Source organism: Miniopterus natalensis, chromosome 9 (assembly GCF_054644295.1).
Source record: "Miniopterus natalensis isolate mMinNat1 chromosome 9, mMinNat1.hap1, whole genome shotgun sequence".
Classification (NCBI taxonomy): Eukaryota; Metazoa; Chordata; class Mammalia; order Chiroptera; family Miniopteridae; genus Miniopterus; species Miniopterus natalensis.
The window spans coordinates 32,193,502-32,428,711 of record NC_142089.1 but is presented as its reverse complement, the minus strand read 5'-3'; the positions used below and the strand labels follow the sequence as shown (position 1 = coordinate 32,428,711).

The window sequence follows — 235,210 nt, the reverse complement described above, 5'->3', positions numbered from 1 at the left end:
TTCTTTCACATATACACTGTGACTTTGGGCAGGCTCCCTCTTCTCTTAGCTTCCCTGCTTTCGGCGTCAAGGACCCCAATGTCCATCCCTATAAGCTCAGGCCTTGCCCTCAAATTGCTTATGGTTCTGTCAGCAGTTTAGTGTCTACAGATGAAATTAAAGTCGTATCTTAAGGACTGCAAGATGGTCCAAGGGCGGCGCTGAGGGTTGGGGCAAAACAGGAGGCTTCATTAAGGAGGTGACGCTAGAGCTGGTCTAAAGATTGAATGGGTTTGGATAAGCTGAGAAGAAGCGTGAGGGGGAAGGCCTAACAGGATCAGAACAGGATGCTGTCATAGGCAGTGAGGATCCTACTTTGCAGAAAAAAGCTGGGAATCTGTCGAGGAGCCTCAAATGCCAGGCAACAGGGTTTAGGCATCAAGAAGCTTCTGACAATGAAAAACATGCTCGACATGACAAAAGCCATGTGAGGTGAACAGGACAGGTTGTCATGAGACTGCCCTGGACTAGTAAGGAAACAGCCCAGAGAGGGGACAACTCATATCACTCAAACTCATTAGATTTGGGCAGGTGGCCAGGACAATCTCAGGGTTCTCACTATGCAGGTGAGGGAACAGAAACCCAGAGAGCTTCTGGTCCCCAACCCTACCCTCTCTCTAGAGAACTGTCATAGCTCAGATTCACTGGACTTAGCCTAGTCCTCTCATCTTACAGATGGAAACATTAAGGCCCAGAAATGAAAAGTGAGCCCCCCAAAGTCACACAGTGAGGAAGTCATCCAGAATCACCACTCCTGACCTCAGGTGTAGAGCCCTGCCCACCCCATCCCACAATAAGGCATAAAATAAGAGAGGCTGCAGTTAGAGTGATGAGAGAGGACGTCCAGCAAGGTTCAATCAGTATTATTATCAGGAGCAAGCCACAGAGGCCCTCCAGCCCTCAAAGGTCTCTCTCCTCTCTGCTATTTATTACAGAACCAACTCATGTGTATCATCAGTTCTGTTCAGGATGGTACCCCAGTGAATATTTCCATGGATATCTGCCTCCCCTTTCCAAATCACCCGGGAGCCACCTGGGGGCTGTGCCCCTCCCCACCAGCCCCCAGACCAGGGCCCTAAATGCAGGAAACATGAAACACTCTTGCATGAATCATAGTCCTGGAAAGGCAGGTGGAGAAGAGGTCTTAAGGGACAACTAGGGCAATGGTTCTCAAACTTCAGCCTGCATCAGAATCAGCTGCAAGGCTTGTTAAACACAGTTTACTGGGCCCCATCCATCTCCAGTAGAGCTGCAGGAGCCCGAGAACTGGCATTTCTAACAAGATCCCAAGGGATGCTGATTTTGCTGGTTCAGGGACCATACTTTGAGACCCAGTGAACTAGGTCAGCCTTCCCTCTTTACAGCCAGGGAGAATGAGGCCCAGTTAAAGGCAGCTCTTGACAGTCTGTCACTAGCAGCAGCAGCAGCAACACTGCCACTGTCCTACAGCCCTTCTCACATGCCCAGCATTGTGCACACACTCCATGTATCTTACCAGCTTTGGGCCTCACCCTAAGAGAAAGGTACTATGATTATCCTCTTAGAGAGGAGAAAACGAAGGTAAAGAGTCATTTGTCCAAAGTCACACAGTTGATAAGAGTTAACAGCAGGATTTGAACCCTGATCTAAGTCTGGAGCCCACAAGTTCAACCAGCACTCTACACAATCTGCTTACAGCTTAAGCTAGTCAAGGAATTCTCTAGAGGTTCCCAAATCCAGTAGGTTAATGCCTGGTCCTCGAGTGGGTCTCAGGGGTGTCTTACATCTTCAGAAAGCCTGTCTCGTAAACTCTGTGAGCCCAGAGTATTTTCTCCCACGAACACTTCTTTTCCCACATTATGTCCTTCATCTGGCCCCACCAGATGAAGCTAGGGGGCTTCCTAGCTGGAGGACAAATGTCTGTGTTAATTTTTCAGGTCCATGTCCCAGCTTCACCTCCCCACTGAGTGACAAAAACCAATGAAATAATCTCCATTCATATTCCACTGTCATACTGCATTGTCACCATCAGGCACCAGTCTATCTCCCCCATCAGACCGGGAACTCACAAGGGCTGGGACCTCATCTGAGTCTTATGAGCTCTTAACACAGGGTCTGCCCAGAGCAAGAGTTTAGTGACTAAGTGATGGAAGGAAGGAAGGAAGGAAGGAAGGAAGGAAGGAAGGAAGGAAGGAAGGAAGGAAGGAAGGAAGGAAGGAAGGAAGGAAGGAAGGAAGGAAGGAAGGAAGGAAGGAAGGAAGGAAGGAAGGAAGGAAGGAAGGAAGGAAGGGGTGTAGGGGCAAAGGAAGAAATGAATGAGTGAATAAATAACCAAATTCCCAGGAATTCTCTCTGCTGGGCCAAAAGTCCTCCCAGATAGAACCACAGACTTTCTACACAGGAGGGGACCTCTGACATCATCCACTCCAGCACTGTCCTGGCTGAGCTCGTCCATGGGCCAGAACCTACAGCTCTACCCACCGCACACATAGCACCAATACCCCAGCCTCCCCTTACATACCTATGAGATTGAAGAGCTCACTCCATCTAAGACTGCCTATACAATTAAGGGGCTCTAATACCCAGAAGGGCCTTGCCATCAGCCCGTGACCATGGCTCTAGATCACCCAGAACAAAGCTGCTTCCCTGGCCTGTGACACTGGCAGAGATGTGGAAGCACACATCCTGTCTTCTGCCTGGCCCTGGCCTGCCCGTCCAGATTTACTCTTCTAATCTTCTCTAGCCATGAACAGAGCTTCCCGCTGGTGCCTCACACACCTGGAGTTTCCTCTGTTCCTGCTGTTCTCTCCACTCTGATGCCCTCTAATAGCTCTACATCCAAACCCTATCCCCCATCGAGGCCCGGCTCCACTGGCACCACCTCTAGGAAGTTTTCTAGGCCCCTCCTAAGTGGAAATTACGCCCTCCTCCTCTGTACCCTCAATCCACACACACACACACACACACACACACACACACACACACACACTTAACACCCCTTTATTTCTCGCTCATGCTGTTTTTTGTCTTAAATTGGGTTGATTTATGTTAATTTCTCCTTCTTGACCTTGAGCAAGCTGGCAGCAGAAATGGTGTTGATTCATCAGAGTATCCTGCCCCCTCCCACTAAATGCTCAGGGCCTTGATCATAGTAGCTGCTCAGTGCCCAGAAACTGAAGCAATGAGTGATTGAAGGGGAAGAAACTAGGGAATGTGTGAGTGAATGGAAGTAAGTACAGGTGTGAATGAATGACTGCATGAATGAACAAATGCAAGAATGTTGTCATCCTCTCCTAGTCTCCAAGCTAAAGACTCCCAGTTCCTTCTGGGGGCCCCTTGGGCATGGCATGACACAATAAAGGAAGTTGTGGGATACATGGGGAGGAGGACAGGAGGGAGGAACAAAGGAAGGAGGTAGTTACACCAGCAAGATAGGAAGTAGAGGTGACCTAAACATTGCTCCAAGGCCAGGCCCTTTCAGAACTACACACTGTGCTTTCAGGAGAAGCTGGGCAAGGAGAGCAGTGAGAAACCAGTTCAATGGCCCCAGGAAGAGAAGACAGAGTTGTGGGGATTGAGAGGAGGGAATGCTAACAGGTCATGGAGGCCAGATTCAGAATGCTGTCAGCCAGCCCTGAACTCCATCCTGCCCAGCAGGCTCAAGCAGGCCCTCCCTCCTCTTCTTTCACCACCTCCTCCTGGGGAGACTGAACCCCTCCTTGGCCCAGCTGCTGGGGTCTGGACCAAGCCTGGCTTCCTTGATTGGGTCCTTGCAGGAAAGCTACTCACAGCATGGGCTAGTGCTACACACACACAAACACACAGTGCCCAAGTGAGTCAGCAGTGGCTTCCCATCCTCTGGACTCTGAGTCATGTGCCCCCAGGTCCTCCCCAGGGCCAGCCTCCTCCATCCTACTGAGAGGCCTGCCCATCCCAGCTCAGATCCCCCATGCTGCCTGCCCCAGCCTGCCCCAGCACAAGTGCACCAGGCACCACCTGGCTAGTCTGGAGCCCAGGACAGGGGCAGAGGCAGATCTGCTAGGAAAGATGCTGGGACCGAGGAGGAGCCCGCAGGCAGCAGGGGGACCCCAGGGAGAGCGGCCCTTCTGAGACAAGGCGGTGAGGGAGGGACTGCCAGTGGCCGGGCCCTTACCCAAGTGGCAGGACACTCTAGACCCAACAGCTTGCAGGGAGACGCTGGTCCGCCGGGAGAGACTCCGGAACGGGCATCGGAAGGCCCAGAGCAGAGTCTAATGGGCGAGGCTGGAGGGAGGCGCAGGAAGCGGTCGTGCAGCGGCTCGGGCGGGGCGGCTGGGCGAGTTCCCGGAGGAGCCGGGTCCCCTCCCTCCACCGGAGCGGGTCGGGAGCCCCCGGGGCTGCTGAGCCTGCGGATCTCAAAGGCCGGGGCACCCGCTGGCGCCAGACACTCGGCCCCGCCCCGCCGGGCGGGCGTCAATCCCGGCGCCCGCAGAGGCGGAAACGCGGGCGCCCGACCTGCGGGTCCACGTGCAGCCGGGCAGGTCTCAAAAGCCGCTGCCTTACTGCTAAACCAGCCCCTCACTGTCTGAAAATTCGTTTAAACCTTTATTGAGCACCTACTATGTGCCAAACACTGCTGCTGGGTGCTGGGACAAGGTTTGGAGCCGGGCACACTGTCCTTGCCTTCCTGTGTATCCATAGAAAAAAAATAAAAATGAGCAGTCTGAAAAAGACAAAGAAAATAAATACCATCTCTAATCTCTTTTCACTCAAGAATCCCTGTTGATATTGTGGGGTCTGTGCTTCCAGCTAGACTAGAGCTGAAAGATGTAGACACGCTGATAGGGGGAGATGGAGGCACCCCTCCTCCTCCTACTGTGTGTATAGATATATGATATATGATATATGATATGTGATATATGATATATGATATATGATATATGATGATATGATATACATATGATGTAATCATAAACATGGAGGAGCTGCCTAGAAAATCTCCATCAGTGTTCACGTTTGGGGTACAGGCTCATCTGGCAAACTTGGAAGGGACCAGACAGAGGAGGATGGTGGGCCCTGAAAGACTACATATCTGGGGGAGAGGAGTTTGGCAGTAGGAGTACATTCTTCACCAGGACTGGACAGTGGAGGGGATTGAGTCATTTCAGACACCTCGCAGAGGCAGGCACTGGAACTCATCCTGCCCCAGTACCTCTGAGGACAAAAGGATAGTCTGAAAGCAGAAAGCTGCCATGCTGAGCTCAGCCACACCTGGGGCCCAACCAGCCCTCCTGTGGGGATCTCTGGCTGTGCAACAAGATGGGGCACTTCTCCTTGTCACATTGCCTGGGCCATGCTCTTGGAGCACCCTAAGGCTGAGCTTGTCAGGGCAGGAATGACAGGCTACAGCCTGGACTTATCTCTGGCTCAGCTAGCAGCATTAATGCAGGTACCTCAGCTCAGCAGAGGCCCCAGGTGTCAGCAACAGCAAATGACATCTGAGATTGCCTTCCAAGTGCAATGAGTCACCTTTGAGGCCACCCAGAAACATATAAGAAAGGTGGACTTGGGGAAGGGGAATCCCCACACTGGCAGGATGGCTATGGGTTGGCTTAAACCATAAATGAATTTTAATGTAACACTATTTGTAATCAAACTGTGAATCCTAGAGATATTCAGGTTATCTTAATTTTTTTAAAAAGTGGCCATATAGGATATACTGTCTTGTAATCTGTTTTTTTCTCTCTCAACGATTATAATAAATATATTTCCTTTTTTTTTTTTTTTTTGTAGCTCTGAACAATAGAAATTTATTTTCTCAAAGTTCTGGAGGCTAGAAGTCTGAAATCAAGGTGTTGGCAGGGCCATGCTCTCTCTGAAGGCTCTAAGAGAAAATCTATTCCATGCTGTTCTTATAGCTTCTGATGTTGCTGACAATCCTTGGTGTTTCTTGGCTTATTGTTTTTAGTCCAATCCCTGCCTGGGTAGTCACATGGTGTTCTCCTTCCTTTCCACAACTTTCTTTTCTTTTTTTCTTTTTCTGTCCTCACTAGAGGATATTTTTTTCCATTGCTTTTCAAAGAGAGTGGAAGGGGGAGAGAAAGAGAGAGAGGGGGAGAGAGAAACATCGATGTGAGAGACACATATCCCGCACGAGCCCCGACCAACATTGTGTTCTAACCATAATTAAATCTTCAAAGCTTTGACTATGGATTGATTTGAACACACAGTCTTTACATTATTATCAACTAGGGGAATATTAGTTATATCAGAGCCAGTTGGGCACTGTCACATTTTCTTTCTTATAGAGCTGATTGTTTTTCCTGAAGTTTCTAATTATTTTGGTGTAGGGGACAACGCTCCAACCAACGGAGCCACACCAGCCAGGAGTTTCTAATTATTTTGGGGGGGTTTTTTGGTATTGATTTCCTTAATTTATCTTCCTCCATTAGATCTGGACAGTTGCATCACTCTGTGCTTTTAACGCACTGTGTTATCTCTATCACTGCTCTATTATGTCAGGTGGTCTATCAGATCCACTTTTTTCCTTCACAGAGCCCCCCATCCTCCTGTTTTAAGTTGATCTGTTGCTCTATAGGTTTCCTACTATGTGGTCATTAGTGCTGTTCACTAAGATTCTGATTCCCCACCTAGATGTATGGTATATTATGTGCTCTCTTGAGGGTGGTTACAGTTTATCTCTAAGGTATGTTAACTTAAATACACAGAAACAAAGGACAGAGTTTACTTAAGGTAAAGTTAAACCTTATTTTTAAAAAATATGTTTTTATTGATTTCAGAGAGAGAAGAGAGAGATAGAAACATCAATCAGCGGCATTCCCCCTACTGGGGATCGAGCCCACAACCCAGGCATGTGCCCTGACCAGGAATTGAACCAACAACCTCTTGGTGCATGGGTCAACACTCAACCACTGAATCACACCAGCCTGGGACAAAGATAAACCTTTTACTAAAAAGTTATATGCCTGGGACATGACTACCCACCGTGACCTGCCCAGTTAGGACTTTATGATCAGATCACCCTGTGAAGTTACTTTCCATAGAACTCCTTTTTTTTTTTTAATCTACAGATTCCCCTTCCGGTCATAAGTCAATCCGAATGCATGGATGACCAACCTTTCAGTCAGACAGTGTTCTTTTGGCATTTTTCACACCAGCCACATCATGTCTTCTGAGAAGTTTCAGGGTCAGGCAGCCACTCCTCTTAGTGGTGTAAAGACCAGTCCCCCGGATGTCTCATCACCAGCTACTTGGTGTCCCCCCTCAGATGTCCACACATTAGCCATGTAGTACTGCTCAGAGGTCTGAATAGCAGCCAAGTGGGCCCTCCTTCCAAACACTTAGGTCTGGTAACCACACCTCTTCATTTATAGTCCCCAGTTCTGAAGAGAGGACTGCTTTTGGCAGTTACTGGTAGCTGATTGCCTCAGCCCTGGGAGCAGTAGCTGCTTCCTGTAGTCATCAATATCTGGGTTATATGAGAATCCTCTTTTTGTTCTTCCAGACTTCCAACAATGCAACACCAATTCCCTAAATTAAATCCCTCTGTCTGAGACTCCTAGCATGGCTTGTCTCCTAACTGGACCTGATATAGTGGGAGAGCCACATTTCTACTTCCTTTTTCTTCAGTTATTTTGTCCATTTTATTGGGTGCCATGCCCTTAACTAGACCTTTACTGTGAGAGACCATAATGCAGTTAGAGGTTTTAAATGTAGATGCTGTATGGTAATGGCAATACTTCTGTTTTCACTCAAAGTTCTTCTTCATTTCATCTTTTATACATTGCAATTGAGAAGCAATCATGCAAATCCTTGAATGTCTTGACTCTCTATTTCATTTCATTTTAACTTGCAAACTGGCCAATTCTTTTCTTAAATCATATTTTTCTTGGAGTACTCTACAGCCAATAGCAACCGATGCACACTTCTAGTGTTCTATTTCCAACCTCTTTCATTGTTTATTAGGTCTATGATCTGCCTTCCCATGCACTGCAGGTCATAGTTTTACCAAATGTTTCACCACTGCCTCTAATAACAATTTATTTTCCTCTCTCTGCATGAACACAAGTCAATACCACATATTTTAAGTTTTGTCATAGCAACAGTATACTTCTGGTACCAATTTCCATGTCAGTTGGGACAGGCTAGGTTATGAAGAGGAAACAAACACCCCCACAGTCCAGTGACAAGGGTTTATTTCTTGTTCACATCAATGTGCCCATTATGGGTCAGCTAGGGACTGCTCCATGTTTTAATTCCAACTACCACAATGAAGGTTTCCCATCAGCACAAAGAGAAGAGATAAATCATGCACTGACTCTTAAAGCTTCCAAACAGAGGAAGCCATGTAACTTGGCCGAAGTGGTCACATGGCCCAACCTAATGGCAAAGGAGGCAGGAACATGCGACTCTACCATACATCTGGGTGGAGAACCAGAATCTCTGTAAACAGTGCTAATGACCACCATAGTAGGAAACTTACAGAGCAACCAGATTGACTTAAACCAGGAGGATGGGGGGCTCTGTGAAGAAAAAAAGCGGATCTGATAGACCACCTGATATAACAGAGCAGTGATAGAGATAACACAGTGTGTTAAAAGCACAGAATTGAAACAGTCCAGATCTAATGCATGAGGATAAATTAAGGAAAATAGTTCAAGAAAAAACAAAAATAATTAGAAACTCCAGGAAATACAAACAGCCCTATAAGAAAGGAAATGTGACAGTACCCAATTGACTCTGATATCACTAATATTCCCCTAGTTGATAATAATGTAAAGACTGTGCACTAAAATCAGTCTATAGTCAAAGATTTGAAGATTTAATTATGGTTACAGAACACAATGTAATGTCAACAACCTTGACAAAAAAAATCAGAACTAAAGGGGAAAGTAAAGGCCCTAATATCCTTAATTACAAAGTGTGGAGTCAAGAGCTACTATCTATAAATTACAAATAATGGAAAAAAGTGTGTGTGTATTACTTAACTTTACAAAGGAAACCATGGAGGAGTTCAAAACATTGCTTTTTCCACCTCCATGTAATCTTCCTTACTTTCCTCCTTAATTTCAAATGCAAAAAAGAAAGAAAGAAAATGCCAAACGAAGCTGGAGGCTGAAGCCATAGCTGGCCTTTGCTACTGGAAGGGTGCTGGTAGGTGCTGGAATTAGGTAAAAAGTCCCATCTCCCCTTCTGCCACCTTCTCATCTCCTGCCAATTCCTCCCATTGGAAGAACCTAACAGGAAAGCAACAGGCAAGGACACCTGGGGAACGGTGGTTTGTTGAGCTCCAGTCCACACAGACCAAAATGTTTAAGTGTGAACTTGGAGCTGAGAGACAACAGGAAAACAGCAGACACCCAGCAAAGCACGCTGGCCCAGGGTACCCACATTTAAACCAAGGAGGTATATAAATGTCTGACCACCAAACTATGTTATACACCTGAAACTAATATAATGTTATATGTCAAGTATAATTAAAACATAATTTTTATTTTTAAAAAATTTTTTTGAACTCTTGTTTTTCTTTTCTTGATGTGTTGATTTTAGAGAGGAAGTGAGAGACAGAGTGAGAGAGAGAGGAGGAACATCTATTTGTTGTTCCACTTATTTATGCATTCATTGCATGATTCTTGTATGTGCCCTGACTGGGGATCGAACCCACAACCTTGGTACATCAGGGCAACGTTCCAACCAACCGAGCTACCCAACCAGGGCAAAACAAATTTTAAATAGTTTCATTAACTAAAGGCAACATGTAAGTGTGATGATCAATCTATTAATCAAGGAGGTATGAGGTAACAAAACAAAGAAATATAGCAAATCTAAATGTTCTATGTCTAGAAAAGAACTGTGGTGTGGCTTATTGCATATGGCACCGACCAGAAACAAACATAACAAGTCTACTGTTTTCAGGACAGTTCTAGTCTCAAAAGAACTACCAACTCGAGCTATGAGATTCTAACTGTTCAAGTAATAAAATGGCCCTTGGGTCCCTAGCCCTCTATAAGAAAATGACTGAGAAATGACTCAATCCCCAATTTGGGTATATTCCCCAACATTCTTCTGAGATGTGGCCAAGGAGGAACATGGAAAAGGGAGGACCTCCTACAGAGCCCTGGAGAGGCCACAGAGAACAATGTATAAAGGAGCTATCACCCAAAGAATATTTTCCATCTCCATGGAAGGGGGCCCTAAAAGTGTCTGCCTCATGGAATTTCAGAATTGCCAGGAGCCGCTGTCGACTACTGTGTATCTCCCATTCTTTCCTTTCAGAATAACAGTGTTTATTATAATTACCATGTTCCAGTTCCACAATTTACATTGGGAGTGGGAGAGCAGCAGGCACCATATTTTCATTTCTCCAGTTCACTTCTCCAGCTTAAGATGAGTCACATCTGACCTGACTTAGAAAGCTCCGTGCGCAGCAGGCGTGGCTCAGTGGTTGAGCATCGATCCATGAACCAGAGGTCACAGTTCGATTCCCGGTCAGGGCACACGCCCGGGTCGCCGGCTCAGTCCCCAATAGGGGGAGTGCTGGAGGCAACTGATCAATGACTCTCTCTCATCTTGATGTTTCTCTCTCTCCCTTTCCCTTCTCTCTGAAATCAATAAAGATATATTTTTTAAAAAGGGAGGGAGGGAGGGAGGGAGGGAGGGAGGGAGGGAGGGAGGGAGGGAGGGAGGGAGGGGGGGAGGGAGGGAGGGAGCTCCATGCTTCATTCAGAACCCCTGAGCCCTGGATGACCTTACAGGCAGCGGTGGTGGGCAAGGGCATTCGGGGCAAAGGGCACAGCATGTACCAAACCCTACAGGTATGACGCCATGCTCTGGAACAAAGAATTGGGGCACCTCACCCCATCTCTGCCCTCTTTGTTGTTAGAAAGTTTAGTTTAAGGTAAGGAAGACTGTCAAAGGTGGGAAAGTCCTAAGAGACCAGCTGGTTCCATCCATCCCTCCAGGAAGTGGAGACCATGTCCCAGAGAGGGGAGGGGACTTACCCAAGGTCACAGAAACCTGCAGGAATGCAGCCAGAACCCAGGCCTCCTGACTCCCAGTATGTTAGGAGGGGGTTTCCCCCTACCAGGCTCCTAGCGCCTCCTCCCTTCTTCCGGCCGTCACCCCTCCTGGCAGCCAGGCCATCAAGCTCTGAGTCCCCCAGACGGGTCCTTGGCACTCACACTGCTCATTCTTATTTACTCCCTAACACCCCCCCGCAGTATCTGACCCCTAGAAATTTTAGACATCCCAAGGAGAATAGCTGCTTATAACCATTTGCTAATTACACGTATGGATGTCAATTAATTCATTTAGCTAATTAGCCACTCGATGAGCACCACGCACCAAAGAACTGTAAAAGACAGGCATATGGTGAGGGAAGGGGGTGGCCGGGTGCTCATGCAGCACGAAAGGACAGGGAGGCCGGGTGGCTGCAGCTCCTCCCACCCCCAGATGACTGGAGACAGGCAGCTTAATAGCTGGGGGAACGAGCTGCTGCTGCTGCCATAAAGCAGAATTACGGCTTTCCACTAATGGTGCTAGGAAAACACATGCATGCGCACAGACAAGCACGCATACACGTACACACATTTCTGCTCACACACACCCACACTGAGGTGCTCGCAAACATAGCATGCACATATCCATAAGCACAGCGCACATGCACACACACGGACATACATGCACGTAGTTGGACACATGGGGTCATGTGGAATCAATCCACAGAAATTTTTTTTTCAATGACTAAGTTAAGCTTCTATTGTAGATATTCTTCAAAAGAAGGGTATTTCTGATTGGGTATTTAACGTGGGGGTGGAGAAATCCACCTGAAAAGAAATGACAAGGGCCATACTTCAAGCTCAAGGTGAAACCACTCCCTGACCATTACTGTACCCAAAGTGGATATTGCCTATCATTTCTTTCTCTTTTTTAAAAATTTTTATTGAATTTATTGGGGTAATATTAGTTAATAAAATTACATAGGTTTCAAATGTACAATTCTATAATACATCATCTGTATATTGTCTCTGTGTCCATCATCCAAAGTCAAGTCACAGAAATTTTCTTAACCAAGTTCCCCCTCAGGTGGAGGCTGGACAAAGGGAATTCTCTCTCATTGCACCCAACTTTGTGCCAAGCACTGTGCTTAGCCCTTCCACATACCACATATGTTACTTCATTTAATCTTTATCCAGCTCACAAAGAATGAATTATGTTCACTTTTGCTTTTATTGATTTTAGAATGAGAGAGGAAGGGAGAGAGAGAGAAACAGACAGACAGACATCAATTTGTTGTCCCACTTATTTGTGCATTCATTGGTTGATTCTTGTATGTGCCCTGACCAGGGATCAAAGCTGCAACCTTGGTGTATCAGGACAACACTCTAACCAACTGAGCTACCCGGCCAGGGTAGAATTATATTCACTTTACAGATCAGGAAACTGAGGATCAGAGGAGCCAAGACACTTGCCCAAGACCACACAGCTGAGTTTTTATCTGCTTGCAGTTGGTGGGCTTTGGGGAAAATAGCCTTTTTTGGGCAGACCAACTGCTTAAGGAGTAAAAATGGGCTGCTCACAGGCTTGTACCACAAGGATGAGAAGAAAACTTAACACTGATGAGAAAGAGGACTGATGTGAGGAGAGGGAGACACACACTTGAGACTCTATGACAAATGTCATTTTCAGTGGGAAAGGGATCAGCCTCAGCTTCATGCCATGGGTCCACTCCGATGCTACCTCTGGTAGGCCCAGCACTCAGGACACAGGGTGAATTTAGACCTGAACTCACAGCTAGATGAGACAGACACTGTGACATAGGCCGTCACCAGAAGAGCAAGCATTTAAACTGGCTGGAGAGCCCAGGCTTTCTCATGTTCCATGCTTTCTCTCTCTTTCTGCCCTCAAGAGAGGTGGGGCTCCAAAGCCTAAGATGAATCCCCAAACTCCCTGTAAGGGACTTTGGCTTCCTCTCCCAGTCCCTCTCCTTGGGATCCTATCCTGGCTTGTCACACCTTTCCTCATCCACCTAATGACTGCAGGGTTTGGCCTACCCCACAAAACAAGAATGAAAGTTCCTCCAGTTTTAGAAGAAATAAAGAGAATTCTGACGCCCCTCTTGCAGTCTCTCCTTCCACCACCCCTCATGCCCATTTATTAGTGTTAATAGGGGACCACAGCTGGGTGATTTATTTACCTGTTCAACAAACTCCAGAGCATTCCTCTGGTCAAGACCTGGATGGTCTCAAACACTATTTTAAGCCAAAACCAAAAAAACCAAATTTGCAGCTTAACCCCCAGCTCACATCAATGTGACGTCCAGTACTTCTATCAGTTAAAAATCTTCCTATTGCAAGTGACAGAAAATTCAACACAAACAAGTTTCAGCAGAGGGGATGTACTGGCTCACCTAACTGAGAAGTCGAGGAGAACTAGGCAGCTTCAGGCACAGCTTGATTCAGGGACTCAAGCACTCATGAGGACCTGCCTTTCTTTCTCTCTCATTCTGACTTGCTCCATGTGTTAGCTTCATTCTAAGGCTCCACCTAGTGATAACCTTCTCTTCCTTCCAAATTCAAGGCCATCAAGAAAAGTGGAGCTTTCCAAGAGATACAGAAACACTGGGATTTGCTGGGTTTAGAAGGGCTCAGGGCACTCGCACAGCTCTGAGCCAATTATCATGGCCAGGAGTTTCACTGAAACCACTTGGACTGAGAGTGGAGTCCCCAAATGTCAGAAGCAGGGGGAATGGACAGAGGACGGGAAGGCAAACTAGTGATACCCACTGCAACGTTCTAAACATTCAAGGCAGGCACAATAGGGAATACCAGCCCCATTTTGCAGCAAAAGAAACTGAGGCTGAGGAAGGAGATAAGCTTAATAAAAATTACATAGTAAGTAAGGGATTGAGTCAAGAGCTTGAACCAATTCCTCATAACTTCCACCTTGAGCCTTTCCCCTAAAACAAGTATCTGGCAGCACTCTCTCAGCATCAATCTAGAAATAACCAACCTTCTCAGGTTTACTGCTCACCAATCAGGAGTCTGGGCCAGCAGGGCCTCCTGACTCCCTGGGAGAGGCCTCCAAGCCCGGGACTCTGGGAAAGCCAGCCTGTTCTGTGTACATGGCACCATAGCCCCACCCATATCCCTTTGTGTTCACTCCAGGAAAAAGCCCAAAGCCTGCCACTCAACTCTCCCCAGACTTCCCTCTGCCTGGGTATGGTGAGAGGCAGGCCAGGAGGGCGTAGGAGCAGCCCAGCCCACCACCAATGGGAGTTGGAGAATAAGTGCCAGCTTCCTGCCCCACAGTGGCATGACAAGGTGGGGCCTGTTCTGTCCAGTTGCCCACAGGAGTCACTGCCCTGATAAGACACCCTTTACTGGCTGCCTTCCCTGCCCTGTCTCCCTTCCCCTCCTTTCCCTGCTTCCTGGGATCACCTCTCAAACAGGCGCCATTACCTGCTGCCCTGTGGGGGCAGAAGCCCCAGGAGGGGCAGAGGGAAGAATCAGCTTCACTGCTAGTGAGGGGAGATTGGGGAATAGGGTGGGGGCCTTCTACCTTCCCCAGTTGTCAGCAGACACTGTAGGATGACAGTCCCCCCAATCCCAACACCACCAAAAAAAGAGAGAATCAGCCCCAGGGGCTGCCTACACTTCACTTAAGGAGACCCTGAAGAATTGCCCAATCAGAAGTTCCCAGAATGTGTGATCCCCAGAATCTGTGAGCGGAATACAGGGTTGTTTTAAGCCACTTCATTTGGGGTTAATTTGATTTGCACTAGTAAATAATTGAACACTCCTATCTCCAAATACACCAAATTTTATTTATTTGTTTGTTTGTTTATTTATTTATTTATTTATTTTAAATATATCTTTATTGATTTCAGAGAGAGGAAAGGAGAGGGGGAGAGAGATAGAAACATTAATGATGAGAGAGTCATTGATCGGCTGCCTCCTGCACACCCCCAACTGGGGATCGAGCCCGCAACCCGGGCATGTGCCCTGACAGGGAATCGAACCCCAATCGCCTGGATCCTAGGTAAATGCTCAACTGCTGAGCCACGCCTGGCCGGGCTACATCAAATTTTAAAGTGGTGATTCTTCCCCAGGGCTAACCTGGCCTAAGAATATCAGGTGCCCCATCCACCGCCCCCCTTCTCCCCCTGTAGGTTACAGGCAAGAGGAGCAGAGAGAGAGGACAAGAATGTCCATCGTTCCAACACATCTTCAACTAGAGCCAGCAATCGGAGCCTCAGGCAGGAGGAGATACTCCAGCAGCCCACCGCCACCCCCATGTGCCCTGTTCTCCTCCACCCCTCTGCCCACCTGCCTGTGCACAAACCTCCCCCTTTTCCATTCCTGTTGCTTTTTCAAGCTCCAAGCTCTTCCTCCTCTCCCCTCCACGCCCCCCTCCCACATCCCCCCTTCCCCAGGCCTCTAGCCAGCATCTGTAAAAACATGGGCCTGGCTAAACACAGAGACTTCTAGTCCAGCCTCTGCTTTGAACAACACAAAGAATCAGCAGAAGCTGGGACATTACTCCTTGTTTCTGAGCTTACTGAATGAAAGTGGCAGGCCACCCAAGGAACCAGGCCAGGGGTGGGAGTGAGGACAGGGTGCAGGGTTCAGGAATGTCTTATTCCTTGAGTTTGACCATAGTTGAAAAGAAAGACATCAAACTATTTTTAAGCCAAAAAGGGGATTCCTTGAGAGATGACCAGGATAGCCCACAGAACAGGAAGAATCTTTGCAGGAACCCAGGTGGTGGCACCAGGGGCCTTGGGAGCTGGAATATAAGCCAAACTTTTAACAATGATTACATCTAGGGCATGGGATCATGGCGGATTTATGCTTCTTCCACACATTGTTTGGATTTCTTTCTCAGTAATCATGTATAATCAACAATGAGAAAATTTACACTTAGAGAGAAAATTGAGGTTTGAAGCAAGAAGGAGGATGCCTGGAGCCTCCCAGCCTCCCACCCCACGCCCTACCCCCGACCTTCTGGAGCACCTCCACTGAACGATTCTCAAGACTGTTCAGCTCCGACCTATCATCAAACACTACAGTCTGGACCTGTTCTGGATCTGGGCTCAGCTCGCCTGCCATGACCTGACCCAGGATGGCAGCCAGCACCTCAGGGCCCGCCAGCACCCCACGTGTAGAGATTTGGGTCCCCACTACTGGTCTTCTGCCTGCTGACAAATGATCCTGCCTTTTCACGAGCCATGACTCCCGGGTCCATCCGTCAGCCGCCCAGCTAGTGCAATCGGAGTTTAATGATGTCATGACAGGAGTGATTACAATTGTTAATTACCTTCCAGCCATCAGCAGCTTCTGCAGGCCCTCAGCCATGTGGCAGCTGTCACGGCCACCTCGTGCCTGCACATACCTCCTCTGGCCTCATCGACCGCTCTACTGAGCTCCCAAAGGCCCTGGGATATGGGGATGGGCATTTTGGTGGGAGGTGTCAAGGCACTAGCGTGTCCCCCAGGTCCTGGGTCTCTGAAGGCCTGACTACTTTCCCCTGGTTTAAGGTATAGAGCCCATGCTGTCAAAGTCCTGAAGGGAAACACTGACCACATCACTATCTGTGCACAGTCAGTGGCTTCCCACCGCAGCAGCACGAAGTCTAAACACCTTAGCTGGGCATTTAAAATGCTCCGCGAGGGAACGCCCATAGGAGATTCCTGCTGTCCTCTAGTTTCATCTCCCATTACTCAACTCCACACACCCCACCAACAGAACTGCCTGCTGTTCTCAGCCATGCCTCACACTTTCCCAACTCCATGCCCTTGCCCAAGCTGTCCCCTCCATCCGGAAAGCCCTTCACCCATAGCTCCATGCATTCGATTCCTACCTGGTCTTCCAGGCCTGTGCCAAGTGCTAGCTTTACAGAAAAAGGGTGGGGGGATAACCAAGATCCTCTCTCCCACCCCATACGCCCCACCCCCAAGTAACTTTAGCCTCCTGGGATCTCCCATAGCACTTTATATGACTCCTTTCCCACACATCAATTTTCCAGTGCCCATATCCTATCTCTCTCACAGCAGTGTGCTTCTAAGGGCAGGGCCTGAGCACCCAGCACAGGGCCTGGCTTGGACTAAGTGCTCAGAATCAATTGATGAGTCTTAGAGCTGCCTCAGGAGGAAGAAAATTAAGGTGGCCCAGAGAAGAAGGCGGCATGAGCCATTGCTTCCTCCCCAGGGTACCCTGTGCCCCCATCCAGGCCCTCGCCACCTTACACGGGAGTAATGGCTCCCTCACAAAGGCGTAGGGAGGCTGCCCTCTGAGAGGCAGGAGAGCTTCGCGCTGCTTCTAGAAGCAGCCTGGAATAGAGATTCCAGAGAACCAACCCTTCGGTTTCAACCGCAGCCCTGCCCCTTACCGACTGGACCAGCGATCTCTGGCCTCAGTTTTCTCATCTGTAAAAGGGGCATGCTGATAGTAACAGTACTACCTCGATGGGTTATTGTGAGGATTTATTCCATTAGTACGTAGGAAGCACAGAGTAGCGCCTGTTAAAGGTGAACATCCAGAAGTGTTAGCCAAAGTGGCTGCTACTGACATAAAGTCCCTGTTAACCAGGGTCCTGAGGTACACGTAGGTGTATAGATTTGAAGCCAGGAGCTGGGGCACAGGTGACTTTCAGGAGAAAGGAACTTAAGTGGATTATTCATCACTGAGGTATGGGCAAAAGCAGTCGAGTCCCTGCTCTCAGAGCTTCCATTCTGGAGGGGAGCAGGCAATAAACAAGGTCCTTACAGACAACGACGCACAGACAACGGAAGCTGGGAAGGTGATGGGTGCCTGGGGGCTCTCTGGACCACGTGGTCAGGGAAAGCCTCTCTGAGGAGGTGACTAGGAGAGTACTAAATGCTCAAAGGCACCAGCCATGCGCAGGGAAGCCACTGAGGAGGGAACAGCATGTACAAAGGCCGGTGAAGGTGGGGAGGGGAAAGAGATGCGAGCAAGGCAGGGAGTAGTCTGTGAGAGGGCAGGAGAGGGGGAGCCCCCAGGGCGGGCAGTGAGCAGGGTTGTGGGAGAACAGAAACTCTCCCATAGAATCTGCTAGCTTCTTTGCTAGAAAGCATGAAAGGAATGGCCTCGTCCATCTCTGCTTTATCTTCAGTCCATCCCAATGCTCATCCATGTTTTGGGGTGGCTGGTTCTTTTGGGGGATGCAAGGAGGTTATGAATTCAGTGAAGAACAAACACTAAGACAACAGGTGCAAGCACCCAGGGGGCCAGGCCCCTCCAAGCCTCTCTTCCTCCAAACTTAGCCCTTCCTAAAAAGCGTCCACAAAATTCCAGATTCACCCAGAGCCCAAGGCTGACTAAACAGCTGCACAAAAGAAGCTGAGAGAACTCACCTTTGTCCTGAGGACCTGCTGAAGACGAGGAGGCTCCCTCAGTGACCACTAGTAAGGAGAGGAAGGAGCACTGGTTTAGAAGTCAGCAGACTGGGTTTCAGCCTTTGCTTTGCCCCTTATGTCCTAGACACCTGGGCAAGTCCCTCAACCACCCTGCTCTGTGAAACAGATGATGGTTCCTAGGGAAGGTGAGTGGGCCTTGCTCCCACCAGGTCAGGGCTATCAACCTCCAGAGACCCACGCCAGTTGTCCCCTTTTCCCTCCTAGGGGTGGAGCCAGTGGGACAGCATCCTCTCCAATGTGAAGAGCAGAGACAGGTTCCCTTGATAACTGCCTTCCGGGTGCCAGGCTCATGCCAAAGAAAAACAGCAACAGACTAAAAACACAAAGAATGAGCATCGAGTAGGATAGTTTTACTACTGAGCAGGTCACCCAGTCTGGCACGGAGTCCAGGCTCTAGGGGATGTGAGTTTGGTGAGGAAAAAGATGAGTTAGGTGTAAGTCAAAATACCAAGTACTATCTTTGTTCCATGTGAAGAAAGCAAAGCTTCTGAACAGACCAGCGATACCCAGGTGAAAGGGCTGGGCCAGAGTTATGTGACCCAGTAGCTCTACCCCAAGGTCAAGGCAGAGCTCATGACTCTGTCCAGAGCTCTATATGTGTTACCACTGATCCTCAGGACAATCTCACAAATATGGCTTCTTAAAATGGGAAACTGAGGCCTAGAGAAGTCAATGATTGCCCTACTCCAAACCAGGTCACAGAGTTAGAAGGTAGGGAACTGGGATTTGGACTGAGATCTGTCTGGCTGCAAAGGACATAACTGTTACATCAAGCCACAGAAATGCCAGCTCTGGAGGGTAACAAGCAGGCAGTAGGCAGGCCGAGCTCAGAGTTGGGTTGGGGTTGGGTGGGGTGGGGTAAGTGGGGTGGGTGGGATAGGTGAGGTAAGGGGGAACCAGGCCAGAATTCTCCCTCTCAGGCCCCTGGGATTGGTGGGAAATGTGGAAACCGCTCAGGCTGCATGGGCAAAACAGGCTTCCCCCATCTTCTCAGCAGCCCTCCCCACCAAGGGGTGATTTTTCAACCCAGACTTTCCGACCTCGCCTCTCGCAGGCCGCCAGACACCCCTGACCCCCCACAGACAGCTGCCAACCAGCCCTGCCTCCCTCCTGGAACTGCCAGAAGCCCAAAGTCACTCTGCAGACACCCCCTGGTGGAAACAGCTCATTATGGGATGCAGAAAATGTGCTAGAACATTATTTTAATAAATCAAGAGCTCCTGGAGCCCTGCAGCCACACTGCTCTGTGAGGAGGGGCCTCGGCGCCCACCCCTGCTGGGCCTGGAGGGGCCAGGAGCTCAGGATGCCAGCGGATACACAGATACACGGCCCCTCCTGCCCTGTGGAGCCAGGCTGGCAACCCCACTCCTGGGAGTCAGGCTTGTACCCCGAATTTCAAGGGACCAGGCTTGCATTCTCATCCTGTGGCTACCTCCCCCATGGTACCAAGAAGTCTGTGGAGAGAGCTTGGGAGCTCAGACCACGCAGGGTTTGAATCCCAGTGCTGCCACTTGCTAGCCTGTGACCTAGAATGAGGGCCTCCTGGGAGCCTCCATGCCTTCATCTCTACAATGAGGCAATAACAGGGACTATTAAAGGAGGGCTAGAGAGCCAGTGCCCTACACGGCTCACTGCAGCCCTGTGAGATATGGGCCTTCCATTTTTCAGAATGGTGAGATCCAGAGCATGCAGCATCATTTCCAGCCCTGCCAATACTGCCCAAGGTCACTACCAACCTGTGGCCCCACCTCCGTCTCTAGAGGGCACTGTACATGAAAAGAGACCTGCAAGGTGGCCTGGTACAGGGTAGCTAGACCTGCAGACTAACAGGCTCACCTCTTGGGTACCCAGGAGGCTGGCCACTCTACCAACTCTACCCTCCTCCCCAGCCAAGGAAACCCCAACCAATAGCAAAGGAGTTTCCTCCTGCCAGGGACCCAGGAGCTCCAGGTTTCCGGCAGCCTGCCACTCCTGTGGCCCTGCTACACACTAAACCCTTCCCAGTCCCTGCTCCCAACTTTCCTGCGGCAGTGCAAGAACTGGCCCCTTGGCCTTTCCCTTCCAGTCCTGGCTCAGATGCTTAACCCACTTAGCGCCTGCAGCGAATCCCTCCCCTCTCTCCGTCTCAGTTTCCTCCTCTATATAAGGCTTAGCCCAGAGGATCTTAGCCCTGCTTGCCACCCTCCCACCCCTTGCTGGTCTAGACAGGGAAGGGGTACAACACCAGAGCTTCTAGCAGGGAAAACCGCTATCTAGAGAGCTAATTCCTCCTGCTCTTCCGGAGTGGAGAGAGGGCTAGAGAGAAAAAATTCAATTACCAGACCGTCTATTTGTCAGTTCCTCCCTTCCCATTGACTTAATTTTCTCCCAACAAACCCAGAGTCAGAGGAGGCAAGAGGAGTGAGCCTACAGGCCCAGCCAAGCAGGGAGAAAAGAGCTGGAACAGGAAGAGGGAAGGGAGAACCCCAAAATGGCCATGGGGATAGGCCCATTGGACACACATCAAGCCAAGAAGACTCACTGGGCCAAGAACAATCAAGTAGCATCCAGAGCTGAGAAAAAAGATATTCTTCTAGGTCTAGCCCTACCCAGCATCACTTCCCCCGGGAAGCCTTCCTGGATCTCCCAGGCCCGATTAGAAGCCAACTCTGGGTTCCCACAACCCCTTTGGTTTCCCAACATCATGCTGATCTGGTCTGTTCAATTTCATTCATTTATACAACAAGCATCTGTGGAACATAGTATGTTTCAGGCTAAATGCTGGGAATAGAGCTCATAACCAAAACTAACTATAGTTTACCAGGGAAGACTGATGATAAAATAAGTGCAGGCCTGTTTGGAATACCTACTATTGTGCAACAAATCACATCAAATCTTCACAGCTTAAAATAACAACCATCACTTTCTTCTCTCTCACGATTTCTGTGGGTAAGGAATTTGGGAAGGGGACAGCTGGGTGGTTCTGGCTCAGAGTCCTACAGTCGGACAGCAGTTGGAGATGGAACAGCAGAGGGCTGAGCAGCTGGGGGATGGCTGAACAACCTTCTCTTCATTTAGTCTCAGGACTTCTCCACACAATCTCTCCATGTAAATGAGCTTGGGCTTCCTCACAGCATGGCAGTTTTAGGACACTCATGACAGCTGGCTTACGCCACAGTGAATTCTCCAAGAGAACAAAGCAGACAGGCTTGGCATTTTTATGATCTAGCCTCAGTCATAAAAAATAGTGTCACTTCCGCCACTCTGCCGGTCAAGGCAGTCATAAAGGTCCACCTAGGCTCAAGGAAAGGACATACAGACCCCATCTCTTGATTTGATGGGAGGAGTGTCAGAGTCACATTGAAAGAGGAACATATGGGATGGGAGATATTATTGCAACCATTTTTGGAAAATACAATCTGTTACAAAACCCACTTAGATTTAAATAAGATTGCCTCAAATGCTCCATTCACCCTTGGAAGTTAACTCCTCCACATTTCACATTTCTGCAAATTCCCCAGGGGCTGACTTACATTCTCATGATCACCCCCGATTCTAAATTCCTGCTTCAGCTGTATTCGCTCAATTTTTGGACTGTCTCACTGGCCTGTGCTAATTTTGTCACAAGCCATAAGACTTTGACAGAAACTCAACCCCTGCCTCAATTTTCACCAAACCGTCACCGAAGGCAAATGAGGACGTGGTGGGCTTTGCTGAAGATTTAAGGAGGCAGAGGAGCAACTCCAGTGACTAGAAAATGAATATTAGACATCCCTACGTATAATGGAGGGTTATTCCTGGGACTCTTCATTCCGCATACCTCACCCTCTCCTATCTCCTCTCTCCCCTCTTCCATCCTCCTCTCTCTTCCTCACCCCTTCCTCTCAATCCCACCCCGCCACACCAAAATTTTTGTCAGCTAAGTGATTCTCCTAGACCCCTTGCCATAAACTTGGCCCCAGACATTCTTTTGGAAGCTTAAGGCTTTCCAAGCTCAGAGCCACCTTCCCTAACAGATTGGCATGGATTCCTTGATGCAGCAATGGATTTTTCCTCCACTCCCCAAGCCAGGACCATCAAATAGGACAGGGAAGGGGTTTATATCTGTCCTGTCACTTTTTGGAATACCTCTGTCTAGTCTGCCTCCCTCATTGCACTATGAGTCTTTAAAAGCAGGATCAGCCTATGTTACTTGGGTCCTTGGAGCCCACACAGGGGAAGCACACAGGAAAGGTGTATGAAGTGACAGCAATTCAAATGGCAGTGAGTCAGAAGTCAGACACTATGTAGGGTCCTATATGGAATTCGTGGGAGCAGCCCTTCAAGCCAAGCCAAACACCCCATCCCCAGAGGACAGACTGCTGTGAAACAGTTGCTGTAGGCTGTCCTCAATGCTGGTTGTGGAGCACTCAACAGCAAGACAGGTTGGGAAACTCAGCAGAAAAGTATGCAAAGGACACAAACAATTCACAGAAGCCCAGATGGCTAACAAGTGCATAAAGGGCTGCTTATACTCACAAATAATCCAAGACGTAATCCAAATTAATGTGTTGGCACTTTACATCCATCAACTGGCAAAAAAACTAGAATGGTGGATAATACCAAGTGCTGGCAGACACTTGGGGAGGTGGGAACATACTGCTGGTGGGGTGAAAAGTAGACCAGTCATTCTAGAAAGCAACCAAACAATAGTTAGTAAAATTAAGTAGGTGTGTGTCCCATAACGTAGCCATTGCACCTCTGGATGTCCTAAGGAAATTCTCACACAGGTCCAAGGGGACATGTTCAAGATGTGTGCAAGGGTGGTTTGTCAAGGAATTATTTGTGAGAGGAAGAAATTCGAGGCAATATAGATGTGCATTGCTGGGAAAATGGATAAGTAAAATGTGGTGGGTGTGTGATCAGAAAACTATACGACTGGGAGAAACCTAGAGAGGCCTTCAAACATGCAGTGTTGAGTCAGGGCAGGGGGGCGGGGTAGAATGAAGTTACAGAATGAGACCTCTAGCACCCAAAACAACGCTCGTATCTTATACATATACATGCATATTTAAGGTCATATATGGAATTCACTGGAGTGGGTGCTCATGAAAAGAAGAGACTGGGAGAGGGAACTGAAAATGAGGGGAGTAGGAAGAAGAAAAAAGGCACAGTCTTCAGAGCTTTGCATGTATCATCTCATTTAATCTTTGGAAAATTCTCTGAGGTGGGCACTATTAATATCTCCATTTTTTCAGTTGAGAAAACTGAAACTAGGAGAGGTGGTTATATTATCCAAGGTCACATCACTGTGGAAGTGAGAGTGGAAGTGTCAGGTTTCCACCCAAGACCTTGGCCATGGTGGTGACCTCCTTTCTGCCCTGCCTGACTTCACCCCAATCTCAGCCCAGCTGAACTCTGAATTTGGCTCCACGAGCCTGGTCTTGCTTCTCCATCTGGTGCTGTGGCCTTGGGGTGTCCACTAGGCTACTGGCATTCAAACCTCTTCAGACTCTGTCTTTCTTTTGTATGTGTCCATGTCCTGGGATTTCCCCCTCCCCTCAGCTCCGGCCCCTTCAAATCCAGGCCCACACTAGCCAGCAACCAGCACCCTTCCATCCATCCCCAAAGAATGGATCCCTCCAAGAGAGGTTCAGATCAGTGCCCTCGAGGAGCTGATGGCTCCCACAGTCTGTGCTCTAAGTTGAACTCTATCAGGGTGTTCAATGCCCTCCACACTTGGACCAAGCTGATCTGGGAAGCCTCCCCTCCCATTGCTCCCTGTATACTTCTAATGCTAGTTCTACATCAGACCAAGCTTCTGGCCTTGACACGCCATGGACTTTCACACCACCTTGAATGCCTTCTTCAGCCCTCCTCTGCCAGTGGGAGTCTTGAATCCTGAAAGGACCACTCTCCCGGGAAGGCTTCTTGGGGCCCTCCAGATGGCTTAGTGGATTAGAGTGATGTCAAACCAACAAAGGCTTAGAGACAGACCACATGGGTCAAGGGCTGGCCCTGCCTTTCATCAACTGTACCTTCTCTTTTTCTTTTGTAATAACAAAAAACTATTTCTCAAAGTTTTTTCAGACACAAGAAATATTATATGCTATGGTAGTTTTCTTGCCTATTTTTTTAATTTTTAAAAATTAAAATGTAATGTGCATGCACAGATCTTAACTTCAAGGAATTTGATGAGTTTTGATAAATACTTGAGTCATTCTGATAGTCACCTCCCCTCTCTGAGTCAGTTTCCCCGTCTACAAAATGGGATGTCAACCTTATAGGGTTGTTGCAAGAGAGAAAAGTAATATGACAAGTGGTTAGCACAGTGCCTGGCACACGGCAGGCACTTAGTGTGTATCACTGTTATTCTTCACAAGTAGCTTGTACACAGCCTTCAACAAAAACTTAACTGAAGCCCGGCTGGGTGTGGCTGAGCAGTTGAGCATTGACCTAGGATCCGGGAGATTGCGGTTCAATTCCCAGTCAGGTCACATGCCTGGGTTGCGGGCTCAATCCCCAGTCGAGGGCAAGCAGGAGGCAGCTGATCAATGACTCTCTCTCATCACTGATGTTTCTATCTCTCTCTCTCTCTCCCTTCTTCTCTCTGAAATCAATAACGATATTTTTTTTTAAAAAAAAACAAAAACTTAACTGAGCATCTATCTGTTGCCTGGGTATGTATGACCTGTAGGAGACCAAGGAGTAAATCAGAAGTGGAAGCTGCCAGTCTCTTTTGATTATTAAACTATGCTGTGACGGGTGCTGTGATAAAAGAAAGTACAGGGGACAATGGGATTTCAAAAAAGAAATCCAGCCCAGCTTTGAGGATCAAAGGGGGCTTCCTCAAGGGAGTGATGCCTGAGCAGCATCTTCAAAAAGCCAACTGTTGAATGAAGAAAGGGCGAGAGACCTGGGTCTTAGGAGATAAGATCCCAGGCAGAGCAAACAGTATGGGCAGAGATCTGATGGTTGAAGAGAACTTGGTAGAGTTGGGGAACTGCAAATAACTCCACTGGCTGGAGTAAAGGGAGTGTGAAGGGTTCAGCTGTGATGAGTTGGAGAGACTAGCAGGGCAGACCACAAGGGCCTTGAATGCCACACAAAGGAGAAGGGCTTGCCCCGAAAGGCACCACAGGGCCAATGAAGAGGTTTATAGCAGAGATGAACAGGGCCACTGCGTGTGTATTTAGAAACTTCTCACTGCGCCTATTCCATTCTGCTTGACCAAGTGCATTCTTTATGTACTCCAGTGTACCAGCTCCTTGAAGGCTCTCTTTGGAGCCTTCCATATCCTTCATGGAAAGAGACAGGGAACAAGAGGGTAGATTGGATAAGTAAAAATAGTGATTTCTGCATTCCCAGGGCCTGGTTGCAAGGAGGGTGTCCAAAGTGCAGTTCAGCCCAGGGCTCAGAGCCCTCCCATGGCTCCCTGTGGCCAGCACATGGCAATCCCAGCTCATCAGGCCAGCACACAAGGACCACCTCTATCTGGCTCCCTCTCCATCCACATCACTCCCCACTGCCCTCCCCCCTTACACTTCAGCTACACTGTCTCCCGGTTCCTTAAGGTTCATGCTCTCTTGTGATTTGCGCCTGCCCACAGTGTTGCCTGTTCATACCATTCCCTCTCTCTGGACTGTCTTCCCGCTTTACCTCTGTGTATCTGCCTAATTCCTACTCCTCCCTTGGGACTCAGCACAAGCATCACCTCCCTCAGGGACTTTTCCCTGATTTCTCCCCAGGCTGGGCGAGGGTCCTCTCAAGACCCCATACTGCCAACAATCATTCTATGACCCTACTGGTTGTCTCTGCCCTGGTCTGTGGGCTCTCTGCAGAGATGAATGGTCTAGTTTGCCTTAATATCCCCAAGGCCTGGCAGGACCTCATAGTGATGACCCGTGCTAGCCCAGGGAGCAGGGCAGGCTCCAGAAGTCACATGCTGTGTCACTAGGACACAAAGGCTGTATCAGAGAAAGGCTCAAAATGAGGTGAAAATGTAGGGTTGATCCTGAGGGCAATGGAAGGCAGGGCTGGGATGAAGCAGGGGAGGATGTACTTTGTGATTCAGAAAGCTCAGTGTAGGGGACAGTATGGAGGAAGGCTCAGAGGGGCCCATTTAGAGCCCCCAGGAGACCAGAAGGACGGCAAATCAGGGTGGTGGCTGAGGGATGGGGAGAAGGGAATAACTGCAGAAAGATTTAAGAGAAGAAAGGATCAGACTTTGCGCCTGATGGTTTGCGGCTGGTAAGGAAGAGGAAGGAGGAAGGAGCCAAAAGGGCTCCCAGTGCAGCTCCCCTGGCCTCTAGGGAGAGGGGAAGGAGGCCTGCAGCAGGCTCAGACACCAGTTACCTTGGACACAACTCCTAGGGACCCTTCCCCCACTAGTGCCAAGCTGCAGCCTCTGACAGCAGCCCCCCACCCACCCAGTTTTCCCAAGGGGTTGACTTGACGCTCTGCTGGCTCCTTGCCTACCACTCCCTCCCGCAGTCAGCTCTGCGCTTGCCAGAAGGGCAGGGGAGGGGATGCTGCAGAAGCCCTGCAGGGAGGGAGGAAGGGCAGGTGGAGGAAACTGCCCCGCTGACCCCAAGGGAGAAGCAAGGAGGGCTAAGGAGAGGGCGTGACACATAAAAGAGGAGGAGCTGCACAGTGTCCCCAAGCACTGGAGATGCAATACGCCTTCCCACCCTCTTGCCCATCCCCCCATTTTAGAGATGGAAAAACTGAGTTAGCATTTTGGGGGCCCAGAATCCAGGTTTCAGTAGACCCACACCCTTCTATTGGACCCCCTCAGCCTAGAGCAAACACCTCCACTCAAGTCTCAGGGGTCCCAGAGTGCAAGGGCAGACTAACTCAGCCTATGGTTCATGTCCCCCAATTCCCCATGGTATAGGGGGCTGGACTGAAGGACAGGACATGAGTTCTCACTCAGCTGTATGACTGAGGAAGTCAAGACCACTCATTTTTCATTTGTAAAATGCCTGAAAATGCCTCTCTGACAAGGAACCACTGAAGTCATAGATGAAAAAGGACTTTGTGAATCCAAAAAAGCCACAGAACCCCAGGAGGATTGGGCTCAAACCTCAGATCCTGGCCCTGAGCAAGTCGCACCCCTCTTTGGGCCTCAGTTTCCCCAAATGCACATTGATGCAACTAGACCCATTGATCTTAAAGGCCCTGTCCATTAGGGCCTATAGACGTAGGATGCACCCAACAACCCGTGAAAGTTTAAAATTCTAGAGCAAACATACAATCCCCACCAGCACCACCACCACCACCCAGTCCCCATTACTGACGCTTGGAAGCCCTCCTCTGGCCTGTCACCGGTGGGCCAGGGGACCACTGCAGCCCCGGACCAGGTGGGTCCAGGACTAGGCTCAAACCTCAAGGCCCCTGTCGCCCGGGCTGCACGCCTCGGTCGGCGGCCCCTAGGGGGCAGTGTTGCCCCGAGCTTGGGCGCCGCCGCGCCGCCCCCGCCCCAGCCGGCGCCCGGAGGATTCTTCAGCGCCGGGAAGGTTTGACACCCCCAGCGCGCGCGTCCCCCGCCGCGGGCCTCACCCCGGGCTCCCGCGCCGCGCTCGGCCCGCCCGGTGCAGACTCGCTGCTGGCGTCCTCACCCCTCCCAGAAGAATACATTTCTCGGGGATGGGGCTTTTGTTTTTGTTTTTTTTGCAGGATGCGGGGGGCAGGTATTGGGCTCAGGGGGTTCGCACGGACTAGGATGTCAGGGCTCAGAGATTCCAGGGAGAAATTTGAGGGGCGAGGGAGCTTGTTTTTCCAAGAACCTGTCAGCTGCTTCCCCCATCACCCCTTACCCCTTTGACACCCCCGACGTTTGGCTGATCCACTCCGCACCTCCTCCCCAGATCCACCTCCAGGGATCCCCCAACCCCGCCAGGAAGTGCCCCGGCGCTAAGGGTAGGGGCTCCCGGGGCCCGATGTTCCCGACTCCCACCGCCAGCCTCGCTTTCCCCGGTTCAAGGCCAGGCCCACGGGCCGGGACGCAGCCGGGATTTGAGGGGTCGGTTTGGGGGGGGCGACTCCTGCTGCGAAGTCACCTCCACCTCCAGTTGCGAGCCGCAGTCAGGGGCTGGAGTGAAGACGGTAAAGGGGAAACATAGGGGAAACCCCATTCAAGTTTGGTCCAACGGTTTAATTGGGGGGGGGCAAGAATTTAAAAGCCCCGAACCCACAAAGCAGACTTTTTTAAAAATTATAATTGAAAACATCTCGAAGTAAGGGCAGCCAGAAGCGGGCCAGCTTCCCCCAGCCTCATCCCCCTCCCCTGCTCCCCGGAGTCCGATGAAGTCATGATAAGTAGGCTGCAAAAAAAGTGGGGAGGGTAGCCAGGGGCACAGGGGTCCCAGGCTGGGGCCCCGCGCGGACACAGTTTGGATACTATGGTTACGCGATCCGACCCAAACACCGAAGCCGGACAACAATAGCGGCCGCCAGAGGAGGAAATTCCTTCCGGGGTGGACGGCGCGGGGGGAGGGGCGCCTGGCTGGAACGCCGAGGCGGCGGCTCAGCCAATCAGCGCGGGGCCGCCGGCGGTTTCAAGGTGCCCCGCACCGCCCCCCCCCCCCCCCCCGCGCGCTCTGCTCGGGCGCTGGAATTGCTGAGACGTTTCCCTGCACGCGCCCGGGTAACCCTGCGGGGGCTGCTGCCCAGGCCGCCCCCCTCCCCAGCCCTTCCCCCCGCCCCCCTCCCGGAGCCCACCGCCCAGGGAAGGCCGAGCGTTCCGCTGCATGAGTTGCTTGCACTGGAGGGAGGTGGGGGGAAAAATCCCTCCAAACCACCGCTTTCTATGGGGTTGGTTCCTGTACAAGCCTGTTTTCTATTTTAAAGCCTGTCTCAAGAAAAAATGAGGGAGAGAGAGAGGGAGGGAGAGAGCCAGGAAAGCGAAGGTCCACCCCAACTCTTGAAGCCTGGGAGTCTCTGACCCCTGCCTGGCTGGCCGCGGGGGCTGTTATATAATAAGTTAGGTTATTGATATTGGCGGTCCTGGCCAGGCATCTGGCACGCAGAGGTCCAAGGGCAAAGCTGGCATTTAGAACCCACGCCCCCCGCCCCCCGTTGAAGTTACCTGCCTTGTAGTGGACCAGAGAAACCACGCTATTTATGTGGTGCCCGTGGAGTGACTGTCCCCTTTCCTCCCCCATCTAGGAGGGATTCTGTGCCCAAGTCCCCCTCATTTAGACGCCCCGAACTGGCTCCCAAGCCTCCCCCCCCTGCAACCAGGCCCTCCACCGTGCCTACTACTCTCCGGCCAACTACCCAAAGCCGGCATGCTGGGCACTGCCAGCACCGAGTTGGTCCTGTTCCTTTTTTAAGCTCCCTGAGCCAGGTTTCTGCTTTCTGATGCCTCCTGGGCATGGAGCACCACTGCGCCGAGGAGTAGATGCCTTTTTATTCATTGCATATTAAAAGATTCACTTCTCTGGAAAGATCTAATGTTCAAAAAGTATTTGCCTCTCCCACTCTTTCTCTCCCTCTCTTCATATATAATGGGGATAGCCCTAATTCTCCAGTTCCTCGTGTGTCTCTTTATAAATAAATAATGAGATTTTATTAATTATGCACATACACTATCTGCAAGCAGATTGCTATGTCTCTCGATGCTTAATAAAATAAAAAATTTTTTTAAAAAGGAAACCTCTCCACACTGAAGCTCAATTTTTTCCCCCTCTGCAAGCAAACAAAAACTTCAAGGGGCCATATGTCCTCCAAGGGGGGAGAGGAAGGCAGAAGTTGGGGAGTGCACTGGGAGTAGGGAGGGAGGGATTAAAAGGGGTTCCTTTGCAGATTTTCAAGGCAGCTGGAGGCGACCTGCTTCACGTTCACCATTGAGCTGCGGGTCTGAAAACACACCAAGAATCACTTGGGCGTTTGTGCACTAGGCAGGATGGGCAGCTGTTAATAGTAAACAGGAAACCAGTGAGCAGAGAGCTGGCCACAGCCCAGTCCCTCTCTCAATTCTGTGCCCCTCCTCAGAGCCCCCAAACCCCCGAGCTCTCAAAACACACTTGGTTTCTGGGCATGTGTGCAACTATGTCCTGAGTGGCCAACACAATTCCTGGCCCGTAGTAGTGCCTCAACAAATATTTGCACGTTTAACAAATGGAACACGGAACACATACCGCACCCAGGGGGTGGGGGAAAGGTTGCAAAAGTGGCCAGGGGCTAGGTCTTGGGGCACCATGCATTAAAGGCGCATGAGTTAGGTCTTTAGCCCTCAGATAATGGGGGAGGGGTTTGTCCCTCAAGTTAGGGCTTTAGCCCAGGAAGTGACAGAGCAGAGCTGAGCGTTGAAAAACTAATCTGGATGAGGGACATCAGAGAGTGGTGCAGCAATACAGGCGACTTTAGGCAGAGTCTAGAGAGAGAAGGATATTGGAGGGTGGGGAGGTCAGTAACTTTTCGGCACTTGGAGATGAGGGAGTGGGAGGGGTCAGAGGTGAGCTTTAATTCAAAATATTCTGGTTCCAGTTCTGAATCGCAAGTCGGTATGAAAATAGAGATTTGAAGGTGCAGAAGCAAGATGCTGTGTCTCCTATGGACCAGGTACCTTAGGCTGAAACTACAAAAGCTAGAAAGAATAGAAACCCCAGAGGAAGCGCATACAATTGCCCATAGAGTTGTTTGTCCAGGGAGTTGTCATTTGAGACCCAGAGGCCCCAAGAGGAGCAGGGGCCAGTTGAGGGTCCCACAGCAAGACAGTGGCCAAGCTGGCACACCAGCCCCACTCTTCTTGCCTCTTTCTCAATAATTTGCACTACACCTGTCTCACAGGAGAGAAACAGTTTTGTCACCCAGCCCAGGGCCAACCAAGTGTACTGAAAAAAGGGTTAATTAAACTGGGCGTGTGTTGCGCAAGTTCAAAAATAATTTTTTTTTTCTAAGGGAGAAGTTCTGGATGCCATTTCTCCTGCCTGTGAGAGGTCTATATATCACTGAGTTAAAACATAAAAATAAAATTGTGCTGGCTGAGGTTACCACAAAGCTATCAAGCTGGGTCTTGTTGCCAGAGCCCTGGCATCTGCTGTGTAATTTGGGGAGCATTTAGTCTCCCAACTGTGGGTGAGGGCAGCTATCTGGCTTCTCTCTCTCTATCTTCCTAACTATAAAGGACCAGGATCCCTTTTCACAAGTGTTGAAGAACATCTCTAGTGCCTAGGAAAGGTAAGGAGATGCAGATGCTATAGGCACTTGGGACTTGGGGAGGTAGTACCCAGATCCAGCATGAGCCCCTCTTTCAGAGAAGTCATGACCTGCTGTGTGACCTTGGGTAAGACCTTCAGATTTCCTACAAGTCAAATTGGGAGGAGGAAGGGAGTCTGGTTGAAGATTAAGGATCCTTCTTGCTCTCTGGCTCTAAGATACAGATACAGTAGGACCTCAGGGCTATTTTCCCTCATGGTCTGTTGGGATGGAGTCTCTGCCCCCATGCAGCCATCATGCCTGTATCCTGTCCCCTGCCGCCAGTTCCAGTTGTGGGCCAAGGTCCAAAAAACACAAACCACCTGTAGACTACAAAGGTACCCAAGTTACAGACATGCCCAAGCTCCAAAATTCAGTGTTTCCCACACATATATGCACCAAAACCCTAGGGTCAGACACTATCCAGGCTGAGAAGTCATCTGGGATGCACATAAGCCCTCTACAGCATCCCAGGCTAGTGTCTGTCCAGCCCCTGCTTGGATGCCACTACCACTCTAGCACAGTATATCCTAAACACTCACTACTCCTGTCCACCAAGATGTCCTGCTAATATTTCAAAGCCAGCATGTACCAAGATTGAACTCTTGATGTTATCCTCCTTCCCTTCTTCCTATGTGTCCTGGCTCAAAAAACTAGCAGCATAAAAATATATAATCTCTGGCTGTTGTGTCTCAGTGGTTAGAGCATAGATTCCCCATCAAAGGCACATAACTTGGTTGCAGGTTCCCTCCCTGGCCTTGGTTGGGACACATGTGAGAGGCAACCCAACCAGTGTATCTCTCTCACATCAATGTTTCTCTCTCTCTCTCCCCTCCTCCTTCCCTCCCTTCCACTCTCTCTGAAAAGCAATGGAAAAAATATCCTTGCAAGGATTAACAAAAAATAAAATAAATAAATAAAAATGAAGTACAAAATTTTAGACCAAAACAAAAACAAACAAAAAAACTAGCACCACAAACTAAAAACTTGGGACTTATTTTTGACTTTTAATTCTCCCTCAACTCAGTCTCCCAGTCCTGCTCTTCAGCCTTCTTACTGTCTCTACAGTCGGTCCTGCCTCCTCCCCCCCACTGTCCCCACAGCACTCCGCTATATGGTGGCCTCGGCTTCCTAGCTGGTCTCCCTGCCTCCTCACCAGCCCCACCCAAATTATCCTCCACGAGGACTACCCCAGGGCTCTTTCTAAAGCTTAACTTGAAAATGACACCACTCTGCTTATAAATGAATGATGACCTGAGTTGCCCGCATAATCAAAATCCAAATTCCTTAGCACATTATTTGAGTCCTCTCTGGATCTGGCTGCAGACACACATGCAAGCCCACTGCCCATCCCCCGGCTGCCCGACCTTACACTGCATCCACACCATTTGGCTGGCTCTTCCCTAAACATACTTTTGTTCTTCTATACCTGTGACTTCGTGCATGCCCAGCCGAGCCCTCTCTCTAGGATACCCCTAGAGACCGTCGGACTGCGGACTGAAGGGTCCCGGGTTGGATTCCAGCCAAGGGCACATACCTCAGTTGCAACCTCGATCCCTGGCCCTGGTCAGGGCCCATGCAGGAGGCAACTGGTCGATGTGTCTCTTTCACATCGCTGTTTCTCTCTCTGTCTGTCTCTCCCACCCTCTCTGAAAAGCAATGGAAAAAGTATCCTCAGGTGAGGATTAAAAAAATAAAAGAAAATAAAAAAAGAAAGGGGTGAAAAGGGTAGAGTCCCTACCCTAGAGGAGCCCACGTCCTAGAGCTACACCAGCCACTATGCTAACCACTCACCACAAGCACCCACTGTGCCCATGAAATGTGCACCTCCAAACTGAGGTGTTCTGTGAGTGCCAAATACATGCCAGACTTCAAAGACTTAGTTTTAAAAAAAAAGGGAAATTAGCCCATTAATAATTTGTTTATATCAATTACATGTTTATAATATTTTGGATATATTGGGTTTAATGAAATGTATTAAAAGTAATTCCATCTGTGTCTTTTTACTTTTTAAAACATGGCTACTAAAGAATTTGTAATTGCAGATGTGCCTCACCTTTGTGACTTGCCTCATGTGTCTAGAGGACAGTATTGCAAGGGACACAGCATGAAAACAAGTGGTTACAATGATAATGTGGTGGGAGGGAGCAATGATGTGGGAAGCAAAGGGTGCTTGAGGCTCAAATTCGGGGGAGATCCCCATCTGACAGTGGTCAATGTAGGCTTCCCAGCATAACCACACGTCTCAGTTAGCACCTGGGTGCAACTGGCATGCAGTGACCAGTGCTGGTTGAAATAAGTGCAAAGAGGAAAGGAAGACATACATTCAGATCCCTGCTCAGTTTTCACCCAGTCTCTTTCTCTGGGAAGCCATCTCTATCCTGTCCCTGCCCCAGGCTGGGTTAGGTCCTCCTGGGGGCTCCACAGCCCCCTAGGCTTCAGTGCCACAGCACTGAGCAGTCTGCCTAGTCATCACCTCTAATGGCTGTGACCATATTCCCACCCCTCCTCTCACTCTGAGCCTGAGGGCAGTGCCTGCTTCCTCACAGGGTGTGTCCCAGGGCACATACACAGTTGTGTCCCAAGAGAGACCCTCTGTGAACGTTGAAAGTTGAATTCCTTCATTCAACAAACATTCATTGACCCTGAGCAACCTTTCCAACTACATCCTTAACATCCTTCCACCAACCCTGTGTACCCATGTAACTGCTGCCACAGGAACAGAGGCCGGGTTTCACCGAGCACCAACCATAGGCCGGGTGCTTATGTAGGTTAACTCCTTCCATTACCCCATGTTTCTGTGAGATAGGTTCCATATACCCCCATTTTTGTACAAGTGAGGTCGAAGAGGTGAACTGACTTGCCCAAGGCCCAAGGTCACAAGGTAGGTCTGGATGGAGCTGACTTTCACAAATCTAGCCTCCAATTCACAGGCCTTTGGCTCATCAAGGATGTTCCTGGGACTCTCCCAGTTGACCCCTCTCCACTCTCCCCCCTTCACTTGCTTCCTTGTCATCTTCTATCATCTCCAACCTGTGAGACAGCTGAGTTTAACTCAGGCCCGAGCAGCAGGAAGGGCCCCCTACCCCACACCCTGCGCAGGGGAGGTGCCTCCCCCCATAGCTGCCTCAGGCTGAGCACCCCGCCCCCAGCTGGGGAAGGGAGGAGGGAGGGAAAGAGAAACCCACCCGGGGCCTCTGGGGCACAGCCCTTGAGGAGCCCCGGTGTTTGGTTTCAATTAGGAGGACACATTCCAGGAAGCCAGGCCAGTGCTGGGGGGATGGGGGGGCGCAGAGCAGGGCTCAGAATGAGGAGGCTTCTAGCATCTGACTTCATGAAGAGGCTCCCGAAGGGCTTAGGGCTGAGAGGACTGCTGGGAAAGAAGCCCAGCCTGGCAGTTTAAGTCCCAGTTTACAGTTATCAACGTCCAGTATGCCCTCAGGGTGGTGGACAACGGCATCAGGCACCTGGCACACAATAAGCTCTCCTGGGCTCAATAAATGGTGGCCAACGTTGCTTCTGTTCAAGCCCACATTGTCCTACAAATTCCAGCACTGGGGGTGGGGAGGGGTGCCTGGTAGTTGACAATGCAATATACTGTGTGTGTATGGAGCTGAGAGCTGGGCACTAGGACCCCAAGATGACCAAAGCTGCGGCTCCTGCACAGCCCGGGAGCAACAGGTACAACTGTAAAACTGCTGTGAGTGTGGCCAATGTGAGAGCAGCACTAAGAGCTGGGCTCTGGGAGGCTCAGAGGAGAATGGAAGATCCAAGAGGGAAGGAACCTGTCTGTCCTGTTCATTCTTGTCTCCTTAGCCCCCAGCATTATGCCTGGCACATAGGAAGCACTCAATAGATCTTTGTTGAATGAATGAGTGATGACCTCTTCTGGGAAATTTCAGGGAAAGCTTCTTAGAAGAGAGGTGCATCTACGCAGGGTTTTAAGATATGGATCAAAGCTTGGAAACCAAGAAAGGAAGAAAGGGCATTCAAAGCAAACAGCTGATGCAGGGATGAGGCAGCACAGAGCACATGGCAAAGTATTCATTGATTCACTCATTCAACAAATACTGATGGCGTGCCTGTGACGTTGCAGGCACTGTGCTCAGCAGACGGCTGTGGCTGGATTAGAAGGGGATGAGCTGGAGAAGGCAGGGACCAGACCATGGGGGGGTGAGCTTGTGTGTCTTTCAAGGGAGTCAGAACTCTGCTCTGCAAGCAATAGGGTGGCCCTGAGGAGTTTATATCTCCTGGTAACAGAACCGGAGTGTGGGAGTGGAAGGGTCCTGTCACACAGTGAGGAACCTGAGGCTCTGGGCAATGTTGCCAGGTGCTCAGGGACAACTAGGTAGGTAATAACAGAGCTGGGCCTCTTGTATTCTACCCATAGCTCAGGGACCCCACCCTCTGCCCAAATCCAGGGTCCCTGGCTCTAGTTGGCTACTGTCTTGCTGAATGGCCTGAGCTACATCTCATCCTCTCTCTGGACCAAAGGGTTTGAACTGAGACAGTGTCCCACAGTGTGGGTCAGGTAGATCCAGTGGATGGGATGAGGTCAGGGCGTGCACAGACCTGGCCACACAGACCATCCGACCTCAAGCTCACCTCAGAGAAGTTATTCCTTTTCAGTTCTTGCTTCTGATTAAGTCAAGGAGGAAGGGAAAGCCCCAGTTTGAGACTGGTATGTCTTATTTTGTTTTTAAATCCTCACCCAAGGATGTTTTTATTGATTAGAGAGAGAGAGGTGAGAGAGAGAGAGAAACATCCATCAGTTGCCTCCTGCACTCCCCCTACTGGGGATCAAGCCAGAAACCCGGGCATGCACCCTGACCAGGAATGGAACCAGTGACCTCTTAGTTCATGGGTTGACGCTCAACCACTGAGCAACACCAGCCGAGTAAGGCTGGTACGTCTTTAATGCCTCTCTGCCACTTGCTCTTCACCCTTTATAGCAAAGAGAGAAGCCTCCTAGCAAGCAAGATTATCTAAGCTAGAATTGTTTTGTTTTCATTGAATTTATTTTTATATTTACCTTCTGTTTTTAGAAAGCCAAAATATTTAGAGTACAGATATAGTTTCCTTGTTAAATTTTTGTAAAACTGAGTTCATTTAAAGAAAAACACTAAGCAGATGAGGTAAGAAAATCAAGCAAAAGTTATGGAGGAGATACCAATGACGGGACATCAGGGAACTCCTCCTAGGTGGGACATCTCTGACTTCAGTTCTAACATCAGCCATTTTTTCCAAGAAACTGATTTAGAGTCTAGGTGCTACCTTTTTTTTAAAGGGGGGAAAGGTTGAAATTTCACTGGACATTTTATGAATCAGCTCTATTTACCAAGGAATTTCCCTCAGCAAAGTTCAATGTCAGCTGCATCGCCTTGGCCATGCCCTCTGTGAAGGTGGGGGTGAGGAAGGAACCCCAAGCCCAGGTGGCTGGTCCTGAGCCATTGTCAAACTCCTTCTCCTGATTATGGAGGTGCTCTAGGGAGTCAAGAACAGCTGTCAAGAGGGCCCTTAGAATGTTTGACCTTGCAGCCATTTGGGAAGCAGGGCCAGTGAAGGCAAAGACTTGCGACAGGACCCCCTTCACCCTGGGATAAAGGTGAAGCTCCTTTACCTTTCTTTCTTTAAAAAAAATTTTTTTTAATTAAATAAATATATATTTATTTATATATAATTTATATATATCTTTCTATTGATTTCAGAGAGGAAGAGAGAGGGAGAGAGAGAGTTGAAACATCAATGATGAGAGAGTCATCACTGATCAGCTGCAAGCCCGAAACCGGGGCATGTGCCCTGACCGGGAAACAAACCGCGATCTCCTGGATCTTAGGTTGATGCTCAACCGCTGAGCCACGCCCAGCTGGACTACCTTACTTTCTTTCAAGATTCTTCAATGTCATCCCCAAAGTGTCTTTGCATATGCCTTGTGTACACAGCTGATTCTTCCCCTTCAAGCTCCTTGTCACCACTTCTGGAAAGCTCTTTCTCAATCCCTCCAGTCTCCCTGCCCCATTCTGAGTCAGGGTCTCCTGTGGGATTCCAGCTTCCTTGACATCCCAGGTCTAGGCACTCTAGGTCATCATTGTCTATTTGTGTGCCTACTGTCCCCATCCATGGGGAGACAGTGTCTGTTTTGTCTCCATATGCAAGCACCCAGCACAGGGTCTGCAGCAAGGAGGTACTCAATAAAGCTCTGCTGAATTGATGAGGGTACTTTTGGTGCGGAGTGGTAACATCAGTTCCAATCCCCTCTGGGACCTTTCATGGGCTTCCTCTTCCTCTGCTGTGTCTCCTATAGGTAAAGGTGCCTGTGAAGAGTAGTGAGAGGCAAGGGAAAGGCCAAGAGAGAACACCAGGTAGGTGTGGATTCAAATCCCGTTTAGCTGTTCAACTGACTTAGCTTAGCCAGAGTATTCTCATGAGTTAAGGGGGATCCTACTCCCCACCACAGAAGCAGATAGGGTGTGACGAATAAATGAGATAATGTGAGAAAAACAACATCCACAGGTCAGGTATACACTTGCTTATTAAATTATGAAAGTGTTAGAACTGTAGAAAATGCAGAAAGCCCAGATGCCCAGGGAAAACAGGAACTCATTCTGCCCAAGGGACTGAGGCAGGGCAAGCTCTCTACCTGAGGGGACTTTTGAATGGGACTTTGAAGGATAAATAAAAATTCCCCACAAATAATCAGGAAATTGAGATGAGAAGGCTGAGGCTCACCTAGGGAGTGTACTCCCAGTCTCTACATGGACCTACAGTAAGAATAATTTTGGTTAAGATGGAAGGGCTTCTCATCCCAGAGCTTTGGGCAGATTTCTAGTCCAAGATTTGACTAAAGGTATAAAATGGCCTAAGAAAGGTCAAGAGCCCCTTCACCATAAATCAAAGGTCAAATGGTCCATCCCTCTATAGCTAAGCCACGCAATTACTTCTGTCCCTAAATCTTGAGTCCCATCTTGAGTAGGAGAATGGAGGATACCCCCCCCCCCCAATGCCTGGGTTTGTAGCCAACAGGCTGGGCCCATGGCCAATCAACCACCTTCCCTCCCTCTCCAAAAGCCTGACCCTCACCCTGCCTGGGTCCTTCATTTGTCCCTGAAGCCTTGACCCAGGGCAGTGACACCAAATTGTTCAATAAGCCTTCTTTCCTGGGCCAGGGAGGGGCAGGAGGAGGCAGGGTCCACTTAGGTCAGAAGTCCGCTTTTCCTTCCCTATGGGTTTTTCCAAAACTAGACCTTGGGGAGAGAAGGAGAGTGTGTGTATGCTTCTGTATGTGTGACAGAGTGTGCATGTCTGTATGGAGAGAGGGAGAGGGAGAGGGAAAGGGAGAAGGTGGGAGGGAGAACAGAGCCTGAGTGTGTGTGTGGAGTGTGTGTGTGGCTGTGTGACTGCATGACTATGTGCAAGAGAGACTGGTGTGTGTGTGTGTGTGTGTGTGTGTGTATCACTTCAGCCAGCAGCAAGCTGTACCTTAAAGGCACAGACCCTGCCTCTGCCCTGCTCCCCTCCACCTCCACCCCCAGCCAGAATCACCTCCCACCACCATCAGCTGGGAACCAGAGCAGGCCGGTCCCCAGCGACTCCTGCCTGAGGGAAGAGACGCAAGCCCAGCCCTCTCCTCAGACACACCCCCTCCCCGCCAGGGCTGAGGCTTTGAGAGCTCAGAAATGGGTCCTACCAGAGGAAGGAGAAAGGGGCTTTATTCCGGAGGAAAGCAGGGCCTCCCAGAGGACTGGGGCTGGGGAGGGGAGGAGGCCCAGCTCTGGGGCAAGCCTGCGTGGTTAGGGTCCCAGCTCTTCACTTACTAGGGGAGGGGAGGAGAGGGGTGGGGTGGGTGGAGGGGAGGGGTGGGGTGGGTGGAGGGAAGCCACAACCTCCGCACCTCTTTTGCAGGGCGGGGGCACCCGCACAGAGCTGTGCAGCAGTCACGGGTGGCGCCCACGAGGGTGTGGGTGGTGCAGGACAACCAAGAGGGTCTCTGTGGCAGACAGGAAGCCCCGATCTCAGGTCTGCTCTCAGGCAACCTTCCTGCCATCTTGGCAGCTGGGGCTTGCAGAACAGCACGCGGGGGTGTTTGTTTTCTTCCCACGGCAACCCGCCCCTCCCCCCTCGCTCACACCTAGTTTTGGCTCATAGGCGGGAGGTGATGGGTGGAGCACTGGGAGGCTAAGACCTGGTTTCTCATCCTGCCTCATCTCCTACTCGCGGAGTGACCCTAGACAGGGCTCTCACCCTCTCTGGGCTGCTGGTGCCTGCTTTGTATAATGCGGCGGGGTCAGAGACCCTACCAGCCCTAATAACTCTGACCTTCCCAGGTTCTGAGTCCTACGACGGGCGTCGTTTGATGAGAAATTACCCAGCCCTGCATTCTCCAGCCCAATCCCAGAGCCACAAAAAGTAGTGGCGCTAAAGTGTCTATGAAAATCTCCTGGCCCAACGCCTCTGTTTCACACTTGGAGGAGACTGAGGCAGTGATTTGCCCGAGAGGCACAGGGGAGCGACAGCCAGAGCTAAGACCGCAGCCCTGGTCCCCTGGCCGGAGCCTCCAGCTACGAGGCAGAGCCCAGGTCGCCGAGGGAGCAGCCGGAGCCGGGAGGCCGGGAAGGGGAGGAGGAACCGGGGGCGCGCCCAAGGGCCCCGGCCCCCGCGGGCCCCTTCCGGCCCCTCCCCCAGCCCGCGCTGGGTCCCACCACCTGCTCCCCCGCCCGCTGGGGCGGGGCCGCCGTCCCGTCTCCTTGGCAACGCGCCGCCCGGCCGGCCGCCCTGGACTCTCGCCGCGGCTCAGCCCATCTGGCCCCAAGCCCGTCCCAGCTGGGCCGCCCCAGGCCCCGGCCACCGGGGGGCCCTGACAGCCCCGCAGCAGCCCGAGACCCGGGCAGATCTCCAGGCGTTCGGGCCCCAGCCGTGCCCGTACCTGGCCTGGCTGCTAGGCTCCTCTCGATGGGTTGGAAGCCGCCCTACCCTCTGGGACCTCACATTCTGGAGAGAGACACCCCCCCTCCCCGATATCCACCCAATAGGGAGGGAGGCAGCATCCGAGGATTAAAGGCCGCTTTCTGGAGTCAGACACCTGGGCTCAAATCCCCAAGTACTGTGACCCTGAGCAATTTACTTAACCTTTTACCTATCTGAAAGGTGGAGGTGATCATAGAACCTACTGCATAGGGTGGTTGTGAGGATTAAATGAGTCAATAAAGAAAAATACATGGAATTACCACTCAGTAAATAGCAGCCGTTATCATTCAGGTGGCAAGTGCTGTAAGAGAGGTCTGGGACCCAGAGCAGGGGTTCTAGCCCAGCCTGGGAGCAGCTAGGGAGAGCTGCTTAGAGGAGGCTGCACTGGTTGGAACCGTGGGAGGTAGCTGTTGGCCACGAGGCCCACGGGAAGAGGAAATACCAGAAACAAAGACATAGAAGTGAAAAATATGGGTGCCGGATGGGACAGGGAGACTTACAAAGCCCTTCAGTGTTGCTGGAGAGTGTAGAAGAGCTTGGCTTTCAGACCAAGGACACTGGGACAGGAGCCACTGAAGGGTTTTGAACAGAGGAGTGATATCCCTTGTTTCCCTACAGGTTACTCCAGCTGCCATACATGCAACGGCTTGGGGGTCCAGTGTTCCTTTTGAGAGATGATGCAGCCTGCACTAGGGGACATGCAAGGTCAGTGGAAGGTGGGGACAGATTCATAGCTATTAAGGAAGTAGACCTGGCAGGATGGTGACCTATGGCTTGGATGCAACTGGAGAGGGCAGAGTTAAGAAGGATATATACACTTAAGTTGTTAGCTTGGGTACTGGAAGGGTGGCCGGGCCAGAAAGAGGGGCAGATCTGGGAGGAAGATGATGAGGTGTGAGGGTGTAGCAGGGGGCTGGAGGTGCTAGCCAGCTTGAGAACATTTGAGTTTGGAGCAAACCAGAGTGGGAGACATTGGTGCCTGGATGATCCCAATCTTGCCATGGCCTGAGAGGTGCTCCAGAGTCAGCAGGGGCGGGGGCCCTCACCAGGCCACATCCTCCACTGAGAAGAGGACTCATTCGGCTTCAGGATCCTAAGAAGGATGCTAAGAATTCTAAGTTTCGTTTCCCTGGATCCAAGTAGAATTTGTCCAAAAGGAATTTAGGAATTCTGACCCAAATTCTGTGTGTCATTATCTCTTCCTGAGACTCAGGGGGGCTTGGAGGGTTGTTTAGGGTGAGGGAGGGGCAGAAGAGTACAAGGAGATAGCATGTTGTGCCAGTCAGTCCCAGTTTTGTTATTTACCAGCTGTGAGGTCTTAGGCACTTCTTCCCACCCAGCCTCAGTGTCCTCCTAGCCACCTACCATCCAGGGTTATTGTAAGAATTAATTGGGATGCTGGACACAAAGCTCCCAGCATGGCCTCTGGCCATCTTTGTTAAACATGCAAAGTCCAGGATCTTCTCCAAGATACAGAAATACAAATTTCCATGGGTGGGTCTGGGAATCTATAGGTAAAACTGGTTCATCACTGGATCAAAGCCTTCAACTACCACCCTGGGACTCCTCTGGCATTCGTCGACCTCTAATATTTGCAGCCTGGGGCAGGAGTTCAAATGGTAGCCTCCCTGTCAGGGCCCTTCTTGTCTTCCCACCTGTTCCATTCCTACTGCAAGAGTCCTTGTGTGTAGATATGTGGACTCAGGCTTTATGTCTGAGCTCCCAGGCACACCTGCTCCCCCACCCCCAAACAGTTTCCTTGTTCACCCCTCAGGCCTAGGGTTGCATATACCTGCAGCACAGTCTACTAGGGAAGACTCAGGTCCTGGGAGTGGGCTCAAGGCACTTTGGTGAGGAATTCCAGATCCCAGATACCTGGAGAATGATCTAGAATGACAAGCTTAGGCTCCAGGTAGGCAGTCCCCTTGAAGCGGGGCTGGAGGAAGGCATAGAGAAATCCTGTATAATAGAATTCAGAGCAGAGGCCCAGCTTCCCCAAGTTTATGAGCTCCCCTGACTCTGTTCCTACCAGCCTTTCCCACCAGGGCCCTCTGGCCAGCCCATTGGTTCCCAGAAGCCATATTATGGAGGCTGCAGGCATTTGTCCATTTGCCTGGTCCCTGCCCAGCTGAGGTCACCTCAGACTTTGCCTCCAGGCCCTGCTGGCCCTGAAAAATACAGATTTCCAAGGCCGCTCACACAGCCACCTCATGGCCATCACAGCCCATCTGTGCCCAGGCCCTGGCTTTTCATGGGAGGCTATAGTAGTCTCCTCCTTTAGAAAAGGAAACAGAGGCTCAGAGAAGGCTAAGGAGGAATTATATTATAGGGCACCTACTGAATGCCAAGGGCTGAGGTTGGTTCTTTTTAAAGACATGACCATACAATACCCCTGTCAGAATGATCCCCAATTTACAGGTGGAAACACTGTGGCTCAGGAAGGAGAGGTAACTGGCTCAAGGATCACCCAGTTGGTAGAAGGCAGAGTCAGAAATAAAAGTCAGACCAGTCAGACTGCTGAGCTCAGACCTCAGGGATACATAGTAGGCCTTCAGTAAAGTCTTGCCAAGAGGAGCTGGGGTTGATTGGAAACCTGGGCCTGCCATTTCCTGTGAGGGCCATGGAATGTGAGGAATGCTCACCCCCAAGGCAGCGCTGTGGGCAAGGTGACCTTTGGGGAGATAAAGTCAAATTCCAGTACTCAGAAGGAGACTAGCTGAGGTGGACCTGGGGTGGTACCACCAGGGACCAGGACCAGCTGCAGCCAGGCACCCGCCCCCCAAACTCCTCCCTGAGCCAGGAGTTACAACTGCTACACCTCAGTCCCTGCTGTTCCTTCAACTGGAATTTCCTTTCCCCCACTCTGCCAATAACACCTCAGCTGTTATGCCTCTAATCCTGTCCCCAACTGTCACCTGAACACTCCTACTTGGAGAGCCCTGGGGAATCTCAGCCATAACTGTCCATAACTAAACTCACCATGCTCCCTGACTACCTCCCTCATCCTCCCTGGGAGTGCCGCCTCCATTCCCCAGCTGACTGCTCGGATGCTAGGGTGCTAGCCTTACCTCCTCCTTCTTCCTCTTATTCTACTCAAACTCCACCTCTCTTTGCTGCCTCTGGCCTCCAGTCTCAGACCCTCCAACCCCATCTCCCCATGGCAGCCAAGGCAGAGTTGCCAGATGTAGCAAATAAAAATATAGGACTCTCAGGTGAGGATTGGAAAAGGGAGGGAAAAAATACAGGACTCTCGGTTAAATTTGAATTTCAGATAAACAATGAATATTGTTTAGGATAAGTATGTCCCAGATATTGCATAGGCTATACTTATACTAAGAAAAAAATAAAAAATTGTTCATTGTTTATCTGAAACCTTACCGGGCATCTTGTATTTTACATGGCAATCCTAAAATGGAGTATACTTCATCACTTAAAACTCTCCAGTGGTTCCTAAGGGCAGAGGCTGGAGAAAATTCCCATGCTTGGAGCACTCTTTCCCCACTCGTCCTTCTCTGCCTATCTCTGGCCTCCTTTCAATTCTCAGAAATCACCTCCTCCAGGAAGCCTTGCGAATAGCCATAAACTGGGTTAGGGGCTTCTCTGTACAATTAGAGGCCACCATACTTCCCTTGTGAGAACCTTAAATGCACTGCTGGGCACCATCACTAAGAACGCATGAGACCAACATCTTTTTTGTCCACTGTGTTCACTCCCTAGCCCCTAGCACCTCGCATGCCATTTAGAATAACTTGCTGTGGAATCTTGGCTAAGCCCATTGCCTTCTCTGGGCCTCATTCTCTCCATCCATACGAGAAAGGGTCATCTAAAATTGCCTGTGAGGCCCCTTCCAGCTCTGATGCATGCCCATTTCAGCTTGGAGATCCTGGGCAAGGGTGGCATAGGAGAGAACTCTAAGCTCAGCTTGGAGAACCTGAGGCTAAGCCTCAGCTCTGCCTCAGACAAGTTTCCACCCTCTCTCAGCCTGACTTTTCTCCCCTGCCAGGTTCTATACTTGTGGGGATCATACCACCCACCCGGAATACCCTGGTGAGGTTGTTCTGAGGCTGAAATCAGAGGTAAGGCGTGCAGCACAGTGCAGGGCTTCAGAGGCCCTCAAAGGACAGAGGTTCCTGCCTGCTCTTCCCCTCAGCTGGGAGGCCTGAATACTCAGGAGTGGCCCTGGAGAAGCTGCAAGGGCTCCAGGGGGAGGAGGGTGGGTGGGAGGGAGAGAGAAAGAAGCTGGGTTGGGAGCATTCAGGCAAGACTTTAAATCTGGTCTTAGATATATTTATTTATTTATTTATTTTTAAAGGGCCTGAGCATCTTCTATGAGAGACCCAGGAATCAATCCAGCTGACAGAGAGACACACAACCTGAAATCCACTCTCCACTCATTTGTGGGGGTTAATTTTCTGCCTAAATGGGGGTGGGGTGGGGAACATGTGGATCGAGGAGGAGCAGCCTGGGGAGACCTGGGTCCAAGGAGACATCCGGCTAGGGGGCTTTGTCCAGACTTATTGCTCCCATAAGCTCTGGACTCCCCAGGTCACCCCAGTTAAACATGGTTGGGTGAGAACAGCTGCTCACTGGCTTCAAGACAAGCTTTCCCACCACCCCCGTTCCAGCCCCCTTCCAACCAGCGGGCTCATGAGGTAGGGAAATCCTGGCAGGCCCCTGGGGGTGGCCTTACTCTATGCCCCTGCTCTTCCAGTGTTTGGATGGGCCTTCCCACAGCCCACTTTTGTCTTCTCATCTGGACAATTTGGGGCAAGGATGGGAGACGCTGGCTTCCAGGTCAATAGTCCAGGGTCTGGAGGGTGAGACTACAGTGAGTAACCCAAGTGCAATGAGCCCCCAGGAAATGAATTCTTGCCTCCAAACAGGAATCTTAATACAAGGCTCTCTTATACCACCTCCTCCTGCTCTTACTGCTCTTCCCTGTCTCCCCTCCTGTCCCTTTCTCCTGCTCCCCTGCCTTTCTCTTCCAGCCCCTGCTGAACTAGCTTCCTGTAGCCCATTAATCAGGCCTGGTCTGACCTCAAGGCCAAAGAGGCAAGAAGAGAAGGCAGGGAGGGAAGGAGGAAGAAAGGAGAGAGAGGAAAGGAGAAAATTAGCCTTCATTGAGACCCGGTAAGCTATGCTCACCTTTGCCTCCATTGTCTCCTAGATCCCCCAGCCACCCGGTAAGGCAGAACCTATTTACAGGGGAGCAGACTCGGCCTTCAAGAGCCTAGATGTTAGTTCTGACAGGCATCACATAGCTGATAAAGAACCAGCTTTCATGCTTCCCCTCTTCATTCTAGGGCTCTAAGGTGAAATCCAGGAACTTAAACTGGCTCCCGAGGAAGAAGACAGTCTCCCACACCCTGAGGCTGTGAGTCCTAGAAAAGGTCATTTCTTGAAGCCAGAGCAGGTGGGAGGACTGGGCTGACCAGTCCCAAAGAGGCTCCATGACCCGAGGCAAGTCACTTCACCTTTCTGAGGATCCCTTTGTCCAGTTAAAATCTGAACTGGAGTAACCTTTGCCCTCAAGGGAAAAGTGAGAAAGGCCTGGGCTTTGGATCTAGATGATTTCAAATCCTGGCTCTGCACTTCCCTAGTTGCTTCCCTAGTTGAGTGGCTAGACCAGTCAGTCACTGCCCTCTCTGACCATCACTTTCCACCCATGTAAAATGGGGGTGATGAGGCCACCCACATGGGGTTTTCTGAAGATTGGGAAAGATAAGGTACTTAGAAAGGACAGGACAGTGCTCGGCACCTTGGAGGGCTCCACAATTGGTGAGTGAGGGATGGAGAGAAACCCAATGAGAAACCTAGTGACTGATCTGTGGGACCCAGGCCTACAAAGTCCCCACCACCTTGCTATGGGACTAGGCAAGTGGCTTCCCCCACCAAGAGGCCAAAGCACTCTGGGGCCTTGGAGGGCAGACTAGATAGAGACTCATATGTGTGACCTTTCATCCTCTTGGCCTTTCAGAGGGTGGACCCTCACCCATTCTATCTTGTCCTGGCCCATACACATCCATCCTGCCCTTCTTCCCCATGCCAGCCCTGGCTCTGTTTCCACCCCACTCCCAGAACAAAAGGGACATTTGACGTTCTTTGTCTGGTGCGGACTCATTCTGTGAGTGTAGGTCCCACCACGCCTTACAGCTGGGACCTGCCACCTTCCCCCAGTCCTGGTCCAGCTCTCCAGAGAGCTTTGCTCTAAGAGAACAGAGGAAGGGAGGGAGGGAGGGGCCTTAAAGGAGCAGAGCCCTCTCACAGAACCTGTTCCCCACCCCCATCATTAGAATTGGCAGGAAGGAAACCAGGTGGGGGAGGGGAACAGGAGAAGAGTCCAGGGAGATTACTGTTTGTGACCTGTTTGAGATTGGAGCAGGGGCTAAACTGGGGCTAAAACCTAGTCTTCTGCCTCCCAGGGGAGGGCTCTTTTCATTAGTGGTTTCTTAGTATCTTTTAAAGATACTTTGCCCTGATTTGCTGTGTGACCTTGAGTGAGTTCCTTTCCCTCTCTGGGCTTCAGTCTCCCTTGACTAAAATGAAGAGAAAGAACTGGTAGATCTCGATCATCAGAGATTTCCTGAGCCAGACCTTGGCCAGGGCTTGGGATCCCAGAGACAAGCAATACTCTTAGAATCTAGTTCTAGAATTCCATCAGAAAAGAGCACAAATGACTCTTGAGGTGCGAGTAATGTTTCCATGAAAGCAGGATCCCCCCAAATGGTGGAACGCTAGCCTCCATCCTCTCAGATTGCTACAGTCCAGTACCACCTCCAAAGCTCTCTACCTGCTTCTTGTATTCATAGGTGTGTGAGAAAAGGGAGGCTACAGGCACCCAGAGGACAGGCCCTGCCCTGCCTTAAAAGTGGGAGTCTGAAAAGTGCTGCCTGAGCCAAACAGGGAAAGATGGTTAGGAGATTCTGGCCGAGGGGCTCTTGTGAGCAAGGGCGAGGGCAGTGACACAACATGATATAGTTTGCTTGCTGGAGCTCAGGGTGTGCCTGAAGGCAGTGGGGAGAGGAAGCTGAGGATCTTGGCTGACCTGACTTAGGAGTTTGTTCTGTGGGTGCTGAGGAGCCCAGGGGGGATTTTATGCAAGTGGTGGTCATTCTCTCATTGTAGTAAAGAGAATGAGTGGTGGGGGCCCTGACAGACAAGGGAGTCTGGACAGCTGTACACACAGGTACCTCCTGACAAAGGGGCCATGGAGCCTTCGTGGGGGAGGGGAGCAGAGCAATTCCTCCCGGGAAAGAGGGGAAGTGAGCGGGGAGATGAAGCAGGGGAGAGGAAATGAAAGATTAAGTGCATAAAGGCCATAAAGCTCAGGAACGTCCAGGCCGGATGGATTCCAGTTTATAGATACATTTATGTCCAAGGATGCCCAGCCAGGCCTGATATCCCAGCAAGAGGAGCCACCCAGGGAGGCAGAGAGGATGCTAGGCTGGAAGGGACCCCTCATGCCCCTGTGCTCCTCTCTTGTCCTGCACCCTCCCTTACCTACCCCCAACTCCTCGGGCTGGCTGACAGCCCAGCTGGAAGCAATTGTGGGAGCCTCCAGCCTGGAGAGCTGCATCCCACAAAGGGCCCTGGTAAATAGCAGCCCACACCCCAGACAGCCTGCAGCTCCCCCTCCTTGCAGCCCCCTGCCCGGAAATTTAAAACAACTGCTCGACACAGTCTTAAATCCTCCAGGAAGGAGCTGGGGTTGGCAGGCAGGAAGCATGAGGCTGGCCAGGGCTCTGCCTGGAACTCCCTCTCTCCTCAGCTCCCACCCTGAACTCCCCTGAAATACCACCTGCCCCCTCAAAATCTTGCCATGGCTTCCCAGCCCTCAGGCTTCCCATGTTGGTGTTTCCTGCAGGGGGCCGCAGCTGCAGCTCGTAGGAATTGCCAGGTAGGCTGAACATCCAGCACATGGGGCGGTCTTGTCTCCTGCTTGTACCCAGCACTGGGTCTGCTACAGAGCAAAACCATAGTGTATATATGAAGAATGAATAAGTTAAGCCACTGTGTGACCCCTGAGCTATCATTCTGCTTTTTAGGCCTTAGTCTCCTTATCTATCAAATAGGCATGATAACTTTTACCCAGTCTCAGTCTACTTCCCAGAGTTGTGAGAGTTAAGTAAGAACCCTTGTGCAAGTATTTTATTAACTGCATGGCTGATGAGTCACAGTGATTCCATTCTTGCCTTCTTGGCCTCAGTTTGCTTGTTTGTAAAATGAGGGCCCGAATTGTGCTAGCTAGGGTCTCTCACAGCTGTGATAAAGGTCTGGGGATACCCAGACTTTCCTAGACTGTAAATACCAGCTGGGCGGTAGTGGAAGAAAAGAGGGTGTGGTGTCAGGGAAAGAGCCCAGCCTAGGGTTCAGAAGGTTACTCTTTTAGCTCCAGCATGAGCCCTGACTCACCATATGATCTTCTCTGGGCCTCAGTTTCCTTTTCTGTATGATGGGAGTGGATGGACACTGGATGCCTGAAGTGACCTCTGGTATTCCAGTTCTGTGATGAGAGGACGTTATCCAGAGGGCAGTGAGGAGCCACTGCTGGGCTCCGAGCAGGAGAGTGGCGTGGTCAGTCCTGTTTCAGAGCTCACGCCAGCAGAGTGTGGGCTGTAGATAGAAGGCTGGTGAGTCCAGAGTCTGGAGACCTGGAAGGAGGCTGTTGCCTTTGCCCAGGCAGCAGAAGATAGCAGCCTCCAGATCTTTCCCATTCTGTGCCCCATGCCTGAGCTGCCCTGCCTCTTCCCAGTATCTCCAGCTCTCCTTCCCCCACCCCCATTGCCCTCCTCTAGCTCCAGCTTTTTAAAACTCACCCATCTTTAAGACACAGTTCAGGGACCACCTCCTGCATAAGGTCTTCCCAGATTATCTCTGATGCAGTTAATCTCTGCCATTCAGTTTCCCAGCTCTGGGTAGCTTCATCATGGGACCAGTGTGAATTACTGTTGTGCGTATGTGTATACACATACGTGCAAGAGTGCTCTCTCCTGGGCTATGCTAGGAGCTCCTGAGGGCAGGGTGGGTGTGCCGCCCATCCCCCTCTCTTCTCCAGCACCCATCACCTGGCCTAGGCCAGAGGAGATTCTCAGCACATGTAGGCAGGGTACTGAGGATGCCCAAGCATCCTAACCTTTGAGTTCACCTGTAGGGTAGGAGACTGGGATCTAGCGCCAGCTTAACTGCTAAGAGCCGTGTGACCTTGGGCAAGTCACTTCTCTTTGGACCAAGGTCCCCCTTGGCCACAAAGCACTATTATTCATTCTCAAGTCAAGACTTTAAAGGGAGGGCCATCCTTGGGCCTCTTCCCTGGCACCTCCCCTCAGCATTTCCTTTCCTGCACCCTGGATCACAATCATCTGCTCCAGTGTGATTCCCACCAGAACTTGAGCTTACTGCACAGTGCTCTGCACAGGGGCTGCTCGACAGGCCTATATAAAGAGGCGCTTGTCCGCTCCTCAGCCCCCTGAGAGGGAGCAGTAGGATCTACCGTAAACAATGATGTGCCATCAAGTGTGTGGCCTTGCAAGAGGCCAAGAACATTTGCTGCCCAAGTCCAACTCCAGCCTCGCCTTTGTGTCCCCACCCTCCTGCCCAGCCATCCTGGGGCTAGGCTAGCCTCCCCTGAGAGGTGTGGGGAAGGGGTGCTGTCAGCCCCTAAAGCAGATGGATCTGGAGCCAGCTCTACTCTGCCCCAGGCAAGCCCTGCACGAATCTCAGCCAGAATCCCCCCTCCTGCTCCCCCACCCCCACGGGCTGGGACAGACCTCAGCCAGCAGGCCTCCCAGCTTTGATCAATACAGGGCAAGCAGCCAAGGCGGCTGCAGGCCCCATCCTCCCAGGAGGCCCCAGCTCAGCCAGGGTCACATGGGGGAGGGGCTGCAGCCTGGCTCAGGGGCTCTTGGGGGTGGGGCAGGGCAGAAGAGAGCAGGAAAGGCAGGCATCACTCACAGAGTCACTTATTCCTTCACCCACTCACTCTTCCACTCACATTTGTTCAGTCCACAAATATTTAGTGAGCACCAACTATGCCCTAGGCCTGTCATTGGCTCTGGGGACACAATAAGGACAAGATAGCAGCTCTTGTGGAACTGATGTTCTAGTAGGGGAGAGAGATAACAGACAAATAAATAAAAATGAAAGGTAGTTTCAAAAAGTGATAAAAATAAAATGGAGTAGGATAACAGAGAGATGGGGCAACATTACACAAGGTGGCAGGGAGGTGATGCGCACCACGCTGGCTCAGATCACACTCCCCGAAGCAGACATGAAGACGGAGGTTTGCATGCAGGAAGCTTGCTGGGGCACACTCGGGGGCTCAGGGCCCTATGGCGAGTGAGAGAGGCAGGGTGGAGTAAAGGGATAAGTTAGTCAGCTGACCCCCAGGGAGCCTGGAGCAAATAGCCTTTCACAGTTGTCCCAGCTGGAGGCAACAGGGTCAGGCCTTGGTACTCTTGCCTCCAATGACCAGCGTGGGGTAGTTGCCTCCAGGAAGGAGCAAGACTCTGGGGGGGCTGGCTGTCTTCAGCTGCTGCCACCAACACCCTCTGCAGCTGGGAGATGAGGACCTCAGCCCTGAAGGGGCATCTGGGTGGCACACCTCAGCATCCACTAGGTGTGCTAAGATCAGGAGGAAGAATGTTGCAGACAGAGGGAACAGCAAGCACAAAATCCCCGAGGCAGAAATGAGCTTAGTTGATTGAGGCACAGAAAGAAGTCCAGCATAACCAATGTGCAGAGTGAAGGGACAGTCACAAGACAGCAGTCAGAGGCAGGCAAAGGCCAACCCAGAAGGGCCTTGGGAACCAGGGAGCTTTAAGGGTAAAGGCCACCCTGGGAGGGCTTTAAGAAGAGAGTAATCTGGTAATCACCTATTAACATCACTATGGCTTCTGGGTGGAAAAGAGGAGGAGAGGGGAGGTTGGGAGGGGGAAACAGTTGGGAAGTAGTGGGAGGTGTCTAGGTGACAGTCTCTGGTGGTTTAACTAGAGACTCCCGGGCAGGAGTCCCCTTTCCAAAATTGTTGGCCAGTGGTTATGGAGCCCCTGCTGTGCCCTGCAGGAGATGAGAAAAGTTCTCCTCACGGATCTGCTGAAAAGTTCTGAGAGCTGCCTCCTTGCAGCTATTCCCAGGGGTCCCTGCTCTGCTCTGGGCCACCAAATACACCACCTCTGTTCCCTCTGCCCCAAGAGCCCCCAAAGGTGAGGACATGGCTCCTGTCTCCACTTCCACCCCGTATCTTCTTACCTTATGAGTTATCCTGGGGAGGATTTCAGATGGTGCCTCCTCCTGCCCCAGGCCTGCCCATGAATTCATTGCTGTGATATACATCTGATTCCAGAAAGCTTTGGAGAGAAGTCATTTTGTAAAATTTGTAGAAGTTCATTTTCTTCTGAGGCCTGATGCTTGTGGAGGCATAACCAGGCTGGGAGTTAGGAAAGCTGGGCTCTAACCTGCCTATGTGATCTTGGGCCAGTCACTCCTACTTTCTGGACTTCATTTGCTCCTCTGTAAATGAGGCTAGCCAGCTGGGTGGATTTAAGAGCTGAACATAAAATATCGTGAGTCCATATGTAGATTTGCCCTTGTTCATTCTTCAAAGCCTGAGCCAAGGAATTTTCTCTTTCCTGTTTCTCTGACTCCTGGAGTCAGAGAATCCCAGAATGTTGGGGCTAGAAAGGACTTGAAAAGTCTAACCAACTTCCCCTGCTCCGTGCCACCTGCTCTGCTGAACTTTGTTTCAACATCACCATCAGTTGATTGCCTACCTTCAGAGCTTGTATACCTCTAGACATGGGGAGCTCACTACCTTAGGACAGTTCTATTAGAAAGTTCTTCAGCGAAACACAAAGCTTTTATGATTCTATCATTCAACAATATCTGTTGAGCCTCCATGAAATGGAGCAAGGCATTCACAGCAAGTGATGGCACAAAGTCATAATTATAAAGGTAGTTTATATGCTTTGAGCACTTACTATGGCCAGCGCTATACTAAGCACTGCACGCACACCATCTCACTTAATCATCACAGTTGCCTCCCAGTTTACAAATGAGCAAATAAGGGTTAGAGAGTATGTGAGACTGGGTCCCAGTAGGAAAAAGATGGCAACTGAATGGTTTTTTGGAGAGAGTTTAATATAGGGACTATTTATAGAGGTGAGGGAAGGGTTAAAGAAACCTACAAGGGATAGTGGAGAGCCCCAAGGTTAGCAACAGTGGAAAGCAGTTACCAGCTATAGGTCTGAAGGGGAAGGGGTTGTCACTAGCACCTAGTGGCACGGGGGCTGTAGAGAGCGGGTGGGAGGTGAGGAATTAATAGCTTCTTCTCTGGCTATTGCTGGTAGTTCCCATTGGTTGTTGAATCCACAGGAAACCAGAGGCAAGGTTTCCTAGGTGATGTAGTCTACACAGGTCAGCCTTCTGGGGCACACAAAAGGGAGAGAGAGATAAAGAATAGACCTCGGAGAGGGGTGTGGGAAAACAGAATAACTAGCCCAGAGAGTCAGGCAGTGTGTCTAAGGTCTCAAAGTCAGGAAGGTGTGGAGCCATAGAGATAAAGACGTAATGATCAGTATGCTGTATTCAGGTTTTAAGAACATGAAGAAGCGCGTTGTGGGAGGGACTGGAAGGGCCTGGAGGATAGGCAGGAGTTTGTGGGACAGAGAAAGGAGAAAGGACATTCCAGAACAACTTATGCAAAGGCTCGACATGTGCAAGAACATGCCTGTTGGGCAGGAGTGAGCCACTCTGCAGAGCTTGAGAGTGCTAGGAAGGTTCCAGAAACTTCTGACGGGAGGCTGGAAAGGGAGCTCAGAGCTACCTGGCCAGGGCTCTTGTTGCTATTGGAACAAGATAAAGCCATTACTCATTCATTAATTTATTAAAAATACGTATTGATTGCACATCTCTTTGCCAGGAACCGTGCTGGGAGTTGGGATTGCAGCGGTGAAAAGTGTAGCTATGGTCCTAACCTCACGAAGTTTATAGTCTAGCGGGGAAAGGGGTAGAAGCTGAGTAATGAACTAATTACAGTTGGCATCAGTGCTCTGAAGAAAAAGCTGGATTTTCTCCTGTGAGCAATGGGGAGACATTGAGGGACACTGATGGTTTTAAACTTTTTAATGTTTGGGGTTTTTTTAAATTGAGGTATAGCTTACAAACAGTAGACTGTCCAAATCTTCAGTGCACTTTTTTAATGAATTATAATCACCACTCAGATCAAGATTCAGAATGCTCTTTCATGTGCCCTCCCAGCCATACCCTCTATAGAGTAACCACTGTTTTGATCTCTGTCACCATATATTTGTTCTGTCTGTTTTTGAACTCCATATAAATGGCAGCGTATAGTATGTACTTGTTTGTGCCTGGCTTCTTTTGTCCAACCCTATGTCGAAGAGATTCATTTGTATTGCCTCATATAGCAATTGTCTGTTTCTGCTACTGGCTATATAATATTCCACTGCATACATATGTACTATATTTTATTTATCTATTTTACTATTAATGAACACTTAGGTTATTTCCAATTTTTGACTATTGCAAATAATGCCTCTATGAATATTCTTGTACATTTCCTCTGGTGAATATATGCACACTCATTTTTGTTGGGTTATGTATTCAGGAGTGGAATTCCTGAGACATAGAATATACATATATATTTTGCTTTGGTAAATACTGCCAGTTTTCCAAAGTGTATTTTATCAATTTATAGTGCAACTAAAAATGTATGAGAGTTCCAGTTGCTCCACATCTTTGTAAACACTTGAAAATATCAGTCCTTTTCATTTTAGCCATTCTGATAGATGTATAATAGTACCTCAGTGTGGTTTAGATGTGCATTTCACTGATGACAAATAATGTGGAGCGTCTTTTTGTATGCTTATTAAGGGGATTTGTGAAGTGTCCAAGTTTCTTGCCTACTTTTTCATTTTAATTTTTATTTATTGATGAGAGAGAGAGAAACACTGATTTGCTGTTCCACTTATTTATGCATCCACTGGTTGCTTCTTGCATGTGCCCTGGCTGGAGACGATACCCGCAACCTTGGTGTAATGGGGATGACGCGCGCTAACCAACTGAGCCAGGGCTCTCGCCTATTTTTTTTTTTTAAAGATAGGTTGTCTGGTTTTGTTTTCTTGATGTGTAAGAGCTCTTTATTCTAAGTATGAGTCTTTTGTTGGATGTATGTATTACAAATTTTTCCCGGTCTGTGGCTTACCTTTTCAACGATGAACGGAAGTTCTTAATTTTAATGACATTCATTTCCTTTATCTTTTCAACCCTTTCCTTTATGGCTGATTTTTTTTTTTGGTGTGTATGTGATCGGTTTAAATAATCTTTTTCTACCTCAAGGTCATAAGAAACTCTCTTATGTTTTCTTCTAAAAACTTTATTGTTTTATCTTTCACACTTAAGACCTGATCCATGTTGAATTAACATTAGTGTATAGTATGAGGTAGGAGTCAAGGTTCAATACCCAACCTTCTCCCATCCAAATTTCCAGCACCACTTTTTTTGAAAATACCTTTTTCCTTCCAATGTATTATAGTGGCCCTTTTCTCATAAATCAAGCTATCACATATGTACAAGTCTGTTTCTGGGTTCTCTGTTCTTTATCATTGGTCTACTTGTCTAATCTGTGCCAATACTATGTTGTCTTAATTATTAAAATTTCATAATGAGTTTTTATACATGGCATTGTAAGTTCTCAAGCTTTATTCTCCAACATTCCACTGTCTGCTCAGATTCCTTGCATTTTTTCATATAAATTTCAAAATCAGAGTGCTAATTTTTAAAAAAAAGCTGTTGTGTAGGTAGCTAGGCAGAAAGCTTAGCAACAGTCCAGCCTCCCAGGGACATTCATGCCATACTCATGTGAAGTTATTATAAGTTGTAATAGTATATAAATCACATATACTACATATAGTATTTATTATAATTTATTTTATTAACAAAAGTCTAGTTTCATTAAACTATAAGTAATTTTTATAAATTAATAAGACTAACAGACATAAAAGTGGATAAAGGATATAAACAAGCTGTTTGCATAAAAACAAATACTAATGGTCAATAAACACAGTAAAAAGATAGGCACCCTCATTTATAATTAAATGAATTAATGGGAATTAAAACAATGAAATACCTGATTGTTGAGATTGTCGGTGAGATATGATATTATCAACATTAAAAAGATTGCTCGAAGGCTGACAAGGAGGAAAGCTAACTGGAACGTTTATACACACACAGCAACTGTACAAATGGGCATAGCAACCTTGGAGGGTCACTTGTTCACCCCTGCTCTGCAATAGTATGAAGCTGTTAAAAACAATGGGATGCACCTCTATGCAACATGAAAACATGTCTAGGATACAGTTAGGAGAAAGAAAGCAAGCTGCAGGGTAGTATATATAACATGAATTCATTTGTTAGAAAAGGGTATACCCATAAACGTGTTTGGGGGTATGTAGAAAACACTTGGAGGGATACACCAGAAGCTGCTACATATAAGCTGTTGAGGTTGCCCGAGGGGATTTAGGTGGGCGGAAGGGATAGTGGGGGCTATTACTTTTCACTTTTTCTGTACTATTTGAACTTTTTAAAAAACATCACACGTTTTATTTAAAATATATAAAACATGTTTACACAAGTGTTATTTCCCAAATGAGATCTCGGTTTCCTGTAGGATCGAGTATAAGCTCCTAGCTACCTCCCCCGCCCTTCACTGTGTCCCCTGACGCACCCCGTCTCGCAGGGCCCGGGCTTTACTAGGCAGATGCCTTGTTCGTTGCTCTCCGCCTCCCCATCTTCTGCCCCGAAACAACTCCTCTGGGCAGTCTTCCCAGATTTCCCATATCAAATACTCCCTTGCGATACATTGCTTATCCCTCTCTCTCGGCTCTTATAAATTTCTATTAAACTTTACATTTGTGTCTGTCAGCTTTGTTAGACTTGGAGGGCACAGGTACCCAGTATCTAAGTGTGGTTAATGCTGACTGAATGAAAAAAGGCTCACCTCTTGGTGTGTCTCTAGTCGCCAATTTATCTTTGCCATTCTCTCCCTGCCTTTCCTTCGTGGTTCCCTATAAGTGATGCTCGGTCAGTGACCGTCAGCACTAGCCCTACTGAGGAAAGCCGGCCCAGTAGGCAGGCCAGCATGTGTGTGCCCCTGCGTGCACCCCTCCCACACACGCATTTATATGCTCCTCTTAGAGTGTGATGCCATCCTGTGCCCGTAAGCTCATGAAGCCCCCTATCCTGGGCTTGGCTTAAGCCAGTGATTTTCGACCTTTTTCATCTCATGGCGCACATAAACTAATTACTAAAATTCTGTGGTACACCAAAAAATGTATTTTGCCAATTTGAAAAAAAAAAAAAGTATAACTTTGATTCATTCATACCAGACAGCTATTGTTGTGTTGGCTGTTGTCATTTTTTTATTTGACAATCTAAGGGAAAAGAGGTCAGGGCCCCTTTCTAAATAGTCAGATATTGCATGTGTTAAAAATTCTTGCTGCCCAGTGGTTGAAAATCATTGATCTAAGCTGACTCAGATGCTCTCTGCTTTGACGACCCTCTCCTAGCCCAGGAGCACAACCATCCAGGGACAGTGATGAGATCCAGGTGTGTCCTGCTGTTCTTAGTCGGGAGCACGGGGGATAAAGTAGGTGGGCCCTCTCCCCTTAAGTGTCCCTGTGTTCTCTTAGATTCAGAGACGACAATGTGTAGGGGGCCACACCCTCAGAGGACATGCCTCAGCCATCCATTTCTACCAAGAACCTTTTATGAAATGCCACAGGAAAACGTTTTATTTGCTCCACAACAGTTTTTGAATTGTCTTTCTAGGATGTCAATGTGCTGCATCCATTAGCGCTTTTTTTTTTTTTTTTTTGGCTTACGAACAGAAACGGACGGTGGCCGCTGTGAGCCCACGGGAAGCTATGGTGTGGCTTGCAGAACTGAAGGAACAGCTGGGCCGCGAGGCCCTGGAGAGGACGCTGTGGGAACCGTTCTGGAGATCCAGGCAGCAGGGCGCAGCAGGCAGCTTTGAGGCCCGCGTCACGCAGCTCTTGCTTGCACCCTCTCAGCCTCCCCTCGACGGCCACGGCGGCCTTTTCTGCACAGGTCTTGACCCAGTTTGCACTGACAGTGCTTCATCTCAAAATAAGTTGTGCTGCAGCCTCTCACTTCCTCACCCAGGCTTCTCTCATGCTGCCACCTGAGTGGCCTGTGGGAGTCTGCTGGGCACACGTGCATGGGCCACCCAGGGATGAGTGAGTGAACACCCTTACCCAGTGGGGTCAGGAGCCGGTGGACAGGGGCCTCTCCCTTCACCCCTCCTGCAGACTGCTCTGAAACTCATGGTCTGGTCCTCAGAAGCTTCCAGTGGGCTGGAGCACCCAACATGACAAACTTTAGGTTAGATTTCTCTTCCCAGTTCCTCTCTCCTGCTCCTGGAATCACTTTCCAGAGGCACTTCAAGCCCTTGCTCAGGCTCTAAGTTCAGGGGAGCCCAAGCTAAGATAAAACCTCACCTTAGAGATGATTGAATACTTTGAGACAGGTCAAGGTTAAGATTCCAAGAAAAGCATTTAATTGTCCAGGCTTGGATCATGGACCACCTTTTGACCAGACTGATGGCAGGTCCCCCAAGACTCTGTCCAGTGGTGGAGGAAGAGTTCCCCAAAGCAAATCAAGACGGTCAGCAGAAAACAGGTGATCGATGTCCTTTCGTAGGTTTCCCTATACTCATAGTATCTTGGGACGCCATGTACATGCTATGTCTAGACCAAGCTCTTCGTTTCTCACACAAGTGTACTTCTGGCATTGCCTTTCTCAGGACATGGCACCACCATCCTCCAAGATGCCCAAGTATGAACCCTGGGAGGGAGCCCCCTCCCCTCTCTCCACCACAGCCAGCTGAACACCCAGCTTGGCAGCTCTGCCTCCTTAATATTTCTTGACTTTCTCTTGCTCTCCACCTCAATACATTGTCCAATCATCTCTCCCTTATGCATCAATCTCTTACCTGATCTCCCTGAACACTTTTTCTCCCTCCACCCCTTTTCATATTGTTCTTAGCTACTAGAGTGATTTTTGTAAGATACAGATTTGAACAAATCACTTTGCTGCTTAAAACTCTTGACCATCTAGATCCCTACTGCCCTCAGGATGAATACATGAAACGTTTGGTGACATAATCTTGTCATGACCTGGCCCTACTGGCCTGCCCATTGTCAGCCCTTGGCACACAGCTTCCCCCCCCAGCCATACTGAACTAAGGCTTTTCTCTCTCACCTATTTTTGGTGCCTGGAATGCTCTTCTGCAATAGTTAGCATGCTTTCAGCTGCAAGTAACATAACACCCTGACTCAAACTTGCTTGAACAATCAGGAAATACATTATCTTACTTGATGTAGAGGCAAGATGGACCCCAGGCACTCTATAATCAATGCCAAAAAATGTTGAGGAACCAGCATTTTTTTTTAATCTCTCTTCTCTGCCACCTTTACTGTAAAGTCAAATCCTCTCTGGGCTGGAAGAAGATGGCAGTAGACTCAAACTTCACTCCTAGACATGAAAACATCCACAGGTATCAACAGAGAGCATGTCTAGTGTCTTTATTAGGCTCTCAAACACTTTTCTCAGAAGCCCCCTAGCAGAATTCCCCTCACCTCACATTGGCCAGAACTGGCCACATGCCCATTCCTGAACCAGTCACCAGCAACACAAATGGGATCGTGATTGGTGGAAGGGGTGGGGGTGGTCAACCTCCATGACTCTGACACCTGCGCTCTTCATTTTTCTGGCTAATTTATTTCAAAACCCAACTCAAGTGTTATCTCTTCTGGAAAGTTACCAAAGAGAAACATCCCTCCTCTTATGTGCCTGTCTGTCACCACCACAGCTACCACCACCCCTCCCCTGGGATGTAAGTTCTTTTACATCAAGAAGCTGGTTCTTATTTACTCTGTATCCCCAGTGCCTAGCTCAGAGCAGGAGAAACTCAATTCACTTGTTGAATACTTCTGTAGTTAAAAAACACACCTCTATTCAAAATGTATCTTACTATATGATCTATTTGCAACCAAGTTTTTCCATTTAACAATATATTATAAAAACTTTCCATCATATTATATCATCTTTTAAAATAGCTACATAGTATTTCACAGTATTGACACAATGTACCACAAATTATTTAACCAATCCCTATGGGTTGTTGGTCATTTAGATGGTTTTCAGTTTTTCAGCATTATGAACAATGTTAAGAGGTCAGTTTCCTTTTGCATAGATCTTAGACCCTTGTATTAGTTCCCTGTGATAAATCCCTACAAGTGGTGTGTGGTTTAGAAAAACAAATGGTTGCAAATTCTTTGATACTCTTCCTCTTGAGAGGTTGGTCTACACTTCCTCCCCCGAAAGCTGGGTGAACTTGCACATCTTGCACCTTGAGCATCAGCAGAGGTGACAGTACTGACTTCCAAGGAAAGGTCAGAAAGATTCATGCAGCTTCCACGTTGGAGTTTTGGAATCCTTCCTCTCAGGACTCTCCCTTTGGAAACTCAGGTGACATGCAGGAAAATGCCCAAGTCCTGTGGAGAGGCCATAACAATCCTAGCTGATCCCAACTTTTGCGTCATCCTAGCCTGGGCACCAGATGTGTAAGAGAAGAAGCCTCTAGAAGATTCTGCCCCACCTCCACTCCCACTGTTGGAGTCTTGCTAGCTGAGTCCCCAAACACGGTGGAACAGAAAGTAGCCATCCCTGCTGAGCTGTGACCAAGGTCCCCTAAAATCCCCCAGCATTACAACACAGCATCTGTTCACATGGCTAAGTTTGGGGTAGTTGGTTATATGACAATAGTATTTCGAAAATTTTATAAAGAATATACATGCTTTAAACCTTTTGATTCTCTATTAACTACTTAATTAAAATTTTATAACTCAATGCAAGAGCATTGCTGTCACCTTGAGAAACTGTCTCCCCGACATGGTGGGGCAGGTTATACCTGGGCTGTTACCTTGAGCAAGTTTACCAACAGGTCTGCTTAGACGGGGTCCTCTAGAAACCAACCTCAACTTGGAGAGTTTGGGCCTGAGGTTTATTGGAACATGCTCTCGGCAGATGTGCTTGTAAGGAAGGTAGGAAGGCAAGATTGGTCAGAGGCAGAAGCCGACCTGCAATATGGCTGCGATTGAAGCCTCGGCTGATCCCACTGGGAGCCCTGGAGCTGGGGTGGTCCTTCAGAAGTGTCCCAAATTGAAGCAAGAGAGATGGGCCGGCAGCTCCACATTAGCCACTCCTGGGAGGGGCATTACGTTGGGTGAGGGCCCCTGCAGCAATATTTTAAGCAGCTCAGGGTGGGTGTGTCAGCCTAGAAGATGAGATCTAGGTGGAGAGCCGGAGTGTCCACTGCAGTCTAGCCCTTGCACTGTCCCAATTCATTTGCTTCTGTGAAGTTTGACCCATTTGGGAATCCCTTCTCCAGGATTCTGGTTGGGTTTGCTTCCTGGGAAACTTGAAAGAGGTTAGTGGGGTGAACTAAAGCACCAGCTATGGAAGTTGACCTCAAGACCATAACTGATACGGGGATCACCCTTCCACCACCTGATCTAGATTCCCCTCCCTCCTGCTCGCATCTCGTCTGGTCCAGGCAGCTTTCCTGGTGGAGACCCAGACCCTCAGCCATGAAGGGTGTGAGCCGGGGTTACCATGCCCTGCTTACTAGTCCATGTACCATTAAAGCTGGGCATGGAGCACAAAGGATGCCCCAGTGGATCATGTGAGCATTATAGGTGTTCTCCTCTGCTCCTGTTCCTTAGTCACACAATCGTACCTGCTCCTGATGACCAGGGTCAATGACCTCTGCCAGTATGGGGATTCCTCCCCTTGCTGATGATCTCTTAGCTCAAGGGATTCAAAATAATCAGGCAGCACCCATAGTTTAAAGTTCATTGGAACTCTTCCTGTGTCCCCTGATGGAAACATTACCCCTTTGGAAGCTCTATACCTTCAGAGCAGGAATAGGGAGTCCCCCTTGAAGGGGGTGCAACTTTGGGTGAGGTAGGTCCCTGCAGCCAAAGGCAATTCCTAGGGACGAATGCCACCGCCAGCCTCAGCAGCCACAGTTCCAAGAAACTGAGGAATGAGTGTGTTGGTCCTGGAGAGGAATCTCAGTGAAGTGCCACCACACTATCCATTGCCACACCTGAGATTCACTTTCCTTCCCAGAAAATGAGAATAACAGTGGCTTATTGGCATGGGCATTGGGAAGGAAATGAGATCACGTATGTTAAAAATCCCAGGTTGTACTCAACAAACATTAGTTTCTATCCCCTTTATGTCAAGGGCTCCGTAAATCATCATGCTTCCCTTTTTGCCTTGGCCAGTAGGGAGCTTATAGCTTCATCCGGTGCTCGGTCCCAGCAGATGTATTGCTTATTTTCATCCTCTTATTTTCTTGGTCCTGCCTGTTTTTTTTGTTTTTTGTTTTTTTTCCCCCCTCTTTAACTAACCTGGAACACAATCCCTTTGTTGCAAGCTTTTTAAAAAATAAAAATAAAAAAATACATATATCTTTATTGATTTCAGAGAGAGGAAAGGAGGGGGAGAGAGAGAGATAGAAACATCAATGATGAGAAAGTCATTGATCAACTGCAGCCCGCAACCCGGGCATGTGCCTTGACCAGGAATCGAACCCTGATCTCCTGGATCCTAGGTCGATGCTCAACTGCTGAGCCACACCCGGCCGGGCTGTTGCAAGCTATTTGAACTGGAATTGTGTTTGCAAAGTGGCAAAGGATAAATAAGTACTTCAAAGAGAAGCTTGCTTCTCTGAAGTTCATTTTCCAGGAAGTGACAGTGCCTCACCTGCAGGGCCGCCCCAGCACCGTGCTCAGCCCTGGCCAAGCAGTCTGCCACTGGGTCTTTGATTTGTTTTGGCATCTGCCAGCCAACCAGCACCTAGGCGTGGGAATCCCTTCACTTAGAGGGTGACTCACAGCTCTAACAAGTTGGAAAAATACAAAAATGGGGGGACTAGTGCTATCCGGCACTCCCATCAGCCAAAGACAATGCTGATAATCTCTACTCCCACCCTCTTTCCAGGAGGGCCCTTCTAGGCACCCCCACACGGCTCAGTTAGTAGTCCCATCCTGCTATTGGAACTGAGCCATTTAGGGGGCAGAATGGGGCCTATGTGGCCGAGATGTTGTGACTGAGCTGGGTCCTTCCACTCCTACCCATCAGGTTTGCACCCAACCTCAAGGCATTTGGGAGATTCAGTCATGGAGTCAGCAGGCTCCAGGTATGCCCAGCTGGGTTTTCTGCCTTGAGATCCCTTCACCATCTCCAGGATAATTCTTGGAAGCAAACATCTCCTTTTCTTCCCTTCTTTCATAGAAGACCTCTGAGTGGCAGTGGGGTGCCACACCTACTATTCTTGTGTCTTTGTCAGTATATAAGATGAACCACTCATCTGGAACTCCTATCAGCAGATGCTTTTGCTGAAGGACTTCACACATCCCATTGTTCATGGCTTCTGGCTCCCCCTGCCCCTGGTTCCACCATTTGGATTCCATGTCAAGTTCAAAAGCCTGGGGTGTCCTGGATGAGCCTGGGTGTTTACCTTCCCAGGGCAGGTGTCTTGCTCCCCCAACTTGTTTCCTCTTGCAATCGCATCATTGCCAAGCAAGAGTGAGCACTTGAGAGTGCTTAGGGAAAACTTGTGAGCTAGGCTCGGCATTTGGGTTTTGGGGGCTCTGGGAAAAAGAGAAAAGGCCGAATTAGTAATGATGCTGAGAGACAGGCTGGAGTCAGGATGCCCAGATTCCAGTTCTTGCCCTACCACCTGCTAACTAAGTGACCTAGTAAATCACTCTCCCCTCTCCAGGCCTCAACTTCCACCACAGGAAAATGGGACAAATAATACCAGTTTTTAGGATCATGTGACAGTCAACCAAAGTGAACATTTGGAAAACTAGCACCACCTAATATTTCCTGATCACACACCAGGCCAGGCACTTGGCCAAGCACTTTGTAACTGTTTTCTCATTTAATCCTCTGGCAAATCTAGAGCTGGTATAATGAATCCCAATTTACAGATGAGGAAACCAAGGCTTATAAAAAATAAAAGACACAGCAATAGTGGCAGAGCCAGGCCTCTATGACCCTGATGTTAGACCTCTTAACCACCACACAAGGCCAGCCTTCAGTCCCAGCACCAGGGCTGGCACAGTACAGACATTTAATACATCTTTGCTGCATTTCTTCTTACCAAATCTACACACTGAGAGAAATGGAAGTGATCATTCACTGAGCATTCCCCATGTATACACCTTGCTCTCAATCTCAACCCAAAAGGCTGGCGTCATGACTCCCATTTTCCAAATGAGGAAACGGAGGTTTAGAGAGGTCAAATCGCTTGCCTTAGGCCACACAGCAAATAGGGGGTAGAGCAGGGGCTAAAACAGGTCTTTGTTGGCCTCCATACCCATGTTCCCACCACCGCACCACACTATCTCTCAGTCAGGGGTTTGTCTTCAAGTTTGGTATCTGGGGGGTATGCAACCTCTTTCCCTGAACCCCTTTACACACTGCCCCTCATGCTCCTAGGGGCCTAAAATTCCATTCCTGGGGCAAAACCTCCATCTTTCCCCAGGACCCCAGAGAAGAAACTTTGGGACAGGCCCCTAAAGAAGTCTGACGGTGACTAGGGTCACATCAGGGCAGTGAGTAGCTGGTCTTGGGACCTTTCCCTAGAGCAGATTATTGGAAGGGGCGGTCTTTTGGCCCTGGGGGTCCTGCTGTTCAGGAGGAGCACTGAGCAGAGAAAAACAGTGACTCAGGAGCCAGCTGAAGGCATTAGCAACAAATTGCTGACTCCCCAGTTTTGCTGTGGGCTGCCCAGTGCCTGGCCCTGTTTATAATGGTAATTTGGGAGAGGAGGGAATGTGTGTAGGCGGGCTCGCTGAGGGTTGGAGCCCAAGGCTTGAAGTTAGGTTTCCTAAACCCACATCAACCTAGGAAACAGTTACAGGAAAGAACGCCACAGATGGTTTTCTGTGTGTGTGTGTGTGTGTGTGTGTGTGTGTGTGTGTGTGTGTGTGTGTGTGTATGTGTGTGTGTATGGGAGGCCGGCAGCAACTGAGAGGCAGAACAGCGAGAGAGACAAAGAAAGAAAGAAGAAAAGAGAGAAGCAGAAGAGACACACAACGGCAGATGTGGCCAAGAGAGGGCAGAGAGAGGGAGACAAAGATATGCAGGAAGGGAGAGAAAGAAAGAAGGGGAAACAGGCAGCTATATCAAAAGTAATGCATTCAACAAATGCTTCTTGAGCACCTACTATGTGCCAGGTGCTGTCCTAGACATTGAAAATGCCACAAGGGACAAAACAGACAAAATTTCTGTCCTACAGGTCTCTCTAGTGGGAGGGAGAGTAGAGAAACCCAGAAAGACAGGTAAAAACCCAGAGAAGCCCAAAGGAAGACAGGCAGGGAGCTGTATGAAGGGACCAGAGATGGGTCAGGACAAGGAGACGGGAGAGACAGAGACAGAAAGGGATGCAGAGACAAAGAGAGCAGTGGACCGAAAGGCAGAGAAGGAGCAGAGTGACAGGGAGGTGCAGATCTGAGCACAAGCAGACGAACAGCATTCCAGAGGCACAGAGAGGCAGAGCCCAGCGGACCTGGCATAAAGAAGCCCTTTTTCTGTGAGCCTGCTGGGTGCCCTCTCATTCACTCCCCCCTGTGCCCCATGAGGCAGGGCCTCAGCCCTCAGTGACCAGGGAGCAGGTCTTAAGTTCCAGCGCCATCAGCCTGGGGGACTGTGGGCTGTGCTGGGGTCAAGCTCCCAGACCTACCACCCCTGTGCCCATTGTCCCGGGCCGTCTTACCCTGAGCGGGCAAGATCTGAGACGCTCAGCAAGCGCGTGTTGACTCAGGTACTCTCTCCTCGTGATGTGGGTGGACGGGCAAACGAGGCTAACGGGCAGGGTGGCTGCTGGGCCTCCCGGGTTGGAGGCAGCGTGAGATGAGCACTGAACCGGGAGCCAAGATGACTCCATCCAGCCTCGGCTGCCGGTGGAGGGTGGGACACTCTCTGAGACTCCTGCAGCCTCGCAATCATGGAGTCTATGAATCATGTGAGAGCAAGTTTCGGAAGAGACCTGTGTTTGAAAGCTGGGACTTTGACGGTTGCCGATGTCTGTTTCCGTGGAAACGGCGCTCAGAATCGGAGGCTGAGCCTGTGAGCTCTGCTCTGGGTGCCCCAGATAGCGGGAGGGGGAGAGGCGCACTTCACCTCCTTCATCACCGGTCCCCGGAGTCCCCTCAGCCTCACCCTGGGTGATCCCCGGACGAGAGATGGCTAGAAAGGAGGCTGTGAACTCAGAGCTCCCAGGGACATAACTCACATTTACTGAGCGCTCACTGGGTGCCCCACCCCAGCACTGTGTCCGGCACAGGGAAGGAATAGAATGAATGATTCAGATGAAGAAAACTTGTGATCTCCATGACACTCATCCTCGGGGTAGACTTCTATCCCAACACGGGTCCTTCTTTCACTCGACACGCATGTAAGCCCGAGATAAACAGGAAACAGCCCTTGGCTTCCCTCAGGATCCACGAGTGCCCAAGCTCGGCCCTGAGGGCCCAGGCGTTCAAAAAATCAGCATGGCGGGTCTGAGAAGCCCCCTGGTCCCTGTCGCCTTTCACCATGCCCCTGCCATGTCCCTGCCATGTCCCTGCCATGTCCCATGTGCCACCCCCTGAGCCGGCCGTGGCGCTCTAACATGCTGGCTGTCCCATGCCTCACGCTGCAGCCTTCCTAGGGATCCCTTTACTACTGCTGATGTGCCTACAAACTCCTGCTCAGCCTTCAAAGCCCAACTCCAAGCTTGCTTCCTCTGCAAAGCCCCCTCCCCTGGACTGTGAGTGTCTCCAGGGCACAGGCTGACTCTCCTAGACTCTGTGTTCCCAGAATGAGGTAAAGTCATCATCTTTCCACCTTCCCACCTTCTCAGGGACTTGGTTTTAACTGGCGACGTATTGATGTGGTGGACGCAGATGGAGAGACTAGGAGTTAGATGGGGACACATAATGAGTCCAGTTCTGGACACATGGACTTTGAGGCACCTGAAGGCTGTCCAGGTGGGAATGCCTTGTAACTAAACATACGGGGGATGGGTGCTGAGAAAAAGATCTGAGCCAGCGGGATGGATTCAGAAGTCATCATGGAGGTTCAGGTGTGGTCAGTGCCAAGTGTGGAGCTGCACTTGCCCAAACAGAAAGAGAAGGTCAAAGACAGAACCCAAGAGAAGCCCATTCGTGGTAGCTTGTATTACTATTCAGCAAATATCCACCCCCTTTCTGTGGGAAGTGCACACTTCCCTGCCCCGCTGACGTTGGGGCTGGCGTGTGACTTGGAGCCGATGTGACGCTTGCATGGCCTGGCTTGGCCTCTGGTGCGCTTCGCATCCACTCTGAAAACAACATGCCCGGCAGCCTCTGCCCTGCAGCCTGGGCCCTGGCGAGGGACACACACAGCTACTAGAGCTGCTCCCTGCAGCAGAGCCTCCCAGTTGACTACAGACCTGTGAGTAAGAAAGAAATGACTTTTAGCCCTAGCCGGTTTGGCTCAGTGGTTAGAGCATCGGCCAGTGGACTGAAGGGTCCTGGGTTCGATTCTGACCAAGGGCATGTACCTCGGTGGCAGGCTGGATCCCCCGTTGGGGGATGTGTGGGAGGCAACCAACCGATTTGTCTCTCTCACATCCATGTTTCTCTCTCTCTCTCTCTCCCTTCCTCCCTCCCTCCCTCCCCCCCTTCCACTCTCTGAAAAGCAATGGAGAAAATATCATAAGCCACTGAGATTTAGGGGCTGTTTGTTATGTAACCTGGTATCAGCAATAGCTTGACTAATAAAATTGTAGGAGGGGGCTGGGGTAAAAAGAATCCCTTAACAGACAACAGGAAGAACAGTCAGAGGGGAAGGAAGGACATCAGGAGGGCGCAGAGTCCCTGCAACGGTGAAGGAGAGGGTTGTAGGAGCATCCTGACCTCTGCACCACACCCAAATGTCTTCTTTTTTACAGGCGATGCTGGGTCACCTTACTTCCATCAGGGCTGGAATCTAAATTCTAGATGTTGATGACCCCAAGCTATAGCTTCAGGCTAGGTTTCTCTCTGGAGCTCCAGACTTAACTCCCACCTGCCTCCTGGGTATACCTGCCTGGGAGTCATCTTCTCTACCCTGACATACTATCAGTTACCAAGCCCAGGAAATGCTCACCCATCTACCCTCCCCGGCACTTCTCACCACTCCGCTGCTGGCCCCTTCCCTGCCCTCCAGGCTTGCGTCTTTCACAATGGCTCCCAGAGCACTCTTTTCGAAATACAAACCGGTTGTCCCCTGGTTAAAGCCCCTGCCTGTAGGACAAAGACCAAACTTCTTAGAATGACACTCAAGGCCCTGACTGGTCCAGTCTCAGTTGAATAAATTAATGAATGCACCCTTCTGCCTGAGACCTATTCCACGCTTAACCCCCTCCCCCACTCCCACTCAGCTTAGATTTGGCGTCCTCGGGTCAGCTTTCCCTGCCCACCTCTCACTTCATCCCACTCCACCCACACTGGGCTAGTTCAAATGTCTCTCTCCTTTTAGGCACCCCTTTTGAAGCCCCATTACATCCTCTGTTGGACCCCTCTTGTGCCTTGTCTCATAGCTCTCAGCCCAGTTTTTTCCTTTATTTTTCCTTTTATTTTATTTATTTTATTGTGGTTAAATATACATAACATATATTTTACCATCTTAATCATTTTAAGTGTACAGTTAGTGGCATTAAGTATAATCACATTGTTGTGCAGCCATCATCACGGCCATCTCCAGAACTTTTTCATCTTTCCAAACTGAAACTTTGTATCCATTAAACAAATTCCCCATTTCCCCTGGCCCTAGCCCAAGGCAACCACCATTGTAGTTTCCAGCTCTATGAACTTGATTACTTTACATGCCTCATATGAGTGGACTCATACAATATTTGTACGTTTTTAAAAAATATTTTTTATTGATTTTTAGAGAGAGAGGAAGGAGAGGAGGAGAGAGAAACATCGATGTGAAAGAAAACATCAATTGGCTGCCTCCCATACTCGCCCCAACCGGGGATTGAACTTGTAACCTAGGTATGTGCCCTGACCAGGAATCGAAGCAGCCACCTTTTGGTGATTGGGACACGCTCCAATCAACTGAGCTACCCTGCCAGGGCTGCATACCTTTTTCAAGGCTGAATAATATTCCATTGTGTGGCTATCTGCATTTTGTTTTCCATTCATCTGTCAATGAGTAATGCTGTTATAATTACTGGTGTACAAGTATCTGTTTTAGTGCCTGCTTTCAACTATTTTGTGTATATTCCACCTAGAGGTGGAACTGGTGAATCACATAGTAATTCTGTGTTTAATTTTTTGAGATATTATACTGTTTTCCATAGCGGCTGCCCATTTGACATTCCCACCAATAGTGCACAAGAGCTCCAGCTTCTCCATATGCTTTCCAACACTTACTTTCTCTCTCTCCCCCACACACTCTCTTTCATTTCTATAATAGCCATGACAATGGGTGTGAAAGTGGTCAGCCCACTTTGACTCCAGCAATTGTTACAGTAATCCGATTCCCTCAGTGTTGCCCAGCGGCACCTCCCCTCAGCTATGCCAGGAAGCTCTTGTTTTCTGCTCTGGGTTTTCCCTAGTACCGTAGCAAGGGACACCTGCAGAACCACTGGGCATTGTGCTCCTGCCATAAGGACTACCTGTCAATAACTCCAGTTGGCAGGGCTCCTCCCTTCTGCACAGACTTCCTTTCCTGGCTGGGTAGCTCAGTTGGTTAGAGCGTCGTCCTGATAAGCCAAGGTTATGAGCTTGATGTTTAACTCTCTCACATCCTTTAGAACTCAAATCTCACCTCCACAGAGAAGCCCTCCCTGATCACCAGCCCCTCGTCCATGGGACCAGATTCACTGTTACTTGTTCTCACAGCATCCTCTGCTTGGCAGTTTGTAATGACATATTTATCTGTGTGCCTACTGAAGTAACCCTTGTTTTTCCCGCTGCGATCGTCTCGTTCATTATTGCACTCTCAGCACCTATGATGCCCAGCCCATACCAGAAAGCCTTTGTTAAATGAATTCTTTATTCAACATTTAACACATTTTCATTGAATACGTGTTCTAAAAGTGGGGATAAAACTCCCGCAGTGCTTAAATTCTAATGAGGGAAATAGGTAAGAAAAAAATAAGCAAACATAATATGTCAGGTGGTGATTGTTGCTATGGAGAAAAACAGAACAGGATAAGGGGGGCAGATGCCATTCCATAGAGGTTCATTAGGGGAGGGGCTCTGGCGATGTTTGATCAGGGACCTGGAGGAAGTGAGGAAATGAGTGAAGCTGAGAGAGTGTTCCAGGCAGAGAGAACGGCATGAGCAAACGGGTGGCAGGTGAGGGAAACGCAAGGAGGAGCAAAGAGGAGCTGCACCCCTGCACGGAGGCCGGGAGAGTAAACTCAAGGCCAGTACACTCTGCAGAGGAGGTGGGGGAGGTGCAGCAGGAACCTGGAAGGATGACAGCATTAGCTTCCTCTCTCCTACCCCTGGCAGGCCCTTGCCTTGTATTTTCTTATACTTCCCACCATCCCAGGCTCAGGGCTCAGCACGTAGTGGGTGCTTTCTAGGTAGAACTAAACCCATTCAAGAAAATGCCTAAAACCACTTTGCTATGACAAGTTGGCTCAGGATAGGCAGAAGACATTTCAATACACATTTGATTTTAAACTTAAATCCACTACCTTCCTCCTTAGCACCTCTTTGTTTGCTGGCTCTGCTATGCCAATCACATCAGGAGTAAGAACTTTTTTCAATTTACAAAATGTTTCCCCAATTACTATCTCTGCTAAGCCTCTGGACAGCCTTCAAAGCAGCAACGCTCCATTGTCCAGAGCCTTTCAGAAGCTGAGGTGGGCCGGCAGGAACCCGCAGCCCAGCAGGCAGCTCCCTATCAGTGCCTGCGCCTCATCTTCCCGTCTGCCTTTGATACAGGTGTTAAGGTCCTCCTTTCACAGATAGGCTCAGAGAGGGGACGTCCCCTGCCCGAAGTCCACCAGCCAGCGCCTAAGCCAGGTTGAAGCCAGGTCTCTGGGTGCTGGATTTTGCATTCTCCCCCATGGAGGCCCCATCCCCTTGGGGGAACTTCTGCTAAAACCAGGCTGACCAGCCTGGGCTCAAGCCTCCCTTGGGAGAGCAGCCCAAGGTTTTGACCAGAGTCGTCTCCAGGAAATTCTAGAACCCAGTGTGCTGTGGGCAGGAGGGGGATGGGCTGCACCCTCTGTGTCCATTTGAACAGCCCCTCAGGGGAGACCCATCCTCCCAGCAGCTGTGAGGAATACTGACCTACAGCCGGAACCTCAGAGAGGATCCCCTAGCATCCTTGGCAGGCATAGCTTCTTGGGTTGAGCCTATGGGCTTGAAGTCCCTCTCCTTTAACTGCCACCTGGAGGCCTGGCTGCCAACCCACCCCCCTGCCAACCAGATCCCAGAACCCAGGATTTCTGCCCGCCAGTTTCTGACAGCTGAGAGAAAGCCTGGCCATTCTTAGCCTAAACTTGGAATTTACCTCTCTCCCTTCTCTCCCACCTCCCCTGCCTGTCTCTTCACATTCTAGCCCGTTACTCACTTCTCCTTTCACCACAGTTGCTGGGGACTGGAGGGCCACAGGTGAATGGCTATCGTTCCCTGGCCAGGAGGAGCTCCCAGTTCATGGGGGAAATGCGAACATGACCACACCCATGCAGTGTTGTCAACAGCAATCAGAGGTGGTGGGGGAGGCACTGGGGCGCCCAGGGGACACCTGGCCCAGGCTGGGAGCTCAGAGAGGCCTTCCTGTAAAGGCTTTTTAGGGAAGGGGCTACCTGTCCAGGCTGGATTTTAGAAGAATCAGTAGGAGTCTGTTACAGGAAGAGGTTTTTGGGCAGAGGATTTCACAATAGTGTAAGCTCTACAGGGTAAGAAATTTTGTTTGGTTTACTACCCCAGTGCCTATAACTGTGCTTGGTACATAGTAGATGCTCAATAAACATAGGTTAAAAGAAATAAAGAAAACAAAGGAAGGGAAGGAAGGAGAGAAAGAGAAAGGGAGGGGGTCAGAGAGAGAGAGAGAGGGAGAGAGAGATATCTTAAGAATGCAGGAGTCTAGGGTGGATGTGTGAAACCCCTTGGTGCATTCTGGGAAGGGAAAGTACAGTAGTTCTAGGTGGCCAGTAGCTTAGTTGGGTGGGGCTGGGGGCACTGACCTTATCTAACCTATTATAGGTGGTGTCCATTTCTTATCTCCCCACTGGGCTCAGAGCTACTGTGAGGATTGGGACCATTTTTCCTCTTATGGTCCCTATAGCCCCTGGTGCCTACGCTGAATGTTAATATGCACAGAGGTATTAAACCTGTGCTGGGTGCTGGAGACACAGGGATGACTCAGAATTAGTCTTCCTACCCCCCACCCCCCAGTCTGGCTGGGGAGACAGACAGTAAACAAATGGCTACAACAATAGGCAGAATGAACCGGAGCTACTATGTAGCTTCAAACAAAATGAGACCAAGCAGAGGGATGGAGGGATGGATTTTGCTTAAGGAATGAAAAGCTGGGGGGGTGGGGGCGGGCTATTGTGGGGTTGTGGAAGAGATGGCATTGGGGGGGATGTTGCTTTAAGGAACAGAATGGTCAAAGAAGGAGATTGAGGTGGGATGGCACTCCAAGGAGAGAAACCAGGCCCAAAGATGTGGTCCAGGGAGGTGGGAACTGGGGGAAAGAGTGGGTGAGATAGTTTGGGGTTTTGAATACTGTTCTTGGGTGCTTGGGCTTGCTTCTTATGTGACTGCATTTTGGATCCTAGTGCCAGCAGCTGCACACTTTGTTGGGCTGCTGACCTTCTCTCCAGCAGGCTGGGGCTCCCTGCTCTCCCTGGCTGGGCCCTCCCATTGTCTCTTTTAGTTCCACCAGGAACCGACTGATGTAGGGCCTCATTTTGTGTCAAGCCTCAGCAAAGGGACAGAGTGCCTGGCACAGGTTCCCCCAAAAGCTACCCTTCTCTTCTAGCCACACAAGCTTTGGAAGGAGGTGCTAGTCGTTTTTTATTTTTTAGGGTAGGGGTGGGGAAAGAAAACTATAGAAGGGAAATCAGCATCGTAGAACATTAGAGATTAGAGATAGTAACGATCTTTTAACCCCCCTTTCCCATTTGACAGATGAAGAAAATGATGCACAAACAGATATGCCTGTGCTGCAGCCCTAACGTTGACAGGCCATGGCCAATTTGGTAGTGCCCACGATTAGAAGGGCAGTGTTTTCCTTTAGCCAGGACCTAACCAATACTCATCATTTGTGGGCCTTGCAGACCCAGGATGAGTCAGGTTTCTTGTGAGTCAAGTCTGTTGACAAGCCATCCCTGGCCATTCCTAGCCCATCAAAAATAGAAGTCCAGGGGAAGGGTATGAGCAGGACAATTTAATTAGTGTGGGCTCTCAGGTACCTTAAGTTAGCCCTATTAAATTAAACGGCCTAAGGGAAAAAATAACTGTAATTATTTCCTTCTCTCCCCTATAGTTGTATGTCAACTCCCTCCCAACCTTCATGATTCCCTCATTCACAAAACAACCTTTAAACTAGGGGCTAAGCAGTCAACCATAGACTAAGGTTCCGTGTTTCCCTTTTTCTGTCCTCTCCTCCTGAGAGCTCCAGGTCCCTGCAGAGAACAGAGTGCCTCCAGAGGCGTCCCTAGGGCCTGGCTGTATTCTAATTTAGGGAGGCTGTTACATTGAGTAGAACATTATTCCAAAAATGCACCCAGCCTCTCCTTCCTGAACCAATGCAGATCTGTTTGCTGCGGGGCATTTCTTTTAAAAGCCCCTCTTCTCTCTTCTACAGGTCAAAATAAGCAAACTTTAATGGTAGAGAATTATTCTTTATTTTGTTGAAATCTAGTTCTGAGTTTTCCTACTCGAAACGTGTTTTCCCCAGGACACTGACCTATCCTTTAATTGTTTGGAGCTAGGCATGTTAGGGGGAGGGGCGTTACTTGTTTATTGGAACAGCGCAGTTAAAAAAAAAAAAAATCAACCTAGGCTAACAGTTTCAAGGCTCCCCTAAAGATGTATCCAAACAGGCAGCCAATCAGCGCTTACACAGCTTTTTCTGCTTGACTCTTTTAAAGAGACAGTGCCGACAGTGTTTTATCACATTTAAAGAGAACCGCGCTCTAAAAACATTCAGAAAATGGGGGAGTCCTCCCTATTTCGCTGGTTTCTCGTCTTAAGAGTCTCTAATGAAGGACTCACAGTGTGTCCTCGGGGTTCTCTGTGTGGGCAGAAAGGAGTTAGCAGCAAATAGCTGGGTCACTCTGCCATCCTCCCCTCAATTTCCCATTGTACACCTGGGTCACTGACAATGGAAGCTTCCCCTCCCCCCATGCCTGACTTTCGTCACCCACTCCCCAATTTAGCTCCATTTATTTGAAGTTTGCAGATTTCTGTGGCGCGCATTCTGCGTCGCTGGGCGCCCAGGTGACGCCCCCGCTACCCTGGAATGCCACTGTCTCCCCAAACCAAGGGGCTAACTTGCCAGTGCTGGCCGAGCTTATAAATTAGGGGGCAATCACTCTCCCTTACCTTAGCCCAAGTCCCTCGTTCCCTCCCTCAGGCTTCCCAAAGCAAGCCAAGGGCCATTTTCGCGCGGCTCCACTTTGGGGCTTTCCAAAGTATTTTAATGATCTAGTAAAGGAAAAGGCGCGCGACTCGGCGCCGGCTCGAGCTGCCCAGCTCGCAGCGTGGAGCCCCCGGCCGGGCGCTCGGAAACCAGACGGGGAGAGGGTGGACGGGGACGGGGGCGGGGCTGCCGGGGGTCCGGATTGTAGTCTGAGAAGGTGGTCGGGGTGGGAGCCCAGGGGCAGCCCAGGCGAAGGGGAGGGGGAGATAAGGGTAGGGCTGCCGCCGGCCTCCGCTGGGGGAGGTGAGGGGCAGATAAGAGAGAGGGACGTGGCGGGAGGGAGCGGGCGGTGCGGGGCTTAGGGGTCCGCGCCCCCTCCCCTCGGACGCTGCAGTAACACCTCCCAACCCCCGCCCACCCCCAATGGTCCACGCCGCGGAGAGCGCTGGTCAAACCCTCTCCTCGCTGGGGCCGGGAGACCAGAACTCCCCCCGTCTTGACTTGTGTCCCCTTCCCACATCTACAGAAAAGAGAGGCTCGCACCCCGCGTCCGCCCGCAGGAGCTGGGGCAGCGGCTCCACGGTGGTGGCCGCAGCGGGGACTGCCGCGGCTGGGCGCTGACAGGGCGTCCCTCCCGGGCCGCCCCGGGCCCGCCCCCACGCGCCTATTGGCCGGAGCGGCTATCAATCGCGGGACGTTGACGCCCGCCTCGCTCCCTCGCCGGGGTAGCCACGTTCGGTTGAGCTCCAAGTAGACCAGCGGCAGCGGCGGCAGCAGCGGTGCCGGAGGCGCAGAGGGCGGCGCAGGCAGAGCCGGGCGGGCGGGCGCGCGAGCGAACCAGCGGGCAGCCGGGCCGGCGGGCGAGCGGCGGCGGCGGCACCGGCACCCCAGGCCGAGCCGGCGCGGGAGGAGTTCCAGGGCGATGGGGCCGCGGCCGGGGCTGACGCTTTGACAGCTGGAAAGAGCGCGGAGCCAGCGCCTGGGGGGGAGGGAGGGGAGCGCGGCGAGGAGAGAGCGAGCTAGCGAGCGGGCGAGCGCCGGGGAGGGGGCCGGGAGCGAGGGGCAGCTCGGGAGCAGCCGGAGCGGTAGCGGCGGCGGCGAGGCTCGGCGCCCTCTTCTCTGCAAACCATGTTTGCCAAAGGCAAAGGCTCGGCGGTGCCCTCGGACGGGCAGGCTCGGGAAAAGTAAGCCCTATTTTCCAAGTGGCCGCCGGGCTGCGGGCGGGCGGTGGGAGGCAGGTGGGCGGGTGGGGGCTGCTGCGCCCCGGGCCCCGGCGCCGCCTGCTTGGCCCCGTCCCCGAGGCCACGGCGGGCGGCGTGGGAGAGCCCATTGTTGGGAGCCGGCTGAGGTTGGGGCATCGGGGTAGGGGCGGCGGGAGGCGCCACCGAGGGAGGGGGCACTTGGTGGCCGCGGGGCGTGTCGGGCGTGGGGGCCCACGGTGAGGGGTGGGTGAGGCCCCGCGGGCGAGCCGGGGCGGCCGCCCCACTCGGTGCGCTCCCCGCGGTGGCTGCACTTTGCCCACCGGGCGCGGGCAGGGGGCGCGTGGCTTCTGCAGCCCCGAAGGCTCCTTTTGTCCGCCCGCGGCGTGAGGAGTGCGTACCTGGGGCTTTGTTCGGCCCGGAGCGCTCTCCCTTCCCTGCCCTGCCCTCGGCCTCGCCGCCGGCCCCGTGCCCTCCGGGGTGCTGGGCAGGGACGGCAGCGCCGGCTTGGTTTGGGGGACAGTTGTTTGGGGGGAGGTGGTGAGGGCGGCGCTTTGCTGCCCACTCCAGGGCTCACCAGGCACCCCGGAGTCCAGGACTGAGTGTCCCTGGATCCTCAGAGCTGGGCAGAGGGTGGCAAGGAGTGGTTCGGGCATAGGAGGGAGGCCCTGGGATCGGGTGGCTTTTGAGTTTGAAAGACTTAGGTGGGTTTGGCCCCGACGCCACTTGGAAGTTCTAGTTTGGGGGCTACTCTCCAGGCCCCCACAGTTTGAGGTAACTCGTCCCCTAAAACCCAGCCCGTAACTGCTTCCACCCGCCGCTCCAGGCAGGGCCGAGCTAGCTGCTCACCTCTGGTCGTGGCCACAATGGGACAGCGCAGACGGGGCTGGAAGCTGACTGGCAAGGTCCAGGAGCTATTGCCCCGTGTGATCTGACACCTTTCCTCTCTCTGTGTGCCCCCTGTCTACTTTCCAGGTTAGCTTTATACGTCTACGAATATTTACTGCACGTAGGAGCACAGAAATCTGCACAGACCTTCTTGTCAGAGGTGAGTGGAACTCCCCCCATCATCCAATTTCTTGACACCCCCTCCTCCCCACTATTCTTAGAGCCTTTGTTTTCAGGAGCAGCCACTGTGGCCACCATTTTGAATTTTTATCACCTTTTGGCATTTATTGTTAGTTGGTCTCCACAGCCTTTTGGCTCCAGGAAGCCCCCAGCCCACCCCTTCCCTCTGCTCCTCTAAGCTATCTCCGTTCATTCCTTTCTAGATTCGATGGGAAAAAAACATCACGTTGGGAGAACCGCCTGGGTTTTTGCACTCGTGGTGGTGGTAAGTTTGTGCGATAGTTTTGTGTGTGTTTGTTTTGTCTGAGTCCCTGGTCCAAGTGAACAAAGACAGGAGGCCTGGAGCAGATCCCCCCATGCCTTCCCTTCAGCATTGCCCAGAGCAGGGCACCTCTGGGCACTCAGGCCAGGACTGGTGAAGGAGGAAAACGGCAGAAGAGGCTGGTGCCTAAAGTTTTTGCCTCCTCTTTTCCGTCCTGTAGAGAGCCTTCTAAATCATGCCCGGTGTTTGGATAGAAACTCCTTACTTTTCCGTCTCACTTGGGGCCACTAGGCAGGCTTGAAAAAACCTTGAAGGATTTTTGTCAATTCTGCATGCTGCTTTAATTAGGGGGAGGGGGGTGGGGTGGGGTGGAGGGGATACCGGGTCTGTCTTACTACTGGCCTATCCTTTTTCTTACTATGAGCTCAAAACCTTGAGAGAGAGAGAGAGAGAGAGAGAGAATGAGAGAGAATCTACGGGGGTCTTTTCCAGGCACCCTGAGAAAAAGTAAGAAGGGGCTGCCACTTCCTTTAAAGATACTGATTCAGACTGACTGGACCTTCCTCTCCTCTGTGGGCTCCTTCCCTCTCAGCATCCCTAAAACCACAAAGTTTCATTTTACTGAGAACCTTAACTTGTCACTGTTGACCTCACAGAGTGCTCGTAGATGGTTGGTAGGGGCTCTCTTATCTGTGACCCTCTCCCAGGCCCCAGGGCCCTGCTGGTGTGGGACCACCTCTGTCTAGTCTTGGTTTGCCTGTAGGTGAAGGGAGGCCTAAGGTCAACGGGAGCCAATGGGGAGCCAGTTGCTGTTCGAGGAAGACCTGGGTGTTTTGTGTGACTGATCGGTGCTGAGTCTCTGACATCCTTTTGAAAAAGAAAAGAAAGCAGAGTGGCTTTTGATATTTTGGTGGAGTTCAGGAAAATGGAGTGCCATGTCTTGGGATCTTAGTGCGTTTAACTGACCGCCAGCTCAGGTTACTGTTTCAGGTCTCTTTGAAATGCAGGGGGTTGAAGTGTCTGTTCTACCTTGCCCAGGGAAAATGAGTTTTTGATTATTTCAGCCAACTTTGCAACTGCCTGGTGTTGGAGGCATTTGGTGTGGCAGAAGGATTCTACCTGTCGGAGTGGGTGATAGGTTTTTCTGTGGTGGTTTTTATTCTGTGGTTGTTTTTAGAGAGGAGTGTGGATGGGGTTGGTGGGTCTATCGTGGGTTTTGCAGAAACCTAGGCTTGTTAGTAAAAGTTACTTAGAAGGGGCTGGGGAGTTTGTAATGTTAGAAATCTTTGGTGTGTGGAGGAGTCAATCAAGTATGTGCAGCTTCAGAGGACAGAAAGGAATGTTCTTGAGCCCCCCCTCTGCCGCTAGTAGAAGTCTCTGATTTTCCAGTTCTGTTCCTAATCCCCCTGAAACTTCTCCAGCCTTGTCCGTGGTTCTGGGCTCAGGCAGTGGTCATGTTAGTTAGAAAGCGCCTCATGATTTGACACTGAGCGAATGACCATGGCTTTTTGGGGGTAGGAGGAAGCAGTGGAGCTGATCCAAAGAGGGCCAGGCTGTGTTATTCATACACCTTGAGTGAGATGCTTGTGTGATGACTTGCAGAGCTGCAGTTGAGATGTGCTTGCTCTTTGCAACAGGGACAGGAGCATTGGACATCCGCTCTGGTGCCCATTTTACCCTTCAATCAGTTCCCATCCCTGAGCCTTGGGCTTCTGATCTGGAGAGGGTTTCTAAGGACTCTTGTTAATACAATGTCTACCCTGTGTTTGCATAGGGTTTTACTGTTCTAGCAGGGTCTTGTATGTCTGCTCTCATGTAATATGATGTGTTGGAGTGACCATACAAAATCATGGAGGGGGTGAAGCAGGGATACCTCCCCCCCCCCCCAAGTTCTCCCTTAGCTGTGTAGGTGGACAGGTGCCTCTCTGAGGAGAGTTCTCTATTTCAATATGAAAGGACAAGATACTTGGTTGACCTTTGGCTAACTGGTACTTGTTCTTTGGCGAGATGGGGTGGAGTGGTTCTTGCATAAGAATACTTCAGGGGAAGGCCTGGCTGGGAGTGGGGGTGAGGCCTGAGGGGTGGGGGTATGGGTTCCTGGATTAAGAACCTGTAGGTTTCCTTTATTGGCAGAGCCACCCAGTTTGCTGTGCATATGAATCATAGTCCTGACTTTGGCAGTTTAACCTTTTAACTAAATGCAGCCATTTTGGGTTAGGGGGTGCAGTAAAAGGAGCACAGATGAGACTCATGGATTCCCATCCAGATTCCTGCCAGTCCTTTCTGGGCATCCATGGGTGGGTTGTACTAACCTGTCTGAACTTCAGTGCCCCCTGTATTAAGTGGGGATAAATCTCCTATCTTAAGCACTGTGGTAGTCACAAGCAGAATCATAGGTGTAAGGCATTTAGCACACAGTAGGTGCCTGATAGATGAGAACTATTACTTTATTACAAATAGCTGGCTTGCCAGAAGAGGTTAGGTCCGTTTTGTTTTCTAGGCTGAGTTTGTCCAATGAAAGCTGGAAAGGAGGGGCTGAGCCTTTGGGAGACATGGTGCTGTTAGCACTGAGCATTGTGCACTTGCCGTTGTGTACACAAGTCATAATTAGTAACCCGATCTTATTTTATTTTTCAACTTGCAGCGTATTTTGGGACCTTTACTGTGCAGCTCCTGAAAGGCGAGACACTTGTGAACATTCAAGTGAAGCAAAAGCCTTTCATGATTACGTGAGTAACAAAATTTTAATCCTGGCAATAATTACAGGGTTGGATAGCTCTAACTTCTTTAGGACCAAAAGCAAATACACGGCCAATTGGCAGTGGGTTTTGTTTTCTCCTTGCCTTTCTTCTCTGCCCACCTCTTTGCTGCTCTCACCCTGTACCCTCCTCCAGCACCGTTCTAACTTGGTGAATGGTGTTTCATAATGTTGTAATTATGCAAAAGAGTGTGTAGATACCTATCTGGAGAATTAAATGGCGTTGAGCAGGGCTCAACCATGTGAGGTTTATGTTCAGAGTGGACAGTTAACTGGGAGGGGACTGAGCCTCTTTGGTGATGGTTTAAGAAAAAAATGGACCACAGCCAAAAAGAAATAAAAAGCAAATATGAAATTTGTGTTTTGGAGTAAAGGGGTGTTAAGTGAGAATTCGATGAACTGAACTCTTGCATTACTTTCTAGGGAGTGATTTTTAAAATTATGTTTTGGGTGCTTGTATTTTGTTTGGTGGGGGAACTCATGTTGTGTCCACTGAGACATACTTTGAGGTCTTTGGCTGGTCCATAATCCTGAGTTCAAAATATTCTTGTGACCATAGTTAATGTCGTCACATTGTAGTGCTTTCTGTCCTATTTTCACCCTCTACCTGGATGAGTTTCTTAAAGTTTATGAAATGCTTATAGGAGAGATGCCTAACCCATGCCAGTCTTACACAGCAGTCCCCGTCAAAAAAAAAATTGGACTCTAAACCAGAGTCCAAGTCTGGTGTCAGACTTTATGATCGGATGAAACAAGTTAGGACCTTCTGGGGGAGATGGAAGGGAAGTGTCTGAAGATCTTCCCAGCTTCCTTTCAGTCTGCTTCCCATTGGGCTTGGAAAAGGTTAAGTGTGTGTGTGTGCCTGTCTGCACACACATCTGCACATAAGAGGTGATCTGTTTTGTCTTATATTTCTACATGAAGTGGAAAGAAATGGTCCCTAAACTTTGGGGCATGGAAGTTAGTTTTCTGAATGTCATCGGGGCCCACCCACTTAGCCCGGCCATTTGTGTCCCCTGCATGCAGAGTTTGAAACTGGCCTAGGAGACCAAAACCCATCTGTTTGAGTTTCGCAAGTGGTCAAATCCCATTACCACGAGTATCCTTATGGTGAAAATTTCTCCTGTAATACGAGGAGTTAGAGACTCAGCTGGAGGCGGCCTGGATTTGAGAATATTCAATGTGATGAAGTTCTTCCATGACTGAAAAGTTAATGCCCTTTGAGTGGTGTGCTGAGGAAATTCACCAGTTCTCATGTCCTCTCTAGGGTTGAGAACGAGAAGCTGGTGAATGGTACTTAATGGCCAGGTAAACTTTTAGTAGTGAAAGGTGAGGCGACTTGTTCACTTGTGATGTGGCTCTTCTGGGAACATCTGTGGTGATAATCATAGGGTTTCCTGATCTGGAGTTCGGGGAAGGAGGCTAAGAGGTATATTAGCCATAGAAAAATAGTTGGTGAATTTGACCTTTCTACCTAGTAAAAGTCTTGTGCTTTCTTTTTTTGTTTTTAAATCTACGGACAGCCAGTTCCTTTGTGGCCAGTCTTCGACTGCTATGCAAATGGTTTTATTTTAGAGTGGGGGGGGATGGGTAGGTGTGCCTATTTCAAGTCAATCTCTTGATATAGGTGTCTGTGCTGTCTTTTGAAGCTGTCTTTCAGAGAAGTTAATGATTTTTAATTACGTTTAGTGCTCTAGTAACTAATGTGAGACACTCTTTGGCATTTTGTGGTTTGGTCTGCCATCTTGAAACAGCATGGTGACCATGAAAGCTTTCATGGGATTGCATTCAGTAATTTGTTAAGGAATGGCAGCAGAGTTGTGTAGAGATTTCTGAGGTTAGCATAGGTATTTAGAAGACGCTACCAAGAGATGAGGTCACATCGAGGCCCAGGATTCACAGATTTTAGGGTCTAAACCCTTTTTTCTGGGTTAGAATCCAATCCACCTGCTGTTATGTGGCGGTAGAGTTAGGTCATGTGGGAGGAGGGATGGAGTGACGAATGGGGCAGGAAAGCAACGTCTCTATTGTGAAAGGAGTTAAGGGTTGCTGGGAAGACAAAGAAACAACTGGAAAATTAAGAACTAATCAAGGAAATTAAGAAAAGGAACCCTCTTTTATCTTTGTCCTTCTTAAACCTTCATGTGTTCTCTTTATTCCCATGGCTACCATCTAGTTAGCCCATCTTCCTTCTTGCTAGAATTACTGCTATAGCCTCTTTCTGGACCCTTGTCTGGAATGCATGCCTCTCTTACCCATTCGCATCCTCTCCATCTTTTAAGTTCTCTGTTGTGGAAGACTTTTATGATAGTTTTCTGCACACTGTGTTTGCTCCTTAATCTCAGTGTCTATAACACGCACCTATACAAAATCTTTGTTGGCAGCTTTCCATGTGCTGGGCCCCTGTGCTGAGTGCTATAGGTTCAGTGACCCTGTGAGAGAAGACATGTTGTAAACTCCATTTTGCAGATGGAGAAGCTGAGGCACAGAGGTTAACTCCCACCTGGTAGGTGGTAGAATCAGGATCTAAATGCAGGTTATAACCGACTCGCGGGTCAGTTCTCATATCCGCGCCAAGGCTCAGCCTCACAGGTCCATGGCGTCATTTGCCTGTACCTGTTCTGACTAACTTCTCTTTCAGGTTTGTCTTTCCGACCACAGCTTATTAGTTTTTTCCATGCCAGAGACCATTCATCCACAGAGCTGTGCATCTCTGTAGCTCACAACATCTTGCACATAGTAGGCACTCATGCGAATTGAATGAAGGGCTAAGGAATTATATAGGTAAGAAAAAATAGGTAATTCGGGGTCAGTAAGTAACCTGGTCTGGGACATACAATGGAATACTGGAGGATGTTCTTTCGGTGACTTTATTTTTTTTTTTTTTAAATATATCTTTATTGATTTCAGAGAGAGGAAGGGAGATCTCCGGGGGAGAGAGAGACAGAAACATCAGTGATGAGGGAGTCATTGATCGGCTGTCTCCTGCACGCCCCCCACTGGGAACCAAGTCCGAAACCTGGGCATGTGCCCTGACTGGGAATCGAACCGGTCAATGCTTAGCTGCTGAGCCATACCAGCCGGGCTCGGTGACTTCATTTTTGCTGGGTGATCTTGAGCCAGGTGATTTAATGTGGGTTAACTCGTTACCTTAAATCCTTTTTAGAAGATGAAATGGAATGTAAATAAGAGTGTGCAGTAACTGGCTTTTCATTTTCGATCAAGGAGATTCAGAGATTCTCATGGTTTGTCGGGGAATCTGCGTAGCCCAGGTACCAGGTTCGGGCCTTGGTGGGTAATAAGTAGTGAGTACTTGCTGGGCAGGGATGAGAGGGAGTGCCTGATTCCTGCAGGGCTGGAAAGGACCTCTATCCATTGGAAGATCCTCGCCTCAGCTTTCTGAGGGAAATGATTTTGTGTTCCTGGCGGGTTGTCTCCTCTTCCTGATGGATCAGGGTGATCTCAAAGGCTCATCTCTGGCCAAAGACAGGCTACATAGAGCCTGGAATGAGCTGGATGACTCAGCGGGGAGGGGGTTTAATTTTTCTTTGAATTGGTGAGTTTTTGTTTGAGTCACAGTCTATTTTCCCCCACACATCTGGCAACTTCAGATTTCTCGGCTCATTGTTCATAAGTCTGAGCACCCTGATATGGACCACATATAATGTGGAGTGTTGCAGGATTTGGTACCTGGAGTGGACTTTTCGGAGAAATTGGTTTGTCTGTAGTCAGAAGAGCCCTGAGGTCATAGACGAGGTTCACAGGAACCTTGCCTATGGTTTCCTTTCTGTTCCTCTCCATCCAGAATAATGGTTCTGAGAGTGTTGGTGAAAGCCATTGGGGTCCCATCGGGATTTCTTAGACTCTGTTGTCTGGGTTCCGGCCTTTGTGGAGCAGACACTCCTAATTGCCAACTGTGTCTCTCACTGCGGAGCCCAGTGGTGTCCTGGCGACCTTCTTTGCAGGGTCTGTGGGCTTGGTAGCAGTCCTTTCCCTTCTTGTGGTAGCTAATTTTACGTTTTCCTTTTGGTGGCAAGAAATGAGTGGAGTAGATAAGGCCCTGAAGTGGCGCCTGAGTGGAAGGTGTAGAGAGCAGTGATGGTTTCATGCATAGCTTGTGTTGCTGTACTTTTCATAGCGCTTTTTCAATATATGGTTGTGGTTTGGCCTCACCGCTGCCTGTTGGTCAGGTTTTATTAAAGTCTCATCCCCATTTTACAGATGAGGAAACTGAGACTTGGTGTTTAGATGCCTTGTCAAAGGGCATGTAGCTAAGTGGTGGAGGGAAGATGTTTGCTTTTGATTCAAAGTGTGCCAATATATGTTCACTGAAGAACTGAATTTAGCAGAGAATTAAACTGACATTCCTGAGAGGTGAATTGTGGAGTCACTGGCAGAGGTGGGACCCAAGCTCTGGGAAGGGAGTTTGTTATGGAGCCCTGGCTCTTTTGGCAGGGAAATGTGATAAAAGCTATGGCCTTTCCTTCCAGAAAGTGCATGTTTCCTGACAAAGGAGACTTTGTGCATGATTTCAGGAGGTTCACGGGCTACTGCCCCAAATTCCAAACTCCTCTGTGATCCCCAGTGAAGAACTTGGCTGTGTAGTGGACACGGAGTCCCACAACCTTGGCGAGTTTTAAGTCTCAGTTTCCCTACTCTGAAGACCTCTGCCATTGTGAGCCCCTGAGTCAGCCTCTCTCAGTGGGCTGGCTCCCTGACCCATATATTCCCGCCCAGCTGTTAACCCCTGTGACCCTCTCCACCCCCTGCCGTCAGCCTGTATCTCCAGACTGTTGGTTGAGTCCTGGGTTGGTTAAGAGTCCTGGGCGTGCATAGGAGCAGAGGTATTTGTGGCTCAGTGGCAGGGGTCCAGCGTCCTTGGTGGGTTTGAAATAGCAAAGTGATATTTGAGAGGGCTCTCCTTGGATGTGCTGAGCTGAGGTTCCTGCCAGGCAGGGAGTGTCCGTGCCTGCCAGAGCCTTTGGGAGCAGGGGCATGAGAGGGTGGCAGTGTGGGCAGGAATGGGAGGAGCAGGCCCGCAGCTGGGCTCTGGGTAGCTGAGGGAGTGCTCTCCCCCGCGATAAGCCAGTGTAGCTATCTGCCTAGAGGTCCTGACAAGTTCACGGTGCTGCCTTTGGCTCTGACCCTTGGCAGCCTTGTATGGCAGACTATGAAAATGAAACATACACACTTTCTTTCCCCACTCCCCTTGGAGCTTAGACTTTGAGTTGTGTCCTTTCTTAGGGCTCCCACCCCCATTTGCTGCAAGTCCTCTTAACCCCTGGAGGCTGCCAGACTCCTCCATCGGTAGCTAATTAAACACTAAATGAGTAACTGGAATTGCATTTTGCCAGAACCCAGGCAATGCAGCCACTTTAATGGGTTTCAAGTGGCAGCAAGACCCCAAATTGCAAATCTTTGCCCTTTATTTCAAGGCGGGAGGTGGGGCAGGGGGAGTAGTGGGGACCCAAACAAAGTTTTTGGCAGTGGTCACTTCATTTGAACTCCAAGACCAGCCGTGTGCACCAGTCTTTGCATAATGCCATCTTTGTTAGCTAAGCATTTGCAAACTTGGACCGGGAGCCAGCTCTGTGCCAGCCACTGCTCTGAGGGAGCTGGGAGACACCCGGCTCTCCCTGCGGCGTCCCTTAGGCTGTCCTAATTTCCCAAGGGAAGCAGGTTCTCTAGTGGGGACCTCAGGCCAGAGCCACCTTGCCCCCTTTCCTCAACATTCCCACCTTTGTATGTGAGTCTGTGTGTGCTTAAGTCTTAAGAAGGAGAAATGGAAGGGAGGTGTGTGTGCTTGAGGGCCTGTCAGCCAAGATAACAGAAATGTTACACTAGCTGTAGCCTTTTTTGTAGTGTCTAGGGTTTAGAGTATTTAGAAAAATTAATCTTTTTTAGCTTGGTAATAATTCTGACCACGGCACAAGTGCATTAGACGATTCACATAAACTTTTTTAATACATGTTGCTGGAAGCTTACAGCAAACGGACAATAATGACTGTTTGTTTTTGATTCGCCAGGGTAATGGGGTTTTCTGTAGCCTTGGTGAGATGAGTTTTAGGAGTGTTTCTCTCTGTGTTATGCTTTTATTTTCCTGAGCCTTGAATCCTCTGGATTTGGAAGGGGTTGGGCTCTGACTGGCAGCTGGGATGCATACCTGAGTTCTAGTTCTCACTCTCATTTCCTGGCAGGGCAGACTTTCAGACACTCAGTTTTCCCATCCGTAGAATGGGGAAGTGGCTATTCCCGTGCATGGTTGGCGTGAGGGTTAAGTAGTAATGTGTGTGTGTATAAAAATAAGTTGTCTCTCTGTGGGTAGTACTTAGTGAATTTGTTTCCTTTCTCTTTATAGCCTTAAAGTTTTCCCCCAAAACTTTTAATATCATGGAGACAATAGCATATTTTTCTGGGAGAGCAAGTTGACCCTAGGGAACTGGACACTTGAATTTCCCAGTGATGCCCTCTGGGGCTCAGTCTCCCCTGACATGTCATGGAGACTTTCCTCCATTCCAGTGTCTTGTCTCACTTCCACACCCCTGCATGGGGCACAACAGGCATCGTGCCACAAGCTGGCACTGATAAATGCTCCCCTGAGATGTCTGTGCCCCTTATCTGTGTTAGACATAGAGTGGTCCTGTCCCACTCCCACATGTGGCTGCCACACAGCTAAATGGTGAGACCCAGAGGGCTGGTGATTTGGCATCAGCAGAAATCCGAATTCAAATATGGGCTTCACACCACTTGTTAGCGGGGTGAGGGAGTGGGCTGGGGGAGTGGGCTTCACTTTTTGAGGTCCATTCTCTCGATTGTGGGAGTGGCTGGGAGGAAGGCACGGGAAGCTGTTTGCTGTGAAGTGCTGTGTAAATGTTGATAGGGATAAACAGGATTGAAAGCCCCTGAGTTGGGGTCTTGTCATTGTCCTCTTTGGGTGTATGTTGCCCTGGCTGGCCTCGGGCCTCATCTGACTTTCTGATGGAGTAAGGGGTTCCAAAGCAGGGCCTGAAGGAGAAGGTGGGCTTGGGAAAGGTCCTGTGGGAAACTGGTTTTGGGTGCATTGGCTGCTTTCTCTTTCGACTTCCTACAGTGAGCTTTAGGCTTTGGTCGGCTGGCCCCCCCACCAGGAGAAGACACTGACGAATTTTCGGGTATTGATTTAGTTCGATCATTGAGTGCCTGTTCTGCGCACTGTCCAGTAGAAGAGACCGGATGCAGCTCAGGATGTGATGAGTGCTTAAAAACACTTGTGCAGAATGATCTTGTTCTTTGGAGACAAGGATGCAGAGAGTCAGGACAGGTGACGGAAGTAGCTAAACAGTCCCACCCTGGGAAATATATTTTATACAGGGTTGCAGGTGGTGGAACCGGAGGTCACCTAGTCATCTTACAAGTAGGTAAACTGATGCCAAGAGAGGAGAGATGGCCCCACCTGAGGTCACCAGTAGGACTCAAACCTGCAAACCCGAACAGGGTCCAGGACTCTTTCTTTTGTCCTATGCTGTCCTGCTGCACTTACCAGCTTTGCAAACTGGGCACCTTAATTGACTTTTCTGTGCCTTAGTTTCATTAGGTCAAAATGGGATTGATAGAGTATACATGCTTCATGAGGTTGTCACTAGGATTAAATGAGTTTATGTTGCATGCATGTGTGCGTACGTGCTCAAAAATGCACACGTGCGCACGCGCGCGCGCACACACACACACACACACACACTAATACATCCAGTGCCTGGCACAGCGTAAGTACTATATAAATGTGTTATCATACTTATTATCTCACTTTGCCTGGTATGAATCTTCGCGCTCTCATGCAAAAGGGGGACAGCAGCAGGGGTTTTGGGGTGAGATGTGTGAAGCATGAACCATCATTGGCTTGCTCACCTGTTGATTAGCTCTCTGGTTCCCTGGATTTGAATCCACCTTCCTCAATCATACTTATGCTTGTGAGGATGACATGAGACGGCATGTGGACGCTCCTGGCCAGCACTTGGCCCGTTATTCAGTCACTGTCCATTTTCTCCTCTTGCACCCACTTCTCTTGCCCTGGGAATCTGGAACTTCCCCCAGCCCCCTCTGACCCTTCCCTTTGGTCCCTACTTGGTACTGTAGCACCTGAGATGGTTTTTTTGCTCCCTTGCCAATCAGCCCTTCTGTAAAGCAGATGTCAGCTTGTAGTGTGGCTCTCTCCACCGGCCTGCCAGGACCACCCTCACGGGAACACCCCCTTTTCTCCTTTTCCCCCCAAGAACTTTGTGTCTTTCTTATTCACTTGCTACTGGCTCCCTGGAAGGAGAATGATTTGGGTCCAGGTTGTACCTCTTCCCTTCCTCCTTCTAGATTGGAAGCTCCTGAGGACAGGAGCCCTTAACCTTCATCCGTTTCTGCCTTACCCACTCTTGGGTCCTGTTGCAGAGTCTTGAACCCCAAGGTTGGTGAGCTGCACTCTGGGCCTGAGAGACGAGAGGGGTTTGATCCCTGCCCAGGGATCAGGTGTGTTAAATACACATTTTAATGGAGATGGACAAGTGGCTCATGCTAACTTATTGTTTTGCAAACTGAGTTTTGACCCATTAGTGCCTCGTGAAATCAACTTAGTGGGTCAGATTGGCAATTACAGAAAATGAAACAACTATCATGGAAAGTAAACATAAGTATTAATTGGGGAAACTTGTTTTCAGTGATTTATGTGTGCCTGTAAATGAACATGTGCCCTGGGTTGTGATGTGAAATTTGCCTTATTGTGGGTGTCAATCTAAACTTTGTTGTTGTTTTTTTTGTTGTTTTTTTTAAATACATCTTTATTGATTTCAGAGAGAGGAAAGGAGAGGGAGAGACAGATAGAAACATCAATGATGAGAGAGTCATTGATTGAGCCCACAACCCGGGCATGTGCCCTGACTGGGAATCGAACCCCCGATTGCCTGGATCCCAGGTTGAGGCTCAACTGCTGAGCCACGCCCAGCTGGGCCAATCTAAACTTTGAAAGCCACTAGCCTAGAGAGGCTGAGATTGAATCTTGGGACCTACAGGTTGGATGACTGAGGCACAGTGATAAGCGATTGCTGACCTCAGTTCCCTGATCTGTAATAAGAAGGGAATCATCCTCACCTCCTAGGGTTCTTGAGAGAGTTGTCTCCCCATCTTGCTTCCTGAGTGGTGCCTGGGGGGTGCTCAGCACCTCTGCTTTTGGTGTTTGCTGCCATATTGCTCGGGCATTGAACACACGTGGAAGGTGCTCAGCAGATGCTTGCTGAATGCTGAATAAGCAGTGGCTCCTATTTGCAGTCTGCAACTTGTCCCTGCTGGCTGGCCTAAGGCAGCTACTTCTGCCTGTCTGCAGTTGAGGAAGGGGGGCTTCCCAGGCCCCCTGTGGAGGGTGTTGTCTGAACATCTGCAGGGCTCAGGCTCTGGCCACAGCAAGAATCTTGAGAATAGATTTCAGGGCATCCTGTCTGACCCAGGTTGGCCCAGCCTCCCAAATTCCCTTTCCCCTCTGGATGACAGCTGTTTGCATAGCTCCCAGGCAGGCTTTGTGCCTCCTGCTCTTTGTGTGTTTGGGTGAAGCGCCTGACATTTCACTTCTGTTTCACAGTCCTCTGACCTTAAGAAGCACGCTGCTCCCTGCAGCCTCTGTCTGAGGTTTTCTTCTGATCCTTCTGTCCACATCACAAAAGGCTGTTTGAGAGAGCAGGCTCTGGGGTGGCAGACCTCCCCCACGTTCGGGATGTTAGCCACAGCTTTGCCTGCTCTCTTGGGATGGACAGTGTGGCTTTGCAGACTGGCCTGGAGCCGCGGTCAGTTGTTGGGCTGTGAGTCGTACATGCTTGCTGTGTGCCTGGCTCTGTGCTGGTCGGTGATGGGGACTAAAGCTGTGTCACAGACAATACACAGGATTTGGACTTTCAGATGGCCTTGGGTAAGTCATTTGGTCTATGAGCCTTCGTTCATCTGCAATATGAAAATATGTGAAATAAAGCTTCACTTTCGTCTACTTCAAGTTTTTTTTTTGAAGTCGGGTGAGAGTATTTGAATATCGTTTGTAAATTGTGGCTCCATTTTGAGAAGGCTATTTGAAATTTGAACAGACCATCAAATCATAGAAATATATATGTAAAAGGAGCCTCTTATTTATAGTGAGGGAAACTGAGGCCTGGAATAGGGCGGTAACACAGCAAGTCTGTGGCCTGATGGGCTCCTGATTCCCAGGGCTGCCACTGACGTTAGCAAACCTCCGCTTAAGAGCTTGGCGCCTGCATCTGTGTCTGTGCCATCCATTGGGAATTTTGCAGCTTTCTTTGGGAGATGCCCTGGGCTTCCCGTGGCTTTGGCCACCCGGCCTGTGCTGAGGGGCAGACGGCCCAGTGGGCAGGCCTGGTGTCAGGCGTGTGCACGCTGCCCTTCTTTTCTTGCTGTCTTTTAGAAGGCTTCCAGTAGAAAATGTTATCCTCTCTCTGGAGGCCCTTGCTTTTGGCAGCGCTGCCCGCCAGATCCCGCTCGGCAAGCCCACTTGTGTTACATGAGGCAGCGCTGGCCCACAGCTGCGGATCTCCGGGCTGGTGAACTGCTTCAAAAGGGGATTTTACAGCATGACAGGGAATTTCAGCCACCACGTTATCTCCGAATTGGCCAATTGATGGTTTCAGCAGAGCATTTCAGCATCGGGGAAGTCAATACAATTTGAGTTAGTTGTGATGGCTGCCACTTTAAATACCGCAGTGAATTTCTGTCAGCGAGCGAATGCGTGGAATAGGGAATTGCAGAAAACTTGATCACCAGAGTGCTTCAGTCGATTCTGACCCCAAGCTACAGAAAATGAACTTAAATCTAGTTGACTGTCGCCACGTACTTTCTTTGACATTATTTTTTGCTAACAGCACCTTCATCAAAGGCAACTTGAAGAGATGAGACTAGGTTAAAATCACCGTGTTTGACTCTGGGCCCTGCAATTTTAGGGAGCGATGATCTTCATGGGACGTTGAGCCACTAGGAGTTTCTTGTGAAGGAATAAATTACTAAACTACGGTGTTGTGGTTTAATAATAATGAATCCTTATTTAATGAGGGGAATGAGTGTTTATTGAGTGCTTACTATGTGCCAAGACCTTTAAAAGTGTTCTTATTCTGTTCTTACCCTATTTGGGCAGTGAAGGGGACAGGATTTTCCTTCTATTTCAAGGAGGAAGAACTGATAACAGCAAACAATTATTGAGCACTAATTGTATGCCAGGCACTGTTCTAAGTGCTTTAGGTTTTATCTCATGTTATACTCAGAACAGCCCTGTGGGTTAAGTCCTGTTTTTCTATTTTGTAGTTAAGGAAACAGGCACTGGAGGGATTCAGCACTGTTGAAGGTGGACTTAAAGTGCTATTCACTACTCCATCATGCTGCCTCCCTAAGAATTAATACTGGATTTGACATCTTTGCTGCCTAATTAATTGATGACCCACTGCCCAGCCCAGGGTGGTTTGATACCGGGGCTGGGAGGACTAGGGTGGGAAGCGGGTCCTGAGGGGGACAGGCAAACCCAAGCCCTGCCTGTGGGTTGTGTGGTTCCCTACTGGGGCTGTGCTTCTCTTCAGGCAGAAGGGCTGGGCTAGTTTTCTGTGACCTCACCCAGGGAGAAGACATCTCTGGGCCCCTACACCTTAGGGAAGCATTTCCCCATCTTTTCACTTACAAAGCCTTCTTTTATAATCCCCTACCACCCTTCGTGGACTCTATGCTTGAAAATACTTTATTTACAAACAGATTGCATGCATTGAGTCACCATTCATTTTGATGAAGAAATAGGAACAACAGGAACTATATAGTTGCTGATAATCAGAGCTGCTTATTAGCTCAGGGGAAGCCATGTGAGCATACCAGTTTGGTGGAATTCTAGCCCACAGGAAACACTGGGAATTTGGATTCCAATTCAGTTGAAGCAGAACTGATTCTAGTTGAGCCTAAAAAATACCAGCGGTTCTCCTGAGTCCCTAAAATTTTCAGGAGACCTGAGTTCTCAGTCTCCGGGAACCTCTGGCTCAACGTTTGTGCTTCTCACACCCATCTAGCAATGTAGGGGGTTCCTTCTGGCTTTGTTTTGGGATGGCTAGGAGTGGGCTCTGTGGAGAAAAGTCCCTCACATTTTTCTGAGGGAGTCAAGAGGCTCGGAGGGCAGAGTTCACGCTAGGTCGTCCACTGCAGAGCAGGCAGTGCAGGCAGGCCTTCCCTTTTAGAGAAAGTGCACCTTGGTGGATGGGCAGCCCAGGGGTGTGAGACCCTAAGTAGAAAGCTCCCATCTCCTGAAGATGCTTCATAGGCCCCATTCCTACAGACTTGCAAAGGCACAAGTACAGTGTTCACCATTGCTCTGAGCTGTCATTTAGCAGTAGAGATGGATCACTGGACAGCAGGTCCAGAAATCATCTTTCTCAACCAAATTTCCCTCCTTACTGGCTGTGTGGCATTTTGACTGGCCGTTGTCTTCTTTCTGGGCCTCAGTTTCCTAATTTGTGACATGGAGACAGTTAGGGATACAGATGAGATTTCTGAAACTGGTGACCAGCATTTAGTGCACATTTGCCCTGGGGTTGGCACTGTGTGTGTGTATAACATTTAATCCCCATAACTCTGCAGGGCAGAGCCTGCTTTTATCCTATTCCTTGGGTAAAGAAACTGAGGCTCAGAGAAGGTGACATCATTAGCCCATGGTTATGAAGTCATTAAATAATGGAATCAGGATTTGAGCCCAGGGCCCTGTTCCTGAGCCACACTGTTATTTTAACAAACTTTTCCATGACTTTGCGAGATGGGGGACCTTGGGGAAAAAATGCACCTTGAAAGAATTGGATCATTTCAGTAGAAACCTATAATAAATGTATGTCTTTTAAAAAGAAAAATGTCAGTGACAGTTTGCCTCCCAGTCATGAATGCGGATAAACCTATTTTGACTGTTAACTTATTTTGTTGCTTAAAAGCCAGTGACATGTAGCATTGAATTTATTTCTCGTCACAACATTTAAGTGTTTGTCACTTCTTGAGTGATGTGTGTGAATTTGGGAATTGCCTGTAGTTTGGGAATGGAGGCCACTGTGAGTACTTAAGGATTTTGCCTTAAGAGGGACCTATAGGAAGGGTTGTGCAGCGCAGGCTGTCGTGGAGAAGTGGCTGGAGAGCCACATGCGTACCTGTGTCTTAGGACGTCGATAGAGCCACAGTTGTTCTGAAGTTGGGGTCACAGTGGAGAGCTGATTGCAGGAGTCTTTGTGACTGGAAGCCTAAATATTTATTCTGTTCTGTCCCTAATGAAAACAAATTGTCAACAGTTGTTCAGTAACTGACTAAATTAAAATCTGTAATTAGTCAATTAGATTAAAGAGTTGGCACAACCTGATTGTATCATGCTGGTTAGGTTATTAAGAGAAAGGGTGTGATTTTTAATTACTGAATGCTAATTTTGACAGTTTCAAATAGAAACAGACGTGTTCTTTTCCCCCTTTCCCTAATTCTGAATGGTTTGGAAAGTAAAGACACTCAGTGTGTAAATTATGTTTTTTTTGAAGGAAAATAATCCGAGAAGGTCCTTCTGTAGAGTAGGGGGGATTTTAGTTAAGAGGCCACACTGGATTTTGGTGAAAGGGTTAGTTGGAAATCCTTCCTTTTTTGAAGGAAGGATGGCCTGGTGTTTGGCAGCTTTGTTTTTGCTTTAAAGGAGAAGTTGGATTTCAGCTTTAAGCAGCCGAGTCATTGAGTTAGAGGTTTTTTTAGGGTCTCTCCCAGTCTGTCACCTAAGGCTTTTTTCTAACCAACACCCAGTAAGCTATAATAGGAGACAGACTCCAGTGAGGAAACAAACCACTGTGTATATGAAGTGTGGTGGGACCTCAGACACCAGTGGAGGCGAGTAACAATATCCGACCAACTTTTTACAGAATATGTCCTTATATTCTGGGCAACCCAGTGAGTGAGAAGGACAGATGGGATGAAAGTTCTTACTGCTGCTGCTTTGGGGCTGAGCAGAATGAAGAACTGGGGAATGGGGAAGGGTGGTCCCAGGTTGGGGGTGTTGGGGAAAGAGGGATGCAGACAGGCCACTGAAGGAAGGGAATTTCCATAGGTATAGTTGGGGGTGGACAGAGACCAGAGAGGAGAGGGGCATCTTGTTTGGGAGGAAGATGGGATCAAAAAGCAGCTCCAGTTTGTGGCTTTAGAGGTATAGAAAGCCAGGCCGAGAATTCAGGATGAATAGGGTATAGGCGGGTTTGAAATGGAGCAAATGTTTTTTCCTTTTTGTGTTTCTGTGGGATGCCATGGTGTTGCCTCCCCTGAAGACATTGGAATATGGGTTATCAGTATCCTTGGAGTTAGGGGTGAGAAAATCTGAGCTGCTTCCAGCCACTGACTCCAGCACACAGCCTGGGTCCCCTCATCTGCCAGAAGGGGCCTCCGGTTGCCTCACCTTCATCCCACCTCCTGGGATTTCATGATAGGGTCAGCTTTAAGCTAGAAGGCACTATGCACATGGGTCATTTGATCTAGAGGGCCTTAGAAGAGGTCCAGAGGCCATTTCAGGAAGGCTACCCAGCCCTCACTTCTTGCCCAAAGTCCTGTGGCAGCAAGAGGTTGAGACTCTTAACTCCAGGCCCCTGACCACTGGGCTGTGGACTCCTACAACCCCTTGGGCAGCCTCCCTGTCTTGGGGAAAACTGCCCAAACCCTGTGTTCCAGGAGCCACCCCCAATAGCGTTGCTGTTAAAGCACAGACTCTACATTCTGCTGGTTGTGTTTTCCACAATGCTTTTGGGAAGAAGCAGTTAAAATAGTCTTTAGCTTTGAAGATTTAATATAATGGCTAGTGATCATAAGTTGTTTTTTTTTAAGGAAGCAACTTTGCTTTGTGTGTCCAATAGGCTTGGGGTACTGGGGTACCAGGGTGGAAAGAACAAGGTGAAGTAGCCTGGGTTCTAATCCCCTCTAGGGCCTTTACTTACAGTGTAACCGGTGCTAGTTGCTTAAGTTCTGTGCCTCAGTGTTCTCATCTGTCAGATGGAGATTGCATTCATCTGGCAGTACTATTTTGAGGTAATGGTGCAGAGCACCCTAGAAGATGCCCAGTAAATATTTCTGGAATGACCGCATGAGAGGCTGAAAGATAGCCAGTGTTCTTGGGAAGGTGTCTCTGTTTAGGGAGCTGTACTGGAGTGTGTTCAGACACATGAGTTAACTGAGGAGCAGAATAAAAAGCACTAAGTATTTATCAGTGGTGGATTGGTATATGTTTTGAATTTGGAATTCCTCTTTCAGACTCAGGATCCACAGCCAAGGTTAAAGAAACCCATGAGAAGTGGTGGTGGTGGTGGTGGTGGTAGTGGTGTGTGTGTGTGTGCGTGTGTGCGTGTGTGTGGTGGCAAATAGAAGGAAGTGACAGCGCTAGGAGAGAGTTTATTTTAAAAGCTTCCCCCACTGATAGATTTGTAGCCCTGGGTAAATAGGGAAGCTTGTAAAACTTGATTCATTTTCTTCCTGAAGTCTGTTTTTGGTGGGGAGTCGGGGAGAGAACAGAGCCAGCCAAGGGAACCAAGTGCTTTGAGGTTGGAAGTGTATGTCCCCGTGCACATTACGTACAGAGCCAGAGCATTCAGTGTTCTCAGCCCTGCTCCCTGCCCCCAAAAGATCTTTCTCTTCCTGGGACAGAGAAGGGCCTGTTGCTGGGGTCTCATCTAGGGATGAGCAAGGACTTCCTGCCCTCAGGATGACTTCCTACTTCCTTCCTGGCCTATGCTGCCCAGAGCAGATCGGGTTTGGTCTTTTCTTTTGCTTAGGAAACATGTCCTCCCCCATCCCTGTCTAGGCCTGCTCTGGAGACAGGGATGGGCAGCTGGGACAACCATTGGCCAGCAGGGAGCTAGGGTGTGTTCTCAACTGGAGGCCCATGTGAGCTGTTCAGGAATTAGAAGTCTACTGCTGCTGGGAAACCACTGTAGAAATGGAAAGGTGGTCAGCAGAGAAAGGTGAGAAGGTGGTGGGCGTGGTACATTAGAAAAAAATATTTCAGGGGATTTTGGAATGTTTCTGTTTTGAAATAAAGGTTATTTCAAAAAAAGACTGTATTTTTGATGTTAGGGTGAAGTATGAACCCTGAGACTTGGATACCCAGCCAATTGCTAGGCTGTAGTTTAGGAAAGGAAGGGCTAACCTCCCCACCTCAGGGCCTTTGCACAGGCCTTTCTCCTTGCTTGGAGTACTTCCCTTCATGAAGGCAGGGCCTGACACCTCATGGATACCCAGTTCATATTTTTGGACTGAAAGAGTGATTAGGAAGTACAGGAGACCACTTTCCAGGGTGGCGCCTATGCTTGTGAACCAACGGTTCGCTGGAGCCTTTGTGCCCTCATAGCAAGGCCAAGTTTGGCTGCTTGGTTTGAGCCCCAGCATTGGCATTCGCCTTTCTTTTCTGAAATAGGTCTTTGACATACGAAGGAGCTTCACGTGAAGTGTCCTCAGAGGTGTGTGGGAAAATGCTCAGTTGTCCGTAAGCCTAACCTTTTGCCTTAGGCTGGAAGCTTTGTGACTCCGCTCTTGTCTAGTTTTTGCCTTTTGTAAAGGGGTTTGGAGAGTGGGTGGGCAGGGGTGTGGTCTGGAATCCTGAACACTGTCACCCAGTTGGTGTCGTAGTGGAGTGTTAACCTAGGAATGTGGGAAATACCCCACTTCTGATTCCTCTAACTCTCCTGCTTATCTGGGAAGGAATATTTTACGATTTGACCCCTGTAATTTGGGGTTGGTGGCGATATTATCAGGTCACACAAATCTATAGTTGGCCTTTGCATTACCTGAAAAGACTCCTGTTTGCTTAGCTGAGGAGCATAAAGAAGATTCTAGGGGGCTGCTGTTGGTGTTTGTGCAGGGGGTGGCTTCTCATTCTGAGTAGCTCTTACCTACCCCTCAAGCAGGGTCCAGCCACACCCTGGCCCAGGGGCTTCTTTAGTTCTAAGCCAGCCATTCTGGCTTTTCCAGGGGCTTGAAATAAATGCTCACTCCCTTTAAACCCCCACTTCCCATTGCGTACAATCCTAATGGGAGAGTATTTTAACCAATATCCACCTGGGGGTCAGCAGATGCTTGTTTATCTCAGATTTATCCTTTCACTTATCAAATTAGTTGATGCCTCTGAGATGTGGCTGCAGACTGGACACCAGCAAAGTCTTTGCCCTTACAAAGCTTAAAGACCATTCTGGGGTTTATGTGTTTCAAGATGCTGACTGCGCATACTTAAATGGAAGTTATATTCTGCAGTTCAGGTGGGCATGTCCCCCAGGAAGGCACTGGAATGCATTGTCATCTCCCCTTGGGGGGGGACTGCTGCTATGACTGGAAACCAGCAAATTTTCTCTTGCCTTGGCCAGCCCTGGTCCCCTGGACGCCACACACTGGCTCAGTGATTTTTGGTTTAGTTGCTTGAAGTTAACTGAGTATTTACTTCATTCTCTGTAAGGCTGGGGTAAAGGATATCTTGGTGGTCCCTGTGTTGGTGTGTGGCTGTCTGGGACCTCATGAAGGTGTGGCTAAGAGTTTGGAGAAAGCACTGAGTGCACCTTGAAGACAGAAGAGTTGGAACGTAAATCTTCTTGTCCAGCTTGTTTCAGTAAACATTTAAAAAAAATGGTTATTGGGCACGGCTGGTGTGGCTCAGCAATTGAGCATCGACCTATGATCCAGGAGACCAAGGTTCGATTCCCGATCAGGGCACATGTCCAGGTTGTGGGCTTGATCCCCAATAGAGGGCATGCAGGAGGCAGCCGATCAATGACTCTTTCATCATTGATGTTTCTATGTCTCTCTCTCTCCCTTCCTCTCTCTCAGATCAGTAAAGATATATTTTTAAAAAATGGTTATTGGGAGCATAGATCCAAAAGGTCCAGACTAAAAGAATGAAGCATATACTAGTTTTAAGGAAGTTTTCAGGGGCCTGTGATCTCTCAGAGCCAAGTTAATTTTTCTAGGTTTTACCAAAAACACAAATCCCCCTCCTCATGGTTGGGGGTTGGGCATTGCTGCTAGGACCGGATACCTCCTGGCCCCCTCTAGGCCCCCTCTGGGGCACAGGTGCCTGCCATAGCGCCACCCTTTCCGGTGAGTCAGCGAGTTTGTCCTGGAATATCTCTTCCTGGGTGAGGGCTGGAGTCACGGGCTGAGGCCACTCTGGGCCGCAGCTTCTCAGGAAGCTGTATTGGCCCCGTCCAGAGCTGCCTTGCAGACTTGAGGTACAGATGGATTCTTCCCCCTCCCTTTTTTCTTTTTGAAAATGTTTTTAGTGCTGAGTGTGTGTCACACCAGCATTTTTCTCAGGACAGAGGACTGAAGCTGTTACTGCACACAGCAGAGAGACTGGTTCTGACCCAGAGCCTACTGTGGCCTGATCCTTGGTAGGCCAGTTGCTGGGGCCCTGTCCAGGGTGTAATCTGGACTCAAGCATGGGGTCTAGGGGTGAGGAGGAACCATGGGGAGGGGCAGCCATTGTAGGGAAAGGAAGAAGAGAGGGAGGGGAGGTGTGACTTAGCCTGTTGGGCCACAGAAAGGGTCATTCCCCTCTGGAACAGCAGCATTTGCTGCTCTGGGGAAAGATCTGCCTCTGGCTTGATGCAGGGGCCACAGCTACCACCAGTTTACCAGCTTGGCTGCGCAGCCCTGACCCCAAGGAGGGAGGAGCCTGGAGTAGCCTTCCCAGCCTCTCTGGTTTGATTGACCCAGTTCCATTTTTCCTCCTCTGGATACGGACTCTTTACCACTCCTCTCAAGTCCCCATGGACCACATTGAGAGAAATGAGTGAGCCCCAGCACCTGGCACACAGTTGGTGCTCAATAAATGTCTTGTATTTTTAAAACAGTGGGTGTGAAGGACTTGATGCAATATGAGTAATGCTATTGCCGAGAGGGCAGGGACCATACTACCCGGTGCTGCGCCTGGCACACTGGAGGTGCTCAGCTATTTGGGTGAATGAACTAGTGTCCAGAGGACAGGACTCCGGCATGGACAGTGGCATGGGTGCAGCAGGGAGGGAAGGAGCTAAGCTCCTGCCTTTTTCCTGCTGTCCCTGTGGGTGATGACAGCCAGCCTTTTGGCCTCACCCTTAAATTGCCCCTTTGTTGGCTTGGGCCTAGGCATGGATGCCAGATTGGCTTTGTTAATGTGAAATGTGATGGCATAATGTCTCCCTCTTCCTAAAGTCAAAATCAAACCAAAATCACAATAAGACAATTCAGAATCTGCCATGAAGACAGCACTGCGGTTTCTCTGACTGTGGGATGGAGGCCCCAGACTGTGAGCCAGACGTTCAAGGTCTTTCTGGTCTGACCTCACCCACATTTCAGATTTTGCCATCTTTATTGCAGACCTTGTCCTGCTGCTGGACACTCTCACCTTTAGTATAGATTAATCCTCACAACCACCCGCTGAGGAAGACAGTGGTCTTAAGGGGGAAAAACCCAAAGGGCCAAGCAGGTAGGATTTTAGAGAGCATCTGAAGCCCTGTTGTGTGTGTGTTGCTGGTGACAGTCCCCCCCCCCAAAAAAAACCCAGCACCTCGCTTCTGTGTTCTTACCCCTTTGTAGAAAGTGTCATGTCTGTCACTGGCTGACACTTTGAGGGTTTTTCTTCTCTCCCAATAAATAATTCTTTGTCTCTCTTCAGGGTGGCAGATCGGGTTGGGGAAAGGCAGCCCATCAGACAAGTGGGCTGAGGAGGGGGCCTGGACAGGTGGGAGGGGGATTGAGAGAGCCAGTGTGCAGCTGAGGCGGCAGGGTAGCGGGGACACCTGAAGCCACCTCCTAAAACGTGTAATCGCGCATTTCTTGCCCAGGGATGTGAGTGAAATATTAGGTTAAATGGAGAGTTCCTTCCTCAGAGGAGAAAGCAGCTCCCTTTTCCTGTCCCTTTGTCTCTTGTCCCCTTTGTCCCAGCCCTCCAGCTCTACGGCCTCCCCTCCCCCAGCGGTTCCTTCCTTTGTGCCCCCGCCACTCACCAGCGAAACTTAACTCTGAGCCTCCAGCATCCACAGAGGCCCCCACCTTCTCTGCTCCCCGTGAAACAAAAGTAGCTGGTAGGTCCTGGCCTGGCTGTCAGCACATGGACTGAAAGGAACCAGACAGGGGCCCCAGCCCCCCAAAGGTGGTGGTTGGTTTTGAAGTTTGGCACAGGCTATTGGCAGCCCCTTCAGAGGGATCAGCATTGTTGGGGATCCTGCTGCTCTAGTCTGAGGGGCCCAGCATGGGGAGGATGGACCCCTTCCCTGGTGAAGGGCCCTGGGGTCTCCATCCAAGCCGCTCTTTTTCCTCCTCTGAGTGGTTCTGGGACCTTTTCGGTTCTGTGTGCAACACCTAGAAATAAATATGTGCTAAGCTGTGAAAGAGGCAAACCCACACTTTTGGATACTGAAGCGACCACTTTTGTTATACGGGTGTCTTAATCTTTAAGCAAACATTAGCAATTGCTTGGGGGTTAAGCAAAAATTGGGGGAGGAAAACTGAGGACGTTGGGGAAGAGTTTTTCCATTAACTTAATTTGCTGAGAAATATGGAAAGGGTGGGTTGATTTTGTTTTTCATGGTAAAAACAGGCCCTCCAGTGTCTGGCCTCTAACTTGATAGCCAGAGGTCAGAGGGCGTGTCCTTCCTGGGGTCAGGTGACAAACATTTCACAGCGCTGAGAAGACCAGCAGAAGTTTCTGGAAGTGGGCATGGAGTTGTTGAGGAAGAGCAGGACTGTGGTCAGTTAGTGTAGCTTCATTGTTGCCAGAGTATCTTTACTTAAGTTATTAATTTCATTATATATGCTTTAAGTCATATGCTATTGAAGATAAGATGCAAATTTAGAAATAGTATATCCTGCTTTCAATTACATAAAACATTTTATTCTAGGTCTTTATAAGCATTTTTGGCATCAGTGTCTTAAATGCTGTTCCCAAAGCCACTGTTTGTTTTTTAACCCACCTTTCATCACATGTCGCCAACACTTGTTTGAGCTACAAGTTGTTTGAGATATAGTTTTCAAATTTATGTATAATTCTGTCTCTAGGATTTTTATCTGAAGCCATAGGGACCCATTATAACATTAAGACAATGGATTTGTAGAATTTGTCTCATAGGTGTCTATTGCTGTAGATGCTCCAGCAGATTTGAGACCCTGTTTGATGTGGAGAACAGCACTGCCCTCCTTGAGTGTCCCTATGTGACCCTCATATTTCTCTGAGCCTTCGTTTCTTTATCTGTAAAAAACATGACAACACTGCTGAAGGCTCACTGCTTAGGATTAAGTGTGAAGAACACAGGGCTGTGTCCTGTATACAGTAAGCACTCAGCAGATGCACTGTGGGAGGTTGTACTGTTTGGAGCACTCTGGCCCTTCTGGTTTTGCAGTGACTTCAGGGCTTATCAGGTGAGTCCTGGAGCAGCAGCCTTTGTGGGAAAAGCCAGGGCCACAGTGGTTTTGGCTTTTGGTTTCGGAGTCAGGGAGCCATTCCAGGGGGAAGGGGGTGCACTTTCAGCTGATGAGAACCCAGTAATGGGACCCGATGAGGCCTGTGGCCCCGTGACCATTTATTGATTATTTTCTTTAAAAGTAGTCTCTGTGGCTGGCACTCTGGCATTCCCAGAGTGGCATGTTTTAAATGTCCTTGCTTTGGGGTCTGTGTACCCTGGAGGTGAGAAGACTTTACCAGTCTATAGATAGTTTTCTTTTAACAATTTTTATTATGGAGCTAGCAAAAACTTAAATGGGAGATGCAACAGGCGCCAGGTTCTACGTGTGCCCGCCAGGTTCTGTGTGTGCCCACAGATGTTTGTCATTGTCATGGTCATTGTTTGCCATCTCTGGGCTTCGGGTGACAGATGACACACCCCTGGTTCTTGGTGGGAATGGAAACTCCCAGGATGGACAGTGGCCACTGTGTGTGTTGCCAGTGTTCAGATTTACCAGGGCAGATTTGCATCTCCGTTTGTAAATAAGGGCTGCTTTGAATATCCACCTCTGATGCGCCTGTGGTGGAGGCCCTGGGATCCCCAATTTAGATGGCTGACGGTAATTTGAAACTGAAACAATCAGAAGTATATATCTCATGAAAAAAGAAGAGTGGGTGGGGGGATGACAAGACCCACTGACACTGGAAGTTGTCACCTGGCTGAGACTTTCCATGTGGATACAGGGGTCCAGATTGACCACGTTGAGGGTGCTGCCTCGAAGCCAGTTTTTCCTTCAGATTCTTGTGTTCATTGAGAGACAGGGAAATGAAATGGAAGCAGGCGGTGTGTTCAGTTACTTTGTGAAGCTTCAAGCCATACATCCCTCCTTCCAGTGTTAACTCTCCCTTGCCCCAAAGTGAGAAACATGTAATGGGTTAAGAAGCTGGCATTGCCAAAATTGGGGTAAAATTAATTTCCAAGACTATAGACTTTGAGGGGGAGGGAGTGGGAGACAGGGGCAGGTTTATTCTGAATGGGCCAGGCCTCAGGCCCCCTGTGCCTGTGTGAGTGAGTGAGTGAGTGTGTGTGTGTGTGTGTGTGTGTGTGTGAGAGAGAGAGAGACAGAGACAGAGACAGAGACAGAGACAGACACACCCGAGACTGAGACCTAGAAACCCAGAGGGAGGGGGAGGGACTCGGAGTGGTGGATAGCTCAAGCTGGGGGAGGGGTCACTATTTGCATAACTGATTGTTGTTGCTCCTGGGGATTGCGGTGGGGGAAGGGAGGCCAGCACAAAGGCTCTTTCCTCCCCTCTCCCCTCCCCAACCAGTCCCTTCTCCATTTCCCTCCCCTCCACCCTTCCCCTGTGAGGCCCCTGAGCTGGGTCATCCCCACCTGTGCTCCCTCTGATGGCACAGCGTTGGCCTTGCCCTTGCTGCCCAGTGGACAGGGTTTTACTGCCTGGGTTCCATTTGCAGGCAGGGCTACCGCAGCTGCCTGTCGAGTCAAGATAAAGTCCAAAGGAAGGCCTCTGGCTGTGCGTCTCTCTTTAAAAGCTGGTGCTTTATAAAAACGGTTTCTTGTGTGAGCTCTCAAGTGCTTACCCCACCATCTTTTCCGCCTAGAGACTGGAGGCTTCTGGAGGGAGGCTGTGGCTGGAGTCTCCTCATAAGGTGGTTTTCTGGGGCCTATTTCCTGTGACCCACAACCTGACACTTGGAGATTCATTAGAATTGAGGGCAGCTCTGGAAATGAAAGGGGGCTTGTGGCTGGGTGTCCTGCAGCAGCATCAACCAAGTGTCAAAGTGGGAGTCCCATGGAGATGAGGTGGAGATGCCCGCACACGAGCTCAGAGTGTTTCTCTCACCACTGCAGACCCAGAGCGTGACTGTCTGCTGGGCCCCACCGCACATGTCTGCTAAACCCGTAAGTGGATGCATGCCTGCAGTATGACCCCAAGCAGGAATACATACTGCCTAGTGGTTTGTCATCCACTTCTATTTGTCATCCACTTTTCTGTTTAGTGAGTCAGTGTCATCAAATGCCCTTAGGGAGGCCACTTCCCTGCCTGAGCCTCAGTTTCCCCATCAGTAAAACAGTGGTGACATTCCTTGGTCAGGTTGTCTGTTTGACTCAAGTCAGATGCTCCATAGTAATTATTGCCATAATGCTGAGCACATTGAACCCTCCAGGCTCTGACCAGAGAGTCCTGCCCAACATCTGGGGACGCAGGGACAGAAGCAAGACCTGGATTCATGTGCTGACAGTGGAGAACCCCTGGCTGAAAGCTAGTGGGCTAGTTGCTGATCTCAAAGGCTAGCATCTTCCAGGTGCCTGCTCTGTATCCATTGCCCTGTTTATTTTGCCCCAGAACAAGATGATCTGTTGTGAGGTAAAACTCCTACTGTTCCCCCAGGGGATGGGGGGCCATACTGCCATTTACATCTTCGGGTGGGGGTGGGGGGGGAGGGCTCCCTTCCCTCATACTAGAGTTTGATCTTTGTGCTTAGGCTTAGGTCCTGGTCCTCTCACAAAGTGAGAACTAAAAACAGTTTAAAGCAAGTTTAGGCCCTAGTGGCCAGTTGTTCTCTGGTACCCCAAGTTGGATTGGGTGGGGTTGGTGTTTTAGACATCAGCTGCAACTCCACTTGGCTTCTGGGGGCCAGTGCTGACTGGTGCTAATTCCTGGCAGGCTACCTGGGGGGGAGTATGGGTTTGCTTCACAACCCACACCTACAGGTGGGGAGGGGGACAGAGGGAGAGGGAAGGGGATGGCTTGTTTCAAATGGTACGTGCTTCACCAACTGCTTTGTTTCTCTGAGCCACAGTTTCTTCATCTGGGAATTGGGGAGAATGTAAGCACCCATCACAGGATGGTTAAGTGTGGTTTGTGAGCAAATTTTATTCTGGAAAATGTTAGATATTTGGTATTGATCATCCCAGAAGGACGTGGACAGGTCAAGAACTTGCAGGTGGGAGGAGGTGGTCCAGTAGTGCCTGAAGGAATTGATGACTCTGCCCTTTTCTGGCTTGCTGAGGGGATTAATAACTAAGGTCATATGGGTAGACAGCTTTCCCAGGATGTTTTCTCAGAGGGGCCATCTTCCCAGACCTCAAGCCTCCTCAGCCATAGGAGCCAAGTCTCAGGCCTGCCAGTCTCCCAGCCGCTCTGGCCACTGACCCAAGATACTCTGTGTGCTGCCCATCACCTGGCCTCTGCATACGTTCCTGCCCCCTGCCTCTGAGCACTCTACGTAAGTCCTCACTGCTCCCAGGAAGGTGCTCAAACTTTTTGGCACTCCTCAGAGACTGGCTTCCAGACCCACACCCATTGGCTCTCTGAACCTTCAGTCAACTTGTGGACTTCCTGGGTGCTGATTCTAGGAAAGCATCAGTACTAGCCTGTCTTCCCTGTCGAAGCAGGCTTACAGTCTAGGAGGGATAATGGGATGAAACTAATTCACAGGATCTCTAGCTCCAGTGGTCCCAAATCACACATAACCTGGAACAGGCTCAGCCCAGGGCCTCAGCTCAGACACCAGTGTGTGTGGCTCTGGGTGTAAGTAGATGGAGGGGGGTCTACTGAGCTTAGGGTGCTGAGAGATATTCCTAGTTTTTAAAAGCAAAACTTGAGCTGACACCTAAGTCCACCCAGGGCACCCTCCAGAGGCCTGTTGGCTGGATCCCCTTAATCCTTTTCAGCTTTGTAACTAGAACCATGGAGGGCAGCACCCACTGTTTATAGAAGAGGAAACTGAGGCCCAGGGAAGAGGCTGCCTTGATTGACAGGAAAGGGGCCCCAGAGGCTGTTGAAAATTTCCCTCTAGCCCTCACCAGTGGGCTGATAGGTCTCACCTTGCTCCCAAGGCCGTTACCATTAGCAACCAACTTCCCCTGTTGGTTCTGGGGGCCCTTCAGGGGAAGAGGGAAGAAGGTGGAAGCCAGGCTGTCAGTCAATCAAGTGGCATTTCAGTGTCTGTGTCAGTGGGTTAGTGCTGGTGACACTGGGAGGAGGGCCTGAGCACACCAGTGCAGAGGCCCATTGGTTTGCTATTAATCATCCCAGTAATGGGGAAATTATATGCAGGGATACAGTGCTTGTGCAAAAAGATGCCTGCCTCTTCCCCCCATACACACAAAAGAATATAGAAGGAAGGAAAATACAAAGTAGAGGATTACTAAGCAGTAAGGTCTACTTGGATCAGGTAGATCTTGCTCTTGACCTGGCTCAGCTGTTCTCTAGCACTGTGGCCTTGGGTTAATCACTTGATCCCTCTGAGCCTCAGTTAACCCATTCATAAAACGGGTCAGATACAGGGGTACATCAGCAGTGCATTTGTGCAATGCTCAGCACCTTGCCTGACACCCCTGAGCTCTCAGTAAAGCATTGCTGGTGTAAGAAGAATTGGAAACTTGTGGATGGGTGGGTTGCCAGTGACTTGGTTACCATTTATAGAATGTCATCCAGGACCTGCCAGAGGCATGGCACTGAGGGGATACAAAGCTGGGTGAGGGTCAAATTGATTGTCACTCAGAAGGTCAGACAGACCAATTGACAATTGAGTTGGGAGGCCATGGTTCATGCTGGGAGGGGGATACAGGCAGAATTTGGAGGGAGCCCCGAGAGGGGAGTTGCTGGCTTCTTTAGGGGCTGGGAGGGCTTCCTGGGGGGGGCATTGCTGCTGGACCTCAAAGAAGACAGAGAAAGAAAAAGTGGAGGGGAAGGCCATGCAGATCTTTGTCTTCGAGGACTGTGGACAGAGTACAGTGATAGCAGCTGACATTTCTTGGGCTCTTAGTCTGTTGCCAGGCCCTTGTCTAAGTGGTTGGCATATATGAAGTAATTTAATTCCCATAATCAACCCTGTGAAGCAGGTATTATCCCATTTTGCAGTTGAAAAATGGGGCCATGGAGAAATGAAGGAACTTTTCCAGGCTCACACATGGAAGATCCAACATTCAAACCCCATCAGTCTCCAGAGACCACACATGCACGTGGCCACTTGAGTCACTGCCTTGCCTGACAGGACCCAGGTCTGGCTTTTGGGAGATAGATGCTCATTCACTAGTGGTATGACTCACAGTTGGCCAAGTTTCCCCTTACCCCCACCTCAGTTTCTTTATCTGTAAAATGAGAATAACTCATGTCCATGAACTGAGATGAGGTTCTCGGACAGAGTTTGGTGTTTGTTCAGACAGTGCTTTGTGGGTGGGGAGCTGTCACCCCCAGGAACTTGGCCAGGCTGTGGTTGCAAGGTAGAAGGTATTCAATCTAAAGGCAGGCTTCCCCGCCCCGCCCCACCCCAACTGTCCTTGTTTGAGAGGCCAGGAGCCTGTGGGACTTGTGCAGGATTAGATAAAACATGGGCAAAGTGCCCAGCATAGCACTGGCACGCGCATAGCCCCTGTAAACAGTAGTCATTTTCATTATTGTGTCTTATCTCTTGATATTAGTAATTATTATTGATGGTTCTCTCATCAGTCCTGTGGGGTGATTTCAGTCTCACTTTATAGAAGAGGAAACACTTGGAGAGTGGAAAATGCATCCAAAGTCACAATAATTGGCAGGCAGACAGATACTGAGTTGGGTGTGTCACACTCCTGTCCCTGTGTTCCTGTTACATCACAGGAAGGCTCCAGCAGGCCCTCCCGTGTGTCCTAGAGTAAGGCTTAAAATTACTGAGGCTTCCTCAGAGACGGCTCATGGACATGTGTGCACAGAGGCTCTTTTTCCCATTGAACACTGGAACTCATGACAACATTCTCTACCCCACTAGCAATACAGTTATCCTTGGTGCTGGTGTGTGCACATACCCTGAACCTAATCTGATGCTGAACTCAGTCTCACGAGAACACGCAGCTTTTCTCCAGAGGCAAATAGTGGTGACCCAGTGGGTTATAAAAATAATGCAGTGGAAGAAGTGTCCATAGCTTTGGGGCTGCCTGTGGACCTTTCACCTTGGCCCTTTGGTACACCTGCTTTGAGTGGTCTTCTGGCAGAGATATCATTGCTTTTTTCCCCACCCCGCAGCACTGGGAAGAGGTGGTTGGCCCTGTCGATTGATTTGCAAACTGGGCCCTGTGGCTTTGGACAGTCAGGTCTCTGGGCCATGTGTGTTCACGGCACTGTGCCAAGCAACACTGGGAAAAACCAGTGAAGACACCAGGATCCCAGCAACCCTTTATCCTATGACAGAAACAGAGAACCAGGCTGTGCGCGGTTCCCAAGTTTAGAATTGAGCCTCTTCTCACTCAGTGCTGCCACTACTTGCAGCCACCATGTTCGTGCTAATTCTTTGTTGATTTAGAAGCCTCTTCAGGATCATGTAGTGCCGCAGGACCACTCTTGTGGAGAGGAACTGTAATCCCTTAAATATAATAATCCCCTGTGCTGGACACTTTATAGAACTGTCTGCTCTATGTGAGCTTGTTGGCACTCTCCAGCAGTCTCTGGGGAGCAACGGACAAGGACTGTTGTTCCGTGTTGTTGATGAAAAGGCAGGTAGGTGGCTTTTGTGACTTACCAAAGTCACACATCCAGTATATGATGAAGCTAAGATAAAAATGCAATCTGAAGGCTAGTCATGGTGTGCAGGACAGATGGCAAATGCTGGACACATGTGCCGATATTCCTGTGTTGCTTGTGTCAGACATTGAATGTTGATCACAGTAACTTTTCCTTCTACCCCACTTTCAGAATTATTTTCAGTACCGTGTTCTAGTCAGACATTGTCAATCGAGTAAGATCAACATGCAAGATGAGTTCCTTGTCGTAAGTGTCACACACACTGGGTTGGAAAGTTGGCCAGCGTTGTTGTGTGAGTTTCCTGGTGGTTTGGATGTCCAGATTAGTGAAAGGTGGATACAGACCGTAACTGAATTCCAGTTGGAAGTTCCATACTTGTCTGATAGAGCCAGCTACCAGCTTTCAGGAAGGCCCTGGAGAGGTTCGGTGAGGTGTGTGGTGTTTGACTGAGGAAGGGCTGCTGGAATGGAAGTGCCCCATGGTAATCCGGATAGGCATGGAAGGTGGGACAAGCTAATTGCCAAAAAGTGAGCGAACCTTCCCAGTTGGAAGAAGCGTAGAGAAGGAAAGACGAGCGCCTCTCTCTTTCAGACACTCCAACTGAGTTCCATTTCAAGTTTTGATTCCTCCGGGAGTATCCCCAGGATGACCTTGGACACCACGCAGGACCTTCATAGGACTTGGGGATTCCGAGTGGTGCTGGGGTGTGTGTGCCCAGGATGTTGGGGATCCCTCTTGGCCAAAAGGACAGATCGAGTTCTCAGACTGGTTGGCCAGTCTGAATATCCAATCCTTTTCTGGGCGTCTTCATGTCCCAGGGTTGAGCTGGAGATTGAGTTTGAAGCTCTCGTTCAGGTTGAACCTTGAATTCTGCCTGTGCCCTTATATAGCTAGACACGAGCACAGGTGACTGGCACTTCTTCACCTCAGCCTTTCCTCCATGCTGAGCCACAGAAACCATCTGCTACGGTCACCTAACTAGTGGCTGTCTTGTTTTGATCACATAACTCTTTCAAACGTCAGCCCCTTTCTTGCTGTCAGCCTCCACATGGATATTCTTGACCTTGTATTTTCAAGATGTCTTTTCATCCGCCCACTTAACTTGCACAGTTCCTCTCATCTCCCCCAGCAGTGCTTACGCCCATTCCCCACCTTCCTGCCAGAGCCAGGCTCCCTGGTTCATCCCCAACCCTAAACCAGTGGAGTCTCTTTTGGAGTGAGTTCAGCTCAAACCCTTGCCTTTTCCAGGAAGCCTGGCTTCCCCTCCATTTGGGAGAATTTTTTTCCTGCATAAAGTACAGATATAAAGAAAGTCAACAGTAGTGGTTAAAAGGGACTTTATGGGAGATAGGTTTTGGTGGTTTTTAACTTGCTTTTTAATTTCTTTTTAGCAGGAAAGCCCTTTCTTTAAGTGAAGTCTTATGTGGAAGCCCAAATAATGAAACAAAAATCGGAGTTGTCTACTAGTTTGAGGAGAGTGGGGTACCAAGAATCCTCCCCGCTGAGCTTCCTACCTTTATGTGGCCCCCAAGGGTTTCACCCTCTGACTTAATCTGACTCCCTAATGGAGAGGCGATGCCCAGGAATAAGAGAGGAGTTGGCTGAAGATTCCCCAGTAAATGAGAGGCACAGGGGTCCCCAGGCCTCCCAGCCACATCCTGGGTGCTTTCTAGACTCTCAGCGTTCCCAGCTCTTCAGTGAGATGTTTAGACATGTTTCAGTATAAGGTCTGCAGCCGGATGCTTGCGGGAAATGCAGGATGAGACAGTTTCTTTAATGTAGGGCTTCTTGAGAATTTTTAGTGCATTAGGATGCATTACAGATTTCAGAAGTGGGGCAGGGTAAGGTATGGGGTAGATAAACAGTATAACATACAGTCATTCTCAAACTTATTCTGACCACAGGACCTCATCTGGTTAAGAATCCCAAAACTGTTTCAGAAACATTACAGAAAGGGAGATGCCTGGATTGTGAACTGGTGCCTGATCTTTTTCAAGATATGGGCAACCATGGTTCCAGTTGGCAAGTCTAAGAACAAGTCCCTTCTCCTAGGCAGTAGTCTAGCACCTCCACCCTCTAGAGCTGCCTGTCTTTCTTCATTAAGCACCTATTTTGGTGGTTGCTGAAGGCCTCCCATAAACCTCTGCCCTTAGTGCCATTAGATATTTTCCATCTTTTTCAGTGGATGTGACATAATTTCCCAGCCCCTCACTATAGAACATTGAGACTGTTTCCAGTTTTCTCATATTGTAAACAACACTGTCATGAACATCCTGGTGCCTAAATGTTTGTATGCTTAGATGTGATAGTATTCTTACATGTGGAATGGTTGGGTCATATGGTGTACACAGCACACTTTAAGGACATAAGTCTATCAGAACTGTCAGCACATTGCTTCACAGAAGACCTGAGTTTTTCTCCCTGGCAAAGGTACTAATGATGAGTAGTGTCCAAAGGTATCAGCTGCAGAGGCAGCCTTGGCCTTGGTACCATTGCCTGGGAGGTCAAAGCAGGGTGTCATGACATTGGCTGTGCTGCCTCCTCTGGCCCATCGGGCACTGGAGGACTGGGACTCTGCCCCTTGTGTTGTGTCCTCTCACCTTACAGTGCTTGGTTCCAGTGGTGGGCCCTGTGGTGAATGTGTACATATTAATTGATTTAGATTTAGATGTTTTTCCCTGCGTAAGATCCTGGTAGTGGAGACCCATTTATCTGAATGCTTTTTACGTCCCTGAAACCTTGTGTGAGAGGCACAGATTGGACCACAGAGACAATGGGGCATCAGGGACCTCATTCGCAAGAAGGTTTCTGTCGCCGCTTTTATTGCCTGGATCTTGTCTGACTCCTAAACGGCTGGTGTCTCAGAAGGGGAGTCTCAGGGGCAGGTGTTTATGGGCTGGAGTGGTTGATGACTTTTTTTTTAACCCCCCTTTTTGCCCAAGTAGATTATTTTGGAGGACTGACTAATGGGTATAGATTAGGTTTAACCCTTCAGAACCAGGGGGAGGTGGCCATACTCTGGCCCGCATGCAGAGCCTGTATGAGAATTTTGCATGCCACTTCAAGTCAGCTTCATGAAAACCCGGCATAAATAAATTCCCTTCCTGCCCAAGAAATTCAAGGCTCTGAGAGGTTTAGTAACTTCAGCATTGTCGCTCGGCTGTAAGGTGTTGGGACTGGAAGCTCGGTTTGTCTGATTCCAAAGCTGGTTCTTGCCATGCTTTTTGTCCTGGAAGATTAAATACCTCTAAAGTTTCATTAGAATGAAATCTGAATGTTTTCAGGATCTTCTTTCTGTAGGAGCTGAGTTTAACACAGTTCTTGTTATTTTTAATTATATAAGTAATACTTAAGTACTTTGTGTGTTAAATATTGCTAAAAGATAGAGGTATATAAAGTAAAAAGTACAGAGAACCCCTCCCCTCACCCCTCAGTGTCCTCTTCCTTCTGGTAACCAGGTTTGACCAGGTGGAGGACATCCTTCTAGTTCCTTTTCTGTGCATTTACGTACATTAATATCTGTCTTGATTTGAGCCCTGAAAGCTGTTTCAGTTCTGACCAGAAGCTCCTTTTGGAGCTTTCTATTTTCCTTTTTATTTACCTTTTATTCATTTATTTACCTTTCTATTTCTTTAATTTCAACAAACCTAAATTGAGAGGCAGCATACTAACTCACCTAGAGAGATTAAGGGTCAGATTCCTCATCTTTCTACTTGGGGTAACCTGGAGTGTCACAGGCTGTTGAGAGGATTATGAGATGACCATGTAATGGCCCTGTATAGGGTACAAATCAAAGTTCTGGAAAGTTACCTGAGATTGCGCCCCCATATTGCAGGATATGGGAATGGATATAGTCAGTACTCTGCCTACCTGTCATGTGGACAGAAGTTATATAAATAGCCATGAATATAAAATAAGCTATAAATAAACTATAAATGCCGTCAGAGAGGTGTTAGCTGCAGTGAACCCACAGAGGGAATTAGGGACAGCTTTCTGGAGGAAGTGCCCCCCAAGAAGGAGGGGTGGAAGCCTTAGTAATGCTAATTTATTTCGCCCTGACTTTGTGCCAGGCAGTGTTCTAAGTGCTCTATGTAAACTACTCATTTAACTCACACCATTAACTATAAGGCCAGAACTAGTATAGTTAGAGGTTAAGTCACCTGCCCAAGGTCACATAGCTTGTAAATGTCGGAGCCAGGATTGGAACGTAGGCATTCAGTGCTTTTAATGGCTGGGTTGCACAGCCCACCGGGTTTCAAGGAGAGTCTGGGTGGGGGAGTGTAGGAACCGGTGTGAGCAAGGTAGGGTTGGGGGTGGTGGTGAGGCGCTATTGGCAGATCTGGGAAATCGCAGCATGTGCAGGCGAGTGGGAGTGGGAGTTCATGACATGGCTGGATAGGGTGATTGCAAGCAGATAAGGGAGCACCTAGAATCACTCTAGCGACATCTGCCCTCCCTAGCATCCACCCTGGTTAGCGCCAACTCCTGGCCCTCCTCCCTTACTCTCCCAGACCACTCAGTAGTTTAGAGAGAGGCAAGCTTTGTGCTGTTCAGTTCCTCAGTTGTTATTTTTCATTGTAGGTTCTCAAATAGTAGTTATTTTTGGTATTTTGATTATTGCTTTTTTGAAATTAATTTAAATCTAATTCCAAACTTGTCTTACCACTAGCATTACACAAACACACACACGCATGCAAGCATGTATTTCTTCCTTTAGGGAACCATGTGGATGACATGACAGAGCACGTCCTCACCTCTTGTACCTGTGGCTGCCAAGGGCCTTTCGACATTGTGTGTGATGCCCTTGCTCTCTGATTGCTTCACCTCATGGCACAATGGAACCTCTGTCAACATGCCAGCTAATTAATTTTAACTTTGTAATATTGCTTCATCTCCATGCACCGTTCACGTTGTCCAGTGTTTTCCCCGGTGCAGGTTCGAGGAAAGCTCTGGAAATGGAGGATGCGGATTCTGACTCTCCCTCCTGCTCCTTCTTTGAAGGCCTGGGTCCTTCCATCTGCATTTCCCCCTCAGCCTGATTTTTCACAGCTGTTTGGGGGGAGGTGCTGGGCATTCCTTTTGGGAGAGGTCTTAATTATTGGACTGTTAAAATTGAGCACAAACCTCACTAATTTAGTCTCCTCAAGGGCAGAGTTGTGTGAGAACCAGGAAAAGCTGAAATTGCAGGCACTGGTAAAAGAGAGGCTGTTTGGGTTGGGTACTGCCAAGTTCACTATCACTGCGGAGAGGGGGAGTGGCCATCTGCCTGGGCAGGGAGCGGAGGCAGGATTTGTAATTGGCACATGTGCTTTTGGGTATGTGGAAGGGTATTTCTAAAGGGCTTAAAATAGTCTGTCCTTTTAGATATGAATTTGTTTAGACCATCCCATGTTCTCCTCCTTCCCTCCACATTTTTCACATTTCTGATGTTAAAACTTGGGCCAAGCATTAATACTTGTTTGTAGGATTTAATTTTTTACTTATATTTTTCTCTTCTGCTGATGCTTTGGTGAGAAGCCTTTCCCGTTACTTTGTGATAAACAGTGCTGTTGGGACCTCAATCTTTCTAGTAGTCTGACCCTGGCAGGCCACTTCCTCCTCTCTAGGCCTCAGTTTCTCCATCTATGAAGTGGAAGTGCTGAACTAGCTGTCCTTTTTCCTTATAACCCGTCTGTCACTACACCTTTTATAGTGGAATGTGTTTGATTCTGGAGTAGGGTTCAGCAAACTTTTTCTATAAAGGGCCAGATAGTTAATATTTTATGTAGGCTTTGTGAGTTTTATCGTCTCTGTCACAGCTACTCAGCTCTGCCATTGTAGTGCAAAAGCAGGCATAGACAATACAGAAATGAATGGGTGTGGGTATGTTCCAATAAAATTTATTTATAAATAAAGTTTGGCTCCTGGACCTTAGTTTACCAACCCCAGCTCTAGTGTGTTCTCTTGGGGTGCTATAATGTCTTTTCATGCACCAGGCTAGTCTGCAGGGAAGATGTTCTTATTTGAAATGAGACCATCTCTTGAGCCCTCCTGAGGCCCAGCCTTGCCGGGAACCTGGTCTGTCCCCTTGTGTTCCCCCTCTGGTAACACCTCAGGGAGGTACTCCTTCTAGAAGTCTCTGGAGAGTAGGTATGGCTAGCTCTATGCAAATCACTCTATTCCTGAAGAACTGGAAGATTTGGTAAATCCCAGGATAAGTCTGATTAAGGAAACTCTACCACAAATAATAATACCTTTCCTTGCATATTTTCCCTGTGATATATTTTCTAGTGGGAGAAAAAAAAAAAAATCAAATCTTCTTTATGTTTGTCAGTGTAGAGGCTTTATTTGAACATTTAAGAAGAATTGGTGGTGTACAGGGTGGTTTCAGGGATAACAGTATTGTGCTCCCTCCTCACACGTAATTTCTTGGTTTTTGAAGAGGCTGTTACTGTGAGGGCCAGAGAACACTGTTTAGTGGAGGCAAAGGAGTATAAATAAATGTTATCCCTCTCCCTTATAACTGTTCATGGTGGCATCAGATGGCTGATTTGGTAGCAAGATTGCCTCTCATTTCTTTGAATTGTGCTCAGTAATTTTCTTCCAAATGAAAATGCTCTTTGTTCACATTATTGCTGAAGGCTTTGTGTGTCCTCCCCCAGTTCTCGAACCCTTTGAGCCAGGGAGAAGGGAACATTTGTCCCCACTTCCCAGATTAGCAAAACAAGGCAGTGTGCTTGTTAAGAGGTGTGCAGTTCTAGATTGGAAATCTCATCTGGCTGCTCAAAGCAAATGGTCTTTATAAGTTTCCCTTGGAAACTGAGATGTGACTCGCAAACCATTTCTGGGTTTTAAGGGTGCTATGCTGGAGTGGGCTTCCTAAGGCCTGGTGCCTCCCTTACCAGGAGTGCCCTGATGAGAGTGCTGCATCCAGACCCTGGTGGCTGGCAGGATTATGTTTCACCTCCTGTCCAAGACTCTCCATTTAAATATGTAACCTAAATAAAACAACAGTGTGCTATATAGACCCACTTCAAGCCAGACAATTTGCTAGTCTATCCCACCACCCCTAGCCAATCAGACTACTTACTACTCCTGCGAAGCGTACAGCGAGACATTGGAATTATCTGGGGGAGAGAATGAGGGGGGAAAAATCCACCAATAAAAACAGAACTAACCTCCAGGGCAGCCTAGCCTGTGGCATAGGTGCTCTGACAAATGTTTGGACAGCTTAAGAAGATAAACTAGAACTTAAATAAATAAAACCAACTACCTGGTGTGAAAAAAGTTAGATTTGGCCCAGCCGGGCGTGGCTCAGCAGTTGAGCATCAACCTAGGATCCAGGAGATCTTGGTTCGATCACGGGTTGCGGGCTCGATCCCTAGTTGGGGGTGTGCAGGAGGCAGGAGGCAGCCGATCAGTGACGACTCTCTCATCATTGGTGTTCCTCTCTTTCTCTCTGTCTCTGTCTCTGTCTCTCCCCCGCCCCCCCCCCCTCTGAAATCAATAAAGATATATTTAAAAAACAAACTTAGAGTTGGGGGCCTGCTATTTCCTGAAGCTCTCAAGGCAGGAGCTTATGAGTAGGAAATACACTGTAGGGTGTACCTTCCTGGTGGAATAACTTCTTCCCTGGATGGCAGGAACCTGTGCCTGTGTAGGGGCCATCCAGAGGAACTGGGGTGGAGTGGAGGTTTGCACCCATTGAGGTCCTCACCTAGTGGACTGCCAGTGTTTGTGCCCCTAATTTGTGGCCCTAATGGGGACCCGAGCACAGATTCCCTTCCCACATTTGTTGGGGAAGTCAGTCTTTTCAAAAAGCAGACCTGGTGGTACCCATTCTTTGCCAGCCTTTTTTGGGCTGTTGGAGAGAGTCTACTCTGCAGACTAGCACCACTAGGTGAGCACGAAAAAGTTCTTAACTGAGCACCTACTTGGTTATAGAGTCTGTCCACGGGTACAGTTCTGAGGAGCTCCTTGTCCAGTGAGGAAATGAATGAACAGTGAGGAAAGGGAGGGTTTTTCTTGCTCGGATATTTGCGTGGATGTGTTTATTTGCGGTCACCTCTGCTTGTCCTTACCACAGAGGTGAGAAGCCGGACACAGATCATTAAATAAGATGCCAGACTGGGAATGAGAAGATGTAAATTCTAAATTTTGCCTGAAGCACCTTTGTCAGGCCTTCAACTCCTCTTTTTCTTGAACTTTTAATTATGTTCCTCCATGTTGCACCCTATTGTAGTGAGGAAGGGAGAACTGAACTCATGGGGTTGGAACGGGGATGACAATGCCTGCCAGTCAGAGAGAGTTAAAAATGAGGCCTTTTACCCTTTTGATGATAGCGCACATTGCCCGGCAGCATCATTGCCGTGTGGGGGGCCTGAATGCATCTGGTGTGTCCAGAAAGGTCACTTGTCTTGATTTTGGCTGTCACTTCTGCTGCTTTTAGATGCTATGTTGATATATACCACTGATTACGGCCTTGCTTGTTTTGCCCGCTGTGGGGAGGAGGGAGGCTTCATACCTCCTCTCTGCTCAGGCTCGAAGCTATTCCAGAGACTGTTCTTAAAAGCCTGGGAGGGCCTGCTCTATTGGGGGCAGCATTTCTCTGCTTATCCCATGCTGGCCGTCAGGGTGGGCTTGAGTTGAAGCTTTGAAAGTGCTCCAGTCTTCTTTTTAGGGGCATTCAGTTTTCCCAATGTTTCCCCTTCTGTGCTTTCAACTCTGTTTAGTCTCCTGGAAAGGAGCAAAAAGCTCAATTTGAACCAAGTTACAGATTGTGAATCTTTGTATGTTATTTTGTGATTTGGTATTGATTGTCCTTTGTCTCTAATTGGCATCGCCCATTGAGGGTAGAAATAATTGTAAGGTTTAGTGCTGGAAGTGACACATGTTGCTCTATGAATTTGGGATTTGCAGAGCCTCACTCTAACCCTAACCTGCTAACCAAGTTACTAATACTGCTAACCCTAACCCCTGCAACGTGCTTTTACATGCATTATCATATAACCCAGGCTGCAACCTGGGAAGTGAGCTAGGCATGGCCCCCCATTTTGCAGATGAGGAAATTGAGGCTCAGGAGGTTCAGAGACATCCTCAAGATCCTGTGTCCTGAGCTAAGCTGAGCTGAGACTTAAACTTTTGTGCTCTAAAGCCTGTGCTTTTTCCATGGTACCACACTGCCTCCTAGCTTCCTTTCTTGTGGAAACACCTGGGGGGACCCACACTGACTTTCTCTGATCAAAGCCATTTCTAAGCCAACTTACCTGGATCACAGACTTTCAAACACATTAGAACTGGTTGGGGACCCCTGAGCCTCTCGAGCACTGTCATTTCACAGTTGAGAAAAGATGGCCTGGAGAGAGAAGTGACTTGCCACAATCACACAGTAAATGCGTTGACTGATTCTTTGGATATTTGTTGAGTGCATGCCCTGTCCCCGTATTTACCACATTGTTGGGGACAAAGCATCGAACAAAACAGATAAAAATTCCTACTCTTGTGGAGCGCAGGCTGAGGGTTTCATATTCCCATAGCTTTTCTCCCTAAGCTTGTAGATAGCTCCTTTATCCCGCCATGGACTTGGGGAATGCAAAATAATTTTAGTGTAATATTTTGAGCTGAATGCAAGGAGATGGGTGAGTCAGTGGGGGAAAAGAAGTTATATAATTGATTCCAAAACTAAGAGAAAAGATGGTTGGTGTGCTGATTCATTTTAAATATCCATTCTTTCAAGTATTTCTTGAACACACATTATATGCCAGGCACTGTTCTATGTCCTGAGAATTCAGCAAGCTCTGAAGGGTTTGGCAGTTATAAAGCACTTGATTCTTACTGAAACCCACTAGAGGCGGGAGGTCCTGGTTTGTCTCCGTGGTGATCACTGATTTGTGATCTGAACGTTTTTCCAAGGTAGGTGGTGAATGTTTACTAATCTCTGTGGTCTGCCATCCATCCTCAGCATGCCAGGCTGGGTGACACTGGTGCAGGATGCCAAGAGGGCAGCTCGTCCTCCTAAAATGATGAATGCTGACCTGCTCTACTTCTTATATAGGGCCTGCTCCCCTAACTTGTTTTCTGATTCTCTGCTCCACAGAAGCACCTTACACATTTATGTTTTTAATGGAGCTTTTCTTACGTATCTAGCAGCTCAGTCACCACCTGCAGCTTTTGCCACAAAAACACAGTGACCTCTGCAGCCTGCAAAAAGGGTGGGTGGAGTTTGACCAAGGATGATGGGAAACCTTCTGTTTATAAAAAGCCCTCTGCAGGTTTGTTAGGGGCAGGCAGAACATTTCCATGTCCCCTTAGGAGTCTCTCTCTTCAAAGAAAAGCTGTTTTAAAATATGAAGGGCCTGAATACTCTCCTTTGTATATTTCTCCCATCAGCATTTTATCAGTTGATAATCTCTAAAGTCCCATGAGAGTCTCCTTGGCCCAAGTTCCCTCTACAGCCTCTGCTTCATCTCTTGTGACGGGGAACTCACTACCTGACAGGGCAGCACATTTCAGTTTTAGACAGTTAGAATGGTTAGAAGTCTGTTCTTGGTTTTTTCACCACCAAGTGGAAAGACTTCCTCTTCCTTATGACAGCTTTTTTGGGGGGGTTAATTATAGCAACTCATTCATGTTCTCTGTTCTTCCCTTAAAACTCCTCCGCCTCTACCAAGGGGTTTCCATTTAAAATAGCTCCTGTTCTGTTTTAGAAGGCATCTTGCCTGGCTTCTAGTTTGCCAATGTTCTTCTGAAAATGTGCTTCCAAAACTGACCTCTAGCCCCCACTCTTTGGCCTGGCACCATCGAAGTGTCTGGAGTTGGCAAGAGGGAGAAATGTGGCAGCAGACGAAGATGCTCGAGTCAGGAGCTGGCCATGATCCGCTTTGCTTTGCGGTAGGCATTAAGTACATTCCCAGGCCTGTTTCCTGCTCCCAAATGCCAACATCACTGCCTCTTAAGTGAGGTTTAGCTTAATCCCCAACCCTACCTAAATGTTACTTCTGTTATTATTCAGAGCTGTGGGTAGAATTTCTGTGTGTCGTTGAACGTGGGTGGAGACGCAGCAGCGGGTTGCCCACTCTGCCTGGAATCCTCTTTGCTGCATCCTTTGTTCCCGGAGCCCTGTCCAGCTAGGATGGTGCTGCTCTCTTTGTTGTGTATTAGGATGTTTTTAGAGTTCAGACTGGACAACTCCCTTAGTGTACCAGCAGGGGAAACCAAGGCCCAGAGAATAGAAGGTAACTTGTCCCCATTCTCCTGTCACACTGCAGGTTAAGTTAGTCTTTGTGGCTGGAAGCCCAGCTTCTTGTCTCTTGTTCTGGGGTTCTCTCTGCTCTGGAGCAAGGTACCAGCTGCAGCCCCTGAAAAATGGTCTTTAACAGTTGTGGAATTGCTTATGAAAGTTCTGGTTGGTCGCATGGTCACAGGTACTGAGATTTGCACAGAAGCCCTGAGATTCTGCCCTTGCTTTCCTCTTCGCCTGAGCTGGGTGCCCTGGCCAAGCCTTAAGGGCACGCCTCCTGAGAACCCAAGAGTGCAGTGTGTCCATCAAATGCTGAGGGCCAGCTGTGCGCCGGCAGGAATGGAGCGCTGTGAGAGTGCAGCGTTCAGCTGTCAGATGAGAGGTGCTCCTTGAGGGCACACAGGTGTGTTAGTCTTCATTTTTGTGTGCACAGTGCTTTGCACATGGTAAGTGCCCTATAAGGATTTGTTAAAGGAAGGTTTGGGATAAAAGAAGCTAAATAATGGACGAGCTTGGCAGGAGCCTGCCCATCTGGGGGGTGGTTAAAGTCTTTTTTATCTTGCAAGTGTTCTTGGAGCTCCTGCCCTGTCCTGGACACTGCAGAGCAATTAATACAAAGGTGTGGTCACAGCCCTGCCCTCGAGTAGGTTAGGGAAGTAGACCCTAATATAAGGATACCCACATGCCTGGATGGTGTAGAAGATACTCTGTAAGTACTGGTTGCTCACCCACCTTGGCTATGGAGGAGGGTCCTCCCTTGAGGGGTCCCGCCCCAGCCTTTTCCATCAGAGTCCCACACAAAGTAACACTGCCCAGTGCCCAGATGCCTATTAAACGTGCAGTTCAATTATGAAACTCCAGCTGAAGCTGCACCCTCCCTCTCCTCATGGACAGGACCTGTTCTCACCCTCACCCCCACCCTACGGCCTCTCTTCAGCTCCTTTTTAACTCAACTGACCGCTGGATGTGCAGAAGGGCTGGGTGACAGGTGAACATGCTAATAAAAATCATCACTTCTTGCCGTGCTCTTTGTTGTACATCTTGTTAATTACTTGGCAAAGGCAACATAAGGACTTTAATTCACTGGACTGGATTTTCTCCCAGGTGTCCCCCTGCACGGGTGAGAGGTGGAGGTGGCCAGGCTGGCTGGGCAGTGGGGATTGAGGTGGTGGGGGTGTGCAGGGTTGACTTTTCTCTGCTAATAATGCTAGTACACTGGCAGGGCACCTTCTCTCTCTCCTGCCCCAAGTCCTACTGAAGCACTGCCCATCCCCATGTTGCACATTCTGCCCTCATTCCACCCCTGCCCCCCGTAAGTGAATCTGGAGCTTCTGTCAGGAGTGGGGGCTGTGATCTGTGCAGATAGCAGCTTCGTTGATTGAGCACCTGTGGGGGGCACTATGCTAGGCACTCTGGGGAGACTGGGGCAGCTCCCCCTGTTGCCTGCTGCCACCTGCTGCCAAGCCTTTCGTTAGAGTTCAGGGTTGCTCTGCAGCCTTCCTCAACCCCTCGCTGCCTTTTTCCTTTCCTCCCCTTCATCCTGCCCTTTCTCTTTCCTCTTAGTGGGCTCTCAGTTTTCTCTACTGTTCTCCCTTCTTTCCTTCCTAGGGACCTTTTCTTGGCCCTCTGGGGAAACCACACAGGCCTCCTATTGGCTGGTCATCCTCTCTGGTCAGTTGGTCAGTCAGAAGCCTCTGCTGCCACTGGTGAGCCCCATCCCCTCCCCGCCATGACTCCCCCACAGAAGAAGTGGTATGAAGTGAGAGGCCGTCACCCCCAGTAGTTGAAGCCATAGGAGGGCATTTTTCTGCCTGTGTGGTTTTATTAAGTTTCTCCTGTCAAATCTGAGAGGCTGAGGAAAGTCGTTTTAAAGATTTATTCTTGAAGGACCCCATGAACTCTGGTTCCCAAGCACAAAGAGGGTTGATTGGTTGGGGGTGGGTGGGGGAAGACTTCTGCTCTGACATGGAGAGAGGGAGTGGCCTGGACAGTTCAGGGAGCTGGTGCCCCTGCGAGTATCTCCCATGACTTGCAGATGTGGGGGAGCAGGGGGGTAGGGGGGTGGGGAGGGAGAAGTCGGCTTCCCTGAGTACCAGCGTTTGGCATGGTATCCCGTCCCTTTAGAGCCAGCACCATGGTTTCCACGAGTTGTGCGTGTGGGGTTGGAGGGGTGCTGCAGGGAGGTGGGGACTTGTTTGGCAGCAGGCGCCCATCAGACAACTGGAAAGTGTCAGTGCTTGCTTGGCCATCTGTCCCCCTCCCGCCTGGCTACTGTCCTCCTTCTGCCTACCACAGAAGGGCCCACAGTAGTCTGCAGTGCGAGGGCACAGAGCCTGGCCGGGCGGGCAGGCAGAGTCCCATCTTGCCTTTGTCTGTTCCCATCTCATTCTCAGCTCCTGTGCAGTGGACGAGTTGCCAGGTGCATGAAAAGTTTGCTGCATGGCCACCGAGTATGGTTGTTTTGCGGCGTGGTGGTGGGAAGGGAAGGTGGACATGTGCAGTGTTTCCTTTCCACTGTTGGTCTGTTTGCTTAACTGGGGCCCTTCACCCCCGCCCCCCTTCCGGCCCGGCCACTATTTTTCTTTTTTCTTGTTTTAATTTGTAGAAGTACAGTCAGAGCAGGACAACCCTCCCACAATTTGGGTTCGTTTGCACGTCACCCTCCCTGAGCTAGTTAAAGGGTTAAAAATTATGGGGAAGTTCAGCCGGCACTTGCAAGATATGGTTGCCGTAGCAACAGGCCTTCTAATCTGGTAGGTGACCTGAGAGACTGGAGAAGATGTAGGGGTTGGTTTGGCATTTCATTATTTCATGAGGCTGCCTCTCCAGCTGGTTTCTCTGCTGAGCTTAAAGCTTGCTGTTCCTGCCACTAGAATTACTGGCACATTCCAAAACAACAGTGTTGATGGCATGAGCAGTGCGTTAATGGGGCCTGGCCAGGCAGGGTGGGCAGAGGAGAGGGAGCTGAGTTCCAGGAGCCCCAATGTGGTTCTGTGTCCCTCACACAAAGAGGAGGGTGTGGATGGAAGGGTGTGCTCCTAGGTTCACTTTCCTGTGTACAATAGTTACCTTCTTGAAACACCCATTGTGGAAACTGAATCCTGGTTTTTAGTGTCTGGAGAGGGACTGCCTTTTTAGGAGATTTTAGATTGGATTTTAGGAGAATCTCTTCAGTTTGCCAAGAATTCTCCTCAAATTTGCAGGGCTTGCTTAAAGTGGAGGGAGACCCCCTCACTGCAGTATCTACACTTGTTGCCCTCTTATTTATGTCCAGAGAGATATTGTCCAGAACTTTGATTCTGTTCAGCACATTAGCTACGCATCTGCGGTGTGCCTGGCCCTGTGCCTGGAGGGGAGGGGAGCGGGACAGGATCCTAGTTTCGTTCATTTACTCAGCAAACATTCATTGGATGCCACATGTGCCAGGCTCTGCAGAGAAGGGGCAGGTCACAACACTGTCCTTGCCTGAGAGCCTCCCTGTATGTGAGCGGCCTCTACCAAACTCTCTCCTTCTTTTTAGAGGGACCTTGTGTTGAGGGCATCAAGTGGCCTTTCAGCTTGGGAAGGCACAAGACATTCACATTTCTCACCCCACCTTTCTCAGAGGGGTCTATTTCATTTCTCCCCTTTTCCTCTTGACTGTAGTTACTCGGAAACCCGCGGGTCCCATGGATGGCTTGTGTAGATGGTGTGTTGAGAAGTCCATGCCTCCCCAAGCACCATGTCCTATGCAGAGCTCTATGTTAGCCCAGACCCAGGTTCAAAGGGACTTCCAATTGGTTGGCTTCCTGGGTTTCTGGCTTTTGAGTTTCTTCCCTTTGAAGAGGTTAAATGTTCCTGGGAGGGAATTTTACTCCCTCTCCCCATCACAATTATGAGCTCTCTGAAGAGAGGTCTGTGTGTTAAAGGCCCAGCAGGTAGTTGGGAAGGTTCATCACTCCCATTTCGTAGATGCAGGATTAGAGGACCAAGGACGCATCGACTCCTGGGGCTGTGGAATCCTGGGCAGGGACTTGCCCCATGCCCTTGTTGGGCTGCCCACCCTGCCGAGTGTGTGGCAGGTGCGAGGGAAAGACTGGGCTGGAATGTGGATCTTGATGGGTGAGAGTCTGGGGGCTTGGGCCATTCACCTGCATGCCGAAGGCCAAGGGACATGCACCCCTGTAAGACCAGGAGAGCCCATAGACAGTAGGATGCACTGGCTGAGGGCTTTAGCCTCCTAGGGTCAGAGGATCAGGTTGGTGGCAGTGTAGTGGTGGGAGGCTCTCCCCTTGCTGGCCATCGTGGCCCAGTGTTGGCATACAGGTGGTCTCTGGAAGGGACAAGGCCTGCCATCTGTAGCCCAGGGTCTGAGTCCAGCTCACCTTCCTTTGGGTAAACTACCTTTGGGTAGTTAGTCCCTTCTGTGTTGTCTTCCGTCTGTAAAAAACAGGAATTGACTTCATCATCCTTAGTCCCGCTCAGGTCCTCTGTCTATGTCTGTGGATGGAGGAAGCATGTTGGCAAAGTCTCTTTGTACTGCTGGGCCTCAGCCTGGCTTCTCAACATAGAGGGTGGCTTTAGGGTTTTCTGGTTTTTACCTGACTTGGGTATACTTTTGCTCAATTCAGTGCATTTCAGTGAGGGTTGTTGAGTGCCCTCTCCCTTGCCTTGGGCTTCAGCATGGGGGAGAGTAGGGTCAGGCCATACCTGGGGGGCCTGCCCACTTTTGTCTGACTTCTGTGGAGCCTGGGAGAGGGTGGTCAGAATTGGGTTCTGACTCTGTGTGGTTCACTTGGATACTCCAAACTCTAATTTCCCTATAGGAAGATCTTCCTGGCATGGGAGTGGGGTGTAAGCATAGTGGGTACCCGGGGCCTTTACAAGTGGAAGCATCTCAGAACAGCTAAAGGGAAAAATCTTCAAGTTGAAGCTGCTGGAGTTGGACTGGCTGTGCGTGTGTGTGTGTGTGTGTGTGTGTGTAAGTAAGTCACGGGGTGGAATGGGGAGCAGGTTGAGCTGAAAATTTCTGGGACCTCTAGGATATAAAAGTAGAGGTGACCTTGGTCTTTCCCACTTTGGCTTAGATTTTGGCCCAAAGTTCTTCCTCTCACAGTGGGCCTGATTTCTTTGGAAAGAATGGACCTGCCTTGTTCTTGTTAGAGAGCTGAGGCCTCGTTAGATGCAAACTAAATTTAAGCTGTGTATTCAGCTCCAAAGTTGGCCAAAGCCCTCAGAGAACTGCCCTCTCCACAACAGGGGTACGTGGGGAACCTTAGTGCTTACCTTACAGATGAGGACACTTAGGGTTGCACAGGGGACGGAATGACTGCCCAAGGACGCATTACCGGCAGGGCCAGCACCAACACCTGGGGCTCCTGAGGGCCAGCCAGCTCCTCCCTTTTACTCACTCTCCAAGTTTCTCCCATTTGCCATTTGGAGCCTGCTGAGGGGCCTAGTGTGTTGGCTTATAATTTGTGGGGTTGGGTGGGTTTTGTGCTCTGTTGTGGGGGATCTTGGTTGAGCCTTAGGGATCTTATTGATGTTTTTCTGTTGTTGTTCATTCTCTGTTATAGAGTAGGTAATAATGGCAAAGAATTTACCCCTACATTGAAATTTCAGAGCAGTGGATTGAGATGGTGCTTCTCAAATTTTGCATTGTCTGCACATTTCTACAAACAGTAATAAGAGTAGTGAGTACAATGCCAATCGTGGTAGATGCTCAGGTAGTCAGAAAGATGAGTGAAAACACAGCTGCTTCCTGCTGTGGATCCTAGAGAGGTGAGACCCATGGTGATAGCCACCCAGTTTTTGTTCGCCTTGTGTTAGAGTTGCCACGGAAAGACACGAAGTGGATGGCTTTCTGCTCTGGAGAGTGGGAGATGAAGGCAAGGGAGGAAGGGCTTTGGAGATGAGGTGCAACCTCATAGGAAGTGGGGGCGAGAAACCCAGTGGGGACAGTTTTGACAAAGGTTCCCTAGGGATATTTTGTGAGGAAGTCTGACTTCATGATGTCACTTGAAGCCACCTTACCTACCAGCTAAGAAATTGGGATCCATTGGCTTTTCTGGAGAATGCCAGTTCCTGGGGTAACAAGTGAATTCTTTGTCATGTGAAATAGGACTTCTGAATCCTTTTGCTTCAAGCTTCCTGAGATGGCCTGTGGTAGTTCTGAAATGTTGGGCTTTGATGAGCAAACTCCTGTGTCTAGACCTTTAGTCCTTTTGTGTACCTTAAGCCAAGGGCTCTGCAGACTGAGGGTGCTTGACATTTTGTCTTTCATATTGAAGAAGCCTGTTAGTTTGCTGAGCTGTCCCATTGCCTTTTGGCTCACTAGGAGTTCCTTATGGACAATATACTTAGAGATGTTGGGCTGGCTGGATGGGTGGATGTGTGGCTGGTTAGGGGAGAGTGCCGATCCAGGCTGGGTTGAGTTACGAGTCCTTCCAAAATGCCATGTTACATAAATGAGGACTTTCCTACAGCTGAGTGTACAGGCAGCAAACAGGTCTCGAATCTCACAAAGGCCCAACAGAGTTCCTGATCCTTTCCTCAGAGGATCTGCTGGAGGTTCCTTCCTATCAGCTTGGTCCATTGAGGAAACCTTGTCTTGTGAATATCCCACACACCAAAGGAATATGGAATGATAAAGATTGTTTTTAAAGTTTAATTTATATTTAAATGAGTACAGCATTACTCTTGAGATCTGTGAGTTTTAGCATTTGTGGCTTCGACAATTCACAAGTGTCAGGAGTCATTTATAACCTCCCCTGATCAGCATAACTTTGATTCTTGGTCCGAGTGGCAGGTAGGCCGCGAGTCACTGAGCTGGTGGGTGAGCCTGGCACACTGTCCAGTGCCCACAGCTCTCGGGCTCTGCTTGTTTCATACATAATCTCATTTCATCCTCGCAGCAACCGTGGGAATTGGGTGTAATCGCTGTGGCTTTACACTTGAGAAAACTGAAGAAATTATGTGTTCTGTATATGCTTATCTTGAAAAGTAAAAGGAAGAAAATTCTGCCCATCATTCCACCACTAAAACTAACTCTGTGCTAACTCTTTTGGGGGAACATTTTCTTTCAGGCTATTTTCTCTCTTTTGTTTAACATTTTTGCATAACTGTGTTCCAGTCAGAAAATTCTCTTCACAAAAAATAATCTATGGAGGCTCTGTTTCTGTTTTCAGACTGAGGGTTCTTCCTGTGTTGGTATGGCTTTTGGAGGGACTCTGTGTGGGCTTTCTGGGCCCGCCCCTGGGCTGTGCTAACCCAGGAGCAGGAGTGGTCCATTCAGCTCAGCGTCCTGGGCTCAGGCATTCAGACCCAAGCAGGGCCCTTTGTGTCTAAAGTACTAGTTGATTGGAGTGCTAATGAATCAATTAGAAAATTACTTGCTGCTGAGATTCTCAGCCAAAGGAGGGTTGTGCACAGTCTTAGAAAACCATCCGAAGGCCATACGCCTGTAAATCTCTCTTGGCTGTGCCCCTCGTAAATTGCACCACAGCCTTTCTTCGACCTGTTAATCACTTGAGAAAACAGGACTACTTCTGCTTTGCAGGGCTGCCTTGTGCTTGGCATGGTTTTCTAACTGGTACTTGGGTCCATTCTCCCACTGGTGAGAAAGAGAAGGCTGGAGTTCCGAGTAACAGCCATTTGTACCACACTTTAAAAATTAAAGAGCCACTTAGGGGTTGGTCTCCTGTTCTTTCCTGGAGTCCCCTACAATAGTCCTGTTGAGAAGGAACTGCTTTTCTCATTTTTATGGATGGGGGAACCTGGGGCTTAGAGAGGTAAGCAACCTGTCCTCTAATTATGTACCTAAGGAAGGTAGCGCTTCAGCCTTCAGGTTCTCAAGTCTTCAGACTCCCATCTGCTATAATGCTTTTCCACATGGATACCTCCTAATCTTCTTAGTGGATTTTTTTTTTTTTTATCCTCACCTGAGGATATTTTTTCCATTGCTTTTTCAGAGAGAGTAGAAGGGAGAGGGGTGGGGGGAGAGAGAGAGAGAAACATCGATGTGAGAGAGACACGTCCATTGGTTCCCTCCCACATGTGCCACGACCCTGGCCGGGGATCAAGTCTGCTACTGAGGCACGTGCCCTTGGCTGGAATTGAACCTGGGACTCTTGAGTTGGCTGGCCGACGCTCTAACCACTGAGCCAAACCAGCCAGGGCCTATCTCAGTAGATTTTAATAGGCCTGTGCTGGGAACAGCTGGTGGGGCCCAGCCAATAGGGATGGAAATGGTAAAGGTATTTCTGGTTAAATACACAGGGTTGGGGTTTGGTGAGGTTTAATCTGGGGCATAAGAGTTGGAGTGACGGCTAACAGCTGTGGCTAAAAGTACCCTGGTTGGGTGATGTACCAGGGAGCTCCAGATGGCCAGTGATTTGTATTACACATTTCAGGACACTCGCCAGGTATGTTTGAACCTGAAATGGAAATGGGTAGAGGAGAGGGAGGTTAAAGATGATGAATTGCTGTGAATCCCGACCCAAGTGGGAGACATCTTTTGAAGACGACATCTGCAAAATAGTTTTCATGTGTTTTTCTGGCTGTTCCATACGTGTTTCCTTTTGGATACCCTAAATCTCGGGTGACCTCCAGCCCGTTTTATGACTACAACTAAGGCAGCACTAATCCTTTACCTGTTTTCTCCAAGAAGAGCCATTGCTGCTCTTCCGAGGCTCAATCTGTGCTACCTCCTGTTTTTATTTGGCTTCATTTGAGGGGAACCAGTGGATGCCTCACCCTTTTGTTCCTTGACTCGGGGGCAGGACTGCTTGTTCATAAACTCAGGTTCTATCTTTTCCTCCCCAAAATATTCAGTGTGTTGTGGTGGTTTTGATGTTTCTGCATTCAGCATTGGTTCTTTGGCTACCCAGCAGTTTTATTCGTATAACAGACATTTGAGTGCCTCCATGTGCCAGGCACCGTTGTAGGTGCTGGGAGTGTAGCAGGGTGCAGCACAGATGATAACCCTGCCTTTCCTCATGGAGCTGACCTTCCAGTGGATGGTGCAGAAATCTGGTGTAGACCTTGGGTCTCAAGCTCTGATAGGGAAGATAGGACCATAATAATTCTAACCTCTCTTTCATAGTGGTTCTTTTTAATGTGCCCAACATTGTGCCGGGCATTTTATATTTATCATGTTCCATCCTCAGAAGAGCTTTGTTAAGGCAGGTATTGTCACCTTATTTTTGCAGATATGGCCACTGAGAACCATAGTAGGTGCTCAGTAAATTTTTGTTGGCGGATGAATGGCATACAACTTACAGGTGGTGGAGCTGGGTTTCTAACCCAGCCTCTCAGCAAGACTTCAAGCTGCCTTTGCAGCACTGTACCTGTCACTTGGGGCTGGCTTTGTTTGTGGACTTGCTTTGAGTGTGAGTGAGTGCCAGAGCCTAAGAAGGTGTGGTACAAGGCCCTGGCATGGTCTGTAGTCTAACCAACTAGATCTGTATTATCCACCACCACTGCTGGAGGATTGCTTTGTTTCTGTTTCGTAGGAATGGAGGTGAGATTTAGAGGTCGCTCACTTCCCCAGCCCTGTTAGTCTCCTGGTCTCACTGCTAGAGGCACATTGATGTGCTGCCTTCTGAGCTGTGAGTGTGGTAGAGGAGTGAGACTGGGGCACACCTGCCCTGCTTTCCCAGGACCCCAGGTGACTCTTCTCCTTAAGCTGGCATAAGTGAGGTGATGTGTTCAACCCCTCCACCCTGTCTATCTTCCTGGCCAGCTCCTTGGCCATTTGATGTTGACTTGGCCCCACCAAGTTCCAGGTATTGAAAATCCAAAACAAATAAAGCCCAGCTCCTGGTCGGAAGCAGGTTGGCGTTCTCTTTGCGGAAGCTCAAAGTGCAACAGCTGTGTGGGTAGACAGATCTCTGGGTGTTAACCTGTTTGGCAAGCTGTTGGAGTAAAGTTCCAGGCAGGTGTCTAGTGGGTGGGGGAGGGAGTGAGAAGCCTGTGGCTGGCCATGGGGGACAGGGAGAAGGGGGTCTGCTTTCTTTGCCTCTTGTATGTGCCATTGACCTTCAGGCTCCTTTTGAAATGTTCTCTTTTTTTCTCCCCCTTTTCTGCTAATATCCACTCACCTTCCACCCCCTTCCCCACATCAATGTATTTCCCAACACCTTGTGTATTGCCTCAGACTCTCCTTGGCTGTTCTCAGTTGGCAGGGCGAGGGGCAGAGCCTGCCACCCAGTAACGATGACCTTGTGTTACTGTGACTCAGATGGAGATAGGGGCTCTGACTTGTCCCAGATGGTGTTGGTGGAAGGTCAGGGGTGGTTGCATGGATGTCAAAGAGCAGCTATGTTGTTTCAAGGCACATAACCCTGAATCAGGAACAGTACAGAGGAAGAGGAAAGGGGTAGGTGGGTGAGTAGGTGAGAGCGTAGTGGGAGGGTTGGAAAGAATTCAGGGTGTATGAGTTTGCTAGGCTGCAGCAACAGAGTACTACAAATAGGGTGGCTTTAAACAGCACAGATTTATTCTTTCAGAGTTCTGAAGGCTAGAAGTCTGAAATCAAGGTGTGTGGGCAGGGGCTATGTTCCCTCTGAGGGTCCTGAAGGAGAATTTGTTCCAGGCCTTTCTCTTCTTTTGCTGCTGGCAATTCTTGGCATTCCTTGGCTTACATCAGTCCCAATCTCTACCTTTGTCATCACATGGTATTTTCCCCATGTGTCTGTGCCCAAACTTCCCTTATTTTATAAAGGACACCAGTCATTGGATTAGGGCCATCCTAATCTAGTATGACCTAGTTTTAACTTTATTACATCTGCAAAGGATCAATTTCTAACTAAGGTCACATTCATAGGTACTGGGGGTTAGGACTTGAACATATTGTATAGGGGGTCCACAGTATAAGGTTACAGTGCTGGACCCCAGATCTAGATGGCATATTCCAACTCCTGGTTTAAGGGATCTTAAAGGTCCTAATCTGCTCTGTAATTTCAGTCCATTCAGTAAACTTAGGTTAGTAATTTGTTGTGTGCCAGGTTCTGGGCTGGGTCCTGCAGAGAGGTGAGATACCGCCTGGTTTTATGGTGAGAGGCTATTTCTATGGAAAACCAGGGTTTTTAGAAGAAAGTTTAAAGGAAATGTTCATGCAAGTACTTCAGGGATGTCCTTAGAAATAAAGACAGGCTTTTCCTTCCTGCCCTCTTCATTTTGGGGCCGACTCAATCAAGCCAGAATTTACTGTCACTGTTCTCTGGAAGGTGGCCGGAACCCCTGGATCTGGAGGTTCTTTAAGTGTCTCAGCTTCCTCTCTGCAAGTAAGGGCGGGACTTAAATGGTTATTAAAATGTGCTTCTTGGTGTCTGTTCCAGGCCCCCTTGGTGGCTAGGAACTGTTTTATTGGAAGAGCAAATACTGTGTAGTGTCAATAAGGATTTTTTTGTAGGGGCTCCTGTGTTTTCACTGTGGATAAACAAGAAGCCAAGTGTGGGTTAGTGGCTCATGGCTTGGGTCAGCCCCTTTTTTTCCCACACAGGAGTTTCCTGTAGCAGCAGGAAGAAGTGAGACCAAGGCCTCTCACCACTCACGAGAAGTCTTCCCATGACTTTACAGTCTTCCTGCGTCTGAGAAGGATTTCCATACAGATGACAGGAGTGGAGTAGAAAGCATTTGTAGCTATTGTGTTGGTGAAAACCAATGTAATGTAAATAGGAAGTCTGGATTATATGTATCCTCAAAACATTGAGACTGAAAGCCACACACACCAAATGAATTTCACAGCTGTGCGCGTGCAGGGTCCAGAGTGCTGTCTGCGGGCGGTGAGGTCTCAGGCAGTGGGGCACCTTGTTCTGTTTTCCATCATTCTTCTCCTCTTGTCCCCTGCCCCCATCCAAAAAAATTAATTAAGCATTTTGTCCAATTCTTCAATCTTTTTACAAGGCCTTCACCATTCTATGAAACATGTTGATTCAACTGAATTTAACACCCTTTCTCTCAGTCCTTACAGGGAGGCAGAGAGCATATTTGTGTGCCCCAAAAAGACCAAACCACAGAGGATCCAGGGAAGTGCCTTGAGCATACTTAATCTTCCCGGAATGATACCTTTCCTGGGAGTGGTTTGGATCACCCATTCCCAGACAGGGCCTTCAAAAGCCTCTTTTGGGCAGAAGCATAAGTATTTATATTAGGCCAAGACTGATTGTATCGTCAACATGGGTAGCTTTGTAAGTAGTTTAGTTTCATGTCTTATTTCCAAAGTAGCACATGGGTATGTGTTCATTGTAAAGGAAATTAGATAATATAAAATTCTGGTACTTTCACTATTCAGAGATTAATAGTATTAATACCCTGGTTTATATCTTGTTGGTATGACTTATTTTCTAAACATGAGCCTGTCTTTAAGAGGTCAAGTCCAGCGGGCTAATAGCAGCCCACTTGGCTGTCTGAATGACGGCCTCTCAGCAGAGGTACCCGTTGGCCATTGTGCCCCTTGTGCCTCCTTGTGCCCCTTCCCCATGTGCTTCCTCAGTTGCCAGGTACCTGGCTTCCTGCCTTTACCTCCCTTCTACCCTTTCTGGTCTCCTCAGAGCCTTTGGAAGTGCAGGCCACCTTCCTCTGTTTGGTAAGTGTATCTTCTAAGATTCTAGAACCTGTTTAACACATGCTTCCTCTCCAGGAGGCTTGTGCACACACTTAACTGCCTGTGGCTCTCCGGGCTCCTTCCTTCATTCGGGAGGGAACGCTTTGTAACTGAAGTTGCCAAGAACCGATTTCTTTCCCTTGGGGAGAGGGGGATGGGATGTAATTTTTGCTCCAAACCCTAGAGTCCAGGACTGCTCTGCCGGGGGGGGACCTCGCGCATGTCGCGCAGTCAGGTAAAAGCTGTGGTTTTTAACCTTTATGGGACCCTAGGTCCCTGTGTGATGGCTACATTCTTTTGTTCCTCTCCAAACTCTGCATATTCACACACACAAGTCACTGTGCATAAGAAGTCCCGGGGTCGCAGACCCTTTGAATGGAAGCCTATCGCCGAGGCCCTTTAGAAACAGACATGCCTCCTACCACTGGGTTTCCCCAATAGCTGTCATGGCCTCTTAGTGTCTGTTTTGCCTTCTATAGGATAGCAGCAGTGATGGTTACCCAATAGTTACACTGTTGTGACAATGACAGTGCTTGTTACAGCAGCTCACATTAGGTCATTCACCTAATCCTCACCATGACCCAATGAGGGGAAGGTACTACCAGCCCCATTTCACAGATGAGAAAACTGAAGCTAGGAGCATATAGGAAGGGTCAGGATTGGAACCCAGGCCGTGTGACTTGAGAGTGTGTGCCTGATACCCAATTTGCAGCAAAAAAACACAGCAAGTGCTCAATAAATGTTTATAACGATATTAAAAGCAGCAGAGTGTTAGGGCACAGCCAGCCTGTTGGTTGTGGGGCTTTCCCTCCCCCACAGGCCCCTACCTGTTTTAAGTATTTTCCTGGTGCAGGATCCAGGCTCCAGAGCTTGCGGGTGGAGCTTGCGGGCGGAGGCAAGCACAGATCTGCCAATCCTGGGAAATGTGTAAAATCCTGTTCCTGAAAACCGGCGGGTTCTCATAGTGTCCCGGCTGGCATGTTTTGTTAGTCACGAAACATGATCCATACGCTGTATTTTAGGACTCCCCATCTGTCAGCATCGGGCATTGGGAGAGGGTTTTTATTTGAGGGAGTTCAGAGCATGCCAGCTCACTGGGGGTGAGAGCCTGGAGGAAGGTGGGCAAGGGGGAGGAATCTGTGACAGCAGGGTAGATCTGCTCCTCTAAGGTGGGGGCCTTGGAGCCTGGGATAGGGGAGTAGAGGTCCTTGGGGTGTGCTGGTTGGCAGCATCCCAGATCTCCTTTCCCATTTCTTCATTCAACTTTTAGACAGATCCTCATTTTTAGTTAAGCAAACTGAGGTACAGGAAGGTTAATTCTCTTGTCTAAGATTTCAGGGCCATGAAGAGGCTGAGCTGAGATTTGAACTTAAGTCTTTAGACTGTTCAGTGTTCTCTCCCTTACCCTAGTCTACCCTTGGGTTTCCTAGAAGGCCTTCCCTCTGCAGGTGTTTCAGGGCAGAGTGTGGGAGGGGTTGCCTGGGAGTGGGAGGGAATGAGCTGAGGGAAGGGTAAAGTTGCGCCCTGCTCTTAGGCCCACTTTGCGGAGAGCACAGGGCCTGCCCTGATGCCCACCCCTCTGGCCTGCTGGTGGTAGAGGAAGAATGCTAAGAGGGCTATTGATCCTCCCGGCTCTTCTGAGGGCGGGCCACAGCACAAGCAAGCCTTTCTTTTTAAAAATGCATTAACTTGACCGTAAGCAGGTCCCAGTTTAAAAATAAATTTAAAAAACAAGCAAAACAAGTAGGAGTGGGGAGGGAGGGGTGCAGGGATGGAGCAAAACCTTAGAAAAAACAAAAAGGTACCCTGGCCAGGTGGCTCAGTTGGTTGGAGCATTGTCCTGTACTACATCAAAAGGTTGTGGGTTCGGTCCCCAGTTGGGATGAGTATGGGAGGCAATTGATTGATGTTTCTCTTTAACATCGATGTTTCTCTTTCTCTCTCTTTTCCCTCTGTCTCTAAAAATCAGTAAAAACATATCCTCGGATGAAGATTTAAAAAAATACTAAAACTAAAAGAGTGTTTGAGGAGGGTTCTTTTCGATATCTGTGCCAGTTCCAAGCCAGGATGCCTTGCCTGGATTCTGGAGCCTGGGTTTGCCCTGTTTTGCTGTGACCTGGGTCATCCCTACCTCTCCTGCTTAGTCTACGTAGGGAAACTTGACCCACATCCAGAGATTTCAGGAAACTCTTTGGCTGGGGGTGGGGTAGAGGAAGCCTCACACAGGCTGTAGTGGCAAAGCATATTTGAAAGCCTGTCTGTCAAGTTCTGACTTGGGCAGTTTACGTCTTCTTTCTCAAAAGTGCCTTAGCACATGCTGTTCCGCCGCCTGGAAGATGTGTTGCTTTTCCCCTCTTTGTCCCCAGGTTAGCACCTGCTCATCTTTCAAACCAGCCTAAAGGGCACTCCTGACCCTCAGTGGGCTAGGCATCGTGTGTACCCCAAGGCTCCCAGTACTTCTCTTTTGTAGCTCTTACCACAAGCACAGTAAAATAATTAACTTATATTTTACAGCATTCAGCAATTAAGCTTGGGGAAGGCAGGGACTGGTTTGTCCTGTTTGCTAAATGGTCATTGCCCAGTCATGTACAGTAGATGGGGGTAGCAAATCCCTGTGGAATGGATGGATGGCCCATGGATACCATTTGGGGGAGAAAGGAGGGGAGAGGGAATAAACATTGTAATCAGAATTCGGGCCCATATTGAGGTCAGGATATGGTTTCAGAGTGGAGCCCCTAACACTTGAAAGGGGGAGACTTCTGTCGATAGTCCAGTAGGCCATGGTGCAACATCCTGTATGTCCAGCCTGTTCCCTTTGTGGGTGGAAAGTTGTGGAGCCCAGAGAACAGAAAGGACTTGGTCAAGATCACACAGCAGAGCCTTTGAAGAGCTTTATTTCGGCTCTGGTTTAATTGCTAAAAGGTAATTAATCAAGTGCCAGGTGCCTACATGGCAGGCACTGCTTCATTCGCTCCTTTATAGTGGCTCAGTTGTGGTAACACCAGTTTGTGGAGGAGGAAGTGGAGGCTCCGTGCACTTGGTCACTTGCTTCAGAACATAGCAGAGGCAACATCGATTGGATCATTCTGATTCCATAGCTGGTGCCTCCCAGTGAGAGGTGGGGGCTCGGGGACCCCTTGTCCCCTGCTAGCCGGTGGAGCTGTAGCCACTTGTAGGAGCCTCATGTGCTTCTAGCCCTCTGGGTTGGGGGGACTGGTGGTTCCCTGAGACCACCTTCTCTCCCCCATCTGACTTCACCTCTTTCTCTGTGTCTTCCCTCTCCTTCTCAGGGAGCCTCAGAAATTGTTTTCTCCCGTTATCAATTGTCCTGGGAAGCTACTGGGGATCCTGGAAAGGTACTGAGGGTGATGAAGCAGAATTTGCACCATTCCAGGAGTAACTGTCCATCATTTGTAGCTAAAAATAAAGTGTGTACTTGCTTCTCACTGCATGTAGGCTTTCTTTTGGGGTTTCAGTGGAGCCACTTACCCCTTTGTCCCCTGCCTGCTGTCTCTGGCTGATGTGGGGATTCCCACAATTTGGGCACATGGATGGGCTTGATGCTGCTCACTCTCCCCAGAACAGGGCCCACGGGGCCTCCTTTCATGTGGAAGCACCTCTGCTTCTCTGCAGCAGCAAACAGCTCTGGAGCTCTGGCACGCACAGGTGCGACTCCTTTTGCAAATATTACTGCAGCTGAAAAGCAACAAGCCACTTTTAGAAGACTTTATGTAGCCTGCTTTTTTTTTGATATCTGGAATGCACAGAGGCAAGAGAGATACAATTAATTTGTTCAATTTTGTAAATATTGACCAAGCAGAAGTTTTATGCCAGTCACATGTTAGGGACCTGAGAGTTACCAAAAAGCAACATGACAGTCCCTTCCTTGAAGGCGCTTATCTTCTGGGTGGGAAAAAAAAATGTGTTAAGACAGAATTAGAGCAGGAGAGCCAGGGAGTCCTGATCCTCACACCACCCATCCTTCCAGAATTCCCTTATTATGCCTGCCTGCTGCACAGGGAGCTAAATGCCTTTCCCCTTTCTTAAGGCACTTGCAATTCTCCCACAGTCAGGTTTTATTTTTTGAGTGCTTACTGTGTACTAGTGCTGGGCACCCTGGTAGTACTTTACTTGTATTTATTTCTTTGGACTCAACATGACCCAGTGAAGTAATTACTAACTATCATCCTCATTTTCCAGTTGATGAAACTGAGGTCCAGAAAGGTTAATTAACTTGCCCAAGATCCCACAGCTACAATGTTTCAGAGCCTGGATTCAAATGTAGGCAGATTAATCCCAGAGCTCACTCTCCTAACCTGCTGGCTGTATATACACGTCCACCCTGTGAATGTATGTCTGTTAAGCATCCACTATCTGCCAGCATGAATTATCCTAAATAGGTGCTTTCTCTTTAAAAATCTTCACTGTGCTTTGCATGTGATCTTTAATATGCCTAGTAACAATCTGGGATAAGAATTGTGCCCCCAGCCCCCAGTACCCCCTTTTAAAATCCAAGTTCTCTGTAGAGGGCACTCTACTTCAGAGGTTGGAGTGGAGCCAGAGCCTGTGGGAGAGAAAAGGCCCCTGGAAGCACTCTGCAAACTGTAAAGCACAGGGCATGGGAGAGAGTGTATACTTGTAGAAGACTAGCTTGTAGCGTGGACCTTATGCATCATACTTGGGGATTTCTTGCACCATTGTCACGGTCTGGTTTCAGGTACCTGTGAAAAATTATGGTAATTAAAATGTGATTTGGAATCCCCTGTTGGCTCACAGCAGCTGGTCCAGATGTAGGAGGCTGGGGCCGTCTGCACTGGAACAAGCTCAGGCTTGTTAGGGGTGTCACTTTGTTCTGCCCTCTGTGTTGCTGGGGAGAAGGGAGGGGGCAAGAGATACAGGAGCTATTTTTACATTGTTCACGTCATGTTCAGCATTACTGGATGTTTGTGGTTGGGTCCCTGTTTAGCCTCAGCCGGGAAAAGAGAACTCCCTTTGCTGCCTGGGCCTGTATGGAAACTTAGGCTCATACCCCTTGGGTATATATATTTCTCTAAAAGTCGTGGGACTCAGAGTGACCATGTGGCCACCCCGGATAGTTCGAAGTTGTCTTAGTCGGGCTTGGATGTTCCAGGACTCTTCAGAATCCTTCCTGAGGCCGTGTGCTCACCCACTCTTTATTTATTCAGCAGATGGTTTTTCAGTGTGAGATGCATGCTAGATCTGTTTCCTGGTACTTGCAAAGTGAAGTTGAGTGAAGTATTGACCCTCAAAGATGTTATAGTCTAATTGGGGAAATGGAAAGTAAACATTCAGTTTAGTATATGCAAACCAAACATACGTGTTCGTCTCTGTTGGAGGAACTGAGGATCCAGTGGTGTCATAGAGGGGGCACAGAGGCTGTGGGCATAGAGAAGAGGGATGCCCAGATCACACAAGTGGCCAGAGGCAGCTTCTTGGAGGAGGTGATGGCTTAGGGGGACAAGAGGCTTCGAGTGTGTACTTGGATTTATTTGTTGTTGAGTTTTGTTCATATACATATGTGATATTATGGTTATAGTCATTACATCTTCTTTTATTACTCAGTTGAGGCCTTGGGATTTTATTTTTCATACCCAAAGGGCTCACTGTCTTTGAAAAGTTTGAGAGCCCTAGCCAGTTTGGCTCAGTGCAAGAGGCAACAAATTTATGTGTCTCTGTCACATCAATGTGTCGTGTCCCCCCCCCCCCGAAAAGCAATGGAAAAAATATCCTCAAGTGAAGATTAATAAAAAAAGAAAGAAAAGTTTGAGGAAAAAATGCTTTGTGTTGGCCAAGCCCTTGTTTCTTCAGAGGTCAGAGATTGGAGGTCAGCCTCGGCCACAGAAAGTCTGCCCTTGAAGTCCCTGCCTCCTTTGGCTGCTTGGCACTCCTTGCACCACTTCCTCTTAAAAGGGCAGGCCAGAGTGGGTTACTGCACAGTAGGGGTTAAGGGCTCCCCCCCTCCTGCCTGGCTTGGCTTGTGCACTGAGCCTCGAGTGTGTGTGACAGGGTAAAACATGTGGTCCTGCTGCATGTCCTGCTGATTGAGGTGTGTGATCTGGAGGTGGAGAGGTTGCTGGAGGGCCCCACTGTCGGGACCAGTGGTGGATTCAATGACTGTTGCAAAGTGAAAGTGCCAAGAAGCAGAGTACTTCACCTAAGGCAGCCCCTGGGGGTTGTGGCTGCTTTTGACAGAGGCTGACATCTAGAGTTTGCAGAATGCTGGTTCATTGTGCTTTCCACTTCCACTGTTTGTATGCATTCATTCATCCAACACAGCATCTCCTCTGCCACGCCCTGGGCGGGGTGCTGAGAAATCCAGTGAATTAGGCACAGCCCTGCCCTTGGGGTAGGGGACAGCTCCCTGTGGTCCCCAGTGCAGTGTGTCTTCTAGGACCCTCTGCAGATAACTGGAATGTCCCCACCATCCTTGTGAGCCACATGCTGACACTGCAGCAGCCAGGCCTTGTCCTTGGTGTGGATTATTTGCAGTTAGTATTCCAAATGTCAAGTTCCCCTTGACTTGAGCTGAGCAGACGAAACAAAATGGCAGACAGATTAGAAGGGGCTTGAGAATCCTTTCAGGATTTGAAAAATTTACCTTGTTGACTTTGAAAAGCTGTTCAACCAGGCCAGTCTGCAGAGGTGGGGGCATCTGCTTGGTGCCCATTGGCTTCCTGGATTTGAGGGGCTCTGGCCAGTGCTGGCTCTTTCCTCCCCACCTCCAGGTACATGGGAGCCAGGGTTGCTCACTGAGCTTGGGCAGGAATTGAATCCAGTCCCTTCTCATTAGTGTTGTGAGGGCAGGAGAGGAGGAGGGCTGAAGGGGAAGGAGCTGGGGCCTCCAGGGATTTCAGGAGGGGTTTGGGTGGGTCCACCAAGGTCAGGGGTTATGTCACTCAGTAACTGTTTAATCTCATTTTTGCCTACTGCAAAGACCTAATAGGTAAAAGGGAATTAGATGGCCTATTGTATTATAGTCCCTCTCAGTGGATGGTGAGAGTCTTAACAAAGGCGCAGAAGTTTCTGGCTAGAAACTAGAGTGTCATTGCTTAGAAGAACCTTAGAGATTGTCCTGTTCATGCCCTTCTTTCTGTAGATGTTGTATCTGAAGCTCAGAGAGGTTAAGTCATCTGTGCAAAGCCACACAGGAAGTGGTGGAGCTGGAATTTGATCAGTCTTTCTGGCTCCAGTACCCGTACTTGTCCCATGACATCACATTGGCTCCTGCTCTGAGTCCTCCCTTTTTGTGAAACTCATTTCTCCTGCCCTTCCCCCAAGGGCTTCCTTTTCCTGCCTGGATTCCCCAGGAATCCCTCTGTGGGTACTGCCTCGCCTAGCCTGGGAAAGTAGTTAGAGCTGAAGGTGTGAGTGAGAGACAACCCAGCCCCCAGCTGCTTCTCTGCCATCTTCCAGGGGACAGATGCTTGTCTTACAGGCTCATGCATACCTGTCTCCTGAGGACACACCAAGATGAGTCTCATGCCCTATTGGGCTGCTCAGAGTCCCAGGAAGAGTTCGTTGAATTGATGTGTCTGGGCTCAGGGGAGATAGACTTTAAATGGCATGAAGCTCTGTAGTCTGTGGCTGGCAAGTTTTAAGTCTGGCCCAGTGCATGATCTTGAACCCCAGCCTTAATCTACCTCTATATCTCCTGCAGCCACTGCAGGGCAGGTTGCGTAAAGGTTTTCTATATAGCTCACAGTTGCCTGACCTGGAATCTGGAAGGTAGTTTTTGCCTTTTCTCTCCTTTTTCTTTGCACACTTAGGCACAAGTGTCTTTTGTTCCCAGGAAACGCAGCTTTCTCAGTCTCCATCCGGGAAGTATTGCCGGAATGTAATAAATCTGATTGTGTTTATGTTGAAGAAATGAAACACATTACTGTGTGGGGAGGAATGCAGTCGAGGCCTTGAAAGGGAACTGTGTTTATGACAACAGTGTGCACATGTGGCTTTATTTTTGAAAGTGGTACTTTCCCTCCTCTCGATAGGACTCTGGTAATAAGAGCCATCTCGTGTCGGGTGTTGGCAAACAGAGGGCAGAGCTGGCGAAGGCCCTCAAAGCTGTGGCTGTCACCTTCTTAGCTCTGAGAGTCTGGCTTCTCTGGACCCTGCAATTTCTCTGGGTTTGCAGCTCTTCAGGTACATCGCCTCTGTGCTGGCCGAGCCCGCGCTGATTAGCGAATTATCCGGCTCCCATTCCAGGTTGAAAACAACAGGATGGAATTTAATAGGCATAAATGTAAAGTCCCGTATATGGGTTCAAAAAAATCCACTTCACAGGCACAGGATGAGGAGGCTTCGTTTGAACAGCGAGGGAGAAAGTGACCCTTGCATTTACCTGACAGCTGTTCTGTGTGCCAGCAGTTGGCCATCACTGACAGAAAGTAACACAGGCTCGCTGAACAAGGATCATGTCTAAAAGGGGAAGGAAGGATGATGTTGTTATTGTTAATAATTCATAATAATAGCCAGGTGCTTTACATGCATTATCATTTTATCCTTAAAGTATCCTTTGAGGTCAGTCAGAGGATCCTCTTTTTTTGCAAAAGGAAACCCAGGTTTCAGAGGTTAAGTTACCTTCCCGATGTTACACTGCCAGGAAATGCCAGAAGCAGGGGGAACCCAGAGTCTGTGCTGTCAGCAGTGAACCAGAGTGTCATTGATGGAGATTCTGAAAGAAGAAATGCTGAAGGAAATGATGGCATTTAGCTTGGAGGCAGTTTTAATAATGTCCGACTTTTATATGGTTCTTACTGTCTACTGGGCCCTATTCTAAACAGTTTATATATGTCAACTCCATTATTATCTCTCTTTTATAGATGAGGAAACTGAGGCACAGAGAGGTTAAGTAAGTTACCGAAGATGATACAGCTTGTTAAGTGGCAGATCTGGGATTCAAACCCAGATAGTGTGGCTTCGAGTTCGTAATCTCTAGGCCATGCAGCTTTGGAGAGAATAAGGCTGGAGTGGAGAGAGCCTACTGTGCTCTTTGTTCTTTGAGGCAGCCTATGTGCAGGATGGCTGTTGCATTTGTATCCAGGGCAGAACCACGACCTGCAGGTAGATGTGTATGTGGGAGAGGCTTCTACTCCTAAATCAGGGCACCAGGCAGCATGGGGTAGGCCCATTGAGGGAGGTAGTGAGCCCCCTGCTGCCAGGTGACTACCCACCTGTTGGGGATGCTGCAGAGGTGGGAGGGTGAAGGAGACCACTTGTGTGGGGTATGGTAGGCCCCGAGGGCCCACCCTTGTAGCTGGCTGTTTCCCAGTCCTTTGTTGGGGACAAACCCAGCTTTCCTGGCACATCCCCCACCCCCAGGCCATGGTATGTCCCCATGGACCACTGGAGGGGAAGTGACCGGGTGTCTGCTGGTCCAGTCTGCCCTATTAGGAAGCCCTGGCTGTCAAGCCCGGCAGAGCTGCTGACAGAGGCACCGGGAACAATGCTGCGTGGGAGGAGGCGTGTACATGTGTTTGCTCGCCTCCTGACCCAAGTGCCAGCCGTGACATACTTTATTTGTCCCCTTTGGTTCCCAGCGGGCACTCAGCCTGACACTCTGATGCGTTTGACTCCCACTCAGGTCCCTTGTGCAGCTGCAACTTTGGCTGCAGAGCATGGAAGCCAGTCAGCTGGCCCTGGTTCCTCCTGATGCCAAGGGCAGTTGGGGGCACCCCTGATGTTTACAAGGCTTCCTGGGAGTTCTTACCAAGGAGCCCTGCAAGCCTGTCACCTCCTCTTCTCAAGTCAGGGAATAGAGGCACAGAGAGGTGAAGTGATGTTTGGAGGCCACATAACCAGTAAGTCTGGCTGAAGCTATAATCTAGCTCTGGTGACTTGAAACAGGGGTGAGAGCGCTTTCCAGATAGTTTTGTCCAGCCCTTTCATTATACAGATATGAAAACAAGGCCCAGATTTGCAGCTTGACCTGGCCAAGGTATCTCAGGTTGTCAGTGGCAGAGCTAGGACTAGAATCCAGGTCTCCTGGCTCCAAATTCGATGTCCTGCCCACTCTACAGCTCTCTCCTCCACTTTTGGTTTCCTTGCATCTCATTTTTGCTGCTACTTCTCCTGCAGGGCTGATGCAGTGATTGTGGCTGCCTTTCTTGGCTGCCAGTGTCTGATTTTCCCATTTGTCACTTCTTTGCCTCCCAGGACTGGTAGCAGCAGCTGGTTTACAGAACTTAGCTGAGTAGAGGAGCACTGTCTTAGCTAGGCAGCTTTGGGATCCAATTCCCAGCTCTTCCACTTGTGAGCTATGTGACCTTGGGCAAGTCACCTTACTTTCTGGGTCCCGGATCCTCATCTGGGAGAGATGATTTGGACTAGATAACCTCCAGTGATCCAGCCCTGCAGGTCTGTGACAAATGATTTTCATGAAAGTGAGCCCAGACCCATATGGACCTGTGGTTGGAGGCTCCCAGGAAGGGCAGGTGGCCTGGTAGTGTGAAAAGGCATGTGTTGGGAGGCACAGGACACGTGTGCATTCAGAGTTTTGGCTTCATCAAAAGACTGTTGCCTTGGCTTTGGCAGGTGATTGGGACAAGGGATCCCACCCCTCTCTCTCATTTCTTTTTCTGCACCCATGCTGTGTGCACAGACACTGCTCATCCTTGGTGGTGACCACCCAGGGTAGAGAGGTGGAGAGTTGGCCAGCTGATTGGCATGGCCTCGGAGGCAGAAATGACAGCCAGGCACAGCCAGGCAGCAAATCCTTTGAGCTCTCCCCTGGATTGGATGCCACTGGATTTTGTCATGGGAAGAATTCGAGCCCTTTTTATTAGGCCTGAGAAACCCCCATTCCACATTAGATCACAGGTGTGGGGTAGAAGGAGGGGTGTGGGAGCAAATCCAGAAGTCTTTGGTCTTTTGTCACTATGCTCAGTCATGCAGTTGCGTTGGCTGTTTACATGGTTTTCATTCTTTGGTTTTCTCCTTGGCTGTGAAGTTGTACTATTTTCTGAACTAATCCTGTTTCATGTAACCTGAACCCAACTATCTGGACACGAAGGGTATGCTTTTTTCCTTCTCTCCCTTAACAAAGGCTGTCCTGCTGCGGCAGCATCTGGAAATGATCCGGCATCTGGTTTAAGTATGTGTGCGTGCATGCACACACTTCTGTAATATAACATGCCCTTACCCAGATAACACGCCTTTGTCTCTCCAGCCAGGCCTGGACCTGTGTTTCTTTCTGGATAGATGAGATGACTTTACACATGGTGTGATTATATTGGGATGTACGCTTCTGCGTGTATATACACACATGTATAAACCTTTATTTCTACTTGGAATGAGGACAAGTTCAAGGGCTTGATGTATAGAAGAGCATTTTTACTGATGGATGTTGATGTATTTTTCTTTGCCAAGTTTAATAAACCATTTAACAATGCCTTCAGTGACTGTAATTAGCTGTTTCCTCATTGTTCCCAGGCTCTGCTTTAACAGGCATCCCAGGACCCCTTTTCCCACCACTAGCGTGGTGACCCCCCCCCCCCCCCCCAAGAGTTGGCTCTCCGGAGAGGCCGCATGGTTCAAGGTAGCCCTTCGCTGCTTAGTGTTGGCATGGGTGGGATCCTGTCCTGGGGGATTTCTGAGGCAATCTGTCCTTCAGATTTAGGCTTGGGATAGACTTTTTTGATTGCACAAGGGTGGAGCTGTTGGTTGTTTTGGGTTTTGGGCTGTGTCAGCAGATAGAACCGTGGGGGGTGACAGGCAGGGAATGCTGAGTTCCTCTGTTTAATCTGGTGGAGAATGGTCCAGGGGCAGGTGAGTGAGATGACCAATGGTGGTGGAGAGGGACCCCTGTGAACAAGGGATTGCCCTTGCTCCCCTTTGCACCTGGGACTTCTGGTTGGCTGATTGATAGTAACATCCTAGAGTCCAGGAAGAATTTGGTAACCACGAGAGTGAATGAAACAGAGTGAGCAGATGGCCTTGGAAGAGGCACATGGAAGCGAGTGAGGTGAGGCTAGGGGGCCCCTGGGATGCATTATCAACTCCTCTCTGAACTGCAGGGTGAGGTGGGGTTGGTGACCACCTCCCTTGTAGTCATCACTGATCCTTCTTTGCCTGGCACCAGTGCCCCTTGGGGTAGCGCTCCCTCCTGGAGGTGGTGGTTAGGTTTATTGATTTCTGCTTTTTTTCTGTCGACAGTGGAGTTGGGCCCAGGTCTCCCTCTGGCTCAGTTCTGATGGAGAGCCCAGTGATGAGAGCCATTGAGAGCAGTTTCCTGTAGGTTTCAGGCCTGCTGTCTCTGCTCTGGGGGCTGCCTGTGGGGGTTGGTGCAGGTGTTTCCTTCTTTGGCTCCAAATGGGGGGTGGGGTGGGGAAGAAAATGAATGAATGAATGAATGAATGAATGAATGAATGAATGAATGAATGAATGAATGAATGAGGGACTGTATAATATCTAAACCAGATAATTTTACAACCAGGCCATGCAATTCATCAGTATGCGGACCGCAGCTGTAGGCCTCGATTTTTGGGGGTATATACTCCCCTAGGGTATGTTGAAGGCTCTCCACCTAATTTATGGAATATTCAGGCAAATCCACCTGAAAAACCATTCAGGGTTTCTCTCCCCCTGCCACCCTTCCCAGCAGCCTAACTTGAATTGTGAGGTGAGGAGGACAGCCAACCAGGATCACCCCTCCACCAGTCCCAGGAGGTGCAACTGGGGCAGCTGTTTTGTGTAGAGCATTTGCTGCCACGGCATCCAGATTTTTAAGAAACTGGGGGCTTCTGTTTGGGATTGTGCCCTGGAACACTTCATGGGGAGCTAGATCCCTAGATCCCTAGATCCCTAGATCCCTAGGTCCCTAGGTCTGGAAGTGTCCATTTCTGTTGACCCCTTGCAGCCTATGGCCTCCTTAGGGCTTCTACATCTCCCTCGTAGCATGGGGCCTGGGTTGAGCCTCGGGGCCCCTGGCGGGAGGTGGGTCCCTGACAAGGGGCTGCATGTGGTTGAGAGCCCCAGCCTGGCCCTCTGTCCTGCCGCCTCCAAAACAGAACTCCTATCAATTGTGCAGGAGGCCCAGACTCTGTCATGTGCAGTAATCCTTGTTCCACAGCAGGCATGCTCCTTGAAGGGAGAAAGGAACTGGTTTTGTCCCTGGTATAAGACGCCTTTAAAAATGCACGTTGATTTAAGATTCAGCTTTTTGCAGCATATTTTAAAATGTCAGAAAGATAAATGGTGCAGCCTTCTTAATGTGTCTGCCTTGAACAGCCTTAAAAAAAGTCTATCATTCATCCTCAGGGTCACAGGCATGTTCATACCCACCTCCATGTTCCCCTGCCTTGGATGGTGTGCCCACCCCTCTTCCACTTCCATGAGCAGAGGTTTGGTGGGGAGTGGGGACTAGACTTAAAGTCACCTTCTTTCAGAAGTCCAGGAGATACATTTGTTTCTCCAGTTCTGAGACTGATAAAGCTGTACAGAGAGTTTCCAAAATATTTTTGGGAACTTTACTATTGGATCTGCGAAACAGGCACAGGCTTCTGGCTGCTTCTCTCAGGAGACCCTTCTCACTTCCCATGAAAAACCACCACCAGCCAGAGGATCAGAGGAGGGAACACGCATAGTTCAGCCCCTGCCCTTTGAGACAGGCAGGCCCCTGCTCCCTGTTCAGCATCACATGGGGAAAGTTGGGCTTGGTGTGAGGGGCACCCCTGTTCTTGTGTGGTACCTTTGGCCAGCATTGTTTTTCCAATGTTGAGGGGATGGAGAGGGCTTGGGCCACAGGGAGGAAGATGCCACTGGAGGGTGAATCAGCCCATGGGATCTGTATCCTGTTGTCATTGTGTTGTGTAGCTTTTATAAAGATACCCTGGCAACTCAGCTGTTGATTTTTCTCCCAGAAGGAATTGAAGGAACCCCAGGGTTTTTCAAGGTGTGAGTGAGGATGTCAAGACACTGTTACACTGGTTGAGGGGCTTAAAGTCCTCAGTGGGCAAAGCAGTCTTCTGCCTTCAGGAGCCCTATCAGGGGAGCTTCTGGTGTGATGGTCGTTATGCCTAGTTAGTCCTGGAACGAGCTCGGAGGAGTCTCTCTAGGCTAGCCTCTCCCGTTATATAGATGAAGAAATGGAAGCCCAGAGAGGGGCAGTGACTTGGCCAAGGTCACACAGAAGATCAGCAGCCGAGCCAGAACCAGAGCCCCACCAGGCATCCTGACCTCTAGTCAGAAGCTTTTAGTGACTTCGATCTACTGTCTCAGGTGGGCTCCTCACTGGTGACTCAGAGGTCCTGATTATAGCACGTGAGCAAAACTCTACCACATCTGGCTTACGCAGGGCCACCTACCCTCTTCTGGATCCGTGGGTTATATCTCTGGGGACCATCCCTTTAGCGCTGTAGTTCTTGTCTGTACTTCTTATTTCCCTGCTGGGTGTGTGGTTCACAGAACTCAGAGAGAGAGGCTGGGAGGCTGGAGGCAGCTCCATGCATGGGACCTGCCTGGGCGTGAGGTCAAGATGGCTGTGGGGCAGAAGGGGAGACTCGGGGTAAAGGCCTTCATTCTCCCTCCCAGTCCCTCTTGTTGCTCTTTCCCTCCTTCTAAAAATCATTTTAAAGATCATAACATTTATCATGAGCTTTATTATGGGGGACTCTTCTTCATGTATAAAAATAAATGCTGGCTTATTGGACTATATTTGGTATATGGAAGTCGTTTACATGTAAATGTGCTTATAGGGCAGCTGCTTTATTTAAGATGCAATGAGCCCCAGCCAGAGAGGGCATGTGGGGGTGGGGTGCAGAAGGGACCCCCAGTCTGCTTTGCTCAGGACATTTGGGAGGTAGTCTTTGGTCCTATTAAATCTGTCGCCCCTTTCCTGGAGACAATTGCAAAATAGAATAACTGGTACTTAAAAATTCATAGAAAATGTTTCTTATCACAACGTCACAATTGTTATGACTCAGAAAAGAATTGCCATTCCATTCTGCCTGTCTGCCCTCACTTTTGTCGCCTACCGAGTCCTCAGCTGCAGAAGGGGGGGGTGTGAGAGAGAGAGAGAAAGAGAGATAAATAAATGAATCCAGGGCAATGCTTTATTTATGTTAAAGGCTACATTTGACTTGAAAATTCCGTCCCCTGAGCCTTGAGGTCAGCACATTACAGAGTGATTGATGGCTGTCAGGAGCAGGCAGGGCGGCAGATTGCAGAGGGGGAAGTGGACAGATGATGCCATGGCTTTGGGGGGCTTAGCAGAGCTCAGGCCTTGAAAGGAACACCACGGAAGACAAAAGCCAGATGAAGCACTCTGCTGTGGCCCCTGCCTTTTTTCTTTCCTCTTTCTTTCCTTTTCCCTCTCCTTTTTGTTGAACATTAGGAATTGGAGGGGAGCAACCCCCTCCAGCACACCCCAGAATGTATCACTTTTGGATACAATGCTGGGAAGGTCTTAGAGAAACTGGGACTCCACCTCTCAGCATCTGAGTAGTTTTTAGAAACCACAAGGCTCTCCCTTGTGTTGTCTGTTGGTGAAAGCCCTGTAGACACTTTGGGCATCCCCTACCTTCTCAACCCATTTCCTAGGTCCAAAAACCAAACAGGGAGGACCAGTTCTTCTGGCAAATCATCCCACCTGACGATCCAGGCTACTTTGGATTATGTTTCCAAAGGGCTTTCTGGCTAATCCTTGTGTATTTTTGCTGGTGGAAACAAATGCTATTGGACCCACAGGCCTGTTTACAGATGGGGAGACATGGGAATGATGGAGGAGCTTTGAATTTTAAACATTAGCTAATGAAACTGCAGACAGGGGCACTGGGTGGAACGGCCTGGGTATTCCCATGAAAACACTTCTCAGTCAGCTGTGAGGAAGCAGCAGGCCGGCCTCATTCACTGGTGTGCTCCACAGACATGGATGGAGCCCTTCCCAGTGTAAAGTAAGAGTTCTGAGCCCTGCCCAGGGGTCCCAGCCTGATTAGAGCATAAACACCTTGCTAAGAGGGGCTGGGATTAGGTCCTGGGGGCGCAGAGGAACAGCGTGGCTGCTGGAAACTTTCTGCGGGGGGGGCGGGGGGGGGGCGGGGGGGGGCGGTGGTGGTGAGTCAGATACCTCACTGAAAATCAGGAAAAGGGAAGGCACTGAGGAGGAGGGCATTCCGGGCAGATGATGGTGAGATGGGCTTGCGGGGAGGCAATTGGTCAGGCTGGAGCAGTGGGTCTTCGGTGTTAGAAATAGAATGCCTGTCCCCAGGCACTGCAAGATAGCCAGTGGCTGGAATTCATCATTTCCCCTGCCGCGCCCCCCCCCCCCCCCCCCATTGCTGCTCCTGTGCAGTTGTGTCAGAGACAAGGCTGGCTGTTCATTCATCCGCTAATTGTTTTGATAAGAGACTCTAATTATCCACTGCGATCATCAGATTACCGTGAGCTCCAGGAGGGAGATTTGAGAGTTTGAGCTGCTGCAGCACCATCTCCCCTGAAAGGGACCCAGCGTTAGCACCTGCTCACGTTTCCTGCTTCCTTCCCACTCGTGCCCACTAAGCCACTGGGGGAAGGTGTCAGGGATGGCTGAGGGTGGGACCTGGAAATCCACCCAAAAGCACAACCCCTGATGTCAAGCAGAACTTCCCCTTGGATTATCTTTACCGCTGTGTTAAATCCAGAGATAAGAGGTTTGGTTCTAGGGATTTCAGAAAAAGGTGAGCACGGAGAAAACAGAGGAGCAGCATTAATGCCTCTAATGAATTGACATCAGCAGTCAGGACATTCAGATGCCTTCTGGACTGTTTGATTAAGTTCTACTTATAAGCAAAGGTAATGGGGAATGATGGCATCATAATTGATCTGATACTGACTTTTACATCAGTGGCAGCTGCAAAATAAGGGAGGGAGCTTCTCATTTTGGGAGGAGCGATTGTGATCGGTATGTTGTGATTTTGATCGGTATGTATGTTGCGTTGGCCCACCTATGTGTGATCTTTCCCCACAGGGCTTGTCAGAAAGGAGGGTTCTACCCTCAGCACCTCTGTCTTCCTTCATTCAGGTAATGTCTATAGATCCCAGTGAGAATGTTGATGCTTGAGCTAGAGAATGAGGATTCCATCCTGCCATTTCCCTGTGAGATGAGAGGCCCTTAGAAGAAAGGGCAGGCCTGGGCTTCGGGGTCTTGGCTGGGTTTTGGAGGGTTGGGCAGGGGTGCAGTTGCCTGTGTGAAGTTAGGTTCTGGTCTGAGACTAGCTTCCCATTGGTAAATTGGAGCTGCAGTAGGTGATCGCTAAGCTCTCTTTTGGCTCTATTCTCCCTAGTTCTTTGTTCTTGAACCCCCTTCTCTCGGCAGAGCAGAAAGCCAGAGGACGTAAGTTCAGCTCTACTGGTTCCCCAGAGCCACTGCTTCCATGTACTTTTTGGGACTGACTTGCTGCCTGGCTCCCTCCCATTGTCTTCACATTTGGGGCTCAGCTATCTGAGAAGTTTGGCAACACGTCAGGCTGTAGATCTTGAAAACCGCCCTCCAGAAACGACCTCATTTAGCAGATTTACTGACATAGTGGGCCGCTGTACTAAATCACGCAGGTCTGCTGGACTTGGACGCCTCGACACAGAACTTTTCAAAAAATTTCAGGCAGGATATATCACTGCCCCATTAACTCCTTGCCATTAATCTACTTCTCCTAAAAACCTGGAGTTTTCCCAAAAGGACTGGAACGTGGTGAAAAACGGACCCATTTGGTAAATTCTGTAAATCAGGCTGGTTTTCTCCTCTCCTTGCTCCCCAGTGGGCCTGCCGTAATTGCCTTGGTGATGGAATGCCATGGGTTGTGGGATGGTTAGAGCTGCAGCCTTGCAGGGTTTGGGGGCGTGTCCCAGGGATGGACATTGGTCTGGAGGGGTTGCTGCTCTTTATCCTGCCCTGACCTGTAGAATCACTGAGTGAAAGGAGTTGGCCGGGTTGAGGGTCGGGCCGTCTTCAGGAGGGGGTTACAGAAAATGTGGCAGACCCCTTGGTACACTGAGGCTGAGCTGGGCCCTGGTCCTGGCAAGGGAATGGGGCCACACTAAGGACTATCTGGAAGGCGCAGGCTCCTTCCCCGATTTTTCCCTGATTGCCAAAGGGGGATTTTGTGATGGGGCTTTGTTCACAGCCCTAAAGACTGTTGAGAGTTTAGGTGCACTCCTGGTGTCAAGGACCAGAGGCTTTTTCTCCTTTTGGAAGATGATGGGATCCATGAGCTGGGGTTTTAGAGCCCATAGACCCAGGTTTGAATGCCAGCTTTCTCGGTCCCTAACCTTAGGAATTCAGAGGCATTTGAAAAAGAAAAGATGTGACTTGGAAGAGTGGAGGCCTAGGATGAGCAAAAGGAAGAACAAGAAGGACCAGCTACTGTCTTTAAGAAACAAGCCTGTGGTCTGCCTGACTTCCCACTCCTCCATTCCACATCTGTAAAATGGAACAGCACTTCACATGCTGGAGGATTCAATGAGTTAATTCTTGTAAAATGGGTAGGATAATTTCTGGTGCAATACTGGCTTTCTATAAATAATATTCAGTAAGTCTTATGGTGGGGGACACATGGGCCTATCTGCTGCACCCCACTTGTTCATCCTGCCGAAGTGGCCCATGCTAGCCTGAAGGAGGAAGACCCTCTTTTCTGCTTGTTCCCCACCACCCTCTGCCCAGTCTTTGCATCCTCACTACATGGGTAGACACTGAGTCAGACCCAGAGTTGGGACAGTCCCCAGAGGTCAGGGCCTTCCTCTGCTCCTTCTAGTGTCGGTCCTTTTCACCTCCAGAACCGGTGAGAATTCCATGTATTCAAGCATGCCTCAGCTGTCACTAGAATCCAGGCTTCTGGAATCCAAGACTGAGCTTTCTCCCACCCTCACAGGTCTTTTCCCCACCCTCTGCTTGCCTGAGGCAGATAGCATGGCAGGTGAGGCCAGGAACAGTCCTCTCCTGCCTGTTGGGACAAGGTCTGGCAAGCAGGCTGGGACAGGAGGCCAGAGTACCTCCTTCTCCAGGGAAGATGTGAGCCTCATTCCAGTAGGACACCTTGGCATCCTGCCCTGCTGGAGGAACTGGTTTCAGGGGCCTAGCTCCCTGCTCCACCTGCTGGAGGGGTCCTGGGGGCTGGGGGCATTGATCTTGTCTATTTCCTGGAGTAGTTTACTTTTTTCTAGTCTTGGTAAGAGTACCTGTTATCTGTGTATCTCTAGGCCTTTCACAAAGCTAATTAAGCCCTAGAGGCAGAGTTTTGGGGCTTAGATTTTTTTTTTCTCTTTCCCAACTAGAGAGTAGTTTTAGGTGCTCTGGGAGCTTAATGGACTTGCCCAAGGGTGACCATTGGTTCCCAGGGCTGGGATGGGGGAGGACCCTGTACCTCTCTCCGCTGCCCCCCCCCCCCATTATGTCCCAGAAGGCAGGCATCCTGTCTGTTTTTATTCCCAGTGCCCAGTAAGATACTTGATGTAGTTTCAGAGGAAACCAGTGACTATATGGGATGCCTGCCCTATGATAGGCACTGTTTTGGACTTTCGGAGGCCAGTTGACATAACACTGGTGGCTTATTGGTTTTGCCTGAACCTGGCTTAATTGATTGGGTGCTAAATTGGGGGGAGGGAAGATATGACTTGTTCTTGGAGACCACAGCTGCTCCTTCTCATTCTTCCTCCTGTCTGTCCTAGGAGGAAGGGCTTTGTCTCCTGCATCTTTAGTGCACACCCTGCAATCCTGCTTGACTTGGCCTGGCCATTGTCTTCTGGTATTTGAAAGGTGTCATCTTGAATTTATGTGCCAGATGCATTATTAGGTGGTGGTGATAAGAACCTGGTACATTGTGGATCCTTGAAGGGCCTGCCTCCTGGCCCAGGGGCCAGCAGTTTAGTGGTGGGCACCTATCCGGGAAGGCTGGCCATTGTTCACAGTGGTGGATACTGGCCACAGCTGCTCATACACATACACCTCCATGCACCAAAGTGTTCTACTTCCTCATACCACAAAACTTCATAGGCGGGGCTGTGGTGGATTTTTTAAAGACCTCAAATTCACGAGATTCTTTAGGTCTCATCAATGCTGTTGCCCCCCACTCGCCCCTTACTGCCTGAAACTCTGTTGCCTGGTCCACCTGTTCCAGCAGCCAGCCAGAGACAGGAGCGATAGCAGGGACTTGTGACCAGACTAGAACCTCAGAATCTTCATGTACAGGGATCTCATAAACTGTGCCTTGGGAAGGCTGGAGCCAGGGCCATAGCTGTGCTGCCCCTCATCCCCACCTTGGATGTCAGATAGACCTACTGATTTTCTAGTTCCAAAGCTTTGGAAGGGGCAGGGTAGAGCAGTTTGTATTCCATTTTTCCAGCCTCTTCCCAACCAGCTTTCTGTGTTTATCTCCAAGCAACCAAGCAATGCATAACACATTATGGCTTTACTCTCTTCCTTGCTTACCCAGCCCCCTCACTTTATAGGCCAGAGGGCTCAGACACCTGCCCTCCATTATCAGGGACATTCTGTCCATTTTACCCTGGTGGGTTTTCGCTCCCTTTAACTCATCCTGCTCTTAATGATCAGCACACAGTGGACACTGAAGTATATTTGAATGAGTGAATTATACTAACCTGTCATCCTCAGAGGGTTTACCTTGTGCAAGTCAGCATGCTGAACTTGTACACCTCTTTCACTTGATTTGCACAGCAACTCTCTGGGTTTAGCACCGATTCCCCATCTTTTACAAGAGGAGGACACTGGAGTTCAAGCAGGTTAGGACTTCCCAGGCCCTTGGCCTGAGAGCTGCACTGCTTGCCTGTGCAGGTTCATCTTGGAGAGCCTCTGCAGCATTGGTGGAATATGTAGGTAACACAGTGGTAGCAAGTGTGGATGAAAGGAGCCCTGAACTGAAACCAGGGGTCGACACTCTCTAGACATTTGACCTCAGGCAAGTGATGGCCCTACTTGAGTCCTCGGTTTCCTCATCTGGAAACTGGGGGCATCGGGATGAATGGAAACAGCTGCCGGAGTTCTCTCTCTGAAATGACAGTCTGGCCATGCTGGCCTTGTGGAGTCTCTTTTCTTCTTCAGGATGAAGCCAAAGCTTCCCGCTAGGCCTCCAAGGTCCTGCAGGCTCAGTGCCTTTGCCCATGTCATCCCTTGTCTCTCAGTGTGAACAGAAGGACTTCTTGGAGTTCCCTGGATATGCCATGTTCTCTCGTGCCACTGTGCCTTTGCACATAAAGTCCCCTCCACCCAGGGTGCCTGATGCTTCTTTTGATTGCTTGGAGGGCAAGTTTCCTATTAGGACTGGGCTCCAGGTTTTCCCCCCAGCAAATCTTTCCTGCCTCCTCAAGGTAAAATAACTGCTTCCTTTTGTACTTCTGTTCATTTATCCCACAAATTGATGGGTTGAATGCCTCCTATATGCCAGGCATGGTGCTAATTGCTGGAGTTACTGAGACAGCCTCTGGAGCTTGCCTCTGCTGATTTAAGTTATTTATATGTCTCCCCTGCCCAGTTTCCTTGAAGTCAGAGCCTGTCCCAGGTTCCTGCCACCTAGATGATGCTCAAGATCCTGAGTGACTGCTCAGCAACTTGCATATTAACCTAAAGTCTGTTTGTGTAACCTTTGCCTTTGGTTTCTTTTGAAACCAGGCCTCTCCCCTACTTGGTTCTTTTTTTTTTTTCCTCCTTTCTTTTTTGTGGGGGTGTGTGGGGTGGGGTGTGCAGCCAGCATTTCTCATCTCAGAAATTGGCTTTTCTTCTTTATAACTTTTATTTGGTGCTTTTAAGTCACTGGTATTTGTATCAATCCCCCCACCTCCCCTTGGAAGCCCCTGGAGCACATCTGATTCACCTCTGAAGTCCTGCTGCCTCCCACCCACCTGCTTGGTGTGAAGCTGGTGCCCCAGGTACCTAGTCTGAGTGATGGCAGGAGGCAGCCTCCTGTTGGTGCATTTCAGAGGGACCTGGGAGCTGAGGGAGCCCCCTTTCTCCTGTCAGGACCTGAAAGATTGTGACGTCTGTCCAGCCAGTGTGTTTGAAGCCAGTCTCCCCAGCTCTAGTCTTGTGGTTGCTCATTCCTTAGACCTCGCAGACCACCTGCCTCCATCAAAGAGAAGGGGGTCAACAAAGGAACAGAGTCTTAGCTGCTTTTCTTTCTTCAGGGCCCTCTTTTACAACCTAATAAATTGACGCAGAACCTGCTTTTGGCCATGTTTCCTGGAGGTGGTCATTGTCCCTTTGGAGAGCTGGCGCCTGCCTGGAGGGTCAATCATTAACCATTCAGGGAGGGTCTGGGTGGTGGAGGCAGTAACACCCAGAGTGGTCCTACACTGGGAGTGGGGGCTTGCGAAGGACCTTCGCAGTTATTGGGCTAAAGATGGTACTAAGTGGGTGTTACAAGGTTTATCAAGAAGCTGAGCCATGAGGTAGCACCTTCTCCCAGGCCAGGAGAAGCCGTGTCTGGTGTTGGTACTGCTTCTGTGTATTTGGAAGTTTCCTTCATTACAGGGAAATCCTTGGGGGTACCCCTTACCCTGTTTTGCCTGCCTTCTCCGCAACAAAAGCACACGTCTGAGCACCTACAAAGTACCAGGTATAGACCTGTCTGGGAGCTACAGAGATAGTTTGCCGTCCTGTTTCTACGACGGCAGGAGTTTTTGACGATTGAACTGTTGCCATGTGGAGATACAGGAGCCTTAGATCTAGTTCTGTAACTTGGGCTCAAGTCTAGCTCATCACTTAAGATCTGTGTGAGAAGAAAATCAGCTCATCTCTGAGCCTCAGATTCCCGCCTGGAGGTTGGGGGGCGAAGTTGTAGTTCCTGCTTCTCTGGGTTGTTACTAGGACTAGAAAGAATGCATGTACAGTGTAGAAGCACTTGGCACATACTCAGTGCTCAGTAGTGTTTGGTTCCCGATTCCCTTCTCCGTTGAGTGTGGTCTGCAGCAGCCATTGTGGCATAGAGAGCCTTGAACACTAAGGATTCAGCCACAGAATTGCAGCATTTTCAAACCTCAATTTGCTTATCTATAAAATAGGAATATCCACCTTTGGGTTGCTGAGGGGAGAAAATGAGAACATAGGGAGGATGGTGCCTGGCATATCCTGGGACAGGATAACATTTTCCCTCCCATCACTCCCTCAATTCGCTTTAAGGATATTTTAACTGGTGTAGATGAGGCTAGTGTAATAGTCTACAAAATATTTGCAGTGGCAGAGCAGAAGCAGGGAGGAGATTCTTGGCTTGGGGTAAGGGATCTGGAGAGGCTTCTGGGAGGTGGTGCCACTCTCCTTCATCTGAAGGAGACCCGGGGGGGAGGCTGTCCTGTTCTTTCAGCCTGTGCTTTAAGCCTGTGCTTCCAGCCTCTTCACCAGGAGGTAAGACTCTGCAGAGAGCTGCTTGGAAAGCTGTATCCTTCCCCTCCCCCAGACTCAGGGGGTGTGAAGATGCACTGGTGTAACTATAGCTTGGTGTTTTGGTGTCTATGAGAAAAGCAGAATTGGCCCAAGCTGCTTTCTCAGTTAAGGGGATTTAAGAAGAAAAAAAATTTAATCCAACCCTGGTGATCAATCTGACACCTTCCCTTTGAGCCCCAGATGGCTGATTGGGGCGGAAAGTTGGCCGCTGCTGCTGTTCGGGAATGGAATGGTGTATCTATCTCTATGTATCAGAAATTTTGGCTCTCTCTATGTACTTGCACACTATATATAAAGCCTGCCTGCCTGGTTTGGTTTTTTGGAGGATATTTAAATATTCCCAGAAGGTTCCTGTTGGTTAAATGTCATTCTTGGAGGTGTTATATTAACAGGGCTTGAAACCAGGTTTGTCTGCCATGGTTCAGTTTTCCCCCACCTCTTCTGCCCGTGCCTAAGCCCCAGGCCTGGAGAGGGGGTACATGGCTCGGAGGAGGGTGAAGGTGCAGGCATCCCTCTCCTCCTGCCTTAGTGTAGCAACCCTTGTCTCTTAAAGATAACTTTGGGGAAAGTTGGGGAAGTGAAAGGAAAACATTCACTCTACCATATTCTATCACAGCTGCCAGACTTGGACACAGCGCTGCCTGGGTCTGCATGTGTGTTTGTGGTCTGCTGCTTTTTCTTTTGATAAGTGTATTTCCAAATACTCCTAATGGTCCTTACTAACTGATAGGCTTTACTTAACCATTCTCCATTACTGGATCTTCCTTCCTGTCCTCCCCCTCCCTGCCCCGCCGCTGTACATAACACTGCAATGAACATCTTTGCATTTCATTTTGGATGATTTCCTAAGAAATTCCCAGAAGTGAAATTACTACGTCAGAAAGTATGGACCTCTCCTTTCAAGATTCTTGACTCATTTTGCCAAATTATTTTCAAAAGGATTGTCTTGATTTATACTGTGTTAGGTAGATAAATGGGTATTCTATACTTGCACTGGGGATTATAAATAAACAAGTTTTTAAAGGAAGCTCTCTTTGCTGTAGATGGGAAATGTTATAACCTTGACTTTTCTACTTTTGGTACGAACCATTACATCCAACTGCTGTGTGCTTCTTGGAGTGCCAAGTGGGGGGTGGTGAGTCCTTTCTGTTCTCTGACTGCTGGGGACTCACAGCTCCCCAAGAGAGAGGGAGAAACGAGTGGCTGGTGGCAACAAAGAACCAGGTATGATCTCATGTTGCTGTGTGCATTATGAGCTACCTGTGCTCTCAGAGTTAAGGAAAGGAAGTTGTGTCGCCTAGAGAGACTTGCTGGAGGAATGGGCTTGCTCTGTACAAGAAAGCTCTGGTAGTACCCTGGTTATTCATTTTGTTCAACAATGTTTATGGGGCCTCCTGGGCCCCAAGCTCAGTGGGGATAGGTAAATAGACAAGCCAGCAGTCTCTCTAGGCAGACAGAATCACACGCAGGGGATTTCTATATGATATGACAGATGGTTGGAGAGGGTGCCATGGATGATCAAGGCCGGATTGACAAGCTCTGCTGTTCTTTTGTTCTTAAGATTTTCGACTTCTTTCTCCCTTCTCTGTTCATCAGGGTCTTCCCTTATCACCAAGGTTGGGCAAATCAACAAGCATCCCATCCTTGTCCAGGGCTCATACCCAGGTGGCTTTCAGCTTCATGGAATTTCCACAGTGAGAAGGGACATTGGAAGCCAGAAACCAGTTCTTGTTGGGGTACAGCCAGTGGACTGGGTGCTTACTACTTAAATAGGCAGCTCATTCTGTGGAGTGAGCCCTTTGACGTCCTTTTCAGGAAAGATCTAAAGAAATATTTGAGGCCATTGTCCTGGGAAGCAGTGTTGCAGTTGTCAGACCCAGCTTACCATCCATTTAACAGTTTACTTAACAAATCTCTTTGGGGTGGGGGTGGGGTTGCTTACTGCATGTGCGGGGTGGGGAAACCCTGCTGCCCCGCCAGTGTTGGTGAACCTGCACTGGCCAGGTCTGGGTACAGCTTTGAGTCCATTGCTTCTGGTCACATTGTGTCACAGGGGATTCTTGTGCCCTTCCCCCAGAGAGTGTGAAGCAGGGGAGTCCTTCATTCTTCCTGCTTCTCTGAGGAGTTTGTACTATACGGTAGGTCCTCCAGAGAGCTTTTTGGGATGTGTCACACACACTTGGTTGGTGTGGTTTGTCATTATGTGGTCACCCTCCCCCACCCCAGGCAGAGAACCAAGTAATCCTGTTTTCCCTTGGGGACTGGGTCTAGGGTTACACTTTGGGGGCAGGTGCTCTTTCTGAGCATGGAAAGAGTCCTAGGATAGGACAGGAAACCCGGGTGCTGGTCCCAACCCTGCTACCCAGTTCCTGACTAGCTAGGTCCCTCCAGGCTCCCATTTTCCATCTCTACACTCTGATACCGTCTAGGCCTGTAAAGTGAAAATCCCAGGGTTTATGCCTTCTGGCTGATGTGAGGTTTGGGAAAGCTGGTTTAGGGAAAGCCTAGCTATCTGGATCCTAAGTAGCACCTGCTTAAGACCTATGCACAGAGGTGATGGGCAGCCTGCAGCCATGAGTGGAGTTGGGGCACTTAAGGCCCCAGCACCTGTGCAAGACCCTGGGCACTGACCTAGGGGACTTGACTATTGATGTTACAAAACACAGGCACACCCTGGCTGTGGTTGGTCATCTCCCTTTTACCCCCAAGTTCTTGGCTGGAGAGTAGAGAAGCCCTGAAGCAGAAGAGAAATCAGAAACCCCAGACTGCCTGGGAGAAGGGTGGATCCTAGGACTATGCTGCCAGCTGCCTTCCATTGTCTGGTGTGCAGAGACCATAGTCCCCTCCCCCAGGCCTTCCTTTTGAGAATAAACATATCAACAGGATTGATTACGTGATTGGTCCCTGGGCAGGGGCTCTTGCCTGCATCTGGAGCCGGTTTCTCCACTGTCACAACACCCATTGTCTTGGATTGTTCACTTCCACAAATCAGAGGTTGGCTTCACTGCCCTAACCCTACCACGACCCCCAGATGCTTGTTTGTCGGTAGAATGAACACTTCCTGCTCAATGGGGGAAGAAAAAAAAAAGGATTGAAGCCACGTGGGCAGCCCCTCCAGTCCTCCGCCTCTTCTGTAGCAGACAGGATGTTCCCATTGCAGCCCCTCCCCGGCTCCCGCCCTGGGCCTGCCTTTCTGAAGTGGATTCAGAGTGGAGGAGACATTTCCAGGAAGCTGGACCGATTATCCCCTCCAAAGGGGGAGCTTGGCAGGGAGGAGACACCGAAGGGCTTCAGCTGGGCGCTGTCCAGTGGCCTCTGCCTCCCAGGTGGGACTAGCAGGTCCTGAGCCCTGGCATAGGGGTTGGTCTGGTCTGAACACGGGCTTAGGACCTGTAACCAGATGAGACAGCCTTAAGAGCATGAGAGGGTGTGTTTTTCCCCTGGGCCCAGAGTGGGGGCTGTGAGGAGTGAGTGGGAGCGTGTTCTTTGGTCCTCAATGAAATCGTGCCTATTTTTCAAGGCTCAACATGAGCTACACCCTCCTTGTGAAAGGAAGCCCTCTCTGACCACTTGCCCTAAACAATCTCCCTTTCCTTTGAAATACTACAAAGCTGAGAGCTGGTGCTGTGTGCTGGAGCCCTTTTTCCTGTGGGCTGCCGCTTTGTTGCACAAGAATCAGAAAGGCCAATCGGCCAGTGAATGCTGCGGAGAGGCAGTTGGGCTTTGGCTAAGACAGATGTGTATGAGAGCCTCCGTCAGCCGTGGGGTTCCCTGGGCGGGGTGGCTGTTGCAGACATGAGTGCCCACAACTTTGGACCAGGGGGCACAATACAGCTTTACATTGGGCAGAGTAATACAAGGACTGTTTCTATGTGTTACCTTTTTGCTTTATTCTAGTGATAATAATTTGGCTCTTCTCCAGCTGAGGACCATAGAAATTGGATCCTCTGCTGTGCACAGGGCATGGAGGGACAGAAGGGCCACTTGTTCAATGTAGCTGGGCTGCTTTCTGAGTTTGTAACTCCTTCCTTGAGCAATGGTGGTGATTATGGTGGTAACACGGCCTTGGATGTCTTACCCTTTGTGGGCTGCATGCCTGGCTCATTGCTCCTGATGAGGTAGACTGGCTTTGAGGATCTCATGCATATGAACCTTCAGAGTTTTCCAAGCCCTTTTACCACCACTGTCCTTTGTGAGCCCATAATGGTCCTGAGAATCAGGCAGGGTGCTGTCTTCACTTTGCCCAGGGCCTAGGAATCTACAGGAGGTTGGACCCAGCTTTCATGTCCAGGTTCTCCACACCACCTCGCTGCTTTATGGCTTTTGTTCAGAAGTAGAGCATTCAAGTCTCGGCCCTTCCCGTGGGCATTTTCAGCGGTTGGCCTTAAGCATATGAGGACAGTGGTCCTCACTCAGAACTGTTGGTGGGTTCCTACCTTGTGCCCAGGGTCAGCCTGTAACTCTGCTGCCCCCTTCTGGGATGGCTTGACCGCTGTCTCTGCATACTTGTCCCCACCTTGCTTTCCCATCAGAGAGCCATGCCAGGAGCAGAGGAAGAAATCAGTCACTGGTGGATGTCAGTGAAATAGACACAGGCCTGTGTGGCTTAGAAGACATCAAACTGCAGATTTCTTATTGCTCATGATCCCTGAGAGATGAGAGTGGGGGCCTGTGCTCCTGCCAGGTGCCGTTAGCTCTCAGTGCAGAGAGCATTGGATCCGACCCACAGAGGCCCACACTCACAGGCAGGCAGGCTCACCTTTAGCTCATTTTGGTGCTATAAAGTGGAGTTGTTGCCCCTGCCTGTCTGTTTCACAGACCAGCCAGTGAACTACTTTAAGGGGAAACTCCTCTCTTCCCAGGATAAGCAGAGGCAGGGCCGGAACCCTGGGCCTTCCGACTCCATCCCAGGATTCTGCCGGGCCCTACTCTTCCACTTAGCTCTTGCTCTCCCCATGGTCTGGACTAGTACTTTGTAGATTGCATCAGGGAACCACTTACCCCAATTAAAACAGCCAGGGTGGGGCAGGAGGAAATGGCTGGGGTGTGCTGGGAATGTTTTAGCTAATGCAGGGAGTGCTTTTAAAAGGCAGGTAGAAAACTTTTTTCTCTTTGTAGTCAATAAAAGACCCTTCTTAAAATTAACCCCTGGAAGGTGTGCCAGTGGGCTCTGTTTTCTGTGTGTAGCCAACTCTGTGCAACTACTCCCCCCCCCCCCACCACTGCCCCTGCCCCTAGAAAAGACATAATCTCAATGCCTTTAGAAATTTCCCTGAAAGGTGACCAAGTGTTGTTCAAAAGAGCTCCCCTTCTGTGATAAATGCCAGGTAGTGACTGAGCCTGCAGCCCCCGGGGAGAGAGAAGAAAGCCTCGCTGAGCCTTGAAGAGCCATCCCAGAGAGGTTGGGAGGCTGGCTGTGCCTCCCTGAGGCCCGCACAGCCTGCTAGCAGCAGCAGGCATGAAGACGGGCATCTTGTCAGAGCTGGGCAGATGGCGTTCACCTGCTCGGGACACGCTCCCTGGTGCTGGGGCTCTTGGAGTTGTTGGGATAATAACGGACAGCTGCCAGCTCTGGGACCAAGATCTGCAGGCTTTCAAAGGCTTGGAAGTGTGCGGGGAGAAGGAGCCGGCCTGGGGCCTCCCTACCCAGCAGCTCGCCTTTTGTTTTGAGATTTGTGCCCCCCTCCCTCCCTGCATCAACATCTGAGCAACAAGAGCGGTTTAATAGAGGACAGTTCTGTTTTGGAAACGACAAGAAAGCGCCTTGTCAAGTGTGACCTGGCCTCTCCTTTGTCCAGCCCTCCCCCGCTTTGTGTGCGCCTGCAATGGTTTTGTTCTAAGGGGCAAAGGAGTTGGACATGGATTTGTTGTGTTCCTGGGGTTTTCTTTCTTTTTTCTTTTTTGGCAGAGGCTAAAGCTCTTGGTTATTTCTGAGTACCAGGCATTTGTGGCGTGAGGGATTTTCAGAACCACTCCAGGGTCTTTGAGTGACCGCGTGGTGTCAGGAACAGTGAGTGGCAATGAAGCCAACTTTCCGACCGCCTGGCGTTTTCTCAGCTCATTGTATACATGTGTGAGGGACAAATAATTTCTCACAGTGCAGTTGGCCTTGAATCCTAACAGGAGCGTTTCCCCAAATGTCAATCGAATGCAAGGCTGTTTTGAGAACCAGCTTCGTGTCTCTTCTCTTGCTGTTTGCAGAAGGGATGCTGATATTTCCTTGTTATCCAGTTACATTGTGGCTAAAGTCTACACTGGCCAGTGTTGACTTGATCTCACTTGTTGCAGCAGCATTGGCTCTCATTAGGCTACTTGCAAAATTGCATATTGAGGGTTGGCTCAGTTTGATGGGGTCTGATAGAAATTTTATAACCTCCCTCAAGGCAGAACTCATGTCTTACTCCTTTGGGCCAAGACTGGAAGGCAAGTTTACCAAGCAAATGAGTGGTTTTAATAAGAGGCGGGAAGATTAGGAAACCTGCTTAATAATCCTACTGCTGGAAATCTGCATGTTTGCTGACATGCACTGGGTGCACTGTTGACAGATGGGCCCTGTTCAGTCACTAAAGCTGTATTCTGTGTATGTCTCATTCAGATGATCAGAAGTGTAGCATAACTTTGGTCCAGTGCTAAATCAGGCCAGCTTTCCATCTTCTGTCCTTAATTATTCCAAATGAGTAAGGTTTTTCTTTTACAAGCCACCAGTAGAGATTGCCTTTTTCTTAGGTATTCTTAATTTTCAGAGCTGACCTAGGAATGAGTCCCTGCCCTTCTGATTGGTGGCCTGTCCTGGTCTTCTTTGTTAATTTAATTATTGATGAGCAGTTCTAGTTGGGAGGTGGGGGAGGTGTGCATTAAAACATTACTTAATTTGTTCTACAAATACTAGGATTCAAACATAAATTAAGGCAGGATTGCCCTGAAAGAGCCCACTGTCAAGTAAAGCCAGAGAAAGCATTGGACACAGGACTGTGGTGTAGGTTGATGCATGGCCCAGGCAAGGGTGAGTTGGGCACAGAGAATAAGGAAGAGTTGGTTCTCCAGGGCCAGGAGACATGTGGGGTAGGTATAAAAATCGGTAGAGAAGGTGATGCTAGAGCTGATTTGAGAGCAGAGCGGGTGTTTGCTGGGCAGCCAGAATGGTAGGGAAGCTGTTTCCTTCCAGGAAGGCAGTGTGTCCTCAGATTCTAGGACCAGAAGAGCAGAAGGAGAGGAATATGATGGGAATGTAGGGTGTCCCGAGATAGCAGGGCCCAGGTGGCCTATTGACTGAAGCCTGGCTTCATTTATCCTGGGGGCTCTGGGTTAGGGAATGGCTTGAATCCTGCTTGAGTCTTCATTGTTTCAACATGAGAATCCTGAGGTTGAGTCAAGGTAAGTGATGGTGGTGGTCTCCACTGAAAAAGGCTGCGGTTGTTGAAAGAGCCTGGTGTCAGGCAGATGTCAGCTCTGTCACCTACTACTGCGTGACCCTCGGTAACCTAAGCCTCAGTTTCCTGCTCCATGAAATGGATCTTATAAAGTATTTACGTCTTGGGGTTGGTGTGAAGGTAGATAAAGAGAAGTGATCACTGTAAGGGCTCAGCCCACAGAAGCACCAAGTAAACAAATACTATTTGTATCATCTTTATAATGATAGTACCAGTAACAGCTCCTAAGAAATGTCAGGGTGCTGGCCCCGCTCTACCAGCTAACATCTTTCCCATTCATCCCAGGGATAACCCAGATAAGGGGTGAGCATGGCGTCAGGTGAGGCTGCTGTGGCCGTGGCTTTTTACCTCTCTGTCACAGTCTGGTTTCGAATAACCTGATGTTTGCCGATAATGAGCCTGGTGTCCTGGCCTGAAACTCTATGCCTGTTTGGACCTGTAGCGTCTCCCCTGTCCTCCAGGGGATATGCTCTGTGGCACATGGCTGACACCAGCTGGGGCTTATCGCACGTAGGAGTGTATAACTGCATTCCTCCCATTCTTTCCCTTAGCAGGTGTGGGATCTCGTTCCCACCTTGAGAAGGCCCCCTGGGTTCTCTGCAAGACTTGGTCCTGTTCTGGGGTGCTGACAGTCCAGGAAGAAGAATAACAAAGGAACCCAGGAGCTGCCGGTCCAGATAGAAGGGTGCCAGGAGTTGGGGACAGAGTGGGAGCAGGGAACACAGTCAAGGAGGGACATCTGGGAAGGGCTCCTGAGAAATGTGGCATTTCCAGGGAAACTTGAAGGTTAGAGGATTTGAACAAGTGGGAGAGTGGGGGAATATCTCTGTGGAAGATAGGATAGAGGGAGCATAAGAAACAGCTAGCAGGTAAGAGTAACTGGGCTTGGGACAAAACTGGGAGAGGGGAGAAAAGTCTGCTAGATGGAGAGAGAACCAGTGATGGCTCTTTTTGAGCCCTGAAACAAAGTGAGTTTCTTTTTGCCTGTGGCGCATCTTTTATAAGAATATCCAAACTTGAGTCCCCTTACTCTGGCTCCCAACTGTCCAGTCTGGCAAAGGAAACCAGTGCCCTCCAGCGTGAAGCTTTCTTCCTTTTTAAGAACATTCCATGGCCTTGTGATTGCTCACTAAAGTAACTTTCTGCTCTCCTCGCCAGGTCTAATTTGCCGTTCCTCAGCCGTGACATCTGATAATAGAACATTTACTGTTTATCAAAGATTTATCATGTGCCACCTACTGTGCTAGGCAGGTGCTGTGCTTCCACTGACTAGGGAAGGGAGGCATTTGGAGGACCAGTGACATTGGGAAGGGAAGGGCCTGGGTCTGTTCTGGGTGATTCACATCTACTGAATCTCTTTTCTTAATAAGGACCCTGGGGAGCAAGATAGTGGTTCCCCTCTTACTCAGTTAACAAGCAACTTGAAGGTTCTCAGCTTGCAAAAATCAAAGCTGGGATTTGTTAGCTCCAGCCATGGTCCTAGTACTACACCTCCCACCATACACATGTGGCCCAGCCTTTCTCCCGTCATGGTAAATCCCAGTCAGGCTTGCTGGATTGAGAGGGCTCCACCAAGAGCAGCGTTGGGTCCCATGCATTCTTACCCCTTTACAGTCCTGGTGGTGACAGTGCTATGGGTTTTTCTGTGCTCTCCTCCTCAGCAGACCAAGGTTCATCTTAGCAGACAACAGCTGAGCGGACTTTGGACCAGGTCCAAGGGTTGTTCACATGAATGTAAACTAGTCTCCAAAGCATCCCCAGCCGCATCTTCCAGCCTTGATCCAGCAGTATTCCCTATCAACCAAAGATCCAGGGCCTGACTTCAGCAACCTCTCTGGACTCTGCTCTTCATCTCTGCATGTGGCTGCCCTCTCGCCACCTGCCCTTGTACATGCAGCCTTGGCATACACTGGACCTTCTGCCTGAAATGTTCTTCTAAAACTCTACCTGCTGTGTCCTTCACCCACCCCCACTTCCCAAACCCTCACCGGCCAGCCCCTCTTCCTCTGAAAGGCCTCTTCAGCACCCCCACGTGAGACCAGCCTGTGCCCACAGAGTGTCTGGGACAAGTGTTTTCTGGTCTTCTGGGAGACTCAGTCTAGGGCTCTTTACAGGAAATTGAGGCTTTGCTGCCGTGTTCTGGAGACAGCTGGGTGGGTGTCTAGTTCTGGGCCACTGGAGTCTCATGGAGTTGTCTTTCCCAGCTCCCTTCTCCACATGGTAAGCAGCTTTGCTGCCTGTTCTTCTTACCAGAACTCCCAGGTTGGAGCCTTGCCCCGCTCTCAGTGCCTTATGTCATTTAGCTCCAAGCCCTCCCCCAGTTATATTCAGATTCACCGCTACCCATCCATTTTGCACTGGCTCAGGGCTGCCTCCCATCTTAACCTTGGCTCCAAGCTTCCCTTTACCTGCAACGCCATCTTCTCCATTCTCCCGTCCTGGTGGTGGTGGTGGTGGGTGATGGTGGGCGGTGGTGGTGTGGGTTTGTCTCTGCATCCTGCCCATCATTCATTAGGCAGATGTCATGGAGGCAGCACTAATAGAAATAGAATGCAAGCCACACATGTCATCTCAAATTTTCTGGTATCCACATAAAAGCACAGGGGAACAGGTGAAATTAACTTTTATAATATATTTTAATCATAGACAAATATGCCCAAAATACTAGTTTAAGATGTAATCAATGTAGAAATTATTAGTTATTTTCTATACTTTTTTTTCATACTAAGTCTTCGAGATCTAGTCTCTATTTTACGCATCTCAGTTTGAACAGCCCACATTTCTAGTCTTCAGTGGCTTCTTGGGGCTGGGGCTTTCAGGTTGGACCGCGTGGATATGGAGATTTGTGGAGTGCAGACCTTTTTTTTGAGCCCTCACCCGAGGATATTTTTTCCATTGCTTTGGCGGGGGTGGGGGAGAGAGATGTAAGAGAGACATATTGATTTGTTACCTCCCACACATGCCCCAACCAGGGCCAGGGATCCAGCCTGCAACCGAGGCACGTGCCCTTGATCAGAATCGAACCCGGGACCCTTCAGTCCAAGGGCCGACGCTCTAGCCACTGACTTAAACTGGCTAGGGCCAGACCTATTTTATGTTGTCTCTTGACTGCCATTTATTGGCATTATGGCCTTAGGGAGGGTGTCTTCCCCTCTCTGAGCTTATTATCTGCAAAACATGTGCCCTCACCTCATGAGGTTGTTGTAAGGATTGAACAAGAGCATGTATGTGAAAGCTGAGCTCAACACCCAGCACATACCACTGATGATTGTTTATGTTGAAATGATGAATCCTGAGCACCTCCCAGGGGCTGGCGTGATACCAGGACCTGCCTCCTGGCTCCTGGGCTAACCATCAGGTAGTCCATATCAAACTGACCAGGGGCCATGAGTGACAGAGGGAATGTCTAGCTCAGGTCAGGAGTTAGCAGGAGTACCAGAAGGGAGTGGTAATTCACGGGAGGCTTCCTGGTGGAGGCCACTCCAGCCTAAGCTCACGGGTCCTTTGGCCTTCAGAGCGCTCTGTGACAGCACTGGTGCCCTACAGCTCCCGTTTGCTAACTCTTTGTCCTGTGTAATTAGTGCGGTGTGCTTCGCTCTTGTCTCTAATTGTGTTGTACAGCGTGTACTTTATTATATCAGAGTATAATACCGTGAGCCTGGCAGTTATCTTGTTCACTAATTGTTTCACGTGTTTGTCTTGCCTGCCCCGCCAGATTACCGCTCCTCTGAGCAGCGTGCGAGTCTTCAGTGCCTTTTGTCTCCCCTGCCAGGGCAGGCTGGGCATCATGGCCCAGGTTTGAGTCCTGCATCTGCCACACTGACTTGGTCTGTGGCTGCAAACAACTCACTCTCCCTCCTGATACACAAGGTGACACCCATGATATTTAAGCCCCCATTCAGCCCTAACATTCTCTGATTTAGTGGATATCCATCCATTGGTTGATCTTCAGTGTTTTGAAAGCGGTGAATGGTCATTCCTTTGTTCAACAAGTATTTTTCGAGCACCGTGAAGTGCCAGATATTGGGGAGATAATGAAGAATGACAGAATTTCTGCCCTCAGGGTGCTTAAGGTTTAGAGAAGGGAACAAATAGAACGGAATAAAAGTGTTAACAACATACTTAGAGTCATGGTCTACATTCATTCAGCACACCTTTGAATACATTTTGCACTCTTGTCCTGTGCTAAGCACTGGGAGTGCCACAGTGAGCCACACAGGCTATCTGTCCTCATGTTTACTCGCTGGAGGAGAAGACAGACCCATGGACCCACGAAGGAAGATGTCATCATGCACATGTGGAGGTGCTCTGGGGGAGAGTGGGGACACCAGGCTGGGAAGAATGAAGGTGGGGGCCCTTCTGGGGGTGTTTTGCCCTCCCACAGAATCCAGAGGGGAGCGCACAGAGTTGGCACCTGCCACCTACCCGTGGCAGCACGTCCTGAGGATGGGTGCTTGCTCTCTTGCCTCTGCACATGTGGGGAAAGTTCAGCAAGGAGGGTTCTAAACACAAACCAGATGAAGGCGGTGCCCGTGGGTGCCTGGGAGCAGGGGGTGGCCCCGAGAGCATGTGGCTGGGTCACCCTTTATAATTACAACACTGTGGTGAAGGCCCCGGAACCCAGGTGGCGGCGGGCGGGGGATGCCGGCTTCCCATCTGCTCAGCCTCTTTCGGCTCTGAATGGATTAGTTCTGTTTGGGTTGGAGCTTACTGTTGTGTGTGTTTTCATCCCCCCTCCCATTTGTTCTCTCTCCGTGGCCTGAGCGCCTGCTCAAGGAGCAGCGAGGGTCCCAGCTTGGGGGGGAGAATTGTGAAGTGGCCGTTGTCCAAACAAGAAAGGGAATAATTGGAGTTTGCATTCTTCTGGGCCCCTGTGGAAACTAAGATGTGGCTGGGGGTGGGGGGATGTCAGTGCCTTGGCAGTGTGAGAAGGTGGGGTGCAGCTATAGAAACTGGGATGCAGTCTAGTCTGTATGAGTGACCCCACCTGGTGCACTGGGCCCTGTAGGTTAGTCGTTGCTATGAAACCAATGTTGTTGTGCTGGTGGTGGTGTTTCTTACAGATGGGATGTCTGAATGGGCACTAATTCATTCTTACCAACCAATCCTGGTGATGCTTCTGTAGCAGGAAACTGGGCAGAGAATTTAATATTATGGCAGTGTGATGTGGTTTACTCCATGCAGGCCTGCCACTGACTTCACCAAGTGACCTTGCTCTGAACCTTGGTTTCCCCTGTCTGTCCAGTGGGGATATTGATTCCTATCTGGCAGGGTTGTTGAGAGGGGTAAGTAGGTAAGGTGTATAGGAGAGCCATGTCACCCATGGGACACAGGAACTACTGTTCAGTAGAGCCTAAGGGTGTTCATCTCTTAAGGCCACACCAGGAGCACCAGGCATTTAGGATGTTGGGAATGCCTGTAGATGCTGCTGCCCTTCTTGATGGGGTTCAGGGGGCTTCTGCAGGTAAAGTAGACCTGCAGGAAACCAACACTGCTTTTACCACCTCTTTGAAATAAAAGGATGTGGTCTGTCACTCTTATTGGTGTTCCCTCAGTATCTCCCGAAGCTCGGCCATGGAATGAACCGTTTGGAGAGAGGGGTTGGGACAGGCAGGGGAAGCAGCCAAAGTCTCAGGCTGTAAGAGTCCACATTCTAGCTTTGAATCAAAATTTCACACATGTGGAACAATTAGAGAAAAATAACAGATGGTGTCTGATCAGATGTCACCACTCTGTGAAGCCGTCCCAGACTGCCCGCCCCTTCCCCATCCTGCAGAAATAATCCTTCCTTACTCTGGGGACCTGGAGCTGGGTGCAGGCCTGGGCGATACTGTGCATGGCACTGGTTGATAATTGGTTGTTTGTGCTATGAATTGTACAACAGCTAATGTTTGCTGAGTGCCTGCACATGCCAGGCCTCGTCAGGCACCTGTTTAGGTCTCCTCTCGGGACCTCCAGGCTAGTGTGTGCTTTCTCTTCTGCTGGGCTCCTGAGCCCTAGGCCAGCTCTTCTCGTGCATCCTCTAGACTTTTCTTAGGCCCCTCTTTCTTGGTTGTTTGGTCCTGGAGCCCTCTCCTGAGTTCGGTCTTGTGGGGGCTTTTGACCGATCTGGAAGAGCTCATGAAGACTTGGACCAGCCACCAGTCCAGCACTGTGAACCAGTTATGTGATGTCCACACTCCCTTTTCCTCCCTAGGCCTTCATTCTCTTGACTTTAAAAAAAAAATAGGGTTAGATTAAACAATGTCTCTGGTTCTGAGACTTGAAGTTTCTTTTGGAAATTGTGTTGGCCTGGAAATGCCTTTGGTATGCTGGACCCTTACCTGGGCCCTGGAGATGCCCATGAGGCCATCTGCCTTCTGGGATCTCATGATCTAGTGGGAAAGACAAACAGACATAAGTAGAGGCTGGTGGTGCTTCAAGGGACCCAGTCATTGGACGTCCCAAGAGAAAGCCTGGCTGGCTCTACCAGAGGGCTTCCTAGGCACTGTGGCATTACGCGTGAGTCCTCAAAAGAAAAAGAAACCGAAGTTGGTGACCAAAAGTGAAGAGTGTGATAAGCATTCCAGGGCAAGGAAAGAGTCTCATAAAAATGCTTGGAAGCATGAAAAGACATGCCGTGTTCAGGAAGGAGGGCTTGTGTGGGTGGAGCTGGACCTGTGAAGGGCCAGGAAAGCCGTGTGCAGCCCAGAGTAGAGAGCGCGGAGCAGAGAGTGCACTGAGGTGCAAGCCTGCACTGTGAGTGGACCGGTTAGGTCTGTTTGGAGAAAGGAGTAGGGACAAGGGGAGGACTGCGGCAGGTATACCAGTGAGGAGGCTGATACAGTGGGTCCAGGCTTGAGGACCAAGTGCAGGTGAAGAGTGGGGAAGATGGCACTGGGGTGTTGTATGGAAGCGAGAAGTCAGGCTGGCCATTGAGAGCTGGTGTGATAGGGTTGCCCACACCCCCTTGACCCTCAGACAGTTTTCTAATAATTTGGTGCCCTTGTGCCCAAGAGGGTGGGCTTAGCGGTGATTGTAAACAGCTTAGGTTTGCTGAGGGCATTTTACAAAAAGCCACCTCTATCTGAATTATCCATTGAGCAAAAGCATGGTGGAGTCAGGGGCACGCTGGCCAGGTTCTGGGCATGTCTGTCTCCTACTGTGGGCCTTTGGTTCCCCCCTGGTGAAATAGTAGGGGTGGGGGAGAGATGGGACCATTGCCTGAGGGGTGTTAGCCCGCCCCCATGACTGCTGCCTTTGTTTCCTGGGGTTTGAGGATCACATAGGGCAGGGTGGCTCCATTCTTGGCAAGTGGAGTGGAAAATGCCAGTGTCTTAAAGCGAGTCCCAGAGGGGGTGGGGATGGGTGTGTGTGTACTCGGCTGGGCGTGCCCCCAAACATCTCCCTTGGACAGGGCATCTGTGCTAGCCCAGCTTGGAAGCTGCATGGAATCCCTTCCCTTCTAAAATGCTGTCTTCGCTATTAAATATTAATAATAAACAACCACTAACCCTCAGCTGGACTGAATCCCCTGCACACCCTGGGCTGTTGTTGCCTGTGCATGTTTGTATCTCCATGGCTATCCTTGACCCAGTGTGGCTCCTTGCACAGAGCTGTGTGTTTGTGTGTGTGTCTGTGTTTTGTTTTTGCTACTTTGGAGCCACTGCAGAATTTCTCATCACTACCAAGTTATTCCTTGGGATATATTTAGATAGAGTGAGATGATCGAGAAGTGGGCGATGTGTACTTGTGCTGGGATGTTTGCACATGTTGACCATGGTGTTTTGGAGCCAATGTCCAGGAGCTGACTCCTTCCTCAGCCCTCCTTACACACTTGTCAAGGAAAGGGCTGTGGGGAAGGGTGGGTGGCAGGACATGTCTTCTCTTACAAAGACGAAGAGCAGCCATTTGGACCCCAGCACACCCCTCTCCTTCCCATTGTGCATGATGAGAGATTGAGAACTGCAGAAAGAATGTAGGGGAGGCAGCGGTGAGCCCTGCCCTCTGCCCAGGGCAGCAGTCTCCTGGAGTGGGGTGGGCTCTATAATTGCACCCTGATAAGATATGAAATGAAATCACTTGGTGGTTTGTATTTATGAAAGTCCTAGGGACAGCACCGGTCCCCAGAGTGGTAAGGCGGGTGGGCCCTGCACCCCTGCTCTACAAGCTTCCTCCCACTTCTTCCTTCCTGCCCCCCTTGCAGTGTGCCCTCTCCTTTCAGTCTGAGTTTGTACCATTCGCATAGCAGCATGGCTTGGTATGGCAGAGAGGGGTCTGACTGGGGCCAGGGGCCTCGGTCTGGAGCTGTCCTTCCCAGACCTAATCAGCTTACAGTGGGGCAGGGCAGTGCTCTTGTGTTATTAAATTCAGAGCCTCAGTCTGCATGATGGAGGCAGCTTTAATGAGATTAGAAAGCTTAACCGAGATGCCAATTAAATCTGGGCCCGTACCTGTTTGGGCGGCTGTCTAAGCCCCGACCTGCATCTGGAGGCTTCCTGCAGGCCTCCTGGGAGCCTGGCTGGGGAGGGGGAGGGGCACACGAGGCCTGCCCATCTGGCCAGCCATCTCGGACCTGGGGTCAGTTTCCCTTGGTCAGGGCAGAGGTGGAACCCAGGAGGGATCTGCAGGAACATTGATCCAGAACTCCCAAAAGTTAGATCCCTGCAGCCTGGGAGGGCAGGCAGTTGGGTTGTTGCAGAGCCCTCAGGTGAATTTGATGCGCAGCCAGGTTTGGGGACCAGGAATCAAATCCACCCTATTGTTTTATAGGTGAGGGGAAGGGAATCATGGGACAGCCAGCCAGGGCCTGACTGTTACTGTAACACCCTCCTTTCTTTCCAGCCCCTTTGGTTGTAGGCAGGGGATGCTGTTGCTCTTCCACTCACACCCCGTGTTGTGTTTGTTTCTCCATTTGTGCTTCACTTCCCTGTGTGAGGTAGGCTAGGCAGGGCATGGTGATTTCCTGTTTTACAGATGGGAAGCCACCATTGTACAGACTTCGCCAGTTTGAGACCTGCCCCAGACGGGTGCCAGACCAGAGGGCTTGGTTGTAGGGTTAAAGCCTTTTCTTTCCATGACTGAAGTCTTTCTTCTGGTCCCCACTGGAGGGTGTGAGGTATATGGATTTGTGATGACTGAACCTAGTCAGGAAGAACTGTGACCTGGCGAAGGCACTTAACCATCAAGATCTTCACCGGCAAGATAGGTCGCATGCGAAACAAAGGAGCGGAGGTTGCTGGGAGATTGAGATCAGTTTCCCTTGGTGCCTACTAGAGTGGTGGCTTATTTTCATTCCTGGGACACAGGGATGGGAATGCTCCAAGGCTCTGCAGGTGAGCACTGTCTGGCTTGTCCCCATAGAGTGGAGAAAAGGCAGAGAGGAGGGTTTAGAAGGATGTCCATTCAACAAGTATTTATTGAGCACCTGATGGACATAGGCCAGACACACTGGTCTAGAGGAGGGAGCAGAAACCTCATTTTCACAAACTCTGTGAAGCAGGGCTTTTTATTCCAATATTCTAGATGAGACCACCAAGGCCCAGATCTTTCCTGTCCATGGCCAGGTCTGTGAGCTGGAGGCCGAGCCTGTAACAGAAGGACTTTGGGACTCCTTCCTATTCTCAGGTTCTCGTTTCAAAATCTAAAGGCCTGTGGACAACACAGATTTAATTAAAAACTTCTTTCTTCAGTGGAGAAGACTCAGGCCATAGCCTCAAATGGATTAGATAAAAATAGAAGAAAAACAGACTTCTGTAGACTGGATTTGCAGTAGAGGGGGGAACTTGCTCATCCATCAGGATGGTCCTTCCACCTCTATGTGACTTACACATTTCAAGCTAAGAACAGAACCAAGATTCAAATTCAGGTTTTTTCCAAGGTTCTTATGTTTCTATCCTTCAGTGATTGTGTGAGGAGAGAAGCATGGAGATCTTTGGAAGGTAAGGCCCCTCTTTGCCCCCTTAACATTTAGGTTTATGAAAGTATGTTCCCTTCTTTAAAGTTACATCTTTACAAAAGGGAAAAGTAAGGAAGACATTTCCCAGAAGAGCCACGCCTAGCTTTGTCCCAAAAGCTCTTCACAGTCCACCCATTGTCAGTGGTTATTGATTATTAGACATAGTAAATATTTGGATTCTACTTTTTGGAACCAACAGTCCTATAGGGAGATACCCTTTTTCCATATAATAAGGCCAAGTAGGAAATTCTGGAAGAGTCACAGGTAGAGTTTCATGTGAACTTGGAAGATGAAGAAATCATCCTGCCCAGTGCCCAGGGTGGCCTGAGGGATGGACGAATGGATTGGAATGGCAAAAACCGGCAAGGAGGGGTGGGCATTCCGGGTGTGGGGGATGGCATGTTGCAAAGGCTGGGGACCAGCAAGTGCTCCCTGTGGCTGAAGCTGGAGGCCCAAGAAAAGAGAGAGGTTGGAATGGGAAGAAGAGAGAGGCTGAGAGGGAATGATAGTCCTTCCATTAGCTCCTTTTTTGTTTTAACTTTCGTGCCAACCCCAGTAGAGGGTTTGTCTTATATTGCGGAGGGGGTCATCTTGAGTTGGGGTGAATTGCCTCCTTCTCTGAATTAGCTGGGGATCTGAAGCTCTTGCTCTTGGTTCAGTGCTCTGTCTACAACCATGGCAGCCCTCATTTGGTTAAGAGTTTGTTGGTATTGAATGTTCCATTGGGTGCCTTGTGAGATGGTTACAGGTAGGAATAGGTATCTTCTAATAGTGAGTTCTTGCTCATGAACCTACTCAGGGTCTTTAGTGCTTGCTCTGGGCTGGGAAGCAGGGACATTCAAGCTGGGCATTGATGGATGACTAGGAGTTCTGTAGATAGATAAATGGAAGGTAATGGGGGAGCTTATCGAGCAGAGAAAATAAAAGTAGCACAGTGTCCCCCAGGAGCTGGTTGGTGAGGAGCTGAAGCTATTCCAGGACATGTAAGCACAGGGAGCGGGCAGAGCAGGGGTGTGCCGCCAGAGGTCCCGGGGCTCAGAAAGCCTGATCTCTGCCCTCCCTTTCTCTCGGCCTCTTGCCCTCTCCTCTCTCCGCCTTTCAAGTTCTCATTTTATGTGAAGGGAGGGATTGAAGCAGCGGGGAGGAGGAGGACACATTCCTCCTGAGTGAGCTCAGGGCTTGTCCTGTGTCTTGCTTATGATCCCAAGAACTACGTCTCCTATAAATCTGTGGTTTTTGGAGGGTCTCTCTGTGATTGGCATAGGATTCCTCTGTCTATGGGGCACATTTTCTGCTACACAGAAAAAGACTCCTTGTAGTGGGACCTCTGTCTTGTTGTCCTTGTCGGCTTCCACCCAGGTCCAGGAGTGGTCCCCTCCCACCTCTGCCTGTTCCCAAGCCCCGAAGGTAGTAAGCAGGTTCTCTCAGCACCTTTAAAGAGGCCTGTAGAAAAAGTGGCTCTTTGGGCTAGTGGAGCAACCGTCTCTCTTCAGAGAGGCCGAGAACCAGGGCATCCAACCTGTCTGAAAATAAACAGAGGCTTTGCTTTGGGGGCGGAAAGGAGGCTCAGCTGAGGCTGGGAGAGGCAGCTAGATCTCAGCAACTCATAAAGGCCACTTTGATCCCCTCACTGTACCCAGCCCACTGGGCCGTCCTGACTTCCTTCCGAAGTGGGAATGACAGTGGGAAGTTTAGCTCGTTTCGGCCACCCCACTCCCTCTCATTGCCCTTGTCCTTCTTTGGAACTACAAATTTGAAGCTTTGCTGAGCATTAGCTTCCGTAGTCTTCATCGCTGTCTTGGGAGAGGAGGCATAACAGTGATCCCGTTTTACTGAAGTGGCCGGCGGCTCGGGGAGAAGCGGCCTGGCCAACTCATTTGCCAGCAAAGGCTGATCAGCACCAGCACCCAGGTTTTCTGAATTCCCAAAGTGTGGGTTTTACAGGAAGAAGGAACATTGTGTCCTGAGACGTGTGGGCATGGAGGTATGTGTGCAGAAGAGTGTGTGCATGCAGTGGTGTTTAGAAGGGAGGGAGTCGTTGTATGGATGTAGCCAAATGGTAAGTTAGTAGTTGCCTGAGTTATTAGCTAGTCTTAGAATTTGACCTTGCAGACATGGCGACTATTCTTGAAAAGCAGGATTTTTGCAAGGACTTGATTCATCCAAAAAATATTTACTGAGCCAGCACCTTCTCTGTGCTGTGCACACCGTTCCTGCCCTGTCCCTGGAAAGACAGCTGGCTAATTTAATAAGGAATTAACAGTCAGATGTGACAAGTGCTGTGATGAGGAACACATAAAGGACGAAGTTATCACCCAGGGGAAGAGTGGAGGAGAGAGTTTCAGAGGGTGGCTGGGGCATATTCATTAAGTAAACATGGGTGAATAAAAAGGCCTTTGTAAGTTAGCTAAGGGTACTAAATATATGTAAGTAATAATAGGTCTTTTTTTTCTTTTTTTTTTCTAATGGCACTTAAAGAATCTAATTTGTAAGACCCCGATGAAGGTCTTTGTAAAGCTTCCTTTGTGCTTCCAATACCATATGAATTGATGGGGGATAGGAGTGAACCACCTCTGTGAGAATCCTTATCTGTCTCAGAAACCAAGTTTCAGTCAGATTCTTAGTAGATGAACTGCCCTGCCCCCTCAGAAGCCTTTGATCAGTCACGTCATTTCTGGTCCTTTCAGGTCTGGCTCCTGGCCCCACCCCTTTAGCTGGTTTCTCATCAGGATCCTAAAGAATATATGTGATCTAGGATGCTCCGGTCCCATTCTTGGAGGATTCTAACAAGAAAGTCCTGCCTTGTGTGACTGGCAGACACCCAACAAATATCTGTGGGCCTCTTGATGAGGAGCTCTGCAGGAATGGGCTGTATCAAGCCCTGAAGCAGACCGGTTCTGGTGTACACTTGGGTAATTTCTTCAGCCCCTCTGTATTAGGCTCTGTTGTAGGTGCCACTGGGCAGGTTGAGGGTGTGATTTGTCTTTCACAGGGTGATACCTGTGATCACATAATTTGAGTCAACTAGACCAGCTGTGTTTGGTTCCTTACGGACACTAAGTACCAGAGCTATTACCTTTCCTGCCTAAGAGACAGACAGATAACGTGCACGTGTGTGTGTGTACACACACACACACACACACACACACACACACAGTCCATGACCAGTTAATTCTCTTGTTGGAAGTGTTCACATTTCTGTAAAATGACCATTCTAGGTCCCCTCCCTCTGCCGTCAACACCATTCCCTTATGTTTGCTCAGAACCCAGGGAGCAGGGGGTCCTGAGAGTTACTTCTCTCTGGCCTGATCCAGTGCAGCAAAGCTTCATTGTGCACCTACTGGGTGCCTGGCCTAATCCTGGAAGGCTTCTTGGACCTACTGTCTTTTGGCAGGGGTTCAGGGCAGGTAGGGCAGCAGGGGAAACCTTGCAAGGGCTCGCTCCCAGCACAAAGAGCCTTCACTGGAGGAAAGGGGCATGAGAAAACGTGATTGTGTTGACTGCACAGCCAGCCCATCAGCATCTCAGTGGGCCAGCGCAGCTGGGGACTTAGGTAGAAAGGACTGAGTTGTGCAGTCTCACTCCATGTAGTTTCATGGCCCACCCACCTTAACCCTGTCATTTTATAAATGAGGCACCGGGGGCTCCGAGGAGGAGGAGGCTGACCTGCTCTTAAGTTCACCTGCTGGTTTTTCTTGAGGTCGAGCTGTAGCACCCTTTTGTGTCAGCTACAGAGTTTGGTAGAGGGGAAGAAATATGGACTTTGCAGTCAGGTAGGCCTAGGTTCAAATCCCAGGACTGCCACTTCCTGGCCTGATTGTAACTGTGGGCAGGCCAGCTCCCGGAGCTTCAGTTCTCTTTTCTCTAACATAGGAGTGATAATGCCACCTACACCCTAGGACTGTTGAGAGGATCAGAGATGAATACTAAAGGGCCAGGCCCTAGGAGGCACCTGTTACTATCAGCTGTTGTTTGTCCTATTACTCCTGTGGGCAGTGCAGGGAGAGAGCGGGGCAGTGACCAGAGCATATCACCTCCAGAGGAGTAGAGCCCTCATTGGTGAGGGGGGGAGGGACTTTCTCTGACTGCCCTGGTGCCGTGGAGTCTTAGCCATTGCAACCCAGCACCCACCTGATGGACGGGTGAGATTTCTCTCTCCCATGTAAGTTTTTCTCTCCCTCATACCTACTTAGTTGCTGGTGACCAGGCCTGGCAGGTGCCTGGGAGCTGGCTGCCAGAGGCCTCCAAACAAGGTTCTCTGCCTTCTACATCTTTGGCAACACTGGCGCCTCGAGTGGAGACTGGCGCCAGGCTGGCACCCGGATTTCAGACAGTAGAGTAGCTGCACTGTCCCCATCTGATGGCTGGGTATGGAGGGCTCTCCGAGTGGACAGCAGCAGACTCTAAGTGCCCAGCTTCTTGTGGCGTTGTTTGGTCCAATTTCCTTTGCATTGTGACCTACATCATTCTTTATTTGCTAAACCCTCTGAGCAGGCAGCAGTAATAAATCAATTAATGACTCCGATGAATCGTTTAATGGCTGACAAATAACACTAAAGCCAACAGCTTGCATCTCTCCAGCAGTACCAAAGGATGCTGGTTGACTGGGGTGGGGGACAAAACAGAGACTGTTAGCTAAATTAGCTCAATTAGTGCATGCTTTAAAGGCTTAGGTGGCATCTGCTCAGCTCTGAGTCTGTGCGCCTGACCCTGCAAACCATGGCAGTAGGCTGCTAGCGGCTTCCTGGCCCATCAAGAGAGCTCTGGGATTGGGATTCCCGTCCCCTTTGTCTACGCACTCCTCCCTGGCCAAGTGTCAATGTCCCTGCTGTGATATCAGGAGACTCTAGTGAACTTTTCAGACCACGCACATCTGCCCTGCACTGCAGAGGATGAGCTGAGGGAAAGTGACTCTGTCCTCACTAGCTTGGATGCCAGCTGAGCAAAATGTGGACTCCCATTCTTGAAAGATGTTCTAAGGGCCATGTCTTTAACCATTTCTTTTAGACTTAGGGAAAAAAAGTTTCTAGAAGCAGGCATTTTTTTTGTTCTCTGCACACCTCAGTCCTGGCAGGATTAAGTTGTCATTGGAACTGAGCGTGTGTGCTGGTCCACGCCAGGGAATTTTCCACTTTCTAGGAGCAGCTGCCAGTGTTCTTGTTAAGGAGCTGTCACTGGCCTACTATGACATGTTTGCCGTTGTAAGTAGCACCTTTAAGATAGTGGGGTGTGTGTGTGTTTTGCTAATGGTGTAAACCAGAGCCTGAAGCTCATCTCTCTTTAAGAAGGAAACCAGCGTTGTACAAATAGCGTGCTGTTGATCCACTCTGCACTGTTCATTTGCGGGGGGCACTTCCAGCCCTTAATCTCCCTTGTCTTGCGTGTACATGCCTAGGACCGGCGCCCTGTGCCATGTAGCCCAGCTGGGGAGGTGTTTGCGCACGGAGGAGGGCGCCCTGGCTGGCATCCAGGGTATAACCAGATATTAATTACACGGGACTCCACCTCTTACACAAACGGTGCCCTTTGATCCAATTCCCAGAAGAAGCCGGATGCTTCCTGGGATGGCTGGGCAGGGCCCAGGGGATGGTGACCATGGCCTTCTCAGCACAGGGAGGCTAGTTCCTCTTTCTTTTGGAAATGTTCTGATTGGAATGTGCCTTTTTTTCATTTCTTAAAAATGAAATGGTATTTTCCCAGGAGTGAGGGTGGAGGTGGGCAAAGGGGTGGAAAATGGGGGATATCTGTAATAGTGTCAACAATTTAAAAAGAAAAGAAAGAAGTGGTATTCTTCTAACTTGGGGTAGAAAGAGGCCACTCCTCAAGAGTAGCTTCTGTCGAGTAGGGGACAGTGCCTTCCAGCAGCCCTGCCCCTTCTATTCCCGCCCTCCTTTGTGTTCATGGAGTCACCTGTCTGGTGCTGTGTTCTTGGCTCAGAGTTTTCTGTTGGCTGAGCACCGATCACGCCTGAGCCCCAGTAGCTCCGGCGCCCCTTACCTGAGAGTCATAGTTAAGTTCCCCACACCCCCGCAGAGGGAAGAGGGCTCCCCTCCTCTACAGATGACAATGAAGGACTCTGGTAAAGTGAGGTGTCCGAGAACCCCAGCTCCTGGAGCACAGGTCTGGGCCTCGAATCTACACCTCTATCCCGGTAGCCGCCTTTAAGTGTCAGTTTCAATATGTAGACCAGAGAAGCCCAGGCACAGCCAAGAGCCAGGCTCTGGTTTTAGCAGATCTGGGCCTGACTTCCAGTACTGCCTATTCCAAGCCTTATGACCTTGGACAAGTCCCCTGACATCTCGGAACCTCCGTTTTCTCATCTGTAGTCCCTGCCAGATTATTATGTGGATTGATTGGGGATAGAAACTGTGTAAGCCCCACTAAGGTGAGCTGGCCTAGCTGGGTCAGCAGTAGCAGCCTTCTCAGACTGGGTGGGCGGCTCTTTCTTTGGAAGGGCCCTCTCTTGTTAGGGGAGGGAAAATGAGTAAGCCCAGAACCTGCCCTGTAAGCCAGAGGTGGGATTTGTGCTCTGAAGGAGAAGCTGTCAGAGGCCTGATTTTCAGGGAGGGTTAAGATGACAGCAGTAATCTCTCCCTCCGTATCACCTCCCACATCTTCGAGTCCTGCCATCCTTTAAGGCCTTGGCTTGAGTGCCACCTCTTCCATAAAGCCTCCCTGATCCCCCTAATCCCCGCCTCGCAGCGCCCTCCCAGAGTACCTTTCCGTGTCCCTCAGTTCTCTGTCACTGAAACATATTTCACCCTCTAGACCTTGAGGGCAGAGCCCTGCCTCTTATCATCCCCTGTCCTGGCGGGCACGGCGCATCTTGGGCAGCCCCAGGAGCCAGTGTTTGCTGAATGCATCCAACGTGTGTAAAGCACTCATAACCGGTGTAAGCTCCCACCGACCGTGTTTCTCCTCCCCTTCCCAGGGTAATTTACCGGTTGGATCCAACAGACTTCTCAGCGGTATCTTGCATTCCTACACACACACACACAACCACCACCACCACCTCACCACCACCACCACCACACCACCCTTTCCTTAGTGAAGGCCAACTCGGTGAAATATTTGCCCAAAGGACCAGAGTTAGGAGGAGGTCAGTCTACTCTGGGAAGAGCAAGATCTAGATGGTGCTATATGCAGAGGGTGCACTGTGCTTACCTTATGTTTGCATTGACCTGTGCATTATTTCTTTTCATAGTGTCAAAAAGCACACAGAACTCTTGGGAACTGTAGGGTTGGGGGCAGGGGGGACACCGTTATATGGATTTCTTGAACCCAAGGTTGGGGTTGGAGGGACAGAAAGACTAAAGTGAGTCACTTAGGATAATGCACTTCTCTGTGCCTCAGTCTCCTGACCAGTAAACAGAAGTGACATCTTCTGAGGGATATTGAGGAGTAAGTACTTTCTTCCCTCTCTCCCAATCTCTGGATCAGTTGCTTCTCTTTGCATTCCCTCTGTGTACCTGCATTCACCCTTCACCCCAGGAGACAGAAGTGAGATGGGACTTTTGGGAAGAAACGCTGGTGTCAGGACAGCCCTCACTTGGGCCTGATGGCCTGGCTGTTGCAGGTTGGGGCTTTTCTCACCTATAGGTGGCCCAGATTTTTCTGGTGGTTTGGCTAAGAGCTCAGTGTGATGCCCACTGTTTCCTTGGAATAGCAGGATCTCAGCTGCCTGGTTTAGGGCTGAGCAGAGGCCCAGGGGCAGGAAGATTTGTCCACGTCACAGGGTAAGTGGGTTCCAGCTGGAGTGATACCCTGACCCTCACTCAGTGCAAGGCTCTTCTCATGTAATCCAGGAGACACAGGCACTAGGTATTGTGGCTCTCCCCTTTAGTAGAGAGGAAACTGAGGCTGATGCAGCAGAGTGGAGATCAAGCCCACATATTTTGTTAACATAGCTAACCCACCACTTCCCCAGGCTGCTCACTCTACTGCTCTGATCTGGAGCAGCTTCTGGTGGGCCAGTGTCTGCTGCTGGACCCAGACTGGCCCTTGGCTCTGGGAGAGCGTGTCCTCCTTCCACGTGATGGCCCCCTAGCTATTTGGAGGCAGAGATCCTGTGTCACTCACTCCTGTGTGTCATCTGAACCTATTTTTAACACCAGCTGGTTCTGTTTCTTCACGTAGCAACAGCTCTGTCTTTTCCACGCTACAGAATTAGAGCCCCTGTTCTTCAAAACGAAGTCTCTTCTTCTGTGGTCTGTGCATAAAACCCAGAAGTTTTGCCCTGCACCTTTCCTTCATTTGACCTCTCTCTCGGTCTTGCCTTTCCATCTGGGTGATGCCATTCCCTCAGCGAAATCTTTGGTTTGTCCATGCTGCTAAGATTCCCTCTAGGAAACTTGATCCAGAGGGACCCAGGTCCCTCCAGTATTATGTACAGAATGGATGACACCAGTGCACTTGTCTCTCCCTCCCCTGGATACAGCATCACTCAGAGGCCACCATCTCTCACTTGTCCTCCTCCTGTGGTCAGTGCAGGGTGTCCTCACTCCCCTATGTGACCTCCATGGGCACACAGCCAACCTGCGTACCCCAGGTCCAGGGTGCTTGGCCACGTGGCCTAGGGAAGGTGCACTTGGTGGTTTCGCATGTGGGCCCCATGCTGCTGCACGCTGAGGCCTGAGTATTGGGGTGGGGCGAGGAGGGAGGGGATTTGCCGAACAAAGTTCCATTTTGTAGCCTTGTAAATCAGTCAGGAGGGGTTGGCCGACCTGGCAGGAGTCCCGAGGTTCACTCTGAGCATTTGTGGTTATTCAGCTTTCCAGGCGCTTCACGTGCATAGAACCATTTTTAAGACAAAGTAAAAATGGGTGGGGGGATCTTATTCCAGTTTGCAACTGAGGATAACTGGGGTTCTCGAGGTGAGGCTGGAAGGTAGTACCTTATAGGGAACATCCCCCGGACACTCACTTCTTGGCGCATGCACAAATGCTTGTCGCCTATCGGGCTACTATGATACTAGATGGGAGGCTGCTGGGAGCCTGTCTCTTGGTTTCTCTACAGGGGATTCTTTCATGGAGTGAGGAAGGGGCTGTTATCACACCGGGGCTCACCAAGTCTGTTCGTTCTTGGGGCCCTGGGTTCTCTGGATATGGGAAGGTTTGTCAGGGATGCATTGGGATGCTTGGTACCGGGTTCTCAGAGACCATTCTTCTGCTCAGAATCCTTCCCTGTTGCTTAGAGCAGAAAGTCCAGATCCCCTAGCACAGCTTTCCAGGCTTCTCACTGTCTCTCAGATTCTTAGGCCACAGGTTTGACTCTGCTTCTCCAGCAGGGGGGGTGGGGGGGCGGTTGTCTTCAGGTATCCCCTCACTATTGAAAACCAGGTTTGGATAGCGAGGGATGCCCACAGTTGGTGTGGCACCTGTAACCAGCTGGTGTGTGTTTGGAGCACATGAAGGAGGTCCCCAGTGGTTGTGGAGCCACCCTGGGATCATAAAGAAACCCTCTTTAGGGAGAAAGTTGTGGGATCAGCCCTCCTTGGGAGTCCCCCTGGCTGTGAACAAGACTGAAATACTTTCAGAGCTTCAGGCAGTTGTCTGAAGGCACCTTGGACTTTTCCAGTTGACTCTACCCAGGAGGCTTAGAAGAAGCAGCTGACTGGAGTGGGCCACTCCACCCTGCAAGGCCTGTTTTCTATTTAGAAAGAATTTTAAGTTAGTTTTGTAAAAATGCATGAGTTACCAAACTGCATGCCTGATTGATCCTGCCTTTTTTAGTCCATGTATGTACGCATATGTGGATATATGTTGGTAAGGAGGCCCTGGGGCAGGGGCAGCCCAGATGTCATTGGCTGCTATCTGCAGGCCCCAACGACGCATAGGTTTGTGGGTGGCTTTTAATCTTTGATCTCTGAGTGTTCTGTAACGCACAGAGGAGAGTTTACATGCGGGGTACTCTGGAAGGAAGATGGTCGTCCTGTTTACGCAGGAGCTGCTGTTTTGAGCCCCTGCCCCCTGGGTCTGTGGACTGGGCTGGGGAGAACAGCTTGGTAGAAGGGCCCTTGAAGTCAACTTTTCTGACTCCTCCATTGGACATGTGAGGAAACTGAGGCCCAGAGTGAGAAAGGACTTGTCCATGGCATCCCGGCTAGGACTGAGCCCATTGGTGGAGGGGGCATGAATGGCTTCTGAGTTCAGCACTCTTTCAGCTCCTGCTCCAGTGAGGGAGGGGGGGTCTTCTGTCCTGTGCACCTACTGCAGCCCTGGCCTGCTGTAGGCCTCAGTGAACCTCGGGGGGAGGGGGGAGTTCAGTTAAGGTTTTGTGTTTTTTAGAGAAAACTCACATGAGACACTTTGCTGAGTGCCTTAATGGAACTCTTAACTCAGAGTTAGAAACCACAGGGAGAGGCCAGTTCCTAGCAATCTGGAAAGGCCTGGCCCCAGACAGCCAGGTTTGCTCAGGTCTCTGAATAATAAAAGTCATGATCATTTATTGAACACCTGCTGTATGCCTCACATTGAGATGGGTAACCAGCCCTTGCTATTGAAGTGTGGGGGTAGGGGCAGTGCCATGTGGATAGATGTGTTGGGAGGGGTCCCTTGGATTGGATTTTGTGAGAAACAGTGACTCCTTAACTCCTTAGCACCCTATGACACCGATGGCCACTTTTCATTTTTTCTTCATGATTTTCTGCCCTTCAGGAAGTTTTCTGTTTATTCACACATTTTTCACTTTGTAATCAAAGAACAGCAATAGCTGTCATAATTCAGGACAGATTTAAGCACCGCACACTACTTACCGTTGCTGCTGGAGGAGGCTTGAAGTGACACAAGTCATCTCCTCAGCTCCCTGCCACCTTAGTCATGGCTAACGTGCCTTCCTTTTACTGAAGGGCAACAGAAGTCCTTGCTCCACCCAGATGTCAGAGAATGACACGATCCATTTACTAGAACCATGGTCACCCAGCCCTGACATTCAGAGGACCGCGGACCAGCCACCCACCCCCGGTTCCTGAAACCATTGACTCCTTCCTGAGTTAGTAGAAAATGAGATCTTGGAGTGAGGGGGTAAGCCATGCTCCCAGGGTCAAGTTTTCATTTAGAAGAGTTTCTAAAAAAAATTACAAGATATCTTCATGTTATATTCATAATATGTAAAGAGCTCTTCTGTATCACTAAGGAAAAATATCACATACCCAAATAGCAAAGGGCATGAATGTTTTACCATAAAAGTAGATCTGCAGGTGGCCAACATAAACCATTTCAAAAGGAAGTGATCCACGAGATAAGTCAGATTCCATAGATACTAGTTTATAATTAACAGATTAGCAAACACTGATGAAATGCCTATTAATTAAATTGGTTAAATAACGATACATCTATATTAATAATAGTTTCAGTAAGAAAAAAAATGTTTTTGACTTGCTCTCCCTCCTGGGAGCACACCCACACCTTTCCCTTCACCCTGTTCCCCCATAGGCATGTATCTCCTAAACTCTAAGGGACCCTAGAGACTTGCAGCCAGGGGAGCAGTGGGCAGCAGCAGCTCGTCCAGGCTAACCCCTGAATGTGTCTATCTCTAGGGTCCCCTTTTCTCTGACTACCCAGCAGCCCTGCCTTGGCTCACTTCTGTCACTTTGACTTTTATTTCTCAGTGTGCCAAAGCAGCCCTGCCTAGGCTCTCTCCTATTGCATCTTCTGTCCTAAGCTCTTCCTTTTTTCACTCTCCCCAGCTTTAATAAACATACTTTCAAAATTTTAAAAAATATGTTTTCTTTGACCACTTAACTGGGGTGGGGTGGGGGCAGGTAAGTGCTCATGACATTATTTAACAAAATTCAGCAACTAATTTTCTTTTTACTTTGCTGTGCTCTGAAATAGGGAAGTGTTTTATACTAAATGACATGTGCTAATTTAAAGAATTTAATTAGTGAAGCTTTCTAGACCTTTATACACAAAACGTTGTTTCCGGGCTGAAGGCTGAGGAAGAGTAGGTCTGGACTCTCCAAAGAAGTCACAGGAAAAGGGTTGTCTTGAGGCTGTTCTCCGCACAGATGTTTGTTTCCTTGTAAAGTGGGGGTGCTTGTTTCTACCTCAGAAGATCACCTTGAGGGCTCAGGGAGAGATGGTGTGAAAGCACCCAGCCTTTTCTGAGCCTCAGGCCAGATGGCTCCCACCATCCACACTACCCAGGCTGGGCCTCCACTAGATCTTCAGCACACCACAGCAGGAGCTCCACCTTTCCCATCCTCGACCCAAGAACAAGTCAGTTCCACAGAAGAGGGTTTAGGTTTCCCACCCACCTTCTAATCATTGTCATCGTTCATCCACCCACCCTGCTTGACTGGTGGACTTGAACAAAAAGACATGACTAATTGGTAAAAGACCATGCGTGTCCCCGGAGGGTGCCTCTGTTTTGGAAAGATGTCAGTTCTCCTTTAAATTTGTGTATACAGGGATGGGCAAAAGCAGGTAGCCACTTTCATTGGTGGTTGGTTAAATTACTAGCCACCATTAACTAAAAGATAAATCATAAATAAGGACACGAAATAACAATAATGATAATGGTAAGACAAATAATACAACAGTAAATAAATAATAATATAAGAATAAACTCTGTGTTTCCCATATCCATAATTGTAAACCTACTTTGATACACTAGGGCAGTGATTTTCAACTGGTGTGCTGCAAGAATTTTCAAAACATGGAATACCTGATATTTAGTCAGGGGCACTGACCTCTTTTCCCTAGATTGTCAAATTAAAAAATGACAACCAGTGGCTGTCTGGTGTGAATAAATCAAAATTATACCCTTTTTTTGGTCAGATAGGCAAAAAATGCATTTTTGGTGTGCTGCAGAATTTCAGTAATTAGTTCATGTGTGCCATGATGAAAAAGGTTGAAAATCACTGCCTTACAGGATGTTTGTCAGAATCTCATAATGACAGAAAGGGAGGGTTGCTTTTTTGTGGACAGAATCATTTTAAAATGTTGGGCCAGAGCAGCCAGCTCAACCCCACCCCATTCTCTTTACCCAGAGCCTGTTAAAACACCTACTGCGTGCCCATACTGAGTCCTCTTTTCTTTCAGATTACTGAGCTTTCCCAGTTTAGTAATATATTAATATTAATCCTCTACAGTCCTGAAGACCAAGCGGGGCAACAGCCATCCCCACTTTTTATAGGAAACTCATACACAAAGGTCATCTGACTTCCCATGGTCATCCCTTGCTGGTACAGGCACCTACGCTTGGACCCAGGTGTATCGCTTCTCGGGGGATCTGTTTGTTTGCTACGTGCAGTGTTTGTGGAATTCACACACTGCTTCATTCTTCCATCAGAGTTGGAAGTCAGGAGTTCTGTCTGGTTCCTATTTTCTGGCTGAGGAAAGGGAAGAAGTGACTTCTTCAAGGTGGGGATGGCACTCTGCATTTATAAGAGAGAAAGAGGCATTCCTGACCCCGAGTGGCTCACTTTTGTTTCTCAGAACCAGTCAGACCCCTGGGGAGGTGATTAGCGATTCAGTTTCAAATTCTTCCTGGTGGGGTTTTGGGACCACTGAGGGCCCAAGTGGGCTTCCTGCAGGAGGAGGACCTGGGAACTTCAGAATCCTGGGGAGGAGCAGGGCATGTGCCCAGGCAGGGCCGTCAGACCTGCATAGTCTTGAGCAGCCTCTTTCTGCCTGTGTGAGCACAGGACCAGGCACAGACACGCTGACCACAGGAACAGGTGGGACACAGATTGTCTGGAAGGAGGCCAGGCTGAGGCGAGCAACGTCTGCTCACCCCTGGGAGGCATTTGTTGAGGCAGATGTACCAGGTAAATGCTGGAATTAGCAGCATTTAAACGGAAAAGTAATGACCCCTTCCCCTCCCACCTCCTACATTCTGTAGCCCACTTCCTGTCCTATAGCACCCAGGACCCTGGCAGGACCAACAACACACCTGCCCCCCCTCATTCTCCCCAGGGACATTTCCCAGCTGGGCTGTCTGTGTGTTCATTAAGTCTTGGGTATTTATTGGTCTTCTGCTCTGTGCAGCATATGCCAGCCTTTTAGAGAGGGTACAGACACTTAGGAAGCACCTCACCTGCCCAGAGGAACTTTCCCGTCCTGATAAAGCAGCTGAGTGGGTAAGGCAGGCCCTCCTTGCGTTCGTAGCAGCTACTGCATTCTGGCCACCCACTGCCGCTCCGCAGTGCGCATGCAGCGTGGTGGGCATTGTTCCCCCATTTTAGAGAAGAGGAAATGGAGGCTCAGAGTTCATCACTTGCCTAGGAAGGGACACTTGGAAAGATGGTATTGAGGAGGGTCTGTGGACGATATAGGTGGACAAGGAGAGCCTGGGGACCTGGGGTGGGAACTTTGTGGCTCTCGTTGTGGGTACAGCCTAACACTTCGCCTTCTTGTCTCCACAGAGTGCAGCAGCCGCCCCGAGCCCAGTGCTTGGCAACATTCCCCCCAACGATGGGATGCCTGGAGGCCCCATCCCGCCGGGTTTCTTTCAGGTACGTGCTGGGCCCTGGGTTGGTCCTGTGCTCCCTTCACTCCAGGCCAGTCTCTGGCAGGCGGGAGGGAGGGAGAGAAAGAGAGGAGTAAGTAGTAGCTCAGTTTGCCATGGTCTAAATACCGTTGCTTTATGCTGATTGGAGCCCTTCCCTTCCCATCCCTTTCTCCACCCCTTCCAAAAATGGAGGAGAGGAGAGAAGAGATGGAGAGCAGACACCTCCTGCATGTGCTGGAGTTTGTTTTCTTCACACCCGCTTCGCAGTCAGACACAGCCACCCCTGGTCAGGCCGGCGGTGGGGCTGCTTCCAAGTCCACGTGAAGCTGTCTTTTAACAAAGGCTTTCTTTTTCTTAAACAAGTAAACTGTTCTTTGTTTCTGTTTTGTTGCTGCTGTCGTTGTCATTGTTTACTTTGCCTGTCCAAACTACAAACCTTAGGCATAATCTGAAAACACACAAAACCCACCATCCTGGCAGGTCTCAGAATCCTTTCCCTCTGGTTAACCACTTGATTTTTTCCGAGTGTGATCACAGACGGCGCCCCATGAGCATCTGTGCCCGCACTCTGCCCCGCCAAAGGCAGGAGCAATCCCACATTGGTTGAGAGCCTGGCCTTTTCCAAAAGACACCTTCTTGAGCTCTCAGGGCCTCTCCGTGTTGTCAGGGTTGGGTGCAGCTGCCACCCTCTCCGCACCTCCTCCTCTGTCTGCGCCATCGCCTCTGGGGGGCTCATTCTATTTAAGCCATATTGGGACCGGGAAGTGCCGTCTTGGAAAGGTGTTGGCATGCAGGGCTGGAAGGAACTTTTATGGTAAAGCTCTTGAGTGTAGCATCCCATTCTTTCAAACCTGTCTACTGCTGGGCTTGAGAATCTGCCTGAGTTCCCCAAGCCTTTTGCAAGGTTAGCACTTCCAGGTAAAAATGTGTAAGGAGCAGTTGTGTGGAAAAGAAGGCAAAGATTTTTCTGTGAAGCCCAAGAATTCTAAACTGTGACCAGTGAGGCAGAGTCCAAGGACATGGTGCTCAGTGGAAGCCAGAATTTCACACCATGTATTCCAGCAGTGAGACGTGGGCTACAGGATGCAGAGGGCTCCCTGGCACTGGAGTATTTGAGCAAAAATAGGATGGATACCTTGTAGGGATGTTAAAGATGAAGATGACCTAGAAGACACTTCTGCTTTGCAAGATTTCACATTATGATTGATGTCTAAGTCCCAGGAGAGAAGGGCTAGGACATGCTGCTCACCGCACACAAGGGAGTCAGTGAACTATGGATGTTCCCTGAAAACCCGAACAGCATGTGGCCTACTGAGGTGGCAGTAAGGTGCCCCGAATGAGAGGGACATAGGGATGGCGGTTCAAGGCATTAGATGGCTACAAATGATGTATGCATTCCTAGCGTGCTTCCCAAACTGGGATCTTGTCCCAGGGGTGGAAGTGGGTACAGTCTCAGAAATTGGTGTGTAGGCTCCAGGTTGGACCAGTCCAGGCGTTGCCTGGGGATTGGCTTGGGGTAAGGCCTCAAGCATCGGGAAGAGGGCCCAGGCTTCAGAGAGAGAGAGAGCGAAACATTCAAATCCTTGGAAACCCATGTGTCCAAGAAAGACAGGAAGCAGGTGGGCTCTACTTTTCTCCCAGAGGGTAAACCCAAGGGGCTACTATCTGAGATGGTCATCCATGCCAAGGAGCAGCCATCTTCTGGCCACCACACCCAGGGCACGCCACACTCAGCTGGTAGTCTTTCCCATGGGTGTTGTATCTGTGGGGACTTTCTGACGATGCCCTTGATAGAACGCAGATGTGCCCTTCCCATCTAGTGGACCAAGTCCACCCAGGTACCATGCCCTGCCTATGTGTATTCCTGTTGAGGCTGCTCACTGCCATTTGGGTGCCCAGTATAAATGGTGGGAAGAGGTGGACAATAGCCAGCTGTATTTTTTAAAATAGGCCATTAACTTCTATTTTGGCCTGAGTCTGGGGCAAGGCAAGGTCTGCCTGATATGTGGGCAGCTCCCTACTTCCTGCTTTGGTATAATTGTCCATGGTTAAGGCTTAATTCCAGACATACTTCTTGGGCCCTCCCCTGTGACGTTCAGGAGTGTGTGGTCAGAAAGTCCAGACTGATTCCTGTCCTTATTTAGCTGCCACCAGCCACCATCACAAAAAGGTGACTTTTGGACCCTCTTGACTTGAGGTTTTCTCTGATCCCCTGTCAGGCTAAACCATCAAGAGCTGGCTGAATCACTCAGCAGGTAGCTGTGTGCCCTGGCCTCTACTTCCTGGGTGACCCTGGCTGACACTCTACCACTCCCCAGGGCATCATTTGCCCATCAGTCAGATGAAGGTGGAAAGGGTCTTTCCTGGCCTTGATGCTGAACCCCTCGGGCTGGGTCACTGCTAAGGGGAAAGGGTATCACTTTGGCAGGAGTTAGTGGCTTCCCATTTCCGGAGCAGGCCAGCTCACAACAGGAATATTAGCTATTGATTGCCAGCCCTGCCCCTCGCTCATCTTACAGGCGGCCACTCTGATATTAGAAGGGAAGTAGAGATGGTATCGAGGGTTTTATCTGCTGCCAACAATTGCACTTCTTCCCCTGCTTGGCTGCAGCCTGGGCAGGCAGCTCTGCTGTAGGTGGGTCTTTGCACTGAGGAGCCAGCCTGGGTTGGTTGATCCAGCTTTGGCCAGACCCTGCCCCAAAGTGGCCAGCCCAGTTTTCAGGTCAGCACTCCACATGCCGTTGGTGCTAAATTTAGAAGCCAGCAGGGCTCCCAGAGTGGGTGGGAGGGCACAGCTGTCCACCCCCGACTCTGGCCCCTCAGGAAGCAACAAATGGGACTCCCTTCCTCGGGCCTCTGGCTCCTGGGCTGAGGCTGCTCCTGGGGTCAGAAGGTCTGGCCTTCTGTCTCTCTACTCTTTCTTACTCGATACTTGGTTTCTGAGGTGGACAGTGCCTGCCTGGCCCTGTGGCATGAGATTGTGTCTGGTAGCAGCAGGTTGAGGGCTGGCAGGGAGGTGGTTTGGGACCGAACCATAGTCACTATTGAGGAATATTGTGGGGTTCTCAGGGTCATGGTAGAATTTAGCAAGGGCATTATAATTCCTTCTAAAAAGATTGCCTTAATCTTGGCATCCCCAGCACCTGGTGTCCACTAGAGCCCCAGGAAATGTTTGAACTGAGTTTATTTGTGTTGCTCACATTACCAGGAGTGGAGCCAAACCAGGCCCAAAGCTCTAGATCTGCCATTCTGACCAGGCTTGGAGGTTCTGGGCTAGGGTTCCACAGTGGGGAGGGGAATAGAGAACTAGAGCCTGAGGACGCTTGTTTTAGTGCCCCACCTCCTCTCACACACTTGCTGAGTGACTTTAGGCAAGTTGCTCCCCATCTCTGGGCTCAGTTTCCTCACCCATAGAAGAAGCTGGGTAGACCAGCTAGTCTCTAAGGGCCTTTCCAACTTAGATTTTCTGCTTTGGATTCAGATGGATTTTACATAATCAAGCAGTGACATTTTTTTTCATGCAGCTTAAGTTAGTTGGGCTGCACATCTGGCAAGCTCAGCTTGGCTTTGAACCAGGCCCACTGGTCTGGGTGGGTCCCCAACTCCTTGACCCTAAGGTGGTTCTAAGGGAGGCACTGCCCAATGAGGATTTCTAGGTCCAGAGCTGGGGAATTATGGGAGGGCAGGGGTCACGGAGAACAGAGCATTGAGTACAGGCTGTTTTTGTTCTTGTTTTGTTTTAAATTCCAATAATTGTTTTCAGTTATGTAGTGTTTTCAGACATGCAGCTTTACTTTCATTTTGCTCACATTCTGCAGAGGAGGCCTGGCTGATTGGGAAAGTGAGACTCAGGAAGATTACCTGCCCAAAGTTAGCAGCCCTGGCTGTAATGGGAGCCTAAACCCAGGCTTCCTAGTTCCTGCTCCTAGTGCTCCAAGTGTAGATATCTACAGTATCTCCAAGTCTAGAGGAAGAAGAGAGACCAGGGAAAAGGAGAGAAAGAATGGAAGGAGAAGAAATCTATAGCCATCTTCTCTCAAAAGTAGCCAATGTTTCCATTCAAACACCAGCTGTGATTGGTTAGTGGTGGTGCTTAGAACACTGTGTTGAGAATGATTCTGGAGCTGCGTCCAAGCCTAACAGATACTGACTGGCCAGTTTTACCACAAACATGGGCACATAAATGGTAGTTCATGTCATGAACTAGTCCAACCCTAATCTCGCCCAGACTTCTCATTTGTAGATGTGGAGTGAAGGCCCAGAGGCAGGTGGGACTGTAGTTTGTGACGGTCATTGGCCTTCTGATGTGAAGGCACACGGACTGGCTCTAGTCCAGAACCGAGTTAACCATAGTCTGCCCACATGAACACCCAGCCTACCAGAGAGACTGACAGGTAAACCCATGTTCTGTAGCAGGAAGTGAGAGATCTGCCTGCCCAGACAAGAGATTAGGGAGGGCTTCCTGGAGGCAGCACAGTCCTGGCTGGGACAGTGTTCAGAATGAGGTGATGTCCAGTGGGAGACGAAGCTGGAGAAGTTGCTGGCTTTTGTTGATGGATCCTGTTGGAAAGTGCAGGCTCTATCCGGTGGGCAGTGGGAAGCCACTGAAGTACCTGGGTTTGGATAATGCCTTGGCCAGGTCTACATTCCAGAACAGTTACTCTGCAATGGCTCCGTTGACTCTGGAGGCAAGGGCCTGGGTGCTGAACACATTGAAGGACACTGGCATTGCAGAGACCCAGCCAAGGTCATAGGGCTAACGACTGTGCCTGCTCTAGAAAAGACAGCCCTGGAGGACCCAGCTCCTTTTGCCAAAAGCTCAGCCCATCCTGCTCTGAACATATTTTCTGCTATGATGGGGGGCAGTATGGGTGACATGTCCCCCATTTCATTAAGGTCTGCCTCCAGAGAACCCTCTCAGTTACGGGAGAGGAGGAGTAAATGATGCATATGGCCCAGGAATCAGAGAAATGATCCAGAAAATAAAGGGGAGAGAGATGCACACACAACCTTGGACCTTTCCTATTGAGCTTATAGGGAACACTTCTCTCCTCACCTCCTGCCGGAGTAGCCAGACTTTCTCTAAGAGAGAAGCGGCCTCAGGAGGGCTCTGAGGACTCTACACGTATCTTAAGTTCTCCATGGAGAAGATACTCATCCCTACCTCTATGAGGCTGTGGCCCTTGGATCTCAGATCCTTGAGAGAAAAGAAGAGGGAGAACAATTTGAGTCTTTATAGGGAAAACATTTCTTCACTTGCCAATTTAACAATGGAGTAGTGAGCTTCTTGGCACTGGTCGTAACCAAGCAGAGACTAGATGCCTCGCAGAGAATCTTGAGTACTACTGTGAGCGTTGGAGTGGGGTGCTGTTTGGGGTGCAGGGGCGTCAAAGGCCAGTAAATGAGAACATGTCAGTGCAGCAGCTTGGGCAGTTCCTAAGAGCTGGGCCGAGTACTGTCCATTTCCTGCCTTCCTCTCCAGCGGGAAGCAGGCAGCAGTAGCCCGGTGAGCTGACATTCCTTCTGCCAGAAAGTCGCTGCAACCGGAAAGACTTCTCTGTGCTGGCCAGGGCAAGTCTGGGACTCGGGAGCCTTGGGAAGAGTTAAACCACCTTGTCTTTGTGGTTTTCAAAACCTGCTACTAGGGAGGATTTGCTGATTGGGGACCTAGATCCCTATTTGATAGATGGTGAGTCTGAGGCTGGAACCTAAACCATATGAGACCTGGCCAGACTGGTTGAGTATCCCTTAGCCCAGGTGTGGTCTCTTAAGGGCACAGTGACCTCCTAGTCACCCAGCCCTGGTGAGCACTGCAGACTAAGGATGCAGACACGGATCTCACCGTCTGGTGGAGGAGGCAGGCATGGATTACCTGGAGGGGTCAGTGCCATGGAGGCAGGCAAAGGAGCAGCCAGCCTGGCCTGGGGGCCATCTGGGAAAGCTGCCCCCAGGGGCTGTCGTTTGAGCTGAGGCCTGAGCAGAAGGCAGTTAGGGAGGGGAGGGGGTAGGGTGCCCAGACACCAGAATAGGATGTAAAAGGATGAGTTTGAAAAGGGCAGATCCAGGTGAGCTATGAACTAGACTCACAAAGGACTTAAACCTAAATTCGGGAGCCGTGGAAGGTTTCTAAGAAGGAGAGTGACACGATCCCAGGGAGAACACCAGTGGTAGGAGGGGCCAGTGTCTCAGCAGGCTGGCCAGTGTGGAGGTGTGGAGTCCAGGCTGCAGTCCCCTTGGGAGGTGGCCAGGGCCTGAGCTGGGGTGGCAACTGGGTGTAGTGGCTGGTGCTTCCCTACCAGAGCCTGGTGGCCCCTCAATGGAAGTTGGAGCTGGGGAGAAAGCAGAACCAAGAGGAGGCCCAGGGTTGTGGCCAGCATTGGACCATGCTGGGTAGGTCTCTGAGGTAGGGGCTATGGTGGTGAGAGGCTGAGTTGCCTTCTGCCCTGTCGGCCCTGAGTGTGGTCCTGTGGCCATCCAGCCCTGAGTATGGTTCTATGGCTGTCCAGCCTAGCCCTCTCTGGCAGCCCCAGCCAGTGCTCTCAGGCCCTAAAGTGGAACTGCCTGACCCCTTATTAAAGTTGCTGGTGGAGCACTGTCCACATTAGAAAAGGCATCCCCTTCTGTGATTTCATTTGACCCTGTAAGGTGGGCCTGACAGCTAACAGCATTCCCACTGTATGGATGAGGAAACCGAGGCTCAAATTGGCCAGAGCTACTCAGGGAAGATAGGCCTATATGGGGCTGTGAGATCCAGAGCTTCTTGATGAACCTCCTGTCTGTTGGGGAGCAAATCCCCTCCCCTTTCTGGGCCCCACTCTCTGACCCAGTCAGCCCCTTGTTCTGTCTGCTTCTCTGTAGGGAGAGGGGGTCTGATAGGTGCGGTGGCGTGTGGGTGGGTGGGTGGGTGGGGAGAACAGAGGTGCTGTGTCATGGGTACGAGTGTGGGGACAGAAACAACCCCCCTCCTCACAGCCCCTAGCCCTGCTGTCTGGCTCCAGACTGACAGAAGGCTGGGTCACCCCTGCTGAGAGAAGGATTAGAGAGGAGGTGGGGTGTCCCAACTGCTGTTTCCCACCCCCAGGCCCCACCTGTTCCAAGCTGACTTGGCTCCTGCGATGGCAGCCCCCCCCCCTCTGGTGACTGCAATGGAGCCAGTGGCAAGCTTTAAGCCAGAAGACCCTCACCCTGGGAGTTGGGTGCCCTGGTTTGAGACAAGCCCTGCTGCCAAATTGTTGTATGTCCCCCACTGGGGAGCCATACTCCCCACTCTGGACCTTAGTTTGCTCATGTGTCCTGTGAGGGGTGCTCAAGAGGGTTTTATAAACCCCTGGCTGCTCTGAAGCATTGTGGTCTGGGCTAATCTGGTCACACACCCCACTCCACCCCACCCCACCCCCTGCCTCCCCCAACAATCGCCCAGCCTGTGTGGAAAGGCCAGGAGGAGTGGGGAAAAGCCTTTTTTTCTTGCCAACACCACCTCCACAAAAGGTCAGGCTGTGCTCCCGCCCTGCCTGGCAGCCAGCCTGGTGCCTAATGTCTGCCCAAGAGGCAGATGACCGCCACCGGGCTCCTAGCAACAGCGGACAAAAGGTTACTCCTAACGTGCCAGGCTGCCTCAGCCCCTTGTCCTCCTTCCTAAAAAGGGGGGGGAAAGTTGTGGCCTTGACTAGCTCGTGTGCCTGTGTGCACGCGTGCAGGCCTGTTTGTGTCTGCACACTCAACCCCCCCCCCCCAAGAAAAACGTGAACTCCACATGTCGTGCTGTAACTCTCACTGATGAAATGGAAAGTTGAACATAAATCAATGTCTGCCGCCCTGTTAGCTATGCATCAGCAGTCAGTGCCTGGGAGATTTGCTCGGTAACAAAGCACCCAGCAACTTATGGGCCTTGGCTGCCCCCTAATGCGGAGCCAGCCCCACACCAAGGAGCCGAGTGGGGGCTGCAGCCAGCTCCTCCTAGCCACCTGCCTCTACTCCCCCCCCCCCAAGTCTTTTGGGTGAGAGGAAAGGGAGAATCTTTGGAGAGATCCTTGGACCTAGGAGGCCTGGGCTGTGTTCTTGTTGCTGCTTCTCGCACCCCTGGAGCCCCCAGCAGCCGCAGCCCCTCTCTGGGCCTCCTCTGAGTTGTAAGCTGACTCCCAGATCTCCGACTTTTATGGATCTGATACTCAGGGATTGGTGTCAGCAGCTGCCTTCACCTCTCGTTTATTAAGAACTTGGGCTGGTTTTTCCTTTTCCCCTTTGGACCTGGGTTTTTACTTTGGGCTTCTCTTAGAATTGAATTTTTCCCCTGTGCCTGAGAGCTGTCCTGTGGATTGTCAGTTCACCCACACTGTGGCTGTGTCTGATCCCCCCCGCCAGGATCCTTCTGCCTCTCATGAGGGATGTGGGGGAGACCCCTCTGTGTTTTTGTTTTGTCTCTTCATAGTTGGCTAAGGGGGTAGACCCTCGTCTGCTTTTGTCCCCACCTTCTCTGCGAATCATGCTGAGGTTTTTCTCCTTTAAAAAAAAAAAAGGTCGAATTCCTCAGCCCTTGTAGCAGAAGAGGTTTGAGGAAGAAAATTCCAGAGGAATCCTGTAATAACATGCCTTGGCAACATGTGGATCAGGATGGACCCTCTGAGTGAGATCAGGCCACCCCGAAAGGAAACTGCTTTTTGGGGGCCCAGGGCCAGGGGTCTGGACTAGGGGTCAGGGAGCATTGTTTAATCTCCCTGGGCGCTAACTGTGAAGCTCTGTTCTAGGAGCTGAAGATACAGCAGGAAACCCACAGTATGGGTTCCAGGTTCACGTCCTGTTTCTGCCTAAATTAACTCCCCAGCTGACCTTTCTTGGACAGGCTCCTTCTTCCAAATGAAGGCCTTGGGATAAAGGAAGCCCCTGGGCCAGGTCCACTGGTGGCTCTGTGAACTTGTTTTCCAGAAAGCCCTGTCTCTCACTGAATCCAAAATGGTGGGTTGAGACTTGGTGAGAGCATGGGCAGGGTCGCATGCTCCAGGCTGGGTGGTGGGATCCCCAAGGGGCTCCTTGACTAGGGACATCACATCAGCTCTGTATGCTTCACCAGCTAGGAGTTTGGGAATGTGACAACGGGAATAAAAGGCAGATCAGAAATCTGCACAAGGACTCCTTCCCAAGGGCTGGTGTTCATGGGGCGGACTCAAGCCTGGGCTCACTACAGGCCAGTGGGGCAGCTAGTTCCCCTCCATCAAATGCTCTTCCTGCCAATGGTGTCCCTTCATTAAAAAAACAAAGTCCAGGCTCTTGGTAAGACAGAGCTCTTTGTGATCCAGCCCCTGCTCTCCTCACTCTGTTGTTGGACCAGCTGCTGGTCCCCGGGACAAGGGCCAGAGCTGGTGCTCTCACACCCAGCCTCTGCCCCTCCAGAACATCCACGTGGCCTCTTCTGTGGGCTGCAGAATTGTTCCCTTTGCTTCTTGAACACTCTTCAGTCTCGAGTCAGTTTTATTCAAGAAGGCTAACAAAGTCTTCCCCCATCTTTGCCCCAGGGTCAAAAGAGATATTCCCCAAATGTGCAGCTGACTTCGTGCCCCTTCCTCAGATTCATTTAGTAGCTGCTTTTGAGACCCTTATTCTGGAGTAGTGGGAAGGAGTCTGAGAGCTTGGAGACTGGCAGTCTGTTCTGGGGCAGTGGCTTTACCTGCTGGGCCTCAGTCTTTCCATCTGTAAAATGCAACAGCATTAGGTGTAGACACGAGAGGTGCAGTGGTAAGCAAAAGAAACCTGTCCCCTGTCCTCTGAGGCATCAAGGGCTTTGGAGAGTAGAAGAACTAAGGCACCACTTGAAGGGCCAGAGAACCCCTCTGAAGTTTGCTGAAGAGCAGCCAACATTAGGAGGGACGATGAGGGCCTCCGGGTGAGGGCCATTCTTCCAGCCTGAGACTGGCTCAAGTTAGGATGGGTTACATGTTGGTGGACAAGCATCAGCTCCCTGGGAGTGGGGTAATAGTAAGGCTTAGTCAAAGAAAGGGGGGTCTCCTGAAGTGTTACGTGAGGTGGAGAGACCCCGAGGCACAGCATGATGTATCAGCATCCTCACTTAGATGAGGCCCAGTACCCTTGGTGCCTAAGTCCTGTGACTGTCTGTGCCAAGGGGGGGCAGTCCATTTCACAGGAGAGGTGAGAGAGTTTCGGGAAGACCGTAGGTCACTCCTGACCCCTTAATCTGGGCTTTTCCAACAGTACTCACCGCAAAGCTGCCCCTTGTGTTTCCTCTGAGGAGCACCAGACTTTATTGCCTGTGGCCCAGGTAACTATGGGCAGGCTTCCTAAACCGGTTTTTCCCCAGAGTCCTGGTTTTCCTTGCTCAGGACTGTTGCTTCTCTTTAGCTGAGGAAGGAAGACAAGATCTTGGGCCATTCCCCAAGCTTCTCCGGGAGGAAGAGGCTTGTGAAACCACCAGTCATGCAGGTAGCCGCAAGCTGAAGGGAAAAACCTTGGCTGTCTCCTGTTCCCTACTCGGCCCTCTTCTGCTCGGTGGACACCGGTGGTTGAATCCTGGCATTCTGCGTTAGTGGCTGCCTCCCCCTTTCCTGGTTAGATATGATAAATCATTAGTTTTTGGAATTGTCTGTCAGGACACACGGGCAGGGCAGGGAGGCTGTGCATGCACCTGTCTGGAGAGAGTGAAATAGAGAGGAATTCTCTGGGTAGATGAGGCAGTGCCTTTTTGGTATGCACCTCGACATCACTGTGCTAGCGTGGTGAGCGCTGGGGACAGGTGCTGTGGGGGCTAGCAGGCGAAAGTGGGGTGTGTCTGTGCAGCATGTCCATTTTCGGAGCAAATGGCAATCTTTTGGGTGCGGGGGATTTGATTCTCTTGGCAAGGTAGGTGTCCTCCCATGTGCTCCAAGGGAGTGGCATGGTTCTGAATCCTGGGTCCATTTCTACCTCCAGACTCACCTGCAGAGCAGGTCCCTGCTGCACCAAGCAGATGGGGAGGAAGAGGTGTGCTGTCTGGATCCTGGCCAGAAACCCACATGGCTGCGACTGGGTGTTGGAAACCCTCACCTGGTCATTTGATTCCCAGCTCTTTTGCTAACATTAAGGAGGACTGGCTGGTCAGGGCTGGGGAAACAGGTGGGATAGACAGAGCCACTCACAGACAGGATCTAATAGGTTTCTTTATCCATACGTAGTCAGTAAGAGATGGAATGAGCACCCCAGACAGCTGTGAACTCAGTGTTTACCGGCAGCCGTAAGTCTTGATTTCTAACTTGAAAGAAGGCAAAGAAACATCTTTGAAAAGAAACAGAATAGATGTTTGATTCCCAAGACAGTATAGATCTTATCTCCATTCCTTTGTACAAGCTCCCAAAGGTTACTGCCCCTGCTCCTTGGCTTGACAGTCCCAGCCCAGAGTCACCATCTTGTGCGTGAGGCCCTCAGGCATCCCTCCTGCTGCCCACTCCTGCCTCTGCTGCGTAGATGCCAGTCTCAGCCCAGAAGCCACTTCCCTTTCTTCTCTGTCAGAGGATGCTGTTCATCCTGCCCAAGTGTGATCTGTAATTGCTGCCCCCTTGCTTCCTGGTGCACTTGACACCTGCCTCTGTGTGAGTGCTGCTGTGGCAATAGTCATACCTGGGTCTCTCCAGCCAGCCTGGAACTCTGGGGAAGGGCCCAAGTAATGCTTAGTAATGTGTCTTTGGCACTTGGTGCATGCTTGGTCTCGGGCTCTGGGACCCAGTAGCTGGAGGCACTGCCAGATGGACGTGAGTTCTGCTCGTATGTTCTGGGTATTAATGCTTTCTCCTGTGTCCCTGAAAAGGGTGCCTAGTTGTAAGGACACAGCCACATACAAAAAAAATCTCTACCGGGGAGGCCCAAAGAATTCAGCAGCTGTGAAGGCAAAGCCACCTCTCTTATCGCCAACCCCATCCCAACCACAGCCTTTCAAGGTAGAGTCCTTTGCTGAGATGACCCTAGAGCAGGGGTGGGGAATGTCCAGCTCACGGAATCATTTGGTCTGGCCCCCTTGCCAAGGCAACCACAGGTGGGACTCGAAATTCAATAAACCTAGGAGCTTTTTTCATAGCTAATTTTTAAGTTGATAATTTTGTATGGCCATGAATGATGTTATAAATATCCAAATGGCCCTTGGCAGAAAAAAGGTTCCCCACTCCTGCCCTGGAGAATTCTGTGAACTCATGACACTGGAGAGGGTTAAATGGTGTGCACCTGCTGAGAGATCTCAGGACTGGAACCAAGCCCCCAGAATGTTTGTGCCAGCAAGTGAGGGAAGAGCTTGTTCCCAGCATTGTGGAAAAATGAAGCTGGAGAGATCGTCAGCAAGAAGGTGCACTGGGACTGGCCAGCTGGATGCGAGAGCTAGTTTTCGTGTTACGATAAAAGATTTTCTTTAAGATCCATGGCCAAGAAAATGGGGGCTCAGAGATTGACAGACAGAACATGGTGGTGGAAGACCCAGACTTGTGGCTTGCTGACCTCTGGTCTGGTGTGCATTCTGTTTGTCCTCAATGGGATAAATCTTGGCTTTGATAAATAATGTAGCATAATGTCACTGGATTTCAGTCTTTTGTAAATGGGGTTAATTTTTGCTTTATCTTATTAGAGAGACGTGAGGTTAAAAATAAAGTAGAGGAACTGTTTTGTTTTTCCTTGAGAATTTAAAAAGTGTTTCTCTTTTCAGTCTTGAAAACCGTTGCCTAGTTCAAGTGTCGGCAGACTTTTTCTGTGAAGGACCAGATACTAAATATTTTGGGCTTTGTGTGCCATCTGGTCTCTGTTGCAGCTACTCAACTATGCCATTATGTCTTGAAACCAGCCATGACGATACATGAGCGATTGTGGCTGTGTTCCTATAAAACTTTATTTACAAAAACAGCTGGCAGGCCAGATTTGTCCCAGAGCCAGAGTTTGTCAGCTCCTACTCTTGCTCAACATGTGGCCGTGTTCTTGGGGTCCTTGTGCTGCCACTGACCCCAGCCTCCTTTCTAGGTGTGCAGTGTGGTTCAAGGAACTGAGCCTGGGCCTAGGATTAGTGAGTCCATGTTCCTGGGCTCAGTCTTTCCACCTGTGCACAAGGCTGGGGGAAGGGACGAGGAGTGTGTGGAGAACTCCACATTAGGTCCTGGACACTGCCTGCACTTTCATTTGCCATGTTTCCTCCCTTTGTTTTAAAAACCATCGCCTGCTGATTCTGTCTTTGTCTCTGTGGGGCACGCATGCCTCATGCCTCTTGTGCAAACGTTTGCTGAGCGCCTCCTGCGGGTGTCCTGGTGCCCATCCCAGGACACCAAATTCACAGGTGTACGAAATTCTCGCTCACCCTCACTGGCTGCCCGGCACTGCCCCTGTCCTCAGAGAGGCAGGAAAAAAGAGGGGGTCAGCTGGGGTCTTTGCTCAGATGGAAAACAGTGAGTCTTTTGCTGATCTTTGTTCAGAGTGAACCTCGGTGCCTGTAAGGATTCCTGATGTTGCACAGAGGTAACCCAAGGGAGTAGACACTGTGTACAGTCCTGCTCCAATTGGTAACTTACCCACCATCCCAGGAAGATGGGACACTACCACATGCCAGACTTCTCCCTGGCAAAACTCATTTCACTTGTCCAGTGTCCATAGAGGGTCATGATTGTTGTGGGCTCATCTCCTAGGCAGCCAGGAGCCCCCTGAGGACCTGCTCTGCATGTGTCAGGCTTGCGTTGTGTGGGCATAAAGATGGCTCAGGCTCCCTCTGCCCTCAAGTAGGTAATCTCAGCTTTAGCTCTGGCCTGTGCCCCCCACATACACGCAGAGAAGACTCATCCCGAGGGAGCAGATAGAAGCAGGATAGGAAGGCAACTGTCTAAGCCACTGCCAGGTTGTTCCCATGGGTCGAAATGAGGAAGTAACTTTTCCTCGGATGAGCTGTGTGTTAAAGGGAGAGAGAATATAAAGCTCTTCCTCCTTTACCCTACCAGGTGGTCAGCTTCCTCCAGGGAGGCCATGTGTAGAGCAGACTAAGGTGCTGGATTTAGGGTGTCAGCAGCACACAGGCACACCTTGGCCCTCTCCCCAAAATGGGTATATAGCATTTTTTGTCCCCATTCACGTCCAAGGAGCAAGTTGGATTGTCTGTGGCGTGCCTTTTGCCATGTGTATAATTAATATAATTTTGTATTCACTCAAAGTGACACGCCCAACAGGAAATGACAAAGGCCACCAGTAATACAAGTCATGCATCTCCCACTGCCAGTTATAAAACCCACCCACCAGTCTTGCAGACTAGTGGCTGATGTCCCCAGGAGTTGGAGGGCCAGGGATGTGTGGAGTGTTTTGTCTCTAAGCAACCTAAAACTTCAAGTCCCCTTTCCCCAAAGCCCTCTGCAAAGATGAGAGGCAAAATTGGCCTAAATGGTAATGAAGCTGCCTTCTGTTTACAAGATCCTCTCACAGCTGTCCTGTAGAGAAAGTATCACCTGGACTTCTTGCCCGTCTTACAGAGAAGCCTGAGGCTAGGGTTACAAGACAGAACTCCCACCCTAGTGCTGGGGCTTTCCAGGCCAAAGTTCTTGGCACTGGCAACAGCCTGTCCTCATCCGTGCTCTCTCCCAGGATCGCCTCTGCATCCAGAAAGCCTGGAAGTAAGTCTCAGTTCTGTTTCTCTGCGATTCCATGATTTCCAGGCAGGTAAAGGCAGCTTTGGGGAATGTGGGTGACATTTGGTGAAGGAGCAGTGAGTTTCAGAAATACTAAACTTAGCACATAGCTTTTATTACTTCTTCAAAATAAAAATCAGTGCAGGGTTGTGGGGGTTTTTTTAATCTGATTTTTAATTTTAAGGAGCCCCGCAGAGTTTAGCTCAGAGGACCAACTTGGCCACCCTGTTGGTAGTGACTTTTTCTGGTTCCTTGAACCTGAAGGTGTTAGATGTACCTGCCCAGGGGCTGTTGACCGTGGCTGTGGGGGTTTGCCCACTGGTTGAGCCTTACTGCCCTGTTTGGGCCCTGTCCTGGGTGTCCACGTGGGGTGCAAGGTAGTGTTACTACCCTTGAGGAACCCATGAGGTACGCACAGATAAGGCAGAATGTCTGAAGTGGATGTCTCGAGTTCACAGAGCACCCAAGTGGGTGGCAGGACAGGCTTCCCGTAGGAGGACGTACGGGCTTTCAACAGGCTGAAGAGGATGTTCCCAGCGGGGCAGGTCCAGCTCCCGCCCTCCCTGGAAATGGGCAGTGAGTGGCTACTGGAGCATGAGGCATGGGGACCATGGAAGACTGGGGAACCTTCTCTGTGTCTACTACTGTCAGCTGTACCACAGCCCTGCAATATTTGTAGAATGTCCCCCATTTTCCTTATGAGGAAACTAGACTCACAGTATATCCTGGAGGAGCTGGGATTGGACACCAGGTCTATGTAACTATGAAGCCTTCCCCGTAAGGCTGCAAGCCCATTTCTCAAGGGTGGCTTCAGGTGAAATACAGGGACTTAACCAAGACATGAGCGGGAGGCACAGGTGAGTGCTGCTGATGGATCTGAAATGCTTTTCCACAGACCTCACATCCCTCCGTGAATGCTCACTCCCCTCCGTGTCAGGGCTGGGTAAAGGCTCTTTCCCTTAACTATGTGTCCAGGCTTCAGAATTTTAGTGGAATGGCCCGGTGTTTGCCTCGGTCACCCCACCACAGAGCCTCCCCAGGCCTTGCCTAAGTGACTCTCAGAAGCTGCTAGATGTAACACTACCCCGTGTTGAAATTACAGGAAAAAGAATTAAAAGGAAGTGTGGGAATTATGTATCTCCGGTCAGAGATCTTGGAAATGTCTGAGACAGAGTGGCAAGTCCATTAACAGGGTCTGGGGCAGAGTGAAGGCCCAGGCAGGAAGTAGGCTCAGTTCCTGCTTCCTTTTCCCAGACTTAGTAGAGGGATTTCCACAGTCGGGCCCCTCCTCCTCCCCGTCCCCAGCCTTTCCCCCCAACTCTGGCTTGGTGAGTTGCCTTACAATGGAAAGAGTTCTGACTAGCTGGGTTCTCACCCCAGCTCCCTTTGGGCCTACATTCTGTGGCTACTTTGGGCCTCAGTTTACTTGTCACCTTCTCTTTAGCTTGTTTGTCATTGTGTTATCCCTCCAGCTAGCCTGGGAGCTTTTAGAGCCAAGAACAGTCTCATGTAACTCTACTCCCTACCTCCCCCCAAGCAGGGGGCTGCCCATGTGTATGTGAGTGAGTGACTAGATGCCCTCACAAGTCCTTCAGTTTCCAGTAGTCACTCCTCTCTGCTCCTTGCACCCGGTACTGCTCACAGGCTTGTAGAATGGTGGACCAGCTAAGATCCCCAGGGGCTCTAGGATCAGACTCTGAGGTCTGGCTCTGTCATTAGTAGCCGTGCAGCCCTGGGCAAGTGGCTTCACTTTCCAAGCCTCAGCTCCTTGGCTGCAAAGTAGAGCTATTGAGAACCCTTTCTGTGAGGAGTGGAGGATTACATGAGCTAGTACAGTCAAGGCCACGTTCCCTATGTGGGTCATGTGGCTCCATTATTATTACCATAATTATCCCCATTTCACTGATGAGAGGACAAAGGTCCAGTCAATGGCAGAGTCAGGATTTGAACCCAGATTTTTCCAAACCCTGTTTCTTTAAAATGAATGGGTTTGTGATGTCATGAAGAGAGCCTTGGGCTGGAGTTAGGAGTTATGGCTCTGCCGCCAACTGTTTCAGTGGCCTAGGACATCACACCACTGTACTGGGCCTCTCTTTTCTCCCCTATAAGTGAAGAAAGGACATTGGGTGGCAGGATATCAGGGCGACCCAGGAAACAGGTGACTGCCAGACAGGTGTGGCTCTCCCTGAGCTTCTAGTAAGGACCTCTAACCCCTGATCTAGCCCGATATTCTGTGCTCCTCAGATGTCTGACCACCTCTTTCTCCCCTGTGGCGTTCCAGGGGTGTTACCTACACAGCACTTGAGGGAGAAAGCCTCAGAGGTCCATGGAAGAGACCGTCTAAATGGAGCTGGACTCAGAGGCTACCCCTGGCCCAGCAGGCTCCCAAACGCACTTATTTTGGGTTTGAGTTTTCCGCAAGGAGCCAGGGATGCCCCACGGGGGAGTTGTCCTTTGTGGGAAAAATCATCGGTATTAGCAGCTTCAAGACTCCCTCCTCTCACCTTCCACCTCTACCCCCCCCCCCCCCCAAATCTGTTCACATTTGGGGGAAGAGAGAAGCCTCCATCCCTACAAAGGTCAAAGTCTTCAAATGAGATCCTTTTTTTGTCTGCCTCCTATCTAGCCTTTTGCCTGAGTGGGTAACAGGTTGAAAGACTACAGATCTGCTTTGGCCTCTTGAGAGTGTAGGCTGGGGAGAGGAAATCACTTTTTTTGCATCATTTCCCCCCCAGCATGGGGCCCTGTTCTCTGCTCCTGAGAATGTGCCGAGTGTACAGGGTCCCTCCCTCTGCTGCAGTCTTAGGGACAGAGCCCTAACACACATGTAGTGATAGGAAAGCTCCTGGTGAGTAGAGGTGGCAGAGAGGCATAGGACAGAGCTCTGGGTGGGTTTGGGCGGCGCACTTGCTCCATGGGAGGAAGGCTGTCTGGCACATAGAGCTGGTGTCCTTGCTGGGAGGTATAGAAGCAGAGCCTGGTCAGCGCCTGACTGGGGGTGAGAGGACCTTCGAGCCCCAGGGAGGTGAATGCTGAGCTTTATCTATACCTGTGTGGAGACTGTGATGGGATTTTTCTCTTTGGATGACCAGCTGGTCTGGGCCAGGGTTCCCTTGCCCTCAGTATTCTGAACCCCAGCTCCAAGTCAGAGGGGAGACTTCTGAGCTGCCCGCTCGCCACCGCTCCCCACAGGCTGGGCTGGGGCCTCGCTGACCAGTCACACTATGGGTCATTACTACTCACTAAGCCTTTGTCTTGAGGCAGCTGTGTTGAGGCAGACTTGTGTCGTGTCCGCTCATTCAGGGACTAGAGGTGGACAGGGAGCCTCTGAGGGACACACAGCCTGCTTTCTGAACCTTAGAGCATCTTAAGAGACAGCTGAGCCCTCTAGACACAGGTTCCAGTATTGGCCCTTAGTAAGGACTGCCCTCTGTTGAGGCTTCCATTGTTGTTAGATGCTTTTGGGTGCTTTATTTATGTTTTCTATAATCAATCGTGGAGTCGGCCACTCCTAACCTCTCCTGGTTGACAGGGTACCCAGGTGTGAGGAACCTGGTCAAAGCCACGCTGCTGTCCCCGAGGAAGACTGGCTGTTACCAGGGTGGGTGGTGAAGGAGTAGAGGGAGGAGGCGCTCCCTTCCTGCCAAGAGCTGAGGAACCGACAGGAGGCCTTTTTGCCCCCTTTTGGCAACTGGACCTCACCCCTGAACCTTCCGCCCCTGTTCTTTTTATTTTTCCTTTTTTAAGGGTTGGCTTCAAATTATCTTATTTTGTTTACATTGCACCCAAGTTTTATGGTACAAAAGACTTGCAGGTGCAAATATGTCCCGCCTTCATTAACTTCCCCTTCCTTTTTAATTTATGTGATTTCAATTTTCCTTCCCTGTACTGTTAATTAGGGGACCCTCTAATCAGTGCCATTATCACAGTGGTATTCATGTTTAGGAAAGCCGCTAAACAAATGCTTGCAAAATTGCTAAATGGCTAATTAATGTCTGTTAATTAAGAAAATTGCTCATGGTAACAAACCATGCCGTTGCTGGCAGCCGCTAGAAAGACACACACTTGTTGAAATTAGTAGCGTGGCAGGTAGGGGAACATCTGCTCCGCGGAGCTTTCCGGAAGTGAGCAGCCCCTGGCTTGGGCATGGAACTTCAGTCCTGTCCTTAGTGGCACATCAGGGTTCTCTGCTCACCTCTTTGGGTCTCCACACCCACCAGCTAGGGCCCACCCCTGCGTCCCTTCCCCAGCTCTGGGCTGTGCTTCCTGAGCGGGTGGGAGGCCGGGCAGCCTGGCTCTGAAGAAGACTGGGGAGGAAAACCCTACCTGTGTCTCTCAAAGATTCTTTCTTCCTGTCGTTTTAAATGTAACCACACCCATTCCCATGCATGGTTTGAATTTTTCTCAAAGGCAACTTCCAAGGGTAATAACACAGTTGTGGGTGGGTAAGAGTGGATTAGGAAGGGCTCCTCAGCACCAGCACCAGTGTCCAGCTTGCAGTGCTCTGAGTGGGCAGGAAGGTGCTTCTAAGACAGGCTTTTCATGCTTTTGGCTGACCCACAGTAGGAAATACATTTGACATTGTGATCCAGTACACACACACACACACACACACACACACACACACACACGTATTTTACAAATGAAATAGTTAATGAAAAATATTTGCCTTAAAACACACAAAGCTCTCTGATATTTTCTATTTTTATTTATTTATTCTGTTCCCAGGTTTTTTTAAAAAAACAATGGTTGCAACCCATTAAATTGATTTCACCACCCACTAATAGATTGCAACCCACAGTTTGACCAACCCCATGGTTTAAGGGAATTCACCTGCGTGTTTCTCCTGGGGGTAGTCAAGGTCAGCATTGCCCTGGGCTTTGGGGGTCAACTTAGAACTGTGGATGGCTCACCACCGACTGGAGTAGAAAGCCCAGCCCCTGCTCCCACCCATCCAGCAGTCAGGGGCCTGTAGCCCCGTCCCCTTCTCCTCTGTACATGCCCACTCCAGCTCTGGGCTGTAGGGGTTAGGGTAGGCCTTGGACCCACCAGGCTTCTTGTCCTGGCTCTGCCATTTACCAGTTATGTGGCCACAGCTAAGTCCCTTCATCCCCTGAGACTCAGTTTCCTCACCGGTAAAAATAGAAATGAGAATTCCTATGTTACGGGGCCACTTTCACGTGAAGGTGAATTAGTGCACTACAGAGCGGGTGCTCCATAACCATCTCTCTTCCTCTTGTTTCCCCATTTGTTCAGTCTCAGCACCATCCTACTCCTCCTGTCTGTTCTCACGCAGCCATCAGTAGACTGGTCTCTAGGTACTTGAGATCTGCATCCGTCCCCCCAGGCTGGGAGCTCCTCCGGGGCAGGGCCTCGTGCACGCCTTGCAGAGTGGGTCCGTTTCTGTGCGTACCGTGCTCTCTGAGCCCAAGTCAGCCAACGTATTTAACATGGCAAACTCCGCTCCAACACTAGGTGATGCCCAGGCCCCTGCTCCTGCGTGCTCTGACAAGGGAGCTTGCTTGATTGATTCCTCAGTCTGCAAATCCCCACGGAGGTGTTTATCAGCTTCTCTCCCTCCCGCTCACCATTTTCCACCGATGAGCTGGCAACCTAGGCAGCAGCTCGCACCTCCCCGCCAACCAGAGCCCGCCGCCCGCACGCCCGCCGCCCACCCTTCGTTTTGGTTTAATTTTTGTTCTTTTAAGCTTCTCTTGCGCTTCTCCATGTGCTGTGATCTATAACCTGCCTCTACTGTCTGGCCTCACAGGGTCCTCCGGGGTCACAGCCCTCGCCGCACGCACAGCCTCCACCCCACAATCCCAGCAGCATGATGGGACCCCACAGTCAGGTAACGCACTTGGCTCGCCCGCCCGCCGGGGGGCACGGGGCACCAGGAGGACAGAGCCAGCAGAGGAAAAACAAAAATCAAAACGTGCTCTCGCCATTGCCTTCGAGTCTCGATTGACAAATGAAGTGTTTTTGAAAACATATATACATATATTATTTTCTAAAGAGAGTCTTCATTCCTTGGACATCACACCCAGCTTGGATATGAAACCAAAAGAAAAGAAAAACATTTCTGTGACCTTGTCAGCGGCCTTTGCGTTTTTGTTTTTTCCTCTCTCACTTTTGGTTTGGTTTTTGAGTTTGGTTAACCATTCGTTTGTAACCGAAGCTGCATCCCGAGGCTTTTCTTTGTGCACTCGCTGCTGAGAAAGCTTTCCTGCCCATTCCCTGCATTAAGTTAGGGAGCCCGCTGTCCCCTTACCGTTTTCATTGTGTGTCTCCTCGAATCCTCGCTCCCCTTCCCCACCCCTTTTGTCAGTGGTCTGTTGTGTGTGTAATTGTGCGTGTGTGCGCGTGTCCAGCTTTGCACACCCTGAAAAATGTATGTCTAGGTTCCTTTTCTGATTTCTTGATCTGCCCTTCCCAAGGGCAGAGGTCTTCCTCCTTTGGCCCACATTGATGTCACTGTACTTCCTCGTCCTGTGCAAAGTCCCAGCTGCCTCCCCATCACCCGGAGTCGGTCTCCATGAACAGATGCAGAGCTGGGGTCCCGTGTGTGGTGGCATCTATTATTCCATCTGCCCAAAGGAAGTTTAGCCCAGAGGGAAGAGGCCACTGGGAGAAAGAGAGTTTAAAAGATTGCCAGTTGTAACATAACTGGACTTCGTGGAGTGGAGCGCATTTGTGTTTGTCCCTGTGCACGAGCACAGGCTGTCATTGAACTAATTCCCTGTAATTGCAGCCTTTTATGTCACCGCGATACGCAGGCGGCCCCAGGCCCCCAATCAGAATGGGAAACCAGGTACTGTACCTTTTCATGTTCTCTCTCCCCTCACTCAGCCACCCTTGACCCCAGTTGGACATTGACTCCATCAAAATTCGAGGAAAGGATTGGGAGGTGGAGGGACAGATTTTAACAAGATAGCTTTTACAAGCAGTTCCCTAGAGAGGGCCCTGTGTCCACTCCATGCCCTGGTGCTGCCCCCGGCCAGCATTTTACCTGCCTCTCCCGGGGGGCTTGGGGTGGCAGTGCTGGAGCTTGGAGGGCAGCAGCAGAAGCAGCTGGGGTGGGAACACAGGGTTCCAGCTAATCTAGAGAAGGTGGTAATGCCCCTGCCCCTCCCATCCAGCCCCTTCTTGGAAAAGGGTCTTCCTCTTTAATGAAGTTAATTGACAACGTGCATTTTTCCTGGAAGCTTTTGAGAATTGCCAAGGCTGGTAAATAGAATCCTGCTATTAAGGGGGGAAATGGCCCGTAGGAATGCTTAGATCAGGAGCCTGGGAGGCAGCAGAGCAGGACATTTGGGAGTTTTTCAGCAGTGTCTGCCTGCTTCCCAGACCCAGTGCAACACAAGAAAGGATTTGTTCGTGTAATTAGAAAAGCAGTCTGCTTACGGGGAGGGCTTTTCAGCCTGGAGTTGTGCGCCTTGTGCTGGCCTCTTAGGGTAGGTAGTTCTAGGTGGTCTGGAGAATCAGCCCCTGTGCCCCCTCCCCAATTTAGCCCATCTAGAAGCAGGAGGGGAGCTGGTGACGTATGGATGAATATCCTCTTCTGAGGATAGACAGCCTAAAAGAAACCTTCAGGGAAGTTTGTTTTTATGCCAAAATATTTTTTATGCATAATTCTTTGAGTGACCTTGTAAAAGCCCTTAAGAAATCTGACAGCAACACCAGTGCATCCAGCCCTGGTGCCTTTGGAGCTGGGAGTTCAGTCACCAGCTAGATCGCTGTTCTCTGAGTATGATTCTCAAGGCTCCACAAGAAAGCTCCTGAGTGAGATAGTACAGGAACTACAGAGCCATGCCCATAACCAGGAGCCTCTGATTTTGAAGTAAAATTGCCTATCAGGTTTCCACTTTTTTTTTCTCTTTTCTTCAACAGTCTTTTGTTTCCTATTTTCTCTGACATGAAGGAGACAAATTTAGACAAGAAGAATTAGAGACTTTGTTTTTTGAGCAAGGAGGCCCCCCTGGATACATCACAGATAAGGAAACAGAAGGTCAGAGTGGTGGAGTGACTTTCCGAAGTCTCCCAGTGAGCTGGGCTCGAATCCAGCTCCAGCCCCTGGGTCAGTGCTGTTTGCACCTCACCGGTTCACTTAGCTTTCCTAGTTGTGAGAGTGTGGCCCCTGCCTTTGTTTTAACCAGTCACCAAAGTGAGTCTCCTTTGCCATCGCACGCGTGGGCCATAGCAGCAACCCTCCCTGTGCCTATGCAGGGCTCTCCTTGGTCTGAACTGGCCTCTGCACCAGGGATGCTCCCTTATCATAGTTGTGGCCCTTCCTCCAGCCGTTAAGGGACACTAAGGAAACGTGTGTTGGTATTTGTCAATCATGAGCAAGTACCCAAGAGAGCAAATGGAGAATAAATTGCTCTCTATATTTGGTATCACAAGCCAATCTTCCCAGCCTCCCACCAACCCTCTGTAAGAAAGGAACACTGATTTTTCTAGTTTCCTGTGAATTGAGAAATTTTTGTCCTCTAAGGGGGGTTGTGCCCCTTACACAGGTATTGCCCCTGGGGGTTACTTGGAGAGCGCCTCAGTTGGGGCTGCCAGTCGAACAGAAGCCTCCAGGCCACCTGAGCTAGCTCAGTGCTCCCCCGGGGCAGGTGGAGGAAGCAGAGGCAGCAGGACTTGCTTGGGCCCATACAGCCTCCTGGTTTAGGGTGATAAGAGGGGCATGTAGGGGACAAGAATCTAAGGGTCGTTGGCTAGGAGAAAGCAAGAAGTTATAATGGCCAAAACCCAGGGGCTGGAGAGACAGACTGTATGCCCCCCAGGCAGGTAGAAACAGTAGGTGCCAAAGGCCTCTTCATGACCATCAAGTACTCCCCAGGCTCCTGTGGCCCTCCCACAAGCCTCCCCCACCCGAGACACCATGTGTGTACCCCATTCTGAAGCTAAACAGTGAAGACTTGTCCCTTCCCTTCCCACTACCTTGTTCCAAAACCAGTTGGGAGTTCACCGTGGGGCTAAAGGCAGACCAGTGTCCTACTCAGCTCTTCCCACAGCAGTGAGAGGGGTGGGGGTGGGGGTCCCTGCAGATGGGAAAGGGTGACCAGCCTTCCCTAAAGCTTTCCCTCTCAAAGGCAGGTCCATGTGTAGTCCTAAGGCTTGTGGTTCTAGAAGTAAACTTTCACCCCAGCTCTGCCTCTTTTTTCTGATGGGAGCTGAAATAACTTCAGTCCCAAGTAAATCGCTTTTAATAGGTGTGCCAAGAAAACCCAGGGCACCCTGTCCTGACCTTAACAGTAATCACACCAGCATCTGCCTCCAGCACCAGGCTTCCATGAGCAGGTTCTCCTTCAGCATCCTGATCACCCCTCTCCTGGAGGCCTCCTCTTCACTCCAGGCATGGGGGTGGGAAGGTGGCATTTCCTGTGAGGGAGTCAGGAGTCCCCTGTTTGGCCTCTGGGCCTCATTTCCCCCTATCTCCATCTGAAAGCCACTTCCCCCCCTGTTCCCCTTTAAAAAGGACCTCCCATTGTTACAGGATTTTAGCTGATGGGTCTCTGGATCCCCACAGTTTGGAGGTGGGGATAAAATGAGTTACATCTCCATGAGGCAAAGGAAAGACAGGGTTGGGGTTTGGTAGTAAGAGGGAGGGGGCACTGCTGCCACTGAAGGGGGGGTATGGTAGGCAGCGCGGCCAGAGCGTGACCAGGCTCTGGTGAGATACAGACCCACAAGGACAGCAGGGCAGAGCAGTGGTTCCTCTCCCGGAGACGAACCCCAACCCACCCATGCCACAGTTTCTGCTAACACCAGCTCAAGCTGACTGCCACTCCCAGGGGACCTTCCCCCAGCTGGCAGGCAGCAGGAATTGTCTTGGGGAGGCCACGAGTGGCCCTAAATAGTCAGGTGATGAGCTGGGACAGGCAGATGTGCCCTTGTCTATTCTCCAGCTTGGGGAGCAAGCACTCAGCTCGTGTCTCACATCTCTTTCAGCCTCCAGGAGGAGTTCCTGGGACACAGCCACTGCTGCCCAATTCCATGGATCCCACACGACAACAAGGTAGAGAGGGCTGGGTGGGCTGCCCGGGCGTGGGGAGTCGGGAGGGGCTCCTTCTCCCTCTACTCTCCGCCTCTGCCACTCACAGCTCACCTACTCTCTCATGCAGGGCACCCCAACATGGGAGGATCAATGCAGAGAATGAACCCTCCCCGAGGCATGGGACCCATGGGTCCTGGCCCACAGGTAATCACCTGTGTGTCCGTCCATTTCCCTGACCATCTGTGTGTCCCCGCCTTCTCTCCTCTTTCCACAGTCTGTTTTTCCACATCGCTCAGCTTGCAGGGGGGAGAGCAGAGGGCGTAACCAGGTCCCCAGCTACTCTCTCTGCCCAGGGCTGGGCTGGCCCCATGCATAGCCAGGAACAGCCCTCTCAGCAGAGTTGAGGGACCCTCAGGAAGCCTCCTAGTTTGCAGACCCTTCCAGGGGAAGGATATGCTAGCATGTGGTTTGAGGGATTTGGAAGCAGAGGGGCTGGCACCCAGGCAGTAGTGTGGGTCCCAAAGCCTCCTCCCATCCTGGGTGGGTAGATTTGAGCTGGCTCAGGGGTCATGGTTTGTCATGATCCAAAGGTGGGACAAATGAGTGGCTGTCCTAGCTGTTTGCAGTTCACCATGGACAAATCACTTTGCCCTCTGTGGGCCCCAGCAGGCTTCTGTTTCACCACCTTTCCAACAGGGAGCGAGTCTATATTCATGGTCCTCTGCAGTGCCGCTCCAGGAGAGGGGAGCCAGGCTGGCCAGGGCCCAACTCACTTCAACCCACAGCTTTGCCTGTTTCATAAACTGGGGTACTAAGATTTATTTTCACCAGAGGGCTCCATTGCAAAAAAAGGACCATTTAGGGAAGAAATTATTTCAAGCACCCTGTCTACCTCTTTACAGTTGCAACACAGCATTCGCTCCCTGTGACCCAGCTCCTCACCCTGTCATAGGTACAGGGTCCCACAGTCATTGGGCAGGGGTCTGGCAGACCATTCCTGTTCTAGTGCCTTCTCATGGTTGACTTTGTGTTTGAATGTGGCTCTGTGACCTGTAGGCGCTATGACAGAGAGGCTGCTCTGTTCTCCCTCCTTGGGAATTCTCTGGATCTGACTACCTGAGAGAAGCTAGCAGCCTGGATAAGGCGAGGGGAGTTTCATATAGTGAGATAGAAGGGTTTTGTTCCAGGGAGATCCTTTCCTTCCTTTCTGCCCTGCCCAGGAGCCTGCTTGTCCCTCCTACCCTCTTGTAGATGTTTGGATTCTCTGGGCCCCTCCAGAGGTGTCCAATTCCCTGGGGTTGGAGCACCCCCCGCCCCACACACACACCCCTCCCTTTTGTAGGAAGAGGCATCTGGGCACCCCTCCGCCCTCCACTCCATCCCGCATGGTGCTTGCAACACGTCCAGCCCTTGCTTTCTTCTCAGTGGTGCTACGTCTGTGGTGTTGAAAAATTTTAGGGAGGACCTTGTCTTCTGCCCTGTAATTCTAAAAGAGGCAAGCCCACTCCACTTGCAGCTCCATGTTCCTGTTATTTTTCTTTCCTTATATCTCCCAGAGCTCATGCTTTTGCCAGCCTCCTCTTAAGCCACCAGAGTGGCCCCTACCTGCCAAGTGGCCATCTGGGGCTGACCTCTGCCAAGCAGCCCAGCCGAGGAACCCGTGGAAGGGGTAGAGTCGGCAGCAGAGTGAATCCCCCTGAGTCTCCCTCAGCCTCCACCACACATGAGAGAGACTTTTTGTGTAGAAATCAGCAGTGGTCTTGGACGTCCAGAACATTCTGAGGAGGTGAAGAGGATGGAGTCTGGGGCAGGAAAACTTTATTCCCATTCCACTGCCCAGGCTTAGCAGCTGCATCTGTAAAATGGGAAGGAGCCCAGCATCTGCCTTGTAGGGCTGCTAAAAGGGGAGGATCAAGTTCTTGGCATGACCTTGGCACAGGGTAGCCCCTTAGCGAGCAATTTGTTTTCCAACTTGGGGCCTTAAAACCAGTGTTCAGAATCCTAGTTGCTTGGGTTTGGTGACTTTTTATAGTTTCATTTTTATTTTTTCTGGCAAAGGCCATTAGTATGTTGAGGTTCTAGAAGCTGAGAATAGATGTTATCAGACCGGCTGAGAGCAGAGGGTTCTGGAAGTCTAGGACTTCTCCTGGCTTAGCAGATATCTCATGTCGGCGTCCCTGACTAGCAGTCTGGCACACTCTGTGAGGGTACTGAAGGCTGAGGTCTTGCTGAAAGGGCCTCCTGGGGCCCAGTGTTGTTCTCCTGGCCTCACCAGGAAGCATGCAGGGTGGAATGCTCTGAGGGGAGGGAGATGCTAGCCTAGGGGTAAGGCCAGCTGGCTCTTCCCACCCCCACCAACTTCACTGTCTCTGGAAACATCTCTCCTGTATTTTTCTTTATTTTATCAACATGAAGACCCTTAAGTGCTTTTGCTGTGTCTTCTGTACCCCTCTGGGTAGGGAGAGTGCAGTATTAAATTCCAGAGCCAAACTTCCCTCAACAACTCAGAATTTCTGCAGCAGCTCCTCATAGAGGGCAGAAAGGCCTGGTGTTGTTTGGGACTTGGGCCTGGGCAAGGTTGGGGTGTAGGCTAGATCACAGGGTCTGTGGTCAGCCAGGCAGGGACTGGGCACTGCAGACCCTAGGGGGTTGGACCCCAGGGCTGAGGGTAGGGAGAGGACAGATTGTCTGCATGCCTGCTGGCCCTTTCTCTTGTCCCTGAGGGTGCTGCCCTGGTCACTCCCAGTGGACAGGAGAAGAGCTGAGAACTTGGTGCTGGGAAACACAGTTCTGGCCACAGCCTGGCCTGGTTGGGCCTCACTCCCTCTTCTGCAAAATGGGTGGCCAGGCTATGACCTCATGGGGCTCCTGTGGGGTCAGGTGAAACAGCTGTTGAAGGTATCCCATGGATCCCATTCCCTCCCTAGGCCCTGGGCTCAGGCTGTCTGGAAGGGGGCCAGTCCCTCAGGCAGCCTTCAGTATGTGCCACTGTACGCACAATGCTGTACTGAGATCAGACACAAAGGTGGGAAACCAAGTGGGGAACGAGGTTGCTAATAGCAGTGACCACCCCACAAAGAATAACAGGTACAGGGTGTCCTGGGGCCACTTCACAGATTTCAGACCCACATGGAGCGACATTGCACTTTGGAGCCTATGTTGCATTTTAGCCTGAATATCACAGAGGAACCAGCAGACCAGGCACTGCTCTGCCCTCAGCCCCTCTGACCAATTTTATTCTGGTTTTGTGAAATGGCCAGTGCCAAAAAGGAGGTAATAGTTCCACTTAATTGTTTCCTCTCTGTGAAGAATTATGCATGTGGGTCGTGTCAGGTGGGAACCTTTTGGGAACTTTTTCGCAGTGAATCCTATTAGAATGAGGCTGAAACGGCAGGGGCTTCCAGCCAGGTTCAGGTGGAGAGGACACACGGCCCGTCAGAGGTGCTATGGCCCACAGACCCCATGGATGCCAACCCCAAGAACTGCTGGCCCCACACAGTTTTTGGTTCAGATTAGGGTGGAGGCAGCACAGCCTAGCATCTGATCACCATTCCAGCCTGACTCCATTTGAGAAAGTTTGGGGGAAGGATAATCCATAGTCTGTGCCGCTTACAAGCAGTCTGTGGGAAGAATAGCATGTCTCTGTTGATCAGCATGGCCCAAGCTCAGTGCCTCTGAGCAGAGACTCCAGAAAGATGGAAGATCGGACCCTGGTCAGAGTACCCAGGGGCTGGGTGAGGAGGAAGGAGGCCACTCAAGGGACTTTCCTGGGAGGCCTCCCAGTGTGGGATGGCCTTGCTCCCATGTGATTGCAGAGGGTGGAAGACAGGCCCTGCAACCTGGGAAGCTGCCCTGCCAGCCAGAAGTCCTCTGACAGATCCATCCTAAAGACTAGAAGGCTCTTCCCCTACTGTAAGGTAAAGATATTGCTGAGCAGGCCACAGGCAGCACTGAGAAAGAATCCCCCTGACAAGGTGTTCAGGGAAGTATAGCAGGCCCCAGCCCCTGCTGACTGTGAGGTGACGTGCCAAGTTAGTGTGGACCCTGCACAGAGCACAGAGCTGAGACCAAGAGGGTGGGACCTGATGCAGGATCCCCATCAGGAGGGCCCGTCATTGTTCCTGACTGTGGATCTGTCCCTCTGCCCAGGGTCTGGGCTGCCCACATAGAGACCAGGGCAAGGGGTGTGGGGAGACAGACCCCCCTGGATGTGGCCAATACTCTGGCTGCACTGAACTCCTTCATGTCTCCAGCCACTCCTGTTCCTGTGGAGCAGTGCTGACAGCAGAGGAGGGGGTGGTGTCTGGCTAGTGGTCACACCTGGCAGCCCAGTGCCTTGGCCAGGGAGGCGGGCACTAGAAGGGAGGTCCCTGTCACCTGAGTCTTCGAAACCATCGTTCCTAGCCCACCTGCCCTCTGTGAAAAGGCTGGTGTTTGTGATTTGAAAACCTGACTTTTAGCCTTACTTTCCCTGTGACTCTTACTGTGTGGCCTTGGGCTAGTCTCTGGCCTCGTTGGTCCTTCAGCTTGTCATCTGTAAAAAAGGGGAAGTGTGAGTGGCCCTCCAGGGTCTGTGCTTCTGAAGGAGGGAGGACCTGGTGGGCACAGTCCCTCCAGGGAGGCAGCCATGCTGGCTAATTGGGAGGCTCCTGAAGGCGGGACAGGATCAGAACAGCAGGTGGTGCCTGAGCCTCCCTGAGGGGGGCTGCACACTGCACGTTCAGGTGTCTTTCAGGAGTGAGCACTGTACTTGCCATCTCCTCTCACTGTGTGCAGCAGTGTGTTGGCCTTCTGCCTGCCCCAGGCCAGCCTCCCCCCTTTGCCCAAGGTGCAGGCCCCTCTCCTGGGTGGGAGGGGCAGCAGGATGCAGCAGCTGGGTGCTCCCTCTCTGTCTCTGGAGGAGTGGGACTGCCTGGGAGGGGATCAGCGTCCTGTTCTGGAGGAGTACAAGTGAGGCTGAAATTTGTAGAGGGGATTTTGTAGCTGCACGTGGGGCTTAGAAAGGGTCCTTTAAGAGCTGAGGTTCTGTGATGCTTAAGGCAGCATTAAGGGCTTTGGCATTTGTTCTGTTGCCGACATCCCAAATCAGTGCCCACCTCTGAGGTCTGACAGGGCACTTCAGAGCCATCATTTCATTTGGTCCTCACGGGGCCCTGTAGAGTTGGCCATTCTTTATTCCCAGCCTGTGGACAAGGCAGCCCAGTCCCAGCTCTGCTGCTAGCATAGCGCGTGAGGCACTGTCACTCTGCTTCTGTGCCTCAGTTTTTAATCTTTAAAGTGGGGATAGTGATGGGGTTGTTGTGGTGATTAAATGTATGTGATAAAAAGCACGTAGCACAGGGATAATTCCAGCCTCGTGGCATTGTTATAAGGACCAAACCAGAGACTGAATATAAGGCATGCGATATACTCAGTAAAGAACAGCTAATTCTGGCTGTTCCTTTGCCATCAGTTCTACCAAACTGCTTCTTTCAGATTCTCCTACGAGGACAGAGCTTAAGCTACAGCCAGACTCATTTTACTTTTCACTCATTCACTTCTTTACTCCTTCGCTGGTCAGTTCAGCACCTAGTCTGTGCCACCTGGTGCAGGGAGTGAAGGGGGCCATGAAGGTCATTAAGACACAGTTCCCATCTTCAAAAGGCACTTAGAATCCATGGGAGCGATGGACATGTGGCTGTGATCATAACCCAGTGTGGTGAGCAGGGGAGGAGGGAAGTTACAAGGCATTATGGGAGTAGGATGGAGCAGTTAGCCCCAGGGGGTGGGGCATGGAAGGCTTCACAGAGGAGGTGCTGTCTGAGCTGGGTATTAGGGGATGCGTAGGAGCCCGCCAAATGGAGAAGGGAAGGCAAGGCATTCATTCTTGCCAAGAAAATAGCATTGGAAAAGGGAGTTGGGTGTGTTTGTGACAGGAGATGAACTGGGTGAAAGGCCTGGTGCCTGGTCAGGCACTCTTGTGACCCATCCCACTTGCCTCAGTGAGTTAGACTGAGCTAGGCTGGGACTCCAGGGAGTTCCCAAATTCTGTCTGAACTCTTCTCTCAAACAGAACAGTGATTCCTTCTGAGGATAGAAATGTCCTCCTGTGCCAGGCATTGTGCTTGTTGAGGGCCCCACATGCTGACACCTGGATTAGGCAACTTGATCTGGGGGTGGGGGCACAACCCAGGTCTGGGCAAGGTGGGGTGTCTGTACATTCCATGCCTTGGGGACAGCGACAGGTCAGGCCTTTCAGGAGTATTTCTTCCCCTTCCACATTCAGCCCCGGCCCCTGCCCCAAGCCTACCAGCAGTTTCTCCCTCAGAGTGTCTAAGGTGCTGGCATTCACTAGTCAGATCTGTTGCTGAGTCTGTTCCCCTTTACCCACTGAGACCTGAGGGGAAGGTGCCCATCGCCAGGAGCCCAGAGATGTGAGCTGCTTGCTTGACGTCCATGTGCTTTTGAGGGAACCCCCTTGAAGCCCCTGAAGCTGCATTTAAAGCTGTGACTGTCCCTCTGTGCTGGCTTGTCATTGTGGTCCCATCACTTGACTCCCACCCTCCCTCCACCTTTTTAAACAAATGTGTTATTTTTTCTCATCAGATTCTTTTCACAGACTAACCCTCTCGCTTATATTCTGTCTGTTTGTTTCCCTCCCTCCTTCTCTCTCCGGTTCCCCTTCTCCTTCTCATAGACTGACCCTTGGTTATCGTTGCAGAATTACGGCAGCGGCATGAGACCACCACCCAACTCCCTCGGCCCCGCCATGCCCGGGATTAACATGTAAGGCAAAAACGACCCACCAGCGGCTCAGAGCCCGTGGCTTTCCCACCCTCTGTCGCCCTCTGGAACTCTGAGATTCGAGTCATTGCTGGCACCTCTCTGGACCTCAGTGTCCTTGTCAGTACAGTGAGGATGCTGACAGTGCTGGTGATGGGACCTCACCCCACATGGTTACTTGCCCAGCACGGTTGTCGGCGTGTTACACAGCTTCGCTCACCTAATCTTCATCACACCCCTTAGGCGGTTATTATTATCTCCCATTTACGGACGAGGTAACTGAGGCACAGAGAGGTGAAGCCTCTTGCCCAGGCTCACACAGCATACAATGGAAGGGTCCAGATTTGAACCCCTGCACGACTGTTCTAGTGATTTTGTGTTTCTTAACCCCTTTGCGGTGGTAGATCCTTGGGCAAGTGCACACATAGAAGAAACTTTATATACTTCACAAGTTCTTCATATAATTTATAGGAGTTTGTAGATTTCTACCCATGGAACTGCTCATTACAACCCCAGAACCAGATGGTCTCTAAGGCCCTGGGCTGGTAGGAAGGACTTCCTGTTAGTCACTTCAGCCGTCTTGCTCTGCCCCTGCTGGCGCCACCCCCTTGGAATTGATGGCTCCTTTTTCATTGTCTCCATCTCTCTCTCCCTCTGTCAGGGGCCCGGGAGCTGGCAGACCCTGGCCCAATCCTAACAGTGCTAACTCAGTGAGTATCAGGTTGGGTGGGTGTACTTGCCAGGGAGGGGGCTCTGAGGTGTGGGGTGGTTCCTGTCCCCAGATTGGTGGTGTCAACATGGAGGGGAGATGTAGCGGCCTCTACCTGATGCCTCCAAGAGAAGCCCACCTGTAGGCGGAGCCTTGGGAGTAACATGCTGGGGCCTTCTTGAGCTCCGTCCCTGTGCAGCCCAGCCCACTGCTTTGCAGAAACTGAGGTGTAAGCTGAGAGCTGGGCTCAGAGAGTGCTGTTCGCATAGAGTCTCCTGTAGGGCCAGCTTTCTGCACTCAGAGGAAGGGGTGGGAAAGGGGTCACACACACAGTCCAGGGGAGAAGCACAGAGGGGTGGGGCAATGTTCCTGCTGTCCTGCCCTCTGCAACTGGAGGCCCCGAGGGCTCCCTGCAAGGCTCCAGGGATCAGTTCAGTGTAGGAGCTGGACTTTGCTCACACCCCAGCCTTCCTAGGGAAACTAACCAGTTGGCTCAGTGGGTCCCACAGCCTGTCCCATCAGGAGTGGGTTCGTGTCCCTAAGTGGGTTTAGATGCCAAAAAGTGCTGCCTGTTGGAGGAAGTGACTGACAGGTGGTTCCCCCACCTCTTATTTCTAGATTCCATACTCCTCCTCATCGCCCGGTACCTACGTGGTAAGTGTGGGGCTTTGGGCTGTTGCATGTCTAGTCACTTGTGACTGAATATACAAGAGAACTAACTACCCAGGGGTCCCTGTCTCTTTCCCTTTCGAAACACATTCTGAGCACAGGTTCCACCCGTGCTAGAACTTACTGTCAGTGTTCAGGTATTTGTACCTTCTGGTGGTCCAGAGGTTTCCAGACAAGACCTGGAATTGGGATCCCCATGTGTGGGGCTGACTAGCTTCTACTGCAGGCCTCTGGTTTCACTGATTGGCATGTGTATGAGCACACACGTGTACACACAGACACACACAGCCACCTCAGTTTAAAGAAAGAAAATGGGGATCCAAGTCCAGTCCCCTAAGGTCAAACCTGTGGGCTCTGCTGAGAGTGAGGTTGAGCAAGAGCTGAGTGCTGGCGAGGCCCCAGGTAAGAACTTGCTGCTGTCATGCTGGAGCTCGGTGGCCTCTCCCCATGTGGGTTTCTGATGTCAGTTTTTAATCTTATCTCCAGGGACCTCCTGGCGGTGGTGGCCCCCCAGGAACACCCATCATGCCTAGTCCTGCAGGTAAGAGGGCTTGGGGAGGGGTGCCTTTGGGGGTCCTGGAGGGGCACAGGTGCAGAGCCAGAGCTTGCCAGCCGTTCCTCCTGAGCAGCATGTCCTCCACTGATCATCTTGGCGTCAGAGATTTGGGGGCATGAGGCCTCTGGTGCCACAAAACCACCGTGTGGCCTCAGCTAGGTCACTTCTCGTTTCTGGTTAAAGGATGGGCAAAGCAAGGTCTGGGAACAAGGGGTCTCACTGTCCTTGGCTCCCGCTGGTCAGAGAGAACCCTGCCTGGGTTGTGCATTTCTCCAGGTGACCAAGAAGGGACTTTTGGATCTGGCAGCCTGGGACCAGGACTCTACGCCTGGTGCCTCTTGGCTTCTGGTCCTCTGTGTAAGAGATCCCTTCTCCCTTTTTCTTTAACCAAAGGAGGGCATGTACGCACACACACAGCATCACGATTGTGTTTCTCTCCCCGCTAAGAATAGCATACCACTGGCTAGAAGGAATCCAACACGTAGGCCTTACCCACCCCAAAAATAAAAAGTGAGAGGTGGGTGGATTTCTGCCTGAGAAATACTGGGCCTGCTCCTGATATAAACATGTTAGCTGATTTCCTAAGGACACGTTTCTGGCTAATTGGGGAGGTGGAGGGGTCCCTCTCTCCCACCCCCTCCCCGGCTCCCCATAGCAGGGAAGCTGCTCAGCTGCAGGGGTGGAGCTGGCGGCAACCGTGATATTCCGGCTCCCGCTCTGGCTCCTTTCTGCTGCTGCATTTTTATGAGCTGCATGACCTACATTCAGACTGGGTCACATTAAACCACTCCATATGTTAATGTGTCTCCAGCCCCATCCTTGCCTCTCCCTCCTGCCCCATCAGCCTGGCAGGGTGGCCCCGGGGTAATTTGTGTCATTTCTCTTTCCCTGGCTTGATTAAAACTGCTGGGCAGGGTTGGGGAGAGCACAGGTGGCGATCTGGCTGCCCCTACATAGTCCCAGCCAGTGACCAGATTTGGTGTGGGGTGGGGAGACAAGAACTGGAGCCGGTAAATCCCCCTTTGCCTTGTCCGCACTGCTGTCCAGACACCCTGAAATTCTTCGTTTCGGGGTCGAGTGGTTTTCACAGTTGAATTTTCTGTGATTAAAAACTTTGTGAATCTTCATTAAATACAAATTAGCCAGAAAATGGCGGTACTTAAAAGAAATTTTAGGTGATAAAATACAAAAGAATGAGTTCAAGTGCCATGAGTTTGTTTTAATTAAGAAATGAATTAATCACCCCGACTTGCGGGTTTCCACTATTCTACAGATTCAACAAATTCCAGTGACAACATCTACACAATGATTAATCCGGTGCCGCCTGGAGGCAGCCGGTCCAACGTAAGTCTGCTTTCTAATAATTTACATATCAGATACCATAACAAATCATAATTAACTTCATCAGCTGAGGGGAAAGCACGTTTAATTGATTTCAGCCATTTGTTTCCAAAGATGAATAAAATAAACCGTCAGAAAAGTGATTAACTCTTGGGCACCTCAGTTTCCATCTCATGGCTGCCAGGTGGTGGCAGCGAAGGGGATGAAGTGAGTCCCGATCCTCTGGTCAGAGCGGGGCACTGGACCCCGCTGGGGGGGACCCCTGCTGCCCTGTGTGGGGTGTCGGTCCTGGAGAGCACCGGGCTGCAGGTGGGGTTTGGGCCGGCCCCTGCTCGGCTGGCTGTGCCACTCAGGGCAGCACCTCACCCTCTTGGGTCTGTTTCCTTGGTCACAGAGCTAAGAGTGCGGGCCACAGCGAGTGGACCATTTGGGGACCTTCCTGCCCTGTGCCTTAGGCTCCTTTGGGAGCCCTGTGACTCCTGCACCTCGAAGCCTCTTGGCCTCTCTTCAGGCCATTCCCTCATCAAGGAGCCACTCCCTCCCTCCTTGGCCTTTCAAAGTTCCAACCTCCAGTGATGTCACAGCTCAAACTCTTACCTTTTCTGATCACCCACTCCCTATTCCTCTGCCCTGTGTCATGCGGGACTTGACCTTGCAGCTGTAGCCTGTCTCCTTCTCCCAGCTGGGAGCTCCCTGAGGACAGTGCAGGTCCATCACCTCCAGGCAACCCTCCCATGTCAGCCTGGAAGGTGAACCCAACGAGCCTTGCCCTTGGGAGCCCAGGGTTTGGAAAGGAGGCTACCTGTGACCACATCAGCAGTCTGCAGACTGCAGAGCTAGAGGGTGGGCTTTGGGCCCCCAAATTGTCTGTGGCTTTTCGGGGTGCTCTGTTTGGTTTTGTTGGTTCCATTCTTAATGAGACACCTAAACCACCCATTTGCTAAATCCTGACATGAGTGGTCCCATGCTGGTCACTGGGGCTGTTTAAGCTACTGGTAGCCTCCGTGGTGAGGGTCTTTGGCCCAGCTCCTCAGGTGCCAAGAGGGGCTGTAACCAGGGTCATGTGACTGAGGGGAGGGGAACCACACATTACACCTGACACCCCACCACCCCTCACCCTCCCCTCTTCTGCACACCCAGCTCCTCCCACCAGCCCTGCCTCATCACTCCCTGCTTCTTGCAGGGTAACCAGCCATCTGGGTTTTAACTTTAAAAGCCCCATGTCCCAGGAGACCGCATCCCAGGACAGGAAGTCCTGGTTTATGGCAGTGGATGCAGGAAGTTGGGTGGGAAAGTGTAAGATCTGCACAGTGGCCCGAAGACGGACTGGTGTGGTGTTCAGCATCCCGTGGAAATGGCGTTGATTACCCCCCTCCCACAGTCGCTGTTGCCATATTTCTCCTGACCATGGACTCCGTGGGTCGTGACCTGTGGCCCCCAGGGATGCAACTCAAGGGCGCTGCCGTCGAAGCACTTGGTGGCACCTGCCTTTGGCTTTGCCTCAGGTTAACTGTCATGCCGTTGAGATGGCACAGGTTCTATTTTTCGTGCTGTGAGTGTTGTGACCACGTTTTCCAAGAGTTCAGATGATGAAAATGAGAAGGATGACAGCACCAGCACTGGGAAGAGGACCAAACGACTGTACTATTTTAATGACGGGGAGGACACACCGCTGGATTGGGGGTAAATGACCAAGTCGGAAGGGACTGCACTGTATGCTGCACAGAAGAGGAGGGGAGGTGACGGCAGAGGGCGTGAAGCGCGTTGGAGACTGAATCAGACTTCTATTCTAAATCCGTCAAAAGGTTTCTGTCATCCTCCAGAGAGACACCACAGCTCAGTCGAAAATAGCGGCGGCTGTGTTCCCTTGGACGTACCCCCCGAAGGAACCCATCACCATGCTCGCCGAGCTGAGAAGGTTACAGCTCCTGCTGCGAGGCTGCAGCTCAGTCCTCTGGGTGAATAGAGGGGGATTTGGTGACAGACGTGTTGGTCCTTTACAGTGTGGAGTTGGTTCTGTCATCTTACCAGCAGTCAGGCGAGCTTCCTACAGTGGGTCAAGTGGTGCATCAAATCCTGGCAACAAAAACAGGTCCATCCCCAGATCTTGGGAACTTTGACTTGAAACTATAGCTTTAAATCGTCATCTCAATTTCTGTGAAGAAAACGTAAATCAGAGATTGTGTTCTCTTGTCCACATACGGACTTAGACTTGGCTCATTTGTCTGCATATTTGGCAGACGGTACACCGTTAAATTGGCAACTTTCATTCAGTCTGTAAACATCTTACCTGCTAAATGTCCCATCCACCTTGCCCCCCACGCTGCTACAAAGGGGTGTGATGCACTTACCTGTGATGTCAGGCTTTCACAATGAAAGTGTTTTGTCACTTGTCAGTTTCCTCAAAACATGCAGATACACTTAATGAGATGTTCGACTTTGTAGAAACCGGGAGCCTCAGACACGCCCACAGGGTGGCCATCGCTGCTGCTGGCCATAGGAAAGATGTTAAGTTGTTGGCCGGCTGCGATGTCCTCTGATTTGGATATGCATTGAGATGAGAATGGAGAAGGGCCTTGCACTGAAATAGAAATGCATGTGCGTGTCTCCAGAACTGTTTGAGGGTCTTTAAAGAAGCCACGAGGAGCCAAGATGAGCCGACCCGCCGCACCTGTGTTCAGGGTTGTGGGTGGGAGGGGCAGGGGCTGGGGCTACAACAGAACCTCAAACGGCCAAAGGAATGATTCATTTTTGGAAATGTGACTGCTTGAGAACAAAAAATGTCATCAGTAAGGGTAGCCACATTAAACAGGACTTTCTCATTAAAGTTTCTTATTAAAACTGTAACTTAATTGGAATCCAACTTGGATCTCACAAGTTCAGACTACCTTTCTGCTTTAAAACTGTTTCCCTGGAAGGACAGGTCGGCTTGCTGATGACACCCAGTGTGCTGTGGAGTGTTTAGAAACGATGAACACCTGAGACAGAGCTGGCTTCTCTGGTGGACCTGACTGAGTGAGGTTGGACTGCTTCCTTACACCAGCACCCAAAGTTAAGGCAGACCCTGGACCTGAATGGCAGAGCTGACACTATAAAACAGAAGAAAGCACAGGAGTAAGTCTTGTGACCAGGGTTAAGCAAAGGGTCTTGGCTAAAACACCAAAAGCACAGGTGACAAAAGAAAGCAGGAGCTGCACTGGACTTCATCACAGTTAAGACTTCTGTGTTTCACAGGACACTGTCATCCACAGAGTGGGAAAAAATATTTGCAAATCATGTATCTGATAAGGGACTTAAGTCTAAAATATGTAAAGAACTCTTAAAACTCAATAATAACAAAAATCCAATAAAAAAATGGGCCAAGGGTCTGAATAGACATTTCTCCAAAGAACAAATAAACAGTGAAAATGATGCTCAGCATTATTTAATGCAAATGGAAACAACGAGATACTACTTCATAGGATAACTATGATTGAAAAGACAAATAATGACCAGTGTTGGCAAGGATGGGAAGAAATTGGAACCCATCACCACGCAGGTGGCGCAGCTGCTTCGGCAAACAGTCCTGCGGTTCTCCGAAGGGTTAAACAGTCACCTTGTGACCCTGCAAGGCCACTCCTAGGTATCTACCCCTGAGAAAGGAAGACACGCGTCCCCACAGTAATTGTACACAAATGTTCATAAGCATTATTCATAATAGCCAAGAGTAGAAACAACCTAAATGTCCATTGTTCTGCTTTGAGTGTGAGAGAGAGGAGCCCCCCAGAGTGGAGGCTCCCTGAGGTCGGGACCCTGGTGCAGCTGGGCCACTCAGCCGCGTGCCCTGTGCTTCTTCCTCAGTTCCCCATGGGTCCAGGCTCGGACGGCCCGATGGGCGGCATGGGCGGCATGGAGCCCCACCACATGAACGGATCGTTAGGTGAGCCTGCTGCCCCGCCCGGCCCTGCCCCGCAGCCTTGTCTCTGCCTCCGCTGCTGGCGCAGCTAGGCCTGTCCATAGCCCTGGCCTTGGCCGGGCCCACGGGAAGAGACAGGGAAAGAACTGCCAGGATGGGAAGTTCTCTGCACAGAAACTGTGGGATTCAGGTGGAAGGGTTTGGAGGCCTCTCTGCAGAAAAGTGGGCAAGAAACTGAACAGGATTCTTTTTTTTTTTTTTTTCTTTTCAGGGTCAGGTGACATAGATGGACTTCCAAAAGTGAGTGTGTGTTTGATGTCTCCTCCCTGGACACTCCCTGCCGCACCCCTGGGATATTCTCCCAGTGTGGCTGGCAGGTTGTGGGGGCCTGGGGCTCACCTCCTCTCCTCTCCCTGCAGAATTCTCCTAACAACATAAGTGGCATTAGCAATCCTCCCGGCACCCCTCGGGACGATGGCGAGCTAGGAGGGAACTTCCTCCACTCCTTCCAGAACGACAATGTAAGTGTGCCTCCTGCACCCTCATTGCATCTGGGACCATCATCTGGTCCCCTGAGGCCTGGGGACTATTGAACAAATTTCAGAGCCTGCTGACCAAGACCTGCCCACTGGGCTCGTATCCCAGCAGCCTCCCTGTGGGCCTCTTGGCTTCCTTGCCACATGCCCTGCCCACTGCCACCTGAGTCTGACCATTGCCACCTGAGTCTGACCACTGCCACCTGAGTCCGGCCACTGGCAGATCCTCCTGGAGGATCTGTGTGCAGGCACAATGCCTCGGGCACTGATGAAGCTGATTTGGCTGGAAAAGCCTTGGGCTGGGACTGGGAGGCCTGGGCTCTGGCCCCTGGGTCATTATCCTGGGGGTGCATTTCCATCCATCCTGGGGAGGAAGGTTCATGCAAACAGTGATTTCCTGGGGTCTCACTGCGGAGGCACTGGCCATCTTTTCCATGTTGGGCTTCTGTCTTTAGTCTTATTTGAAGGAAGAGCCTCATGGTTCAGCAGCTCTTGAGACCCCCAAACTGGCTCCCACCCCAGGGCACCCCGGTTCACCATTCCCCAGTCCTCTGCAGTCCTGTGCCAACTGCAGGAAAGCCGCTGCCGGGGTGGGGTGGAGGGTGTGGGGAAGGGCACCTGCCTCTTCAGCTGGAAAGAGGGTTGATTTATAGAGGGAAGGGGGGGTGAGTCTGCCTCCAGAGTTCCTGAGGGGCACAGGTTGGGGCTGAGATGTGCCTCCTGGCCCTGCCGGCCCCCTGCCCACCTAGTCTCAACCAAGCCAGGCCCCTAGACGGGCCCCGTCCACCTCTGTGCAGTCAGACCCTCACAAGTCTCCCACTGCCTGGCCCTCACGAGCCCCCTCCTCTGGTTCTCTCCCCAGTATTCTCCAAGCATGACGATGAGCGTGTGATGCCCCCTCCTCTCCTCCGAGACGCTGAGAGCCGGCACTGCCGACGGGAAGGTGCCAGAAATTATGCAAGAAGAAGTGAGGTGTCATTACCCAGGAGCTGGAGGAGGGGCGTCTCCCCGCTCCCCTCCACCCCCACCCTCCTCTCCACTCCCCCACCTTTCCCAATTTTAGTTTCATGCAATAAAAAGGCCGAACTTTTTATTCCATAAAACATGAAGGACAAAACTAAAAATAAAAATATATTTCAAGTCAATGACCAGAAAAATCCCACCCCTTGCCCTTTCCCAAAGGATCTTTTATGTACATGACACTTTTTTTGTTGTTTTTTTGTTTGGGGTTTTACCGTTGGGATTTTTTATTTGTTTTCAGGGGGAGGAGGGTTGGGGGGAAATTTTTTAAAAAGGAAGCTTCTAGCAAGCCCCCACCCCCCATTTCACCCCAACCAACCTCTTTGCTTTCTTCTTAAAAAAAAAAAAAAAAAAGGAAAAATACAAAAAAACCCCACGTGGCACCAAGCCCTGCTGCCTCTACCCAGCCCTTCCACCAGGAAAGCTAGTCTAGGTGTGAGATCGCACACTGTCTTTGTAGCCACCTAAAAATAATAATAATAATAATAAACTGGGCAGTTTACAATCAGTGGTTTCTTTCAAAAGACCTTCTTTGGAAAGAAAAAGGAAGTCACCCCTTTCCCCTTGGGGGTTTTTGGCATGTGGATGGGCAAGGGAGGGGCGGGACCTGGGGCTTTTTTTTTTGGTTTTTTTGTTTAGTTTCTCCTGGCCAAGGTGGCAATAGCAGCTGCACAACTTGGACCCCAGAATTTGCCCCACCCCCTTATGGGCCAGGGCCAGGCCACCTGGAGGCTTTCAAGACCCCCCAGGGCGGAGACTCGCCACAACCCTCAACCCGGCGGCTGGCACTGTGTTCCCGGGACTGCTTCCTCCTGGACCCACCCCCTGCGGCCCGGCCCCCGCCCCAGGCTTCCCAGCGAGAATCTGCCAGCTGGGTGGTGGTGGCCCCTTCCACGGTGGCTGTGACCGGGGACGTGGAAACTGACCGCTGCGCCCTCGGCCCCTTGGCCCTCGCATGGTCCTCGTGTTGCTGGCAGCGTAGGGCTGGAGTTTGGGGCTTGCTTTTGTTTTTTTTCTGTTGACCCTTCCTCCTTTTACAAAGACTGGGATATTGACCAGAACTGCTCAGCATATGCTTGGAACTGGATGGAAAGACTTTGGAATAGCTGTGGGGGGTGGGGGGACACCAGCCACCATACAGACATGCTGTTTCCAGTCCTGTTTTTATTTTCAAAAACCGACACACTCGACAGTGGAGCCTGTCCCCTCCCAGGAGGGGTGACTCGGCCTCCCTCACCTCAGCACCCCCATGGAAACCTCTGTGTCTTGCCCTGGAGACACCCGAATTCTTTGTACATTTACTCCCTCCTCCCCCTCCCCGTAGCTGGTCTTTGTTTCTCCCCCCTTCTGATCCATGTATATCATATTATGTGAGATATCATCTGCCTGAAAAAAGACCTTGTGCGGATTATTGGGAACATTGTAGCTGTTTCTGTGTTTTTTCTTACCTTGTAGTCTGGTTCTGAATTAAGAGAGGAAAAAAAAAGTAATTATGATACATTGTAGTTTGTGTACGATATATGTTGATAACGTTTTATTAAAGGGACATCTTTTTTCCGCAGCCCTTCCTGACATGTTTGGGGCGAATGTGGGTGGGAGTTTATTACACTGATTACAAAATGCAAGGCGACGGGCTGGGCACAGTTTTTGCTTTTGTTTTCAAGGCGGCCGCCTTCTCTTCCCGGGCATGGTAATGCTGCATTTTCTGTGGAGAGAGGCAGCAGCCTTTGGGAACAGGCTGGGAGGGAGAACAGCCGTCTCGCTTCAGATATTCGGGGCATTCTGAAAGCCAGTTTCGGTTTCCTGTCTTGCAGACACGTTTTAGCTGGCCAGGATGGGTTTTCCTGGAAGTAGAGACTGGTTCTTGGTAGCTCGCATTTTCCATCAAGAGTCAGTGTCAGCGAGGGTGGCCCTGTGGCTGCTGCCTCGCCTGCCTCCTCACTTTGGTGAAATTCGCTTCACTGATCCTGGGGTGCTGGGCCACCTGGAGGTTGGTGTGTTTTTTTAACCTCCAAGGCAAGCGGGAGCTCTTGAAGGATTTTCAGAGTAGTGCACTTTAATGTGAATTTTAGGAAATGGGTATAAGCAGCATCTGGAAGATGGCTCGGTGGGCTGGGAAGATGTGGGGACCCCGGCCCAGACATCACCTCGGCAAGAAATACTGAAAGGGGGGGTGGGCGAGGGCCTGAGCTGCAGTGGATGCTGATTTGAATTTAGAAAGTAGAAGTTTATTTCCTGGAGCCTTGGGGACCTTGTTCCAAGCCTGTCGCAGGAGGGGGTGTGGGGGGAAAGGTATCTGAGCAAAGTGTGGCTCAGTCACCCTTACAAGATCTGAGCCACCAGACAGCGAATGCCAGTTTCAGATCCTGCCTTGGCCACTGCTGTGTGGCCATGGGCAAGTTAGTTCCCACCTCTGCTCAGTTTCCTCATCTGTAAAATGGGATAATGGGCTACTTCCCTCATGGGGTGGTTGTGAGGGTGAGTCAGCATCCATCTGCGGTGTTCAGAAGGGCCTCGCACAAAGCAAGCAGCAGGGTTAGCTGTTGGTGGTATTAACTCATTTGGGGAGAGTCCAAGTGGGCATGATGGGCAGTAGTTGAGAGGGTCTAGAAGACTGACCCATTTTGCACCTGCCCTCGTCTTGGAGCAAGGTTTTCGAGGCTCTTCCTCAGCACAGACACCTTTGAGTTTTGGGAAAACCTCATTGTGAAATATGGGGAGACTCGGGCTGTGGCTGAGCTGCACTCACAGCTGTGATGAGGCATTTGTGTCACGTGCCAGCCCAGTGCTGGGCAGGGGAGACAGTAGAGGTGACAGGCAAACATCCCTTGTCACCCTTGCTGGTGCCTCTGTCTCCAGGGCAGGACTTGGGACAGGAGCAGTGGTGCGGGTGCTGAGCCGGGAGGGAGCCCAGGCCCTGGGGGAGAGGACAGCCTGTGAAGAGAGCCTGCTGCGTGCCTCACCCCTGCCTCTGCAACATTCATGGCCCTGCTGAGGGCTGTTCAGCGTTGGTCTTCTCACCAGGGGCAGATCTTAGGAGAAGACTGGCTCCTGTTCCCCCAAATGTTTTCACTGCCCTTCTAGGCCAGACCAGGCCCTGCAGCCAGGAGAAGGGTCCCCGGGTGAGAGGTGGGAGAAAGGGAATGTCCCTCCTGTTCTCTCACAGAGGAGCCTTGGCCCATCCTTGACGGGGGCAGGCGTGGAGGAGCTAGGCCACAGGCCCAAGCTCAGCAGCTGCTTTTCTGCTGGAGTCACCACTGTCCACAGAAGTCCACTTCTCGGGGGCAGCCAGCCTGTGGGTCTTGGGGGAGGGCTGGGCCGGAGTCAGAAAAAGCTGGCGTGGCTGGAGACTCACAGCTTCTCCCTGCCGGCTGGGCACCCCTCCCTGGAGCCCGAAAAGGAGAACCTTGAGGCAAACCAGCTGATGCCAGCACGGGGGGCAGGGTAGCTGCCAAGGTGCAGAGCCAGAGCAGGACTCCAGTCAGCTCAGCTAGCCTGATGCCCTGGTGACCCTTAGGGACCCTGCTCCTGGCCTCTGCTGCCCCATGCAGATTCCACAGGTCCCGGGGGCCTGAGCCTGGAGCATAGCCTGGGCTTTTGTGAGGGTTCTGCCCTGAATTGAGTGGAACTCGGGCTCCCCTGGGCTGGGCAGGAGAGGAGAAGGGGTGATAGTTGGATGTGCCCTACCTCTGCTCTGCCCCGGACTCGTTGGACATTGTCACTAGGGGTACTGAATACAGAAGATCAGGCCAGGGTGGGGGGTGCTGAATGTTAGAGGGTCCATTTTATCCAGCGCTGGTGCAAAAACCTGTTCCCAAGTGCCTATGGAGGCCCAGTGCTTGGCATCTGTTACCTGGACGTCAGCCACCTCCTTGGTTTCCTGCCTCCATCTCAGCCCTTCCACCACCACAGAGATCTAACTCTGAGCATCGTCACTCTTCCATCCGTCCATTCATGTATTCATTGAGCACCTATTATGTGCCAGGGACTGTCCTGGCACTAGAGCTATGGTAGTGAATGGAAAACATGGAAGGTCTGGCTGGTATGGCTCAGCTGGTTGGGCGCCGTCCCGTGCACCTTGGTGGGGGGCATGCAGGAGGCTGCCAGGTGATGCTTTGCTCTTGCATCCAGTTTCTCTCTTTCCCTCTCCCTTTTAAAAAAAAATCTTAAACACGTACATGGAAGGATGGAGATGCCCCTCACTGTGGGGGGCAGGCTGCAGGACGGGCAGGTTGAGGTGACACTCCATTTGGCAAATTAGATTTGAGATGCTTGGGCAGAAGGTATCCAGGTGAAGGCGTCAGGCAAGTAGTCTGGGATGGAGACACTTTGGGAATTGGCATTTGGAAGGTCTTTAAAGCCACAAGCCTGGCTGAGATCATCTGGAGGGCAAATGGACAAGGGCCCAAGGACTCTCAGCGATGAGAGAGCTGGAAAATAGAAACAGTAAAGGAGGCAGAGAAATGAGTAAGAGAGCAGGGTGCCCCGGAGACCAAGTGAAGGAGACTGCAGGGAGCAGAGTGCCAAGTGCTTCTGAGAGTATAAGACGGCAGGCCCACCAGGCCCGGGGACACAGTCCACACTTCATTCAGACCCTGCCTGCTCTCTCTCGCCCCTCGGCACTTCATGCTCTGTCCACGTGGAACAGCTTATGAATGTTGCCCACCAGGGGCCATTGTCCTTGCTTCTCTCTTGGGTGCCTTTCCCGCTTGCCCTTTAGAATCCAGCTCGATGGCCCCTCTTTCAGGAAGTCTTCTAGGCTGAGTTAGAGGCTTTCTCTGCCCCCACAGCTCCTATGCTATATTGGCTCAGCCTCTGCCTCCCCCATCAGGCTGGGAGCTCCTCAAAGCCAGGGACCATGTTTGAGTGTCCTTTGTCCCCAGAGCCACCCAGCACATGCCCAGTGAGTAGTCATGGAGGGGCTTGATGTGTGCTGAGTAGTCAGCCCTGCACCCCTCCCCAGTGCATGCTGTCACAGGTGCTCAGGTGTGAGCAAAGAAGGAGCCTTTACGGCTGCCTGCTTCTGCGATCCAAAGGGGACTGGCTGCTGTACCTGTGACCACGAGTCAACTGGGAGCTCCCTGAGGGCAGGGTCCGTGTCTCTCTCATTCTGAATCTATGACTCCCAGAGCACACAGTAGGTGGTTATAAAGTGGGCTGAATTGTTGGACTGCCCCTAGAGAAGGTCTATAGTGGGGAACCTCAGGGCTCAGCCCTCCCCTTCCTGACACCGAGTTTCACCATGGCCCAGTAGGTGATGAGAAGACCCATCGTGCGTGTGTGTGTGTGTGTGTGTGGGGGGGTGACAAAAAACTGAAAGAGGCCATACTGCACTTGACAGGCTGGACTCTTGCCCTGGGCAGCAAGCCCATGCCCTGGATGCATACTTTGGGTGTGAGGAGATGTGGCCTGGGGTGTCTGGCATGGGCTAGACCGAGGATCTCAGGTAGCAATAACCAAAGCAGAGTGTCCAGAACAGGATGGGCTGGACCCTGCTGTGCTCGGCTAAGTTGAATATTTGGGTCCCTGGGCCCTGCTCTGCGACAGGGCCTGAAGCAGGTAGTGAACTGAGAAGTGGGATAGAAGTTCAGTGGGAGGCAGACAGTGGGCTATTTGGCTTTGAGGCATTTAATTTCTAGCCTCAAATCTCTACAGGTCAGTCTCCTGGCTGAGAGGACGCATGAGGTCTGCGGCCCCAGAGGACAGGGCTGGGACCCCTGAGTTTCAGCTGCAGGATGACAAAGAAGGAAAGAGGCTGAACTGGGAGTAAGTTCCTCACGGCTGGGGAAGGGGTGGTGTTGGTTCCTGGGACCCCAGGGGGCAGAGGGAAAGGTAAGTCCCTTCTCAGGGACAGAGTTGGGATTAGAGCCAACTCATTCTGACCTCTAAGTCTCCCCCAGCTTTTTGCCACCTCTGAAAGAGGTCCCCATGGACTCCACTGAGCTATGACTTGAATTCCTTCCTTTGCAGAAAAGGGAGGGGTGGTGGTTACAGGCACAGCGTGAGGGCTGAGGGACACGTGTCCTGATGAGGGAGCCTGTGCTCCAGCAGGGCTTCCCTGACTGCCTCGCTGTCCTGCAAACACACCAGTCCCTCCCCATTCCAGCCATTGCATCTTCCCCAGCTGCGGGGAGAGCAGGGACCTTAGTTTGTTCATTGCTCTGTACCCAGGTCCTTGCGGAATGCCTGCCACGTACAAGATGCTCATGGACACCTGTGGGATGAATGAACCAAGTGCCTGAGAGCTTATTTTGAGGTGAGGGTTGGGCACCAGGCTCACTTTGTAACAAGTACATATCTCTGGAGGCTCCCAGACATGCCTGGAGAGAGTGTCCCTGTAACAGGCTGATCTAGCAGCCAAGCAGGTGGACCCACGTGTCATGGTGATTTGTGTGTTCATGCCAAAGGGAAGACTGTCTGAGGCACTCGGGTCACAGGCACGCTTTAAGGGACTTTCTCCTGCCATAAAACCTGAGGGGACCCTGGCCTGCTCCTTCGTCAGCCTTGGGCTTGCCGCTGAGGGACAGAGTCTCAGTCTCAAAGCCTCCGGCAAGCACCTACCCCAGGTCCAGCCTGAGCCAGCCTTCGGGGATGACAGAGATTCAAAGCCGCCTTTTCATGGGGCTTCTGAAAAGCTCCAGACCCAGCTCCTTGAAATCTCCTGGCCAAGTGCAGCTTATTCATCTAAAAGTGGGGAAAACTGAAAGGGAGGAGCTTGATCCCATTTTGCAGATGAGGAAACCGAGCGTGTGAGAGGGAAGCTGGAATCTAGGAGGCTCTTGGAAATGGCTTCCCCAGTCCCTTGCCGCCACTGGAAGTGAACTGAGGAAACTTTTAATGATCAACAAGACACAAATCGGACCCAATGAGAGTATGTTCACATATGTTCGCAATGGCAGTGTCAAAATGTTGGTTCCAAAAGTCTGTTGCTTAGAAGTCCAAGTCCCTGCAGGTGGGTTTTTACACCGATGGTGTGACCTCTCCCTCCACTCCTCCCCCAGACTCACTGACTAGGTAGGTGGTCAGTTCTCAGGCTCGAATGTCAAACGGCCTTAAACATCGTCATGAATTTCTTCCCTTCCTGTGTTTAAGGGGAAAGGATGTAAGAAGGTGGTGAGGGTGAGGTAGGTGGACCCCTTTCTGTGGAGGGGGCTGCTCTTCCCGCTACACCACGTGGTCTCTAAGCCTCAGTTTCCTCACCTGTGTAGGGAGGCGAAAAACTACCAGTCCTGCTGGCCTCACCTTGCCGATCAGCTGCAAGGGGCCTGAGGTGAGAGTGCAGTGCGCGCCAGGCTCCACAGCTGACCTCCGAGTTCCAAAGAGGACACACCGAGACCAGCCATTAGGGCTGTCCTCACTTGGGGGCTGGATGGGGGCGGTCCTCAAGCTGCAAGGTCACCTCATCTGCTGACTGCCTGCTTCTCCGCAGCCTCTGTCCCACAGGCTCGACACTCAGGCTCACTTCGCTGTCACTCCCCATTCTTCCGCCGCCTGCACGGGGCTCCAGCCTGCTCAGCCTGGCTTCAGGCCATCACCATCACTCAACCAAGAATCACTGCAACGGCCTCCAGCTGGTCCGTACAGTCACCCTGCCAACTCGTCCTCCACAACCACCAGTGTGTTTTTTAAATCCCTTTGACTCAGCAATTTTGCTAGGAATTTATCTGATGGCTATGCTGGCAAAAGTATGCTAAGATACATGAGCAAGGATGCTCACTGCAGCATTATTTGCAATAGTAACAACTGAGAATAACTGACTGTCCATCGATAGGTATTAATGCAGCTGCTCAGAAGAACAAGGTAGCTCACATGTGCTGACGTGGCAAGATCCTGCTCCCAAGGCATTAGGTGAGAGAGGGAGGTGCAGCGTACAAACAGGATGACCCTAGTGATGTGCATGTTGTTACACACGCACACTTAACGGCACCACGTCAGAAAACTCTAAGCTGCAGAAGTTACCCTGAGGGACTAGAACTAAGGATTGCCTCGGGTGGGGCGACTTCACTTTTATAGTATACTTCTGTTCTTTAAGATTTCACCATTTATATATATGCAATAATAATTTTTTTTTTTTACTTTTAGAAATATGAAACACTTCATGAATTTGAAAGTCATCCTTGCGCAGGGGCCATGCTAATATTCTTTGTGTCATTCCACTGTTAGTGTACGTGCTGCTGAAGTGAGCGCTGTAATGATTATCTTTAAAATGAAAAATGGGCACCAGGGCTGTGAGCTCCCCAGGCTCCAGATCACCTGCCATGGGAAGCTTGGGGTGCTTGGCATTCAAGGCCTCTTGTGAGTTGGCCACTCCAACCTTACCCCAACCTCCCCGACTCAGCAGAACCCTGTGACCTCCCCCACCCCCCCCTTTTGCACCATGCTGCCTTTTCCCAGTGGCCCCTTCACACACCGCCACCAGTGCAATCTGTCCTTTTCCTAGTAATCCCTTCTGCCACCCCACCCGTCCCTGCCAAGCTGAAAAGGAGTTATACAGTGGAAGGAATGCAAGCCACAGTCACACACAGGCA

General features: G+C 50.1%; 1 protein-coding gene and 1 non-coding gene across 5 annotated transcripts; one reads left to right on the top strand and one right to left on the bottom strand.

The window, feature by feature from the left end:
* The first annotated feature begins 75,394 nt into the window (after nucleotides 1–75,394).
* On the top strand, nucleotides 75,395–228,243 carry SSBP3 (single stranded DNA binding protein 3). Of its 4 annotated transcripts, none has more exons than XM_087820453.1 (18): nucleotides 75,395–75,501; nucleotides 76,492–76,564; nucleotides 76,788–76,849; nucleotides 79,491–79,575; nucleotides 186,488–186,577; nucleotides 206,962–207,042; nucleotides 207,943–208,002; nucleotides 211,149–211,215; nucleotides 211,322–211,398; nucleotides 217,895–217,959; nucleotides 218,618–218,666; nucleotides 219,284–219,319; nucleotides 219,821–219,875; nucleotides 221,164–221,234; nucleotides 225,072–225,150; nucleotides 225,398–225,426; nucleotides 225,546–225,647; nucleotides 226,525–228,243. In XM_087820453.1, exons 1-18 carry the CDS (start codon nucleotides 75,446–75,448, stop codon nucleotides 226,552–226,554), a joined length of 1,167 nt encoding a protein of 388 aa, XP_087676579.1. In that variant the 5' UTR covers nucleotides 75,395–75,445; the 3' UTR covers nucleotides 226,555–228,243. The 4 variants fall into 4 exon arrangements, with proteins under 4 accessions (XP_087676579.1, XP_087676578.1, XP_087676581.1 ...); XM_087820452.1 differs by having other exon boundaries at nucleotides 211,301–211,398; XM_087820455.1 differs by lacking the exon at nucleotides 206,962–207,042.
* Nucleotides 228,244–234,762: 6,519 nt separating this feature from the next.
* Nucleotides 234,763–234,869, bottom strand: LOC148092435 (U6 spliceosomal RNA). Its single transcript, XR_015715129.1, has one exon. It is a non-coding gene; the product is annotated as a U6 spliceosomal RNA (small nuclear RNA).
* Between the last annotated feature and the right edge of the window lie 341 nt (nucleotides 234,870–235,210).

Coding starts and splice junctions, on each gene's coding strand:
- SSBP3 (XM_087820452.1), top strand. CDS start 75,446: ATGTTTGCCAAAGGCAAAGGCTCGGCGGTGCCCTCGGACGGGCAGGCT. Junction 75,502..76,491: donor GACGGGCAGGCTCGGGAAAA/GTAAGCCCTATT, acceptor TCTACTTTCCAG/GTTAGCTTTATACGTCTACG. Junction 208,003..211,148: donor CAATCAGAATGGGAAACCAG/GTACTGTACCTT, acceptor CATCTCTTTCAG/CCTCCAGGAGGAGTTCCTGG.